The sequence below is a fragment of the Rhinatrema bivittatum genome, chromosome 1 (assembly GCF_901001135.1).
Source record: "Rhinatrema bivittatum chromosome 1, aRhiBiv1.1, whole genome shotgun sequence".
Taxonomy (NCBI): Eukaryota; Metazoa; Chordata; class Amphibia; order Gymnophiona; family Rhinatrematidae; genus Rhinatrema; species Rhinatrema bivittatum.
The window spans coordinates 255,017,684-255,306,041 of record NC_042615.1 but is presented as its reverse complement, the minus strand read 5'-3'; the positions used below and the strand labels follow the sequence as shown (position 1 = coordinate 255,306,041).

At 44.6% G+C, this 288,358-nt stretch overlaps 2 protein-coding genes and 1 long non-coding RNA gene across 5 annotated transcripts; 1 reads left to right on the top strand and 2 right to left on the bottom strand.

The window, feature by feature from the left end:
• Positions 1–49,652: 49,652 nt before the first annotated feature.
• LOC115080425 (vomeronasal type-1 receptor 94-like) lies at positions 49,653–50,902 on the bottom strand. Its single transcript, XM_029584581.1, has one exon. It carries the CDS (start codon positions 50,615–50,617, stop codon positions 49,658–49,660), a length of 960 nt encoding a protein of 319 aa, XP_029440441.1. The 5' UTR covers positions 50,618–50,902; the 3' UTR covers positions 49,653–49,657.
• Positions 50,903–112,733: 61,831 nt separating this feature from the next.
• Positions 112,734–139,782, bottom strand: LOC115087114. 3 transcript variants are annotated; one of them, XR_003855441.1, is made up of 5 exons: positions 139,515–139,782; positions 139,172–139,240; positions 138,886–139,061; positions 127,878–128,905; positions 112,734–112,887 (listed from the first exon to the last, which is right to left on the bottom strand). It is a non-coding gene; the product is annotated as an uncharacterized LOC115087114 (long non-coding RNA). The 3 variants fall into 3 exon arrangements; XR_003855440.1 differs by having other exon boundaries at positions 138,865–139,061; positions 139,515–139,780; XR_003855444.1 differs by lacking the exon at positions 127,878–128,905 and having other exon boundaries at positions 138,865–139,061; positions 139,515–139,745.
• Positions 139,783–139,816: 34 nt separating this feature from the next.
• On the top strand, positions 139,817–270,387 carry DDRGK1 (DDRGK domain containing 1). The gene is made up of 9 exons (XM_029593859.1): positions 139,817–140,087; positions 147,746–147,904; positions 185,621–185,727; positions 187,332–187,433; positions 253,018–253,148; positions 256,375–256,405; positions 263,940–263,996; positions 266,184–266,232; positions 269,177–270,387. The coding sequence occupies exons 1-9, from the start codon at positions 139,997–139,999 to the stop codon at positions 269,341–269,343; spliced, it is 894 nt and encodes a 297-aa protein (XP_029449719.1). The 5' UTR covers positions 139,817–139,996; the 3' UTR covers positions 269,344–270,387.
• The last annotated feature ends 17,971 nt before the right edge of the window (positions 270,388–288,358 follow it).

Below are 288,358 nucleotides of genomic sequence, written 5' to 3'. Positions count from 1 at the left end.
GTGGGACAATATTAAATGATTTGTTGAAATATAATTACTGTATACTACAGTAAGTGTTTGTCTTAATTCTAATTTTCTAGTTACTAGTTACCTCCTGTAATATGCTTTTGGCAATACTAGTTCTAACAGTGTAAAACAAATAAAAGATGATGACGTTGATGACGATAACATGCCCTTCTCTCCAGTCCTATGGAACTAGTCCCACCCAAAAGATTCAGTCAATAGATCTGTCATTGGACCCTTCAGAACTTCTCTGGCCTCCCTTAATATCCAAGGAGATTCTTTGGTCACAAACTAGATTGTGAATAGCTAAGTAATGGCAGACCAGACAGTTCATCTATGAGCAATGGAAGCAACTCCAAACTTGTATGTGGAAGTAAAAGTATTGAAGGAGCCTTTACTCCCTGATTAGTGATGGCTTTGAAAAGGTGACAAGAGACAGAACTGAAATAAGCTAATCCTCCACCCAAGCCTGGATTTGTCATTAGGCACACTAGGACCTGTGTTTAGGGTGGCAAAAATCTGAGGGTAGCAGACTGGCTGAAGATTTGCTGCCTTCCTGCGGTTCTGAATCTAACTTGGTAGAAAACAACCCTCTGCTTCCTTTATCCAACTCCTCCTCTCCCCCAGGCAGCATACAGGGAACTGGAAGAGAATGGGTGAGCCAGGAGGCATAGCGGAGAAAAGAAGAACTACTCTGTTCCCTTGTCCAATAAAAATAAAATTAATTATACAGACAAAAGCGAGTTTGGAAAACTAATTTAATTTTATAATGTAAAATAAAAGATGAAATTGTTTGCTAATATGCTTCAGAAATTTCTAATATTTTGCCACAGAATCTACCCTGAGCTGCTGCAGGAAATTCTAGGGCTGCTCCCTGTTGTCTGACCTTACAGGGCAAGGTTGACAACAGCACCAAGCTTGGCAGAATCCTAAATCCATCACAGCAACCTTCTGATATGTACAGACCCTTTTAGGTCCCATCCTTGCCCACATTCTCACAGTATATACAGTATGTGTTACGATTCCTGCCCGCGGACCCCAACCCGCGAGCAGGCCTCTCCACCTACCTTGTGCTGCCGTTCCCAGCGAGCAGGCCTTTTACCCCCGAGCCACCGCCAACTGTCTTTGCAACCTAGTGCCACTGCTGCCAATGCCAGGACCTCCCGCGGCAGGGAGCCGCTATTATTGCTGCTCCTCCTCGTCCCAAATCGCTGCGCTGACCACCTAAGTGGCCAGGGGCTGCCGTGCCCATGCGGTCCAGACTGCTGTGCTTTGGACCTCCCAAGCAGCCGAAATCCTTCCTGAACAACAACGGGAAGCCACTGCGACATCCTCTTTGCGGTCTGGTGCCACCATCGGGGCCTGCCTGCTCCTTCTGCGTCTGCATGCAGGGAGGGTGCTGCTGTCCGTGGTCCTGTGTCCTCTTCCTGGTCCTTCCTAGGCACTGGTGCACACCTCTTCAAAGCTATTTAAAGTGCCAGAGGCAGGAAAAGCCTATGGCCCTTGTCGCTGACGTCATCAGTCCTTGCCTAGTTCAGCCCTATATAAGGGCTCATCTTCAGTCATTCGAGGCATTCGGATCAGCTTGCACATCGTTGTGTTCTGTTTGCTGGTCCAGGTTCTCCGTGGTCTTCATTGCATAGATGGCTTCGTGTTCAGTGTTCTTCATGTTCCTGATCCTGATGTTCTGGTCTCCTCGTCATGATGTTTTGGTCTCGTCCCTCATCAGAATTCCTTCGTCTGTAGTTTGGGATGTTTCCTGATATTCTTGATGTTTGCAGTCCAGCCCTGATGTTCCTGATGTCCATGCTCCTGATGTTTGTGTTCCAGTCCTGACGTCCGTGATGTTCCGTGATCCAATCCTGACGTCTGTGATGTCCCGTGATCCAGCCTTGATGTCCTGTACCTTTGATTCCTTGATGTCCACTCTTCCTCGTTTGTAACGCAAGCCTCCGGAGGGTAATCCTTGCTTGAAGCCAAGTCCTGTCTTGGTCCTGTGTCTTGAACTTTGCAGGCCCTTGGATTCCTTGTGTCTGCTCTGTCCATGTGTTGGACTCTGTTTGGTACCTGCATCAACAAAGCGTGGTCCGCGACCAGCCATGAACGGCTGTGTAGGGCGTGCCCCAGTGCAGACCTCTCAGTTTCTGGGACATGTCCTTCTCACTTGTTCCATTATCTCGTCTAGAATCTGCCCCGCATCAAGAGTGGTCTGTGACTAGTCTCATGGGTGTGCTGTGTAGGGCGCACTGCGTCGCAGCCTCAACCTAGTACTTGACTTGATCCTGACCCTTGAACCTGAGTCTTCATCTCCTGAACCTTGATCCTGAGTCTTCTTCCAAGTACCTATGACTTCGCCTGAGTCTTTGTCCAAGTACCTACATCTTCACCTGAGTCTTCGTCCAGGTATCCATGTCTTGTCTGGCCTCTGTCTGGCCTGCCTCTTCTTGCCATTACCAAGCGGCAGGTCCGAAAGGGCTTGGAATGGTCAGAGGACTGTTTGTTGACCATCATTGCATTGTTGGTCTTCTTGTAGCGTTGCAGGTCTGGTGGAGGGTCAGTATCTTCAGCCTTTTGCTGCTCCATACGTGCTGGTACCAACTCACCTCCCGCAGTGTGTCTTGGGGCTCCTCCCTGAGTCAGGCCTTGGCTCAAGGTCTCACATTCCTCTCCAAATGGATCGAGCTTCCAAGCTCCTGACCAGGCCTGAGGGTGCGCTTCGTAACAATACCCGAAGGCCATAAGCTCGGTCCAGATGAGCGCACTCCACAACAGTATGTTAGTACAATATATGAGAGATACAAAGTACCAAAAGATTTCTATTAATAGGTCAGTACTTAAACATGATATGATCCTAAGGGTGGCTGTGGTGTCATAATGAAATAGTCATTCTTTCCTTAGTACCCCAGACCCCAACCACCTTGGGATAATTAGATTTTTACTGTGATTTTTAGAGCATGGAATACATGCTATCCTAGAACGTGTGTACTACAGGAGTGGCCATCTTTGGAAATTAAGAGGCACAAACAGGTCTAGTTTTGAAGATATCTATAATGAATATGACTGAGGTAAATTTGCATTCATTGTTTCCATTGTATGAAAATATATCTCATGCATATTCATTAGCGATACCAAGAAAATCACGCCTGTTTTGGGCCCTGAGGACCAGAGTTGACTATTCTGCATAGTGGAGAATGGACCTTCAAGCTATGTAAAGACCTGAGTTTTATTTGTGAAGGAAATAGTCCTCTTTGATGTGCAATGCTAGTTATAAGCGAGTGAGGTTAAGGCAAAATGAAGATGAAACCCGAAATCTACAACAGTGTAGATACCCAGGAAAGTGTGTAAAACATAAGGAGGAATCTAGCAAAGCTTGAAAAATGGCTTAGAAATGGGGGTAAGCATTCCAAGCAACCCGGTCCTCAAGTGTCACAAAAAGGACTGGTTTTCAGGATGTCCATAATGAATATGCATGACATATATTTGCATGCATTGCCTCTGTTGAATACAAATATATTTCATACATATTTATTGTGGATATCCTGAAAACCAGATCTGTTTATGGTACTTGAGGACTGGAGTTGCCTACTCTTGAACTAAAATCTAGCAGGTAAAAGTTAATGTTAAATAAAATGCAAGGTCAAGCATTTGGGCTGCAAAAACCCAAGAAGTAGATTTTAAAAGCCATGCACAGGCGCACATGTGCGTGCGTTTGCTGGCGCGTGCATATGGACGTGACTATTTTTAAACATACATATATGTGTTTTAAAATTGGCTATTCGCAAGTACATGTGCGCACAGGTTTCATATTGATGCACACATGTGCACATGCACAACGCAATTACCTTTTTTCCCCAGTTGTTCCTAGTTCGCCCCAGAAAAGGAGAGGACTTCCTAACCTCCCTAGCTAACTCGCCTCCCTTTTACCCTATTAGCCCCGAGCCTTAAAACCCCGCTGACTATGCTATTTTTCTTTATTTTACAACGTACATGCTGTCCTTAGCAGAAGTAAAGTTACGCGGTAGGAGTCCCCAGCATGCACTTGTGCGCATAAAGACTTACATGCAGACTTCACGGTACAGTTCCGGCCCACCCATGTCCTGCAATGCTCTGCCCCTTTTGATGTAAAAAATGTTTTTTGTGGGCATACCAGGAGATACGTGAGTACCCGTGCAAGTTTTAAAATCCAGGCGACGTGCACCACACCAAGTCACACACATATCTCCTGGCTTCAGCACGCATAGGAGTTCTAAAAGCTACCAGCAAGGGAGCAGTACAGTGTAAGGGGGTGAAATTCTACTAAGAATGAAACAAGAGTAGGTTCTGAGGGTGATCATATCTGATGATCTTAGAAGAACAAACAGGTGGATAATGGGACAGCAAAAGCCAGATAGATGCTTGGATGCATAGAGAGAGGAATGATCAGCAGGAAATAAAAGAGATGCCTTCTCTGTGGCCGGCCCTCAGCTATGGAATTCGATTCCAGACTATATAAGACACCTAGACAACAGGAAGGAATTCAAAAAGAGTATAAAAACATACCTTTTCAAATGCACTTTTAATATTGAAGACACCTCTTAGTTGAGCCATGCCCCAGACCTTTTATTTAACTTTAACTTTATTTTTACTTTTAGATTATTTTCTTTTTTTACTGAATATATTTCTAATTTTTTATTTTATTTATTTATGTTTGTGATATATTACTATGTATTTTTACTATGTAAACCGTTTTGATTATACTTGTATAAAAAAACAGTATATAAAAGATATTAAACAAACAAATAAATAAATAGATGATATTGCCTTTGTATAAGTCACAGGTGAGACCTCATTTGGAATACTGTGTACACTTCTGAAAACTGCACCTTCCAAAGCAGGATGAAGTTGGTCCAGAGGATGGCTACTAAAATAGTCAGTGGTCTTTGTTGAAAAGCATATGGGAATAAAATTAAACATATAAACATAGAGGAAAGGCAGGATAGGGGAGGTATGATAGAGACATTTAAACATCTCTGAGATATTAATGCACAGGAAACAGGCCTCTTTCAATGGAAAGATGACTATGGAACAAGGGTTCATGGAATGAGCGTGAAAGAGGTTAGATAGAAGAGTAATCTAGAGAAATATTTCTTTATAGAAAGGGTGATAAATGCATGGAACAGCCTCCCTGTGGAGATGGTGGAGACCAGGACAGTATGGGGTAGATTTTCAAAGGGTTACGTGCATAGGTTATGCGTGTAACCCCCGAAAACCTACCCTAAACCCCCTCCTGCGCGCACCGAGCCTATCTTGCATAGGCTGCCAGCACGTGCAAAGCCCCGGGACACACGTAAGTCCTGGGGCTTTCCTGGGGGGGCGTGTCGGGGGCGTGTCGTGGCCTGCGCATCATCGGGGGCGTTCCGGGGACGTGGCCGCAGCCTCTGGACCAGCAGGCGTAAAGTGTGCAACAAAGGTAGGGGGGGTTTAGATAGGGCCGGGGGGTGAGTTAGGTAGGGGAAGGGAGGGGAAGGTGTGAGGGGGTGGAAGGAAAGTTCCCTCCAAGGCCGCTCCGATTTTGAAGCGGCCTTGGAGAAAGGAGGCCGGCTGCGCAGCTCGGCGCGCTGGATGACGATTTTGGGCAGCCTTGTGCGCGCCGACCCCGGATTTTAACAGATATGCGCAGCTACGAGTGTATCTATTGAAATCGGCGTACTTTTGTTACCCCTATGTGAATTCAAGAATGCATGAGACAAGCACAGGGATTTCTGAGGGAGAGGTAGGGATTCTAGAGCTGAGTAGTTTTGTGGATGGACAGACAAGATGGGCCATGTGATCTTTTTCTGCTATCATTTTCTATGAAGCGATGTGGTGGGATTTCTGCATGTACAGTATATGAGTCTTTCAAAAATGATGTAGACCACCTTAAGTAAATTCACTATAAATAAATATACAATTTTTTTTTCATCAACTAATTATTTTTATTTTTCTTTAACCCCCTATTGATTTCTGTGAAAATGGGGTGCATAATTGCTTTTTAAGAGAGTTAAACGAGGTTGTGTGATGGCTGAAATGGGGAAATATTTTTGGTTTATGCCTTCACTTTGTGCTGACATTCTTTCTGAATGCGCTTAGTGTGTTTCTTCCAGATGTTGGAGACATTATTAAAAGCAACTCTGCATATTCTGAAAGGGATAATGTTTAAATTAATCTGATAATTTATAAATGCTAGACTGGGCAGGGTTCAGTCCAAAAATATGGGTAAAGGAGGTTTACACATTTTCCCCAAAATACACACAGCTCCTCACCAGCATTTCTTAATACTACATGTGACTATTTTATTTTCCACCAAGTCGCTCTATATGTTTCCACTTCAAATTTAGGTGACCTGAGTCCTTAGCTAGAAGCTCAGAAATTGAATAGAAATGGAAAGCATTATCTAGTGACGACAGACAGCCCAGATGGCAAAAAAAAAAGCATGCATTCTGGGCTCTATCCAAGGGAATGTCTCTGTGCTGTAAACATGCACAATTCATTAACATGCAGAAAAGGAATGCATGCAAATAACCCATTTATTTGAGCAGTCACTAATAACACTGTGCAAGCCCTTGAGCTCCTCTACTGTTTTCTCTTAGGTTTTCCCAGCACACATTTTGCTTGGGCAGACGCTAATTCAGATTACTTTATTGGCATAACAATTGTACATCCATTGCCAAAGTAATACATAAAAATAATTAAAATTAAAAAGGGAAAAAAATTACAAAATAGTAACAACAGTAAGATAAAATTGAAGTGTATGTAAAGGTCAACAAAAAAGGACAGTTCCCAGGTTTGGGTGCTAATCTGTATTATCCCTGGTCATTATTGCTACTTTGGCTACTCTTTCTCCTGTTCCCCCCAGGATTATACAGAGTTTTTTCCTATTCATTCTTTTGTGGCAAATCTTTGATGTTTCTCTGTCAGCTTTCAGAAATATGCATCTCTGATATCTTTGATATTGCGCAGTTATTAGATTTAATTATTTGGTTTTTAATGTGTCTGCTATTTTTAAATATTTTATTGCTGTTTGGAAAGTTTTAAATATTTGTATGAGCTCTTAATTATTGAATATTATGGTCATCAGCTGTTTGGAAATAATTTATATTTCTTGATTTGATTGTTTGATGTTTTATCAGGAATGGCAGCGTTTCTGTTTTTCCATTGTTGCACTGCAAACATTCTGACTTATTGTGGTTTCCAGTTCAATTTTTGTCTGCAAATTTCTGTTTATACTTTACGGTCTCTTTATTCTGTATTTCATGAAGTTGTGTCTGTTCTGCATGTGTGACCAAGGTGAGATATTCTTCTAGAGTGTAATTTCTGTGTAAGGATCTATAGCAGCCTGATTTGTTCTATTTTCCTAATAAAAGGTGTTTTAGGGCCTGGTATAGTATTTGCAGTGTTGCTTTTTCATAGAGTAATTTCTGTTTGAGTGCTGTTTTGTTATGGGAGTTGTTGCGTTGGTGGTTAGCGGGCTGCCCCCACAAACTGTCACGCTCACCTCCTTGGCCAAAACCTCCTGTCTCTGCTCCTGACTTCATGCTCCGATGTGGCAGAAAGCTGGCAGTCTTACATGCCACCAGCTCCATCTTGACATGCCCCTCCCTAGGTGCACGCATGCCCAGCGTTCCCTCATTTAAAGGGCCAATGAAGGGAAAGCCCTGACAGCGCCAGATGATATCACCCCTTCAAGTCTATATAAGGTCAATGCCGACACGCTCTCACTGCCTCAGCAACAGATCCCATTACTTTGCAGTAAAGTGTGTTTCTTTTCATCTCTGCCTTGTCTTCAGTCCTCGTCTTGGTGTCATCTTCAGTCCTTGTTCCAGCCTTGTTCTTGGTCTTCTCCAGTTCATCTTTGTTAGTGAGTCTTCTTCCTTGTTCCCTCTGCAGTTGTCCTTGCCTACCTGCCCATCTGTCCACTGTCTTCTCCCATGGATGGATACCTGGTACTGACCTCTGCTTGAATACAGAATACGCTTGACATCCACCTACTTCTACCACTACCTGTCAACTTTCATGGACCACCCTTTTGCCACTAGCATAGACCCACCTAAGTCCTACCCCCGGTACCCAAAGGCTCAACCTGAGGAGAACAAGGGCTGGTATAGGTGAAGGTCCCCTCGAGTTTCTGCTCTGCCTGAGTCTGCCTGCCGATGGTGGGAAACTGCAGGGCTCCTCCCAGTAGGCAGCACCAATCCTACCTCAGTCCAAGGGTCCACAGATGCAACAGAAGGTTTATTATTTCATTGTATTTTAGTTTATTCAAGGCTTTCACACCTGACACCCATCACACCTGACAATAGGCTTAATACCATATGGGTTCCAAGTGTCTATTTTTGCGGGGTTTTCTGGTTATCAACATAGAATTGCATATGCTTCTGTAAAACAAAAAACAAAATGTTGCTGGCTACAGGGATAGTCGTCACCATTTTTACATTTCAACAAGTAGGGCAAGAACACTTGGGGATTGTTCCTGCTCCATTTAGGTGTTTTGAATCCATGGATGGGGTAAGATAGGTTTGGGGGGGGGGGGGTCAGTTTTGAAAGTCTGGATCACTGGAGGGATTTTCTCAGTAGGGGATGGGGAGGCCTGGGTCAGAGTGTGACTGACAGTTTCTACTTTATGTTAGTTATTGGGAAAAAATAACACAATTTGAGTGAAAAAAATTGAACTGGGAGTGGGTGGTGGCCCAGCAGCACAGTAATTGTTCACACTGGGCAGCAAAAATGCTAGCACCAACCCTGTTAACAGAAGGGAGAGAGGGAGAAAGTGGAATGGAGTAAGACTTGAGCTCAAGAAGTTTAGAGATTGTATTTTTTTTCCTTTTTCCTGCTTGGACTGTATGCTGAGATTTTTGCTGAGTTTTTCCTACTGGAAGCTTGTGTATTTTTGAATTTTGTAATAAATTTTAATTTGCTTTGGAGCAACCATTGAGTGTGGACCTGTTTGTTTTTCTGGTTAGTGCAAGTCTCCCCTTTGGCCTTTTAACTTTTGCTGCTCACCATTGGACTGAACCCTGGTATTTTAATCCATTCCGGAGCTGAAGAAGGGTCACCCACCACCTCTGTAGCCACCGAAAGTGACTCCCTGATGAAAGGAGGGCTACATGTACTTGATGATGGTCTATGTTTTGTATGTGTTGCTTAGGTGAAGTATTCTGCTAGACTGTAATTTCTTTGGAGGGATGTAGAGCAGTCCAGCCTGTTCCAGTTTCCAATCTGCACCTCCCAATAAAAGGTGTATATTAGGGAAGAGTATTGGTATTCTAGGGTACGCTGTAAAGTTTGCATTGCCTCCTTTTCGTAGGCCGGGTTGTAGCTGTTTCAGTGCTGCTTTGCTTTGGCAGATTTGCTGCATGTATTGAGTGGGGTTTGGGGGGGGGGTATATTACTTCACAGAATACTTGGCAGTATAGAGAGTTTGTGTTGCTGTTATTAGATGGCGACAGAATTAGAATATTCTTTTTTGTATGATGTGTAGTAAGGAGAAGCGTCCTAATTCTGCTCTGCATCTATTATTAGGGATGTTTCTGTGGATGTGGAGTGTCTGCAGATCCGGAGGTGTAGGATTTCTATTTGGTTTCTGATCTATTTGTTGCGCTCGTCGGTCGCAGGCGGCTGCAACCTCTCATATTCACCGTCAATCATTGGGAGAATGGCGGCCTCCGCCAACCCAACCAACTTCCCCAGCATCCCCAGGACAGCGTGGGCGCTGCCAACAGCCATCTTACTTCCAGCATCACCTAGGCACGCGCGCACAGGGCCTCCTTATGAATACGTCATGGCGGGAACCTCAGGGGCGTCCCCTCCTGATAACGTCAACACCGCTAGTGTACTTATACGGACTGGCCCATTGCTAAGACGAGTTAGCAAGGAGTTCTCTTGCTTGTTAAACCCGCTCTAACATGGATCTTCTGTTCCAGATTCTCCTCCTGGCATTCAGATGCTCTGAGTACCCTCTCTTCGGGGGCTCTTCCGTGTGTTGGCTATCCACTCCTCGGAGGGCCTTCCTGCCTGGGACTTCCTGACCCACTTCTCGGGTATCTCTGCTGGGACTTCCTTCTCCAACTTCTACCTACGTGCTGAAGACTCCACGGCGTACCCCGTTCCTCGGGCCACTACTGTTCTTCAGTCTGTCTACGCTACTCTATTTGTGCCTCAGGATTCCATCACCTATACAAGGTCTACGGCCTGATTCCTGTATCACCGACCTCTGCCTCCTCGGCTTCTACAGTACAGCTTCCTTGGCTTACCCCGCGCTGTGGGCCACTACTGGATCTGCACTCAGAGGTATTTACATCAGCCTACTGGAATTCCAGGGTGTACCCCACACTGCGGGCCACCACCAGGACCTTCGTATATACATCATCACCCTGACTACTGTATTTGGCTCTAAGACTGTGTTTACTACATTTCCTGCTCCTCGGGTTATGTACTATCTTTTCTCCTTAATAAAGTCTCTCTCACAGCTGTGTCCTACATCGCTGAGACCACGCCCACAGATGGTGAGGCCCAGGGGGCTCCTCCCTGTGGGCGGAGACACTTCTCACCTCGGCCGGGTTCACCATTCATCAATTCATCAAAACCATAACACTATTCTGTATAGTTTGGAGTTAATACTGCTTTATCATTATTTCACAAGACACATATTCACAAAGGGGTTGAATTATCATTAGCCTCATACTGCCGGCAAGACCTGCAAGTGAATTCTGTATAATAAGACCTATGTTTGCCATGTTGGACAATGGAAATTTCCACATGGCCAGTCCTCCTTTTCCTCTTCAATATCTTCATCCCCTGTCCTCCTCCTTAATCAGACGGGTAAGTCTTAAGCACTCCCCTGGTAAAAAGTGATGGAAGTAATTAGAGCATACAATGCAGCTGGTTAAATAAACAAGATGTATTTTTTCCTAAATAGTTTTTCAGAGTTCTGATTTAATGGATTTTACCTTGACATCCTCTCTCAACAAAACTCAGAAACGCTGGCATGTCTGTAATCTTTCCATCTAGTACCAGAAAACTTCTGTTTACATTCATTTGTCACACTTGAAAAGCACCATCTTTCAAAATGATTATAAACCAACACAATTAATAGTGGCCATTTCAAAATATTAGTTTGACTAAGCAAACAGGAATTATTGCACGTAAAGAAAATAATTGCCACTTTTGGTTGTTACAACAAGAACAATTGATATAAATAAAAGTGAGATAGGAAAAACTGAGGAGAAAATCTGTACTTTCGAGGTCCATTATTTTGAGTGTCAAAATTTCTAATACTTTTAATCACGTAGTAAATGTTGTGGGAGTCTCAGTTTAGTGAATCCTTGGGCCGACCTGCTGGAGACTAGGAAGAGATGGACAATGTCTCTGATGAACAGCGGGCCGGAAGGCAGATGTTCAGGCGGGACGTAGATGCTCTTCACCCTGGAAGCTGGTGCTCCCTCGGGAGGAGCCCGTAGGAGCCCAACCGCTGGGACTTAGGTGGCTTCACCCTTGGAAGCCGAAGCCCCCCCCCCCCCCCCGGGAGGAGCCCATAGGGGCCCGGCTGCTGGGACTTAGGTGGGTTGTGGATCAGGACAGGTAACTGGAACCAGACTAGGACAGTAGTGATACTGTAACGGGGTACGGGTTCTGGAACCAGGCAGGAACTGTAGCAGGACTCGGGTACTGGAACCAGGCAGGAACTATAGCAGGCAGGCAGGAACCAAGCAGGTACTGTAGCAGGAACTGAGCGACGAAGCCAAGCGGGTCACTCTGGGGCACAACGCAACAGGAAACCAGAATGCTAACCCATTGCAAGGCAAGGGCTGGATGGCCGCGGCCGGCTTATCAAGGCCACGGCGTCTGACATCAGGAATTGGGAGGAGTCTGTACTGCGGGAAACGGGCTACAAAGGTGCCCAAGTGGCGCACGCGCACGCCTAGGAACAGGGCGTCCACTGGAACCTTCACTGCGGCACTGCCCCAGCAGGGATGCCATCAAACAGGCCGCAAGCCAGGACTCCGGAGGCAGGAGCAGGTCCAGGAATCAAGAGGTAAGGGCCTGGCCGCGGTGCTCGCAGCCAGGACCGCAACAGTACCTCCCCTCTTACGCACCCTCTTAGCCGGTCCGGGTTTACTGAGGTGGTCCAAATGAAACTGCTGTAATAAGTCCTTGTCGAGGATATTACGGGCCAGCTCCCAAGAGTTGTCCTCGGGTCTGTAACCCTCCCAGGCGAGCAAGTATTCCAATCGGCGTTGATGGAACCGGACATCCAAAACTTCACGTACTTGATACGTAACCTCGTCCGGGACTGAAGGGTCCGAGGGTTCAGGAGCCCTGGAGTGGTATCTGGACAACACAAGAGGCTTCAACAATGACACGTGGAACACATCATGTATGCGCATGGAGGAGGGTAGACATAGACGGTATGAGACCGCTCCCACTCGTTCGGCGATTCGGAAAGGCCCACAGAATTTTGGGGCTAATCTTCGAGAGGGAATACATATCTGTAGATTTCTGATGCTAAGCCAGACACGGTCTCCTGGGAGGAAGATAGGTGCTGGTTGACGATGCCTATCCGTCCACTTCTTGGCAGACAGGGTGGCTTTACGGATCTTTTCCTGGGTAGATTTCCACAAAGTACGGAGCTGGCGAGCTGAGAGTTGCACTGCCGGGAGTGTACTAGGTTCAGGCGAAGGTAGGGGCGGACGAAGTTGCTTCCCATAAACAATGAGGAACGGGGAGCTTCCCGTAGCAGCATGTGTGTGATTATTATACGAGAACTCCGCCCAAGGGAATAGCTTGGCCCAATTATCTTGTCGTTCGTTCACAAAGGCACGGAGAAACGCCTTCAGGGTTCGATTGGTTCGTTCCGTTTGCCCATTGCTCTGAGGATGGAATGCAGACGAAAGACTAAGTTGCACATTACAGCGCTTACATAGGGCTTTCCAATAGTGGGCTGTAAACTGTGGTCCTCGATCGGAGACGAAATCCTGAGGAAGGCTGTGAAGTCTAAAGATGTGCTGAATGAACAGACCAGCTAGGTCAGGGGCAGAAGGAAGTTTTGGCAAGGGAACGAAGTGCACCATCTTGGAAAATCGGTCCACGGTTACCCAGATGACCGAATTACCTCCTGAGACAGGAAGATCCATGACGAAATCAGTGGAGATATGTGTCCAAGGCTCCAACAGGATGGGCAATGGTTGCAACAAGCCCCTAGGCTTCCCAAGGAGGGGTTTTTGAACCGCACAAGTAGGGCATGAGCCACACAAAGCTTGGATGTCTTGTCTCACCGTCGGCCACCAGTAGAAACAGTTTAACAAATCTAATGTCCCTTTCCAACCAGCATGGTCCCCAGTGAGGGAGTCATGGGCCCAAGCAAGGACTGCTCTCCTGGAGCGATGTGGAACGACGGTCTTCCCTTGGAAGGACACCAAGGTTGCAGCAAGGCTAACTTTTTCAGGGTCCAAGATATACTGAGGTGTACCTGGGGTCTCTTTGACCTCAGAAGAGCGTGAGAGCGCGTCAGCTCGAACATTCTTAGAGCCGGGTCGATAGCGTAAAGTAAAGTCAAACCGATCAAAAAACAGCGACCATCGGGCTTGTCTTGGATTCAGGCGTTGGGCTTGCTTCAAGAATGCTAGGTTTTTGTGATCGGTGTAAATCGTGACCGGATGGTTGGCTCCCTCCAACCACTGTCTCCATTCTTCCAGGGCAAGTTTCACGGCTAGCAACTTTGTCGTCTACACAGTAGTTACTCTCAGCCGGGGAGAATTTCTTTGAGAAATATGAGCAGGGTAACAGCTGTCCAGAATCAGAGTACTGGCTCAGTACGGACCCCACAGCCACATTGGAGGCATCAACCTCCACCACGAAGGGCCGGCTGGGATCCGGATGACGAAGGCAGGTATCTAGTAAGAAGGCTTCCTTGAGGGCCTCAAAAGCTTGGCAGGCAGAGGGAGGCCAATCCAACGCGTTAGCCCCCTTTCGGGTGAGGGCAGTTAATGGAGCCACAATACGGGAGTAGTTGAGGATAAAGTGATGGTAGAAATTAGAAAAGCCAAGGAAGCATTGCAATGCTTTAAGACCCCTGGGCCGGGGCCAAGTCTTAATAGCCGCCACTTTCTCAGGATCCATTAGAAAGCCTGCTGCAGAGACTATGTAGCCTAGGAACGGCAGGGAGGTCTTCTCAAAACTGCACTTTTCCAGTTTCACGTATAGGCCATGCTCCCTAAGTATCTGGAGCACTTGGCGGACACGTTGACGATGTGACGGCAGGTCCTGGGAGTAGACTAACACATCATCGAGGTAAACAATTACACAGGTGTTCAGAAGGTCCCGCAACACCTCATTCATCAGGTTCCTGCCTGGGGTATTACCTCATTCATCAGGTTCCTGCCTGGGGTATTACATAAGCCAAAAGGCATCACAAGGTACTCGTAATGCCCATCTCGGGTATTAAATGCGGTTTTCCACTCATCTCCTGGATGGATTCTGACCAAATTATAGGCTCCTCATAAGTCCAACTTTGTGAAAATCTTCGCTCCTTGAAGCCGATCAAGGAGCTCCGGGATTAACTGGAGCAGGTAGTGGTCTCACTTGGTAATCAAATTTAGGCCTCGATAGTCTATACACGGCCTCAGTGAACCGTCTTTCTTGCTGACAAAAAAGAAGCCCGCCCCTGCAAGCGACTTGGACGGGTGGATAAACCCCTTGGCCAAATTCTCTGCAACGTACTCGGACATGGCCCGGGTCTCAGGTATGGATAAGGGATAAACCCTTCCTCGAGGGGGCATGGTACCAGGTGGCAAGTCAATAGCACAGTCATACGGATGATGCTGCGGAAGGATCTCCGCCTTGATCTTGGAGGATACATCGGTGAAGTCCTCATAAGGTGCAGGGAGACCCACAGCCGAGTGCATCAACGGAAGTGAGGGGGTCCTAGGCACCTTCATACAATTGGCTAAGCAGAAGGGACTCCATTTAACAATCTGTAGCGTATCCCACTGAATCGGGGGCGAGTGTTTCTGTAACCACAGCAACCCTAGCACTACAGGGTGGACAGCCTTATCCAACACTAGGAAGGCTATCTCCTCCAAATGGATCGCCCCGGTGTGGACCGTAATGGGTGCCGTGGACAGCTGGACAGGACCGGGAAGGAGTGTCCCCTGGATCGAAGTAATTCATAATGGGATCTCCCGCCTATGTGTAGGGATTCACAACTGGGAGACTAAGTCGTGCAGGATGAAATTACCTCCGGCTCCAGAGTCCAGGAACGCCATCGTCTCAAAGGAGCCTCCGGGGTATTCCAGAGTAACGGGAACAGTGCATTGAGGAGCTGTAGCACAGCCTAGGCAGAGCTCCTCCCGACCTCCTAGGTGTTGGCGTTTTTCCGCACGCTCCTGGCAGCGTGCCAAGAAGTGACCCTTCTGGCCACAATATAAACATAACTTCAACGAATGGCGATGTTGTCTTTCTTCAAGAGAAAGCGGGGCCCAACCCAGCTGCATGGGTTCGCTGGTGGGGACGTCTGGACGAGAGCTCTTAGGAGAGGGCGCAGATCTTAGCCCACGAGCCGGACTATGGCGAGAAGAGTGCTGCTCCTTGGCCCACTGTTGTAGGCGGCAGTCTATGCGAGCAGCCATCTCGATCAAGGCATTAAGGTCTTCCGGCAAGTCTCGAGCCACAATCTCATCCATAATGCGACCGGAAAGGCCTTCCAGGAAGATGGCCTTAAGACTACCATCCTGCCAACCTACTTCCTGGGCTAAAGTCTGAAAGTCCATTGCATAGTCTGCCAAGGAGCGAGCCCCCTGATGGAGTTGCAGTAGGTCAGAGTTAGCCGTGGCTACTCGGGCGGGCTCATCAAAGGCCTGGCGAAAGTTCGTGATGAACAATTGTAAATCCATTAGTGAAGAATCGTTTTCCCAAAGGGGAGAAGCCCATATCAAGGCTTTCCCATCAAGCAAGGACAGGATGTAAGCCACTTTCACCGCATCCGAAGGAAACTGCCGAGGCAACAGGGAGAACCGTACAAAACATTGGTTCAGGAAGCCGCGGCAGGTCCTTAAATCACCAGCATAGCGGAAGGGTGCTGGCAGCTGAGTCACTGACGAATCTTGGCCCTCAGGTGCTGGATCTGGGGCAGAAGAGGCATCCAGTCGGGCCGACAACTCTCCTACCGAACCAGTGAGGACTTCGAGGCATTGTTGCTGATACTGCAGCTGCTGGGCCAACCCTGGCAGGTCCAAGGGAACAGGTGCATCTGCCAAGTCCATGGCCTTGCAATCTGTTGTGAGAGTCTCAATTTAGTGGACCCTTGGGCCGACCTGCTGGAGACTAAGAAGAGATGGACAATGTCTCTGATGAACAGCAGGCCGGGAGGCAGTTGTTCAGGTGGGACGTAGATGCTCTTCACCCTGGAAGCTGGTGCTCCCCCGGGAGGAGCCCGTAGGAGCCCAACCACTGGGACTTAGGTGGCTTCACCCTTGGAAGCCGAAACCCCCCCTGGGAGGAGCCCGTAGGGGCCCGGCCGCTGGGACTTAGGCGGGTTGTGGATCAGGACAGGTAACTGGAACCAGACTAGGACAGTAGTGATACTGTAACTGGGTACTGGTTCTGGAATCAGGCAGGAACTGTAGCAGGACTCGGGTACTGGAACCAGGCTGGAACTGTAGTAGGACTCGGGTACTGGAACCAGACAGGAACTATAGCAGGCAGGCAGAAACCAAGCAAGTACTGTAGCAAGCAGGCAGGAACGAAGCAGGTACTGTAGCAGGAACTGAGCGACGAAGCCAAGCGGGTCACTCTGGGGCGCAACGCAACAGGAAACCAGAATGCTAACCCATTGCAAGGCAAGGGCTGGATGGCTGCGGCCGGCTTATCAAGGCCGCGGCGTCTGACATCAGGAATTGGGCGGAGTCTGTACTGCGGGAAACGGGCTACAAAGGTGCCCAAGTGGCGCACGCGCACGCCTAGGAACAGGGCGTCCACTGGAACCTTCACTGCGGCACTGCCCCAGCAGGGATGCCATCAAACAGGCCGCAAGCCAGGACTCCGGAGGCAGGAGCAGGTCCAGGAATCAAGAGGTAAGGGCCTGGCCGCGGTGCTCGCGGCCAGGACCGCAACAGTACCTCCCCTCTTACGCACCCTCTTAGCCGGTCCGGGTTTACTGAGGTGGTCCAAATGAAACTGCCGTAATAAGTCCTTGTCGAGGATATTACGGGCCGGCTCCCAAGAGTTGTCCTCGGGTCCGCAACCCTCCCAGGTGAGCAAGTATTCCAATCGGCGTTGATGGAACCGGACATCCAAAACTTCACGTACTTGATACGTAACCTCGTCCGGGACTGAAGGGTCCGAGGGTTCAGGAGCCCTGGAGTGGTATCTGGTAGGGATGTGAATCGTTTTTTGACGATTTAAAATATCGTCCGATATATTTTAAATCGTCAAAAATCGTTAGGGCCACGATACAATACCAATTCCCCCGATTTATCGTCAAAAAATTGTAAATCGGGGGAAGGGGGAGGGCAGGAAAACCGGCACACTAAAACCCCCTAAAACCCACCCCCCGACCCTTTAAATTAAATCCCCCACCCTCCCGAACCTCCCCCCCCCAAATGCATTAAATTACCTGGGAGTCCTCCGTAGCGGTGGTCCGTGGCTAAATCGGGGGAAGGGGGAGAGCACGAAAACCGGCACACTAGATCGTGAGGTCTTCAGCCGGCGCCATTTTTCAAAATGGCCGCCGCAAAATGGCGGCGGCCATAGACGAAAACGATTCGACGCAAGAGGTCGTTCCAGACCCCCGCTGGACTTTTGGCAATTCTTGTGGGGGTCAGGAGGCCCCCCCAAGCTGGCCAAAAGTTCCTGGGGGTCCAGCGGGGGTCAAGGAGCGATTTCCTGCCGCGAATCGTTTTCCGTACGGAAAATGGCGCCGGCAGGAGATCGACTGCAGGAGGTCGTTCAGCGAGGTCCGGAAATCTCGCGAGGGTTCCGGACCTCGCTGAACGACCTCCTGCAGTCGATCTTCTGCCGGCGCCATTTTCCGTACGGACAATGGCGCCGGCCATACGCGTATGGCCGGCGCCATTTTCCTTACGGAAAACGATTCGCGGCAGGAAATCGCTCCTTGACCCCCGCTGGACCCCCAGGAACTTTTGGCCAGCTTGGGGGGGCCTCCTGACCCCCACAAGACTTGCCAAAAGTCCAGCGGGGGTCCGGAACAACCTCTTGTGTCGAATCGTTTTCGTCTATGGCCGCCGCCATTTTGCGGCGGCCATTTTGAAAAATGGCGCCGGCTGAAGACCTCACGATCTAGTGTGCCGGTTTTCGTGCTCTCCCCCTTCCCCCGATTTAGCCACGGACCACCGCTACGGAGGACTCCCAGGTAATTTAATGCATTTGGGGGGGGAGGTTCGGGAGGGTGGGGGATTTAATTTAAAGGGTCGGGGGTGGGTTTTAGGGGGTTTTAGTGTGCCGCTGGACCACCAGGTAATTTAAGGCATTGGGGGGGGGATTTAATTTAAAGGGTCGGGGGTGGGTTTTAGGGGGTTTTAGTGTGCCGGCTCACGATTTTAACGATTATGACGATACTTTACACACACAAATGGCAACAATACGATTCCCTCCCCCTCCCAGCCGAAATCGATCGTTAAGACGATCGAGGACACGATTCACATCTCTAGTATCTGGACAACACAAGAGGCTTCAACAACAGGAAACCAGAATGCTAACCCATTGCAAGGCAAAGGCTGGATGGCCATGGCCGGCTTATCAAGGCAGCGGCGTCTGACGTCAGGAATTGGGCGAAGTCTGTACTGACGGGAAACGGGCTACAAAGGCGCCCAAGTGGCGCGTGCGCGCGCCTAGGAACAGGGCGTCCACCGGAACCTTCATGGCGGCACTGCCCCAGCGGGGCTGCGCCACCAAACAGGCCACAAGCCAGGACTCCGGAGGCGGGAGCAGGTCCAGGACTCAAGAGGTAAGGGCCTGGCTGCGGTGCTCGCGGCCAAGACCGCAACAGTAAAATAATGTGTTTATCCTGTCAATACTGCATAGCTAAAATAGTGCAGCCACCAAGAAGAAACAGCTTATTAAGCACCTGCATGCTAACCAACTGAAGAAATAGCAACTGTAGGGAAGAGGTGTTAAAGTCCAGGAGAATAATGCATGCCTTTGAGCACAAACAAAGCTCCAGGCTACCTCTATCCTGAAGGCTCACCTCACTGGCTTGTCTTTCAGGATATCTCTAATTAATGTGCATGAGATATGTTTGCAAATCTGTTTATATATTTAGAATCATTTAGAGTCTGTCATATATCAAGTTCTTGGTGTAGTACAGCGTAATGTAAACCAGCATTTAATAAAATGCATTCAGCAAATAAAGTCAACACCTATCTCATACCTGTTCATTGTAGCTACCCAAAAAACAAGACTGTGTGCCTCCTCTAGGACTGGGTTGGAAAACAATATTTGTGGTGGGTTTTTAGTGCTGACAGATGCACTTTGTAGCAATTAAGTTACACTGTCAGCCCATAAATACACAGAGTTGCAAATACAGCATCTGAGAGCAAGGAACCTACTATTCTCTAATCAGCATGTCTATGGCTTTTTCCCCAGACTAGATCAAGACCTACACCATCACATCAATTTCTACTCGAGAGACAATAACAAAGTGGACCTCTGGTAGGAGAATACTGCAGCTCAAAATAACAAGTAATATTGCTTCCACACCAAGCTGGAAGTTTCCCAGAAGTTGTTTTATTCTGAGGTAAAAAATTGACAAATAATAGCAAGCAGTTTGGGTCTATGCATCAATGTTGTTACAATAAGGTTGAAAATTTTCAATTGCAGATTAATTGCTGAGTATAAGCAATTAATGCCCGGTTCAGTTCTAATGTAAAAAGAATATTATGTCTAAAGTGGTGCAAATGACTCAGATTCTACAACATACACACATTGGACCCATGGTTGAGTAAGTGCTCTCCATTGTCCAATCTAACAGTTAACTCTACTAAGCAATCATAGCTGGGCCAACCCTATAGATTTTTAAGATTTGTACCTTCATTCCAGATCAAAATAGTTATAGAGGGTTCAGTCCCACTAATAAACAGATTCTACTTATGAACCCATGAAGTGCTGATTGCAAAGTGTGCTAATCCCTAGTTTTCTACAAGTTGAAATGCAGTTGTCATATTCCCCAACACAGCCAATGCTTTAGTAAACAGCTCTCCTCTGCAGGATACTTCAATATAGTGAAGTAAGCACAAAACGCAGCCTGTGCTTTAGCAGATTGTTTATCCCTTTGTGGCTTTAGCAATCCAGGTCTCCTTGAAGGGGGTTTTCCACCATTCATCTCCCACTTCCATCGGCTCTGAGTCTGGCTCAGGATTCACCAGCACCTCCACCTCCATCTCCTCTATGTCTCCCTCTGCCTCTATTAGGACTCCTTCCAGTTCCTATCTGCCCCCTTCTTCAGGCCACCTCCCCCTGTCTTCCCAGTACACCTGGGGTTCCCCTCCTCCGTGATGATGTGAGGTCTGTGAAGTCCCTCCCTCTTTGTTCTCAGAACCTCCCCCTCCACCAGTGAGGGAGTTTTCCTCCTACCTGATAATTTCTTGTCTCTGAAGGTTCCTTCTGGGTTTTCTTTCTGGCCCAGCTTCTCCTACTGGTTTCCTCAGGCAACCTCTCCTAGGGTCTATAGTAACCATCACAAAAGGTTTTGCAGCAATAGATGCTCTTACCTGTCACAATCTGAAGAGTTATCAGACACGACCCTTCCAGAAAGATTGCTACCTTCTAGAAGCACAGAGATAATGTAACTGGTATTTAACTGAATGCCCACCTTGACAGTGACTTGAATTCTTTAACTGCAAAGAGCTGTATGTTTTGAAAAGTAATATTTGCTTGCATTAAGAACTGCTTGTGCTAATACTCTTTCCATCTTTATTTCAAAATACAATTCCCCTGTAGTCCGAGCAGGGCCACTGTGCATATACTGATTGCATTAGCCCCACACCCACTGACCCCCAGTTCCTGCTTTTCTTATGTAATCTTCCAAGGGCAGAGGGCAGATTTTTTTCTGAAACCTTGTTCGATCAAATAAAGTGATAAACTAAGGGATTTGGGAAAAATTCTTCACAAAAATGCAGGTGTCCCACATCAAAATAAAAGATTTGACCCAATGCCAATAATTCATAGTAATAACTGAGTGGGGAAAGAGCTCCAGTCCTTAGGCAGACCATTTCTTGATTTGATTTAGATTCTGCCTTTCAGCCACGTTAAATCTGGAAGATTAGAATTGCGCCATCTATCTGTAGCTCTCTGCAGTGCCGCAATAAAGAAAGAGTTGACTCAGCTTAAGGATGACCTGGCTAAAATGTGAGTTACCTCTCTCCATGTACAGCATCCATAAAATCTGCCTCGAGATGGGTTCTGGAAGGATAAGACTTGTGATACATAAACTCCCCCCCCCCCCCCAACCCCCCTAAAAAAAGATACACATATAAAAATGCCTTCATGGTGTTAGAAACAGATGGTACCCCAGAAAAGGAATTTGAAGTAGTAATACACATAATAAACAGCCACAGTACATAGAACTCTAAAAGATTCCATAAGAACAGACAACTCCTTCTGCTGCTGATTCTGATATCATAAGCATTAACCTGGGGGTACATTTGGTGGGACACAAAATTGTCAAAATACCTACCACTACCCATTGACAAGTGGGACTACAAACCAGATTCTTAGTATTAAAGAAGCAGAAAGAATGGAGTCTAAAGTGGATTTCATTATCCACTTGGGGGATGAATGACATGGCTAGATATGGAGTCAGTGTAGTTATTTATTTATTTTTATTTAAAAATCTTTTAGCCCGCAAATCCAATAACTTTCAATGCGGGTTACAATAAAAACACACATATTAAAATTCAAAAACATACAAATGAATATAATGGATTTTAAGAATTTATGGGAGGGAGTTGAGGTATCTGATAAAAATCGTAGCATTTTCTGGGGTACCTCATATTCATGGTAAAGGGGAGAAAAAGGTAAGTTATATTGCCAGTACACGGCTCACATCTTTGTGTAAAGAAGAGAGTTTTAATTGTAACCCTTTTTTTGTGGATGGCATATTTTCCCTAAGGTTCATAAAATAATTTATTTCTAGAGCTACCTCCATAGTCTCTTTTCCTCTCTTCGTATCCCAAGTGGTGGGTACTTTCTGTTGGGAGGAAGGATAATCTTCAGGCCCAGGGCATCAGTGAACTTCCATGAACATGTGTTACCATAGCTCTTTGAGGCAAGAACCTTGGCAAAAAGAGGCTGAGTTCACTGGATGGGTGTTCAAAATAAATTTTACTGTAATTGATCTCAAAAGAATTAATAGGAGCAAATAATAACATGTCCTTTAGCCAAGTAGGAGTACAGATCTATAGGGTCTCTACCTCCATGGATGTGTCCCTCAGTGTAGGGTCTTGAGACTTTCTTATCTTCCACAGGGTGGATTGAATAGGTGTCCCAAAATGGTCAGATTCTCCAAGGTGTGTCCCTGTCTATTCCCCACAGTACCTGAGGTCCACAAGTACTCCTGAGCTTCACTCTGACAGTGCCCTGCTTCCCACGGCTGGAAAGTCTGGCGGGGGTCTCCAGATGTCCTTCTCCTTTTTCTCCCTTGAAATCCTCTTTGAATGATAGCAGATGCAGCCCTCCAGGAGGGAAGGCCAAATACCGAAACATTCTTCACAGCTTTCAGCTCTGGGAAAGGAAGGGTGACAGAAAAAATTCCTTCATTCCCTCTACAATAGGGAAAAACTCAAAATGGAAAAATTCCTTCTCTCTTCAACCCTGAATGGGCACTGTAACCTCCTTTTGGTCTGGTCAAAAAGGTACACAGCCCCTCCTGACCACCCTGAGCAGGGGATTCAGCCTGCCAGGAATTGTGAAGGGCAAAACTATAACAATGAGAAATCCTTCTATCTCTCTCAAATCCCACCAGTCCACACAAGGGGCCTCTCCCTTCCTTTGCTGAGGGCCCAACTTGGAGAACACACTGACACCGCTCCTTTTCATTTGAAAGCAAATCTATACTGCCACACATCAACCTAAGTAAGCCATTGTGCCTCAAAGGCTCTCCATTCCAGACATCCTCTTGGGGGAGGTGCTGTATAGAATGGTATGCCCCTTTGCAACTGTCGACCCAAGAGCTGGGAACTAGCACCATCTAGTGGAGACCACATGGTCACTACACAGTGTATATGTAACTCAGCACATACACACATTAGGCATGTGCAACCTCCATAATTTTGTTTCTTTTTTTATTTGCTTGTTTTTTTCCTGGTATCATTTTGTTTCATGTTTATTTTATTCTGTTCCTTTGCCAAAATTAAATAAACATTAAAAAAAAAAAAAAAAAAAAAAAAGGAACTATCTCAGGCCCCCTCAACTCCTCTCCCACCCATCTCAAAAAAGTGCTGGAGTCAGGAAGCACCCCAACCCCCACTTACCTTGTCCATGGGCAGGAGGGATGCCAACTCACCTTCTGCTCCTCGGTTGTCACCCAAGACTGGTGCTGTAGTAATATTAAAATGGCACAAGTCTCAGGCTCGGCGGGCACCATTTTCTTGCATAGCCAGGCTCTGGACCCCAGGCCCCAGTAAAATCTTTTTTTGGTGGGGGATTTGGAGGTCCTGAGCTACATGGGGCAGCTTAGGGAGGCCTCAGGGACCTCCAGAGTACCTCTGGTTAGATCCCAGGACAGCCTCAGGATGACCCCAGAGAAGCATTGGGTTGACCCATGGAGACCTAAACTAGCAGCAGAGGGCATTTTCCCCCTTCTTTTGCGACTTTTTTTCAAAACAAAACAAAAATAAAAGCAACAAAATGTCATTGGTTTTTCTTTCATTCCATTTTGATAATGTAATGAGCCAAAATAAGAAATGTTGTTGACATTTCCTATTTCATTTCAAACAAATGCATATCTCTAAGATGAACAAGTAGGCACTCCTAAAGCTACGCCTGGATTTTATAAATTGTGCAGCGAGAGTCACACTGTTTATAAAATGCCGCTTATTATTTCCCTGAAAGCACATTCATATGTTTTTCAGTACACCCACATTTTTGTAATGCTGGGATCCACCCAGTTTATACACCTATTTCTATAAAGGTATGTGCACGTATTTTTCACATTAAATATTTATATCATGTGCCTGTAATAATCCGCAGTTTATGTGTGGAGTCAAGCATTTTATAGAGGTGATTGATGCATGTCCGTATCTCGCTTACGAAAATATTTACTTGTGCGTGTACTTCCAAGCACCAGTTCATCAAGACTACCACCAGTCAACCCAGATCTTCACTGGTTCACTCACACCCTCCAACACTCACTCCAGGCCCCCAGAACACGCTCAAATACTGCAGACAGAAGTCAGATTTAATATCTGTGACTTGATTAACAGATGTAAAAAAAATGCCCACATGTATACGTGTAACACTACAATATAACCAAGAAGGCGGCACAGCTGGAGAAGCAGGCTGGGTAACAACAGTGGTCCAACAACACAGCAAAGCACTGAACTAGAAGACAGGCAGGACATGAGGAGCAGGTTGGGTGGCTTTATAATCCCAAGGCAGGGAAGGAGACGGATTTTCTTTTGTTTTTATGGTTTTCTTTTGAGGGCCAAAATTCCCCAGTATAACCAGAAAAGGACAGGGCAGGCGGAGCAAGCCAGGCAGTATCAGCAAGAAGGCAACTGGCAACAACACAGCAAGGCGCCAAGGCCAAAAAGTATAGGTATTGGCAGAGACAGATTTAAGAGTTTGACACCCCTAGGCACTGTCGGGCCAATTCAGTAACCAAAGAATGGTTGAGGAAAAGGGATCTTAAGTATTAGTACAGGAAGAAGAAGATCTCAGAAATGGGCAGAAGAGGAGAGGGGAGAGGGCCAGGGATGGGGAGAGGAAAGGAGGAGGATTAGGAATGGATTGAGGAGAAGGGGAAAGGACTTGGGGATAGGAGGGAGGAGTATCAGAAGGAAAGAGGACTGAGATGGGGAGAAGGAGAGAAGGGGAAGATCAAGGAAAGGGGGAAAATAAGGAATCTGGGATGGGAGGGAGGCCCTGGGACTGAGAAAGGGGGAAAGGGAGTAGGAAATGTTGGGGGGTGGGTTCCAGGAACTCAGGTGAAGGGGGAGGAAAGAAGGGAGGATCCAGGATCTGGGAGATAGAATCTGAGATCAAGGGAGAGAGAACCTGAATTTCAGTGGGTGGGGGAGGGGAAAGGAGACAAGGTAGGTATCCCTACTGTGCTCTAGTCCTGTTCCCCCTTATAATTCCTCTCAATCTGGCCCACACACCCCAGCATCAATCTCTTCTCTCTCTCTCTCTCTCACTCACACACGTACACATACGTACACACACACACACATACACAAACACACACACACGTACACACACACACACATACACACACACACGCACACACGTACACACACACATACACACACACACGTACACACACACACACGTACACACTCACACACACACGTACACACACGTACACACACACACACACACACACACATCCCTCAGCCTCTCTTCTCACCCCCAGTGAGCCCCATTCAGCCCCTCCTAATCTTACCAAAATGATTCCCCTTTGTGCTCCAGGCTCAGTCCTCTCCCATTTTGTTCCCTGCATGCTGCCTGGGAAAGGAGGGGCTGGATCAGAATGCAGCGGGCTTATTCTTTGGCGAGTGAAATCCAGCACAGCTGAAAGGCAGTAAATCTTCAGCCAGCCTGCTGCCTCCCCGATTGTTACACCCTAGGAAAAGGCCTAGGGTGCCTCTTGACAAATCCAGACCTGGGTATTGGTTTGGTGTAAGCTGTGCATTCAGTCCTCTGATACTCACATGGGAATTCAGGAAAACCCAGGAGAAGGAGATTTACCTTAAAGGAGACCAACTTTTCCACAAACACTGGTTCCAGCTGTGAATAATGTGAACTTGTGTTGTCCCCTGCCATTAAGAATACTCATTCACTAGACATGCTGGTTGATAGACAGGAAAGGGAATGCTGGGTAATCTTGGTGAGATCTAGCCAGACTGAGGCTTTGTGTACCCAATATGCCAATGGGTCTGGGGTCTCCATTGCAGGGGGTGATACTCATTCTGTTGCCAACGACTGAAGCTGTAGCCTGTGGCAGGAGAGAGAGCCCATTGTGTGGGGCCACAGAGTGATGGCAGATAAAGATGGGAGAGGAAATGCTAGATTTCAGGGTGCAGCTGATGCTGACAGTATTGTGGGGTAGCCCACTGTTTCCTCTGCTGCATCCCCTCTACCTCTCTTCATCTGACGCCCGCCCCCCCCTTCTTGAACCCTAGCCATCAGCTTCTTCCAGTATACCAGAGTGCCAAACTGGAGAGCAAAACTCGTTTTCATCCATGATCAACATGTAAGGATCTAGCTGGGTGTTAGTATTCGTGGTAGTTGTGGGTGGATCCTTGGGCCAGTGGCAGATGACCACGCCCCCTGGGGGGGGAAGATCCCGAGAGGGACCACCGGTCAGGCTCAGAGTATGGAGACAGACACACACTAGTTCTTTTATTAAACAGCATATGGAACCACCAGAGGTAGCAGTAGTGAGCTGGAAGTGCCCGGCTGGGCTGTAGTCCCTCAGATACTGGAACAGCAATCCTGGATAACTGAGCTGTAGAGAAACTGAATATAGTGAGTAGGCAGGGTATGCAGAGTTCAGGAACAGAACCTTGATGGTAACACTCACACAATGTCTCTTAGAAGCAGCCCAGGAGCTGGAATGAAGTAGGCCCTCAAGGAGTGAGTACCTGGTTCCAGGGAACACTCTGAGAGAGAGATGGTAACTCACTGGTGTTGTAGGCAGCGATGACTTCCTGGCAGAAGTAGTATTCAGTAGCAAGTCCGGGAACGTGGGCCCTTGAGGAGCGAGTACTGGTTCCAGACTGCGATCTGAAAAGCAAAAGAGAAAGCGAGGCCCCCGAGGAGTGGGTACCCCTAGTAAGTCCGAGGAGGCAGAGTAGCAAGGTATGCGGAGAGCAAATCCCATCTGCCGATACCTGGAGGAAAGCCCTTGCTAACTCGATTCGTTAGCGATTTCAGAGACCTTAAATATCCAGTAAGGATGACGTCACCTCAGGGGGATGCCCCTAAGGTTTGCGCCACTGCTGGTACTTGAGTCGGGGCCGCGCGCGCGCCCTTAGGCTGCTGGGAAACATGGCGGAGTGCAGCATCTAACCGGTCTGGGGACGCCAGAGGGGAACTGCAAGATGACGCCTCGGCAGCTAAACCTCCAACAGTCAAAGAGGGAGTCACCAAAGAGGTAAGGTGGGCATAGTGGAGACATCAGGCAGCAATGGTCGCAACAGTACCCCCCTTCAAAGGGCGATTTCCTCTTCGGGTACCAGGCTTGGGTTTTGAAGCATGCGCGAGGTGGAACTGACGAAGCATCTCTTTGTCCAGAATATTGGTCTGAGGCTCCCAAGAGTTCCCACTTTAGAAGGTATTCAAAAGTATTGCCTCTTTTACGAACATCCAGGACCTCTTCGACTTTGAATTCTAAGTCATTTTCTGTATTGATGACAGGTGGATCTTGAGGTTTGGAAGAAAATTCGCTGAGTATGAGTGGTTTCAGAAGTGAAACGTGGAAAGCATTATGAATATCAGCAGCAGTGGATTGAGCTGCTGGGAAATCACTGAGCTTCAGTGGAAGTGGCGGAGTTGGGGAACGTCCATAGCCCACTTCAAATGATGACACAGTAGTGGATCTTTCAGCTTGATGAGGGGACTCCTTAAGTCTTCCACTAGACGTCTGAGAATGAAGTTGCCTTCTGCCCCTGAGTCCACCGGGGCAGGAGTCTGAACCGTGTCCGGTCCGTAAGTCAAAGAGACTGGAAAAGAAAGTGGAGGAGAGGGCGCGGTATGGCCTAAGCACAGTCCTCCTGCAGGACTTAGGCCCATCCGTTTTCCAGACGAATGGAGCATGTAGAGACATTATGGCTGGGCTGACCACAGTACATGCAAAGGCCGCGCTTTTTCCAAAGTCTTCTTTCTTTGGAGTTAAATGTCCATGACCAAATTGCATCGGTTCATCTTTATCAACAGCAGGAATTACTGGACCCATCCGAGGTACGGATATAGAACTAGCCTGTTTCAACCCAGGTAACACCTTAGGCCGGAGTTCCTTCACCTTGTCCCGGAGCCAGTGATCAATCCGAGTGGCCAAGGCTACTAATTCGTCCAGCGAGTCAGGTGTTTCGCGAGCAGCCAGCTCGTCCTTTAAACGGGTATCCAGGCCTCTGCAAAAGAGTGTCTTGAGACATTTGGGGTCCCAGCGGAGTTCTGCCGCAAGAGTTTTGAACTCGATGGCAAATTCAGCCAATGATCTGCTGCCTTGCTTCAATTCCACCAAAGCAGAACCGGCTATAGCAGTTCGAGCAGGGTCACTGAAAACGGATTTAAACAAGTCCATAAATCCTTCTATGTCCTGCAAAATGGGGTCCTTGTGCTCCCACAAGGTAGATGCCCAAGACAAGGCCCTACCATCCAGGTATGAAAGGATGTAGGTAGTCTTGGAAAGAGCCATAGGAAATAAAGATGGCTGTAAGGCAAAATGCATGCAGCACTGGTATAAGAAGCCCTGGGCCTTCTGAATTTCACTGGAAAAGCGGATTGGAGCCGCCAGTGGTATAGCAGTTTTAAAAGTTACCTCCTGTAACTGACCTTCATGGTTGGAAGCTGTGCCTTGAACCTTCTGTGTGTGTAGCTGATGAAACGCTGAAGTAAGTTTCTCCAAGGCATCTTGCTGCTCCACAATGCACAGGGCCAGGCCCGGTATGGCCTGCAAGGCATTAAGTTGTGCCGGATCCATGGAGTTAGCAATCTGTTAGTGTTCGTGGTAGTTGTGGGTGGATCCTTGGGCCGGTGGAAGATGACCACGCCCCCAGGGGGAGAAGATCTGTCAGGCTCAGAGTATGGAGACAGACACACACTAGTTCTTTTATTAAACAATATATGGAACCACCAGAGGTGGCAGTAGTGAGCTGGAAGTGCCCGGCTGGGCTGTAGTCCCTCAGATATTGGAACAGTGATCCTGGATAACTGAGCTGTAGAGAAACTGAATATAGTGAGTAGGCAGGGTATGCAGAGTTCAGGAACAGAACCTTGATGGTAACACTCACACAATAGTTTCTTAGAAGCAGCCCAGGAGCTGGAATGAAGTAGGCCCTCGAGGAGCGAGTACCTGGTTCCAGGGAACGTTCTGAGAGAGAGATGGTAACTCACTGGTGATGTAGGCAGCGATGACTTCCTGGCAGAAGTGGTATTCAGTAGCAAGTCCGGGAACGTGGGCCCTCGAGGAGCGAGTACTGGTTCCAGAATGCGATCTGAAAAGCAAAAGAGAAAGCGAGGCCCCCGAGGAGCGGGTACCCCTGGTAAGTCCGAGGAGGCAGAGTAGCAAGGTATGCGGAGAGCGAATCCCATCCGCCGATACCTGGAGGAAAACCCTTGCTAACTCGATTCATTAGCGATTTCAGAGACCTAAATATCCGGTGAGGATGACGTCATCTCAGGGGGACGCCCCTGAGGTTCGCGCCACTGCTGGTACTTGAGTCGGGGCCGCACCGCGCGTGCGCCCTTAGGCTGCTGGGAAACATGGCAGAGTGCAGCGTCTAACCGGTCCGGGGACGCTGGAGGGGAACGGCAAGATGACGCCGTGGCAGCCAAACTTCCAACAGGCAAAGAGGGAGTCGCCAAAGAGGTAAAGTGGGCGTAGTGAAGACGTCGGGCAGCGACAGTCGTGACACTGGGTGAGGGATATGAACTGATTTTGCAGTTGCAGCTGCAAGAGTCCATGAGCACCAACACTTCTGCTGCCAGTCCCTGTTCCTGCCAAAGACCATGTAACCTCTCCCTCACGATATTGATTATGGGGATGACCTCACCCAGGGTGGCTGCTGTTGAACTCAGATCTATTCTCTGTGGCATCCTTGTAGTGCTTGAGGACTTAAACCGCCTGAGTCATGTGTAACCAATCCTGATGCCCCCAGGGACGATTCACACTGATCTCAACATCCACAGACAAATCATGAAGGGGTCGCTACACTAACCTCTGCATCATCAGATAGGAGGAATTCCACCTGGTGCCTGGCTGAAGATTGCCCCTTCCTGCTCAGCCTAATGTATGTGTAGGCTGTCACAGCATGTGGACATCTAGCCGGGTTGGGAAGAAGCATTCCCTTGGAGATTTTATGGTCAAAGGAGGAAAAGAGTGGATGTACATGATATTTTCCAAAGTATGCATTCTATTTTACCCCACCTCATCTGCCCGTAGAATTAGCAGGTGCAAAGCAGGTGAGTGTTTTTAGTATGTGCACTTTACACTAGCTAATTTTAAAAGTGAAGCTACTCTTTAAAAATTAGCTGCAAGTACACAGGACAAAAGGACCCAAATACTTTGCAAGTACACAGGCTAATTCAAAGCTGCCCACCCTAGAAATGCCATTTCTCAGATTCCCCACTGCAAATTTAAGGCACATCCAGCCCATATTTCCTCTTTGCAATTGTCTGTATGCTATGCACCGCAGTCAATGACTGTATGTTTCAGGGTCATCCTTCATTTTTGTAGCAGCTTGATACATTTGCGCAATTGTGATTGCTATCAAAGGACACCGGTTACTGGGTAACAAGCCTCTCACTCATGAAGTGGATAAATAGAGCAAGGATAAAAGCAAATAATGGAGAAAGCAGCTATAGAAAGTGTTCTTTTACACCTCAGCACTGCTCTTGAAGCAACAGGCAAGCTGAGCGTTAAAGGAGAAATTTCAACAGGTACATGGGTGATAAAGCAGCCTTTTATCTAGCTGAGGTCTTGGAACAGTTCACCTTCTGTTGACTCTCTTGTCCTGTGAAGTGTTCCTCTGCTCCATTTCCCAGGCAGGCTGGTTGACGGATTAGCTGTGATAAGAGAACTGAGAAACCACATTGCTGTTCTCACATCATCCTTAATAAAATAGGGAGGGGAATTTTCAGAAACATTTACCCAAGTTAAAGGGTATTCACCCAGGTAAAAGGGCTGTCTGAAAATTACCAACCCTCCATGTGGGCAAGAGGATGTGTGGGGATCAGCAGCGCCTATTTTTGCCCGCAGGAAAATTAGGGTAGGATCAGAGGTGGGGTTAGGTTGGGGAGACAAAATGCCCATAGTTTCGCATTTGCAGTACAATGCATGTTGTATTTAAGGACTAAGGTATATGCAGAAAAAGAAAGTGCAAATCTCTGCAGGTACTTTTTCCATAGTCAATTTTCAAATACACACCTCTTTGTATCAGCATATGAAACTGTGGGTAGCTGCTACAACTGAGGGTTTGATAGAAAATATTGTGAATAATTGAGCATCTTCACCCAAATTGGGCATCAGCTGGAAGCTCACTTACTTGTCCTTGCTGGTGTTCACATCTGGAGGGTCTATGAGGACTATGATATGTGGACCTGGAAGAGCGACATACCCTCTGAAAGTGTTTCCATTTTTCACAACCCTGGCAATTGGCACCTTTAGCTGCCCCAAGTACTTTGGTGAGGGAAAATTCCATCACAATTTTAACCCTTGACAGCGGGTCTGTCAGACTGAGGCATATATGGCAGGAGCTAGGCAGGAGAGAGATAGAATGCGAATAGCCCAAACATTTCAGTTCGACTACAGAAGTTCTTTCACTCAATTACTTGTGCTTTGGTCTCCGTGACTTCATTTGCTCTGAGGTTTTTGCAATATCAGGATCCCTTGGAATATGTCAATTTAGTTTAGCAGATAAACAGACTTGGATGATTTGCCTCCTTATTTCCTGATCTGTATTTGCAAAATTACCAGAGAATTCGAAATGGCACAAGTGGGAATGAGACGTCCATGTTTTCAATTTCTTGTTAATTGACTTGAGAGAACACATATTGCTCAAAATCAACATTCTGAAGAGATGTGAAATACTTCGGTGAAGCTGCCCTAGTTTAGGTGCATTAAGCATTATCCCCTGTATCTCATAAGGTCTTGAAGATTTAGTGTTGTACATGTCGTCTTCTGCAAAATAAAGGAGCACGGCCCGTGGTTTTGTGTCATTTTCTTCTTCCATCACTACAGATTTTCTAGTTCCCAATGAGTTATGTTTATAGAAGGAGATTCCCTGGGAAAGCAGGGAAATGTGGTACATGGTGAATGAGAGGAAGTTCTGGAGGGAAAAACCAACAGGAATTCAAAAACTGAGTCTTTGAAATAGCTAGATTGACCTCTGTTTTTTTGAGGAGAAAAAAATATCAAAATAGGTTAGAAAAATATAATTGTAACTTCCCTTGTCTCTCAGCACTTCAGATGGCATTGCCTATAGATTATAGATTGGCTTGTTTTCAAACAGGCCGATACAGTAAGGACGCATAAGAAACAGTACGGCAGTGCCAGGCGCCCGCTCGTTTGCCGCGCGCATATTTTGGTTCACATACCGCTCGATTCAGTATTCAAATTAGACGCAAATCCAAGTGGCGTCCAAAGTGCGTCAATGAAGCAGTAGGCGTTCGCAATCCATCTTACTGTATACAGCGGTATACAGTGCATATACAGTATCCAGGGTGCACTGGTACCTGTCATTTCAAATGTCATTTGAAATGTCATTCCACCAGGTAAGTGGGTGGTTCTTTTCAACAAACCCCGCATGGAAGTCCGAGGTCGTGGCTTCCGTTCATGGATGTTCCGGTCTCTTTCCAGGCATCCATGATCGGAGGCCCCGCTGCCTTGAGCGCCCGACTGGATGTCCGAGGTCGCAGCTTCCGTTCATGGACGTTCTGGTCTCTTTCCGGGCATCCATGACCGAAATGTACGGGGGTCTGTGCTTCTGTCTGTCTGGTCCATTTTCCCTTTGTATTCCATGTACTCCTCTTCTGTTTTGTAGATTGTCTCTTTGTATTCCATGTGCTCCTCTTCTGTTGGTTTGCTTTTCCCTTTGTATTCCACGTGCTCTTCTTCTTTTGATTTGATTTTCCCTTTGTATTCCATGTGCTCCTCTTCTGTTGGTTTGATTTTCCCTTTGTATTCCACATGCTCCTCTTCTTTTGATTTGATTTTCCCTTTGTATTCCATGTGCTTCTCTTCGGTTTGGGTGATTTCCCTTTGTATTCCGTCTGCATGCACTGCGTGTGCTCCTCATCCTTGGCGGTCATTCTGTTCTTGATTATCATTCTGTTCTTGATTATCGCCACAGAAGTTCTATGCAATAAATAGTTGAAATGAAACTTGTGCCAATTTTTAAACTCAAAGATAAATATAATTGTCAATAAAGCAACTCAGTCGATATTCAAAGTGAAAAAAAATATATTCGCAAACTATTTACAAAAACTATTTACAAAAACATGTCTCTGTTTAATTTACAATTGTTGGCAAACATTGCCAAGCATTTATTTTTTACATTTATATATACATATTTACATATGGGATGGGAATGGGAAAGTTAAGGGAAGGGACCACGCCATGGGGGAAGAGGAGGCTCATCATCATTGATGTTGATCTGGCAGTGGCCATCCCGCAAGAGCCCACACCATGACCCCCAGAATGACCGGATGCATGGACTTTTCAGGATGAGGAACGAGATCTCCTCCTGATGCAGAATACCAGTGCGTAGCGTGAGAGGCTTGGTACACGTAGCGATGGTCCCTGGAAGAAGTCTCCCCTGAATAGAAGACACACGGAGAGGGGGTCTTTGGGGTTGAACCCCAATCTGGAGTTGCTGGACCAAGTCTTTGAGTATGAAGTTCCCCCCGGCTCCAGAGTCGATCAGGGCTAGCGTATCGAACTCTTCTTCGGGAAGGAGTAAGGTTACCAGAATGGTGCACGGGGAGGCAGAAGTGGTGGGACCTAAGGTTAGCTCCCCAACTGTCCCCAGGTCCGAGCGTTTCCCGGAGCCAAAGTCGGAGTCCAGGAGCGAAGCTGGGTCAGAAGCCAGAAGTCAGAGATCCAAACCAAAGCCAGGGGAGAAAGCTGAAGACAGAGTCGTGGGACGGAGCCGGGTCGGAAGTCAGAAGACAAACCAAAACCTGGGGCAGAAGCTGAAGACGTGTCAGGGAACAGAGCCAGGTCAGAAGCCAGAAGTCAGCAGAGACGAACCAGAGTCCAAACGCAGCAACTAGTTACTCAGGGGAACTGAGTAAACCTTGTTGCAAGGCCCTGAAGATGTCCAGAAGCAGGGTTTAAATACCCTGATAGCGTCTGACGTCATCCGAGGCAGGGCTAGAGTTTTCCTGCACTGGCCCCTTTAAGAGGGACTCCTCCATGCGCGCGCGCTTCTAGGGGGCGGGGCCAGCCACAGCGGATCGTCGGCATCTCTCCCGAGGAGGGAGAGACATGCTGGAAGCTCTGCAGGCCCGAGGAGGCCCCGAAACGGCCCGGGCCATCCCCGAGATAGGTGGAGGGACCGGGGTATGGCCCGGGACCGCAACAGTCGGGTCTTCATAAACCAGTGCCAAATGCACTTTTCACTCCAAGCCTCTGCCCATTCCTAAAAGACCACGGATTCACATAGCCACTGATTTTATCACGGATCTCCCTCCTTCAGAAAAGAACACGGTCATTTGGGTTGTAGTAGACCGTTTCTCCAGAATGGCTCACTTTATTCCCCTTCCTGGACTACCTTCCGCCGCAGAATTAGCCCAGCTATTCCTACAACATGTCTTTCATTTTCATGGACTGCTGGTAAGCATAATTTCCGATAGAGGAGTTCAATTCACGGCCCGATTCTGGAGAGAACTCTGAAAGAAATTAGAAATTGAATTTGATATTTTTTCAGCTTACCACCCCCAATCCAACGGTCTTACTGAATGGACTAATCAATCCCTTAAGACCTTCCTTTGATCATATGTTAATCAACGTCAAGACAATTGGGCATCCTTATTGATGTGGGCAGAGATGTGTCACATCATGTGGCTCAGGCCACTGGAAAGACGCCCTTTTTTGTCGTATTTGGAAGACACCCCCAAGTTCCACTACCCATCACTACACCATCAGCATGTCCTGCAGTTAACCAAACCATCCATTCTATGGCTAAGCTTTGGAAGAAGACACGATGCCTCTTACAAATTTTGAAAATGAAGACTCAAGCCGATAAAAAGTGGAGACCGACTCCTCAACTTCAATCTGGAGATCTGGTTTGGTTAAGCACTCGAAATCTTCATTTGCGCATACCATCTTTGAAATTCGCACCCAGATTTGTTAGTCCTTTTCCTATTGACAATCAAATCAACAAAGTCACATTTAAACTTAATCTACCATCATCTCTATGTATCCATGACGTTTTCCACATTTCACTTCTGAATCCAGCAATTCTGTTATGGCCCTCTAGAAAGAAAAAAAACCAGTACCTAAATTGTTGAAAGTGATACACAATTCGAGGTCAAGGAAATTTTGGATTCTAGAAGAAATAAAGGAACTCTACAGTATCTGGTCTCCTGGAAAGACTATGGGCCGGAGGAAAACACGTGGGAGCCAGCCCACAATATACAGGCTCCCCATCTGCTCAAAGAATTCCATCAACGCTTCCCCCTCAAGCCCAGACCTAAAGAAAAAAGAAGGGAGCCTTGCGGGGAAGGTACTGTTACTGTTCAGCAAGGCTCCAGCATGCTCCCGCGGTATGCAGCTCTACGGCATCATTCAGCTCAGCGTGGAACCGCACGACTCGCAGCGTGACTCCGCCCCCTTTTTGTCGTCAGCAGCCCAGCCAGAAGTTCCCGCAGTAGTGCAGGAAAAATACTGTATTTAAAGGGAACTCTCCAGCACAGCGTCGCCTCGGCTACAGGCTTGCATGTGCTGAAGCTTCGGTGGTTCCTGCCTGCATTCTTGTCTGCTGTTTGTCTTGACCCGGATTGCTCCTCAGACTTGACTTGTCTCACTGCCTGCCTTCAGATCTGTTTGCTTTGGAATTTTGTCTGCTGCCTGCCCCGACCCGGACTGCCTCTTGGACCTGCCTTGCCTTGCTGCCTGCCTTTGGATCTGTTTGCCTCGGTACTCTTGTCTGCTGCCTGCCCCGACCCAGACTGCCTCTTGGACCTGCCTTGCTGAACTGCCTGCCGTCGGATCTGTTTGCTCTGGAACTCTTGCCAGCTGCCTGCCCTGACCGGACTGCCTCTCGGGCAACCCTGATCATCTCTCAGAATAAGGTAAGGCGGTTCTCTACCTTTGTTCCACTATCAAATCCGTAACATATAGAGTAAGCAAATGGCAGAATATTATATACTCTTTTACTACTCTCTTCTGTCAAGTTTTCCAAATGGCAAATCTGTTGTTAGAGAAGAGCAATATTCAAGCCATTGACGGAGAATTCAGCTGGAGAGTAGGCAGAGTCTTTCAATTCAAAGCTGGAGAAGCAATGCATCACCTTGAGTAAGGACAGTATGAAAAGTTCAAGACAGAAGGCTTATAATTCTATACCAGGGCCCTGATGTAACTTAGACAATAGTTTGACTTTGCTAAATCACCTTTTAAGATGTTTTTCTTTCTTTTCACTTGGCAAGAACCTACCCTTGAGTGAAGATCTGTCCAGTTTAAATGAATAGTTTGGATTCAAAAGCAGCTCCACATGAAAGATTTTTTTATAATGAACTATTGCTTTTGCATAACGTAGCTCCAGCCAAGAGGAACTAACAAGTGCTGATAAATGGAGCAAATGCATTCAACACTAAGGCACCAAATCAGAAAACGATTGTGCAATAGGTTTTTGCAGTTCCATTAGCAATTCCTCCATGAACTGGCTGCTCACTTCCTCCATCCCTCCTGTCCATCTGAAGAGGCTCATCACTCTACCAAGCTTCTAACTAAGCATATCTTTGGCCTTTTTAGAAGCAGATTTTTGGCAGTTGATCATACCAGAGGGTTTCTAACCCTTGTACCTATTAAGGAGGCCGAAGCAATAAGGTGTGCTCAGCAGACCACATAGTTTAACCTCTTGAGTACTGGGACAGAACCTTGGTTGAGATGAAACAAGCCTGTATGGAGTTCTCCCAAAACTCTTTTCCATTTAGTTTGATTTTGATTATTATTCAAGCAGTCCGGAAAATAATCCCTGTAGTTACTGACATAATTTCGGAGACAAAACCTGATTTATTTTGCATTATTGAATCCTGGCCACTTGAGACTGATTGTCTTCTATTGAAACAATTGGAATTCTCTACAACTAATCCCAGCAAATCAGCCTCTACCACAAACTACAGGAATCACTTCACCTATCCTTAAAGGGAAGAAAAGAAAGACAGTAAATGAGCACTTACAACAAGCAATATAAAAAAAAAAAAGGTCAAATAACGTACCAAATAGTATTCAGATACCTAAAAGACACTAATGACGCCAAACCTCATACTCTCTCTCGGACCGATACAGTAAAGTCCGCAGGAGAGCGGGCAAACGCCCGCTCTCCCAGCGCGCACACAGGCCACTCTCCTGTATGCACAATTCTCTATTCAAATGAGGCCCGGCGGTAAAAACAGGCAAAAGGAGGCGTTAGGGACACTAGCGCGTTCCTAGCGCCTCCTTTTGGACCGGAGCAGTGGCTGTCAGCGGGTTTGACAGCCGACGCTCAAGTTTGCCGGCGTCGGTTCTCGAGCCGCTGACAGCCATGGGCTCAGAAACCGGACGCTGGCAAAATTGAGCATCCGGTTTTCAACCCGACAGCCGCGGGCCGACTTCAAATTTATTTTTTTTTTACTTTTCGAAACTTTCGGGACCACTAACTTAATATCGCCATGATATTAAGTCAGAGGGTGCACAGAAAAGCAGTTTTTACTGCTTTTCTGTGCACTTTCCCGGTGCCCGAAGAAATTAGCACCTACCTTTGGGTAGGCGCTAATTTCTGAAAGCAAAATGTGCAGCTTGGCTGCACATTTTGTTTTCTGAATCACGCGAGAATACCTAATAGGGCCATCAACATGCATTTGCATGTTGCAGGCGCTATTAGGTTCGGCGGGTTGGACGTGCGTTTTCGGCCCCTTACTAAATAAGTGGTAATGTTAGCGCGTTGAAAATGCGCGTCCAATGGCGGGTTAACAGTGCGTTCCAACGGAGTGCACTGTACTGTATCGGCCCGTCTGTTATTAAAGAGCCCAATTCCTGTTCAGCAATAGCTGGTAAGGAAGCACCCTAAGTATCCACAATTGAAGCAAAACACTGTGAAAATGAAAGATGTAATAGAGAAAATTGACAAACTGAAGCGTAACAAACCTCTGAGACTGGACAGTATTCATCCCAGAGTTCGGAAAGAATTCAAATATGAAATTGCAACCTGTTACTAGTAATGTATAACCTATTTTTAAAAACAGCTGCAATACGTGAAAACTGGAGAGCAGTCAATGTAATGCCAGTTTTTAAAAGGGGCATCAGGTGTGATCTGGGAAACTATTGACCGATGAGCCAGACGTTGGTCCTGGGCAAAAGGGTGGAAGCTATACTTAAAAACATGGCCTAAAGGGGAAGAGTCAACATGAATTTATCAAAGGGCATTCTTTTCTTATGAATCTATTTGATATTTTTGAAATCTCAGAAATGAATTCCCTCTCTGAAAAGACTTCTGAGGGGAACTGTGAATCAACAAACACACTGAAGTAAAACAACTCTGCTTTTATTATTGCAGGAACCAGGACTGATTTAAGAAACCTTTGCATAAAAAGGTAAACATGTATACAACACATACACATATAAATTGCAATTCATGCTGAACAATATGGATTCGCAGAACATAAGATGTTTTAATAAAAAAATAAAGTGAAAACATACATAATCAGTATGAACCAATTTTACAGTAATACTCTGCTATTAAAATAATAAACTATGAATAATGTGTATCTTTGTATTTACTGGTACCAAGGCCTGGTATACCTTTAAATTATTACATCCTTGGCTATATCTCTACATTAATCACTTGGCCCAGGAATATAAGTGCAGTTGTTCAGGAGTCCTCTACAGGTACATGCTGTGGTGCTTAATGTTCTTTGACCCACAAGGGGTTAGTAGCCACATGATATACCCTTGGCATTCTAAGGGTAACAGACAATAACGATGCACAATGCGGGTCAAATTGGTATAAGCAAAGTGATGTCCCTGGGCTACAGTGATGGGACTGGGGATTAAAGGGTTAAAGTTCAAGTAACATAGGAGCCGATGCAATACAGTGCGCTCAGCCAAGTGCACTGTTTAACCCACAGTTGGATGTGGGTTGTGTAGGCGCTACCTTATGCAAGAAGGGGATTAGCACCTCCACAACCCGCGTCCAACGCAAGGTGAAACTAATAGTCCTCATCACATGCAAATGCATGTGAATGAGGCTATTAGTTATTTACTCCCAAAGCAAAAAAAAAAAAATGTGTGTCCAATATGCACATTTTTGCCCTCAGAAATTAATGCTTGCCTGCAGCAGGTGTTAATTACTGAGTACAACCAAACATTGTACAGAAAAGCAGAAAATACTGCTTTTCTGTACAGCCTCCTACTTAATATCATTGCAATATTAAGTAGGAGGAACAAAATATTTAAAAAAGGTAAAAAAAAAAAAAAGTTAAAAAAAAAGTGCCGACGTCCGTTTTCCTAACCGGCGGACGATTGACCACTCACAGGCTCCTGCTGTCAAGCAGGCGCTAGGGGCCTATTTGAATATTGCATGGCACCCCCAGGAGGGATACCTGGGGGCACACTAGGAAAGTGGGTGCTGAACACTCAATGCCCGCTTTCAATGCGATCATTTTGCATCAGCCCCATAGAATGTAGTTTTAATTGTAATCCACAGGCTTATATGTGATGCAGAAGAATTACCTGTATGTATGCCTGCCTTTGTAACTCACCCTTTGTCTGTGAGTGTTAAACCTGTACACCATTGGGATCTAGTGATTCTCACATGGAATGACGGTATATAAAACACTCAAATAATAATAATAAATAATAACTATCTTTAAGGTGGTGGATGACACAAAATTGTTCAGAGTAGTTAAATCACAAGCAGATTGTGATAAATTGCAGGAAGACCTTGTAAGACTGGAAAATTGGGCATCCAAATGCCAGATGAAATTTAATGTGGATAAGTGCAAGGTGATGCATATAGGGAAAAATAACCCATGCTATAATTACACAATGTTGGGTTCCATATTAGGTGCTACAACCCAAGAAAGAGATCTAGGCGTCATAGTGGATAACACATTGAACTCGTCGGTGCAGTGTGCTGCGGCAGTCAAAAAAGCAAACAGAATGTTGGGAATTATTAGAAAGGGAATGGTGAATAAAACGGAAAATGTCATTATGCTTCTGTATCGCTCCATGGTGAGACCGCACCTTGAATACTGTGTACAATTCTGGTCACCGCATCTCAAAAAAGATATAATTGCGATGGAGAAGGTACAGAGAAGAGCTACCAAAATGATAAGGGGAATGGAACAGCTCCCCTATGAGGAAAGACTAAAGAGGTTAGGACTTTTCAGCTTGGAGAAGAGACGGCTGAGGGGGGATATGATAGAGGTGTTTAAAATCATGAGAGGTCTAGAACGGGTAGATGTGAATCGGTTATTTACTCTTTCGGATAGTAGAAAGATTAGGGGGCACTCCATGAAGTTAGCATGGGGCACATTTAAAGCTAATCGGAGAAAGTTCTTTTTTACTCAGCGCACAATTAAACTCTGGAATTTGTTGCCAGAGGATGTTGTTAGTGCAGTTAGTATAGCTGTGTTTAAAAAAGGATTGGATAAGTTCTTGGAGGAGAAGCCCATTACCTGCTATTAGGTTCACTTAGAGAATAGCCAGTGCCATTAGCAATGGTAACATGGAATAGACTTAGCTTTTGGGTACTTGCCAGGTTCTTATGGCCTGGATTGGCCACTGTTGGAAACAGGATGCTGGGCTTGATGGACCCTTGGTCTGACCCAGTATGGCATTTTCTTATTTTCTTATGTTCTTATGAATTTGCAGCTCAGAAATCTGCACAGAGCCTAGTACCCAAAATCTCTTTTTCTGTATATGTCTGAGAAAAGCTATCTATGTACCCAAGGACAGCTGCAGCCAGTTCTGATCTTCATTTTAGGAGCCGTTATCATCCCATGCAAATGTTGTAAATAGCAAGCAGCTCTCATGTCACAAAACTGCACCACTGAACAGTCCAGCAGCAGCTTTAGCTAAAAGAGCAATCACAGTAGAGACACTGCAACTCCATGTGCAGTTTATCCCAAACTGTCTGTTTATCTTCCGCTGCACAGTCTAAATAGGAAGCCTAGGGGATAACAAGCCTATTTGAGCAGAGTCAGAGTCGGCATATCTGTTCCTTTCTCAGTCTCTTTCCAACTGCTCTTCTCAGAAAGCCTGGATAGAATTGAAAATCCTCCTCCTGTGCTCATTAGCTCTTTCAGTCATATGTTCTGAAGTGTAGTGCAATCATATGATGCAATGACAGACTGAGGCAACCATATTGTAGATGTCTGCAGAGGTCTCAGAATCATTAAATCATTAGTGTCCAAGCTGCATCTCTGTGACAAGCATAAAGACAAGGTAAGGAAGCACTACATAGATTTGTGGATTGGGGTGAGCAGGTCAATATAGTGCACCTGGATTTTCAGAAGACTTTTGATAAAATAGTGGAGTACACCAGGGATCTGCACTACAAACTGTGTTGTTTGACATATTTATAAATGAACTGGGAAAGGGAAAAATCAAGTGAGGTGTTCAGATTTGCAGATTTTATTCAAAGTTGTTAAAATACGAGCGGATTATGAAAAACTGCAGACTGGGGGATTGGACATCTAAATGGCAGATGAAATTTAAAGTGATATACAATGGAGGGGAAAAACTCCTAACTATAAGTACACAAGACTGTATTCTGTATTAGGAGTCACAATCTAGGAAAAGGATCTTAGAGTCACTGTGGGCAACACTTTTAAATCCTCAGCTCAGTGTGCAATAGTGGTCAAAAAACAAATAGAATGTTAGGAATGATTCAGAAGGAATGAAAAATAAAACAGAAAATATCATAATTCATAAAAACATAAGAGCATAAGATATACCATACTGGGTCAGACTAAGGGTCCATCAAATCCAGTATCCTGTTTCCAGCAGTGGCCAATCCAATTCACAAGTACCTGGCAAGTACCCAAACATTAAATAGATCCCATGCTACAAATTAGGGATGTGCATTCGTATTGACCGCATATGTAAAACGCTACTCATATTTTTTTTTAACTTAAAAAAAGGATTCGACATATACGATCGGATTTCCCACATATCCAACATAGCTATGTTGGATATGTTGGAAATCGCGATTGTTGAGCCAAAATAAAAATTTAAACCCCCTCACCCTCCTTAATCCCCCCCCCCCCAGACTTACCACAACTCCCTGGTGATCGAGCGAGGAGTGAGGACGCCATTTCTGCAATCCTTGGCGAGAAGCATGTAACGTCGCGCCACGTCGAGTGACGCGGCGCCACGTGATTCCCGGCGAGTTCGCGCCAGAAGGCTCGTTCGGCCCAAAAAGAACTTTTGGCCAGCTTGGGGGGGCCTCCTGACCCCCCCAAGCTGGCCAAAAGTTCTTTTTGGGCCGAACGAGCCTTCCGGCGCGAACTCGCCGGGAATCACGTGACGCCGGCGTCACTCGACGTGCCGCCGACGTCACATGCTTCTCGCCAAGGATTGCAGAAATGACGTCCTCACTCCTCGCTCGATCACCAGGGAGTTGTGGTAAGTCTGGGGGGGGGGGGATTAAGGAGGGTGAGGGGGTTTAAATTTTTTTTTTTGCACATATGGACATATACCCAACTCATTTAATTTTTTTTATGTCCATATTGACCGCAAATGGGACCCCCTTTGGACATATGGACATATGGACATAAACGTTTGCTCTGCACATCCCTACTACAAATGCTGGCAACAAGCAGTGGCTATTCCCTATTGATTAATAGCAGTTTATGGACTTTTCCTCCAGGAACTTATCATAACCTTTTTTAAACCCAGCTACATTAACTGCCTTAACCACATCCTCTGGCAATGAATTCCAGAACTTAAGTGTGCATTGAGTAAACATTACATGAGGCCCTAGAATACTAATACACCACCTACTGGGCAAACAGAAAAAAACCAGACTACTACAAATCCTTATAGGAAAACTATATCCTAATCAAAATACTGCACCTCTGTCACACATATGCATCACAGACAGATCCCTTACCTAATACAGAATAAGGGACTACAAATTAGAAACAGAAACATGCAGACAAAACTGAAATGGAAAGCCAGAGAAACCAGACTCTGTGAATTCTGGAATACTGAAGGAAAAGTAAAATATAAATATATAATAAATGCACATTCCCAAAGATGGCATATTCCAGTTGCTGAAAGGCAAAATATATACTTTTTTTACTTTTGTTGTTTTGATCTTATTTTTCTAATCGGTTGGTCCCAGTCTCTTTTTTCCCATGTCTGTTTTTTTCTTATTCATTTCCAGATTTGTTTTAATCTTTCTATTTCTTCTTTCTCCTCCTGTCTTCTTTCTTTCCTCCTTCATACACACACACAGGCTCTCTCTCACATGCACTCTCTCACACACAAGCTTTCTGTCACACAGGATCCCACTCTTACATGCTTTCTCTTACATACAAGCTTCTACATACAAGCTCACACTCTCATATGTTCTCTCTCACATGCAGGCTCTCATTCTCACGTGCTCTTAAATGCAGGCTCCCATTCTCACAAACACACACATACAGGCTTTCAATCTCACATGCTATCTCTCACACACAGGCTCTCATGCCCACACACACTCAGGCTCTCACTCTTACATGCTTTCTTTCACACATAGGCTCCAACTCACGCACACACACACAGGCTCTCGCTTTCACATGCTGTCTCTCACACGCAGGCTCCCATTTCCCCCTGAGACATACACAGGCTCTCACCTTTACATGCTCTCTCATGCACAAACACACATAGGCTCTCATTCTTACATGCTGTCACATGCAGGCTACCATTCTTTCACACACATTCATGTTCTCATTCTCACATGTTCTCATATGCAAGCTGCCATTCTTTCACACATACACAGGCTCTCACTCTCACATGCTGACTCTCACACAAAGGCGCCCATTCCCCCCCACACACACACATACACAGGCTCTCACTTTTACATGCTTTCTCACACACAGCTTCATATTCCCACACAAACACACAAGCTCTCACATGCTCTCTCTCACATGCAGATTGTGACTCCCATACATATGTACACACACACAGGCTCTCATTCTCACATGCAGGCTGCCACTATCACACACATAAATACATAGGGTCCCACTTTTACATGCTCTCTCTTACATGGAGTATCCTACTCCCAAACATCCGTAAAGGCTATCTCACTCATGTGCTCTCTGTCTCTCACCTCTATATGCTCTTTCTCTCTCTCTCTCACATATACATTCAGGCTATCATACCCACATGCTCTCTCTCACACTCACACACACCCAGGCAGGCTCCAATTCACATCCCCCACCCAATCAGGCTCCCATTCACACACATCCACCCCTAGGCAGGCTCCCATTCAAAAGCATCCCCCCCCCCCCCGCAGATTCCCATTCACACACATATACATACACACACACAGAGGCAGACTCATTTACACATATACCTCAGGCAGGCTCCTATTCAGACACACAACCACACACACACACCAAGGCAGGCTTTCATTCACAAACACACACACCCAGGCACACTCCCATTCACACATACTCACATACACACAGAGGCAGGCTACCATTTGCACACACACACACAAACACACACGCACACATACACACATGAACACACACCTCCAGGCAGTCTCCTATTCACATACACACACACCCAGGCAGGCTACTATTCACACACACACCCATAGGCAGGCTACAATTCACACACAAACACACACATATATCTAGGCAGGTACCATGCACATAAACACACCTCCAGACAGTCTCCTATTAGCATACACACACACACACACACACATCCAGGCAGGCTCCTATTCACTCACAGAGACAAATACAAAACACAGGCAGGCATCTACTGGCCACATATGTTTTGAATGCCACAGGGCCAGCACACATAGGGCCTCATTTACTAAGCATTTTTTCCATAGACACAGACCAGGAGAAAAGTCTTAGTAAATGAGGCCCATAGAGAAGTGGGAGAATGGGCTCCTTCCTCTTCTCAGCTGACAGTGAGATGGGGTCCACCAGCAGCCTGGTGGCAGTGGCGGACCTCTTCCTCTTCTCTGTTGCAGCTCCCCTAGATGTGCACGTCTGGCATGTCTTCTGCGGCCCTGTAGCATGGTATCTCTTCTTGGGCTGCCGGGCAATGCTGATTAAGTAGGCCTGAACCCGTAGCTACACCACTGGGATTGGAGGATTGCTTGTATCCTTTCCAGGGAGTTTTCCTATTATAAGGGAAGCTCCAGAAATATTTGGTATATTTATGTTTAAAATGTCCCTTTTACATTAGTTGGCCTGGCTATTTTTCATTAAGGGAGGCCAGTGGCTGGCCGGACCTTTAAACCAACAGTTTAACTGCCAGTATTCTAACCACCAGCAGCTCTGCAGCAGCAAACCCTACTCTCACCTGTCATTCCCCTCTCCTCCCCCCCCCCACCCACCACCACCGTGGATCTTTGCTTTGGAAGTAGCCCAGGGCCAGTCCCAGGACCAGCTATGACTGTGGTGGTCGTAGCAGTAACAAATTGTCAAAACATGCTATTCTAAGGCTCTGTGGTTTCCCCCCAACTCCTGGTTCGATATAGGCCCATATGCCTTTTCAAACTTGTTGCTGTTGCCTCCACTACCACCATAGTTGAGTCTAGGATTGTTCCCTGTCCTGCTTCCAAAGAAAGGTCCATGGGAAGAGTGGAAAGTGTACTTATAAAGAAAAAGGTCTATAGAAAGGGGAAGCTGTGCACATGAATAAATGAGTGTGTGTGTGTATGTGTGTGTGTGAAAGAGAGAGACAGGAGTCGGGGGGAATTGGTTCTGTAGGCAAGGAAGAAATGAAATTGGGGGAGGTGTGCTGGCCAGTTATTTATATTTTCAGTGTTGCCAACTCTAGTTTATAGCTCAATCAGAACCTGCCTCTACTGGTCTATGGCACCGAACACCTTCATTCACAACTACCAGGGGATTTTCCCCTATGTTATATCCCCTCCCAACTCACTAAGCCCAGTGATTGCAGTGACATTCCATGACCAGTTAGCTATGCTCCAGGTCTCCTTCTGGAATACTGCAAATCTATTCACCGGCTATCGCCTTTGTATGCTGACTGGGACTCCCTTTCCCCAGGAGCTGTACACACTGCCTTCTCAGCATCCCCAGGCCTATCTCTTCCAGGGACCGGAAGGCCCCACTCAGGAATCAAATCCAGATCCTATCAGTCTTACTGCACTTTTAAGGCAGAATTTTCAAGCCCATTTATAGAACCCTGTTTTATGTGCGCAAATGGTTGTTGCAAAGTTGACCTGGACCCAGTGTGCAAGGCATACAGGGACTCACGGGACTCGGTTTCTCCGCGTATTTGCATGTGAACTGGAGACTGGCATGCCAGAGGGCAGAGTGGCAGTGAGTTTGCAGGTTAGCTGTAACTTTGTGCGGGTAAGTTCCTGTGTTTACCATGGTACTTCCATGCAAAGTTTCAAAGCTTAATTTGTGTGCATGGATTCCCGTGGAAAATTTGAAGTTAAAAGTCTGTGCATAAAAGGCACACACAGACTTTATCCCACCATGCACGGTTAGACAATGACCCTCTTGAGACTCAGAACTGATTCAAAGAGATACAGTGGGAAATTTTCACACATTGTGCTAGAAGCTCTGCATTTGATTGGCCTGGTAGACAGTGACTGGATATGGGAAGGAAAAGGAAAAGGAGAGGTGCTAGCATTAATGACTAGAAAAGGGCTGTAAACATACGAGAAGTCTATAACATACCTTTCATTCCAATGAAGTATTTCTTCCAAGTCAGTTCATAGGGAAAATTTAGCTGAGAATATAAATTTTTGCCCATGGTTCTTAGCATTTGCAATGTACAATACTTCCAAAACCACGGACATGCCAAGATGTTATTTTTTTTTAATGTAGAGGGAGAATATCTTTTTTTTTTTTTCAGTGAATAGCAATCACTAAATCAATTTTTTCCTCAAATTTACAAAAATGTAAAACATAGGCCTCGAAGTACTAAACAATTTTACCATAGAAACAAAGTGGGAGAAATTCTTCGGTACATAGACCCCATAACAGCTTAAAAAATGCATGCTGTTCAGCAATTTAAAAAAAAAAAAAATGTTCCTTTAACATGAAACCACAAGAAGGTAGTACCAAAACAGTGCCAAGCACAATCTTAAACTTTTTCTTTTCTTTCTTTCTTTTTTTTTTTTTTTAATGTTTTGAAACCGTGCTAATGGTGCCTGGGTTACTCAGTTCTTGTTTGTTAATGTTTTGGTTAACTAATGTCATCCTTTTGAGATACAAGTCATTGTGTGAAAATGAGACCCTCGGCTTGTACGTATTGTTTCTCTGGCTCCCAGCTCATCTCTGCTCATCTCGTGCATTGAGCGAGGGCAATGCAATTCAAAGCGCTGGATGTGTTCTTTCCGTAGCAAATGTCCTTAGATCAAGGTGATACCCATGGTCTAATGATGCTGACCAACCATCTGATGTCATCTGCTCAGGGACTGGATGAACTGGGCCTTAGCTTCCTCCTTTATTGTCAATGGACAGCAATGGAACTGAGCATGGAAAGGAGACCTGAAAGCAGTCAGCTGAGCTCACCACAGCTGGACAGAGCTGAAGAGCCACACATGCAGCCAGCCCAATGGTTTGGAGAATTCCTGCTCATATATTATTATTAGATCGGTTTGTCCTTTACATATTTTTTCACTGTCTTGAGGAGTGCACTCTTATTTCCTTTCCCCAGTAGTCTCATTTCCACATGATGACTTTTATCAGCAGAGATGCTTTTTGGGTATTTTTTCAGCTATACCTTCTTTCAGCTCGAGTAATTAACACACTGCACTAGATCATGAGAGAGGTGAACTCCTAGGACTTTATTTCACCCTGGATAGATCACTTTTTCTCCTTGTGCCTAACTTTATCCAACTGTGTGTAGCAATAAGAGTAAGTTTGTTCCTTCCCATTTAGAAGTTTTCATGCAGTCCAGAAACCAGAAATTAGCCTTCTAAAGTTATTAACCCCAGATATGGCTCTATGTTGGCTTCCAGAGTATTAGACTATAAAATGCATTGGGATAATCTTTGGATTAAAAGGAGCATGGCTTTTTTTCCCGGGGAACTTGCCAGTACTGAGTACCGGCACCTATTCCTCCACCTGCTTAATTTGCCCAGTGGTCCCTCACAAAAAAATCAAAAATATATATACATCCTGCATGTGAGTACTGGCATCTTTTTTTCCGTAAAACACGGAAAGAAGCTACACAGATTGAAATAATTAGTGTTATTATATGCGATACAACATGAAAATGATATGATTTTACTGCCGTAAAAATATAGATTTAGGGAAAGCTCATCTTCCTAGTGAATCTTTTTTTTTCCTGGTAAACAGGAGCTCACTGTGGAAGGATTTCATTGTAAACTATAAGCCATCACTTGTACAGTATCTTTCTTTCTTTAAATGGCATTGGATTTCAATCTGCACATTAAGACCTACTTCTTAAAGTTAGAAACTGTTAGTGTGTAAGTGGAACACCTTTTCATAAGTATTCAATGGATAGTAACCTACCGCCAAGTGGACAATAATCATCGCCACGAAGAATGAAAAGTCAACCTTGAGTTGCAAGCATGGCTTAGGAAATTTATGGTTGTGCTGATCTTTAACATATTTTAAATAGGGTCCAAACACACATGGAATCCAGTCCAGTAAAGAAGAAGGGAGAGAAACCTCAGAGCTTTGCAATGGAAATAATAGTTAACTTGGAGGTAAATTCAGGTGTTTATATACTGACACAGAATTTGCTAAATGTTACAAATATCGAACTCAAACATAATATATGTGTACTTCTTTCAGGTATCTGTTAAATAAGTTGCACTGCTGAACTTTATACAACTATTATGCAAATGCTATTGAACAACATAAGATACGGTAACGGAATATTCATTCAGCATGTGCTTTACAAACAGTGGATGATGGGGGTTACTAAAAGGCTGCTACTCTATACTCTTCTCTTATACAAGGGAACAGAAGCTTCTACATAAGTCCTGAGTCCGATCTCTTTTCTTTTTTTGTCTAACAACAAATGTTTACTTAGAGCTTGCACTTTAAAGTGCAGATTTTGTGACAGGAGTCTTTATAACAGCTCTGTCATTCTGAAAAGAAGGTTTATTATATTTACCATCTGCACATTTTGTCTCCTGACTATCAAAGACTCATATTTAATAATATGTCTTGCAAGAGAAAGTAAACATGGACATTTCCTAAAATTGAAACATCATTAATTCTCAGGCATGCAGTTTTTAATTCTATATTTGTCACTGATTTATTTTAAAAGCTAATTTTAAAGAGATTTTGTCAGCACATGATAGGAGTAAGTCAGGAAAGAAACAACCAATTATTTACTCTGCAGACCTTGCTAGTTTTACTTCATATTCTGCACTATTGTGGTCCTTTTGCTCTTGGAACACCAACATGACTCAGAGAAATAATCTTTGACATTTCTGTAACCAAACATTATAATATAGGAGCTGACCGAATAGTAGACTGAAGAAAGTATGCCATAGGCAGCATTAAGGAAATTGTTCTCCGTGCGGTTCTGCATGAATCCTCCTACAATGGCAACCCAGACCACATCACTAGAAATCCAACAAACCACATAGATAGAAAGCAAGGACAGCAAAACCTTAGTGGCCTGGGCTGTGTTTTTGTTGTGACCGCTGTAAGTGCTCAGCACACCTCTGACCTGTCTCCTGTGCTTGCAGATGAGGTCAATTATGAAGACGTTTAAGACAATCACCAGGATGATCAGTATGAAATCCAGACTGACTGACGCATATGTCGTAAATATAATGAAGATATTATCTGATGTGGCTAAGCAGTTGGTACTTGTCAAATACGTTATGGTCTGGTTGTACGTGTCCGGCATGTTGTCATACAGGAGGTATGGAATATGAAAAATGATGCTAAAGATCCAGCAGCCAGCAATTGTCCAGTTGACATATTGCCCCTGATGCCTGTGAATGAATCGTGACCACTGGTAACCAGGTCTCCTAATTTTGATCAAGTGGATGAAGCTCAAGTTCTGCACTGACCAAATGCTGACCAGCCTCAGAGTATGGTAAATGTAGAGCAGGATCCTGCAACCCACCACTCCGAAAACCCTGGCGCGGAAAATGAGGAGGAGTCCAGGGATCTCCTTATAGCAGCAGAGAAGAAAGTTCACCAGAGCCATGTTGACTATAATGCTATCCACAGGCTGCAGTACTTTGTACCTGATGGCATTGCTGACAAAGGCAAAGAGGACAATGAGATTACCTGTGGTGCCAAACAGAGCCAAAAAATAAATGACAATGGAAGCAGGATCCGGGGACTTTAATATCATGTTTCCTTTATTTCCTCGGCTTGTTTCAATTGTTCAACTTGTCTTTTCCTTGCTTCCTTTCCGCACTCTTTGTCTTGCCTTGATGGGTTTTAACATTGCACTAACAGTGGGTTGTTGGGATTTTTTTTTCTCCTCTATACCAACTTTTACCTTGTGCCCATGCTGAAATAATGATGCTGGTCTGGGTTTGGGGGGGCTTTCTTTTGCATTTCCTTTTGTATTTTGTTCTACAGTGATGAACAGCTCTTTTATAGTCTCTAGTAGAGAGCACTGATAGGTGCAGATCCTTTATTTGCATAACCATGGTTACCTTATTGCAGCCAGAAAGGTTTAGTCATGTATAATGCAGGCTAGATGATGACTAATAGACAATATATAATGATGATAAAATATTGTACATACAGCTGAAATAGAAGAAAACCAAGACCAAAGCAGCTTCTGGTTTGCTATTAATTCAGTGGAAACGTTTGTATTCTGCAACAATGGTTCATTGTGTTCGTATTCCCACTTACTTTCTGATACATTATTAGCTTCTTTTCTTAAAATGAAACCAGAGCATGGCATAAATATCTTGTTCTTCTAGACAGATGGGCTTATTACATACATTTTAGATTTGAAATATGTTAGTTTCTGTGAAGGTAATTAAGGGTGATAGTGGAAGATACAATGGATTCTTTTGTGTGCAAACCTGACCCCTGGCATCTCCCATGAGAACTCACCCTCCACTCTCTGACTGGGGCTGACCTGCCACCCAAGATTTGCACCGTGTTCAGACAGCACTGGGACTCAGAAACAGAAAATATTCTATAGCTTATTTCATACTAGAAAGGAAAATCCCAGGCCACCTGGAATTTAAAAACCCATTGGGAGTAATTTTCATATGGCTCACATAATTGCAAAGTACACAAGCAGTTTAAGCTTTACTCAAGCTTTCAACGAGTCTCAACCTATGGTGTTTCTTTCTGAAAATTAGCATACGATAAGTGCATTAAAACCTCTCGCGTTCTTTGCATCTGCTCTTTTGTGCTAATGATTGGAGAGAGTGAAATAATGCACTGACTTTTCAAAATGTCATGTACACATGCGATGTAAGCACACCCTCTGGGAAATGCCTTCTTGCAGCCCAGCAAGCCAGAGGAGGACAATTTTCCACCAAGCCATTTGACCTGAGTAAATAGCTATATCCAGTCAATGAAGATATGGCTTTGAAAACTGCTCTCTTTACTTATAGTTTACAGAAAGTACACGTGATCTTATAATTGCATACATTAAAAAAATCAGTTATGCATGTGACATAAGATGGATACAGGATATTTTAGAATACACTATGGCAAGGCTTCCCAAACCTGTCCCAAATCTCCTGTATATTATCGTTTGGATAGTCTAAATACCCAGCTGGCTGTGGGGTCAACAGGACAGGTTTGGAAAGCTCTTCACTATAGACCAGTGGTTCTCAACCTTTCTAATGCCGTGACCCCGCAATACAGTTCCTCATGTTGCGGTGACCCCAAACCAAAAAATAATTTTGGTGGCTACTTCAAAACTGTAATTTTGCTACAGTTATGATTCGGAATGTAAATACCTGATATGCATTATGTATTCTCATTGCTACAAATCAAACATAATTATACATTGGGGAACAGTGTGAACTACATCTTATAGTGGTCTCTTATAGTATAAGACCGATGTAGTTCACATTTTTAAATGTATGGTGCTTTGTGTAAGTGTAAGCTGCTTTGTGTACTGTGTAATGATTACACACAAAGCACCTTACACTTACACAGTATTGTGTGTATGGTGTGTGTACTGTTTTTACATTATTAACCTTTTTTACACCAGCAGGCTGTCTCGCAGGCTCTCTTGGCTCTCCGCCTCTTGCCTCTCCGCCTCCTAGGCTTCTGTCCTCCGGCGCTTGCTGCGTCCGCCCACTGATGACGTCAGCAAGCGCCGGACACATGTAATGCGCTGCTATGGACTGTGGAGCGTTCCCCCCGCTTCCCCCGCCCCTTAGGCCCCGGACGGATGATGCAATCACGTCTGCGCATGCGCGCAGGCATTCAGTTTGGAACGCGCATCCATAACGGCGTGCGTTCCAGCTGAATAGCGCTGCTGCAGACGGTAGTGCGACTTCTCAGCGGCTAAAGCCATCGGAAATATGTATTTTCCGATGGCTTTAGGCGACCCCTGTGTTTTGGTCATTCGACCCCCGCCGGGGTCGCGACCCACAGGTTGAGAACCGCTGCTATAGACAATAAAAGAGGTTCAATCTATTTTTTGAAGAAGGCACTTCAGTTAAATCAGATCACAGAACTGGAAGATCTTGATATTCTGTCCTGTCTTGATCTATGTCAAGAGGCAGATGAAGAATGAGGTGCAGAAAACATTTCTTGGAGATCAAATACCTTTCAATTATAACCTCACACTATTGGAAAAAAAATCCTGTCCTTGCATAATGCTGGTCATTCACAAAGAACTTTCAGGTTCCTACGAAACATTTTTCTTGTATCGATTTCACACTACAACCAGAAATCTCCTTCTAACCAAAAGACACCTGGTTCACAGTTTTCAGATCTTTCAGAAGCTTGACAGACTTACATTAATAGTCAAATTTAATGTTCTATAACAGGGGTGGGGAATCCTGTGTAGATGATGGACTATAACATTAGCAGTCATGAGCCCCTTGGTAGGCCACAGTAGTAAGGGATGGTGCATGAGTAAAAGTAGTAGCCCATGCCACAATCTACAATTTCCAGGTGGAGAATGGGGGAGAGAGTGAGAGCTGTAGGTAGAAGCAGAGCAAGAGCTCCCACCACAATCAGGTGTTTCTGGGGGTCTTGCCATGGGCTGGATGAGACTGAGTGGTCCCTTACTCCTGTCCCACATGAATAATTTCTGGAGCTTGGCTCCCCTTTACATATGTAAAATGCTTTCTCCCAGGACAAGCAGGATGGTAGTCCTCACATATGGGTGACAAAGCAGGATGGAGCCCAATCACGGAACACTTTTGTCAAAGTTTCTAGAACTTTGACTGGCACCTACTGGGCATGCCCAGCATGGCACTAAACCTGCAGCCAGCAGGGGTCCCCCTTCAGTCTTCTTTTTTCCGAGCAGCAGTAGCCACGTGGGTTAAGGAGCTCCACAGAGATTCCTGACAGGAATTTTCCTCAAGGAATTACTGAAAACTTTCATACCCCACAGGGGTCCCCCTCTCAAATTTTTGCATGTAAAATGCTAATTGCAGTTACAAAAGTCTTGCGTTTCCTTGGACAGCAATGGCATAGATGATACAAATTTAGTAAAATTCTAAATTAGAGCAGAAGGAAAGGAACTTAGAAGTTTCACACAGATCTAATGAAGTCTTCTTTCTGGAATGCATGAGTACTCATATGTACTCACCTGTGTGCATCCAAAAAAGTACCTGTGTCCTACTTTTCATGGCTCCCATGAAATGTCAAACCAAAAAAAGAACTATCCTAATTTCCACTAAATCATTATCCAAAAAGGAAATATTATTGGAAAATATTTCACAAAATACCGCTCCCAAAGAATATTGTCAGTAACCTTTTTGTTAAATCTATGACCGCATCATCAAGCCTGACAGCGTGCTCCCTGTATATTCAAAGCGGGGGCCGCCCGGACTTCTAATCATCTGCGGCATTCATTTTCTGTTCTTGCTGTTTTTTTTTAACATTTCTTATATTATTTTTTCTTTTTTATCCAGTAATTCTGAAAACAATTCTCTTATCTATCCTTGTGTATGAATTGTCATCGCTTTTATAAGTCTCAAAACAGCCCCCATACTTTTCTGTGAATCAATTGCCAAACCATAAAGGGGTAGATTTTAAAAGAAGCGCGATCAGCCTACTTTTGCTAGCGCATCAGACTCAAGCAAAAGTACGCTGGATTTTAGTAGATACGCGCGGAGCCGCGCGTATCCACTAAAATCCCTGGATCGGCGCGTGCAAGGCTATTGATTTTGTATAGCCGGCACGCGCCAAGCCGCGCTGCCTAACCCGTTCCCTCCAAGGCCGCTCCGAAATCGGAGCGGCCTCGGAGGGAACTTTCCTTTGCCCTCCCCTCACCTTCCCCTCCCTTCCCCTACCTAACCCACCCGCCCGGCCCTGTCTAAACCCCCCCTTACCTTTGTCGGGGGATTTACGCCTCCCGGAGGGAGACGTAAATCCCCGCGCGCCAGCGGACCTCCTGCGCGCCGGGCCGCGACCTGGGGGCGGGTACGGAGGGCGCGGCCACGCCCCCGGACCGCCCCGGGCCGTAGCCATGCCTCCGTACCCCGCCCCCAAAACGCTGCCGACACGCCCCCGAAACGCCGCGACGACCGGGCCCGCCCCCCGACATGCCCCCGACACGCCCCCCCTCCGAAAACCCCGGGACGTACGCGAGTCCCGGGGTCTGCGCGCGCCGGTAGGCCTATGTAAAATAGGCTTACCGGCGCGCAGGGCCCTGCTCGCATAAATCCGCCCGGTTTTGGGCGAATTTACGCGAGCAGGGCTCTGAAAATCCGCCCCAAAGTTATTAACTGGTGTAACCGTGCATGTGTATTCATGGAATACATGGTTTCCTTGACCCAAAAAATCCCCCTGTCATGATCCTCATAAACCCACTGATGTCTTGAAAAATTGGTATGGATTGGATACAAAAACAAAACGTTATTTGGTGGCATGGTTTGTGTGAATATTAATGAATCCACCTATTAATGGAATACATGGATCTCCTAAAAAGAATCCTTGTCATAATCCTCATAGACCTTTCACATCTGCTGAAAATTTGGTGTGGATCGGATGTCAAAAGTTATTAGGCGATGCAATTGCATGCATATATTCATGGAATATGTAGATCCCCCAAATATAATACTCTCTTAATCCTCGTGGACCCCATGATAAATCCTAAAAATTTAGGGGGTAATTTTCAAAAGGAGTTACATTCGTAAATGTAGCTACTATTGTAGCAATTTTCAAAAGCCATTTACTCAAGTAAAGTGCACTTATGTGAGTAAATCCTTTAGACAAGTCAATGGCATATATTGTAGCAATTTTCCAAAACCCACTTACTCAAGTAAAGTGAATTTACTCCAGTAAACCTGGTTTTTACTCGAGTAAATGCTTTTTAAAATCAGGCCCATTGTGTGGATCAGTTGCAAAATAAAAATATTATTAAGTGGCATAATTGTTTGCATGTATTTATAGAATGTGTAGATCTAAAAAAGTACCTCTTCATGTCTTTCCTCATGTCTTGAAAATTTGGTGTGGATCAGGTGGGAAACAAAAATATTATTAGGTGCATAATTGCTAAAAAAAAAAAAAAAAAAAGCTAAGTAGCACCATTGCATTGATGTATTTATAAAATATGTAGATTTCCACAAAAATACACCTGCCATGTTCCTTTTGGACCCACTGACATATGGTAAGAGTTAAGAACTTGCCATACTGGGTCAGACCAAGGGTCCATCAAGCCCGGCATCCTGTTTCCAACAGTGGCCAATCCAGGCCATAAGAACCTGGCAAGTACCCAAACACTAAAGGGTAGATTTTCAAACCGCGCAATTTGGCCTACTTTTGCTGGCGCATCAGGCGCAAGCAAAAGTACGCTGGATTTTAGTAGATATGCGCGGAGCCGCACGTATCCGCTAAAATCCGGGATCGGCGCGCGCAAGGCTCTGGATTCTGTATAGCCGGCGTGCGCCGAGCCGCGCAGCCTACCTCCGTTCCCTCTGAGGCCGCTCCGAAATCGGAGCGGCCTCGGAGGGAACTTTCTTTTGCCCTCCCCTCACCTTCCCCTCCCTTCCCCTACCTAACCCACCCGCCCGGCCCTGTCTAAACCCCATCCTAATCCCCGCACGCCAGCGGGCCGCTAGCGCGCCGGGACGCGACCTGGGGGCGGGTACGGAGGGCGCGGCCACGCCCCCGGACCGCCCCGGGCCGTAACCACGCCCCCGGGCCCACCCCCGAAACGCTGCCGACACGCCCCCTAAACGCCGCGCGGCTCGGGCCCGCCCCCGACACGCCCCCCTCGCCAAACCCCGGGACTTACGCGAGTTCCGGGGTCTGCGCGCACTGGTAGGCCTTTTGAACATAGGCCTACCGGCGCGCAGGGCCCTGCGCGCCTAAATCCGCCCGGATTTGGGCGGATTTAGGCGAGCAGGGCTCTTAAAATCCGCCCCTAAGTCTATTCCATGTTACTGTTGCTAGTAATAGCAGTGTCAGCTTAATTAAGTCAGCTTAATTAACTCAGCTTATTTAATGGACTTCTCCTCCAAGAACTTATCCAATCCTTTTTTAAACACAGCTACACTAACCACATCAAAATAAATCTTTATCATCCAACATGGGGCTGAAACCCATGAGCCAGAGATTAAAGGTCTCACACTTTACCATTTGAGCTAAACAGGCTTGTTTGGTGTACATTAGATGCAGAACTAAAAAAAAATTATTAGAAGATGACGCTTGTATGCATGGTTTTGTAAAATATGTGGGTCTTGAAAATATACTCATGTCCAGTTCCTCTTAGGCCCCTTGACAAGCCCTGAAAATTTAGTGTCCATAGGAGACCGAATGGGAAAGTTATTAGTGGTGGGACAAACACACACACACACACACACACACACACACACACACATACACACATGGTGACTACATAGCCTACATCTGTTCATAAAGTAGACAAAATGTGAGTTTTCATGTCTACACTACTTGCTTTTATTTATTTATTTATTTATTTATAATTTTTATATACCGACATTCTTACATTAAAATGCAAATCATACCCGTTTACATAAAACAGAAAAAGCAGGAAAAAATATTTCCATGGTCAAATACAGAGAACATTTATAATAAAATTGTTAACAAAGGCATAAGGTAGGAACTTGGAGGTGCGTGGTCACACATCGCAGTCACCCATTTCCCTCATCTCCTGATGATAGTTCCGTTTCTTTTTTATTATTTAAGATGGTGTTCACTTCTTGCGGGGGCCCAGGATGGAGGGTGGCCTCCCCGCTCGCTGGCGCCTGATGGTGAGGCACTTTTCAACCGCCGCCGGAGCTCACAGTGACGTCGGGGGAGGGGCGTGGTCACACATCGCAGTCACCCATTTCCCTCACCTCCTGATGATAGTTCCGTTTCTTTTTTATTATTTATATTTTCAAATTATCCAGGTGAAATCACAATGGGGAGCCAATAGAGAGCAACTAGCGCTTGTGAAATATTATCAGTAATCTATTATTTATGTCTGCTAAAACATTCTGTGGTGACAAAGGGATTGTAGCAAATACTGATGCAACAAAATGAATCTCAGAACACTTTCTATTCTAACCACTTCATACATGGTAGCACTCTAGAACAGGTGAGGGCAGGAAAAGATTGAAGAAGCCATCTAGTCTGCTAAGTTATTTTGTCTGCATTGCTAAGGATATACCCCAGCTACCAGTATGAACAGAATGTTACCTGGTAGACTGGGTGGTCTCATTAGTCTTTTTCTACCTTCATCTACTGTGAAACTGTTACTGCGAGTGGCGTGATTGGAATAAAAAGCGTCCTGAGATTTATCTTGTGCATGAATAGCTGTTACAATCATCCTGGTGGTCTTGGAGGAGGAAATCGGCATGATCTAAAATAATCCTAGTCCACCAGAGATATTCCAAGCATTTACAAATAGTGGAAAAATTTTAATTATTACTGCTCCATATTCAAATTACTTACCAACATTTTGATCCATTATTGGACATTTATAAGGCAAGAGATACCTTGAGCAACCCCTGACCCTCATTTACTAAACAGTTTTCCAATAGACACAGAATGGGAGAAAATCCTTATTTGCAGCAGTACTTTCCCGAAGAGAGAAAGAAGGAGGTATCCTTATCCACTTCAGAAGAGACAAACAATTGATAGATAAGGACGCACCAAGCAATCAATTTTTTTTCCATTTATATCTTCAAATGCATATTAAACGTAGACTTGAACCACTTAACAGTTTCCTAACCGACATATAAGCTCTAATTAACACATAGGGGGTAATTTTCAAAGGAGTTAAGCATGTAAATGTGACATACTATCGTAGCAATTTTCAAAAGCTATTTACTCGAGTAAAGTGCACTTACTTGAGTAAATCCTATGGACAATTCAATGGCATATATTGTAGCAATTTTGAAAAGCCCACTTACTTGAGTAAAGTGTATTTACTCGAGCAAAAACCAGTTTTGCTCGAGTAAATGCTTTTTAAAATCAGACCCATAGTTTCTCTTATTAAAATTTGTTACCATTCTATGTTGGCACATGTTTAATTTGTAATCTATACCAATTATAGTTTTTTTCTTATTGTGCCTTTATGTAAACCGTTGTGATGGTGAATTAACGACGGTATAGAAGAGTTTTTAAATAAATAAAATAAATAAATAAACTGCAGACTCCTTTTCAATTTCTTTCAGCTCCCCTTCTAAAATTTTTACTTCACAGTTTATGTTCAGGCTTACAAAGTACATCTCTGCTACATTCCTGCTGGATTGAGGGTGACCAAGCACAATTTCAACAGAAGAGTTAGGCAAAGCAGAATTAGTACCATTAAGCAATACAGGCAGACAAACAATACCAGCCTGCCTTCCAGCCTCTAAGTCAAGATGAGGCTGAAGGTTGGGCTGAGATCAGTTTACAAAGTAGACAATCTGAGGAGGGAAAAATTGAGTAACAAGAAATAAACCAGGAGTGGGTTGGAAGTATGAACAAGGCAAAAGTGACGGGAGTCCAAACCAGAATCAGGAAACACTGAAAACAAGGCTTAAAAACAGAGCAATCAGACTCTCTGAACTATTGAACCAACAAAGCACTGGCAGGAGCTATGGTGAGAAGCAAGTATGTCAGCAGATGATTTTTATTATCAGACCTATCACTAAATTCTTGCTGTTTAGTTGGAAACTCATTCTTATTTATTACTGAGACCTTTGTTGCTGCTAGTTTGTGACAAAAGGCAAGGAAATACATAAACCTCCCTCCTCTTCTAAGATACTCTCTGTGCAAAGTTTAGATTACTTAACTCAGAAGAGTGATCCAGCCATGTGCTCCTGGTCCTGGATATTTCTGGAAAGGAAGTTACTCAGCCTCTCGGGCTCTCAGCTCACTAAACTGACATTGGACTCTATATGGCTTCTTTAAATGGACTTCTGCCACAAATTTAAAAAGGTAAGTGTCATTATATGGGATCTTTCTCTTTTTGCACAAGTTAATAAAAAAGAAAATTTTAACAACAAATTAAAAAAAAATAGTGTTGCACTTCAGTAAGAGACCTATGATTATAAACTTGAGCTACAAGACATTTAAGTGCTTGGTGCAAACAATTGTAGCATCAATTCACTGCTCATAGGTGAATTTGGGTAAGATCTCTTGTTTTATGATGGTCTCAACTATATAAAATGTGTGGTGTCACTGCATTTTGGTGGTTCTGTTGATATTTTTGTGATTTTTTTGCCACTGAAAGTTTGGGTTTGTTATTATTATTATTAATAAATGTTGGTTATCTTTTCTTGTCCTGGTAAAGTTTCAATTCGGTGTTCTGAGGTCTGAGAAACATGACTGAAATATCATTCTGATAAATGCTCAGTCAGTAAAAAAAAAAAAAGATTTCAATGTTATACGATCTTGTGTAAGCCTGGGAGAAGGAACTCATTCTATGAAATGCTGGTGTTTTCCTATCACTTTAGTTTATGTCTTACCTACTGCCCCTCAGGTCGCCTGCATGGTAATTTCTCTCTCATCTTTGAACAATTGCTTCAATCCAAGGCAGACCTAAACAAAATGATCATTCTTAGGGATTTTAATTTGCATATAGATGATGTTCTGTTGTCTCCTTTTTTGGACTGAATGTCTTCTTTAGATTAGGAACAAGTGATTCATAAACCAACCCATAAATATGCACATTCTTTAGATCTAGTTTTTATTAATAGTTCAATCCTACAGGCTTATTTGCTGAATACTGAAATCTCTAAAGTCCACTGGTCTGGTCATTTTTAATTATTTATTTATTAAAGGCGTTTATATACCGATTTTCTTGATACAAATCAAATCAACTCAGTTTACATCGAACTAAGCAGTAACTAAAACCAATCAATCAACAAGAGGCAATTTGAAGGAGTATAAAGTTACATTATAACAAGGATGCCTTAACTGGGAGAAGGAAATAAGAAAGGGAGAACGAAGATAGAGTACAATATACAAGAGAGTATGGGAGGGAGCCGTCCTCATGATAACTTGTAAGCGTGATTTAGATTACCTTTCATTACCCTTTCATACCCTGTCGTTGATGCCACTCCTGCAGCTGATGTGTCTCTGTAGCAGTCTTATAAAAGAGGATACATTGATACGCAACAATTTGGGGGAGCTCTGATTCAGGCTCTAGTTTCCTTCGAACAGCCGGATGTTGACTCTGCCAGGGGTGGCTCAAGGCAATCTGCTGCCTGAGGAGAGGCGTGGCGCAAGTCAAATCACCGAGATGGCCAAGGGGGGATGGGGCTGTCACCCTTGGAATCCGGCCCATTTGATGATTTGAAACGCCGGGAAAGTGAGCAGGCAGGGGTCAGAGTTCCCAGAGGTTGTGGCAGATAAGCGTGTCAGTCATAGGAAGTTGGCAACCCTGCCACATTCCTGGGAACCCTACCATCTGCTTCCCAACCTTACCCAGCATTTGTACCCTGGGGAAGTGGGAGATGGATGAATGATGAGGTGCACTCTCTAGTCCTGGGGGAATTCTGCGCTACTGCAGAGCACAGAATTTGCACAGAATTCCCATTTTTCTGCGCAGAATTGCCAAATTCTGTGCAGAAAATGGTGGAGGAAACCCTGGCATGCCGTGAACGTAGACGGAGTGCACGAAGATGAAGGCCCTGGCGCGCTGTTTGCAGTGAAGATGAAGGGCCCCCCCTCCCCCGTGTGTTGCACTCCACTCGTGGCAAAGATGAAGGCCCCGGCACACCATTTGCAGCGAAGATGAAGGCCCCGGTGGGAGTGAATGTGTGTGTGTTAGAGGAGAGGGAGAGGGGTGTGAGAAAGGGGAGGGGCATGAGAAAGGGGAGGGGGTGTGGGGGAGGAGATGGGGTGAGAGAGAGGAGAGGGGAGGGGTGTGAGGGAGGGGAGGAGGTGTGAGAGGAGAGGGGAGGGGTGTGAGGGAGGAGAGGAGAGGGGTATTGGGGAGGGGTGAGAGAAGGGAGGGGAGGGGTCTGTTGGGAAGGGGAGTGGTGAGCGAGTCGGATAGAGAGAGAGAGAGAAGGGAGGGTGGGGGTGAGAGAGGAGGGAGGAAGGGCGAGGGTGTGGTGAGGTGGAGTGTGAGGTCGAGAGGAAAGGGGCGGTGCCGCGCGGGTGAGGGGTGTGGAGCGTGGCGCTGGTGCGCGCGCCGGGGAGGGAAGGGGTGTGAGAAAGGGCGGGTGCGCGCGGGCGGAAGGGTAAGAGCGCAGGGGAGCGGAAGATGTGAGAGAGACCAGAGAGGTGAGAGAGCGGGGCGGAATGCTGAGTGGGGGCCAGAGAGATGGAACTACATGAGAAGAATGTGAAGAGTGTGTATGTTGGTGAGAGGATCTGGGAGTTCATGTGTATGACAAAGGGATCAGTGTGTATGTGAGGGGTGCTAGCCCTGTGTGAAGAGATTGTGTATGTGTGAGACAGAACCTGTGTGAAGGGGTGCATGAGAGAGAGACATAGGTATCCTGTGTGAGAATGTATGTGTGAGAGAGCAAGGGAGCTTGTGTGGGTGTGTATGCAAGAGAGAGGGCCCTATATGAGGGGATGTGTGTGTGTGTGAGAGAGTGAGGGAGCCTTCATGAGGGTGTGTGTATGTATACTAGAGAGGGAGCATGTGTGTGAGAGAGGGAGGGACAGAGGGAGCCTGTGTGAGGGGCAGTACTGAGAACAGAGTCAAACTCTGAGACTGGCGATAGAGTGGAAGGGGTTGAGCCTAGAGGTGGAGGGGACAAATACTGGCAGGTGGAGGAGTTGGGGCCTGGGAGGGCAAAGTGACCAGGGGAGTAGGGAGAGCGAGTGGAAGGGACACGCTTACAGTGAATTTCTAGGGAAATTCTTCTCAAAATTTTCTGCATCTCCATTAATTTAAAATGTAATTACTTAAAGACTGTCATGTAAATTGTGTTATTTTGACCAATATAAAGGGAGTAATTTATCAAAGTGCTATATGATGCTTTTTGAGAGAGAGAGAGAGAGAGAGAGAGAGAGAAAGAGAAACTAGGCATAATATCCTCACACCAGATAGGTATTTATATCTCTATGGGAGGCCCACCTAGTAAATCGAGGTGAGGTTTAGGTATTAGTGTAGGGGTTAGGGGCCATTTTGACATTCAAAGTGAGATGTACGAACAGAACAGTGCTCTCTTGTGAAGATTTGATGACCTTCAGCGTGAGGAAACTCACCCAAAGATGAGATTTGTGCAATGTTCTCTCAACCTAACTTGATGGCTTCTCTACCTAGGTAACATCAAGCTAGGTTGAGGGCATTCTCTCTCTCTCTCTCTTCCTCTTCTATTACCATAAAACACACCCCTTTTTCTTATCATATGTGATATTTAGTGCATTTTGATAAATCCAGGCCAAAGTTTGCAGAATTTTACATTTTTTTGTGCAGAATTCCCCCAGGAGTAACTCTCTCAGGGCTGGTGCAAGAATATTAGGTTCTTGGCAAGCCTTACAGCTTTGAGCCCCCACCCAGCTCTCACCACACGCAATTAAAATTATTCATTAATAATACATTTTACATGAAAAAAGGACATTCAAAGAACAGTCTTCTGATATAAAAATATCACTTACAACAACATGGATATTGTATTTACATGCACTGCACTGGTACCAATGAGGAAACCCTACAGAAATTACACAGTAGAAGAATACCTCACCTCCATTACACATCAGAACACAGACAGACTCACACCAAATATTTATTTATTTACAGCTATTTTTAACCTGCCCATTACCAGACACCTGTTCTGGACGGCTCACAATAAACACACATAAGAAATAAATAACAAAAAGCAGATTAAAGTGACCATAAAGTATAAACAGAAACATGCAGAAAAAAACTGAATTGGAAATCACAAAAAGTCAGTCTGCATGCTGAGCAGCAATGAAAAAAAAAACAACCCAATAATATCAGGAAATATAAAATATCAATCATAATGGTAAAACCATAAAATAAAACAAATATTTCAAAACAGCTGATGAATAGAATACATTATATAATTAAATTGATATACATTTTTTAAAGTTTCCAAATAGCAATAAAATATTACAAAACAGCAGACACATCAAATAGCATTGAATAATGATTAAAATTAATATGGATAAAAAAATTCCCAGTTTTCCATACCTGAGAACTTTTTATTTCCTATTACCCTGGATTAGTGGGAAAAGGGGGGCTACTCTCTTTCATATATATATATATATATATATATATATATATACACTATCTAATATACATATGTTCAGCCTCAGACACACACAAACACATCCGCTCATAGTTTCTCATATATTCACACACAGATGCTCACACACATTCTCTTACATGCTCATGCATATGTGCACATACTGACTCACATAATCCCTCTTATTCCCCCTCCCTTCCATCCCGTCTCACTAACTTCCTTCTCTTCCTTTCCTTCTCACTCACCCCACTTTTTCTTTCATCCCCTCTCACTCACTCAGCTGCCCTTTGCTTCCCTTCCCGCTAACACTCACCCCTCCCTTCCCTCCTCTACCCTCTCTTCTTACTAACCTCCCTTCCCTTCCACCCTCAATTACTCACACCCCCTCCCCTCTTATGCCATTCTCTCCCACTCATCCTGCCTTCTTTTCCTTTCCCTCACACTCCACCTGATTACCTCCTCTTCTCCCACACTCTACCCACTGGGTCTCTTCTTTCTTTCTGTCTGCAGTGTGTGAGAACCCTGCAGGCATATCATAATTGTGCATCAGCACAGGGTTTGTCTTTCTGCTCACAAGGCCTTGGATCCCCAAGGGTATGTCATAATTTCACGCCACCACCACAGTCTATTATCTGCCTGTGGGGCCTGGTATTCCTGCAGGCATTCATCAACTGGAGCCGAGGGTGTATTTGTATCTTTATGCACAGTGAGGCGGCTGCCGCAGAGGTGTTTTGTGGCGCACATTTTGCTGTCTAACATCATCGCTTTGCCCTGCCTAATGATTGAACCGCCCTTGTCTTGATCCTTCAAGAACAAATTAAAGTTGTGCTAAAATCTGGTGTTTATAAATTGCACTTGCTTTGGGGTCTTTTGTTCTTTGTTGAAATTGACTGATTCTCATGCAGTAGTTCAAGCCCTAGCTCTTCTCACACTTCATTATTGCAATTCTTTATATACTGGCCTGCCCTCTTCTACTTTGAGAACACTTCAGCCTTTGCAGAACTCAGCTGCCAGATTTATTAAGGAGGAAGAAGACAAGATATCACATTTCATGTTCTATACAAATTACAATGGCTACCAGTTCAATTGCGGATCATTTATATTAAGGTTGCTTTACAGGTACATAGGCTGCTTTTGATTTACTGTCTACCTTGGATTAACTCCATGCTTCATGTTTACAATCCAACTTGCAATTTACGTTCCACTCAGAGAGGACTGCTTATTGTTCCCTCTGTTCGGAAGGCAAGACTAGCTCAAACCCATGAGAAAACCTTTTCTATGGCTGCTCCCATGCTCTGGAATTCAATCCCTCAGGCTTTACGGCTTATAGCCTGTATTAAAACATTTCGAGCATCCTTAAAAACCTTTCTATTTAAACAGGCCTCTTAATTTCTGGGCTATATTCTTTTGAACTTCACTGGACAGACTGCTCTGTTTTTGTTACTCTTGTGGTGTTTTGTATATTTGCTACCATTCTTATTGCATGTGTTTTTATTTTGTTTTACTTGTATTCTGAGTGTTTTGTTTTATGCCACTTAGGGCTTTGGCAGTAGGCAGCATAAAAATCAAATTATATAAATACATAACTGCCTGGTGACTTTTTCCCCCCCTATTTTATATTCCACCAAAACCTGCCTGGCCTGGTCATTGCAGCAAAGGTTCTGGGCCGGGGGCCGTGCACTTGGGCTCCTTCCAGGACTTTATAATAATGGGCCCTGAATCAGACCTCTTGGTGTCACAGGGTTGTGTCTCCAAAGAGGTTTATTATGTGCACACCATTTCAGGAAAGTACCTCATGCATAAGCTAGAGCATGTCGGATACGAACTCAGTCTCTCGAATTTACCGTTAGTACTCGCTTCAGTGCTTGCTTGCATTGTGCCAGAAAACTTCGTAAGATGCAAGATATATAGGCAATATATCAAGGTGTACTTGGAAGCTCTTTTTAATCAGGCTTGTGGCGCCCAGTGCAATTGGGACTATTCCTGTATCTTTCTGCCACATTTTCTTGGTCTCTGATTGCATCATTTGGTATTGGAGGATCTTCACTCTCACCCTATGTGGTACCTGATACTCCTATTAGCAATGCTATTCTTGTGATTTTCTCCTTTACCACAATCTCACCCTTAATCAATGGCCTTGACTCCTTCCTCCTCAGGGGGGCTGTGTATGCTGCTTCCTCTAGCATCCCCAGCCAACCTGGGAACTGGGAACCTTGACTCGTGGATAGAACTGCCACTGAGCCATCAGGCCCGCCCTTTAGGGATCAATTTTGAGCAGCTTGCCTGATTACACAGTACACGGCTATTTTTACCACATATACTTAGTAGCAAGTAGTTTCCTTTTAATTTGCGCAGGCGGTGGGGGAAGGGGAAGAGGGTGAAAAAAACCTGCATACTTTTGAAAATGCCAAGCCCACATGCTGTTTTACTCCTCTGACCTAACACACCCAGAGGAACAACCCTTTCTAAGATGACTAAAAACGCACATGGTATGAGCACAGCTGTTCTAAGGGGGTCAGTTATCAGACAGGCCAATTTACCTGGGCAAACAGCTTTGAAAATTGTCCTCCGTAGGCATACAAGTACCTGATCACAGAAAACAGAAGGGCAGGACTCGGATTGTAGCAAGCGATATGATAGACGCCTTCCTGCTCTCTTAGCATCATCTATAAAAGCTGCACAGCCAAAGTGCAAATACTAGTTGCCGGTAAAGAGCTGTTTGCTTAGCTGCTGGTAAGCACAGGCTTATCGGCTGCCACCATTTCATTTTCCAGCCATCCTATCTGCACTTTGACACGGAGAGCTGCACAATTTTCTCTACTGCTATTGCTGGTTCTGACTGACTAAATACCGAATTTTTGCCTTATTCACTTTTGGGTAAAAGCCTCACAGTGTTTTTTCATTTTCTTTTTGCTTGTACACATTTTTCAATGGAATTCACCTCCTTTTTTGATAGCACAGGAAATTATATATTTGACCAGAGGATACCCTATTTGCAAGAAAAAGTACTGTTTGGTCCTGCTTTTGTAGGAAACTTAAATCTGGCTTTAGAGGACAATTTTCAAAGCCATTCACCCACTAGAATAGGATGTCTGAAAACTAAGCTCCCTCCAGATATCTAAAATTTCATGGTTGCTCCACATGGTATGTACTGTTACCTCACTGGGAGGAGGTGTTCCAGGTCAGGAGAGGAAAGACACATCTTTGCATGCACTTTTCCAGCAATTATCTACCTGCAGGAAAACAGGTGCAAGTGTCCATGCTTACTTCATCTCCTTTGCAATTTGCATTTGTAACCTCCGTAACCCTCTGTCTTCTTTATGGGTTGCAGATCTCAAGTGTTCTACCTCCCACAGTCAACTGAACATTTGACATGAATGCCTGCACTGTCAACAAATCACATAGAACATGCCAGTTGAGTTTATTTATCTGATTTACATTCTACTTTTTGGCACTTCAATGTAGATTGCATTCAGGTACTGTGGGTATTTCCCTGTCCTCAGAGGGCTCACAATCTAACTGGGTCATTCATTAAATTGCTTTAGGGCATTATGGCACGATAATAGGCTCCAACGTATGTTATATTGCGTATATCGCGCAATATACGCAATATTTTGCATGTCCCCGCCCATATACCCTCCCTTATTACAATGACCTTCTTTGCATGCAATTTGCATGCATGTATAATGCAAATGTATGTGAAGAAAGTCATTATTAGGCAATTGTATGCAAATATTGTATGGTGGCCAACCGAGAAGGTGGTCAGATGTGATAAAATAACAATTCCTCCCTGGGATGCTTTAGATGTGTGGCAGGAGGCCTGGGATCCTAATGCGGGTCCCGAGGCTCCCACTACACATTTAATGCATCAGGGAAACAAAATTTAAAAAATATGGCTAAACGGGGAGGTTGAGCAAGGGTCATTGCTGACCCCCGTTTCAACCTAGGGACGCCAGCCGAGGCGGTCCCGTATCCCCGATAAAAAAAATAACGTTGACAGTAAGCACGCGGCGGCGGCCCCCCATATCCAAAGCCCCCCTCTCCCCGACCCCCCAATAGCCTCAGACCCCTCCCCTCCCCCTGAATCCCTCAATTGACATATCCATCTCCTCTTCCTTCTCCTCTTCCCCCTCCCCATAGCCTCAGCCCCCCACCTGACCCCTCCAATTGACATATCTAAAGATCCACTCCCCTGACCCTCAAATTGACATATCCAAAGCCCAGCTCCCCTGACCCTCCCAATAGCCTCAGCCCCCCCGACCCCCATATTCACATATCCAAAGCTCCCTTCCCCTGACCCCCTGATTGACATATCCAAAGCACCTCACCTCCCTGACCCCCAATAACCACAGCCCCCCTCCAACCTTCCCATGACCCCCCCCCCCATTGACATATCCAAAGCTCCTCTCCCCCTGACTCCCCTGATATATATAGACCCCCTCATCCACCATTCTGAGCCCCTGACCCCTTCCAGAGACCCCCCTTAGCTATCCTCGATCTTGTGGCGGGGATGGGTGCACTCTCACACATGTCCCGGTTGGTGCCAATTTCCAAAATGGTGCTGACCTCATCTTGCCCCAGCCATGTGACTGGGATAAGGTCCGGGGATAAAACTCAGGCCATGAGGGGGGAAGGGGGAAAGGGGGAGAGAGGATGAGGCTGTTAGGGGTCCAGGTGGGAAGGGGGCTTTGGATATGTCAATTGTGGGGGTCAGGGGGAGGGAGCCTGATGCTATAGAGCGGTCAAAAAGGAGGGTGGCTTTGGATATGTTAATTGAGAGCTCGGGGGAAGGGGGAGGGGGATATGTCAATCAGGGAGTCAGGGGAGGGGGGCTTTGGATATGTCAATTGGGTGTCAGGGGCAGAGGGAGGGGGGCTGAGGCTATCGGGGGGTCAGAGGGGATGGGGAGGGGATGTGTAAATCAGAGGCGAGGTGGAGGGAAATTTGAATATGTCAATCGGAGGTCAGGGGGAGGGGGAGGGAGGGCTGAGGCTATCAGAGGGTCATGGGAAGAGGTTTTGGATATGTCAACCAGGGGGAAGCTATTGGGGGGGGTCTGAAGCTATTGGGGGGAGGGTCAGGGGGAAGGGGGCTTTGGATATATCCATTGGAAGGTCAGGGGAAGGGAAGGGGCTGAGGCAATCGGGAGGGGTCTGGGGGAGGGGTCTGCCACCGCTGCTTCCATGCGCTTAACTGTCAACTTTTTTTTCTTTTCGAGAGACAATATTGTGGGTGCTCAAGAACAGATTAGGAGCAGAAATGGGAGTCAGCAATGACCCCTCTCAACCTCCCCATTTGGCCGTGGGTTTTTTTTTGGTGGCCAGCAGCCCTTTAAGACTATGGCAGTCCTGTGAGGTTGGGGTCGCCATCACATTAAAGAGCTGCTTGCATTGCGATGTCTTTTGCGTTGCGATGTTTAGCCATGACTCAAAAGAGCACACTATGCAGCTGTATTGTTTTTGAGGGAGGGGCCCCACTACCATGATGACACCCTCCCCCTGTGATAGTAGGAGCCCTCCTACAAGGACAAATTGTGTTTTGATGAATGTAGGTCTAAGTTTGTAACTGAGGCACAGATGGTAAAGTGACTTGCCTGAGTTTACAAGGAGTAGAAGTGGGATTTGAACCCTGGTTTCCCTGAATTGTAGCCCACTGCTCTAACCACAGGTCTACTCCTTCTTGTTTATTTTTCTATCTATAACTAACAATTACAGTACGTTGATAGCACGGGACTGTGCTAAACTTTAGTCAGTTAAGGAATTCTGCACAGCCGATGCTCTGGTTATTTGGTACTTAACACTGGTACTTAAACTCTACCAGACCCAAGCATTTGGTTCTCATTTACTGAGGTTCCTTGTTAACAGCTTAACACGTCACATAGTACTCACTACGACCAATCTGACTGAAAAATCTCCATTTTAGGAGGGATCCAATTAAGGGTTTTTTTTCCTGACATAACCTCCCTGAAGCTCATACGTGCTCTATTGGGAGCAGGATGAATTAGACATGGGTGGGTATCAATAGAGCTCAAGCAGCACATCCTGCTACTTTCAATTCAACTGAAGAACTCTGCCAAGGGAGAAAACTTCCACGACAGGAACTTGCTTGCAGCACATGGTAAACTAATGCTGATTTCAGCAAATGGATGATGGAATATCCCATTTCTATTAGTAACTATGGGTTACATGCTGTCTTTGAAAACTGGAGCAAAGTCTGCCGGTAAACATGCATGAGCTTTATACAAAGCCATTTGAAAATTGCCCCCTAATGTCCAACAGAGGGGCAAAAACAGCTATATCCTGAACCCACGACCGCACAGCATTTATCCTTTCCCTGTGCACCCTAACATTCCAGTGTATATTGTGACTACTAACAATGGGAAGGTAGAATTTATTGCATGTACTAAGGGCAGTACAGGTGCTTTCAATAGGGTAGTCTAGGCCTAAAATTAGGAATCCAATTGAATAGGAAATTTTGTACCATCTCATTTCATATAAATTTGAAAAATGCACCCGGATTTAGGGTGATAAATTTATTTATTTATTTACTTATTTTTCTATACTGACATTCGATCTGCATATCACATCGGTTTACATATAACAATATGTCTAAGGCGAACCTTGTAATGACATAGTACATTATAACAGCTTAACTGAGTAACTGGCTACATACAGATAACGGTTTTACACAAATTATTATTATAACATGCTTGATAGCATAACTTAATACAACATATATAAAAGGTTTAATAAATTAACTATGTACAGAGGAAGGGTGGGGCATGATATTAGGTGGGAGGGGGGACTGTGGCAGGATTATTTGTCTTGAGTGAAAGCTTTCCGGAAGAGCCAGGTTTTGAGGTTTTTTCGGAAGGTAGGTGTAGAAGGATCAATTCTGAGAGCGGTTGGAAGGTTGTTCCATAAGTGAGATAGTGTATAAGTAATACACTAATTGCAAAGCAAAATCCATTCTTACACCCACTGTTGGTACAGATGGATTCCATCCTTATGTACTCCTGCTGAAGGCGAGTCATTTTGTGGGCAGTTTTCAGAACCTGTTTGTTATTTATGATTATGTTGTATGTACCTTTTTGTAAACTATCTTGGGCTCTGGCATCCAGTGGCATATAAACAAATTAATAAAGACAAAAGATAAAGCCGTTTACTTGGGTGAATATTGACTTACCCAGTTAAACTGGCTGTCTAAACATTTCCCAACCCTTACCTGGCTAAAAGTATGCCCGGGGACCAACAAGAAGCCTGCATTTAGCTGGGTAAAAAGCAGATGCTCCTGGGGAGGGAGGGGGCTTGTTTAGGTTGGGAGAAAGAAATAACGCGTGCAGATAACATTTTCAAAACCACACTCATTGGGCCTGATTTTCAAAAGCATTTACACGCTTAAAAATGGGTTTTACATATGTAAATGCACTTTATGCATGTAAGTGGGCTTTTGAAAATTGCTACTATATATAACATTGAATTGTCCATAGGATTTACCTGCATAAGTGCGCTTTACGCAGGTAAATGGCTTTTGAAAACTGTTACAATAGTAGTCATATTTACATGTGTAAACCGTTTTGAAAATTACCCCCAGAATGTTCAAGGGAAAAGATACTCACAGAAAAAGCAGGTGCAAATTTCTGCGGGTTTCCGGGACAGTTTTTAAAGTAAACATGCACTCATATTGGTGTCACGTCCACAGTAAGGGGCGGATTTTAAAAGCCCTGCTCACGTAAATCCACCCGGATTTACGTGAGCAGGGCCTTGTGCGCCGGCGCGCCTATTTTCCATAGGCCTGCCGGCGCGCGCAGAGCCCCGGGACTCGCGTAAGTCCCGGGGTTTTTTGTCGTGGGCGTGGCCGATCGACGCGGCGTTTCGGGGGCGGGCTCGGGGGCGTGGTTTCGGCCCGGGGTGGTCCGGGGGCATGGCCGCGCCCTCCGGAACTGCCCCCAGGTTGCGTCTCGGCGCGCCAGCAGCCCGCTGGCGTGCATGGATTTACGTCTCCCTCCGGGAGGCGTAAATCCGTGGACAAAGGTAGGGGGGGGTTTAGATAGGGCCGGGGGGTGGGTTAGGTAGAGGAAGGGAGGGGAAGGTGAGGGGAGGGCGAAAGAGAGTTCCCTCCGAGGCCGCTCCAATTTTGGAGCGGCCTCGGAGGGAATGAAGGCAGGCTGCGCGGCTCGGCGCGCGCTGGCTGCCCAAAATCGGCAGCCTTGCGCGCGCCGATCCTGGATTTTAGAAGATACGCGCGGCTACGCGCGTATCTACTAAAATCCAGCGTACTTTTGTTTGCGACTGGTGCGCCAAAAAAAGTACGCGAACGCGCATTTTTTAAAAATCTACCTCTAAAAGTATAAAAATGATTGTGATGCTTTTGAGGACTATATCTGCTGAAAGATGTTTAAATGTTGCAAGGGAGGACAAGGGGGGTCTTCACCCTCATTTTTGGAAGTTAATGGTGAAGATCTGTGCCCCTTAAATCTTAGGAAATCCTTCTTCTCATTTTCAGAAGTTAATTTGGAGGAAACCTGCTCCCTGTTTACAGGTATCAAACCCTAAAGTGTTCCAGCTAGATTCATGACCCTCAGACTTGGTATAAAAAAAAAAAAAGGGAATGAGAAGCATGTTGAATTTGTGGAGTTGATTATCAACACTTTACTGAGAGAGCACTCTTACCCCTATAAAAAAAAAATTATATAAAAGCAGATATAAGGCTATTATTTGAAAAACCTAGGTTAAAAATGATAGCAAGTTGCAAAATTTATACCCGGTGTCAATCATGCTGTTCCTAGCAGAATTATAGAAAAAGCAATGTTGTCACAGTTTCAGGACAGGCTGGTTTTAGGAACTTCCACAGTACCAGATTAATGTTGGTGGTGATGACTGCAGACGCTGGATGGAGAACCAAAGCTTAATATTACATTTCACAGTGTTGATCAACACCGTTGCTTAGGCACATGGCAGATGCAGGATCAAGGAGGGAGCCATGGAATTGTTGTTCTCCTTTTTACCCAAAAGAACACAATTCTGTTGTAAAGGAGGATGACAAAGCTTCTGCGTTACACTCAGTAAGGTCGATTTTAAAATCCAGACGCACGCCAAAACTGGGAGATACGCACATGTCTTGGGCCGGTTTGCTCTACGCAGATTTTAAAAAGCGCGCGAGTATGTGCTTATCTCCCAGTATGCCCACAAATCAAGAAGTTTAAAAAGATGTCGGGGGAGCGAGTGGGGTCTGAGGAGAGCGTGGGCAGGGACATGGGGCGTTCCGGGAAGTTTAACCTTGAAATGTGCATGGAAGTATTTAAGAACATAAGAACATGCCATACTGGGTCAGACCAAGGGTCCATCAAGCCCAGCATCCTGTTTCCAACAGTGGCCAATCCAGGCCATAAGAACCTGGCAAGTACCCAAAAACTAAGTCTATTCCATGTTACCGTTGCTAATAATAGCGGTGGTTATTATCTAAGTCAACTTAATTAATAGCAGGTAATGGACTTCTCCTCCAAGAACTTATCCAATCCTTTTTTAAACATACTAACCACATCTTCTGGCAACAAATTCCAGAGTTTAATTGTGCGTTGAGTGAAAAAGAACTTTCTCCGATTAGTTTTAAATGTGCCACATGCTAACTTCATGGAGTGCCCCCTAGTCTTTCTATTATCCGAAAGAGTAAAAAACCGATTCACATCTACCCATTCTAGACCTCTCATGATTTTAAACACCTCTATCATATCCCCCCTCAGCCGTCTCTTCTCCAAGCTGAAAAGTCCTAACCTCTTTAGTCTTTCCTCATAGGGGAGCTGTTCCATTCCCTTTATCATTTTGGTTGCCCTTCTCTGTACCTTCTCTATCGCAATTATATCTTTTTTGAGATGCGGCGACCAGAATTGTACACAGTATTCAAGGTGCGGTCTCACCATGGAGCAATACGGAGGCATTATGACATTTTACGTTTTATTCACCATTCTCTTTCTAATAATTCCCAACATTCTGTTTGCTTTTTTGACTGCCGCAGCACACTGAACCGACGATTTCATGTGTTATCCACTATGACGCCTAGATCTCTTTCTTGGGTAGTAGCACCTAATATGGAACCTAACATTGTGTAACTATAGCATGGGTTATTTTTCCCTATATGCATCACCTTGCACTTGTCCACATTAAATTTCATCTGCCATTTTGATGCCCAATTTTCCAGCCTCACAAGGTCTTCCTGCAAGTTATCACAACCTGCTTGTAATTTAACTACTCTGAACAATTTTGTATCATCTGCAAATTTGATTACCTCACTTGTCGTATTTCTTTCCAGATCATTTATAAATATATTGAAAAGTAAGGGTCCCAATACAGATCCCTGAGGCACTCCACTGCCCACACCCTTCCACTGAGAAAATTGTCCATTTAGTCCTACTCTCCGTTTCCTGTCTTTTAACCAGTTTGTAATCCACGAAAGGACATCACCACCTATCCCATGACTTTTTATTTTTCCTAGAAGCCTCTCATGAGGAACTTTGTCAAATGCCTTCTGATAATCCAAGTACACTACATCTACAGGTTCACCTTTATCCACATGTTTATTAACTCCTTCAAAAAAGTGAAGCAGATTTGTGAGGCAAGGCTTGCCTTGGGTAAAACCATGCTGACTTTGTTCCATTAAACCATGTCTTTCTATAGGTTCTGTGATTTTGATGTTTAGAATACTTTCCATTATTTTTCCTGGCACTGAAGTCAGGCTAACCGGTCTGTAGTTTCCCGGATCGCCCCTGGAGCACTTTTTAAATATTGGGGTTACATTAGCTATCCTCCAGTCTTCAGGTACAATGGATGATTTTAATAACAGGTTACAAAATTTTACTAATAGGTTTGAAATTTCATTTTTTAGTTCCTTCAGAACTCTGGGGGTGTATACCATCCAGTCCAGGTGATTTACTACTCTTCAGTTTGTCAATCAGGTCTACCACATCTTCTAGGTTCACCGTGATTTGGTTCAGTCCATCTGAATCATTACCCATGAAAACCTTCTCCAGTACGGGTACCTCCCCAACATTCTCTTCAGTAAACACCGAAGAAAAGAAATCATTTAATCTTTCCACGATGGCCTTATCTTCTCTAAGTGCCCTTTTAACCCCTCATTCATCTAATGGTCCAAATGACTCCCTCATAGGCTTTCTGCTTCAGATATATTTAAAAAAGCTTTTACTGTGAGTGTTTGCCTCTACGGCCAACTTCTTTTCAAATTCTCTCTTAGCCTGTCTTATCCATGTCTTTACATTTAACTTGCCAACCTTTATGCATTATCCTATTTTCTTCTGTTGGATCCTTCTTCCAATTTTTGAATGACGATCTTTTGGCTAAAATAGCTTTTTTCACCTCCCCTTTTAATCATGCTGGTAATCGTTTTGCCTTCTTTCTACCTTTCTTAATGTGTGGAATGCATCTGGATTGTGCTTCTAGGATGGTATTTTTTTTAACAATGACCACGCCTCTTGCACACTTTTTCCTTTTGTAGCTGTTCCTTTCAGTTTTTTTCTAACTATTTTTCTCATTTTATCAAAGATTCCCTTTTGAAAGTTTAGCACGAGAGCCATGGATTTGCTTACTGTCCCCCTTCTAGTCATTAAATCTAATTTGATCATATTATGATCACTATTACCAAGCGGCCCCACCACCGTTACCTCTCTCACCAAATCCTGTTCTCCACTGAGAATTAGATCTAAAATTGCTCCCTCTCTTGTCGGTTCCTGAACCAATTGCTCCATAAAGCTATCATTTATTCCATCCAGGAACTTTATCTCTCTAGCGTGTCCCAATGATACATTTACCCAGTCAATATTGGGGTAATTGAAGTCTCCCATTATTACCACACTACCAATTTGGTTAGCTTCCCTAATTTCTCTTAGCATTTCACTGTCAGTCTCACCATCTTGACCAGGTGGACAGTAGTATACTCCTATCACTATAGTCTTCCCCGACACACAAGGGATTTCTACCCATAAAGATTCAATTGTGCATTTAGTCTCGTGCAGGATGTTTATCCTGTTGGACTCTATGCAATCCCAGACATAAAGCACCAGCTTGCGCCGGACGTCCCCTACACCAGAACTTTACTTCTGCTATGGAAGGCGTGTAAGTATTAAAATATAAAAAAAACTAGACCAGTTAGCAGGGTTTTAAGGGTCGGTGTCAAAAGGGTAAAAGGGAGGCCAAATTACGGGGGGAGAGGGTTAGGAAATCCAATCTGTTAATTGGGTGAGCTGGGAATGAACTGGGAAAAAGGGCATTTGCATCGATGCACATTATTTTAAAATGCCCCCCCACTTACGCGGTAAAGCTGGCATTTGCTTGCACATGCGTGCATCCATATAAAACAGCGCATACATGTACGCGCAAAGTTGATTTTATAACATGCATGCATATATGCGCATATGTTATAAAATGGCTGTGTCCACTGGCGCAAGCCAGCATTCTTGAGTACATGTATGCCCACATGGCTGTTTGAAAGTTATCCTTAGTATCATGCAGAGGTTGCCAGGGATCTATGCTTCCCCATTCTTTTTAACTTGTATTTGCAACCTCTAACAAGGGTGATTCAGAGATATGGTGCAGAAGACTACTTTGTTTTTCATTGATGACATTCACATTTATATTCCCCTGGTACAGACTGATTGGAGGATACTGAAAGACTGAATAATTGTTTTATGGAAATTTCTTCATGGATGTTGTATGTTTTATATTTGATGTGATGTACTATTTTTTTATGACAGATGTACAGTATACTGTTGCGATCCTGCTTGTGGCAGGGCCGTGAGCAGGCTCTCACCTTTCTTCGGCCAGCCCGGCCTGACTCCCGACATCGTCTTGCCGGCACGGCAGGAGCCGTGCCGGGAGGAGGTTGCCATCATGCCGGTGCGGCAGGAGCCACGGCGGGGATCTTCCTTGCGGCATCGGGCCACTCCGGTCTTGCCTCCACAGCCAGAGGCCACCATCTTGCCAGCATGGCAGGGGCCATGCCGGGGTTCCACGGCGGGAGGCCACCGCCGACATCTCTCCAACGTGGCAGGGAGCCGTGGACTCCAGCTCCTCTTCACAGCCCGGATGCCGCAGTACTCAGCGTCTTCTTGCAGCTGGAGCCACCCCCAGTCCTCTCTGTGCGGCAGGGAAGCTGCCGCTATCGTCGGGACTTGCACGGCCCAGCTCCAGCTCCTCCCCTGCTTCAGTATTCAGCGTCTTCAGCAGGCCCGCTGTCCGAGGTTCTGCACTTCCTCTTTCTGTCTCTTCATAGGCACTGGGCCCCATCTCTCTGTCCTTCTTGAAGGGCCAGTGAAGGAGTGGGCCCTGGATGACCTCACTTCCTGGATCCGCCTCTTCAGCCTACAAAAGGCCGTTCAGTTCATTCCAAGTTGCCTTTGCGAGGAGTAAGTCCTCCTTAGGGCTCCACGTCTGCTTCTCCTCCTAGGCACTCTGTTCCGTGTGGGATCCCGTGTCTTCATCATTGTTTCATGTTCCGGTCTCTGCTCCGATGTCTTTGATGTCCCTGATGTCCAGTTGTCTGCCCGTTCCTGACATCCAGATGTCTGCCTGTTCCTGATGTCCTGATGCCCGTCTGTTTCCTGATGTCTTCAGCTCCGCTGATCCATCCCTCGTGGTCCAACACCAACCCAACTGGGTTGAGTAGGGTGCGTAGTGGCCCAGTGGTCCGAGACCAGTCTGGCTGGACTGTGTAGGGTGCTGGTGGGTCTTTTCATCCGATGGTGCCATGGAGTCATCTCACCTCTTGTCTGGCCTGCCTTGTTCCTGAGTCTGTCTTGATGTCCGTAAGCCTGATGTCCGCCTTGCCTTGATGTTCTTGCCTGGTGTCTTCCTTCCCTGGACAGGTCCTGTCCTTCAGTGTAGTCCGCAACCAGTCCGGCTGGACTGTGTAGGGTGCCCGAGGGATCTAGCCGCTTGCCTGTTCCTGTCCTTGGATTTCCGTGGCTCTGATGCCTTCTCGTGTGGTCCACGACTCTGCCCGGCTGGGCTGAGTAGGGCACCAGAATGGACATTGTTTGCCTGGAGGTTCCGGACTTTTAACCATTGGTTTTAGTCTTGCATTTTCATGCCTATCTTGCCATGCCTGTCTTGCCATGCCTTGCCCTGCCTTGCTTTGCCTGTCCGTACTTTCCCATGCCATGAGTCTTCGTTTGTCCTGCAACGTGCTGAGTCTTCGTCTGCCTTGCCATGCCTGATGTCTTCGTCTGCCTTGCTACGCCTGATGTCTTTGTCTACCTCTAAACCAGAGTCTTCATCTATGTATGTCTGAGTCTTGTCCTGTGCCAGTTGTCCTCTGTCTGACCTGCTGCTTCCCGCCACTCCCTAGTGGCAGTCTGAAAGGGCTTGGAACGGTCATAGGACCATTCAGAGACCACCATTGCGTTGGTGGTCTCAAGGAAGCGTGCAGGTTCGGTTGAGGGTCAGGGACGTCTCACCTCAAGGGCACACATCTCTTGTCTCGTGCTGGGGAGCGCCCCCTGGCACTCTCTTCCATCCGCAGTGCAACATATACAGCCTTGGATTTCCTTTAGGAGAAAACAGTGGTATAAAAGTCAAAGAATAGAATGGAATAGCAAACCCAAGTTGAACCTGAGAAAAACAGAGGCTTTGTGGGTCCAAAAGAAAGATATGCTGTTTCCAAAGCATTCTTTGTGTATGGGGAAGCATCTGACGAAGTTAAAGGACCAGTTTAAGAGCTTAGGGATTCAAATTGATCATAGACTTAGGGGCGGATTTTCAAAGGCCCGCGCGCCTATTTTGCATAGGCCGCCATTGCGCGTAAGTCCCGGGGCTTTTGTAAGGGGGCGTGGCCTACTGACGCGGCATTTCGGGGGCGGGCCGTGGCGTTTCGGGGGCGTAACTTTGCCGACAAAGGTAAGGGGGGTTAGATAGGGCCGGGGGGGGGGGGGTTGGTTAGGTAGGGGAAGGGAGGGGAAGGTGCGGGGAAGGTGAAGGAAAGTTCCCTCCAAGGCCGCTCCGAAATTGGAGCGGCCTTGGAGGGAATGGAGGTAGGCTGCGCGGCTCGGCGCGTGCAGGCTGCCGATTTTGCGCAGCCTTGCACGTGCCGACCCCAGATTTTATAAGATACGCGTGGCTACGCGCGTATCTTATAAAATCAGGCGTACTTTTGTTCGCGCCTGCTGTGCGAAGAAAAGTACGCGCTCGCGCAACTTTTTAAAATGTGCCCCTTAATATGGAATTACGGGCTACTTCTGTAGTTAGATACTGCCACTTTCATTTGAGACAACTGTGGTTGCTATGCCGCTATTTGATAAAAAGACCTTTGCAGCTTTCATTCATAGTATATTAACTTCCCAACTTGATTATTGTTATCTTTTGTATTTGGGTTTCCCTAAGTTGCAACATTGCAATCACACCACCAAAATACCCTTCCTATTTAAAACAAGGCCCACCTTCCTGCAGATCAATCTATGGTCTTAACACAGAGCCTCTTTGTGCCTGCCTCTCCTGTTGGAGTGACAACAATGAGCAGTCACTGGGTGGGGAAAGGGTCAACGATCAACTTGCTGTAACCAGATTTGCAGGTGGGACCAGCTATATGCTGTGTAAGAGGAGCTATGGGGCAGAACAGGAGGAAGGGAAGCCTGTCGAGTGCAGTAGGAGACTGACAGATGCTGCAGGAAAGAGAGGGACTGTACCCAACCAGAAGAAGTTGAGGCCATGCAGCCACTGCCAGCCCAGGACCTGACAAAAGAAGCAGGAGAAAGCCATGGAGACAAGACAAGGGATTCCAAATCCGTCATGGGAAAGACTGAGCCCGGCACAGAGAAGGTCAACACATGCCGCTGGGGAAGAGTGAGAGGGAGGTGGGGGGTGATGGAGCAGGGTAGACAGCACTGGAAAAGTGAGAAAATGATGAAATGGATGGAGTGCAATCGAAGAGGGAGAGAGAAGCAGTGGAGGGTGAAGGGACCACTCTGCACCACCACTTATTTTGTGACCCACCAGGCTCCCACTGATTCTCAACACACAAAAATTAAAACAATGTATTGCAGCTCCTTTTATTCCTCCCACCATACCAACTGTGATTCAAGTGACTGTGAGGGGCAATATAGATGAAGGAAGGGTGGGACAGAAATATGGGAGGAATGTGAAGGAAGGAAAATAAGAAGAAAGGAGGGACGGGGAATGACAATGGGGTTGAAGTTGAAGGATTTTGGAGGGGCATGGTGTGTAGTGCCTTTTGTGTGCACTGGACCTGCAAATTGTTAACAGACTTTCTGTTTCTTCTTATGGCTTATTGTCTCCTTTTATCTCCTGCCTCAGGATGACGTCAATTTATTAGCCTTGGGGAGAATGAAGGAGAATGCAAACTTCCTGAGAAATACATTAATGGCCAAATATCTATTCAGCACACTGCAACCTTTGTCCTGCTACATGAGAAAACTTATTCAGCTAGGCTTTTGATATATTTGGCTTTGTCCATGTACATAACTTTGGCCATCTCAAAATTTTGCAGAATCAAGACTATGTTAGTGATAAACAGAGAAATTCAGCTGGGGACGCCAGGTATCACAGTACCATGCTCTAATCATTGCATTGCATTGCCAACAATCAATGGCAAATATAGTTTGTGTATTCTGAAATGGAACCACTTCCTAACTGCTTATCCTAGAACAGCAGCAGCAATAGCTTTCTAAGTTTTGGGCACTGAGCACTAATGGCCTTTTGCCTAATAGCCTAATGCATCAGTCATGTATTTACAAAAGTGACTAATACCAATTTAATAGGACTATCTACAGTCAAAGTGAAAGGAAAAAGCCAGTGACTGGAATTAATTTATTGAAACAGGTAGTGTAACTAAGTCATTTAGATCATGGGACAGCATAGCAGTTTAATGATAAAGGGGATGGGATGTCTCTCCTATGATGAGAGGCTACACAGGCTAAAACTCTTCAGCTTGGAAAAGAGATGGCTGAGAGGAGACATGTTAGAAGTTTATAAAATAAGTGGGGTGGAATGGGTAAATAAAGATCAGCTATTTACCCTTTCAGTTATTTTACCCTATGAAACTAATAATCAACTGATTTAAATGAAATATTAGAAATGACTTTTTCACCCAATGCACAGCACAATCAAGCTGTGGAATCTGTTGCCACAAGACGTGATCAAGGCAACTAGCATAGCGGGGTCGAAAAGAGCTTTGGACAAATCCCCATAGCCAAAGTCCATAAAAGATTATTAGTCTGGAAGACCAAGGAGAGCTATTGCTGTCCCAGGGAATGAGTAAAAAGAAAGAGTTCATCTTTTGGGGGATTTGTCGGGCACTTGCAACCCTGACTAGCCACTCTCAGAGACAAGATGCTGAGCTTGATGGATCTTAGCCTGTCCCAATGTAGCATTTTTGATGCTCTTAATATGAAGTAAAAAACTAAACCAGTATTGCTTCCTAATGAGATTGCAATTTTTGGAAGAAGTGAACGCACTTCAGCCGAAGGATGTCTGTAGGTAGTGGGACCCCCACAAAAATTATTAACAAGGTAGTACATTACTTAGGATTCAGTTCACCCAAATTATTTTTGCTTCTGAAGTGTGAATAGCAGAAAAAAAAACTAATTAGCAGCAGTCATAAAAGCAGATATTTATTTAAGGATGACCCCAAAGTGTCTTTTACTATTTGATCCATATCTCTACATATCTACATATCTCTACTGGACGATGAAGCATGAAATAAGAATGTGGTGGTTATCAGACACTCCACAATGGGAGGTTTCTTACAAGAAGTGTATTTCCAAAATTCCCATGAACCCACTTTGGCTCACATTCCTTTCTTTCTTCTCTTCCATATCCTATGTACAGATATGTATTTTCATTATGCGGAGTTTCATTTTAGTATGTGCTATTTGAAAACAAAATACTGCAAACTAGATTCTGAAATAGTGCATGCTAAGAAGCCAACACAGAGAAAATCAGAAAATTGATAACTTATCTGACTAAAGTTAGCCAGATAATTAATCAGGGATATTCACTGGGGATAAACGTCCCACTGAACATCCTCAAATAATGTTACCTGGGTATACATACATAGCTGAATAACTTTCAAAACTAATTAAGGCCTGGATTTATCAAAATGCGTAAGTACTGCATGCGATAGCAAAAGGGGCATGTTTTATGCTAATATAGCATTTGTTGTAATTACCTATGTGAAGAGCTAAGTTGGCACAAATTGCAATACCATTTCAGAATCTGCAATAAGTGCCAACCTGTTGTATTTCCTGCATTCAACCACTGGGGGACCATTTTTAATGATCCCAGGAGAGAGAGAGACAGAGAGCCTGACCATAATACCATGGCCCATAGGTAGGTATTTGGATCCCTATGGTAGGGCCACCTAGTAACTCGAGGTGGGGATTAGGTAAGAGTGTAGGGGGTTAGGGGCCACTTTGACATTCTACGTGATACCTACGTACAGAACAGTGGTCTCTTGTGAAGATTTTCTGGCCTTCGGAGTGAGGAAACTCACTCCAAGATGAGATTTGGGCAATGTTCTCTCAACCTAGCTTGATGTTACCCAGGTTGAGAGAACCTTGCCCTCACTCCAAAGGCCAGCAAATCTTCACAAGAGACCACTGTTCTGTTCGTAGGTATCATGTAGAATGTTACTAGGTGGCCCTACCATAGGGATATAAATACCTGCCTATGGGCCATGATATTATGGCCAGTCTCTCTCTCTCTCTCTCTCCCTCCCTCCCTGCTTTTCACATTTTGATAAATGAGTATATGCTCCTGGGGAATTTTAAACTTAAACTGGTTATATTGAAATGATATGGTAACCGAAGGAAACAAAAACAGCTCCACCCTCCCAAAACACTCTGGGCTGCCAGGGCTGAGGTACAGCATTATTTTGACAAAGCAACACCTTCCAAGCAATGCTGGAAGCCACCGGACCACCAAGATCCGGTGGTCCGGATGATTTGGGAGGGCTGAATGGGGTTCTTTCTCTCTCCTCCCCCCCCTTTGGTCAACACTTAACCAGCTCTTTTATCTGAATGTAACCAGCTAAGGTACAATTATTCAGGAACACTTTCCCAGTTAACTTTATCTCTATTCTGAGGTGAAGCAGCACACTTTCTTTCTTCTCATCCCCAACAAAGAAAAACAGATATTCATTCTTATCTTCATTTTTTTTTTCATTTTCTTTATTGCATGTTTCAATTCTGCAAATATATTGCCATTCTATACAAAAAGAATCCATCGATTAAACATGTCTTTACATATTACTGGTCCATTGTGATAGTGTCTTCACCCGTTAACTCTTATGTTGATGCTGTTGCTGCTGAAGGCCTTGTCCTGGTGATGTGGGTTGACTTTTTTGTCTGGTGCAGAGTATTATTTCTATATTTATTGGAGTGACAGGTGTCAGACTTAAACATGTTCACCTTGCATGCAATCAAAAGCCCCAAGGTAGGTTCAGATGACAGTGCTGCTCTGTATTCAGGTTTATTTTTCTTTATCAGAGAGTATATTTTTTCTATGTCAGCATTGCTATGTGGTAGCACTAAAAGATGCTTGACAACTTTCTCTAACAGAGAGAAAGGATCAGATCCAGTGGACGCACATTTCATTTGAGATATTTCAAACCAGAGCTTTGCTGGTAATGGGGACCTGTCTCCAGTTTGGATTCCCTACATTTCTGTATCCTGCAGTGTTTGCTGATCTTTGAATTCTTCCAGTAGCTAGTCTACATTTTCGGATGGGAAAGCTGCCTTGAAAGTTTTTAAGCACTTAAAGGCTATTTCCATTCTTTTAGGGACATCAAAAACCTGAGCTACTTCTTTCAAAATGGGGTCATGAGTTGGCATCTTCTTCTGAAGATTCTGCCACACAGAAACTAATCACATCTGTGTTTACATCTCTCGGTGTCAGTGTAGATGAAGTAATGTACTACTTGGTTGCGAAATCAATGAATAGACTCTGTTTTTTTAAATAATTTGAAGGATTCTCTACATCTATGTGTCAGACTCTGCAATTTCAAAGGGTTTTATAAACCTGCTGAGCAGTAGGGGTGTGCAGGGATAAAAAATTAATTTTTGGGAGGTTTTTTCCCCACAAATTTTGGTTCATGGAATATTTCATGCATGTAAAAAAAACCCAAATCAAACATTTAAAAAAAAAGACCTTAAAAAAGAAAATGGGGCCTCCAAGGCCTCCCATCCCATCCCTTCCCTACCACTCGGAAAAATGCCAGGGCCAGGTTCCCACCCGGCCCCCACTTACCAAGTCCTGTGGGGATCTGCCGGTGAGGCCTAGGCCCAGGCCAAAGCCTCAGCCTTGAGTAGGCCAAGGCCATGGTAGGGTGCTGTAACCTCGGCCTCTGCCTATGTAAGGCCAACGTTTATGCTTCAGTCTAGGCTGGAGCCGACACTGCAGCCATGCCCCGAAGACTGGGTCTTGACACAAGGGTGTCAACTCAGACCTAGGTCTGACACCAGGGCCCGGCCCAAATGACAGGTCCTGACACCTGGGCATCAACCTAGGCTAGGACCCAGGTCCAGGCCGATGCCACAGCCCAGCGGCTGGGCTGTGGCATCCCAATACCAGTGCCTTGGCCTGGAGACTGGAGGCTGGGTCCTGACAACTGAGCCTTGGTCTAGGCCAGAATCCAGGCCCAGGCCGGACACCAGGGCCCAGCCTAGTGTGTATCTAATAGAATATTCCAGACATATCTGAAGAGCTTGAACCTTGGACAGTTAACTTTTTACCCTTGCCCCTATTCTCATCATACTGCCTGCTTCTACAGACACTATTTTGAGATGTAGGAGCAAAGGAAACTTGTGTATAACAAGGAAAACAGACGTGACAAGCAATACTCATTGTTCCCATTGGATGGCAAAAGGCAGGACCTTAGCTATGTGGAGGACCCCGGTGCAGACCCCGACTGATGATTTATTTTTGACGAGACAGAAGTGAGAATTCCAAAGGGGGAGGCAGATGCTGCCATAGTTGATATAAGGGATTGGGGAAATAAAATATATGCACGCCAACACATGATGGCATTTATAGATCACTGTGAACTATTGTATCGCTGCACAAAGGGAAAAGGGGGAAATTGGAAAATATATGATAAAAATATATTCAAGAGGGATGTAAGGGTGGGAGTAAATGAGTAATGAGACATAGGAAAAATATGTATCCTGGCGTCATGGAGCAAGGATTTATTACACACAATGATATTGTAAAAATCAGGTATATAAGGAGGTACAGAAAGCCTGAGAATTTTGGAGAAGGCTAGCATATTTGCTGAGGCATGTGACTACATTATTAAGTGGCACTCCTTACCTTCTTCCCAGGCTAAATGTTTTATTTATTTATTTATTTCGAGGCTTTTTTATACCGAAGTATAGCGGGATGCCTTCACTCCGGTTTACAGGATGAATAAGAAAACAGATTTTGGGATATTGCTTTTGTGCTTTTTAATAATACTTATAGCTGAGCACAAGATTATGATTATTATACAAATTATACTTATAAATGAAATGATTATAACTAACTTGTAATAATTTTCATATTGTTACTGGCATCAGGACCCAGCCTCTGGCTTAAAACGAGGCCCAGGCATAGGGACCTGGCCTCCAGGCTGGGCCACAGTGTAGGGCCTGGGTCTAGGTCCTGGCCTAAGCCAAGGCCCAGGTGTCAGGACCCAGTCTCTGAGCTGGGTTGTGGCATCAGGCCTCAATCCGGGCTCCATCCTAGGCTGAGGCTCAGGCATCAGGACCTGGCCTGGCCTTCAGATACCCAACGGATCAGGTAAGTGACTGATTGGGGGGCTCGGGTCTTGGCCGAAGCCCCGGCATTGGCCCAAGTCTAGGCTGAGACCCCGGCACTGCACTCAGTCTTCCACTGTTTTGGGCCTCAGTCTAAGCCCTAGGCAAGGCCCCAGCCTTGGGCCTACACCTAGGCCTGATGCATTCATTTTAAACAAATGCAATGAATAAGGTTTGTTTCAGTCAAGGGTCCCTCAATTCTTTTTAGGGCCCTTCAAATGAAATGAATTGCCCTTATTCATCATGGTTTTGAAATTTGTTTAAAACAAATGCATGTCCCTACTGAGCAGTTTCTTAAAGAATTCTGTAAAAACTGGAATCCTTTTTGCAGAATGCACTATTCTTGCTGAATGAATATGTTCCATTGTGCAAAGAGAAGTAACATGGAATTTACAAGTAATAAATAAGCTCTGTCTTTGGATCACATTCATATTCTCTGCAACTGTCTTTCTTTTGCTCTTGAGAAAATGCATATGATTTGAGAGCCGACAGCTGATCCAAAACCCTCCTTATTACCTTATCCAGATATAGACAATGAAGTGGCACGTGTTTTAACATCTTTCTGTTTTCAATTTCACAGAATTCACAAAAATCCTTTTGCTGTGCCATCCTTTTTAAAATGTAGTTAAAATTAGTAGACACAACAGGATCGATAGACTGGATAACCCCTTTTCAGAGTATAGGTTAATCAGTGAGGTGACACAAGCATCCCTGTGCATATACAGTCTGATTCTGATCAGAAATTAATTTCTTCAGTCCATTTATCCTTCCCATGTTCATACTAACATTATCTATGGATAATCGAATATAGTTTCCCTTTGGGATTCCTTTCTTCAAGAAGAATTATTTCGCCAGATTAAATATTCCATTTGCAATAGAATTGTCATTGCAAACCAGCATTTCAAGCATGCTCAGTCTAATTTGTCCTGATGATGGGTCAAGAAACCGAAGCAATAAAGGATACAGTTTATCTCCTTTTAGATCACTGTTTCCGTCAAGACATAATGTAAAAGAGCTCTCTCTTTATGAGTCAAGTATAGTATTCGCACAGTGTGATGGAAGGGCATTGTTAATTATAGCTGTAGTCTTGCAACGTCCATATGCATATTACTTGGCAATGCTAGAATCACTGAACATCCTTTCAAACAGTGGGCCTACACGATCTGCTGCTGCTAACAGCAGGCTGTGCTCGATTAAACATCCAGTATAAAGTGTCTTTGCTTTAATTGTTTTCTGAGAAAGTTCATTTTTTTAAGCTAACAAACTGTAATTGGTGCTAAGATTTATCCTCCAGCACAGTTACTCTTTACTAATGTGATGCACGTTCTGTGTGACCTTTACAATCACCAAGACCCTTGTGCTTAATTGAAATACCTGTGCAGCAAATTAAACAAAATATAAAATCACTTCCCTTGTGTGATCTTTTAAGAATAGGATATTCAGCAGAATAGCTATCCTTGTAGGAGCAGCTGTATTTTCTTTTTGACATCTTGTCAGAATTGTAATTAACCAGATCATTCAAAACATGAACTTGCAAGTTCCACAGAGTCCCTTGCTGGAATAATTTCTCTGTAAAAATTAGAAAGCTCTGTGTTGGACAGTGCTGCAAGAAAACATAGCCATGGCTCTACAAAATACTGTGCTAAACAGACAGTGGAAATGTGCAGATATGCACACATCCCAGATGTGGCCTCATGGACGTCCTCTCTCCTGTTTTTCCTGCTCTCAGCAAAAACACGCTTTCTTATCCTCCTCCCCCCCCCCCCCCCCCAAACACTGTAAACCTGTCTTCTTCTCCCTCTCACCACAGACCTTCTCTCTCATCTTCTTCCCCCACTCACTACAGATCTTCTCAATTTCTGTTGCAAGTGTTCTTCCTCCTGCCAATGCAGACCTTCTCTTCTTCCCATCATGCTCCAAAGCATCAAACGCCTAGGAGACATGGCTTTGCATGGGTTAGGAAAACAGATGCTCACTATGAGCATCCATTTTATCCCATCACATCCGGTGAAGACTGCGAGCCATGCACCCTGATGTCCGCTAGCTCCCTCCCTCTGCAGCGTGTTGTAATCACTTTGCTTACAGGCGCACAGACACATGGCTCAATTAAAAAAAAAAAAAAAAAAAAAGTGTATCGACGAGGTAAGGCAAGGGATTAGAAGCAACATGGTAGAAACAAGACCTGCATGTGCTGGTGAAAACAGAGCGGCCTCGGAGAGAGCTTTCCTTCCGCGTTCCCCCACCTTCCCCTCCCTTCCCCTATCTAACCCACTCCCCAGCCCTACCTAAATCCCCCCCCCTACCTTTGTTGTGTAAGTTACGCCTGCTTGAGGCAGGCGTAACTTGCGCGCGCCGCCTCGGCATCCCCCGGCACAGGCCGCAGTGCCGGGGGACTCGGGACCGCCCTCCCAGCCTGCCCCCGAACTGTCGCCATGCCCCTGGACCCACCTCATACCGCCCCCCTGACACGCCCCCGGACACACCTCCGGCCTGCCGACACGCCCCCTCCCGCCCCTTTTACGAAGCCCCAGGACTTACGCACATCCCGGGGCTTTGCACACGCCGGCGGCCTATGCAAAATAGGCGTGCTGCCGCAGGCCTTTTAAAATCTACATGAAAAATGACAGAGTATAGTCTTCTGATATATAAATATCACTTACTGCAACATGGATATTACATTTACATGTACTGCTATGATGCCAGTGAGGAAACCCTGCAAAAAAGACACTTGGAGTCCATATGGTATTAGGCCTATTGTAAAGTGTGTTAGCTTTGGGCTTGGCCCTCAGAAAGTCATGAATAAACTGAACTACGATTACAATATAGTAAAATTCCCATAGCAAAACTGGACTAACTGTTAGCACTCAAACAGTAAAAACACTATTCATAAAAATGCAACACTACAAATATTACGAAGCCCTAAAACACCAATACACCTCCTATTAAGAAAATAGAACAAGATAGGCTGCTACAGATCCCTACACAGTAACAGAATACCACATCTCCGTTATACACCAGAACACAGACAGACCCTCACCAAATATAGAATAAAGTGACCATAAAGTATAAATACAAACATGCAGACAAAAACTGAACTGAAAATCACAAAAAGCCAGACTGACAGCAGTATAACAATGGGAAAACAAACAATAAAATCAGGAAATACTGTATATAATATCAATCATAATAGTAAAACCATACTAATAAAAAAATAAATATTTAAAGACAGCAGATAAATAGAATAACATTATATAATTAAATTCATATAAAAATTTTATAAAGTTCCTAAAAAGCAATAAAACCTTTCAAAACAGCAAGTAATCTATGGGTAAACATCATGTCATACTTTGCTTTGATAGGCAAGTGCCAGGTGGCTCAGCCAATCAGTGTTCTTCAAAGCTATTAAAATCTATAACCCAGTATAGTTTGTCTTTTTCTTGTCACTGTGAATATGGGAATGAATAAATTGTTACAGTTTGGGGGGGGGGGGGGGGGGGGTTGTACTGGTCATTGCATTTTTTCAGCTCTACTTCTCATTTAAGTCTTCTAGTTCAGAGCTTAAAAAAGTTATGAGTTGAAATTCTATACTGCACACTACTTGCTAAAGGACAAAAAAAAAAAAAGGTCTGGTACCCTTTTTTTGGCAGCTTCGTCCATCTCCATGGCCCTCTCCTTGTCTGCATGGGGGACACAGAAGGAACATTTACTACCCTTACTTAATAAGCCTTCGCACGGGCTCTCTGCTTCAATGGCAAAGGGAAAAGTGGAAAAGAGGATTTGCATTCAGATAACAACCAACAAGGACTGAACTTCACAATCTGAATAAACAAATAAGCGTGGAGGTAGCTTGCTTATTACAGCGGTTGCTACCCTAAACCAATTAAGCCTGATACAGCACTTTGAATGCATATACAGCACTACTCTCTGCTTAAACGGCAGGGATAAATGTGGAAAAGAGGATTTGCATTCAGTCAACATCCAACAAGACCTTGATCTGTGCAGTCTGGGTAAACAAGCATCGGGATAACTTGCTTGATGCGGTGGATACAACACTTAACCATTAAGCCTTATGCTCATTTTTGATGCAACTCCAACATTATTCTCTGCATCAATGACAGGGGAGGGCAGGAAATTTGAATCAAACAGTTACCAACAAGGGCCCTGAACTTGGTGGCTGGAGAAACAGACAAGTATGGGAAAATAAGTGTGGGAGCTTGCTGGGCAGGCTGGATGGGCCGATTGGTCTTTTTCTGCCTTCACTTCATTTCTATGTTTCTATAAGCTTTGCGTAATTTCTGAATGGTAATGCCAAATTAAGAGCCCTCATGGAGGACTTTAACGATTCCAAAATGATCCAAGGGAGTCTGAATTGATCTGCAAGGAGCTCTCAGGTTCGCAAGACTTTGAGAACTTTGTGCGGTTCAAACTTCAGCGGGAAGCCAACAGAGGAAGAGGAGGTGGCCGGTAAGGAGTGCTGCTCACTGACTCCTGTCACCGGCAGCAGGCTATCTTGCAAAAGACAGGGGAGAAAAAAGATAGAAAGACTTTGCTGCTGGTGCCAGCTGAGGATGTGAACCACTCCCTTCTTCCCTGCATGGGAGCCAAATGTTTGCGGCACACCTGAGGTTTCTCCACAGTCCACTTCTGGTTTAAACTCTTGAATCATTGGCAGGTTGTCAAACTCTGTGGCAGGTTGGCCAGGTATCATTTTAGCTTCCTCACTTTTAAGCTGCATTTCTGCCGCTATTTAGCCCATTTTAGGTCTTGCATTTCCCTGTCTGCTGAACTTTGCTAGAATGTATGTGGATTTATTTTCCATAGTCCAAATCCAGTTAAGCAGATAGTTATTTGCCCTTGAGGTAAGTGAGTTATTCACCTGATGGCAGTGAGGGTTGTGAGATAGATTCAAATGAGACCTATCTGTCTCAGTTTTCTCACTGCTATAAATTGCTTTGTGTTCCTAATATCATCTCTTAATTAAAATTTAATTAAAATTAAAATGCATCTGGGTGCATTTTCCCCGCTGAAGGGTCTCGGAGCAGGTACGGCACAGAGGGGACATCAGCCTGGAAGCACAGTAAGCAAATGTTTTACAGCAACAACAACAACAATAAAAGCCATTTATTCCAGTTAGTTTCAAAACTTCACAGATTATGGTTTTCCAGTACATGGTAGTGTAATTTCAAATACATTTCATTTCTGAAAAAGAAATACAAAAACTTCTATCCTTGGAGAAAGGGAATTGGAAGCTGTGACTCATTTTCTATTCATATCTTTTACAACAAACTGAAGCGTGTAAGGAATTGTTAAATGTATTGCTTATCTCATAAAACACACATTGTTTATAAAGAAACGCTCAAGGAATATTAGTTTATTATGTCATCTGTCAGTATGCATTGCTTTGTCTTTAGTAATAGAGGGTCAACAAAAAGTCTGTGACTCATTTTCTATTCACATCTTTTACAAAAATAAAAATAAAAAAAGACGTGGGACATACCGCCCATAGATTTTATTAAACATGTTTATATCATACTATATTGTAAATAGTTTCAAAATAAACACACAAATTGTTATGACTTGTAGGTATGTGGGCCCTGGGCCGAGGTGAGAGATGGTACCACCCACAGGGAGGAGCCCTGTGAGCCTCACCATCGGGAGGCGCAGTCTCAGCGGATGTCAGACACAGCTGTGGAATATAGTCTTTATTAGAGAGGTAGAAAGGCACAGCCCGCGGAGCGGGGGGTGCAGGAGAAGTAACAAGATCAGAGCAAAGGGGTATACCCAGAAGGAATACTTCAGACGTGGAGATCCGGTAGTGGTCCGCAGAGCGGGGTACACCGAAGAAGTCTCTCCGTAGTGATGATGCGGTAGTGGCCTGCAGCGCAGGGTACACTGAGGGATTTCTCACTCAGAGATGGCACGGTAGTGGCCCGAGGCACAGGGTACACAGGAGAGGATCCCACAATAAAGTTGATACAGTAGTGGTCCGTGGAGTCAAGGTACTCACAGAGTGGTAGTTCCAGGAGAGGTCCCGGGGAATGGGAACATACAGCAGTCCAAGGCAGAAGGCTCTCCGAGGAGCGGATAGCCAGAGACGAGGAAGGCCCCCGAGGAGCAGGTACCCAGAGTGTCTCACACCGAAGTGCAGGAACTGGAACAAGAAGTCCGTAAGAGAGAAGTGGATTCAGCAATGAGGGAATTCCTTGCTAACTCATCAATAGGTAGGGCCAGCCAGCTTAAGTACAGCAGAGTGAAGACGTCAATCGGAGGGGACGCCCCCGAGGTTCCTGCCATGACGTGCTTAAGACTGGCCCGTGCATGCGCACGCGACTAAGTGATTCCGAAGGCAAGATGGTGGTTGGCAGCGCCCACGCTATCCTGGGAACGCCAGGGAGGTGGGCGGTAGCTGGCGGAGGCCGCCACTTTCCCCAATGGTGTCAAAGCAACAAAGAAAGTGGTGAACATTAGTGGTTGCAGCCATCTGCGACTGACGGGCGTAACAGTACCCCCCTTCTTAGGGGGGTACTGTTACGCCCTCCCCGGGGGTTTTGGTTTCCTAGGATGAGAAGTGTGGAACTGTTTGATAAGTTCCTTGATGAGGATGTTGGCTGAGGGCTCCTAACTATTCTCCTCGGGACCAAATCCTTCCCATGAGATGAGATATTCCCAACGCCTTCCGCGCTTCCTTACGTCCAAGATGTCTTCCACCTGATAGGTGATATCCTCTTCAGCCGTTAGAGATTGAGGTTTGGGTGGTTTCTTGAGAACTCAGACAGGATGAGCAGCTTTAAGAGAGAGAGATGGAAAGCGTTGTGGATCTTAACTGGAGTGGGTAACCGAAGACTGTAATTAACTGGACCCAGGCAGTGAAGTACCGCAAAAGGCCCAATGTATCTGGGCGCAAAACGAGCTGAAGGCAGTTTTAGGTGGATGATGTGGGTACTGAGCCACACTTTTTCTCCGGGGTTCAACTAAGGAGCTGCCTGGTGATGGGCATTGTAGAACTTCTTAGCCTTTTGACCAGCTTGTTGGAGAAGTTGTTTGGTGTGCTCCCAGAGTTGATGTAATTCTTGCGCTGAGGCCTGTTTTGTGGGAGATGACACAGACAGAGGCACTGGAAGAGGAGGCAGAAGTTGGCGTCCGTAGACAATTTGGAAGGGCGAAGATCCAGTAGAAGCAGACTGGTGGGAGTTTAAAGCAAAAGGGGGGCAAATCGGACCAGTCACTCTGCCTAGAGTTTATGTATGCCCAGAGAAACTTTTTTAAAGTACGGTTCGTCCTCTCTGTCTGTCCATTAGCCTGCGGATGGTAGGCTGATGTGAGGTCCAGGATATGTTGAATTTTTTGCATAATGATCTCCAGAATTTAGCTGTGAATTGCACCCCTCGATCAGAGATGATGTGTCTTGGGAGGCCATGGAGGCGAAAGACATGGCGGATGAATAGTTTCGCTAATTCTGGGGCCAAAGGTAGACCAGGTAACACCATGAAATGAGCCATCTTTGAAAAGCGGTCCACACCAGATGGTGTTGTTGTCATTGGATAGAGGTAAATCAACGATGAAATCTGTGGCTATATGTGTCCATGGCTTGCTAGGTGCAGGAAGTGGTTGAAGAAGCCTCCAAGGGCAGCCCGCCGGCGGCTTTTGACGAGCGCAAGTAGGGCATGATTCTACTTATGCATGGTCATCTTTTTTCATGGTTGGCCACCAGTAGAACCTTTGCAGAGTGGAAAGCGTTCTAGCTTGTCCGGGATGGCCTGCGAGCAGAGAGTCATGCGCCCATCTGAGGATCTTCCTTCTGAGTGGTCGGGGAACCACCATCTTCCGAGCTGGAACCATGTGTGTAGCAGAGAGGAACACCCTCGTAGGGTCGATGATGTGCCATGGAGTATCTGGAACATCTTCTGTGGTAAATGAAATGGAGAGTGCATCGGCTCAGGTGTTTTTATCAGCTGGCCGATATTGCAAGAGGAAATAGAACTGGATAAAAAATAGAGACCTGCGAGCCAGCCTGTGATTCAGGCATTGAGCACGATGTAAGTACTCGAGGTACTTGTGGTCGGTGTAAACCGTGATTTGGTGTTGCGCTCCCTTGAGCCATGGACGCCATTCCTCGAAGGCTAATTTAATTGCCAGCAATTCCTTGTCCCCAATTCCGTAATTACGCTCCACAGGGGAGAAGTGTTGGTAGAAAAACAAGCATGGGTGCAAGGTGTGATTGGCTGAGTGTTGGCTGAGGACTGCACCAACACCGATGTCTGAAGCGTCCACTTTGACGATAAAGGATCATCAGGGATCCGGGTGGCGTACGCACGGTTCTCGTAGGAATGCCTCCTTGAGTTCTTGAAAAGCAGTCACGGCTTCAGGAGATCACTGAGAGGGACTGGCATCATATTTTGAAATACTGCCAGGGCATTGCAGAGGCCAAGCAGCATTACTAAATATTCAAAATGGTCATCGCGGATGTTAAATGCGGTTTTCCATTCGTCGCCCTGGTGTATACTCCTCTGAGGTCCAATTTAGTGAATATTTTGGCCGCTTGGAGCCTGTCAAAAAGTTCAGAGATTAACGGCAAAGGGTAGCAGTCCTTCATGGTGATCTCATTTAAGCTGTAGTAATCTATGCATGGCTGAAGGGAACTGTCCTTTTTTCCCCACAAAAAAGAACTCGGCTCCAGCGGGAGATTTAGAAGGCCGGATGAAGCCTTTCGCCAAATTCTCTTGTATATATTCTAGGGATGTGAATCCTGTGCCCGATCGTCTTAACGATCGGGTTCGGCTGGAGGGAGAAAAAAATCTGATTGGTGGAGATGTGAATCGGAATCGGTTCCGATTCACATCGTTCATTTTTTTTTTAGTGAGGCCCGACCCTTTAAAATTGACCCCTTATCTTCCCCCACCCTTTATGATGGCGGCGGCCATCTTTAAAGATGGCGCCGGCCAGCCAGTGCTCCTACCATGTGACAGGGGCCGGCCAATGGCACGGATACCCTATCACATGGTAAGGGCAAAGGGCCATCGGCGCCATCTTTATGAGTGGCAGCCGACGGCCCGAGAACGGGAGATCGCTCCCGGGACCACCACTGGACCACCAGGTAATTTTAAAATGTTTTGGGGGGGATCGGGAAGGTGGGGGAATCTAAGGGGTCATTTTTAAAGGGTCGGGTGGGGGTTTTTTTAATCGGGCTATCGGCGCCATTTTTGAGTGGCAGCCAAAATGGCGCCAATGGCCCGAGAGCTGGAGATCGGTCCCCACACCCCCACTGGACCACCAAGTACTCGTAAAACGTTTTGGGGGGGTTCAGGAGGGTGGGGAAGGTAAGGGATTAGTTTTATAGAGTCGGGGTGGGTTTAGGAGTTGTTTTGGTGTGCCGGTTTTCCCGCCCTCCCCCCAAATAACTCCCATTAGTGGACACTAACGGGAGTAACGATTTTTCACGATAAATCGGGAAAATTTATATTGTATCACACACTCTAATGATTTTTGACGATTTAAAAAATATCGGACGATTTTTTAAATCGTCAAAAAACGATTCACATCCCTAATATATTTGGATATGGCCTTGGTTTCCATCAGAGAAAGTGGGTACACCCTTCCTCTGGGAGGTTCAGTGTTGGGTAACAAGTTTATGGCGCAATCAGATGAGCGGTGAGGCAGTAGAGTGTCCGCAGCTTTCTTGGAGAACACGTCTCTAAAAGAGGAGCACTGCAGGGGAAGACCTGGCAGAGATGTGGTAGTGGTCAGGCAAGGCATAGGAGTCACGACCTCTAAGCACTTTCCATGGCAGGACTTGCCCCATTGGGGCAGTTGTAAGGTGCTCCAATTGAATTGCGGTGTGTGCATTGGAACCATGGCAGTCCAACACCACAGGGTGTATAGCCTTATCTAAGACCAAAAAGGAAATGTTCTCAGTGTGCAGTGACCCGGTGCAAAGTTGGATTGGTGTGGTGGAGTAGGTAACTTCGCCTGGTAACGGCTCGCCATGAATTGAAGACAGTAGCAATGGCATAGGTGTCCAGATGGTGGGGATTCGTAGGTGTTCCACGAGTTGTCTGAGTTTGAAGTTCCCACCAGCCCCGGAGTCCAACAGAGCTAGGGTGTGAAATTCTAGGGCGTCCGAGTTAATGGAGACAGGTAGTGTTAGCGGAGGAGATGGCATGGTCAGGCCTAGGAGGAGTCCTTTGGCGGATCATAGGCCTGGGAGTTTCCCGGACAGAGTGGACAGGAGGGTACCACATGACCTGGCTGGATATAATACATGCAAAGTCCTGATCTTTGCCGATGACGCCGTTCCTTAGCAGATAGATGATTGCGACCCATTTGCATTGGTTCCTCCTCCTTGGTGCTGGGTGCAGGAGTAGTCTGAGTGGTAGATGTTGGACGAAAGCATGGAACACCTGATGACATCCTCTTGGATCATCTAGCCTCGTGTGACCGCTCACGCAGATGATGATCAGTGCACCCGGCCAGGTCGATAAGGGAATCCAAGGCCTCAGGAAGTTCACGTGCTGCTAATTTGTCTTTGATGAGTGAACTTAGACCTTCCAGGAATAAGGCACGCAGGCAGCCCAGATCCCAGTGTAATTCTGAGGAAAGAGTCCTAAACTCAATGACATAATCGGTCAGTGACCTGGCACCTTGTTGTAGATACAGGAGTGCGGATCCAGCGACGGTCTTGTGACTGGGGTCATCAAATACAGAGTGAAATAGGGCAAGGAAGCCTGGCAAGTCGTTGACAACTGGATCCATTCGCTCCCAAAGGGGTGACGCCCTGGTCAAGTCTTTTCGTCCAGGAGGGATAAGATGTACGTAATTTTGGACACTATGTCGGGAAAGTATTCAGGTTGCAAAGAAAAGTGCATGCTGTACTGGTTCAAAATGTCCCTACATAATAAGGGGTCACCTGCGAAGTGAGAGGGTGCCGGCAAAGGCACAGGAGGCTGAAAGGATGGCATATGTGAAGCAGAACTTGGCTTGGCAGGCATCGAGGCAGAATCCAACCGAGTGCTTAATTGATTGATGGCGTTAGCCAAAGTCTCTAATACTTTTTGCTGCTCTGAAATTTGCTGGGCCAGCCAGGGATGGCCTGAATCGCTGAGACCTGTGCCAGGTCCATGGAGTTAGCAATCTGTTATGACTTGTAGGTATGTGGGCCCTGGGCCGAGGTGAAACCACTGGTTGCCTGGGATCTAAATATTGTTTCAGAACAATTGATGCAGTTTCCATTTGAACCACTAGAGACAGCGCACCCAAAATACCTCACTTGGAAAGTGGTTTTTCTGGTGGCAGTCACTTCAGCCCGTAGAGTTAGTGAACTACAAGCCTTAGTTTACTATCCATCATATTTGCAGTTTTACATGCAGAAGGTGGTGCTCAGAACTCATCCTTCTTTTCTTCCAAAGGTGGTTTCGGCCTTCCATTTAAACCAAGCAATTGAACTTCCAACATTCTTTCCAAAACCCACACCAAAAACGACAGAGAAAACTGCTTCACACGCTAGACTGCAAAAGAGCACTAGCTTATTATAAGGATAAGAGAGAATCAGAGTCCAGACCTTCCCAGATCTTTCTCTCATTTAACCCTAATGTGCCAGGACTTCCAGTATCAAAGCGCACTATATCAAGCTGGATTTCACAATGTATTCTTTACTGTTATCGAAAGAAGGGCACTGTGCTATCTGCAAAATCAAACGTGCAGTTTCGACTTCCATAGCTCATTTGAGACACGTTCCTCTTCTGGATATTTGCAAAGTGGCCACATGGTCATCTCTGCATACCTTCACTTCTCATTACTGTCTCAATCATCAAGCGTCTGCAGATGCCAAAATTGGTCAAGCAGTCTTACAAACTTTTATGAATCCATAAATCTGTCAATATCCTGGAGTATAGGATCTTTGCGTTCTCACAGCACAGAAGCCCAAGACAAGGCCCTTCCATCAAGATAAGATAGAATGTAAGTAGTCTTGGCGTAGGCTGTAGGGAAGTAAGAGGGTTGTAATGCGAAATGCATGCAGCACTGGTTTAAGAAGCCTCTAGTTCTTTGAATCTCTCCAGAGAAACGAACTGGAGCAGCAAGAGGCACAGTAGTCTTTAAGGTTACTTCAGGTAACTGACCTTCATTACTGGAAGTAGAGCCTTGCTTCTTCTGTGCGTGCAGCTGATGAAACGCAGTAGTGAGTTTCTACAATGTGTCTTGTTCAGCAATGCGCAGGGCCAGGCTTGGAATGGCCTGCAAGGCATTGAGCTGAGCCGGATCCATAGAGTTAGCAAACTGTTATGGTTATTGATGTTTAGGTGGATCCTTGGACACTGTGGCAGCTGACATGCCCACAGGGGGCAGTCCAGTGAGGGACCACAGTGTCAGGCTAGACTCTGAACACACAAACGGTAACATGGAATAGACTTAGTTTTTGGGTACTTGCCAGGTTCTTATGGCCTGGATTGGCCACTGTTGGAAACAGGATGCTGGGCTTGATGGACCCTTGGTCTGACCCAGTATGGCATGTTCTTATGTTCTTAAACACAGATTGAATCTTTATTTAAACAGTTTTGAAAACCACCAGAGGTGGCAGTAGTGAGTAGTAGATGTTGAGCCCGGCTGAGCGAGTATCCCACAGGATGCTGGAACAGCAAATCATCTGCTTGACTGTGCTGTAGTGGAAAGAGACTGAGAGTTATGAGTACACAGTGAGAAACATACAGAGTCCCAGATAGAATAGGAGAAGCTCCGAGATAGGGAGAGCAGGCCTTTGAGGAGCGAGTACCTGATCCCTTAGAGCAGGGAGACTCAGTGGTATTGTACTCACACAGCGATTCCACTAGACGAGTGGTCTGGCACTGGAACAGAGGGCAGGCCCTCGAGGAGCGAGTACCTGGTTCCAGGGAAGCAGTACTGTGGAATAGATGGTAGTTGTACTCACAGATGGAAACTGTTAGTGAAGTCTTTCAAGTAGAAAGGGTTGTAGATGCAGGCAGCGACTCAGGGAACATGGGCTTTCGAGGAGCGAGTACCGGTTTCCTGATAGCGCCTGAAAGAAGCAGATGAGGCCCTCGAGGAGCAGGTACCCCATTAGCAGTAAGAGTTCCAGATAACGCTGGAGTGGCAGAGTAGCTTCGGTACGGAGAGCGAATCCCATCCGTAATAATCCGGGTTGCTAAATCGATTAGCTAGAAAAAGTGGTAGGCTTAAATATCCGGGCAGCGTGACATAATCTCAGGGGGAAGCCCCTGAGGTTCGCATCAACGAGGAAAGATGAGGGCGGCATGCTTGCGCAAGCCCTATGGTACCTTGGAGGAGCATGGCAGGAAGCAGCACCAAAGCCGGTATGGAGTCACCAGAGAGGTCGGCAGACAGATGCCGCTCAGCCAGTTGTCCGAGGTGAGCGGGAAGAGCCGCAAGAAGAGTAAGGTTGGCGGGGCGAAGCCATCGCAGACCGACGGTCGCAAAAATCTCCAAGCAGTGAGATGTAATGAGGTGTACATCGGATGTAGTAACGCGCCGCCCTCTTAATATAGGAGATCGTTGCGGTCTCCTAAGAGGATCGGAGTCATGATCGACAGAGTGAGTAGATGTGTGTCCCAGGGTTGTCGTGGCCACGCTGGCGCGATGAGTATAAGATCTGCTGAATCTTAAATGCACTTTTAAATTGTGTGGGATAAGAGTGGAATTGGAGGAAAAGCGTACAGAAGGCCTTCTGTCCATGGTATAAGAAAGGCATCTTGCGATACTCATAGAGGACTGGGCACTTTCCTGTTCTGTTTGGTAGCGAAAAGATCCATGTGTGGTACTCCCCATCGGTCGAAAATGTCATCTACTATTTGTTGATTTAACTCCCACTCGTGTGGGTAAAAAATCCTGCTGAGCTTGTCTGCTTGAGTGTTGGCAATGCCCAGGAGATATGTTCTTGTAAGTGGATCAAATTGCTGTGTGCCCACTCCAGTATGAGGAGCGATTCTTTGCATAGGCTCCAAGAACCTGACGCTCCTTGTTTGTGTATGTAATACATCGCCACTTGGTTGTCTGTGTAAACCATTACTCTCCTCCCTCTTAGATATGGGGCGATCATTTTGAGGGCATTCCGTATTGCTCTCAGTTCCAGCAAGTTGATTTGGTAAGTTCGCTCCATTGGGGACCATTGGCCTTGTGTGTCTAGATGGTCGAGGTGAGCTCCCCAACCTTTGTGCGATGCATCCGTTGTGAGGACTGCATTGTGTGGTGGGTTGGAGAACAATGCACCCTTGGTGAGGGTACTTTTTTGAAGCCACCATGCTAAATCCTTCTTCATGTTGTTGCATTCATGCCTATTCTCACCCTCGCTCCACCCTCTCTACCTTTGTGGCGACTCCCTTTGACTCTGATGGACAGATGCTGCCGCGGCTTCTCTCTGCCTCTGTATCCCGGAGTCCCCGGGCTGGCTTGACGATACGGATCCACCATGTTCCTGATGACGTAAGGGCGCGCGCGCTCCAGACTTGTACCGGCAAGGGCATGAACCTCGGGGGCATCCCCCCGTAGTGACGTCTTCTGCTTTCAACATAAAAGGTCTTTGCTTGCAACTACGAATCGAGTTAGCAAGGAGGAATCTTTCTCCACTGCTCTGCCTCTACAAACTTACCTAGGGGGTACTCGCTCCTCGGGGGCCCCGCTCTCTCTCTTCTTGATTTCAGATACAGGACAGGATCCGGTACTCGCTCCACAAGGGCCTACGTTCCTGAAGACTCAGAAGACTCCTATTGCCTGGAAGCGATCGCAGACGTGAACACTGTGAGTTCTATTCAGATAGGAACCGGTACTCGCTCCACGAGGGCCTGCGCTCCTAATCCCAAAGACTCCTTTCTGTCTAAGACGTTATCGCAGGTACGGAGATCGTGAGTTATTGCAGATTGCAGATAGGAACCGGTATTCGCTCCACGAGGGCCCATGTTCCTAAAACCCTTCACAAACTCTCTTCTTTCTCAGAAGATATCGCATACCTATATCTTATGGATTGCTATTACAGATTGCAGATAGGAACCTGTACTCGCTCCACGAGAGCCTATGTTCCTCAACTCTCCTCAGCTCTCTTCTATTCCAGAGTTACTATTTCAGACTGCTTACAGGAACCAGTACTCGCCTGTGGCTTCTGTTCCTGAATACTGAAGACTCTCTGTTGCATAAGAGGACATTACAGACATCTACAATTGTGAGTGTATCATCCACTACTGGTTATGTATCCAGCATACCCTGTCTACTCACTACCTATAGTCTCTCTCTACAGCTCAGCAACTCAGAGATCGCTATTCCAGTATCTGAAGGACTTCAGCCCTGCAGAGCACATCAGCTTACTACTGCCACCTCTGGTGGTTCTACTTCCAGTCTAATAAAGAACTATCTGTGTTTGTCTCAATACTCCAGCCTAGCCGGTGGTTCCTCTCAGGATCTCCTTTTGTGGGCGCTGTCATCTGCCATCGGCCCAGGGATTCACCATTTCTACTAAGCGGTATTATATCATCTATCACTCTGTGGGAGCTAACCCACATTAGTTCACTATTCTGCCTACGGAGTATCATCACTGTTACTCCTTCTTCAAGGGAACAGATCCATAACAGACTGCTACTTCGGTACAGAGATTATATTAAGTGCTAACTCCCTAGTGGATCTGTCTCAGATTGCTCAACTCCAAAGCAAAATTATAACAGAGTGCTAACTCTTTCATACTACAGGAACCAGCGCATACCAGGTTGCCAACTCTGCCCTCCTGGCGGGGTTAGCCAAATCAGACTGCCAACTCCTCCCCTCGGAGGAGCTGGTCGACACAGACTGCTAACTCCACCCTCCTGGCAGGTTGAGCCACAAAAGTTTGCTAACTCCTTCTCCCAGAGGAGCTGGAACCTAATAGATTGCTAATTCCGCCCTCCTGGCAGGGTGAGCAATAAAACATGTCTTGAGTCAGGGATAGGATATGAGATAGATGCTGACGATCTCTGGGATTTTAGTCTCCACTGTAGCCTGAGCATGTGAAGGCGGGTATTTGGGTTGTGTGAATGGCCGCCGCCATGTGTCCCAGAATCGTGAGTACTAAACGAGCTGATGGGTTTGGCGTAGATAGTAGTTGGAGTAGAAGCGTTCATAAAAGAAGTTTCCTCTCCTTTGGAAGGAATGCTCTGTTCCTGGTTGTAACCAGTTGCACTCCTATAAATTGAAGAGTTTGAGAGGGAGTGAGTTTGGATTTTTCCTAATTTATGACGAGGCCTAATTGTTGGAGGCATTCGATAATTTGTTTGAGATGAATTTGTAGTACTTGTGGGTTTGATGCAATGATGAGCTAGTCTTCTAGATAAGGAAATAATTTGACTCCCTTTTTTCTTAAGTGGGCCACCACCACTGCCATACATTTCATGAAAACCCTGGGAGCTGCTGAGAGTCCTAAAAGAAGGACCTTGTATTGGTGGTGTTTGCCATTGCATTGGAAGCAGAGGTATTGCCAAGATGCTGGATGCATTTAGATAGGAGTGTAAGCATCCTTTAAATCCAGGGACCACAGCCAGTCGTTGCGCTATAGAAGCGGTAGAAACGATTTGAGAGATACCATCTTGAACTTTTCTCATACCAGGAGTTTGTTTAATTCCCTGAGATTCAGAATGGGGTGCAATCCACCCGATTTCTTGGAAATTAGGAAATAGGAGTAGAAACCCAGATTGTAATGGGTTGAAGGTATGGATTTTATCACTTTCTGGGTATGAAGGTGGGATAATTCGTTTTCCAGCTGTGCCTGATTTCCTTGATTTCTTCTGAGATGGCTAAGCCAAGGGAGAGATGGCGTGGTATAGAAATTTAGTCAGTACCCCTCCCTGATTATCTGCAACACCCAAAGATCCATGGTGATAGTTGACCAGGCTTGTAGAAAGTTGGCTAATTTGCCTCCAATGAACGTAGGGGGTGGTGGCCCAGTCACCTTCAAAAAGACGACGCGGGTTTTGGATTGTTTTGCTGTGTTTGCAATTGTGCCCTGTTGTGGGAAGGCGGTAGCGGACCCATCTCTGGTGGTAACGTGTGCCCTTGGGCCACAATGCAGCTGCAGAGGAGCTCCAGCAAGCACCGAGGCAGGTGAGAGGCATCCGAGTGTAGGCTGGTGAAGATAGACCTTGACCACTGCCGCACCTGTACACAGTAGAGAGACTCAAACAATGCAATGTTTGGTCTCATGAATGGTCCTCTGATCACTCCTAGCCCTTTTGGACCTGCTGCACGGAGCAGCAACTGTGACAGAGCGAATGGTGGTTGAAGGAAGAAAACATCAACATGAAGATTGGATACGTGAGGTCTTCACAGGTACTTGATTGAAGGTAGATGAAGGCGAAGGCTTGTATAGTTTGGAAAATACTGGGCAGGTACTGTCACATCACGCGCCCTACACAGCTGATGAGAGCTGGTTGCGGACCACGCCGACAGGCACGCTCTACACAGCCAGTCAGGGCTGGTCGCAGACCACGCTGGTTATTCCTCACACAGGTAATTGAAGAAGGTGAGACGAGACTCCGGTTGGTTAGAGAAGGTGAGACGAGACTCAGGTTGGGTGGAGAAGGTGAGAAGAGGTTGGTTGGAAGGAGAAAGTGGTCTGAGGCGGGACTCTGATAGGTTGAAGAGGGTGGTTTGAGGCGGAACTCAGATAGGTTGAAGAAGGTGGTCCGAGGCAGGACTCAGGTTGAAGAAGGTGGTCTGAGGCAGGACTCAGATAATTAAAAGGAGGACTCCGGAAGGCTGAAGAGAAGGGCTGAGAAGACTCGGATTGGTAGAAAATAGGAGGACTCCGAAAGAGTCACAGTGTCCACAATACTGTCTAGGTGGCCATGCTATGTGCCCTACACAGCCAAGCCTGGCTGGTCGCGGACCACACAGATGGTTCCCAATACAGACTATTTAGAAGATTCAAACAAAGACTCCGGTGAGGCCTGCTCTGAAGGGCACCCTCCACAGCCAATCAAGGCCAGGCGCGGAGCACACCGACGGAACAAGTTTTAGGATAGAGTTCATTTGTGATAACGGAGGCAGGTGCAATAGACTCCGAAGGTCCGGCAGGATATAAGAGAAGGAAGGAAGCTCGGAGACGGGACTCGGAGCCAGGATCACCAAGGCGGGACTCGGTGAAGGAACACTGAGATGAAACTCAATGCAAGGAGGATTAAAAGTCGAAAGCTTCAGAAGGTTGTGCTGCCGAGGAAATGAAGGTCAAATACATGAATGCTGGATCCAAAGAGACCTTTAAAGAAGAAGATTAAGTTACATGAAGACATCTGGCGATGAAGATCAGGATGTGAAGACATCAGGAGATGAAGGTCAGGTTATGTGAAGACATCTGGAACACAGCTTGACGAGTCAAAAGACCAAGGAACGAAGAACATCTAGATGAAGACAAGGGATCCCACATGGAACGAAAGCCTGGAGAAGCTGGAAGATGAGAGTCCTAAGGAGGACTAGCTCCTTGCAAAGGCAAGGAATGAATAACAACGAGCCTCTTTTGTAGGGCTGAAGAGGCGACTCCCTCGATAATGTCAAAAGAGCACCACACCTTTGCTGTTCCTTTAAATACTGAAGAGAGAACGGCCTCACCCCCTAGGAGGAAGCAGGAAGCAGTGCAGCACTCTGGACAGCTGAACTGCTGAAGACACTGAAGACTGCAGGAGCAGGAACTGGAGCTAGGCCGCAAAACAGGCCTAGGCTTTCAGCTGCTCCCAAGCCACAGGGAGAGCACTGAAGGCGGCTCCATGCCGCAGGCGAGTCCAGGGATGTAGGCCCTCCTCCCACGGAGGGCCCAAGGTAGGTTGGTGGCCTCCAGGCCACATAGAAATGCAGGCAGCGGTCTCCTGGCCACATGGCAGCGCTGGAAGCGGCTCCTGCCATGTTTGAAGCGTGCTGATGGCCTCCGGGCCACTTAGGTTAAGTAGCGCGGCCCTGCTGCTTGTAAAGTATGTCGGCGGCCTCCTGGCCGCGTTGCTGGCAGCAGCATGGCTCTGGCCATGAGATAGTACGTTGGCAGCCTCCAGGCTGCTGAAGAAGGCAGAAAAAAAGGTGGAGAGATTGCCTGAGGGCAGAATTGTAACATGCCCGTTGGTTTCTGGGAAGACCTCTTCGCTGCTGGCTTTGTTGTCACTGTGGGCATTGAACTGGTGTATATGGAGTCATTCTGTAGGATTGGTAAGGCTTGAATTGACGTCTTTGATATGTGGAATGTCAAAATTATGGTAGGTAGCGACGAGAGGAAGAGGTATGCGGTATGGGGTTGGTTAAGGACTGTACTGCCACTGATTGTTCTTGTAGATGGTCTCTGAACAAGTTGTCCCCTGTACAGGGGAGGTTTGCCAACGTTTCGTGGATGTCTTCACGAATAGCACTGGATCTGAGCCATGCTATTCTATGGGCTGTGATGGCCGTTGCAGATGATCTAGAATTTATTTTGAATGATTCATAGATCGTTCTGAGGAAGTGTCGTGTAGCCTCCTCCATATCTTGTAATGCTTGAGGTGGAGTTGGTGTTGTCTCCGTTGATGGAAATAGGAGTTTTAATTGTTGCACACACTCATACATATATTGGACTATGTAAAATTGATGTTGATTTATGTGAGCTGTCAACATTGCGGACTGGAAGCATTTCTTAGCAAAGTCGTCCAAATATTAATGATCTCTCCCTGGGGGAGCACTGGAGTGTGTTTTTGTCCTCTTTGCCCTCTGTAGCGCCAACTCTACCACTATAGAGGCGTGTGGCAATTGTGGTGGTGAATAGAATTTTGAGTGTCTCATTTTGAATTTTAAATCAATTTTTCTCGATACTGGAGGAATTGTGAAAGGAGTCTCCCAAGATTTTTCCAGCAGAGAATCCAAAACTTGATGGGATGGCAATGAAGTGGGTTTGCAAGGAAGAAAAAAGATCTTTAAGATCTCTAAAGTCTCCGTTCTAGGGTCTGGAACCTTTTGCGTGTCCAGACTTAACATTGTTCCTACCTTATCAAGGATCTTTGGGTAGGAAAGGTCCTCTGGGGGGAATATGGTTCTTCTGGCTCCTCTGTAGGGTCGGAGGGATATCCCGTGGAATTATCGGGGGAGGTAGCCAGAGAAACAGGATGCGGAAATGGTTCTATGGGATCCTGAGGATGCGGGTGTGGAGGAAGAGGTGGAGAAGAATCTCCTGGTGGAGACCTAGGTGGGAGTTGAGGCACTATTGGAGATAAGCTTGGTGGGGCACTCGGTGACTCCAGATTGGGTGATGGCACTTGCGGTATTTGTAAATTTGATTGTATGGAGGCAAACAAACCTGTGAGAGCTGAAGAGATCTGAGCAATTGCCTGTTGTGTAAAGTCAGGCAGTTCCGGTAGGTTAAGGAGAGGTGGAGGGATATCAGGTAGTTGTCGAGGTGCAGTTGTCGAGGCGCAGAGAGGTCACGCCTTCGGGATACTGAGGACAGATCCGAATACACTCGAATAGACGAGGATGACGATGATGAGGAAGATAATGATGCTTCCTCACTCCATCTCTCTCTTGATGTCATTAGAGATTGTCTCTTTCTTTTTGTACCCCTGACCGATTGAGATGGATACAGAGAAGTAGAAAATCCTTGTGAGGCAGGTGACTGATTCTCGTCACTAATGTGGTGTTGCTTGGATTTTTTTTTTTAGGGTTCATTATTATCCCTATGTGAATGTATTGATGATGGCACAGAGGCAGACCTAGGATGTAGTGGTGATGGTGCCACTATCTGCTCCTCTTGTGGTTCAGGTGTTTCCGGGTCCATCTGTCATACTGGAGTCTGTGCCCCATGAGATAATTTGTGCGTTGATTTTGGGCGCTTCTGCGTTGCCTGTGTCGATTTTTGCGTTGGATGCATCGAGCCGGTCGCACGATGTGACTGCTTCGGGTGCTCTGGCGTCAAGTGTGTCGGCGTCAAAAGGATCTGCTTCGGCGCTGGTTGAGTCAGTGTCGAATGTGTCGGCATTATTGAAATTTGCTTCGACACCCACTGCACCAGCGTCGAATGCGTCGGCATCAGATGAGGTTGCTTCGACGTCGATTTTGTCGACGCCGATTGCATCGGTGCTTGATACGCATGTTTCAACGCTTGTTGAGCCAGCGTTGGAGGTTCCTGCGCCTGCTGCTTCGGCAGCGCTAAACTCAGCGATTTTGTGGAGTCTGATGGAGGCCTGTGATCTCTTCGGCCTATGTGACTCCTACCTGCCTGCTCCCGTGTTGGAGACGAGGGTCGGTCATGTCGGTGGCACTTTTTTTTATGTTTGGGCCTGTCCCCATGGATGGACCTACCAAGGCCGCCCTTTTACTCAGCGTAGCCTGCCTGGGCACTAGCCCCAGTGACGAATGCGCCTCAGAAGGGTGGGCATATGAGCCGCTGGTGCCTCGAAGTCTTTCCATCTTTTCAGCCCTTTGATGTTGGGCTCTAGGTGACATTCTGCCACAATGGGAAAAGTCCTCCTGTTTGTGGTCTGGGCCCAGACACACATAACATTGGTAATGTCCGTCTGTCACGGACATTATTTTTCTTCATGAGCAGGGCTTGAACCCCTGATGGTCGTGGCATGTTCCTTCCAATGTTTTCTGGTTTTTTTTAAACTTGTCTGAGGAAATGAGGTGTTCCGTGTGCGGGACAGACTGAGGAGAATCTGTCTTCCTGCGTGGGAACACAAGCGCAGCCGCAGAGCAAAGCTCTGCATTCAGCTTTGATAAAACTCCACCTCCTGGGCCTTGATAGACAGTCCCATCCCATCAACAGCATGGCTAATTCAGTCCTGCTATCGACGGGAAAAAATTGATCGAGTCCTGGTTTTTCTCCCCTGCATGCAGATACTTATAGTCTTAATTTTCTTAGGGAATGCAATAGGTAAATTAGAATAAGTCCCAGCATGCAGTGGGGTAAAACCAGGACTGGATCAACCTGTCCTGAAAATCTGGAGCCAGTTGGCAACCCTAAGCATGACAATCTATAGTAATGTAGTATTACACAAACGTTTTTGAGTCAATAGGGCCACTTCTGCAACTCCTCCTTTTAGTTTTTTCTAATTTCTTCATTTTATCATAATCTCACATTTTAAAGTTAAATGCTACTGCTGTAGTTTTCCTAAATGTCTTCCTTCAGTGATTATGTTAAGTTTGACTATGTTATGATTACTGTTGCCAAGCGGCCTCACCACCATTACCTCTCTCACCAGATCCCGTGTTACAGTGAAGATTAGATCTAAAGTAATCCCCCCTCTTTATTTAATACATTTTAATCCACCTTTTATAAAATATAATTCTGTTCTTATAGCATTGTGCAAGAATTATAGGGTCATAGGACACATGTTATATGGTGACCCAATCACAAAGCAAGAAGAGGTGAAACCAGTTTTCTCAGATTCATCAGATGAGGAGACTGTGGAAAGGTAGAACTAGTCTGGTCTGGCTGAAGTTGGTCATGGGTTTCCTGGTAAGCCACTCATCTATTGGCTGTGTCATTTCCAGATGATTAAATCAGAGGTTACCAGTACTTGACTCATAATTGTAGGATATTGTCAGAAAAGATGGAAAATACAGCAGAGAAACTGGTCTATTCTAGTAAACAACCAGGCTCTTTTTGTTTAGGTAAATGACTGATCTTTGTCTTGCTTGTATACCTCTGATGGGTCTCTTGCTTAATGGCTTGGTGCCCTTCCCAAATACTGTTTCTCAGCATTCAGTTCTCCTACTGGTATGATTTGGTGTGGGTGGGGGACGTTTAGCACATCCTAGCATTCTTAATTTCTTCAGCCATATCTTCATATTCAGAGTATGAAATATTCCTGCATCAGTATAATTAATAAATCAGCACAAAATACACTAGTCATCCTACATCTGCATCCTTTAGAGCCTCAACAATCCCCCTAATCATTGTTTAAAGTCTTGTAAGCCCTCCTGAACTGTTATGTCTAACCTTTAACAATGTGACTTTAATCTTGATCACAAACCATGGGACATGTGGATATTTGATGCACATTTGGAAAATTAAAGATTACCCAGTGTGTAATCATAGCCACACAGGTCAAACCATGTAATATATAATATAACTCAATGCCCAGTCCACAAATATGAAGGTTGCATCTGTCAGGTGCTAGTTGGGCCAATGGCAATAACAGGACAAAGCCCTTACAGGCCAATGCAACATCTGCACAGGAAAACGGGTTCTCATGAGCACACACTTTCCTAACGTATGCCCATCCATCTCTCCTGGGCGCACGATGCAGTAGGCAAACTAGCTGCTGCGTTAAAAAGGAGGCACTAGGGGAAACTGTGCATCCCTAGCGCCTCCTCAGCATCGGGAGTTCAGGAGAAGTGGCTGTTCGTGGATTAGGTAAATGGACACTCAATTTTACAAGCGTCATGTTTCCTAACCCATGCAGCCAGGAGTTAGGAAAATGGACCCTTGTAAATTGAATGAGCATTTTCCTAACCTAACCTAACCATTTAAAGGTCGATTTTAAAAGCAGTGCGCAGCCAATTTTTAAAATCCATGTATGTGCGGGCAGCATGCGCAGGGACTAATTTTTGCTAAATACGCAGGGTGATGCTATTGGGCCTTCACCAGTTCCTTCCCAGTCTGCTCCAATTAAGGAGCGATCTAAGAGGGAACTTCTCTACCCCACTACCTAACCTTCCTCCATCTTCCCCTCTCCTCCCCCTAAACATAACCTAAGTAACCCCACATTTTTTATTTCAGTACTTACTGCTCCTCTGGAGCAGAAATAATCTGCGCAAGCCGGCCAGCTGCCAGCACGCACATCCTTGGGACAGCGACTAATGGTGCTGTCCCGGCCTTCCCTGCCCCACCCCCAATCCTGCCCTTTCTGAGAGGCTCGGCACTTCTGCGCATATCGGTGGTTATGCGGGTGGCGGGCACTTTAGAAAATGTGCATGCTGCATGCAGGGCCCAGCCACGCCAAAAAATACTGCTTTTTTGTCATTCGTTTTCTAATCCACTTTTGAGGATCCTCAAAACTTAACGCCAGCTCTTGGGCTGGCGTTAAATAACCATGTGCGTCGGGCACATGGTTATTTTATACATTGGGGGATAATAGCTAATAGTCTCATCAATATGGCATTTACATGTGATGAGCGCTATTAGCTATCCCCTGATTTGAATCTGTGTTTTGGACATGTTGATCCCCTTATTGTATCAGGGGTTATGGACACATGTCCAACCGCAGGTTACCCTGTGCGCTAGCCTGAGTGCACGGTATTGCATTGGCCTGTTAGTAAGTAAGACATACCTAAGATTATGAAGTGAAACTTCAGCAAAAAAAACAGTCTGGTCCAGGCTGAGATCAGGGTGGGTGGTTGAATAGGAATTGAATCACATAGGCTAAATAGCGGAATCAAGTCCTAGCTGAGGTCTGGGGCAAAAGATTAGTCCAGGGATTAAACAAGTAGCAACAAATGCAGGAACAAGACCAGAACAGAGTTTCAGGAAAGAGGTTCAAAAGAGTTCAATGCAACAGCAGGAACCAAGGCTGCAGATTGGTTTAAATAGGGAAGCCAATCGGGGTTGGCCTCTGTGAAATAATGAGCTGGCAGATAGATGCACATCAAAGAAGGTAAGTTTTTTTTTTATTAGGAAGCTTAGCAGCCTGCACTTCAAATTGTGATTCATTAGTAAGTCTCTTTGCTGCTACTTGAGGGGCCACCGGTTCAAAAACGTCATAGCCCATTGACCATGAACTGAGCAGATCTAGCAGCTACTGTCCTCCTGATGAATCAAGTAATGAAGGAAACCATGAGGGGGACATGACATGAGATCCTCATACATAACTACAAGGAAGGTAGTACATAAGAATTTAAAGAGACTGTATCCATTTCTTAAAGCTAGCATAGATAAGGGAGAGATAAAGGTCTGTCAAGGGATAAGAGGCATGGTGTAACTGCCTACCTGCTTGGTCTACATGGAATTGTTTTAGATGTATTTGTATGTGACTGAACAAGTGAGTCTCCTGTTTTATGCCCATTTTTGCTGATATCTAACAGTAAGGAGGAGAATGTTTGGTGCCATAATATTCATGTCAGAGCTGAGTATACAAGAATGCTTTCCTAGTGATTCCTACAAAGAGTGCTATGAGACACCAGTGGAATTCATCCATCCTTTATATACAGATGTGGCAACTGTTCTGTGGATGCCATGGTTACCTTTCATCTCTGGTACATCCAAAGTGACTGTACTATACATGTTTGGCAAATGGTACAATCGTTCTTCCATGCAACAGGTTATATCCTCAAAGAGTTGTTTAAAAGTAACTGATTGTGGTATCATATCCAAATGTCATCTATTTTCCATTTTCACTTCCTCTAAATCTGACCTTCCCTTTCCATTTGGAAAGTTTACTCTATATTGTGAAGTATATAGATATGAATGCATGACAAATACTAAGACCACTGAAATTAAGAATGAAGTCTAAGAATTATGCCAGTTAATATGTTTTATTTGTGAAGGGAGTGGTCATCTTTAATGTGCAAAGCTGTGAATATGGGAGTGAGGGCAAGGCTATAGACCAGTAAGACCTGTTTTGTTCCTTTTTTGCCTTCTATGTTCAAATATACCAGCCCTAACTCCTGTACAGCATATTCTGCAATTTTGTAAATGTGTACATGTTTTTTCAACCAAAGAGGCATATATTTACAGATTTTTCAATATATTTTCCATTTTTCTCCATTGATTCCTATGGGATTGGACAGCATAAGTGCCTTTGAACGTGTTTAAAATGTGTCAGGTTTTTTTTAAGTGTAGGCAAGTAGTTTCAAGGTCTGAACCTTTATTTGAGCTGGCATTACAGTCAGTGTGTTCATTTCATTTCCTTTACCCAATTGCAGGTACTGGTGACATCAAGAGGGTGAATCTGCCAGCTGGAAAGGGATGATGGTCACGTATATTACAATTAAGCCAATGAATAATGTTTTATTCTATTTCTGAGATACACAGGGCCTCAGTCATGGGGTTTTTAATATAGGAAAGGATTGTTTGTTCACCGATCTTAAGTCGCAATTGTGGGTGAATTGTGATTTTTTTAGTGATCAGGGTGAAAAAGAGTAATAAGATCAAAGGTAAAGGGTAAGAGAGAGAGGGCAAGGACACTGGGGGCCTGATTTACTAAGATTTTTCTCCAATTCTGTGGCTTTTGGGGGGGAAATGTACTTAGCAAATCAGGCCTGACAGGATTTACACAGATCACACAATAAAACTGGCTAAGATGGATTTCAAACTTTGAAGACTTCCGAGGTTTGTAGATATATGTTTGAGCTGCTAGGCTATAATGATAGTTGTGTATATTTATTTATTTTTAGTTTTTATATACCGATGTTCCTGTATAATATACATATCACACCGGTTTACAAGGAACTCAAACTGACGCCTCAGTGGGCAGTTTACATTGCAACAAGATAACAAGATAACAGATAATATGGGGGGGGCAGCGGAACTTGGCAAAGGATACAGAGATTAAGCATAAATAGCTAAATAGAGGTAACTAAATATACAATATACAGTAAAAAATGTACATAAGGTGAGTTGGGTCAGAGACCAGGCTGATATTATTTTCTTCCGGCTTTTAGATTCCTGGGAAAGCTTGTGCAAAAAACCAAGTCTTTAGTTTCTTTTTGAAAGTAATGTGGCACGGTTCGAGGCGAAGGTCTAGAGGGAGCGAGTTCCAGAGTATGGGGCCAGCTGTGGATAGTGCGCGTTTCCTCAGGGAGGATTTTGCTGGCTGGGCGCGTAGCATATTTCTGTACGCACTTCTTGTCGGTCTCTTGGAGGTGTGAAGCTGAAGTTGAAAAGTTAAATTGAGAGGAGCGATGTTATGTAGGGCCTTGTGAATCATCATAATGGTTTTGAAGTGTATAGCAGGTGTTAACATAGTTCTATGCAGAGCAGGCCATCTCTTTCTCTCTCTCTCTCTTTTTTTTTTTTTACTAAGATTCTATTCAGTAGCATTTGTTTCGTTTCTCCCATTTAGTGCCCATGGAAAGGATCAATAGACAATGGAGTCCCTTGTTTTGCTGTCAGAAAGAAGAAAAATGTTAGAAAAACAACACTTTACTAATCCTAAATCCACAACAATGAAAACGTCAGGTCTTTCCTACACTGAGATGCTTTTAACAGTGGGGTAGGAGGGGAAACATATAAAACATAAGTGGGGAAAGGCAAGAGTTAAAAAGTAACCTGAAGAATACAAAAAAAAAATAAAAAATGGCTAAATACTATCAATGAAGAAAAAATATTCCACATTTGAAAAATTCCCTTTCATGTCTGTCCTTGTTGAATTTGGGAGGTCGACTGGGCCTTGTGCCCGGTCGGCCAAAGTAATATGGTGCCAGGCTCACTTAGGGAGCAGGCCCACGGTGCGTGGTTTAGCGATGGGGGGGTGTGGCGAAGTGGGTCACGAGTTAGATTCCTAGCAGGGGCTGGGGGTGGGGGGGGGGGGGGGAAGGGGAAGGGGGAGGGGGTGGGTTGGCATAAACTTTGATGGTATTTTCCGCCGGCTTGCCAGCTGTTATATTTCAAATGATGTGCTGGCTGTGAGCCATTGGCTCCCTGGTAGGTGACTCAGTGGTTAGGGGCAGGGTTTGAGCTGTGAGATGTCAGTCGGGGATCATTCGACCGGCATCTCTGCAGCTGTTAGGGTCGCTTCCCTCCCACCCGCCCTTGTTTCCTTGTTGTATGGGGGTTTGTGCTGTCGCAGCTGGGAGGTGGCTCTTCTTGAGGCAGATGGCCCGAGCCACTTGGGGGGCAGATTTATTTAATTTGTTGTTAAGCTTCGCTCCTGTTACAACTCTACTTTGGGGAAAACTGGGTTCAATTGTCTTCTACGGGCTCCTTGCTGGGTGGTGGTGGTGTGTGTGTGTGTGGGGGGGGGGTTACTGGCTCGGCTCCTTGCTGGGAGGTGGCGGGGGTCACAATTCTGAGTAAGGCTTTCGGAACTTACTAGCTGGGCAGCTAGTGTTGATCATCTTGCTGGATGGTGGCGGATGGTTATTGGAAGTTACCTAATGTTAGACATCTGGCTCTGGCACCTCCTGCATTATGTTTTAAAGCTGTGGCCCTGCAATTCCAATTTGTTGTTAGTGTATTATTTAACTCTGTAAAGGGGGTGGATGTGAGTGTGTTAATGTCCTGGCTGCCTATATTATACTGTATTCAGGTCAAACTGCATACACTCTTATTTCCAAGAACTGTTATTGCCTTGATAAGAAGTCTTGAGCGGGTTATGGGAAATGCAAAAGCAAATAATTACATGAGAAACACCAGATGTGAACTATAGATGTGCAGTGAAAAATGATAGTATGCCTTAGAGGATCTTCAAAGAACCGACAACAACTAATCCAAACAGACTGGTGCTGGGGCAGTCAGCTACGAAGGCAGAATAAATTACAAAGGCTTGATATCATAGTCAAGATGCCACCCTGATAGGACTTTCTCTAGGCCTTGCTTTTTCACCGTTGCATTGCTGCAAGGAGTATATAAGGGTGAAGGCTCTCACCTGGATAAGTAGTCTGCCTTTCCATCAATGTCAATCCTTGGTCAGGGGCCACAGACAACTTTCTTCAGAACTTGGCACTTGTATAATCTTTGTCTGCCCAATAGGTGTCACTATTGAGCAACAGCTGGGATTACTCCTTCCCCACTTCCACAGCACTAGTTGGTGTGAGGAGCAGAAGCTGGGCTCGGGAATTAAACCCAGATCTCCCCACATGGCAATGTGCAGAACCACAAGTCCATTTTTATGAAAAAATCCAAAATTAATAAATAGTCTTTAAAAAAAAAAAGTATGCCAAATTCTTTTGTGTATGGCATAATTATGTTTTCTTTAACTTTTCACTGTTCCGTGTTTTTAGCCCGTTTCCTGAAGGAAGAAAAGTGGGCTTATGCGATTGTGTGTGTGTATGCGTATACGTGCATGTGTAACTTTTCAGGAATGTCAAGAAGTCCAAGAGGATCAATGTATATGTGCAGATGAGTATCTTGGAGAGTAGACTCCATTAGTTCTGTTTGGGATGCTGTGTTCTCTTCTCTTATGCCATCATCTCACTACAGCCTCCCCTTTCTTCCCAAAATTACTTCTTTCCTATCACCTTTCTTCACACTGCCCCCCCCCCCCCAGTCTATCCTTTTGTTTTTCACTCCCTATGTCTCCACATCTCTCATTCCCTTTCTTACACCTCGTCTCCTTTCTTTTCAATTCTCTTATCACTGTGGTCTCTTACCCTTCCTTCACAACTTCTCCATATACTACATTCATTGCATTGCTAATGGGAAGCAGGTCCATTCACCGACCTTGTGAAGAAAATTCTACGACAATTGCCATAGCTTTGGGGCCTTACGTATCACTATTATTTCTTTGTTCTATGTTATGAACCTTTCTGTCCTGATCCTCATGTATCAACAGAATTATTTACCAAATGATCCTTATGTGGTACTCTGGTGCCTACCTGTGGCAGATTTCAGACCTGCCTTAGATATTTTTAGGCTTCTGTAATGATTTATGTTCTAATTTTGTGCTGTAGTTAGCATTTGCAAGCAATGAATGCTCATTCTGTAAAGCAGCAGCTCCAAAAGGGGACACAGTGGATATAAAGTAAATAGATCTCATGGTGAGCTCCATCCAGAAGCAGCAAACATATATTAAGTATATAATGCAATGTGCAGAACACTATCCCATGACCTATGAAACAGGGAACAATTGCTGACAGTTGTGTTATCTTGTAGCACACTTTGACTCTCACAACACAGCTGGACTTATTGCCATGGTTTTAGCTGATGCTCTATCATGAATCACTATCAAAAGTATAACAAGCCCTGAAATGTATCTTCCAAAAAGAGCACCTGAAAAAGAGTCAAGCAAGGGAATCCGTAAACAAAAAGCTTTACCAAAAAGTTAAGGACCCATTGTTACACAGGGTGAAGGGCTAGAAGACAAAAGCCACAGGATCTGCCTTTCAACCGGATATCGAGATTGAAACATATGTCACATGCAGGCCCGGATTTTCCACCAGGTGAAGTAGAGGGCTGTATTCACTGCCTATGGGCACTGGGCTGGAAGTAGCATCTCCTCCATTGTCCGGGCGGCACTTTCTCACAAGCATTGCTCAGCCTCAGCGGCAGTGCCCCATCAGACCCAATCTCTTAAAAATGCAAAAGCTTGCAAGCAAGCAGCATTCGGATGGATGTAAACAAGAATCACCCTCATCCTGCCCCTGTGCCTTTAAGGGAGTGGGTCTAACAGGATGCTGCCACTCAAGCTGAGCAGTACTTGTAAGAAAGTACTGCCGGGACAAAGGAGTAGACATCCCGTTCAGTGGGATGTATGTTCAGAGAAAGATTCACTCTCACCCCAGCTCCCCGCATGCTTGGAGGGAAGGGAAGGACTTGAGGTACTTAGAGGTTAATTCTGGCCCTGGTCACGTGTATCGTGTGCAGCATTCCAGCAATCCACACATTTCTAAACTGTTTTTTTAAGCAAACTTTTTTCTTTATTAGTTTAGCCCTATAAAGAACATAATTGCATCCTTCAGGGGACCCAGTCTATGGCTGACAATATACTTTAAGACAAAACAAAATCAAGGTGGATGAATAGTGACCTCACATAAGAAGGTATAATCTGAACCAGCAGAAGTGTGAGGCTCAACTGTCAATATCCCACAGTTTGAATTACTTTTGAACAGTATAAACAAGCTTTTACTCCCAAATAGAAGGTATATCAACTAAGTCCCCTGACACGGCCATGTTTCGCCAGATGGATGCATTAAGGTGTTGCTGCGAATGCTGCTGTATTCCCTTCAGCATGGTACCTCCCGAGGAAGCCATATGGCGAAACATGGCCGTGTCGGGGGACTTAGTTGATATACCTTCTGTTTGGGAGTAAAAGCTTGTTTATGCTTTTTCTACAAATGTTTGCACATTGTTGTGAAGTGTTGACTAATTGGAACACCACTGTTCAACAGTAAAAGCTACTTGAAATTCATACTGTGGGATACTGAAAATTGAGCCTCACACTTCTGCCAGTTCAGTCTGACAATGTATTTTTACCATTTTTTTCTGATTGTAAACATGCATATATTTTTCACAGTTTAAACATAACAGAACTGAAAAAAAATCTTCCTGATGAGCCAGTCATTTTTCAGTTTTATGAAATAACAGAAGAATTAGATTGGAGAATCTCTACAAAATTGAATCTGTGTTTATTGTGTCTTTGCTTGCTTTGATGTTATTTTTTATTATGAATGTCAAACTGTGCACCACCTAGGGTTTTAGTATTAGCGGCATATAAATACAAATCAATAAATTTGGTAGGCTTTTTGCAAGTTACTGTTATGATTGATGGTCAGTTGGACACGCCTTGGACTGCCGCTCCTGCATTTCAGGCTGGGTACCAGTCACGCAGTAGGATGCAGCTGGTGGTCCCAGCGTGCCAACCGCCCCTCGACGTGGTGATGCCGCTGACATGCAGTGGACACCACCATCCACACCTGAGGCTCTCTAGGTGCACGTGTGCAGCTTACTTTAATTTAAAGGCCCGCAGTGGGAAAAAGCCCTGCAGCATCCCAAGATGACGTCAACATGTTGGCCTATAAAAGGCACCTTTTGACACTGCTTCAGTGCCATGGCAATCTGCTTCCACGAGGTACGAGTTAACCAGCATCTTTGTTTTTGGTTCCTATGTTTCTAGTTCCAGTTCCTGTCATCATATTCCATCCTACTGTCCTGTGTCTTCAGCCCAGTCTCTTGAGGAATGAATCATTCAGGTCACTACGCCCCCTTACAGGAGCTGACCCTAACAAGATTGCTACTCCGCAGTCTAACCCTAACAACTCTGAACAGATGGCTAACTCCTCCCCTCTGGAGGAATAGATCACAACAAGATTGCTAACTCCAGTGGATCCGGCTTAAAGGTATAAGAACATAAGAAATTGCCACGCTGGGTCAGACCAAGGGTCCATCAAGTCCAGCATCCTGTTTCCAACAGAGGCCAAACCAGGCCACAAGAACCTGGCAATTATCCAAATACTAAGAAGATCCCATGCTACTGATGCAATCTTTAGTCACTAACCAACCTCTTTCCCTTTTAGGCAATTCACCAACTCAAACGTGTAAGGGAAACCTTGTGTGGTGATAATTTTGTCCGGAGGTAATTGATGAGGATAACCGATTTTGCAGTTATCCTGTCTTTGTGTCTCCCCACACTGTGAAAAATGATAGAGAACTAAAAATTCGATTATAGCGTAATATCAGCTTAGGTTCATAAGATCAGTGGGTATTAGTTTTCTATTAGGTTAGCAACAACTCTTAAATATATAAAATAAAAAAAGGAGGAGTTGATAGCCAGTATCACATTCACATAGATACTGGGAGCACTGCATCAGAGTAATATTGTGGAATCAAGATATCACTTACAGACATGAAGTAGTGAAGCACACATGTTTGTCAGCCACATTCAAGAATGCTTACTACAAGTATTAAGAGCAGAGAATATCAGGCTCGAAACGGAGCATTTCAGAGAGAATATGATATAAGTAAATTGATACTTCAATGAGGCTGTAAAGACTCATCTGAGCAATTCAACATAGCACCCGATTAAATTTTAAAGAAAAGAAGACTGTGGATGGCTAATCTACCAAGCGGCGCGGCACAAGCGCCCCGCCCAGGACACGCCCACTATCTTTGATACCTATTACGTCAGAAACAGTAGGAGCGGACGTGGCACGCACAAGTTCACCACTAGGTCCGCCAGAGACAAGAACGATACGTGTTGCAGATCAGATGAAGTTCTCCATCAGGTCCCCTAAAGCTGCCCAAAAGTAATTATGTGAAACTTCTGAAATCAACGTTAGTACAAGTTAACACTACAAAAGTTACGTAGCAAAGATGTTTATATACTCAAGTTTGATTTAAATGAAGACATAATATTATAAATATGAGTTAGAACGAAACTAACGAGTTTTATAGTTTTCACCTGAGATAGCCTCGTTCTGGCCAGAGAGGGCGGTGGACTCCCCAGTCAGGCTTTAAAAGCAGTGAGAATTGAGTAGACGCCCAGGCAGACACAGAAGGCGTCGCACGAGAAGTTAGCAGAAGCTTTTGACAAGTAAGTTTTTCAAAAAAGGTGGGTGAGAATTAGAGAATTAAGAATGAATGTGATACAGAGTAAGTGATGTTGAACTAAATTGTTTTCTATATTAAAGGACTTTAGAATGCTGTGAACCCATTTAGGACACAGCACATTCTCCCATAGTCCCTGAAGCAGGCACCTTGTGCCGAAACATGGCCCGTGTCGGACAAGCAGCTCCGTACCCATGAGACATCAATAAAGGCGACGACCTTGATAAGTATGACATAAGACTAACAGTGGGTCGGAAAAGCAGCAGGGGAGAAGGGATTTTAAGAAAAATAATACAAAATAAAAAATATCTTTTGACTTTAATAAAAGAATAATAGACAAAGACAGGATAACTGCAAAATCGGTTATCCTCATCAATTACCTCCGGACAAAATTATCACCACACAAGGTTTCCCTTACACGTTTGAGTTGGTGAACTGATGCAATCTTTAGCAGTGGCTATTCCCCAAGTAAACCTGATTAATAACAGTTAATGGACTTCTCCTCCAAGAACTTATCCAAACCTTCCTTGAACCCAACTACACTAACCACATACTCTGGCAACAAATTCCAGAGCTTTATTGTGCATTGAGTAAAAAAGAATTTCTCCGATTAGTCTTAAATGTGCTACTTGCTAAACTTCATGGAATGCCCCCTAGTCCTTCTATTATTCGAAAGTGTAAATAACTGCGTCACATCTACTCGTTCAAGACCTCTCATGATCTTAAAGACCTCTATCATATCCCCCCTCAGCTGTCTCTTCTCCAAGGGGAGCTGTTCCATCCCCTTTATCATTTTGGTTGCCCTTCTTTGTACCTTCTCCATCGCAACTATATATTTTTTGAGATGCGGCGACCAGAATTGTACACAGTATTCAAGGTGCGGTCTCACCATGGAGCGATACAGAGGCATTATGACATTTTCCGTTCTATTAACCATTCCCTTCCTAATAACGGGACAGTGCTATACCGGGGTACAAATTATATCACAATGACAGAGAGGAGCACCCGGGTTATTTTTCCCTATATGCCACACGTTGCACTTGTCCACATTAAATTTCATCTGCCCAATCTTCCAGTCTTGCAAGGTCCTTCTGTAATGTATCACAGTCTGCTTGTGATTTAACTACTCTGAATAATTTTGTATCATCTGCAAATTTGATAACCTCACTCGTCGTATTCCTTTCCAGATCATTTATATATATATTGAAAAGCACCGGTCCAAGTACAGATCCCTGAGGCACTCCACTGTTTACCCTTTTCCACTGAGAAAATTGACCATTTAATCCTACTCTCTGTTTCCTGTCTTTTAACCAGTTTGTAATCCACGAAAGGACATCGCCTCCTATCCCATGACTTTTTAGTTTTCGTAGAAGCCTCTCATGAGGGACTTTGTCAAACGCCTTCTGAAAATCCAAATGCACTATGTTATGAACACTGCCCGCGGAGCTAATCCCCATGAGCAGGCACTCAACTTCCCCCCATACTACCCTACCAGATGCGGCTGGACGCCGCCGAAGTCGGGCCTTCCGGTGCAGCTGGAGCCGCGGACTTTCCTCCTTCACGCGGTCCGGAGGCCGCCCTTGGTGTCCTGCTTCACCGCGTCCAGAGCCGCGGACTTCTCTGGCTTCCTATGCGGCATGGAGCTGCCGCCTACATCCCACACATCTTCGCGGCCAGAGGCCGCAAGCCCCTGTCTGGATTGGTGGCTGGAGCCGCCCTCGGGGCCTCCTGCAGCGGCTGGAGCCGCTGCCATCTTTGGGGCCTGTCTCCAGGCCCAGCCCTGCGTCCTCGACGACGGTGCAGGACCGCTGTCCACGGTCCTGCTGCTTCCTGCTTCCTCTAGGTGCACGGCTGCGCCTCTCTTCTATATTTAAAGGGCCCACGGCCGGATATGCCCTGGGCCCCACCTTTGTGACTATTTCCTGCTGCAGCCCTATAAAAGGGCTAGTCTTGCAATTGCTCTGTGCCTTGCATCGGAGTTACTTCTGTCTGGAGGTTCCTGCCTGCCAGAGCTTCGTCAGGTCTTCTGTCTTCTTCGTGGAGCTCCTCGTCTCGTCTTGTCATGCCATGTCTTCATTGCCTGATGTCCCCGTCCAGGTGTCATGGTGTTTCATATCCTGATGTCTCACTTCCTGGTGTTCTAGTCCTCCTTGGTGTTCGTTTTTGCTCTGGAGCCTTCTGTTCTGCCGGCCGTGGATCTCCGGGTGACGGGTGGCCGTCATGGGAGATGCCGGCAGTGGACTGGTGTCCTGTGCTCCTGAGCCGTCTTATCCTGCCAGTCTTTGTGGAGCGTCGGATGACATCAGCTTCGTCATCGTCCCAGCTTGACTGGATCCTCTCCTGCGTTTGTCGCGCTCTCCACGTGGTCCGTGACCAGCCTCCTCAGGTTGTGTAGGGCGCGCAGTGGGACAGGGTGGTCTGCGACCAGCCCATTGGGTCCGCCCGTGAAGGTGGGCTGAATAGGGCGCCCTGAGAGACAGTGCCAATGTCTACCTGCCCAGCTTCTCATCTCGTCTGGACTTTGTCAAGTTCCTCGTCTCGTCTCTGATGCCATTGCATCAGCCTTGGTGATGCAATGGCTACTATTCGCCAAAATAGACTACTGCAGTGCCCTTTTCCTAGGCCTCCCCAAATCCACTACCAAACCACTGCAGATGATTCAAAACGCGGCAGCGAGATTGCTGACCAGTACCAGCTGCGGCGAACACATCTCACCCATCCTCAGGAACCTACATTGGTTACCAGTTCATTTCAGAATTCTATACAAATCAATCACCTTAATTCATAAAACCATCCATCATCATCTTCAACTTGACCTGGAAATCCCATTCAAACTCCACTCCTCCAATAGACCAATTAGGGATATTCTCAAAGGCACTCTGAAATTTCCCTCCACTAAAGCCTCACGCCTCTCTACAACCAAAGACAGAGCTTTTTCGATAGCTGGCCCATCTATCTGGAATAGCATCCCATCAAATCTCAGACTGGAGCCCTGCCTTTTAACTTTTAGAAAAAGACTTAAAACCTGGCTCTTTCTCCAAGCCTTCACCGATCCACCAGACATTCACTAGTTTGACCTCACTCTTACCCGACCTGGCATTTACACTCAAGAATGGACTCTGATTCTTCCAGGTTAAAGCACCTATTAAGCATCTAACCGTACACTCTACGGTAACACTTTATATTTCTCCTGCCTTATCTTCCTTCCAGCTTGTCGCAAGCTTCCAAGTTCTCTTTCCCTGTTGATTGTAACTTTGACTTATTCCCTCCTATTGTTTAGCTCTCGTTTACTTGAATTGTTACTCCAGTTATTCCCTGTTAAATGTAAACCGATCCGATATGGTTATTACTATGAAGGTCGGTATAAAAAACTGTTAAATAAATAAATAAAATAAATGTCTTCAACAGCTCTGGTGTCATGTCTTCAACAGCCTTGGTGTCATGTTTTCGCTTCAACCCTCGTTTGTGATGCCGTCGCATCAACCTTGGTGTCATGTCTTCGTGTCAAGGCCTCCGTCTGCCCTCATCCTCAGGCCGGCCTGCTGCTCCATGCTGATCCAAGCGGCAGGTCCGAAAGGGCTCGGAACGGTCAGAGGACCATTCTCCTACCAACATCTTCATGTTGTTGGCGCTGGGAGCTTGCAGGCCCGGCAGAGGGTAAGACCGTGTTCTGCCATGCTGGGACACGTCGCCAACCCTTGGTTCAGTCCTGGATCTGTCTGGAGTCGGGCTGAGGCCCAAGGGCACACTAAACACCCCAACACAACACACTACATCTACCGGTTCACCTTTATGCACGTGTTTATTAACTCCTTCAGAAAACTGAAGCAGATTTGTTAGGCAAGACTTCACTTGGGTAAATCCATGTTGACTGTGTTCCATTAATTCATGTCTTTCTATATGCTCTACGATTTTGATCTTCACAATAGTTTCTACTATTTATCCCGGCACTGAAGTCAGACTCACTGGTCTATAGTTACCCGGATCGCCCCTGGAGCTTTTTTTTTTTTTAATATTGGGGTTACATTGGCCACCCTCCAATCTTCAGGTACAATGGATGATTTTAATGAGAGATTACAAATTTTAACTAACAGAACAGAAATTTCATTTTTGAGTTCCTTCAATACCCTAGGATGCATACCATCCGGTCCAGGTGATTTGCTACTCTTTAGTTTGTCAATCTGGCCTACTACATCTTCCAGGTTCACAGTGATTTCGTTCAGGTCGTCTGACTCATCACCCCTGAAAACCATCTCCGGAACTGGTATCTCCCCAAAATCCTCGTTTATAAACACGGAAGCTAAGAATTCATTTAGTCGTTCTGCAATGGCCTTATCTTCCCTAAGAGCCCCTTTAATCCCTTGGTCATCTAATGGTCCAACCGACTCCCTCACAGGTTTCTTGCTTTGGATATATTTTTTAAAGTTTTTATTATGAGTTTTTGCCTCTATGGCCAACTTCATTTCAAATTCTTTCTTCGCCTGTCTTATCAATGTTTTACACTTAACTTGACAATGCTTATGTTTTATCCTATTTTCTTCCGATGGATCCTTCTTTCAGTTTTTGAAGGATTTTTTTTGGCTAAAATAGCCTCTTTCACCTCACCTTTTAACCATGACGGTAATCGTTTTGCCTTCCTTCCACCTTTCTTAATGTGTGGAATACATATGAACTGCGCCTCTAGGACTGTATTTTTAAACAATGTCCCAGCCTGTTGAACACTTTTAACCTTTGCAGCTGCACCTTTCAGTTTTTTTCTAACTATTTTCCTCATTTCATCAAAGTTTCCCTTTTGAAAGTTTACTGTTAGAGCTGCAGATTTGCTTATTGTCCCCCTTCCAGTTATTAGTTTAAATTTGATCATGTTATGATCACTGTTGCCAAGTGGCCCTACTACCGTTACCTCTCTCACCAAATCCTGCGTTCCACTAAGAATTAAATCTAAAATAGCTCCCTCTCTTGTTGGTTCCTGAACCAATTGCTCCATGAAGCAATCATTTATTACATCCAGGAACTTTATGTCTCTAACAAGTCCTGATGTTACATTTACCCAGTCAATATTGGGGTAATTGAAATCTCCCATTATTATTGCACTGCCTAATTGGTTTGCTTCCCTGATTTCTCTTAGCATTTCATCATCTGTCTGACCATTTTGTCCAGGTGGATGGTAGTATACTCCTATCACTATACACTTACCCAACACACATGGGATTTCTACCCATATAGATTCTACTGAGCATTTAGTCTCTTGTATGATCTTTATCCTATTCGACTCTATGCCCTCCCGGACATAAAGTGCCACACCCCCACCAAGTTGATCCTCACTATCATTGCGATATAATTTGTACCCTGATATAGCACTGTCCCATTGGTTATCCTCCTTCCACCAAGTCTCTGTGATGCCAATTATGTCAATCTCATCATTTGCTGCTGTACACTCTAACTCTCCCATCTTACTTCTTAGACTTCTGGCATTGGCATATAGACATTTCAAAGTGTGTTTTTTTGTTTGCTTTAACAACCTGCTTTTCAGTTGTTTGGGCTAATTCGGAAATCATTAGTTTTGGTGATTTTTTACATATAGGCATATGGATTATGTTTGCTTTTAATGGAACCTCTCTGTTGGGATGCCCTAACTCTCCTGTTTCATTAGTATCCTTCAAGGATACATTTCTCTGAACCATGCACTGCTGAGTGACTGTCGGCTTTCCCCCTTGTTCTAGTTTATAAGCTGCTCTATCTCCTTTTTAAAAGTTAGTGCCAGCAGCTTGGTTCCACTCTGGTTAAGGTGGAGCCCATCCTTTCAGAAAGTCTCCCCTTTCCCCAAAAGTTTCCCCAGTTCCTTACAAAGCTGAATCCCTCTTCCCTGTACCATCGTCTCATCCACGCATTGAAACTCTGGAGCTCTGCCTGCCTCTGGGGACCTGCACGTGGAACAGGAAGCATTTCAGATAATGCCACCCTGGAGGTTCTGGAGTTCAGCTTCCTACCTAAAATCCTAAATTTGGCTTCCAGAACCTCTCTCCCACATTTTCCTATGTCGTTGGTGCCCACACATACCACGACAGCCGGCTCCTCCCCAGGATGGGGTGAGAAGAGTCCTCCTTCTTGGGCCCAACAAAATAAATGGAATATAGGCCTGTATTTTCTTGAGATGTAGGTACTGGAACCACAGACTGCACGCTGAGGAGTCTTGACAACATAAACTCCACTGCCTGTCTCTTTTATGGATAGCTGCAGGGAGACACCATGAAAACATCCCAAGGAACACTGCAAAACTCCAGTGCACAGTCATCTCTTATCACCTCCAGAACTCACTAGTCTGACATGATTTTGACCTACCTCTGATAAAAAAAAGAGAAAGGTGACCCCCTTTCTCCTGTTCCCAGGGGTGGGTCAGCACAAATTCATTGGGAGGCTTAGGGGGCTCCACTACCCGAACCTGTGCCCCATCTGGGCTGCCTGGGACAAAAGGACTGAGACCTTCCTAAAGGTCGAGTCCTCTAAAAGGCTGCTCCTCTGTAGGGTTGAAAATGTTTGAATCCCCTAGTATGACCTCTCATGTTGAAGGAGCATGGCATCTCTTTCTTATCCTCTGGTAACCAAGGAACATGAGACTCACCACACTTATTGGCCATTATCTCCAGCTTGCTCCCAAACAAGAGTGAGCCTTTAAAGGCCAATTGCATAAGGTTAGACTTTGAGGTTGTATCGGCCAACCAATTTCTCAGCCTTAGCTGACGCCTGGCCACTATTCCCGAAGTCACCCCTCTGGCCGAAGTGCAGACCAAATTGCAGCCTGCATCTGCCAAAAAGGCGGCAATTGGTTCCATCACTGCCCTGGAATTTACTCCAGATTCATCGACCTCCTGAGAGAGAAGTAAACAAGAGCGAGCCACCAGGGAACAACAAGCTATCTGCAGATTCATTGCCATTTCTTCAAAAGCCTCAATTCTTCTGTCCTGTTCATCTGGTCACCCTTCTATGGGGATAGTCGTCCGCTTGGTAATGGCACACACAAGCGCATCCACTTTTAGAAAGCGCAATTGCTCTCTTGCAGCTGGATCAGGAGGTACAGCCCTTCCAAGACTCGGCCCCCTTTAAAATTAGCTTCCGGGGCGCCCCATTCAAGATCAATCAATTCTTGAATGGTCTCCATAACAGCGAAGAAACATGACGCCTTACGCAAAGGAATCAAAATGGGATCTTTCTTCGCTCAGACATGGATTCAGCCCCTGGTACTCCCAGCATCTTCAAAATCTGGGAAATCAGAGCCGGTAACTCATCTCTATGAAAGAAACGCAACATAGTTCTAAACTGCTCCAATCCTGGAGGAATTTCCCCATCCTCCAGGGAGTAAGGATCGACTTTATCATCCATGCCATCTGGTCCCTATCAAGGAGACCCGCAGCTGATCTAGGTGTACTCTTAACGCTTAGATACAGCACCAGGCATGCGGGAATCCACAGCCTGCGATCCTAACCTGTCAAGATTGCCTGGGGCCAAGAACAGCGCCTGAAGAAAGGCCCACCTGTTAAGATTGCCTGGGGCCAAGAACAGCGCCTGAAGAAAGGCCTGCAGTACTTGAAAAAAATTCTACTCAAGAAAAGGCAGAGGGTTCCATGCCAAAACCAGGAGGCATCGGACTTGTGCCCACTGAGCTACCTTTCCCTGCTGATGAACCAGTTAGAAGAGCCCCAAAATCAGGTGACACCTCTGGCAGCTTTTTCCATTCCCGCAACAAGCTGAGAAGAACCAGTCTTAGTAAAATCAGGCAGAGGCAATTCTCCCTGAGTCTCCAAACAGCACTGACACACGTTAGAGGGAACACCAGGCTGGGATGCCTGAATATGACAAGCAACTCAAAGGGAAAGCATTTAGGCTTTTTTGCTAGGGGTGCCATCAGTCTGCCAAAACATGTTAACAGGCGTCTGATGAGAGTGCACCCAGCTGTGTCCACCCTGCAAAAATTAGGCACTCAACACTGTGCCTTGATCAAAGCACAGTCTGAGCTCCCACCAGGACGCTTCACATAGTGCGCATAAATAAGTGCGTGCATGTGTGCGCACACAACTGAGCACCCCTGTACGCCCAATTAGGCACACAATCTGGAGGCACAGCTGGGCACACAAGCATAAACCGACGCAAATGCAGAGGGCAGCACTTACACGGATATCGCAGTATGAAACTGGCTCCTAGTGCTTGGGTTTCAGATCTCATTAACAAAAAAGCTTTTCTACGCTGCTGCGTACTTTTAGCTAAATCTGGGTAAACTTGAACGGAACCACCATAATATAATTCAGACCTATTTCTAAAGTAATTTCTCATTATCTTTGAAACACTAGCTTCATCATAAAAAGTAACAAAAAGTACAGCTCTATCCACAATTTCAGGAGTCGAGTTTTCAAGGTAATCAGTTAGATTTTGTAAATCCAATCTTTGAATATTTATCCCGGAGACAGGGTTGTTTCTTTTCGGTAGAAAAAATAACTTTTTTACAGCTGGAATCTCATCTTGAGGAATCTTTAAAGTCTCCATTACGTATTTTTTGAAGGTCAATAAAGGGATCTCTCACATAACAATCGGAAAGTTTAATAACCTTATATTAAGGTGCCTCATGAAGTTCTCTATAGATTCCAGTCTCCTCGACATATTTGCCCTTTCAACTAACATAGTGGCATTAATACTTTGGAGACTATTCATTTCCCCATTAACTTTCTTTAATGAGTCTTCAAAATCCTGAAATCTTTTTTGATTTTCCCGTTCTTGTGTCCCAGTTTGAGCAACAAGCCTGGTTGTCTAGTTGGCTAGACATCCTAACCATGAAGTCCCAGATTGTATCAAGGGTTACAACTGCTGGTTTAATACATTGCTGTGAGAATGATTTTCTTACCCCACTTTCAGCAGTCAAGCCTCTTTCTCCCGATGTTGTAGGGATTATAGCTTCTGCTTCTCTTACTTCGCCTCTCGACGGAGTAATTTTCTGGGGTATTGATTCATCCCCAAGCAGGGCAGGGTCTTCTGGGCCACCTAGCCCGGCATTACCGGTGTTTTCCAGTAAAGCCCCGGCTCCTCTGACTCTGTCTTGCGGCAAAGCTCTCAACAGTGTTTTTGGAGTTGGGGGGCTCAACGAAAGTTCCCCAGGGGAGTAAGATGCTCCTCTCGCTTGCTCACCAGCGGGGGTTGAGACACTCACTATAGGTGAGGAAGATGCAAACTCAGATATTAACCTCTGTCCTGTCGAAAGATCCGAGTCCGGTGGATATACTCGGACCTTTCCTTTCCTCTTATGAGGCATTTAATTTGCAGAGTATTTTACCAAAAAGACCAAAATCTTGGAAATCAGGACTGGAGAGTTGCAGCTCACAAAACGCTTTTTTAAATCCTCCCCCTCTAGTCTGATGTCCGGGCACATAAACTTCTGGGCCTCCTCCGTCCTAAGCCGGACCAAGCCACGCACGCCTAAGGGGTGCGAGCGGCTTTGGCGGCGCGCTGCTTCTCCGCCGGTTCTTGTATCGGTTTGGGGCTCCTCCCACTTACGTCGTGGCGCTGTTTGGGGATGATGTTCCGGCTCTAGCAGGGCCCAAACTTCAGCGAACTCCGCCGCTTCTCCGCCGGTTCTTGTATCGGTTTGGGGCTCCTCCCACTTACGTCGTGGCGCTGTTTGTGGATGATGTTCCGGCTCCAGCAGGGCCCAAACTTCAGCGAACTCCGCCGCTTCTCCGCCGGTTCTTGTATCGGTTTGGGGCTCCTCCCACTTACGTCGTGGCGCTGTTTGGGGATGATGTTCCGGCTCCAGCAGGGCCCAAACTTCAGCGAACTCCGCCGCTTCTTGTATCGGTTTGGGGCTCCTCCCACTTACGTCGTGGCGCTGTTTGGGGATGATATTCCGGCTCCAGCAGGGCCCAAACTTCAGCCTGCCTGGTAATTTTAATGTTAGAACAAAATTACTTTTCCACTGATTTTTTTCCTATGTGTTCTATAGTAGGGATGTGAATCGTTTTTCAACGATTAAAATTATCGTCCGATAATTTTAATATCGTCTTAAATCGTTATAGAACACAATACAATAGAAATTCTAACGATTTATCGTTAAAATCGTTAAATCGTGTTAGTGCGCACTAACTCCCAGTTAGTGCGCACTAACTCCCAGTTATTGCGCACTAACTCGAGTTAGTGCGCACTAACTGAAAATGATACAAATTGACACTTTCCAGGTCAGTAAAGGTCAGTTAGGAATGAATATGTGTTCCTATTGGCTGGCTGCCCTCTTATCTATTGATGTTAACCAGGTTCCCACTGAGGTGATGGTTGGGGGGATGGGAAATGGAAATGGAAACTCAGGAACACTAACAGAAAATGATACAAATTATTGACACTATCCAGGTCAGTAAAGGTCAGTTAGGAATGAATATGTATTCCTATTGGCTGGCTGCCCTCTTATCTATTGATGTTACCAAGGATCCAACTGAGGTGATGGTTGGGGGGATGGGAAATGAAAACTGTTGGTAGTTGACAAAAAAAGTAATGTGATCAGTCAATATGACTAGAACCTGTGCCCTATTCCTGATACCAGGGGTGTTGTGATCTTCCTGCACTCAGTGCCCTATCCCTGATACCAGTCTGAGACAGCTCCCTCCCTGCATTACTAGTGAGAGGCTGGCTTCACAGACAGGGGGGAGCTGCCTGACCCTCACTCCTGACTTCCCCCATGTCCCAGCTAGTGAATGGTGTGTGGGTGAGGGGGGGGGGGGAGGATGGTGAAGTCTGAGACAGCTCCCTCCCTGCATTACTAGTGAGAGGCTGGCTTCACAGACAGGGGGGAGCTGCGTGACCCTCACTCCTGACTTCCCCCATGTCCCAGCTAGTGAATGGTGTGTGGGTGAGGGGGGGGGGGAGGATGGTGAAGTCTGAGACAGCTCCCTCCCTGCATTACTAGTGAGAGGCTGGCTTCACAGACAGGGGGGAGCTGCCTGACCCTCACTCCTGACTTCCCCCATGTCCCAGCTAGTGAATGGTGTGTGGGTGAGAGGGGGTGGGTGGATGGTGAAGTCTGAGACAGCTCCCTCCCTGCATTACTAGTGAGAGGCTGACTTCACAGACAGGGGGGAGCTGCCTGACCCTCACTCCTAACTTCCCCCATGTCCCAGCTAGTGAATGGTGTGTGTGTGAGGGGGGGGGGGGAGGAGGATGGTGAAGTCTGAGACAGCTCCCTCCCTGCATTACTAGTGAGAGGCTGGCTTCACAGACAGGGGGGAGCTGCCTGACCCTCACTCCTGACTTCCCCCATGTCCCAGCTAGTGAATGGTGTGTGGGTGAGGGGGGGGGAGGATGGTGAAGTCTGAGACAGCTCCCTCCCTGCATTACTAGTGAGAGGCTGGCTTCACAGACAGGGGGGAGCTGCCTGACCCTCACTCCTGACTTCCCCCATGTCCCAGCTAGTGAATGGTGTGTGGGTGAGGGGGGGGGGGGGAGGATGGTGAAGTCTGAGACAGCTCCCTCCCTGCATTACTAGTGAGAGGCTGGCTTCACAGACAGGGGGGAGCTGCCTGACCCTCACTCCTGACTTCCCCCATGTCCCAGCTAGTGAATGGTGTGTGGGTGAGGGGGGGGGGAGGATGGTGAAGTCTGAGACAGCTCCCTCCCTGCATTACTAGTGAGAGGCTGGCTTCACAGACAGGGGGGAGCTGCCTGACCCTCACTCCTGACTTCCCCCATGTCCCAGCTAGTGAATGGTGTGTGGGTGAGGGGGGGGGGGAGGATGGTGAAGTCTGAGACAGCTCCCTCCCTGCATTACTAGTGAGAGGCTGGCTTCACAGACAGGGGAGAGCTGCCTGACCCTCACTCCTCCGGGGTATTGTGATCTTCCTGCACACAGTGCCCTATCCCTGATACCAGGGGTGTTGTGATCTTCCTGCATGCAGTGCCCTATCTCTATTAATACCAGGAGTGTTGTGATCTTCCTGCATGCAGCGCCCTATCCCTGATACCGGGATGTGTGCAAGAAGATCACAACACCCCCGGTATCAGGAATAGGGCTCTGTGTGCTGGAAGATCACAACACCCCCGGTATCAGGAATAGGGCACTGTGTGCAGGAAGATCACAACACCCCTGGTGTCAGGGTTAGGGCACTGTGTGCAGGAAGATCACAACACTCCTGGTATGAATAGGGATAGGGCACTGTGTGCAGGAAGATCACAACACCCCTGGTGCCAGGGTTAGGGCACTGTGTGCAGGAAGATCACAACACTCCTGGTATGAATAGGGATAGGGCACTGTGTGCAGGAAGATCACAACACCCCTGGTGCCAGGGTTAGGGCACTGTGTGCAGGAAGATCACAACACCCCTGGTGCCAGGGTTAGGGCACTGTGTGCAGGAAGATCACAACACTCCTGGTATTAATAGGGATAGGGCACTGTGTGCAGGAAGATCACAATACCCCTGGTATCAGGGTTAGGGCACAAGTTCTAGTCACATTGACTGATCACATTACTTGTTTTGTCAAGCTACCAACTGTTTCCATTTCCCATCCCCCATATACTGTCAGTGGGAAACTTGGTAACATGAATAAATAAGAGGGCAGCCAATAGGAATACATATTCATTCCTAAACTGACCTTAACTGACCTGAAAAGTGTCAAATTGTATCATTTTCAGTTAGTGCGCACTAAGTCCCAGTTAGTGCGCACTAAGTCCCAGTTAGTGCGCACTAAGTCCCAGTTAGTGCGCACTAAGTCCCAGTTAGTGCGCACTAAGTCCCAGTTAGTGCGCACTAACTCGAGTTAGTGCGCACTAATCGGAAAAAACGATTTTTAACGATTTTTTAACTAAAAAATCGTGCCTAACACGATTTTCTTGCCCTGCCACACGATTTCTATCGTTAAGACGATATGGAAAACGATTCACATCCCTATTCTATAGGTCATTTTTTCCACTAAAATTGTTAGAACATTTTAATTCACAGGCAAAATAAAATAAAAACTGACAACAAAGGTCCATACCATACCTCTTTTGCTCTGTATGTTTGTGTTCATTAGAGAAGGCGGTGCGAGCTTGTCTCATGCCGCAGAAATTAACATGGGCATAAGTGCAGGGAGTGTAGGAAGAGGGTGGGGTAACCAACAGCAATGGCAACAATTTCGAATTGGTGCCTTGCCACTGGTTGTCAGTTAGGTAAAAGAAAGATTTCGGCGCGAAGCCAAGCAGTGAGGGATCAACAGTGAAGCAAGCGGCTGATTTCTGCTGCTGCTCCGGTGCTGATTCCTTGTGGGCATTCGGTAGCGGTTTGTCCAACGGATCTCGTATCTTGTGTTCGTTTGCGACACAATGAAGAGGGCGAGAGCAAGGACGTCTGGTCCCGGGCAGGGTCTGAGGCCCGACCGACGGAGCTAGACGGAGGGCGGCGTAGTTCGGGTCCCAGGGCCTGCCCAGCACCCGGGATAGGCAGCGGTAAGTGCGCTCCAGTCTGGGGAACCCCTGCCCGTCCTGGCCCCTCCAGGGGGCTTTGGCTTCCGTCCCATCGCTCCAGTCCCTTCCCCCGGGGGCCCCCCTCCCCCACGAAGCGATTCAGGAGAGAACGGTCCGGAGCCCGAGGCACCCTCCCCCCCTTACCTGGCGGTGTCAGCTCGTCTTTCACCCCCCCGTGTGGCAGGATGCCATCCGGGTTAGCCATGCAGGCATCGGGTGGAGCCTCTGTGTTTGTGCTTGACTTCCCTGGAGCGGAGGAGCGTCCAGGCCATGCCGTGGAAGGTGTGGGGGAGCCGGTGGACCTCCGTGTGTCACGGCCCCCCTCCGAACCCGCCATGGGTCCCGGCAAGCGCAAGGCCGTGTGGCATACGCGCAGGGCAAATCTGCCCCCCGGCTCTGAGAGCGGGGATCCGCCGACAACAGGAGACTTGCAGCGCCTCAGGGTCCTAGAGGACCCTGATGAGCAAAGACCCCGCGATTCCAGGTGCAGGAAGAGGGGTAAAGGTAAGCAGCTGGAACGTAGGCATGCGGGGTGAGTTAGGGAAAGGCCTGGTCCCGCTTCGGGGGTGTGCCCCTCCCCCCATCCACGAGCCCTGCCCCCCCCCCCCCCCATGGCACATCAGGGTGCCCCAAGCCACCTGGACGCCCACACCGCTGGGCTTATTTCGGACATTTTAAGGAGATATGTGGGTTCCAGACTTGGAAACTCTGCTGATAGTGCCTTATTGACTGGAGGGGATAGGGAGGGCTTTGGAGGATGGCAACCGGACCCGGTTGGCCACCCCGGGGCGGAGTTGTTTCCTGCAGACGAGTGGTTGAGGCTAGATCAAAGCGGTGAGGGGAGGGTGCGGGGTGCTTCCAGGGAGGTTTTTCAGGGTCACTGCTCGAGGTTTAGCCTTGGTACGAAGGTGCCAGGGGCGGTTGGGGGACGGGGTCCTTTCACAGATGCCAAGGAAGATGCAGTCCCAGGGACGTCATGACAAGAGGCGTGGAGAGACTGGGAGTTTCGGGCGCGGCAGGACAGATCAGTGTCTAGTAGGATAGCGTCCATGGAGTGTGCAGCGGACGTTTCGAGCAGGGGTGCAGCGGGTTATCTGGGAAGTGGAGTAGCGGACGCAGGATCAGGTAAGATAGAGCAGCGAGAAGCACGCGCACTTCCGGGTCAGTAGTTCTTCCAGCTCGTCTTCTTCATCCTCGAGCTCAAGCAGTGCAGGCCCGAGTCAATGCACAGTTTTAGTGGAAGGGCCTAAGCATGATATGGGGCACCCAGCCCTGGCTTCTTTAACTGAATTGTGGGAAGAGGTGCCTAAGTGCATAGTCACGCGTATTCGCAAGTGCAAATTCGTAAATATCTTTAGGCTGTTGGAAGGTAGACGGGGTGGGCCAAAAATTTCAAAGAACATAGTCAATTAGGTTCGCGATTTTCTGCGTTTAGCTAGCGTGGTTAGCCATTTTGACCCCACCCAGTATGGGGCTTTGCTGTCCTATGCGGACAGCATACTTGGAGCTTTTCGGGATTACGAAGATTGAGCATGTCTCAACTACGATGAAAAGTTCCATGACAAAATGGCCGGGAACAAATTTATGTCCTGGGGCACACAGGATATTCATCTGTGGCTCACACAGATGACTATCAAAGTTGTTAGCGGTACCAGAAGCATAGGGGCGACTGGTAGTTCAGTAAGCCTTAGAGCAGGGGGAGGCAAGGGTTCCTTTCGTGGTTCCAGGTTTATGTGCAAGACCGAAGCGGGAAACAAAGGTTCCGGGAGTGGGTCAGACCTCTGTTGGAGGTTCAACAAACTCACATGCTTGTTTCCAGAATGCAAATTCAGGCATGCATGTGCCTCCTGTGGCGGAGCGCATCCAGCCACTAAGTGCTCCCAAGGCCAGAGCGCTGCCCTTCCCAAGGGTGGTAAGTTATGAAGCTTTGCATCAGAAGGCAGAGTCGCCGATAGCGCTTGCAGCTTTAAACGAGAGCTTGCGGCATTATCCAGATTCAGAAGTTGCTGCTTTGTTAAGTTCGGGGTTTAGCGTTGGGTTTATCATTCCTTATGAGGGTCCGGGGGTAAAGCGAGGAATGCCAGGTCTGCCTACAGAATGGCAGATGTAGAGCGCACAAAGTTGCAGGCGGAAATACAATTAGGGAGGGTGGTGGGTCCTTTTGAGGTTCGGCCTTTTGATAGGATGCATTTATCGCCATTAGTGGTCATCCTGAAGAAGGTGCCGGGCAAGTTTAGGCTGATTCTGAACTTATCATACCCGGAGGGCTCGTCCGTAAACGATTTCATCCCACGGCAAGTGTATGGTCAAATACGCTTCTTTCGATGAGGCGATAGCGTTGGTGCACAATGCCGGGCCTGGGGCCTTGCTAGCCAAAGCTGATATAGAATCGACCTTCAGGCTGTTGCCAATTCACCCTTCGTGTTTCCCGCTTTTGGGTTTTTATTTCGAAGGCGGTTGTTTTGTTGATCGTTGCTTGCCAATGGGTTGTGCGGTTTAGTGCGCTCTGTTCAGGCCTTTACCACTTTCATCCAATGGGCCGCTATGAGGCATAACGGTTGTTCAGATAGGTTACATTATTTGGATGATTTCTTGTTCGTTGGGCCGGGTGAATCTGGCGTCTGTCAGCAGCAGTTAACCGGCTTCTTGGAAGTAGCTAAGTCTTTCGGAGTGCCCATTGCACAAGAAAAAACCGAAGGCCCGGTCACTAGATTGACTTTTTTAGGAATCGAGTTGGATTCTGTGGCCATGGTGTCGCGATTGCCGTCTGACAAGGTTGCTCAGTTGCAGGAGTTGGTTGGACAGGTCCGCGGGGCAGTCACAGTGACATTGAGGCAGATGCAATCTTTGATCGGCTCCCTTAATTTTGCATGCAGGGTTATACCCATGGGGCGAGCTTTTATTCGTAGACTGTCAGCTAGAACAGCCGGGGTGAAGGCCGGGCATTTCATTCATGTTACTACAGCAGTAAAGGCGGAATTAGGGATCTGGGAGGGTTTTTTAGATTCCTTAAATGGAGTCCGAATAATGCAGGAGGCGGAAGTATCCAATGAGGACATGGAATTGTATTCAGACACAGCCGGGCGAGCGGTTTCGGCGTATATTTTCAGGGATTATGGTGCGAGGAAAGATGGCCGGACGAGTGGGTCTCAGAGGGATTGACAAAAAATATAACATTCCTTGAGCTTTTCCCGATAATTGTGGCATTGACGATATGGGCAGGGGGTTGCAGAATAAAAAAGTAGTGTGGTGGTGCGATAATTTGGGAGTGGTTCAGGTAGTTAACAAGCAGTCGGCAAAATGTTTTAGGGGGTCGAGACTGCTTAGGGTGCTCGTTTTCCTATGCTTGAAATGGAACGTAACTGTACGAGCCAGACATGTGCCCGGCAACAGGAATTTGTTTGCCGATGCTCTTTCTCGTTTCAAGTGGGACGTCTCCAGGGCCGAAGCTCCGCAGGGAGAAATTTTCCCAGAGAACCTTTGGCAGCTTGGCATGACGTCACGTGGGACTTGATTCGACAATAGTTGGCACCTGCTACATGGAGATCTTATATAGCAGGCAGAGGAGCTGTGTCTTGTTTTTTGCGGGCTTTGGGTTGGAATGGGGGGGTAGTAAGGGAGAGTGAGGTAGTGCAGTTCATTTTCTGGGTTATACGGGAGGGTTACTCGTTGGGGTTGGTACGTTGTCAATTAGCGGGTTTTGCGTTCTTTCAAAAGCTGGGGGGTTGGGGAAATCCAGTGAGTAGCTTCTTGGTGCGACGGGTTTTGGGAGGTTGGAGTAGAGGGTGCGGGGATAGAGAGGATAGGCGACGACCGATAAGGTATGTGGACTTGTTGGAAATAGCAGAGCGTTTGGTTACGATGTGCCGGTCACAGTATGAGGTGGTGTTATTTCGCGTGGCCTTCTCCTTGGTGTTTTTTGGGGCTCTGCGGATCAGCGAATTGGTTGCCAGTTATAGGGGCAGTAGAGTGGGGACAGGCTTGCAAGCCCAGGATATTTGGGTGTACGAGAGGCGGGTCACCTTGTGTATTCAGAAATCCAAGACGGATCAGACAGGAAAAGGGTTTTTGATTTCATTGGTGCCAGCACGGGCGAGCTGCGTGTCTGGTGAGGTGCGTTCTAGAGTTTGTTCAGGTACGACCGAAAACGCGGGGTTTCTTCCTAGTTCAAGAGGGTGGTTTACAGTTGATGATTTTTCAGTTTACTCGCGTGTTGCAAGGGGTGGTGGCGGATCTAGGGTGGGACGTTAGGAGTTTCTCCCCACATTCGTTTCGGATGGGTGCAGCGACTACGGTGGCTAAATTGGGGTGGTCGGCTAGGAGGATTCAAATGTTAGGACGATGGAGGTCAGTGGTTTTTCAAACTTACGTGCGGAAGTAAGGGAGAGAGACGGGGGAGGGGAGGGTCATTCTTTGTGTTTGCTAACAAGGTCCTTTGCTTTGCAGACACTGATGGGGTGGCAGTTAATAGGGAATGTGCCTGGGTCGTGGGCCATTCTTTCGTTCACCGTGCACAGCGAAGGGCAATGAAGAGACCATATGGTGTCAACCTGAATATGGACACACGCTTGTGGAGAGTGCAGTGGTTTGGCAAAGGGGGGATGCGGTGGGGTGAATTGCTTTCTTTCCTCCAGGGGAAGGTTCAGAGATGGGATCCCCCTCGAACACTGCTTATTCACCTGGGGGGAAATGACATCAGTATGGTGTCTTGCCGTGAATTGTTGGCTCAGATGCGGAAAGATTTAAGAACAATTATGAACCTGATGTCGGGTACTAAAGTGGGTTGGTCCAATATCATAATTCGGATTAGACATCGGGAGGAGTCCTTATGGCGTAACGGCGTGAGGAAATTAAATCGCCAAATGGTTGATCCAGCGGGGGGGGGGGGGGGGTTTTGGGTACGTCACACTTGGTCGTGGGAACCGTTGGGGGGTTTCTTTTTGAGTGATGGTATCCACCTTTCAGACATAGGCATGGACCTCTTTAACAATGCCCTGGAGGAAGGATTTGCACGGCAAATGTGTTGAAGATGCCCGCAGTGGGGGAACAAGGGCAAACGGGTTGCCTTTGTTTGTGGCAGAAAAACCCGAGCCTGAAGTTGTAATGTATTGTATTGATTTGCGAAGGACATTGGGGGGGGGGGGGGAATGCTCGTGTAGCTTGGGGCTGCTACACGGGAAGGCCTAAAGAGCAAGGGGGGGGGCTGATGCTCAGGCCGCACGCTTACCCTCGCTGGTGCCCTTGTGGGGTAAAGGGGGGGGGGGGGGGGGGGGGGAGTGTTGAAGCAGGCTTACCATTGGGATGCGGTGGTAAGTGAAGAGGGGCAAGATGGCGGGGATTGTGTTTTTGGTATTATGTATAAGAAATGGTGGGCTCAGGTTGTGTTTTATAATAAACTGCGGCCTGGTTGTTTAAAGCCATGTTGATGTGCATGCGTTTTTTTGTGAAGGGAGAGAGGAGGGGGTGGTGGTCAAGGGGTGCGAGCTGCTGGTCTTGCTTCCCTATTTAGAATAGTGCAGGGACCGTCTCTTAAGCTTGCTTGTACAGTACTGCATTGAATATGTCGAGCAGTGTTATAGAAATGTTAATTAGTAGTAATAGACTACCTCAGGACTCTCAAATGCATATGCATCTGCCAAAAATAAAAAAAATGGGGCAGGGGACTAAGGCCAACCTCCATTGCCAATGTTATGCAGAACCTGCAGCATAATAAAGAGCCAACTATCCCAGCAAGACCGGCAAAGTCCATCCCACACAGGGAGTGGTTTGTTAAGCTCCCCCCTCCCCCCCAATACTTTAATAAATTGAGCCCTTATGGACACATGGTGTCGGTCCCGCTTCCGGGCTTGTGATTTTTCTAAACAGAGCAGGACATCACCAGCTCAACTGCAAACAGCACAGAGACAGTTCTGGTTACTCAGCTCCCAAGTCTCCACTCCTCAGAATTCAAGAACCCGCCCCAATTATGCAAACCACTGCCCCGCACAGCACTCATGCGTCTGCAAGGCCCACATGTGGCCCACATGTGGAGTGGAGGGAGGAGGACTGAACAAATTGAATCGGCTAGGCATTAACAAATAAATATCCTTAATTGTGGCCTGTTCCGTGCTTGTGTGACTGAGGTTTTCTTTTCCTCCTGACGCTGACGTCACGTTTACTTGCTAGACAGTTCGTTCGGCAGACCCTAGCCCCTTTTTTTCCCCGTTGTGTGGGTCAGGGTTGCCAGGTTTTCATGAAAGAATAAGCACTTTTTTCCAAAAAAAACAAGCCCAAAAAAAGCCCACAACACGTGAAATTGAAACACCAATGTCTGTGAGTCGCATAGATGACAAAGGAGCTTAGCTTTTTGCATGTTTCTCTGTTTTAGCATGTTGCAGAAGGTCTGCATGATGTGCACGAATGTCTTACTTACAAAATTTGCACATAGCCTTACTCTCATTGCTGAAAACAGGCTGAATCCATGCTTTTAATTCACGTTCCTCTTCCCACGCTTTGCAGTACTTAGCTCAGTTCTTTACTTTAGCCATAGTAGATCAAAACCATTTAATAGTGTAGCAGCTAAGGACGGAAACAGTAGGTATGAACAGGCTTTCTTACAGAGGTGATCTTCTGCAGGGAGAAGAAATGAAAGGAAAAAAAGCAAAATTAGATGAAAGCAAAAGTGATATAGAACAAAAAAAAAAATATAGCATTACAAGTTTCCATGTCACATTTTTTACCTGTAGTCAGCAGGTATGGACAAGCATTCTTTTTGTCGAAATAAGGATTTTTTTTATAAAGGTGATCTGCTGCAGGGAGAAGAAATGAGAAAAAAAATTTATGAAATCAAGTGGAATAGAACAAATTAAAACACATCAGCCCCTCTCACTCATTCCCCCCTCCAAGCACATCCCTGGCCCCCCACACACATTCCCCACTCCCACCCCCTACAAACTCGTCTTCAGTTTCCTCATGCTCATTCCCCCCTCCAAGCACCTCCCCCCCCCCCCTCAGAGCACATCTGTGGCCCCCACATTCTCATTCCCCCCCCTCCCAACATACTAATTCCTCCCCTCCTGATACCTGGCTGTAGCTGCACAGTCAGAAGATTCCTTCTCTGTTGCTTGCTGGCAGCTGCAAAATCGTGCTGGCCTTCCAGGTCTACCCAGGTGCGAGGCTTGTGCATGCCCTGCTGGTGCTGGGTTTGCCCCACAGCTGGTGTGAAGGTTTACAGCGCTGGTCAACTTACTGCTGCAATAATTTAGGGTGCGCCTGCTATGGACAGGCTTCATTGCAGCAGCAGCAGCCAATCACTGCAACATCAGAGCACAAGTCCCGCCCAACAAGCCCAAAAAAACCGCGACTGGCAGAAAAAATAACCCAATTAAAAGCAGCCCGCGAATCGGAAAAAAAAACCCGCGAATGACTAGGAAAAGAAGCCTAATCTCGCGGTAAATAAACGAGGTTGGCAAGACTGGCTGGGAATCACCCCGGCTCTTGACGTGACGTCAGGAAGCCTAAGTTCGGCTGCTCCGCAGGGGGCCAGGGTTGGTGACGTGTGAAAGATGGAGTTGACATTGCTGTACGTACTAGCTGCCGGGGTCTTGGCGCTGGTGCTGCTGCTCGTCAGCCGTCTGCGGGGCCGGGAGCAGCCAGGTAAGTGAGGCCTAAGTGCGCGCGCGTGTCCTCTCCCCAGGCGGAGGTGTTATGCCTTGGTTCTTTTCCGTGGCTGCTGTCTCCTGTTACACTTCACCGCTTCCGGGAGGGTGCCGCAGCCGCCCCCGCCGCACCAGGCTGTGCTATAAGTCTCTTATCTAATGCTTCCGTGAGCAAAGCTTGTATGTGTTTTAAACTCCTAGCTGTAAGGATTCTGGGACTTGTAGTCTTGTATGCATGTGTGCGGCAAGCTGTCCGGATAACCAAGCGCTCGAAGGCGCTGTGTTTAGGTCACTGTCTTCCCCGGAGGCGTGGGTTCAAATCCAGAACTCTTATGACGTTCTGTGCCGTGTTAGGCAGAGTTCCTGATCTCAGCTTCCCAAAGACGGGAGTTCACGCCTTTAGGTTGTGGAGTTGGTGCAACGTTGTCTTTTTGGTAGCTTGGCGTGTTCTATGCGCGTGGGGCATCTACTTCAGATTGTAAATAGTGTTCAGGTGTGGAGCGGTTTTTTTTTGTTTGTTTTTGATTTTTATTGGGGGTGCATTCGTTAGGAGAGATCCTAGGTCTGAGGCACAGAAAAGGTTGCAAATGAATCTGACTTACAGGATTTCCACAGTAAGAGTATTCATTAGATGTGTTTGCATAATTATTTTCTAAAAATTGCGCTGATTTGCAGTGGTTTTTTTAGGGTACACTTCAGTCTATGTCCTAGTTTAAGACTCCTCTTTGCCACTAATTTTTTGTATGATATCAGGCAAGCCATTTTATCTTCCTCAGTTTAACCAATTGTATTTCTGTAACAATAATAATCCTCCTCTCCCTGCTTTGGAAGCATACCTATAGTCCAAGAAGCAGAGATGTCATACCTTCCACTCTTTCGGGCCGATACAGTAAAATCTGCTGGAGAACGGGCGAACGCCCGCTCTCCCGGTGCACGCTCAGGCCACTCTCCTGTGCACGCGATTCTCTATTCAAATGAGGCCCGGCGGTAAAAACAGGCAAAAGGAGGCGCTAGGGACACTAGCGCGTCCCTAGCGCCTCCTTTTGGCCCGGAGTGGCGGCTGTCAGCGGGTTTGACAGCCGACGCTCAATTTTGCCGGCGTCGGTTCTCGAGCCCACAGACAGCCACGGGCTTGGAAACCGGATGCCGGCAAAATTGAGCGTCCAGTTTTCGACCCAACAGCCGCGGGCTGACTTCAAATTTTTTTTTTTTTTTTTACTTTTGGAAACTTTCGGGACCTCTGACTTAATATCGCCATGATATTAAGTCGGAGGGTGCACAGAAAAGCAGTTTTTACTGCTTTTCTGTGCACTTTCCCGGTGCCCGAAGAAATTAGCGCCTACCTTTGGGTAGGCGCTAATTTCTGAAAGCAAAATGTGCGGCTTGGCTGCACATTTTGTTTTCTGAATCGCACGGGAATATCTAATATGGCCATTAACATGCATTTCCATGTTGCGGGCGCTATTAGGTTCGGGGGGTTGGACGTGCATTTTTGGCCCCTTACTGAATAAGGGGTAACGCTAGCACGTTGAAAACGCGCGTCCAATGGCGGGTTAACAGTGTGCTCCGTCGGAGCGCACTGTACTGTATCGGCCCGTAAGGTGGTTGAATATAAGAAGGGTGGTAGTCTCTGGCAATCTGAAGAAGGCAAAGCAATGTGACAAGGTGATAGCTAAAGCCAAAAGAATGCTGGATTGCATAGAAAGGAATAACCAGTAAGAAAATGGATGTGGTTATGCCCTTGTACTGGTCCTTTTTAAGGCCTTACTTGGAGTACTGTATTCAATTCTAGAGCCCTTATCTCAAAAGGGATAGAGACAGGATGGAGGTGGTCCAGAGAAGGGCTACTAAAATGGTGTGGGGTCTGTATCAGAAAACCTATGAGGAGAAACTGAAGGTTATGAATATGTATACTCTGGAAGAGAGGAGGCGCAGGGGTGATATGATACAGACCTTCAGATACGTGAAATGTTTTAATGATGTATAAATGTCTTTTCAGTTGGAAAGAAATCAGTAGAACTAGGGGTCATGAAATGAAACTCCAGAAATGTCTCAGAACAAACATATAAGTTGGGTATGACACCAGCACTTGCAGCTGATGTGACCGCAACCAAGAAAATCACCTTCCATGAAAGGTACTTGAGATTACAAGAATGCAGTGGCTCAAGTGGAGGTTTCATGAGTTGCGAAAGGACTACGTTGAGATCCCATGAAACTGCTGGGGGGGCGAGTGGGAGGCTTCAATTGAAGCAATATCCCAGCTAACGAGCGGATGCCAGGCTATTGGGGAACCATCCAAACCCTGATGGTATGCCCCTATGGTGTTGAGGTGGATCCTCACTGACGTGGTCTGCAGACCAGACTCAGAGAGGGACAACAGGTAGTGCAAGAGTGCAGGAGGGGAGCAAGAGAATGGACCCAGACTGCGACCCTCACACCAGGAAGAGAACAGTTTCCACTTCAGTTTATAGGACTTCCTGGTGGAAGGTTTCCTGGACTCCAGAAGGACACGGGTACCCCCTCTGGTAGGCCGAGGGCCTCCACCATCACCAATCACCAGAGTCTGGACTTTGGGGTGAAGGAGTCTGCCCTGATCCTGGGTGATGAGGTCTGGGGCCATTCCCAAACGGATGGGGTGATGCACTGTTAGGTCCTGAAGGGTCAGGAACCAGACCTGATGGGGCCAACAGGGAGCAATCAGGATCATGGAGCCTCGATCCTGCTGCAACTTCTGGAGTGTCCTGTATATGAGTGGAAGGGATAGGTAGGCATTCAGCAAGCCCATTCCCCAGTGGCTCAAGAAGGCATCCGCTATCGCTCCTCTGCCCCTCCTGTCGAGGGAGCAAAACCAATGCACTTTCCTGTTTTCCATGGAGGCAAACAGGTCTATGTCCAGGGTCCCTCAGCGGCGGAAGATGCTGTTCGCCACCTCCTGATTGAGGGACCATTCGTGGGGCCTGAATGTCCAACTCAAGGTATCGGCCAGGATGTTGTCCACTCCCGGAAAGTATACTGCCCAGAGAGTGATACCGTTCTCAATGGCCCATGTCCAGACCTGGACTGCCTCCTTGTCAACCTGATTACTCCCTGCTTGTTCAGGTACCACATGGTTACCTGATTATTGGTTTGAACTAGAATAACTTGTTCATGAGAAACTCTTGGAATACCCGCAGGGCAGGTTGGTTCAGGAGCCGAGCATCCTGAGCCAACCAAAAACCCTGGGTGCAGTAACCCAGAATGTGCGCTTCTCACCCCATCTGAGAAGAATCGATGGTAAGCGTGGCCTGGGGCTGAGCATTCCAAAAAGGATAACCCCGCTCTAGGTTTGCAGGGAGTGTCCACCACAGGAGGGATTTCCGCAACCTTTCGGTGACTATGATGCGAGCATGCAGGTCCTGCGATGCCTGACACCACTGAGAGCACAGCGTCCATTGTGCACAGCGCATGTGTAGCTGAGTGAATGGGGAGACATGCACCGTCACGGCTATATGGCCCAGCAGCTGAAGAAACTGATGAGCAGAGACATGTGAGCAGCTGGAGACATGTTGTGCAAGAGCTGCTAAAGTCTCTGCCCTGTCCTGAGGAAGGTAGGCCCTCTTCTGGACTGTGTCCAGGTGTGCCCCAATAAAATCCAGCTGCATGGCCGGCTGAAGGTGGGACTTGGGATAGTTGATCAAGAATCCCAGGGTCTTCAGAGTTTCGATCATGAGGCGCATGGCATTCTGATCCCCCCTGACGGGAGTTGCCTTTGAGCCATCGTCGAAGTAGGGAAACACATGAAGTCCCTGCCTTTGAAGATGGGCATGGACAACTGCCAGACATTTGGTGAAAACCTGGGGCGCAGATGCCAGGCCAAAGGGCAAAACTTGATACTGATAGTGGTGCCTGTAGACCAGAAATCTTAGGTACTGCCGATCCGCCTGGAAAATGGGGATATGGGCATACGCTTCTTGAAAATCAAGGGAGCAGAGCCAGTCCCCTGCCATGAGGGGGATCAGGGTGCCTGGCGAGACCATCTTGAACTTTTCCTTTACCAAGAAGTGGTTTAAAGCTCTCAGGTCCAGTATGGGCCTGAGGCCACCTGTTTTCTTGGGAATCAGGCAATACTTGGAGTAGAACTCTCTGCCCCGTTGGCTGGTCGGAACAAGTTCGACCGCTTGAGTGGAAACGAGGGCCGAAAGCTAAACCCGAAGGATCCGAATGTCTCCTGCCATTCTCCACTTGGGAGATGGGGGAGGGGAGCGGTGTGGAAGTCGATGGAAATGCAGCCAGAAAGCCTGGCGAACGATGGATAGTACCCAGACGTCCGATGTGATCGAGATCCACCAATCTGTGAAAAGTTGGAAACAACCCCCAACCTGGGGGCCAGGGCTCCGCAGGGAAGGATGGCTCATATTCCCTCGCCGCCAGTCAAAATCCTGTGGCAGGGTTCTGTGGCGGAACCGTGGGCACCCTAGGTGGTCTCTGTCTGGCCTTGGGAACAGGCCTCTGAGCCCTGGCCCTCGATGCGGGCGGGTGATACGAGGCCGATAGGCCATCTCGGATACTGCCACGAGAGGGCTTCCTGGAAGGCTGCGTGTTGGAAGTGCTAGCCGACAATTGCTGAAGGGTTTCTTGATAATCCTTCAGCTGAGCTACAGCCTCCTTAATCCTGTCCCCAAGCAGGTTCTCACCCATAAAAGGCAAGTCGGCAAGATAGTCCTGCACCTCGGGGCACAAGTCAGAGGCTTGTAGCCAAGCCGTCCGGGCGCCAATACCTGTTGCAGCGGATCGCTTGGCTGTCTCAAAGGCATCGCAAGCTGAGCAGACTTTGTGTTTATCACACTCCAGGCCCTGCTGGACAATGGCCTGAAAATCCTCCTGGAATTGTTGAGGCAGATGCTCACTGAACTCCAGGGCTTGCTTCCACAGATTCCAGGAATATTGTCCTATGTACAGCTGGTAGCAAGCTATGCGGGCAGTAAGCATGGCGCCCTGAAGCACTCGGCGTCCCAATGAATCGAGGGCTTTATGATCGCGCCCTGGCAGAGCTGAGGCATGGGTTCAAACCCTCAGCCTTTTTCAGGGCTGACTCTACCACCACCGATTGGTGGGGGAGTTGACAGCGGTCGAACCCAGTTAATGGCTGGACTAGGTACACTACATCCATTTTTCTATTTACCAGCAGTACAGAGATGGGATGCTCCCAGAGGCGGATTACCTGTTCCTTGAAAATGTCATGATCTGGTACTGCCACCACCACCACCTCCTTCGAGGCATTCATGAACTGCAGGATCTCAAGCATTTTGTGCCTGGAGTCTTACTCTGTCAATAACTGGCCATGGCCTTGTCAAACCCCGCAAAGGAGAGAAACTCGGGGGGGGGGGGATCGCCATCGTTCTTCCGGGGGAGAAGGTTTGGAAGGCAGATCTTCCTAGTCCTCTGAGGAGGATATGGATGCCTCACCTTCCCAGGGGTCGTAGAGGCTTCACCCTCATTACAACCCTCTGGGGATGCAGGAGGGCAAAGGCCCATCGGTGTGCGCAGCCTGGGCCTCAAAGGCACAGAAAGAAGTACCGGAGGCACCAGAGGGCCTCATGCTCACAAGGGGGATGAGGGATCCAATGGCGCTGGCAGTATCGAGGGGGACTGAGGGAATCAGTGGCACCGCGTGTCTCCGGCCTGCCATTGCGCCTGATGGCCCTTCCTCCTCAGAGGAGTTGCTCACCGGTATGGGGGCCAGTGGCAATGGCAGAGGTGCACCCAGAGGCCGTTGGGGGGCTTGGGGCATCGGAGCCGGCTGCATGGATAGTATACCGAGCAGCATGTCAAGTTGCTCCAGTAAAGGTGCAAGCACCGGTGGAGCAGGCTCCTGAGGCGGAGGCAGTACCTGGGAACTGGATGCTCGAGGCCCTGCAGGGCCCAGCCGCTTGCCAGCTGCACACAACTCTCTAGCTCCTCCTCAAAAGCCTGAGAGGATAAAACGGGCTAAGGAGGAGCTGGTGGAATTGGTGCATTCCCTGGCTGAAGGAGAACAGAGCCCTCCACTGGTGCCAGTGGAGACCGCCTGGAGGCCTCGGTGGGGTCGGAGGGAATGGCCTCCTCCACCCTCGATTGCTTTGTAAGAGGCACCGAGGTCGATGCCTTCTCACGGTCAGGTTTGGAGGAAGAAGATGATCGATGCTGGTACTTTTTAGACCTCTCTCGACGATCACTGCGGTCCTTGCCCAATGCCAATGTCGAGGAACCTGACTGAGATAGCGGTTGGTCCCCCACACCTGGCTCAGGACCCAATAGGGCTGGGGTAGTAGAACCTGATGGAACCGGGACCCGGGGTTCCTTGCCAAGCAGGGTGGAGGTTCCCGACGTCAAAGTTGGCTCCGATCGTTTGGACCCGAAGAGTTTTTCCATTTTGTCAAGACGGGCCAGACGACCCTGGTGGGGGGTGGTCATCAGGGCACAGAGGCTGCAGATGCGGACATCATGGGAAGCCCCAGGCAGAGGACACAGACCTCATGGGGGTCTGTGATGGACATAGTCTGGGAGCATCGGCAGAAGTCGGTTGATGACATAGGAAAATGCAACGTATGGTCGGCGGGTACCGAAGGAAGATGCTGTTGGCAATCGACCACGATGACCGAAAAACTTACTGACCGGAGGCCAAGAAGGGTGAGGGACCCTACACGACACGTGGAAAGTAAAGAAAATCACTTTGCAGTAGTAGGTAACAAAAAGAAGTGCGAGCTCCAAAGCCTACAGAAAGGAGTCTGAAGAGGGACCCTACGTGGCCAACTGCATGCTGGGCATGCTCAGTGTGCCTGTCAAAGTTTCCCGTACCGGGCTCCATCTGATGATGTCACCCATGTGTGAAGACTGTCATCCTGCTGTCCTTGGAGAACACCTGTTACAGGTAAGCAACTCTGCTAAACACCTTTATTTGACCTCCTGTAGCCTCTGCTTCAGCTTTCAATCTCAAATATTTTTAATTTCCTGCCTGCCCAAATTATCTACCTTGGCCTCATTTCTGGCCTCGAAAGTGAGTGAATTGAATCAATGTGGGCCAAACCTTATCAAGAAATGCAATTTAGTAGTTGCTTCAGTACAGTATGACTGTAGAGTCTACCTTAAATTATGGATTTTATTTTAATTATTTTCCCTGATGCACGGTTTGGGATGAATATGCCCCCACTCTCTCTCATCCTGTACCTCTGGACTTAAGCAATTGTTTTGTAATAGCTAAAATTAATCTCTGATCTAAACAAGTGTTAGACTCTTGTTTCTGCTGACTTGAAATACCAATAGAAACCAGATTTTCCCCCTACCCTGCCCTATATTGGGGGAAGTATGTCCTGTTATCACATCCCACCTGAAAACCTTTCCGAACCTGAGCATGCAACACTCCAAAGGTGGGTGTAAACTTGGAAACGCATCTACTCCACTTTGCTTTCTTTCAATACATTTGTCATGGATAAATGTATGTTCTATCTAGGCCATTAGATGAGCCAAGCCTGCTTTATAGGTGCATGCTGTCCATTTAACATTTATAAGCATAACACAATTTGCTTCTGCCTTTGTTACGTTGGCCTCCAGCGCTGTTTTGTATATTTGAGTATTAGCCGGGCAGGCACTAACAGGCAGCATTATTTGGCTTAAAGCAGATGCATTTGCTATCCTCAGCTGATCGGGAAGACCAACGGGATGTGGCATCGGTGGCAGCAAGAGCGCGGCCTCAGACCGAGGAGCGGGGAGAAGGCATGCCAAGGAGGAGAAGGAACATGAACAGAATGATGGCCCAGAGAAGAGCACAACAGGTGGAGGAGGAGGAGGAGATGGAAGGTAAAGCTGTGTCCAGCTTCAGCTGGCTTTAGCAATTTGTTTTGTTTTTTTTTATTCTGATTGAAATCTCAAGAAGTTGAAACTTAAAAGGAAATCCTGACGTCAAAAAAGTGTGATGCTCACTAAGCATAATGAGGACAATTTTTTCCAAGCCATTTCTGTGAGTGAAACTTTGTCTCGTCTACATAAGTGAGCTCTGTGACAGTTGCCCCCCCCCCCCCCCCCCCCAAAAAAAAAAAACCTGGGTAAAATGCTACCTGGTGGTCTCTCATGTGTGTCATTTTACGCACGTTGTTTACAGAGTTCCTGTGGGTGAGGTTAGGTTGCACGTAGTTCTGGATTTTCAAAACTGTGCCTGTTGTGTCTTTGGCTGGAAAAACAAAACTGCTGGAAAAAGCAGATGCAAATCTCTGTAGGTACCTTTTTTTCTGAGGTCAATAAAGCAAAATCATGTGCATTGATGATTGGTGGAAACCCTGCAGCTAAAATGTACCCACGGAGTTTAAACCAATGCAGGTAACTTGATTATTGTCCGCAGTAGGTCATGCCTTTCAGTTCACCACCATCTCCATCATGGCAAATTTTAGCTTTCTGAACTACATTCCCAATGATGGTTAGCAGTTTGCATTTTTTTATTTCTTAATTTTTTTAAATTTTGCAAGAGTTATAAAACTATCTTTGTAAATTTAGTGATATTGTAACTAGAGTTGCCTTAGTAAATAGGCCATCAAAAATCAGTGGTTGGTCTGCCTTGGGTTTCATGGTTGAGCATCTCTGGTAGTGGAAGATCTCGGGACCCTTTTTACATGGCTTCAGTCCCCCAGCCATGATTCCTGACCACCATCAGGGAATCTCGGTGGCTAATGTGTCGATTCATCAGAACAGATTTTGGAAACACTGTCACTATTCAGTTGTGAACCTATATGGTTTTCAGAATGAGTAATGGGAAATGAATGTTTCTTTTGATTCACAGCGTGATAGAACACACACGCTGAGAGAGACACCTAAAAGTCCTTCGCTGTTCAAGAAATTTAAACTGAATGGGACCATTTTTGCTAAAGATCAACGTCTGTTTTGGTACTCAAGTTTCGCTCACCAACCATTTTTGCCTCTCTTAGATTCCCCTGCCCCCAAAACGCAGATGGCATGCCCTTGCTAGAAAGCTAGAGGGTAGTCTTCTCTGGCCGGTAAGATGGCAGTAGTGGCAGCCATCTTTACTTCCTCCCCGGGATCATTGCCTCTGTCATTCACCCAAGCCCTGCTAGCCAGCCCAGGACTGAGTGCTCTCATGTTTACAAAATCCCTGACAGCTGTTTCACAGGAGTGAGGTTATAGAAAAATTTATGGGACTTAAGCAAAATACATACAGAATTCAGTTGTTAACTTTTGAGTAGAATAAATATACAAGGAAAACTCTGCAAAAAAAAAAGAATTGGCTTTCATCTGGGAGTAAGATGGCTAAAGCTTTAAAAACCCATTTGTTTAAAGCTGTGTTTGACCTTCTGTCATAAACTTCTGTAACATGCTGGTCTTATTTTATGGTCTATATGAATTTTGAACCAATGTATTAATCTAAATAATGATCAGTTTGCCATATTTTTGTTCTGTAATATGATTGTTTTACTGAATTTTATGTATATAATCTGTATCCCACTCCAAACTATGGAGGGGTGCATAATAAATATTTTAAATAGTGGCAGCAAAAGATTGCTCTAGCTCAGTGGTTCTCAACCTTTTTTCTGTTGGGACACACCTAACAGATGACGCTCACATGCGTGACACACTGAACACATGACCATCATGGGACTAAATATAAGCATTTTCCTAGCAGATGGACTCAGGACCAGTGGGTATAGTGTACTCCTGATAGATTGAAATCTGATCAGTCTCCAACGACTGACGTCAGCCCTAGTACATATACCCCTGCAGGAAGTGCAGCTCTTCAGTATTTTCCATCTCCATAGCAGTTAGGGACTACTTGCACGCTCTCACAGCGTTAGAGTAAATTTACTGGAGAAAACCCAAAACAAGAAGAAATCTTACCTCTACAGACGAGCCCCGCTCTCCTGCGGTGACACCCTCTGGTCCCTCCCCCAGTTGAGAATTCCTGAGGTGATTTCCGCGATCCCTTGGAGTTAAGCCTCGGTCCGGCGGCCGACCCTCGGCGGGGACATAGTCCCCGATTTCGGGTGTGGCTGAGAGGCAGCGGGTGCAACCTCGAGCGCGGCGGTGAAGGTATTTCCCTCTCCCCCCGCAGCCAGAGACCGCCTGGAACGAAACCGGGAAGCGCCGAGACAAGGTAAGGTAGAAATCTTCTTTAAAGATTCCGGTCTCCGAAGCTCGAGGAGTCGCACAGGTCGCTGGCCAGGACCAGTGCCACCGGGTTGATCCGCCCTAGCAGGGCCAGGCCCCGGTTAGATCCAAGGGTCCTCCCATGTGGAGACCTCTGTGGTGGTCGCCATATTGTCCGCGTGGTTGCCAGCATCATTTTGATCTGCTCGCCGCCCGGTTCACCGCTTCGATCTGTGCACACAACGTCACAAGCTTAAGTACCGTGCGCACAAGATACGCGTGTAACACGCGCTTACTGTGCCGTGCGATTTGTGCGCACACCGCGCACATTCTGAGCGCATACCCAATCTTTGACGCACCAGAGCGCGTAACAGATTTTATGCGCCTATATCCATGGCACCACCGGAAAAAGAGCTCAAGGCTCAAGTCCTCTGCACAGCATGCCACATCAGAGCCGCACAACACAAAGAGGCCAACACCCTGTGTCTCCAGTGCGAGGAGGCCCTGGGGGATCCAGCCCAGGGCCAGTCCCAGCCAGAACTGGGTTCTAGCTCCTCAATAAGTACCCCGGTTCTAGCGAACCCCAGCGGGACCCCCAGGGACACAGAGCCTCTTAGCTTGGACCCAGCATCTATCTCCTGGGTGGAATTCTTCAAAGGCCTGCACACCTTTGTTCACATGCAGATGGAGCCTCCGATAACACGGCCACAGCCTCCACCAGAGGACCTCTAGGCCCAGAGAAGTGAATCCACCGCCCAGAAGCCCCACCTACTGGGACACGGACAACTCGGAGGAGGAATCAGAGCCCCTGGAGGAGGGGGAACTCCCTCTGGGGACAGAGTCTCACCGAACCATGAGGCGCTTCTTCACCAAGGACAAGCTTCCAGGCCTGGTCACCTATAGCCTGAAGGAGCTTGCTATCCTGGGCACAACTGCCTCAGAGGAACCTAAGCCAGTTCCCCTGCTAGAGGGACTCTAGCAGGGGAAATGGCAGAAGGGCAGACCTCCTGCCATTTCCCTCTGTTACAAGCCGTCCAACAGCTAATTGACCTGGAATGGGTTGCCCCAGATTCTACATTCAAAGGGAGACTTGCTCTGGCAGCCATGTACCCTCTGGACCTGGCGGCCAAAGACCTTCTGACATGCTCAAAAGTGGATGCCATGGTCTGCGTGGTCTCGAAGCGCACTACTATCCCAGTGGAAGGAGGTGCAGCACTCAAAGATGCTCAAGACAGACATCTGGAATCCATCCTCAAACAGTCCTTTTGACGTCTCCGCTATGTCCCTACAGATAGCGGCCTGCTGCGCCGTGGTGACACGTGCTGCCTATCACAGACCAGGAGCAACACTCCTGGGGAAGCCATGGAACCAGCAGTATCATTCCTCGTGGATGCTGCTTCCGATCTGGTGCACACCCCAGCTAGAGGAGTGTCATCAGCCGTGGCAGCCAGGAGGCAACTCTGGTTCCGAAGTTGGTCGTCCGATGCGTCTTCCAAAACGAGACTCACAAAGATGCCCTTCAAGGGATCCCTCCTGTTCGGAAGCGAACTAAAGAAACTTGCTAACAAATGGGGCGAGTCCCCACTGCCGCAGCTACCAGAGGACAGGAATAGGAGAAACCAGCGACCCTTCCCCCGAACTTCCAGGGGCAGAGGTTCCCAGCGCTTCAACCCATACAGAAACACTTATCAAGCACCTCGTCCTACAGGCAGGAACCAGTCCTTTCGGAACAAGCACTACAAAAGGGGAACCAGCTCGGGACTAGGCCCCAGCCGCACAATAAGAATCAGCTGACCCGTCCAAAGGAAGAAGCCATAGGGGGCAGACTTGCCCTATTCTACCAAAGATGGGTCGAGATAACTTCGGACAAGTGGGTCCTTACCATCATTTGAGAGGGGTACTACTTGGATTTCCTCCGAACTCCTCCAGACAAGTTCGTGGAACCCCCCTGCCATGACCCCTCGAAGAGGGTGGCAGTGGAAGCTACCCTGACCAGATTGCTAGCCCTAAAGGCCATAACCCCAGTGCCTCCACAACAAATACTGGGCATTATTCCATTTATTTTATCGTCCCCAAGATAGAGGGAATGTTCAGACCCATCCTGGACCTCAAGTCGGTCAACAGTCACCTGAAGATCCCCCGCTTCCGCATGGAAACCCTACACTCTGTAATAAGGGCAATACAACCGGGAGAGTTCCTCACATCCCTGGATCTGTCGGAAGCCTACCTACACATTCCGATCCATCAAGAACATCAGCTCTTCCTACGCTTCAAAATCCTGAACCGTCACTACCCTTCAGGTTAGCCATAGCACCCCGGATGTTCACCAAGATCATAGTGGTGGTGGCGGTGGCAACACTGAGGAAGGAAGGAATCCTCATGCACCCTTACCTAGACGATTGGCTGATCAGGGCGAAATCCCCAGAGGAAAGTCACCAGACAATCGACAAAGTCAAAACTCTACTGGAGAGCCTCGGATGGGTGGCCAGCACAAACAAGAGCTGTCTGCAGCCCTCAGTCTCTAGAATACTTGGGAGTCTGATTCGACACCAAACAAGACAAGGTCATCCTGACACAGACAAGGAGATCAAAACTGACGCACCAGTTGCGAACCCTGCTGAGCGAACCTCGCCCCACAGCATGGGATTACCTACAAGTCCTCAGTCTCATGGCATCCACACTGGAAGTAGTGCCATGGGCACGAGCTCACATGAGACCCCTACAGCGCTCACTTCTATCGCGATGGAATCCACTGTCCCAGAACTACACCGTACGTCTACTGCTCCCGGGCAGAGTTCGGACCCAACTACGATGGTGGTTACAAGACGGCCACCTGAGTCAGGGAACAAGACTATCCTCACCGACCTGGATCCTGCTCACCACGGATGCCAGCCTAAGAGGATGGGGAGCACACTGCGAAGAGCTAACTGCCCAAGGGCTGTGGAACACAGAGGAGTCGGGATGGAACATCAATCGCCTAGAAGCCCGGGCAGTCAGACTAGCTTTCCTATGGTTTGGTCACAGACTCCGAGACAAAGCAGTCAGAGTAATGTCGGACAACGCCACAACAGTGGTCTACATTAACAGTCAGGGAGGAACCAGAAGCCAGCAGGTGTCTTTGGAAATAGACCTCCTAATGTCGAGGGCGGAAGTGACTCTCCAGGAGATCTCGGCCGTCCACATGGCCGGGAAAGACAACATCACTGCAGATTACCTCTGCAGAGAGAGTCTAGAACCAGGAGAATGGAAGCTGTCGACCGCAGCGTTCCAACTAATAGTGAACTTTTGGAACACCAGCCATGGACCTTCTGGCAAACCGGTCCAACACCCAAGTGCCCAGTTTCTTCAGCCCCAGGTGGGAACCTCTGTCCCAGGGAATCGATACCCTGGTACAGACCTGGCCACAGGAGACTCTGTTATATGCCTTCCCGCCGTGGCCCCTATTGGGTGCAATTATTCACAAGACCAGTACTTCTTGAGGCCCCGGACTGGCCAAGAAGACCGTGGTACGCAGACATGCGAAGACTACTGACAGGGACCCCCCTGCCACTACCTCCACACAGAGACCTGCTCCAACAAAGACCGATCCTCCACGAGGATCCAGCTCGATTCTCTCTTACGGTCCGGCCATTGAGAGGACTCGCCTGAGGAAGAGCGGATACTCGGGGGCTGTAATTGACACCCTACTCCGAGCACGCAAATTCTCCACATCTCTAACATATATAAGGATTTGGAGAGTATTTGAAGCCTGGTGCGAGGACCACGACATCATACCACGATCAGTCAAAATTCCTGCAATCTTGGAATTCCTACAGAATGGCCTACAGAAGGGATTGTCCCTCAACTCCATCAAGGTAGAGGTGGCCGCATTGTCATGCTATGGAACAAAGAGCGACAGCATAGCCTCTCACCCGGATGTTTCCTGCTTCCTGAAAGGAGTCAAGTACATCCGACCACCCCTAAAGTGGACGGAACCTCTTTGGAACCTCAACCTGGTCCTAGATTTCTTAGCAGGAGCCTCTTTCAGAGCTCTCCTCGGCCTGTCTTTCCGACTATAAACATTGAAGATGGCTTTCCTGCTGGCAGTTTGTTCAACCCGCCGTATATCCAAGCTACAAGCACTGTCCTGCCGTGAGCCGTTCCTCAGGCTCACCCCGGGAACTATCTAGTTACGCACGGTTCCCTCGTTCCTCCCCAAAGTGGTGTCTCACTTCCATCTCGCTACCATCGCCAGATGAGCATAAGAATTCGGAAGAGGCTCGAAGTCTATGCCACCTCAACGTCGGCAGACTCCTATCCAGATACCTGGAAATGTCGGAACCCGCACGAAAAACGGACCACCTATTCGTCCTTCACAGTGGGAAGAGGCAAGTGGAAGCGGCCTCGCGAGCAACCATAGCCCGCTGGATCAAAGAAGTCAAGGCTGCCTACGTAGAAGCTGGCAAGCCGCCGCCTCTACAAGTCAAGGCCCATTCTACTAGAGCCCAGGCAGTGTCCTGGGCGGAAACCAGGTTACTGTCACCTGCCGAGATCTGTCGGGCGGCAACATGGTCCTCCATCCACACCTTCTCCAGGTTTCACCGCCTGGATGTTCAGGCTCGGGAGGACACAGCATTCGCAAGGGCAGTACTAAGTGGGTCACAGGCAGCCTCCCACCCAGTTCGGGAGTAGCTTTTATACATCCCATTGATCCTGAGTCCATCTGCTACACGCTTGGAAATGGAGAAATTACTTACCTGATAATTTCGTTTTCCTTAGTGTAGACAGATGGACTCAGCATCCCACCCATGGCTGCCGAGCAAATGATTCACACGTAAGCCATGCTTTCCTACAGCAAGGACACCCATCCTACTGGGTGTCGACGTTTCTTGGTTGAAGGCACTGGCGGTCTCCAGCTATATCCAATTCAACCGGTTCAAATTGATTAAGTTAACAACGTTATAAAGTTTATCAAGTTATTCAAATTAGTCAGTCATACATATATCCACAATGCTTTTCGAGGAGAATACTGAAGAGCTGCACTTCCTGCAGGGGTATATGTACTAGGGGCTGACGTCAGATTGAAATCTGATCCGTCTCCAACTGCTATCAGGAGTACACTATACCCATTGGTCGTGAGTCCATCTGTCTACACTAAGGAAAACGAAGTTATCAGGTAAGTAATTTCTCCAATGCTCTGCATCCATAGGAGTCCCCAGCTTCCTAACCATGGGTGCAGAGTAGAACTAAGACATTTCCCTGTACAACTCACAATACAAAAAAAAATTCTAATTCTGATGTCATCTTAATAACAGCATCACAAACTTTCTCCACTTTACCAGGTGCATTGTAAAATAATACAAACAAACCCCACTCTGTACCTGTCTGTCAAACCTGCCATACCTCAGCAGCATTAACTCCAAGAAATGAAACAGCAATAGCCCTACCCATGAAAAGGCAGCACTTCACCACCAGTGCAATATAATTTTGAGAAAATATAACAAATAAGGTTGATACAGACCTCTAGTAAAGTACTTCATCTCAGTCACATACACACAGACAGACCTGCCTTCACTAAATATAGAATAAAAGCCCACAAATTACAAATGTGCAAACAAAACCTGGAATGGAAACCCCAAGACCACCTACTGCGTGCAGTGCAAAACTGGAGACTAGAAACAAAAATATATTTCCTCCTACACTAAGTTAACTTCAAAGACAGAAGAAATGCCTATTCTCAAAACTGACATAGTATGGTCCTTGTACCCAGTCACTCCCCTCCATGCCTCCATCACCCCTCACTTCTCCCATCTACTCAATCATCTCTTCACATGCTCATATTCTTGACACCCCCACCCCGCATCCCCTGTTCGCTTTCTGCCCTTCCCTACCCAGAATACCTCTGAATACCTCTTTCCTGCCCCACACCTCCATTTCTCCACTTCCATCTCTCTCCCTACACCTTCCTGCCCAGTACATTTTCTCCTCCTGGCTCCCAGCCAGCAGAAAAGACTTGTCCAATCAGTCTCCCTCCCTCTTTATCAGCAGCAGATGAGGGCAAGAAGCATTGAGGAGAGGAAGATGAGGCAGCAGCAGCGGATCTACAGAGCATGCACCTTTCTCCCTTCTGCTCCTGTTTTCACATCCAGGCCGCATGGGGTGAAGAGAGCATCAGCATCCTCACCTCCAGGCCAGGCAGAGGAAGATAAAGTTGGTGTCCTGCCAGGCCCATATGAACAGGAGTTGGTGATATTGTGCTTTTATCTGGATGAAGGAGGAAGGAGCAACTACCCACTAGCCAGGAAGAGGAGAAGGAAGCAAGAGCAGCTTCCTGTCATACTCCTGTCCAGACTGATGAGGCAAGATCAGTCTTCTGCTGGCTCTGCGACACACCCCCTGGGACTTCTTGACACACTAGTGTATCCTGACACACCTGTTGAGAACCACTGCTCTAGAGCAGTCCTCGTTGACCTGTGAAAATTAATCTTTGACAGTTGCCCAAAAGAATATCGACCCAACCGCATTCTACCTACAGTAGTGGTTTGTAGCAAGACCTAAATTCCCAGATGTGGGAAAAACAATTTTTAAGCATGTCAGTAGTAGTCCGTCTCTACTTCCCGACTTGGGCAGAAGCCTGCCTCATCTTGCAATCCACATACAAATCATTCTTTACTTTACCAGCCTTGCTTCTGATGAGTCTTTGATCATTTCTCCCACTCAGGCCTTATCTTGTGTAGCATTAAAACTTAGCAAGAGAAAATAAACACATGGGAGACTGAAATACAGGAATGTGATCATAGGGGAAAGGGTCAAAAACTTCAAAACGTGAAGAAAAACATCTTGCAGATATAACCAAGCACTGTGTAAAATTAAAGTGAAAAAACTTCGCCTGCAAATGAAGGACTTGCCAGACACAGCGACTCTTTGACGTTCTCTATTTACAGCGACCTTGTTTTGGAAAGTTACATGGGTGTGATCCTTTTTTCACCTTACTTTGCAGAGTGATAATACAGATTTTGGTGCATAGCATGGCTTCATCTGGATTGTCATCACTGAAAGCAGTTTGCTGGTACTGGGGGAGGAAGACTTTCAATTTATTTAGGAACACACCATATTTATATTTTTCCCTGGGGATTATAACGTTTCAAAAAAAAAAAAAAAAGTGGAAAAATGACTTGTTTTAACAAAGGAGAAAAATCAAATCAAGTAATTTTTCCACTGAATATTTTTTTTTGTTAGAACATTGAAAGGAAAGATGTATAAAAACTGAAAACAAAGGTCCTTGCATATTTAGTCTTATTGAATGTTATATAATTTGGTTGTTTCTGAAAGATTGTTTTCACTTTGAAGGCTTTGAACTTTTTTGTGGGTTTTGGTGTTGTAAGGTTTATAAACACGGCTTACAGAACGGGAGGCTGAAAATACCCCCCAGCCAGGATGTTTGGGGTTTTTGTATTTTTTGGTGGAATTTCCACTGATCAACTAGAAAGTTGTTTAAAAGAAGCACATACAAATGAAACGAGAGAGCTAACAGGTGAGCAACGGCAACTATAGAGCTTCATGAAACAGAAATATGCAATACCAAACAAAAGGGCCCCCCCCCCCCCCCCAGCAGCCCATGCAAGGGGCAGTCATACAGATGCATCAGAAATGATTTGCATACCTGCAGTGTAACACGGCGCAGCATAAAAAAAAAAAAAAAAAGCAAAATGTGTGCAAATTGTTCCTGTGCCCAGAAAGTACAAATAAAGTACAAAATTTCTAGAATCCATGGATCATCTTATCCGCAATGGAGTCAAATTTGTCGCCTTGGAGTGGTCAGTTCTCATCGCATCGCTTATGATTGCCCTTACATTAGTTGCAGCATCTTTTTGAATTGTTGTTCAGAACCACATTTTTGGGAGGTGTTGTCCTAGACTCTTATCAGTGTCTGCCTAGCTCCATTCTCCTCTCCTCTATGACTGAGCTGGGAGTGGACATAGGTCACTGCTTCTCCATGAAGAGGACCAGACTTCATTCCGTCCTGTACAGGCACTTGTGGATAAGCTGCTGTCTTCCTCCACTATTTTTTTTCTCCCCTTAGTTTCTGCAAGGATGCTAGCAGGAGAATACGTGTTATGTTTTTTTTTCTTTTCTTTTTTTTTTTTTTCAGTCCTAGCAGCAGTTTTCTCTTTCTTGTCCTGTTGGGCTTCCAGCTCTAGGAACATACACCATGAGCCTTTATTTGCAACTACTTGGGATTTTTTTTCCCCCCTGTTTGCATCTATTCCAGTGCTTGTTAGTGTACTCTTTACAGGGCCTATGCACCAGAGCTGCTTCTGGACCCCTGTAATTAAATAAAGTACAGGAAAATGAAATTCAAGTGTGGGGGATTATGAGCTTAAGTTGCAGGGAGGAAGGTTCAGAGAAAATGTGAGAAAATCCTTCCTTATTGCAGGGTGGCAGATATCTGGAATAGCTTCCCAGCAGGGGGTACTAGCAACCAAAACCTTGACAGAATTCAAGCATGCTTGAGACAAATATAGAGCACAATGGGGCCGATGCTATAATAAACGCGAAAAGCGGGGGCTGACTTTTCAGCGCCTGCGTTCTTAATGTGCGCATGGCGCCCACAAGGGGGCATAATGCTATAAACAAATTATGGGGTCGCGTTAACAAGGAGATGCTAGGGTCGCGAGCATATCTGTGTCTGTCTTCAATGTGGCCGGCTGAGGGTTGGTTTTTTGTTTTTGTTTTTTTTTTACTTTTAAAGTACAGAAAAGCAGTTTTTTTTCTGCTTTTCTGTACTTTTTTCCAATGCGCCCAGCTAGTAACGTCTTAATAGCTGAGCGATAAATGTGCATCTGAGACGCACATTTATTTTTTTGCATTTGGAGTGAATGAGTAATAGCCTCGTTTACATGCATTTGCATGTGATGAGCGCTATCTTATTCACTCTGTGTCGGCCGCGCGTTAAATAGGCACTAATCCTCCTATTGCATTAGGGGGTGAATTAGCGCCTATTTAACCCGCGTCTGACTGCGGGTTCTACAGTGCGCTCGGCTGAGCACACTGTATTGCATCGTCCCCAATGCTAGAAACGAGTAGAAGGTAACAAATGTGCAAACACCTGGGAGAGGTGATCAGCAGAAAAGTTATAGATAAAGGAAGCACAAGTTAAGTGACACTGATGGCGACATGATAATTGGGTGGCTACAGCTCCCCAGAAACTAACTGGGTTGATTCTTTTAGGTTAGTGGTTGCCAGGTATTGTTCAGCAAGCCCATGGGTAACAGCCTCACTGCAGTCATGGGCCTTAAGTGTGGCCACTAAGTGTTGCCATTGCACAAGCAATATTAAACCCCCTCCCCAGGAACCGTGAATGATTCTTCTGTAGCATCCTCGGTCCTGGCAAACCTAGGGAACAGAAGACCTGACTGGGCAATCAAAACCAGGTCTCTCAGCTGGGTATGTCGAGCAGCATTATGGAAGATGGTGGTAGTAGTAGTTGGCCTGGATAACATATTTTTTGTGCACTGCAGCTTTCTGTATACGGCAGTGATCTGTAAAAGTGAGAAAACGTTTGCACCAGAGAGGTAAAATATTAAGGCGCATATAAAGAAACCGGTGTGATTTGTATTCGTACAGGAACTTAGGTACAGAAAAATTAAAAAGAAAGAGAGAAACAGGAGTCTGATCTAGCGGTGATAACTACATTCTGCCTCCTGTTCCTGTAATTGCCACAGTGACTCAAAATTAACTAGACAAGCAAAGGAAAGCAGAGGGTATTTAAACACAAATGGCAGCACTGCACATGTTTTCTATGGAGGCAGTGATATAGTAGCGATGTATTTGCTCATGGATTCCACGTTGGTCATGCTGTGTTAGGAGCAAAAGTGCTGAGTAAAATGTTCATGCCTTGATTTTCTGAAGAAGGTAGTTTCTTAAGACTGATTCTGAAATTATGTGTAGTTAAGATTATTGAGGCGTGCAGTATACTAGCAGATGCAACCTTGTAGGCAGGTTTTAGTTTTGGTGTGTTTAAAGATAGCGGAGTTTCAGAACTCCTCTGCAAAGTATTAAAATGGGTCAAGCAGAATAATGCACCCTGGTTAGATTTGACTTGTAACAAATTAGCCAAAACTTGGAGCCCTTGTTTAGTGAGAAAGTTGACTGTTGTGCTGGGGGCCAAACTAGCCAGTTTCAGAATGTGCTGGTCCCAGAGGGGAATAATAGAAGGGTTAGTATATTTTACAGATCGACAGAATTCAAGGATATGTGATGGGGCTACATCAGTTGCAATCACATATCCCTATGTGATTTTTCTATCTTGGGGCAGTAGAAGAGGTTTTGATATTTTTTTTTATTCCTCCTATTGCTATAACCCCCACCTTTTTGGAGGAGTGGCTTTTTTGGGGCATAAAGTCCATTGGAGCATGCCCAGTGCTTCAGAGGGGGATAGTAGATCAGGAGCTAAGGAGAAGGAAGGAGGCTTAGAGATTCCTCAAGGATCTCAAGGCAGTCCAATGAGAGATTTCCCCAGGATCTCAAAGTAGGGTGGTTGGAGAGCTGGAGATTCCCCCTGGATCTCACAGAAGGCAATTCAAGCATTTGGCAAAGAGGGTTTGAAGAGATTTCTGAGAAGATTTTTGGGATTTTGACTTTCCAGTCCTTTGGGATACCAGTGCTATGCCCTTCCCATAGACACAGGTATTGAAGATCTTTTGACCCATTTGACTAGTTTAACCTATTGGGTGAGAAGAAGGATATAGACTGTAGAGCCACTAATTCAATAGATATGTATTTTTGATAGTTGACTTAAAGTTGAAGATTTTGACTTCTTGGAACCCTCTTTTGGATATCTTGCTTGGAGATTTTTCCAGACCAGTTTGTGCCTGAACTGGAACTACTCTCTAATTATCCACTTTCACTGATGAGGATATTTTCACTCAGGATGAAGGTGCAAGAGCAAGAAGGGAAGTGAGCAGAAGAAGGCTGGACGGAGAAACAATTTGTTTTCTATTGATCATTGCATGTATGTTGATTCTTATTTTTGTCATCTTGACTTGGATCCTCTTAAGACTATCTTTTTTTTGGAACACCAACTACAGACTCCAGTGCTTTCATAGAGTTTAACCCAATTGTGGACTTACTGAGATGGATGGACCTTTTTTTTTTTATTCCTGGTTTCTCCCGGTTGTGCTGGTGTTGGCTTCCTTACTTTTATTTTTCACTATTTGGCACCTTCTGGAAATCATCAATATAGGGTGTGAGAAGTGGTCATAGAAATCATGGTGAATAGTGACAGGGGCCCTAGAAGAGAAGTCTTCCTCCTCGTCCGGACCTGAACCCGGACTCGTAGCACCCCTAGTCTAGGATAATGCACAAAAACAGAGGGCTACACATGCTTGAGACAAATATAGAGGACAGTGTTAGAAAGATTAGGAGGTTACAAAATTGCAAACAATTCGGAGAGGTGATCAGGAGGAAGCTATAGATGAAGGAAGCACAAGCTAAGTGACACTGGCTACATGATAATTGAGTAGGAACCAGCAGGCTGCAACTCACCAGAAACTGTGATTATTTTAAGTTAGCCTGCTTGCTACAGTTCTCGCCTGCTTCCATTACCCGTGTCTTGCTACAGTTCCTGCCTGGTTCCAGTACCCGAGTCTTGCTACAGTTCCCGCCTGGTTCCAGTACTCGAGTCTTGCTACAGTTCCCGCCTGGTTCCAGTACTCGAGTCTTGCTACAGTTCCCGCCTGGTTCCAGTACCCGAGTCTTGCTACTGTTCCCGCCTGGTTCCAGTACCCGAGTCTTGCTGGTTCCAGTACCCGAGTCTTGCTACTGTTCCCGCCTGGTTCCAGTTCACCAGCCTGCCTGCTCCTGTCTCGGATCCACCACTCACCTAAGTCCCAGTGGTCGGGCTCCTCCCGGGGGGGGGCTCCGGCTTCCAGGGGTGAAACCTCACCTAAGTCCCAGCGGCTGGGCTCCTACGGGCCTCTCCTGGGGGAGCACCAGCTTCCAGGGTGAAGAGCATCGTCCACATCCTGCCTGACATCTGCCTCCCGACCTGTGTTTACCTAGAGACAGCTGAACACCTTTCCCAGTCTCTTGCAGGTCGGCCCACGGGTCCACTAAACTGAGATACCACAACAGATTGCAAGGCCAAGACTGAGTGTCCGCGGCCAGCTTATCAAGGCCGCGGCGTCTGGCGTCAGGAATTGGGTGGAGTCACCAATGGTGGGAACAGGCCTAGAAAGGCGTCCAACTTGCACGCGTGCCTAGGAGCAGGGCGTCCATCGGAGGTTCCCCGGCGGCGTTGCCCCCATGGGGATGCCGCCGAACAGGCCGCGAACTTTGCCAACAGAAGCGGGAACAGGTCCAGGAACGTGGAGGTAAGGGCCTGGTCGCGGCACTCACGACCGGGACCGTAACAGTGATGGTCACGTATCGTTCAGCAAGACCATGGGTACATAGATGGCCAGATGTTCGGGCAGCAACCTCATTAGCAGGGTCCTTTATTAAATCATGTTAGGACCTTATCACGGGTGTTGGGGCCCTAACGCCTGCGATAAAGCCATAATGCATGCGATAAATAATGCATCGCAAGATGCGTATGCAAATTAAAAAAATTTAGTGAAAGGGGAGGAGTTTGGGCAGAGTTTATGAAAATGAGGGGTGTTTAACGTTGCGTGTGCTAGCGTAACGCACGTGATCCCACATTTTAATGCCGGAAATAATTATACCTTTTTTCCTGGCATTATGCTGTGTGATATTCCCGAAATGGGATTTGTGATATTTATCAGGTTAGCCTGATATTTATCACAAATCCTGTTTTGGACAGGAGAGAGAAGAGTGTGAGAGAGAGTGTCAGCCTCTGGGGAGGTGCACCTATTAGTCAACTTTTTATACCACTGTAGGAGAGGCAACTAGTAACTCTGGGTGAGGTTTTGGTGGTGGCCTAGGTTTTGGGGGACAGTTTTACATGCACAGTCAGAGGTGCGAACAGCACAGTACACATCTGTGAAGATTTGATGTGATTTGGAGTGAGGAAAGGTATACAAAGATGAGATTTGTACAATGTACTCTCGACCTAGCTTGATACACTCTCTACCTAACTGCTATCAAGCTATGGCAAGAGTACAATCCTACAAATCTCATCTGTGTATCTTTCCTCACATCAAATCACATGAAAGCTGAATCGCATGTACCTGAAGACTGGAGGATAGAAAATGTAACCCCAATATTTAAAAAGGGCTCCAGGGACGATTCAGGAAACTACAGAGCAGTTAGCCTGACTTCATTGCCAGGAAAAATAGTGGAAAGTGTTCTAAACAGCAAAATCACAGAACATATAGAAACATGGTTTAATGGAACAAAGTCAGCATGGCTTTACCCAAGGCAAGTCTTGCCTCACAAATCTGCATCACTTTTTTGAAGGAGTTAATAAACATGTAGATAAAGGTGAACCGGTAGATGTAGTGTACTTGCATTTTCAGAAGGCGTTTGACAAAGTTCCTTATGAGAGGCTTCTAGGAAAAGTAAAAAGTCATGGGATAGATGGCAATGTCCTTTCGTGGATTGCAAACTGGCTAAAAGACAGGAAATAGAGAGTAGGATTAAATGGACAATTTTCTCAGTGGAAGGGAGTGGGCAGTGTAGTGCCTCAGGGATCTGTATTGGGACCCGTACTTTTCAATATATTTATAAATGATCTGGAAAGAAATATGATGAGTGAGGTAATCACATTTGCAGATGATACAAAATTGTTCTTTACTTAGGGAATAGCTACTGCTATTAATTGCATCAGTAGCATGGGATCTTCTTAGTGTTTGGGTAATTGCCAGGTTCTTGTGGCCTGGTTTGGCCTCTGTTGGAAACAGGATGCTGGGCTTGATAGACCCTTGGTCTGACCCAGCATGGCAATTTCTCATGTTCTTATGTTCAGAGTAGTTAAATCACAAGAAGATTGTGATAAATTGCAGGAAGACCTTGTGAGACTGGAAAATTGGGCATATAGGGAAAAATAACCCATGCTATAGTTACACAATGTTAGGTTCCATATTAGGTGCTATCACCAAAGAAAGAGATCTAGGCATCATAGTGGATAACACATTGAAATCGTCGGTTCAGTGTGCTGCGGCAGTCAAAAAAGCAAACAGAATGTTGGGAATTATTAGAAAGGGAATGGTGAATAAAACGGAAAATGTCATAATGCCTCTGTATCGCTCCATGGTGAGACCGCGCCTTGAATACTGTGTACAATTCTGGTCGCCGCATCTCAAATAAGATATAGTTGCGATGGAGAAGGTACAGAGAAGGGCAACCAAAATAAGGGGAATGGAACAGCTCCCCTATGAGGAAAGACTAAAGAGGTTAGGACTTCTCAGCTTGGAGAAGAGACGGCTGAGGGGGGATATGATAGAGGTGTTTAAAATCATGAGAGGTCTAGAATGGGTAGATGTGAATCGGTTATTTACTCTATCAGATAATAGACTAGGAGGCACTCCATGAAGTTAGCATGTGGAACATTTAAAACTAATTGGAGAAAGTTCTTTTTCACTCAACACACAATTAAACTCTGGAATTTGTTGCCAGAGGATGTGGTTAGTGCAGTTAGTATAGCTGTGTTTAAAAAAGGATTGGATAAGTTCTTGGAGGAGAAGTCCATTACCTGCTATTAATTAAGTTGACTTAGAAAATAGCCACTGCTATTATTAGCAACGGTAACATGGAATAGACTTAGTTTTTGGGTACTTGCCAGGTTCTTATGGCCTGGATTGGCCACTGTTGGAAACAGGATGCTGGGCTTGATGGACCCTTGGTCTGACCCAGTATGGCAATTTCTTATGATGTGTATTGTGCTGTTCAAACATCTGACTGTGCATGTAAAACTGCCCCCAAACCCTACCTAGACCACTACCAAAACCTCATCTCAAGTTCCCAGTTGACCGTCCTACAGTGGTATAAATAGTTGATTTATATGAGAGCCTTATAAAGAGTTTCCCTCGCTCTCTCTTGCCAGGAGCATGGAAATGCCTGTCTGGGCACTTCTCAAACTTGTCGCATGCATGATATTTTCAACGCACATTGAGGTGTCTCAAAAATTTCCCTTACCACGCCCCTTTTTTTATTGCATGCGCTATCCATGCAAAATTATAGCAAAATGATAAATTTAGGTCTATATTTGGTAGCTGTTTATATTATTACAAAGCTTTGTGGTAAAGACATGGGGATGAGAGGGTCTTGAGTGCTGGATTAAGTATGGGGACCTTGAGTGCTCATTCATCTGGGATGGAAGAGAATCAAGAGGAGGAAGACAAAAAAAGTAACTTAACTGAGGAGTGATATCCTGTAAGCAGTCAAGCTACTATGGCTGGCAGCTGGGATATATCCTTAACAGGATATATCTGGGCAGAAAGCAGGGTGACTTGATCCTTATTTTCCATCTATTATAAGGAAATAATCTTTCTGCTATAAAAAGTTCATATCCAATCTATTTTGCGCCCTAGCTTTCTTCAGACTTGAATTTCAGTCACAGTGGATTTCCTACTGGTAATATTACCCACACAAGCAAAGGAACTGTCACTGTAGCTTCGTTAGAGTTGGATAAACTGAGGCTTGTCTTATCTAGTGATCAGGGCAGCGTTAGCACGTGAGGTTCTGAGACTAAGCTCTGAATTTATTGGCGTATGCAAATATTGATCAATGATTCAGGCTTTCTAGTGTAGCTAGAACTGGAGTATAGAAAGCAACTCACCTGAAAGTATGTCTTAATATGACTGGGTCTCGCTTTTAATCACAGTTTTTTATCATGGAATCTGCACAGGAAGTGTTAACAGATTGGGCTTTGTACAGAAAATAGTGAGCTTGCAAAATTTAGCAAATTATACAGAATTATTCCATACAATCATAACTAAAGTTGACAGTGAAGAGCTCTAAAGAGTTCTCGCAAAGCTGACCAGGTAGGCAATAAAGTGGCAGATGAGCTGAGCATTTCTATTTATAAAGTACTGGGCATATGGTTTGGGGGTGAGGGAAGTCTAACTACCTAATTATCAATAATGGGGCTATAGTTGGCCATTTCCATCCCATAAAACAATTTTGGTATGTTTTTGTTTTTTTTTTTACATTCATCAAACCAATGTGCAGCAGTAGTTTAAAAAAAAAAAAGGCAAGTAGAATGTTAGGAATTTATTAAGAGGATTTGCAAGCAGAACAGAAAATGCTGTTAGGCCATTTATCCAAATCCATGATGCGTGCACAGTGGAGGTACTTTTAGAAAGCATTTACATGCTTAAAACTGGGTCTTACATGTCTAAATGCCCTTTATTCATGAAAGTGGGCTTTTGAAAATTGCAATTCCATAGGATTTACCCACTTTATGCATGTACATGGCTTTTTAAAGTTGCTATGATAGTATGTTGCATTGATATGTATAACTTCATTCAACAGAGTTTTCAATAGTCTAAAGTTATAACAGTATTATTAATACTGTGTGTCTGCCCCAAAAGCATGCATGCATCTTCCAGTAGGCGCATATATTTGTATATTCTTATACCCATTTTTATAAAAGCACCTATATATTTTATGCATGTAATAATTGTAATGTGTGCATAACCCTGAATTATACGCAGTATTTTATGAAGAATGCTTGCACTCCACTTATGAAAATACTTGTGCCTGTAGTTTTAACCACCTGACACCTCCACTATTTCATCCAGACTCTCTCTCCAGCATTTCACCCTGACCCCCCCTACCACTTAACCCAGACCTCTCGCTCAAGTGCAATTTCACTTCCACTGCTTCATTAGCATGTATAAAACTGTACAAAGTTCAGAAATGCATGCACATATACCACTTACAAAATAGCAGCTAGTGCGTGAACTCCAGCTCCACAAGCCCTTAAACCACCACCTCCCTTTACATTTACGTTCAATATTGCTAGTGCACACTTATTTTGGGCTCTTGCAAAGTACTACTTGGCACGTGTGACTTCCAATTTTATGTGCATACATGCTTTTTAAATTTCCCATTGTGAATACTGCATGCACTTCTGATCACAAAACGATGATTAGGATACGGTGCAATTTCCATATGAGTAGATATTTGTGAAAACTATGGCTTTTATACAATAAAATTGATGACTGAAGGGAGTATGGTAGAGGCACTGAATATAAAATTATTAAGAGGTGGAGTAAGGGAATTTATTTACTATTTCTTATAATAGAGCAAAGGGCAATACTTTTTCACACAACAAATATCCTGTGGCAATGAGTTCCACAAGCTATCTTAGAAGCAAATAGTCACTGAATTAAAAAAGGAGTTAGACATGTTCATGGAAAATAGATTAGACATTGGCCATTTAATAAAAATTAAAGCTGCTGCTACTACAGATTCAGTGTCAGCCTGCAGGGCATATAACTGGGGATGGACCACTTTACACTTAACCTGTTTCTTATACACTTCCTTTCAGTGGTTTGCTGTGACATTCAAAGTAGGGAACATAGAAACGTGTTGGCAGAAAAAGACTGTGTAGCCCATCCAGTCTGCAAATTTGTCCACATTAATTTAGCATCACTTCCTTAGAGATCCCTTCTGTATTTATCCCATGCTTTCTTGAATTCAGATACTGTTTTTGTTTCCACCACCTCCACTGGGAGGCTGTTCCACACATCCCTCTCTGTAAAGAAATATTCCTAAGATTACTCCTTTCAAAAAAAAAAAAAAAAAAGCAAGCTCATATTTTGGCTAATTCCCCTTACAAAACTGGTTACTGGATAACAGTTTCTCATCATCATGTAGAAGAGAACCCAACTTCTGTGCCATCTCTAGATGTCAAGTTTGCTTATGATGCTTGCTGGGGAGTGTGTGCTAACCTGAATACGTCCGGTGCAGGGAAGGAGGTGATCCTAAGCAGCTGCCTGCCTGTCACTAGGCCTTCCCATTAATGGTCAAACTATTACCTTTATTAAACAATTTTTACATCCCCACTGAGAGCCTGTAGCTCAGCTTAGTCACCGAGTGAACCGTATTCAGGCTTGCTGTTGGCTTAAATCTGATCATGTAAGTATAAGTTTCCATTTGAAACTTTCATTTAAAAAAAAATAAAAATGCTACAATGTGAAAGTAGTACAGCAAAGACTTTTAAACCTTCTGTGGAGTGATACTAATTTAGCTACCTCCCTGACTGATTCAAATGAAGGATAAACAATTTCCTAATACTGTCCTGAGCCATCAGACGTCATCACAAATTTCTAAATATTACTTACTTGAATCTGATTGGGATAAGCAGGAGCCTGGAATGAATTAAAGAGGTTTATTCCATTTTAATGAATGGTCTGAGAGAGGTTTCTTTGTAGCTGAAGGTTATTAAATTGCCAGTGGTAAGAACTCAAAATGACACAGTGTAACTGAGAAAATAAAAGCATACCTCTCTTGGATAATGGAAGGACCGGGGGGAACACTCCATGAAGTTAACAAGTAGCCCATTTAAAACAAAGTGAAGAAAATTCTTTTTCACTCAGCACATAGTTAAGCTTTGGAATTCATTGCCAGAGGATGTGGTTATGGCAGTTAGTGTAACTGGGTTTAAAATAGGTTTGGATAAGTTCATAGATGTTACATCCATAAACTGTCATTAATTAATAAGCAATAGTAGCTTGAGATCTATTTAATGTTTGGGTACTTGTCAGGTTCTTGTGGCCTGGTTTTGACCTCTGTTGGAAACAGGATGCTGGGCTTGATGGACCCTTGGTCTGACCCAGTATGGCATTTCTTATGTTCTTTTGCCTGTGTAACATGAAGACCTGTGTTAATAGGTAAAGAAGTCAATGAAAGCAGATAGTCGTATGCCATTTCTTTAAAGATTGTACATTTTGTAAATTTAGATAAAATTCCATTTGTCACATAGCTGCATTTCATTTGTTAGTGCTTTTTTTTTTATGAGTTTTTTAAAGATTTTTTTTTTTTTTTTTTTTTAGTTTTCTTAATGGGGAAGGAACACCAACCACAAAGGACTAACATATTAAGTTCCAGCACTCAACATTTCTCGGGATGACTCGCTGGCCTGGTTCTGCTGCTGTACCAGAACCAGAGCAGATAGGAAGTGCTTCTCTGTTTGGGCTACTTCCCCCCCCCCCCCCCCCCCCCCCCCCCCCCCCGGGCTGCTTAGGTCTTTGTGGGATAGAAGACAACACTAACCAATTGTTGGCTACAGGAGAAGAAAGGCTTCCTGCTTCTCAGCTCTATGCAGTGCACTTGTGCTGCTGCACCGACGAGGTATAGTGCAAGCAGGAACTGGAACAGAGGAAGGAAAGAACACAAGTAAAGGAAGAGAGAGCAAGTGGGGACAGAGAAGGGGAGTGAGGAAGAGAACAAGAGGGATGACAAAGGGGGATGGAAATTAGGAGGAAAGACGGCAGTGGGGGGCGAGGAAGAGGAGAAGAGATGAAGCAAAGGTGGGTAAGGGAGGAAAGGAGACTAGCAGAGAAATTGGGGCGGGGTTTGGAAAGAACATGGGAAGGAGAGACTGGGGTGCTGTTCCACTGCAGAGAGGAAAAAGCCAGGGCTTCGCACAGATGGGGGAGGAAGGCGGAGCACAAGCAGTACTGAGCTCAGTAAGAGAGGAATGGCAGTTGAAGTAGGAGATGGCGAGGGAGAGTAGGAAACAGGGAGGGAAAATGTACAAGAAAAGAGGTGGAGCATTACTGCAATGTATTCTGGGGCATGGCGTGCCAGAATTCACCCCTTTTGCACTGATATGCCTCATGCATGTGGGTAGGTGCCACCAGGAGGCACATTGGGGTCTGCATGGCAAGATGAAGCAAAATACACTCAATTTTCTTCTTCCTTCTCCTTCTCCCTAGAAGTCTGGCAAGCGTACGTTTTGGGCTATTGCAGTTGTATTTATTTCCTATAATTTATTTATTTAAATAATGTGTATCCCATTCCGTCCCCAGCTCTGGGCGTATAGCATTCCCCCATATATAAAGACACAGAAAATAACACAAAACTATACAAATATCTTCAGAAGTGAGACTAATTATTTGGGCTTCTGCTTTTAGATGTTTATAAGTTACGAATTTAGGGCCTGATTCACTAAGGTGTTTTCCCTATGGTATGTGTTTTATTTTTTTACTTTGAGTTATTTTAGAATTTTATGTAGAAACAAAGTTTTTCAGGGTTGTCCCTCCCAGAATCTCATCAACTCCATCGTCTCTAGTCTCCCCCCCCCCCCCTCCCCCTGTTTGCTCATTCTGTTCTCTTCCTTTCCTGGTGGGAGGAAGAAGGTGGAGGTCTCTTAGCTGATAAAAATGTACTCTGTACTCCGCTGTGACCTCCAAAGCACAGAAAAGGCGCAGAGACAGAGCAATGGGTCTGAGTTGGGCAAGGTGAGAGACCACTGGGAGGCATGCAGTGCTCCTCCAAGAAACATTCATGTTGCTTTTTCTTTGGATGTGCTTTGTCAGTTTAAAACCTAAAAAGAGAAACCCCTACTTATAATTAAGTCTTGGGAGCAGAAAGATCGGGCATCCCTCATGTAGCTCTTATGGAAAAAGTCCTCAGAGTCCATGCCACTCACTTTTCTGTGCTGAGGAAGTTTTAAAAACAGCAGTTTATCTTCTACAGTTGGGGTAAAATTAGAATGCAGTTTGTACCCAATCCCACCGGTTCTTTATAAGGAATTAGAAGACAATGAGAATGTTTGTTGTAGTTTAAAGACGGCGACAAGCGCCCTTCTCGGAGCACTTCTAGCTTGTAGGGTTGCTCCTTCTGCATTCTAGTATTGCTTCTAAACTGGCTAAATAAGGGTGAGGAAAGAGAGGAAGAGCTCTAGAAACGTACAGTGTGCAGGAGGAGACGCGGGGCAGCTGCAGGCTGTACACTGCCAATATTAATCAGGAGGGGGAAAAAACTGCAGAAAGAGGCTTCTGGTTTGAAGCATGGGGGTTACCATCTAGCTCCCTGGCCTTGGAGAGGCGCTGAGCCGGCCCTGATTTGAATTTGACTGCATGCATAAACCTTTAGTTCCCCTGTCTGAAGAATCTACAAGCCCAGATATGCAATGGGAGGGAAACCAGGGTGGGCTCCAGACTTTCTGTAGCCATGGGGCTACTCCTTTTTTTTTTTTTTTTTTCTCGCCCACGATAGACATTTTAATAGATTTTTTCCCCTGTCTATCAAGAGGCCCTATTCTGTACAAATATGTCAATATTATGAACGGCAGGGGAGAAGAAAAACTGATACTTCACGCATATCCAGCATAGCTCTCTGCTTCAACGGCAAGGGAGAAGAAAAACTGATACTTCACGCATATCCAGCATAGCTCTCTGCTTCAAGGGCAGGGGAGAAGAAAAACTGATACTTCACGCATATCCAGCATAGCTCTCTGCTTCAACGGCAGGGGAGAAGAAAAACTGATACTTCACGCATATCCAGCATAGCTCTCTGCTTCAAGGGCAGGGGAGAAGAAAAACTGATACTTCACGCATATCCAGCATAGCTCTCTGCTTCAACGGCAGGGGAGAAGAAAAACTGATACTTCACGCATATCCAGCATAGCTCTCTGCTTCAACGGCAGGGGAGAAGAAAAACTGATACTTCACGCATATCCAGCATAGCTCTCTGCTTCAACGGCAGGGGAGAAGAAAAACTGATACTTCACGCATATCCAGCATAGCTCTCTGCTTCAACGGCAGGGGAGAAGAAAAACTGATACTTCACGCATATCCAGCATAGCTCTCTGCTTCAACGGCAGGGGAGAAGAAAAACTGATACTTCACGCATATCCAGCATAGCTCTCTGCTTCAAGGGCAGGGGAGAAGAAAAACTGATACTTCACGCATATCCAGCATAGCTCTCTGCTTCAACGGCAGGGGAGAAGAAAAACTGATACTTCACGCATATCCAGCATAGCTCTCTGCTTCAACGGCAGGGGAGAAGAAAAACTGATACTTCACGCATATCCAGCATAGCTCTCTGCTTCAAGGGCAGGGGAGAAGAAAAACTGATACTTCACGCATATCCAGCATAGCTCTCTGCTTCAACGGCAGGGGAGAAGAAAAACTGATACTTCACGCATATCCAGCATAGCTCTCTGCTTCAACGGCAGGGGAGAAGAAAAACTGATACTTCACGCATATCCAGCATAGCTCTCTGCTTCAACGGCAGGGGAGAAGAAAAACTGATACTTCACGCATATCCAGCATAGCTCTCTGCTTCAACGGCAGGGGAGAAGAAAAACTGATACTTCACGCATATCCAGCATAGCTCCCTGCTTCAACGGCAAGGGAGAAAAAAACCGGATACTTCACGCATATCCAGCATAGCTCCCTGCTTCAACGGCAGGGGAGAAGAAAAACAACCAATAAGGGCTGTATAACATAGTCTGGGTTAAAACAAATAAGCATGGATGTAGCTTGCTTATTGCGGCGGTTACTACCCCTATTACCCCTAACTAATCAAGCTTGATATTTCACTTGGATGCAGCTCCATCACTGCTCTCTACATTAATGGTGGGGGAGGAAGGGAAATAGAACCAAGAGCTAAAAGAAACAGATAAGTATGAGAGAAAAAATGTGAAGCTTGCTGGGCAGACTGGATGGGCCGTTTGGTCTTCTTCTGCCGTCATTTCTATGTTTCTATGTTTCTTTATGTCTTTTGATGTTAAGATATTGAGTACAGTGTTTCATCTAGAGAGACTTTATAGCTATACATTTTTGCCTGATAGCTCTTCCTCAAAATATATAAATCTTCTCTGTGGCTGAGGCGGGTTAGTAAACCCTAATATGCTTTCTTGCTAGCATCTGTTTTTCATATTATTTTTGGTTGCCTTGCTATCACTGAAGAGAGCAGGCTCGATTTTCCGCTGGTTAGCCCAATAATTCTCTGCTCACTCAGTAAGCCAATGTTGTTCATCCTTTTGCCTAAAATAAATGGAAGTGCTACACACACGCTTGCTGCCACATCTGAACTAATCCCTTCCGACAATTGAAAGCTGCCCTGAGCAGGCAAGGCAGACACTGAAGACTGTGTGTGTGTGTGTAGGAGAGCTAGGTGTGTGGTTTCTACCGTGTGCCTTCATCTGGAATCTCAGGGGCTTAAAATAACCTCCCAAAAGAGGAATATGCCCTTTACGCAGAGTGAAGCTGTGGGCTGCTTCAATTGATAAGGCTGTGTTTTGCCGAAATCTTAAAAGGAGCAACTGATGAAACACTTTTGTGAAAAACAGGCTTGACAGGATGACTGTACCGATCTGTCACTCGGTTGCTCATATTTAAACCTGCCTTGTGGAAAATGGTGGGCGGCTGTAGAGTAGGAGCTGAGTAACCACCATTGTGACTTTGTGACTGATGGCCTCATTGGTGTCCACATCAGCGGCTGGCACAACGAAGCTGTGGTTTATTAAAGAGCAGAGGTTTGGAGTTCCAAAGTGAGCCAAACTGGAAAACGATTTTATAGGTATAGCAGTGCGAAAAATCGAGACGCAGCATTTGTGGGGGTGTATGTGGCGATGTAATGTCTGGCTGATGTTGCATCAGGGATGGGACGTTGCCCCCAGCTTCCATCACTTCCTTTCAGCATGAGGAAGGCAATGCCAGCATGAAAACTGCACATTCTAGGGTAGTGCTTTTTTTTTTTTTTTGTCAACAGAGGTGGGGGAAACCAGCAGAAGTCTCACTGTTGGCGGTCAAGCTCATATGTCTGGGAGATCTCCTCATTAGTGAGTGATGAGAGAAGAAAGGAAGCGTTAGAAGCAGAGTGAAGGGGAATAGGCAGGGTCAGCTGGGCAGACAGAAAGGGTCCTAGTGAGAGCTGCCGTGGAGGACTTTTAACACACACTAAAAGTAAACTCACAATCTCCAAGCACTCAACCTTTGTGCGTTATGCACTGGAAAACTCAGCCCAAGTAATCTGACTGCTCAATTTAAAGCATTTGAAAACAGAGCAGTACCCAAGTTGAGCCAGATGATGGTTTTGCATATAAATAAGGCTAGGGAGAGGTTTATGTAGAGACCTTGAGCAGATGTGCTAACTGGTTGTTGGACCAGACTTCCTCTTTGTTGGATTTGGTGGTGTGCTGTCTTTTGAGGTGCTACGCTTTCACTTCTCTGGCTGTTTTCTTATCTGATAATCTGAAAAAAAGGTCAAAAGTTCCTCTTTAGTTGAGCAGCACTTCAGGTACCCCAGAGTGCATTTGTTTGAACATACAAAATAAATACTCTTAATAGTAACTATAAGTTGGAACCCTTTTTTTCAGAAACCCCCTGTAGAAAATTATCAGTCATGTTGGTATCTCATGGCCGCGTTTTATTGCCGACACGAGGAAACGTGTTTTCAGCCAGGACTTTCTGATCTAAGGTTGTGCTAGGGTTACCACCTTTTTCTATATTTCTGTCAGTTTTCCCCTCCCCCCCCCTAAGCCTGGACGCCAGCTGTTGATAGAGACTGTCTCTAGATCAAAATCTGGCTCTTCCTCTGCTGTATAGTTTCACTCTTCTGCCTGCTGAGGCCAGAGCTGCAGCACAGCTTCTGCTGCTCCTTTGGGCCTCTCTTCTTCTGTCTGCGCTCTTCCTTTCCAGTCCCCCCATTTTCTCCTGTCTGCTGTTCTCCCTCTCTCTCTCCCCTTCTCGACTTTCTTCTTTTCTCCTTTCTGCTGCCTTCTCCCTCCTCTCTTTTAGTATGTTTGCTGTTTGCAGCAGAATCTCAGCTGTAACGCCCTTCACTTCTAGTCTGAAGCACCTTTTATAGGTCCTGCTGGCTGGACTTCCTGTGACATGCACGGATGACATCACATCCTGCCTAGTATAAAGGGAAGCTCAGAGCTACCACCCAGTGCCTTTGCAACAGGTCTCCTGCTTATTCTGCAGTGCTAGTTGCTTCAGCATGGTCCTGTCTTGTTCCAGCCTTGCCTGCTTCTGTCTGCCCTGTTGTGTTTCTCCCCCTGGCCTGATTTCTCATTGTCTTGATCTCAGCCTGGACCATAACTTCGCTTTGCTCTCCATCTGCCCCGACCTCAGCCTGGCTATTGACCTTGCTTATTTCCAACTTCCTCATACCTGGCCTGGAAAGCCCTGACAGCTGCCAGAACCTGAGGGCTCAACCCAAAGGAGAGGTGGCTGGTTAGGCAGAAGATCTTGTCTCTTGATGTACTAGCTGCCACCTGTTAAGACCTATCTTATGCTCACACAAGGTAGGCTGTGTAAACAGCGGCCCAAAGGCTCACTAGACTTACTCCATGACGGCAGTGCTGTCAGCTGCAAAGGCGGCAGTAGGAAGAGGGTTTTCTAAGCACATGGCTGATTATCTCCTACCTCCTAGGACTGATTGTTCTCAGAAGTACATTAGTAGAGGTGTGCTCAGGTATCCTCCCACTCCTGCAGCCCCAGCTCTCGTCCTCCTCGCTGGCAGCAGCAGGCTGACTCTCATCTTGCTTCTACTCCTTGCTGGCAGCAGCCAAAAGTGTCACCTAGCTCTCCTCTTGCCAGCAGGACCAGACATGTCTCGCGAGAGATGACATGAAAATCAGATTGGATGAAAATGGGACATATAGTGGTTGCAGATTGAGCTAAGGCTGATCAACCAAAACTTAGAGGGATTATCCCACCACTTAGGTAGTAGAAGCTGTCATATGTTAACCCAGCTGCAAATCTTTTATCTTACCATTACAGAGGAAATATTACATCAAATGAGTAGTATCAGCAATCTGTTTAAATTTATTAGGAAATAGGGTTGAGTAACACTTATCTTGGAAGTTATATATGGCAGTTTTTGGGCTTTCTGCATGGTTTTGATGTATCTCAGAATTAGACCTGCATGGAGCAGGATTTATATTTCACCATCAAAGAGTTCTTGCAGCTTTTTGAGACTTTGGAGGCAATTTTCAAATAGCCTGCATAGTTGTAAGCCATGTGAGCACTATGACTACACATGCTGTAGGGAAAGTTTCAAAAAGAAACTATCCACATTGTTCATCTTTTGAAAGTTAGCAAGTGTAAATTGCGCACGTTAAAAGTGCCCGAGTCCTTGACACCTGCTATTTGTGTGGGTGGCAGAAGTGGGGGAGGGGCAATATAGTCTGTGTACATTTGGAAATTGAATGTACACACGCAGTTTCCCTCCCCTGACCTAAGTTATGTTTACTTCTAGTTACGTCGGAGGAGGCTAGTTCTCAGGTCATTTTACCCAGGTAAATGCCTTTGAAAATTGCCTTTTATATAGGGGTAATCTTGAAAGGCATTTACATACATAATCCCTGGTTTAAAATTACCCGGGGATTATGTGTGTAACTAGATTGTGTGTATGTATAATTTCCTGCACTTGCGGTAGGTGTTTTGAGGGATGGAGTTTTTGAAACTCCAAGCATAAATGTACATACCGCAAATCATACCTGCTCCGGAGCAGACGCGCCTTCCTGCGCAACCCGAGATTGTTCAAAGCAGGTATAGAAGCATACATAAATCTTCCTTTGACAGTTCGGTCTAAAGTCTGTGAGTACTTTGCACCCGCAAATTTAGCCCTGCACAAACTGCTGAAAATTACGCTCTTATTGAGTTGTGAAAGTTGAGCGCTACTGTAGTAGATACATTTTTTTTTTTTTTACAAAATTTGGTGCTTTTTCTGTGTTCACTGTCAGGGCTTGTAAAATGCAAATGTTGAACTCTTCTGTATAGCTGAACTGGAAGCAGCAAAGATAATGCAAAGTGATGCTTATAGGGAAAAATAACCCTTGCTGTAGTTACACAATGTTAGGTTCTATCTTAGGAGTTACCACCCAGGAAAGAGATCTAGGCGTCATGATGGATAATACATTGAAATTGTCGGCCCAGTGTACTGTGGTGATCAAAAAAGCAAACAGAATGGAAAATAAAACAGAGGATGTCATAATGCCTGTTTATTGCTCCATGGTGAGACCGCACCTTGAATACTCTGTGCAGTTCTGGTCACCGCATCTCAAAAAGGATATAGCTGCACTGGAGACAGTGCAGAGAAGGGCGACCAAAATAAGGGGCATGGAATGGCTGCCCTATGAGGAAAGGCTAAGGAAGTTAGAGCTGTTCAGTTTGGAGAAGAGACGACTGAGTGAGGATATGATGGAGGTCTACAAAATCATGAAAGGACTTGAACAGATTAATGTAAATAGGTTACTCTCTGAGATAATAGAAGGACCAGGGGGACTCCATGAAGTTAGCAAGTAGTTCATTTAAAACAAATTGAAGAATTTTTATTTTTTTTCACTCAGCGCATAGTTAAGCTTTGGAATTCATTGCCAGAGGTTGTGGTTACAGCAGTTAGTGTTACTGGGTTTAAAAAAGGTATGGATAAGTTCCTAGAGGATAAATCCATAAACTGCTATGATAGTAATTAATAGGGATGTGCATCCTGGTTCGAGAGACCTGAATCCTGAAACCGAGTTTTCCTGAAATTCGGGAAAAAATTCATTTTCGGATTAGCGCAGGGAGGAGGGGCACATTTATTTAAAAAAAAAAAAAAACAACCCCAACCCTTCAAATTTACTTAATTACAACCTGCCCCCCATCCCATTCCCCCCCCCCCCCAAGACTTACTGAAAGCCCTGGTAATTAAACGGGGGTCCCGGGAGCAATCTTCCACTCTTGGGCCGTCGGGCCTGTCAGGAATCAAAATGGCGCTGGTGGCCCTTTGCCCTTACCATGTGACAGGGGCAACCGGTGCCATTGATCGGCCCCTGTCACATGGTAGGAGCAATGGACAGCCGGCGCCATCTTAGAAAATGGCGCCGGCTTAGTGGCAGCCGATGGCCCGAGAGGGAGAGATTGCTCCCGGGACCCCACTGGACCACCAGGGCTTTTAGTAAGTCTTGGGGGGGGGGGGGGGGTTCGTACTTAAGTAAATTTGAAGGGTTGGAGTTTTTTTTTCAGTCCGTTTCCGAAAGCGAAACAAAGTTTCCAGGTTCGGGGCGTGGACTGAAATTGTCCACCCCGAACACAAAAACGAACACGAAAACGGACCTAAAAAAAAAAAATTGTGCACATCCCTAGTAATTAATAAGCAGTAGTAGCTTGTGATCTGTCTAATGTTTGGGCACTTGTGACTTGGATTGGCCACTGTTAGAAACAGGATGCTGGGCTTGACGGACCCTTGGTCTTACCCAGTATCGGTTCTTATGAAGCAACAGGATTAACCAATCCTGTATTTTCTCTTAACAGGAAGAGGAAACAAATGGCATCCACTGCAGTGTGGCACGCCAGGGTTCTAGCATCTTCCACATCCTGTTCACCTGTATGGCCATTTTCAAAACTGGCCTAAAAAGTCAGCCTTTTGTGTCTGCTTTCAAATGTGTCGTCTTTATTTTAACCACTTTTCTATACTAAATACTCTTGTCGTGTAAGTGTGTGTCTTGACTAGATTGTAAGCTCCATGGTGCAGGGATAGTCTCTTATGTCTTCTATACAGCACTGCATACATTAAGTAGTGCCTTAGAAATGATTAGCTATGGTGGTACTTGCAAATTTATACCTAAAAGTGCATAAACAAAAAAACCTTTAAAAGGGAGGCATCACTGAAATGGGTGTGACGGGGCTTTGCCAGTCATTAGATTTGCTCTCGTGTATGTTTTTTCCATCATGAGGAGGTAGGAAGAGTTTTGCAGATTTTGGAATCTGCTGATAACCAAAACCCCACCTTTTTGGGGGGACAGGGCTTCTAGGTGTATATAATACCTTGGAACATACTCAGTGCTTTAGTGGGTTAGGAGCTGAGGAGTTGAGAAGAGCTGGAGATCATCCCTAGATCTCAAACAGGTGAGACAGATCTGGTTTCCATTCGTACAGGAGTTGTCTCAAGGAGGCAATTCAAGTGGGAATTTTAAGGAGAAAAGATTTTGAGAAGCTTTTTTTGAAAAACATTGACTAACCAGTTCCAGAGGGAAGGGCATACCCCCGGTGTCCCAAAGGACTGGGCCAGAGATCTTTTTGTCCAGGTGATCAGTTAACAGTGTGGGTGAAGAGAGAGACTAAGTCATTTGAGCCAAAAGCTCAGAGATTTGAAGATTTTGCATGGATAGTGGTGCAAGAGTGCCCAGAAGGAAGTTACACACAGTATGGACAAACCATCCATTATTTTCCTTGCCATAACTTGCCTGATGCTGTTGTAATATTGGCTTGGATCATTTTATTTAAGTTGCAGTAAAGACTTTCATTTGAACACCAACTTGGACTCCAGTTTGATTTTTGCCTAAGACTCCTAGTGCTATGGTTGAATGGAGGGACTCTTGTGTGAGCATGGACTGTATACTGTGATTCCTTTGCTCTCTTTTGGGACATTATTGCATCAGCTAGAGGTCTTAAAGGTAGCAAGTGATCCTTTGATCATGAGCCCTAAAGGACTATCTTTCTCCTCATCCGGACTTGGACCCGGACCCATGGCACCCCTGGGTGGTGTTTTCAGCACAAGACAGGGGCCAGCTATATGAGTATAAAACCTAATATATCAAGGAATCTTCACAGTTTCTCTCCCCCCCCCCCTCCCCTAATTATACTAAACATATGGTGGTGGTTCTTAAATTTAAAAAAAATATTCAATAAATAGTAGAGTGGCCCAATGGCTCATTGACCAAGCTGCCATGCGGGAGACCTGGTTTTTGATCGCTGAGCTCAGTTTCTTCCCAGCCTTGCCTGTGTGGGGCTGGGGGTTCTAGGAAGGCAGCATTTCAAGGCTGTGCAGGAGTGAGGGGGTATCAGGTTGTGACACTTAGTAGCCAGACTAAAGGTTCACGCAGACTGGATTCAGTACTAAGCTGTGGTATGCAGTCTTTTGCTGAACTTGGCGGGGGGGAGAAGTTGGGGAAATATTTAAAAATTGTAGGGAAGCTCTTAAATACCATCAGTAGAACATTCAGTGGTCTCCAGTTAAAACCGTACCAAGCAACAAGGGGAAAGTACCGTCAACATGTTTTGTTTTGTTTTTTTTTTCATTTTATCCCCAAGGTCTAAATACCTTGTTGATTTACTTAAAATTTGTGTCTGTCATTTTGTATTTTTGTGGTATGCTAATATCCGGCCAGCAAAAAATGCTATGGTAGTCATTTCATGTTTGCCCTGTAAATTGCCTTCTTGGTTTCTTGTTGATGGGTAGAAATGTCACAGTTCCTGAGTGATTTGGGGCTTCATTAGGGAAGCCTCCTGCTGAAAAAGGGAGTCTGTGCCTCTGGGACTGAAGTTGCCTGGAGGCAGGCAGCTAGGGCCGGCTCGGAGGCAAGGTGTGGCAGCAGCCACTAAGGAAGGCTGCAAGTACTGCTTCTGCTTTTGGGAGTGTTCTTGATGGCAGGAGGAGTAGCAGCAGCAGTGGTTAGACCAGAGGGGACCCGAGGGATGGCATGAGGGTCAGAGGGAGGGAGAAACCGAAAGGCATGTCGGCTGTTGCTGGTGGGATGGCTAGAGGATAGGCAGCTGGAGATGGAACACTTCAGAAGCTGCCATTTGCAACTTCTGCTAAGAGAGAGCACAGCATGTAAAATCTCTAGAAGCTGGTACTTCCCCCTTTAATGGGGTTATCACATTTGTGACGATCCCTGAGGAAGACAGCAAAACGTGTAGTGGTGCATCATGAATTCGTGCTGTATAGACGTTGAGCTTTTGGGTTCCATTTTGTACTGGAGATGTAAGCACAAAAAAATAAAAATATCAGCATATCTGTTTCTCAGATTGAAGCTGGTGCTTCTCTGTGCAGGCCGCGTCTGTGCTCCAGTGCTTCTGCTGATGGCTGCTGTCATTGGGTGGGCTTGCATGAATGGCCCCTTACTGTGAGTTAATTCTTGGGGATCATTGGATCTCTCTCTCTTTGGCCCTGTTATGACATAGACATGTCATAACAGGGCCAAAGTAGAGATTGCATTTCTGAGTACTGTCGGTAATTATTTTGTGCGTGAGTAACAAAATGAGGGTAAAGTTGCAGGAATAGAATGGAAGGGAAGGAAAAGGGTGATGGGATGGCAGTGTTCAGGCAGCTATGGGGCAGAACATCAGGGTCTCCTGGTGCTCCAGTTGGGGTAAATTGACAGTTGCATTTCCTACAGAGCTTGGAGCTCTCAGAGGCAGGCTAGAAAATCTGGATGCTTGTGTACATCCTGCCTTTCTCAGGCATCTAGATTTGACACATGGCCTAAAGAAAACCTAAAACAGTCCAGCCTGGAAGGTAACCTGTGTACAATACCTGAGTTTCTTGTTCCCCCAGTCCCCCTTTCCTTGTTTTAACAGCTCTCCAGGTTGGAAAGTGAGGAGCTGACTTGTAGCAGCACTGAATGTTCTCGGTGCTTTTCTAGGAGAGCCACAGCAAAAATGGGTGACGTGATGAGAGCAGTATGGCTGTAAACTCGGCCCTCCTGTTACTGTGAAATCTAAAAGGTACTCCTGGTTAATTCACATGTTGCACGTAAAGACGTGTCGATCATTTGTTTGCAACGGGTACAGTTTTAGGGTGTCAACAGTGACTCTTGTTTTACTGTCTTTCTGTAAAAGGGGGTTCTTGAGGATTCTGGCCTCCTTTTTGTGAAGTTCCAGAGCAGCTTGGAAGGGAATGTGCCCAGGCTTGAGAGAACAGGGTGGGAGTCATTCTAGAGAAAACAATCCACTCCACCCCCTCCCCTTCCCCGTGGCATCCACAGTCGCTGTGTTGCTACCTTTTGTATCAGAAATGAGAGACAGGCAGCTGGTGACAGATTTGCCCAGTCATGGTTAGACTAAAAGTTCCTATTTCTCCGAGGACAAGCAGGATGATAGTCTTCACACATGGGTGACATCATCAGATGGAGCCCTGACATGGAAAACTTATGTCAAAGTTTCTAGAACTTTTGTCTTGGCACGCACTGAGCATGCCCAACATACCCTGTACCACGCATCCGCATGGTGTCCCTCTCCAGCCTCTCTCTTTCCGCAGAGCTGTAAGCACCGCGGTGTGAGTGAGGTCATTTTGGAGGAGGGGTTTTTTTTTTTTTTTTTTTTGGGCCTTTTGGAAAATTTCTCTCTTTTTTTTTCTTGAATTTCTTGCTTTCTTTGCATTATCAAATGCCAGATCCCTCTAGGTGCTTCTCCGTAGTATTCCTAGTCGGGGTTTTCAACGCTTCTAATAAGTTTCTTTTTGCAGTCGATTTCCCCCGCAGCAGCGGTGCTTCAGTGCCCGCCAGCCATCGCCACCAACTGCCATCCATTTTGATTTTGTGGCCCCTCTTATTTCGTCCCATCATGGCCATGCCCTGTTTTCGGCGATGCCTCAAGTGCCCAAGGACCATGTCCATTACAGACTCCATGACATATGTGTCCTCTGCCTGGGGGCATCGCATGACATCAGGGTTTTGTTTATGCGCACAAATAACCCTGAAAGGCCATCGTCTCGGCTTGATAAGATGGAGCAGCTCTTCAGGCCGAAGAAGATCGAGGCATCTGTGGCATTGGCATCTGTGGACCTCGTAGCTGCACTGATGGATACCTCGTCATTGACATCGGTGGGACCATCGGTACTGTCGGCGGATGGGGTGCCGGAGTTTGACCACCATCGGTCTCTTCCAGACCAAGGACATCTGGTTTTTCGTCGGCCTCTACACTGGAGAAGGACTGGGCTGAGCATAGAGGGAAGCTGAAGAAGCATTTGATACCAGTACCTGTTGATGCATGGGGATGCACTGGCTTATGCTGTAATGCCCCCAAAGCGATCCCACAGTGAGGAGCACCAGTTCTGCATCTGTGCTGGAGGTCCATGTCTGTCTCCATCAGTCCTGATGTCAGTCACTGATCTGCCTCATGGGTACGAAGAGTATCTGGCCACCCCTCCTTACTCTCAGTCTATATTGATATTGGCAACGTTTAAGGGAACTAGAGCGTCGAGTCCAATAATGGTGAAGCGGGTGCCTGTTGCACCAACGGCCCTGGAGCTGGTACTGTCCATCCTGGAACTGCTGCTGGAGAAGATTAATGCGCTCATTGGTGCATTACTGATCCAGCTGGTATTAGTTCCTGGGACAGCATCTGTGCCTGGCAGGGCACAGATGTCTCCCCCTACCAATACAGTGGTTGTTGCCAGTTTCTCTGAGGAGGAAGCTCCATCTAGGCCAGCAGAGGCACTAAGGCCTGTAGCTCCCTGACCAGCTTTTCCAGTGCCTGCACCTCTGGATGAAGGCTGAGCACCTAGGACCCTGTGGCTTACAGTGAGGATGAGGGTCCCTATGACCCTTGGGGGGATGAAACCTTGGAGTCCTCCTTCGAGGGCTCTGAGTTTCTCCCCTCAGACTCGTCTCCTCCAGAAAAACGAAGGAAGTCTCTGCCTGAGGACTTAACTTCGCAGGGTTTGTGAGTGTGATGGTAGAAGCCATCCCGTTTCAGTTATTGACGGAGGAAAATGCCTAGAACAAAATGCTTCAGATCCTCCAGTTAGTGGAGCCTCCTAAGGAGATTGTGGTGGTCCCGGTACACGAGACCCTTAAGGAACAGCTGCTGAGGATATGGGAGCACCCCCTCACGGTGTCTTCCACACGCATGCGTTCTCTCTCTCTGACTCCCACATGTGCGCGCTTTTTCTCTCTCTCTCACACAGATGTGCATGCTCTCTCTCACAGATGCTCTCGCGCGCGCCACGCAAGAGGGGCTGGGAGCATGTTTCCCCTATCTGGTCAAGATCACCTCTCAGGCAGGGGCCATCAGGCCCATGTGCTTGACCATCTGTGTGTTGGAGTTGCTAGTGTTTGTCATCAAGTACCTGAAGTCCCATCTCAGCCCATCATCTCAATTGGACTTCATAGGAGCCTTGCTAGACACAGCTCAGACCAAGGTCTTCCTGCCTTGTCAAAGGGCCATCACTTTGACGACCATCACACAGAGATTCAGCAGGTGTCATCCTGGCACATGTTAAATCCGTTGGGCCATTTGGTTGCAACCGTCCATGTCATTCCCTTGGCATGATTACACATTCGCAGAGCCCAGTGGACACTGAGATTGCAGTGGTGATAAGCCACGCAGAACCTCCAGGACTGCATCTGAGTCTTCCCATTTCTCCAGGATTCGTCTTGGTGGCGGGTACTTTCAAATTTGGAACAGGGGATCTCTTTTCGGAGTCCTCCTAACAAAGTTTTCCTAATCATAAATGCGTCCAACCTGGGCTGGGGAGCTCATGTAGATGGGTTCAGCTCCCAGGGTTTCTGGTCTGATCAGGAAAGCTGTTAAATCAACTTCCTGGAGCTTTGTGGCGATCCGATACATGCTATGGGCTTTCAGAGATCGGTTGTCCAACAAAGTTGTCCTGATCCACACAGACAACCAGGTGGTATATATATATACCACCTATATACCAGCTATGTGGTATATCAACAAGCAGGGAGGTACGGGATCATACCTCCTGTATCAGGAAGCGTTCCATATCTCGTCATAGGCCCTGTCCCACGGGATGGTGCTCAGGGACATGTATTTGGCTGGGTTGGAGAACGTGGTAGTGGACAGACTGAGTCGTGCCTTCAAACCCCATGAGTGGTGGTGCCTGGACCAGGAGTTGGCGAATCGGATATTCCACTTCTAGGGGAGCCTGGACATAGATTTGTTCTCGGCCCCTTACAGCAGGAAGGTGCCTCTGTTCTGCTCCCTGTACAGGTCAGATAGCAAACTTCTGCAACCACTCAATCTCTGAGGATGTCTTGGGTCCTGGTGGCTTTTAGAAAGGCTTCCACTAGAAAGTCATATGGACTGAAGAGGTTTTCTGTGTGGTGAGAGCAGAAGGCCCTAGATCTGTTCTCCTGCCCCCCACAAAAACTGGTTGATTATCTTCTACACCAAACAGAAGCTGGCTTAAAAACCAGCTCCGTTAGAGTTCATCTCCGTGCAATTGGTGCATACCACCATGGTGTAGATGGTACAGTCATCTCTCTACATGTGGGGGTCTGCTTCTATTGAAGCCTCCCAGTGTGTCTTGGGACCTCAATGTGGTGTTAGCTCAGCTGATGACAGCTCTTTTTGAGCTCCTGCACACCTATGACCTGAAGTACCTGACCTGGGAGGTCATATTTCTGGTGGCAGTCGGGGTCAGCGAACTTCCAGGCCTTAGTGACTTATGATAAAACTTAGTGTAACTTTACCTTATCAGCTTGACCAGTTGTTGCCAAAATATATTGTCATTACAAATGGGAATGGACTCCTTATGTGTGAAGAAATGAGGAGGATAATGCAGTGTGTCCAGCAGAAAGTAGAAAATAGGCAGCTTTTAAACAGGGGAAACAAAGTAAAATAGACTCATGATGGGCAAACGCAAAGTAACCATGGTTTGTTTTATTTACCTCATCTTGCTTCTGCAGTCACCAAGTTACCTGCATGTGTTCCTTTTGGAAGCCAGTTTATCTTTCTAGGAGAACAGCTTGGCTTTTGAAGAGGAACCTACAAGCTCTTATCAGAACTAGTGAAATACTATAGAGTATATGTTGTTTTTTAATTCTTTAATCATGTTTTCCAGAGATGGTGGAAAGAGATGAGGCAACGGAGGTACAGACATCTGGGAAAATTGGAGCAAAGAAACAGAAGAAACTAGAGGAGAAACAGGCAAGAAAAGCCCAGAGAGAGGCAAGTATTTCATTTCAGAGATTTAAGTACATAACCATATATGTGTTAGACATCTTCTGTTTTCATGATTGGATAGGTAATACAGCTGGGTACTCACTAAATTTGAGCCAGTGTTTTTAGTGACCCAGCCGTATTACCGGGGTTTCTGGCAAGTTCTCGGCTGTCTTTGGGGCATGAGTCTGAACTGAGTAGAGTGGAGAAGCTCCGCTGCAGGGAGAGTAGAAGAGCAGCAGCCACTGATAAAGCTGGAGTTTCCGGCCCGTCAGTGTGGCTGTAATGTTCAGTCTTGCAAGTATGTCACAAGAACACATCTTAGCATTCACATATGGTAAAACAGTTCTTAACTACCTGAGTACAGATTTGGAATCTCAGTTGTTCCCAAGGGGATCCCAGTGGGAAGACTTGCTGCTCTCCTTGTAGGATAATGCAATCCACAAAGGTGCTTTACCTGTGTTCATGTATTTCTTGTTTAGGTACAAATACGTTTCCATTTACCTGAATATAAACTGAAGGTGGGCAGGGATGGTAAATTTGAGTCTTTTGATATAAGGGGATCATATGGGTACATCTTATTATTTGTCTGTTACCTTTGGCATGGAAAATTAATAGCAGATCCAATGTATTGGCTATAGTAAATATGATTAATCAGAAAGGTTTTAAGGAGCTTTGTAAGATACTTGTTTTCCATGGGGAAACTGTGCAAATGTCTGAGCGATGAGGGAAGACACTGAATATTTCTGATGTACTAGAGTTTGACTTTAACAATCAGCAATGTCATTAAACAAACAGTTTGCAATTGCAATACATGGAAATAACAATGAAACATTTGAAATATATTATTCAGACACATAGATGACAAGAGTTCTGGAATTAAGCCACGCAAACTGATGATCTGTGCCTTTTCTTCTTTTATTTGCCCAGGATGTAGATGACCTGTATTTTCTTCTGTTTCTACAAGTTTTATTTTTTTAATTTAAAACAACAAATGGTTTGACCCCCACCTCCTCCCCCCCCCCCCCACTTTATGAATTTCAGAAGAAGTGATTAATAAGACTGCCAGTTCTTAACTGTAGCCCCTTTGCTAGCCCTAATCACTTCTGGGGTGGGGGTTTTTTTTTTTGGGGGGGGGGGTGTTTGTTTATTTAAACTTTATAAATATTATAGATACAGTACCAGAATATAAATGGGGCTTTTTTATAATGGGCAAGCTAGAAGCCTACAGATCTCTTAATAAAGAGGGTTTCCTGTATACTTTTCATTATATTGTATACATTTTGCTTTGGGATCCATGCAAGCTATTTGTAATAAAATCACGTGTGTCTATAAAGTATATCATACTGGAATTTATGGGTACCATTTTAAAATGAATTCTTCACAAGTAGAACATCCCATTCTTCTGTACGGTATTCTCAACTCCTACCTTTCTGCCTCCTTTATTGGGAGAGTTCTTTTTATCCCATATAGTTTATCCCATATAGTTTATGTATGTATGTATATGTATATATATATATAATTTCCAAATTTCTGTCCAGCTACTGTAGTTGTGGGGAGACGAACTGAGGTGACAGCTGCAGAAAGCTGATGTGTTTTTTTCTCTTTCACAGGCTGAAGAAGCCGAGCGCGAAGAACGCAAGAAGCTTGATTTGAAGAGGGCCGAGGAAAGGCACAGAGAAGAAGAGCGGTTGCGCCTTGAAGAGGAAAGGCAGGTAGGCCTCTGGTAGGCTGGGTGCGTAGGTAGATTGGACAGCTTTCAGTCGCATGTCGTCCTCGTTGCTGGAGGTCTGTCCTGTGGGCCGAAGGGGCAGAACATGGAGGCCTTCAGCTTTTTCAGCAGGCAACTTCCCACTAAACTCCCAGAGGCTGTATTCAGGGAACAGAATTGCCCCCTCTCTCTCTTGAGCACAGCAGCTAGATACTCCTTTCAGCTGGTCCTACATGGTGAGAAATCTCAACAAGGAATCTAATTTGTTACTCATAGGACTTCTTAACAGTGCCAGTTTAGATTCAGAAGAGACTCTTGTGGCTTTGCATATTTAGTTCCTGGCTTCTACCATGGTTAAATGATGGAAAGATAGTTAGTAAAGGTGAAAGAACCAACAATTAGTCATCCATTTAAAAAAGAAAGAGAGGGGTAGAGGGGTGTCAAAGCTTTTGTCATTAGATGCGTGGGCTGTGACATAACTCCTCACTCACTGGCAGGTTTTGTTTGGTGATCCTCTTTTTTCTAGACCTTTGATGAGGGTCGGAAATAGTTGACATGATTTCAAATGAAAAATTTGACTTTTTTTTTTTTAAAGAAGTATAGCTGCACAAGAATAACATTATTAAGAAGAATCTTAGAATCCTAAAAAATAATCTTTCACTTTAGTGATGCCTTTGATTTTGTAAAGCTTTTGCTAATTTGTTTGTATTTGTTGCCAGTTTGAAATGGTGGTACCTTGGAGGGGGGCATACTGCAGGAACTAGTTTTGAATCTTAACTATTTAAAAAAAAAAAAAAAAAAAAAAAAAAAGGTTCTCTGTAAATCATTAGCTGGTTGGCGTGTACACTGTGCTCTGAATCTTCTGTTCTTAGGCTTCTACCCTGCCCTTTTCCCTACCCTAGGGAGCAAAAAGCAGCTACACATCTACTTCGTGGGGAGACCAAGACACTGTTAATACTCTCCTTCACATAGCCTCCCCGTCTCGGAGGAAGGCGAAGCAAACCTTTAAACTTATTATTTAGATGTTTTCCCATGGCTCCTTGTGGGTTGAATGGGATGGGAGACCATGTCTCCTGATTCCAAATATATATAAACTTTTGGCAGTTAAATAATGGGGACAAAGGACAGATATTTCTGCCACCCTGGTGCTAAAAAGTGTGATCATCTTCATCATCATGGTTTATGCATGACACACTTTTTCAGCCAGAGAGTTCAAAGCTTATTGCAGACAGAGCCATTTTGTATGGTACAAAGGCTAGTATAGTGGAGGGATTGCAATACAACAATAATAATGTTTCCAGCAAAAGGTAAGGGGGAGCAGGTGCACAGAATCTTTGTCTTTCCACAACTTCAAAATTGCACATCTTTTGCCCAAGGAATTAATTTCATGTGACTTGTGGAAGGGAAAAGTTCCAAAAGGAAACGAAACAGTGCTAGTAAACATTTGTTCAGAAGCCTCAGTGGTACTTTTGCCCAATTCTTAAATTGAGCACTTCTGAGTAAAATCCAAGTGGTGGGTTTTTTGGTTTTTGTTTTGTTTTGGTTTTTTTTTTGTTTTTTTTTCCCCAAAGATTTTGCTTGTACAAATATTTTCTCTTAATTTCTTTAATTTCCCCGAAGTTGCAGGAAACTTAAATGCTCTGGCACAAGATGCTCTATTTAAAAAAAAAAAAAAATTGTGCAAGCAAACTGATGTGCAGACTTCTAGCAACATTTTTTTTTATGCAGAACTGTTAAGAGTTTTAGGATAGTTAAGTAAGATGGGCCAGTCCTGTTTCTATGTACGTATCTCGGCTGCTGCAGCAGTGAAGGAAATGGAAGTGAAAAAGTTTGCACGTGTGTAAATTTCTGAATATGTTCTGGGGAAAAAAAGGGACTCATGACTTTTATTCCTCTGCCTCAATCTCCCATTATACTTTCATTTCACTGTGTGCTACAGAAGGAGATAACACACATTCGAGGTGTAGCATTTTTCTGTCTTGCTAAGCAGGTTCCTGGTGAGCCGCAGCTTGACTCTCTCTGGTTTCACTTTGAATCTGGTGTAGGCATACGTCAGTCATCTGTTATGTCAATCTTGATTCTGTCCCTTCATAAATGTAATTAGCACAGTTGCCACTTCAACTGCTTCATGGTAATTTTGCACAGTACCCTGCAGGAGACAGCTTATGTTACCAAATCTGGATTCTGCACTGTAAGCTAATTGATGAGGGGGCAAACTGCTGGAGCTGGCTGTCTGCCTGGGCAACGAGGAGCATGAGCCTCCTGATGGCCATCTTAAGGAGAGCAGGAGGTAAGTTGCAGGGAAATCGTTACCTTGCTGCTTATTACAGGAGATCATGCTGTGATGATCAGTGCAGCAAGTCTGTGGCTGAGAGAGGAAGTATGTTTGCAGGCTGCTTATGGTAAAGACCCTCCCAACTTGAGAAGATGGATTGGACGGTTGCCTTGGGACTGTGGAAGACTGATTTCTAATGAGTGCTCAAACCTAATTTGTATTTATTTAGCTCGTGCCTGTTCATTGGTAACGCAAGGCGAGTCACATTCAGGTTCTGTAGATGCACCATGGAACTCGCAGTAGGAGTTTCCTTAGAAAGGATGTGTCTAAATGCAGTTCTGAATTTGTGAGCGTGGGCACCCAAGTTGTTAGAGGTTGTGGAAAACTGCTGGTGCTCCTTTAATAACTTCCAAGGATTAACCATGCTGTCTGTCAGGATTCCTTTGACTTGGTTTAGAACTGCCAGCTAATCCCACTCAGACTTTTACCAAGTCACAAACTGTGTTGTGTTTCTAAATTACAACCTTCCTCATCTACTTTTCTGACCTTTAAAACTCATTTTAAAGAAAAGGGTTTCATACTATTATTGTTTGAAATATGTTTAGATTTTATCTCTATTTATAATTTAAAATGCATGGCTACAAAAACCTACTCCTGGGGGAAATACATAATATACCTCAGTCTTTGAGTAATTATTAATACAAAAAGTTATTACTCAAAGATGTAGGCTAGGCATAGATATTCCCTACATCTTTAAGAAATCCAGTCACTGAATATTCGATTATGTTCAGCAGCCGCCCTTTAGCTGAATAAATATTTATCCGGTTAAGTAGATAGTTGGATATCTTGGAGGTGGGCAGCAGGTGGATTGTGGGGCACCTTATCTGGTTATCATAAACAGATAAGTGCCTATATTCAGCCTTATCTGGTTAAGTTAACCAAATGAGTTAGACCAGTTCAATAGCAAGTCTAAAGTTATCTGGATATAACTTATTCGGTTATATTCAGTAGCATAGCCATGCTATTGAAGATCCATTCTAAGTTATCTGCACAGTTAATATCCAGATAACTTAGACAACCGGATATCTTTGAATATTGGGCCCATAGAGTTTTAAATATTTTGAGCAGAATTACCCTAGAAGTACACTGTAAGAGTGGCCCTTCCACCTCGCTCCCTACTCACCTGGTCAGACCTCTTTCACTCTGCCCCCTCAGGCCCCAAATCCTCTGCTCTTCACTGTCTTTCCCCCTTCCTTTCCAGACAACTCCTTCCAGTCTGTTTCCCTCCCAAAGCCCTCCACTCCCACAGTTTGACCCCCTGCCTCGTACAGGCACCCTCTGTCCCTCACACACACATGCTCCCTCTTTATCTCATATACACACACGCTCCTTCTCTGTCTCGCTCACACAGGCATGCTTTCTCTCTCTCATACACACAGGCACACTCTCTCATATATACCCACACTTGCGCTCCCCCCCCCCCTCTCTCTTGACACAGTCACGCGCACACAAGCTTTCTTGCCTCTCACTTGGGCCTTCTCTGCCGCGAGGCCTGCTGATCTTTGCTGTGAGGCTTTCTCTCAAATTCTTTGTGAAAACTATAAATTCTGCACAGGAGGAACATTCTGTGCAAATTCTAGAGAGTAAAGAACTAAAGATCCTTAAATATCAATGAGGTGACCAGGCATTTTGTGAATTAATCCGGGCAGAATTTGAAGTATGATTTTGTGTTTCAGAGCTTCTAGGATCTGTGGATTTTTTTTTTTTTTTTTTTCTTAAGGAATTTCTTTTCCACCCACACATACTGCAGCTTTACCCTGTTTTACTGACCTGGATGACAGTGTTGTCTCAACAGCTAAGAAATAAGAGGTTTTTTAAATAAATAAAAATATAGAGACAAATACATAAATATGCTTGTAGAGCACGTACAACATGGTATGCATGCCTAAAAAAATAGGCCAGATTCTGTAAGGCTTTTCTCCCATTTTGTCTATGGGGAAAAACCAATACTGAATCAGGTCCAATGCAACTGTTGGGGCATACCAGATGGTCTGGTTGAGAGCCACATGAGATATACATCAGCCTAAGATGACACCACAACCCCTGTTCAAGCCTGGGCCTAATTTTTGTTTGAGACTTGACTCTCAGGCTTTGACCCCTCCGGTAGGGAGAAGGATTCGCCTGTTCCTTGAAGAGTGGTGGAAAATTATCAAGCACTGTTGCTCTTTATCGATGTTTAGCCTTCAGTCTGGGTCTGTTTCACTCGCCCCAGCTCCATCTCATGGTGGAGTCACCTCTCAGTCAGCAGACATTAGAAACTATCCCTCCCAAAGACCATGGCAAGAGGTTCTATTCCTGCTATTTCCTTATTCCCAAAAAGTTGGGAATTGAGACCTAGCCTGGATTTATGAAGAGTGAACAAGTACCTGTTACGCGAATATTTCAAAATAAATATCCTCCATGCCATCCTATCCTTCATCCAAGCAAGAGACCGGATGTGTTCCCTGGATCTGAAAGATGAAATACTGACCTACCCATCCGTCTGTCTCATTGGAAATATCTCTGATTCATGGTGGATTCTTCTCACTACCTGTGCAAGGTTCTCCCTTTCGGGTTATTGGCAGCCCCAAGTGTTTTCACAAAGTGCCTAGCAGTAGCAACAGCTCACCTTTTGTCATCAGGGGATTTGTGCTTTCCTTACCTGGATGACTGGCTGATGGTGGGTCCTTCTCAAGCAGAGATGTTGGATTCCCTGCAAAAGATGATCCAGCTTCTTCAGTCACTAGGTTTCATAGTTACGTTTGCCAAGTCAAATCTTGCCTTATCTGGAGAATCATGTTCGGTGGGGTATGGGTAGATTTTTATCCTAAGAGAGAGCCTTCCTTCTGTCAAATTGGACTTTTTGTCTTTGTGGCACTGGTTCAGAATTTGCTGCAGCAGGATCAGTTACTGACCTGAGTAATCCTTTTTGTTCATGGACACATGGTGTATGTGGTACCTATGGCACACCTTTAAAATGAGTTCTCCAATGGGCCACCACTTGGTGGGATCAGCCCTTGTTGGATCCTGTACCGATAACCACAGGAATAAAATCATCCCTCCATTAGTGACTAGATCCAGGGTGCTCCTCTTCAAGTTCTGCCTCATCAGGTAATGCTGGTGACAAATATGTCCACTGGGGGGTGGGGTGAGATCACGGGATTTGGTTGGCAGTGGAATGCTTTTCCACATTGACCCCTTGGAACTGCAAGCCATTTGACATGTGTTAAGAATTTTCTCATATCCACCTCCTTCAGGGAAAGAGAATTCTGATCCAAACCAGCAACCACATGGCAATGTTATACTTAAACAAACAAGCGGTCATGGTGTCCTCGACTCTCTGCCAGGAATCGATGAAAATTTGGGAATGAGCTTACTGTCACAGAGGTTTTCTCCAAGCAGCTTACTTTCCCGGGATTCCAATATGCTGGCAGATCACCTCAGCAGGGTTTTGTGACCCCATGAGTGGTCCCTGGATCAGAGTGTTGGCAGAGTGTTCTCTGGGATCGCCCATTAATCGACTTTTTCATGTCAGAAAAACAGAAAAATAAATGAATTTGCTCCATTCTTCAAGTTCAGATCCTCTTTATTATTATTATTTTTATTTATTTATTTATTTATTTATTTATTTATTTGAGGCTTTTATATACCGACTTTCTTGATACAAATCAAATCAACTCGGTTTACAAGGAACTAAGCAAAAAAATATAATTAACCAATCAACAAGAGGTACGGAGCATACAGTTACATTATAACAAGGGAGCCTTAACTTGGAATAAGAAATAAAGAAGGGGTGAACGGAAAGTAAATAAATAAAATAAAAACTATATACAGAAGAGGGGCAAGGAGCCAACCTCTTTAATAGATTTGATTTATATTACACCTTTCAGGCACTTCAAAGCGAATTACATTCTGGTATTTTTCTGCTCAAGTGAGATGCAGATCTGCTGTATGCCTTTCCACCATAAGGATGGTATAGAACATACTCGTAGATCAGGCACATCTTATTCTCATGGCTCTAACTTGGCCCAGGCGAAAGTGCATCTCTTACCTTGTCAGATTATTGGTCCACCCTCCAATCCCCCTGGAATCTAGTTTGGCTCTTCTAACTCAAGAGGTTGTCTGGCATCCAAGCCTTCCCTCCTCAGCTTGATCTCATGACTGTCAAATGCTCTATAGTCTCTTCATTATCATTTCCTAAGGAGGTTAAGGACATTGTGATTTCAGCCAGGAAGCCATCTATCAGAAGAGTGTACAATTTTAAATGGAACTGCTTTTCATTTGGTATCAGGTTGGCTCACTGGACCCGTTCACCTATGTTCTAAAAGATTTGATTCTGTACTTTTTCTCCCTTTCTTCTTTGGGACTCAATATGTCATCTGTTGAATATCTGTGCCATTGCCATTCACCACCCTCAAGTGGATGGAAAGCTGTTCCTCATCCATCTTCTGGTACTGAAGTCCATGAACGGTTTGTGGCACTGGTTGTGATGCCATGGGATCTCAATGTTATCTTGGCACAACTGATGAAGCCTCTCTATGAGCAGTTGGAGTCTGCTTTCTTAAAGCTTCATACCAGAAAAGTGGTATTCCTAGTCACCATCACTTTGGTTTGAAGAGTCAAGGAGTTTCAAGCATTGGTTCATTACTCTGCACAACAGGGTGGTGCTCCGCACTCACCCTGAGTGTCTGCCAAAAGTGGTGTATGCTTCTTACTTGAATCAAATCATTGTTTTGGCCATGTTCTTTCTAAGACCTTGAGTACACAAAGGCAAGAAGGCCTTCCATTCACTGGTCTATAAGAGGGCTTTGACCTATTATCTGAAAAGAATTCAATAACAACATCAGGTGTCTCAACTTTTCATTTCCTATGATCCTAACAGACTGGGAGTAGCTGTAGCCAAATGCATGCTGTCAAACTGGCTAGCAGACTTTATCACACATTGCTATGCAATGGCTGGCCTCCAGATCACACACTGTTAAGGCTTGTCAAGTAAGAGTCATGGCTACATCAGTGACTCATCTAAGAGCTGCGTCCATTGAAAACATCTGCAAGGCTGCAACTTGGTTGTTGATTCACACTTCCATAACCTATTACTGTCTGGAGAATCTCCTAAATGACAATAACCTTGGACAAGCAGTTTTGCGCATCTTGTTAATCCTGTTGTCCACATTTTATGGGAGGGGGAGGAGGAAATGTTGGCTGGGGTCTAGGTTGCTTATTCAGGAAGTGATCTGCCACACTACCCTCTATTTGGGACTCCCTGTGTGTCATGCCTTATTCAGCTCTGCTTGTCGACAAAGGAATCAAGCTTGCTTAACATAAACGGGGTTCTCTACAGACAGCAAGATGAATTAACCATACTTAATACACACCCTCCTTCTTGGAGAGTCGACTACCTAGCTAAAGCTAAGCTCTACAATGAACTGAGACACTCATGAGGCAGCCCCTATGGAAACTCCCACACACGCTCGGCAGTAAAACTTTAGGGGTGAATTTTAAGTGTTGCTCATGTTCAAAGGCTCTTATATGCGAGTAAATGGGCCGTGTGTGATCAGACATATTTTAAACATCACAATGTAAAAGAGTAAAAGAAAAAGGGGTGGCGTTAGGATGTGTCGGAGGCATGACAGCGGCGTTCCAAGGTGGGCCCAAACATTGCGCGCACAAATCCGTATTTTACTTCCACCGGCCCCAGCGAGCAGCAGCTTGTTAGCCGTGTACATTTACTGCTGTTCCTGATGAAGAGTAAGTCTGCAGAAATCTCTTTTGAGGCTTAAGATGACAGGGCGCGAGGTCTGGGTTGCCTGGGGGCAGTGCAGGCTGAAGAACCAGAGGGGTCCGGATGATTTCCAGATGGATTGGGCAAACTGGTATACTAATTGTTAAAACTAGGAATGTCCGTCACGTGAGTGTGTGTTAAAATCTGCTTACCTGCACGCGTTAATGCTGACAAAGTCCTAAGGAAGATACATGAAGTACATTAGTTTGAGTAACTGCTTAAAATAAGGAGCGCACACATATGCAATGGGCATATTTTCAATTATACATGTGCACGAGTGCGCATAGTTTAAAATTCCAGCATATGTCCACTTGCGTACCCATATGCGCCATAAATAGGCACCTGCATGCTTGTTTTAAAGTTACTGTCCCTCTGAGCTAAAGAGATGCATCTGTTCAGTGCCTGCAGATGACGACATGCATGTCGCTTGGCTAATTCATCCTACTGTCTATGGAGAACCCAATATATGTGAAGGAAACTAACAACCGATGCCTTGGAAAGTAAAATTTTATTTTAAATAATCCAGGTTACAAGTAGTAATGCCCAACTCTGGCAGAGTTTTGCCTTTCAGCTGCGTCAGGGGCTATAAAAATAATTTAATATTTAATAAATGTTAAAAAATATATAAAAAATTACAAATAACCTCTGTTTATGTAATTCATTTTATTAGTACTTTATAAATATCAATTCGTATAAAAAGCTTTTAGGAAAATATATACATACAAATATGTGGTATTTTTGTGTGTATATATTTTCCTAAAAGCTCTTTATACAATAAATAAAAATTGATATTTATAAAGTACTAATAAAATGAATTACGTAAACAGAGGTTATTTGTAATTTTTTATATATTTTTTAACATTTATTATATTAAATTATTTTTATAGCCCCTGAAGCAGCTGAAAGGCAAAACTCTGCCAGAGTTGGGATTATTACTTGTAACGTGGATTATTTAAAATAAAATTTTATTTTCCAAGGCATCTGTCCTGTTTTTTGTTTCCTTCACATCTGTGGCTACGCGTGACCGATTTCTGATTTTGTTTCTTTGAACCCAATATATGGTAAGCAAACTTGCTATTCATTCTCTGTCCTCAAGGTTTCAAACAGCTTGGATTTTCAGGATATCTCTAATATATATCCAGGAGATAGTTTTGCATGCATACTGCATCCATTCTGTGCAACTGCACAGCACAGAATTTCCTTCTAGTGCAGAATGTAGGTTTGGTGCAAGTTATGGCCACATGGCTCCCAAAGCAAACTGCACTTACTAGGAAGGAAGGAGCTGATGGAGCAGTGTACACAGCCCTGGAAGAAGAGACTGTTGTATCCATTGGGCAGTGTGATCCCTGAAGAAGGCAATGTAGGGGCAACCTGAAAGATGAGGCTGATGCACCAGTCAGTCTGCGTGGCCCCGAAACTTTTGGCAGCGTTCCGGGCTGCATGGTAGGGAAAGATGAATGAATGATTGAGTGCGTGGGGTGGAATCTGAAAAGATGGGGAAAAAGAGACAGAGAGAGAGCAAGCATGTGGTGGGGTAAAGCCTGGAGGATAGATCTGGTGGATCAATCTGGAGAAGAGAGAACATAAATTGCCATGCTGGGTCAGACCAAGGGTCCATCAAGCCCAGCATCCTGTTTCCAACAGTGACCAATCCAGGCCCTAAGAACCTGGTAATTACCCAAACACTAAGAAGATCCCATGCTACTGATGCAGTGGCTATTCCCTAAGTAAACTTAGGGGATGGATGGGGATAAGTATACTTATCCCCATCCAAAACTCCCTCAACGAAACCCTGCACTTCTGGGAGACATGCCTCACATCTATCAACGCACTCCTTTCCAACCTACACCTTGCACTCAATACTTCAAAAACTGAAATCCTAATTATTACTAATCAACCCAGCTTATCCATTCACCAACTGCAACAGAACACTTCACAAAATCTCACACCTCCGTCCACTGTCAGAGATCTAGGAGTTCTCTTAGATACACAACTTAGCTTCAAATCCCACATCAAATCACTCCTAAAAGGGGGCTTCTATAAACTCCAAACCCTCAAAAAACTTAAGCCTCTCCTCCACGCACATGACTTCCGTACCGTTATGCAAACCACTATACTATCAAAACTTGACTATTGCAACTCACTGCTAATAGGCCTTCCAGCTTCCACAATCAAACCCCTCCAAATCTTACAAAATGCCATGGCTCGCATCCTTACAAACTCAAGAAAGACTGATCATATTACTCCCATATTACAAAACCTCCACTGGCTACCAATCACCTATCGCTCTCAATACAAAACACTTACTATCATACATAACACGCTATATAAAAATAACTCCCCCTGGATCGAAGATATGCCACACTTCCACCAGGCCAACCGTCCTACCAGAAACTCCCTTGCGGGCACCCTCCACACCCCTTCACTCAAAATTGCTCACCTCACAAACACCAGAGCGAGAGCCTTCTCCATCGCCGGCCCCACCCTTTGGAACTCCCTCCCCACCGAGCTCCGACTAGAACCTTCACTTAATCAATTCAAAAAAGGAATCAAGACCTGGTTATTTAAACAGGCCTATCCCAACGCCTCTCAACCCTAGCATTTGACTTCTCCTCAACACTCATTATTTCCCTCTCCCTAGTACAGTGTCCCCCCGCCCCCCTACACACCCTCCCTCCCTCACCACCCCACCCATTTTATGGCTTCCTGATATTCAGTCACCCCCTCTCCTTCCCATCGCCACCACCTGCCCCCTTGTACAGTTCCTACCCCACCCCGCCTCCCCTATGCGCTTCATCCCCCACCCCGCGCTACCCCCCACTCTGTCGCCTCTTGTATATAATTAATTTATGTCCAACCTGGTTAACCACATGTAATCTCATTTAATAACTGTGGCGCCCGTTGGCTCTACAGTAAAGTTGTCACCTTTTAACTTCCTATCCTTCCATCTATCATTGTAATTTCCTTTCTCAGTTGTCTGTAAACCGACATGATGTTTTTTTTACGAATGTCGGTATATAAAAGTTATAAATAAAAAATAAATAAATAAATAAATAAACTTGATTAATAGCAGTTAATGGACTTCTCCTCCAAGAACGTAACCAAACCTTTTTTGAACCCAGCTACACTAACTGCACTAACCACATCCTCTGGCAACAAATTCCAGAGCTTTATTGTGTGTTGAGTGAAAAAGAATTTTCTCCGATTAGTCTTAAATGTGCTTCTTGCTAACTTCATGGAATGCCCCCTAGTCCTTCTAATATTCGAAATTGTAAATAACCGATTCACATCTACTCGTTCACGACCTCTCATGATGTTAAAGACCTCTATCATATCCCCCCTCAGCCATCTCTTCCCCAGGCTGAACAACCCTAACCTCTTCAGCCTTTCCTCATAGGGGAGCTGTTCCTTCCCCTTTATTATTTTGGTTGCCCTTCTCTGTACCTTCTCCATTGCAACTATATCTTTTTTTTGAGATGTGGAGACCAGAATTGTACACAGAATTCAAGGTGCGGTCTCACCATGGAGTGATTATAGAGGCATTATGACATTTTCCGTTTTATTAACCATTCCCTTCCCAATAATTCCTAACATTCTGTTTGCTTTTTTGACTGCTGCAGCACACTGAGCCGACAATTTTAAAGTATTATCTACTATGATGCCTAGATCTTTTTCCTGGGTGGTAGCTCCTAATATGGAACCTATCATCGTGAAACTACAGCAAGGGTTATTTTTCCCTATATGCAACACCTTGCACTTGTCCACATTAAATTTCATCTGCCATTTGGATGCCCAATCTTCCCGTCTTGCAAGGTCCTCCTGTAATGTATCACAATCCACTTGTGATTTAACTACTCTGAATAATTTTGTATCATCCGCAAATTTGATAACCTCACTTGTCATATTCCTTTCCAGATCATCTACCATATAAATGGGCTTGGACTGACGTGCCGCAAATGCGCAGTAGAGAGCAGCTCTACTGCGCATGCGTAAGAGCACGTCTGTCAGAGGGCAGCAACATGGTGCTGGGAAGGAATGAAGCGGCGGGGAGGAGCAGTGGCGACGGCTGCAGCACAGAAGGTTTCCGGGGGGGTCTCTCTCTCGCGCGGGGAGAAGAGGCGGCACAGACATAGAAATGGGAGGTCTCCAGGGGTCTCTCTCTCCAAGCATCGGGTGGGCCAGCAATGAGCCCAGTGGAGAGGCGTGCGCGAGAGAGAGACCCCTGGAGACCTCCCATGGAGCAGCGGCGGTATCTAAGCGTTCAGGATAAGAGAAGAGGGAGTGGAGGAGGGCTGAGGGAGAGGGAAGGGGTTGAGGTGGGAGGGGAAGGAAAGGGAAAATGAGAAGGGATGGAAGGAAGAAGGATGTAAGTGGGACGAGTGGAGGAGGGCTGAGGGAGAGGGGAGAAGGGGAAGGAAAGGGAAGGTGAGAGGGGAAGGAAAAGGGAAGAGGATATGACTGAACAAGTGGGAAGGGTAAGAAGTTCTGGAGAAGAGAAAAAAGAGTGGAGGAGGGCTGGGAGAGAGAAGGGGTTGTAGATGAGGTGAGAGGGAAAGGAAAGATGAGAGGGGATAGAAGGAAAAGGGGAAGTTGTGGAGAAGAGAGTGGCTCTAACTGTGCCGGTCAGACCGATGGAATCTCGCCCGTTTTAACGGGCTTAACGGCTAGTTTATATATATATATATATCGCCTCCTATCCCATGACTTTTTAGTTTTCGTAGAAGCCTCTCATGAGGAACTTTGTCAAACGCCTTCTGAAAATCCAAGTATACTACATCTACCGGTTCACCTTTATCCACATGTTTATTAACCCCTTCAAAAAAGTGAAGCAGATTTGTTAGGCAAGACTTCCCTTGGGTAAATCCATGTTGACTGTGTTCCATTAAACCATGTCTTATTATATGCTCTATGATTTTGATCTTGAGAATAGTTTCCACTATTTTTCCCAGCACTGAAGTTAGGCTCACAAGTCTATAGTTACCCAGATTGCCCCTGGAACCTTTTTTACGGGAAGGCAATGGGGTAAGTGTTGGAGAGAGAGACCTGGGGTAGTTGAGGTTGGGGAGAGAGAACTAGGGAAAGGCTAAGCTTGGGGTTGAGGAGATTGAGACTAGGAGGAAGGAAAGAGCTGGTGAGAGAGAACTGGGAGGAGGGAGACAGCAAACATAAGTGGTGAGGTCTAGAAGGGGTGGGAAGGTGGGGTCAGTGAGGTTTAGGTTGAGGTAAAGAGCTGAGGAGAGAGAACCAGGGGATGAAGTATGTGAAAGAACTGGGGGAGAGAGGGAGCTGTGGGGTTCAGCCTTGGTGGAGTGAGAGCGCTAAGGAATTGAACCTGAGGGAGTGAGGAAGTGATAAAGCTGGGATGAAAAGAAAATATAAAGGGGGTGTCTGGCCTAATACCATTACAGTACTGAAGACAGCATTTTTTAATAAGTGTCCATATTGTATCTTAAATTAAGTATCACTCAAATAGCAATTACATTGTTATTTTGATAAATAGTGTGCATAATTTGTTGTTATTTTGTGCATAAGTCCCCAAGGAGTCGCAAATGTATCTGCATATTTATTAAGGATACCCTGAAAACCTGTCCTGTTTGTAGCCCTCTAGGGCTGGGAGTGAATACATTGGCCTATAGGTAAAATAACCATTTTTCATTAGACTTGTATATAGCATTTAGGGCTGCTAAGTGGTTTACTTATTTCCTTCAGTTACAGGATAATAATTTGTGCTTGGGTTAAATCAATGCAATTTTTTTAGATTTGCAGTTTTAACTTTTTAGGGGCTCCACTGCCATAGTTAATATCTTAGTCACGTGCTCTTTCTTTATAAGGATGTGTTTGTGTCTAGCTGCTTCCTGTTAACACAGTCATGGGTTGGCATATTGTGTGTGGCACATGTGAGTCTCGAAGTGGTATTTCTACCAAATATTAGCTTTTTAAAATGTACGGGTTTTTTTTTTTTTTTTTAATAAATACATTTCTTGCCTTTTTGTTAATGTTTAAAAAAAAAAGTTCATAAGATGCAGTTTCCTAGCATGAGGCCTTCGATGAGTAAATGTCTGATATTGTTCCATGAATTTGTCAGTCGTCTGGTTTTTTTTTTTTTGGTCACACTACATACAGGTTTTATATAACATGTCTACAATCACTTACAGCTTGACCGCTGAAAGGGATGTTCGTTTAAAAGTAAAAATGACAAAAAGTTTAGATGTATGCAAACAAAAGCTATTCCAAAGTGCAGTTTAAAAAAAGTTAATCAAAACAAGCTATGTACTGTAAATCAAGGAGGAAGAGCACATCATGCCCTCCAGCTGGTTCTGGAGTGATTCCTTAATGGCTATATTAAAGAGAAAAGGTCTGCAATGCCTTTATTAATTCCTTGAGGTCCTGAATGGTACGTAATTATAAGGGCAGGGAACTCCATAAGGTAGGTCCTGCAATAGAATATGCCCTTTCTCTTGTAGAGCCAGGCAGCTCTGGGAGAAGGAATTTCCAGGAAATGTTGATCAGATGAACGCAGAGAACGACTGGGTGTATAGAGTTTTAGTGTAGCATTTATCCAGGGGGAAGTGTGATGGTGCAATAGATTATGGATGATTGAGAATAGCTTATACTGAACGTGCCAGTGGATAGGCAGCCAGTGTAATTCAAAAAAGTACTGGGGTTATCTGTCCGTAGGATCTTGTGCTGGTTCATAAACGAGCAGCAGAGTTTTGAGTCATCTGTAAAGCTCTGATGGGAGCTTTATGGCTGGCCGAAATTATACGAGGAGTTACAATAGTCCAAGGATGAAAAGATCAATGATTGAAGGGCTGTCCTGAATTCCATATCATTCAAAAAATGGTTTTATGTGACGGAGTTTTAATTTAGCAAATGAATTCTGGGTAATGGTGGACATAAGTGGTTTCAAGGATAGAAGTGAATCAAAAGTGAAACCAAGTTTACAAGCTGTTTGGGAGTTCTTAATGGATGCTTTGTCAAAGAGTAGGATGTCAGGTATGTCAATCTTTAGACAATGGTCCAGGATGAGGATCTCATATTTTCTGATGTTGAGTATAAGCCTGTTGTGAGTTAAACAGCTTTTTATGCTGGATAAACAAAGAGTAACAATTGGCAGTTGCAGACCATGATGGTTTTAAGAGGAAGAAAAACTGGTTGTCGCCAGCGTAAAGTTTATATGTGAGTCCTCCATTGGATAGTAAACAGTAGAGAGGAGCGAAAAAGATGTTAAAAAGAGTGGCAGAGAGGGCCAAATCATGTGGGATATCTGTGGGTATGCAATGCCATGTAGAGTATGATCCTGCAGTTCTAACCTGTTGAGATCTATCAGTAAGGTGAGAAGAGAGCCATGATAGTACAGACCCAGAAGTTTTGGAATCAGAGAGGCATGCGAGGAGGATTTGGTGGTCAACAGTGTCAAAAGGTGAGGTGATATCTAGGAGAATTAATGTAAGTGTTTCTGAGTTGAAACCTCAGAGCAGTATGTCCACTGGAAAGCAACATAATTGCAGCATTATAGTGTCTTCTAAAGCCAAAATGGTATAGGTCAAAAATGTCTTAAAAATTTGGTTAACTGTTTTAGAACAACTGCTTTGATTATTTTAGTTGTTTAAAAAGAAAAAGAAAAAAGGCAGAGATGAAACTGGGTGAAAGTTTGAGAGATTGGTAATGTCAGTTGAAGGACGTTTTTTTGTAATGGACGAAATATAGCCTGTTTTAAGATTGCTGGAAGAAAGCCAGAGGAGAGGGATAAATTCTAAATTTTTGTAGTGGATTCATGCGAGGTTTTTAGTAAAGGAGTAAAATATGGGTTTAAAGGAGAGGACAAGGAATTCATCTTGATTATTGTAGATAGGATTTCGGATTGGGGAACATATTCAAATTCAGACCATATCGGAATTACGTGAAACCCTGTATTTTGGAAATGTTGCACAGATTGAGTTGATCTTATTGGATAGGAACAAGGCATATGATTCACAGAAAGCAGGAGAATGACTTGTTGGCTGAGAACAGAGGAAGAGTATGTGGGCTTAATTTAAATTGTTGACAATGTGAAATAATTCTTTTGGGCTATGCATAGCACTTTGGAATTGAGGTTTGTTGCTTCCCTGTATTGATTGTATCTCTGGAAGCTCTCAAATTAGGGGAAGTGGGATTCTTTTGCCAAATGTTTCCAGTTTTTTGTAACTTTTGCTTCTGGAGGGTCAAGGCATGAGTATACCATCTAGCTTTATTTGATCGTCTGTTAGTAAATAATTTTAAGGGAGCAAGTGAGTCAGCAGTTGATTGAATCACTGAGTTCCAGTTCATGACCATGTTATCAAGTGAATTATCAGGGAAGTTTGAAAGGCAGGTAATTTTCTCCTTGAATTGTTCGGAATCAATACGCGAAAGCTTGTAAAATGTGGAAGTCTGTGCTGTTACTCAAGAAAATATTAGGATTTTGCTTTTTGGAAACTTATGTACGTGCCAGGGTTTCAGAGATCGCAGATCAGTTAATGGAGCAGATTGTGAGGGGCTGTCGGGAGACCCTCCACCTGAGTATGTGGCAGTGCACAAATTGGCCTAGGGGATGGCATCAACAGTTCCCAGGAGCCTTGGTAAAGTGCCCTCCAGATTCTTAAGGGGCCTGGCAGGTAATGATGAACGCAGTGAGTGTGCTGAGAGAGTTGCTGCATACTGGAATGCAGAACCACGTTATCTATGGGATAGATAAATCAATATTGTGCACAGATCTATAATTCAGGCGATTTTGCTGTGAAAAATCCAGTATAATCATTGACATTACAAGGAGTATGAAAGTGAATGGAGATCAGTACCATACAGCACTAGAGAGGGCATTAACATTTCCAAAACTACCCAGCGTCTTTCATTGCCACTTGGAGAAGCATCAAGTGCTGCCCAGAATCGTCCAGTTGTATTAGGAGTGCCCTTGGAGTATGTGTTCGTCAGTCCATTCTGTGTTATGCCCTTGCTCTGCCTGTATCATCTTTAACTCGGTTAGCATCACCTGCTTTCATTTTCACTCTGCACAACTGCCTCTCATTCACTCTGTACGTGTTTTTCCCCACAGAGGCTGCCAGTCTCCCACTCATCGTATATTCATGTCTCCTACTTCCTCTCCACACGCCTCTCCCACTCACTCTTCGTGATACTCTTTTCTTATCACCATACTTATTTGACCCGTCGCAGTGCTATTCACCCAAACCTACTCATGTAACTTGCTTTCTCTTTCCATATGACTCATGTGAGCCCCCTTCCTCCCTCCCCATTACTCACTTGGCTTGTATGATATCCCTATTAGTTTGACTCACATTACTCAAAATGTCCCACATCCCTCACAGTTGATTGCACAATTCCTTCCCTCCCCCACCACACACAACTTAATTGCGTAGACCCCAAAATCTATTTGTATGAAAGATCTTAAAACCCCATGTACTTGTGGGTTTAGAGATCACAATATAAACTACACAATATAGTTGTAATTTCCCATCTCAAATATTATTTTTGTTTATATTCACTCCAGTTGTTTCTCCACAGCCTTTTTGTTTTTCAAAAATTGAAAAACATGTTCCTATAAACTGCAATTATGTAAGGGTGATCTTGATTTTTTTTTTTTTTTTTTTAAATCTCATTTGTTAAAAAAAAAAAAAACAAAAAAACAAAACCCTGCACAAATCAAACTGCTTGAACCAGTTGGTACTAAATTTTGCTTTTCAGCTCTTAATTATATTCCCTTCTAGTACATGAACATTCAGTATCCCAGCTCTGTGCTCTAAGAGGTAGATTTAAAAAGAGTTGCTCATGCAAAAAACACCCACATACGCATGTATGTGGGCCATGTGCGAGCACCGCGAATTTTAAGCCTGGAAGGGCTCGCGTACGTGCATGTACGCATACCCAGAATAAGGAGGCAGAAAAGGGGCAGGTCATGGGCATTCCGGGCGCGGGTCCAAGACTGACGTATGTAACTTCAAATGTTACGCAAGCAACGCGCATAAGTTGCCTGCATAACTTTGCTACTCCGCTTCATGGGGCACAGGAGCCTGGGGGGGGAGAGAGAGAGAGAGAGAGACACTCTATATAGAGTCAGTCTGATATTCTTTATATAGGTACCACTCTAGAGGGGCACTTTGAATTGGGGTGGGTTGGGGTTAAAAGGGGTGTTACAGATACATTCAGAGGTATTCATAGTAAAACTGACATCAGTAAAAATAAATAAATATATGTGTGTATATATATATATATATATATATATGTATGTGTGTGTGTGTATATGTGTGTATATATATATATATATATATATTTTAAAGGCCTCATAAGCTAGCACTGCAGTGTACAAGTCAACTCCTCTTGTTAGTCTTTTCATCACTTATAAGAGCTATAATTCTTTACTGAGTCCCGAGATTCCCGCCGCTTATTTAAAGCGGCTGTAATAAAACAAACAAAAAAAACAAACCTCTGTCAACTGCAAAGTTGAGCTGGGAAAAATGCTGGCCACCGTTTCAACCTGGAGCCAGCAGTCGAGGTGGCCCAGACTCCCCCCCAAAATGAAAATTCACTCACACAAATCATGTACACACACATGCTGGGGTCCACCTAAAAAAAAATCATATACAGGAAATATTTCTTTACAGAGAGAGTGGTGAATGCATGGAATGGCCTCCTAGTAGACGTGGAGACAAAAGCAGTATCTGAATTCAGGAAAGCATGAGATAAATACAGGAGATCTCTATGGGAGTGATGGGAATTATAAAGCTAAATTAATTGGGTGGATGGGCAGATTAGATGGGCAATAAGGTCTGTTTCTGCTGTTATCATAACAACATAAAAGCAATGATATGCCATATTGCATCAGACCAAGGATCCATCAAGCTCAGGATCCTGTCTCCAACGGTGGCCAATCCAAGTGACAAGTATGTGGCAAGTACCCAAACATTAAATAATTGCTACTTATGTCGGCAACAAGCAGTGACTATTCTTTATTGATTATTAGTAGTTTAGGGACTTCTCCTACAGGAACCAATCCAAACCTTTTTTTAAACCCAGCTACACTAGCTGCCTTAATCACATCCTCTGGCAATGAATTCCAGACCTTAATAGTGTGTTGAGTGAAAAAGAAAACATGAATGATCAAAGTAAATCTGTTGTTTTTTTAAAGTGTTTCAAATTAAACTATTATGCATCATAGAATAGCACAATCATTAAATAAACCACAGCAGTAAAGAAATAATAAAAAATGATCCTGTTCAAAAGTTTGCATACCCTTGATTGTTTGAGCTTATAATATACACTCTAGTTGAAACATGCAGGTTGAGTTGGCAATGAAGGGTAGGTATCCACAATTGTGCCTTGTTTGATTGTAATTAGTGTCTGGGTATAAATAGTCTGAGTTTCTTAGCTCTTGAGAAACCCTTGTGCATTTCATTCAGGGTTGCACTGACTTTGGTAGTAGTTGAAGCATAGGAAAAGCAAAAAATCTGTGAGCAAATCAACTTTATAAATCAGGAAAAGGATATAAAAAGATATCCAAAGATTTGAAAATGACAATCGGTTCTATTCAAACTGATCAAAAAGTGAAAAATTATGGGTTCTGTTAATACAAAGGTAGACAAAAGATTTCAGACACAACTGCCAGGAAAATTTGTTGGGATGCAAAGCAAAATCCACACGCAACTTCTACTGAAAGACAGGCTTCTCTGAAACAAAGTGGTGTTGGTGTTTCAGCATGCACAATACAGAGTTACTTTAAAAAAAAATGGGCTGCATGGTAGAGTCGCCTGAAAAAGCCATTGGTGCACCAATGCCACAAAACAGCCCACTTGTAATATGCCATAGAGCACCTAGAGAAGCCTCAAAACTTCTGGAACAAAATAATTTGGAGTGATGAGACCAACATTGAACTTTATGGTCACAACCATAAGTGTTATGTTTGGAGAGGGGTCAACAAGGCCTATGAAGAGAAGCACACCATCCCTACCATGAAGCATGGAGGTGGATCTCTGCTGTTTTGGGGTTATGTGTGCTCAGTGGCACAGGGAATGTAGTCAAAATTGATGGCAGGATGAATGCAGCATCTTATCAGAAAACACTGGAGGAGAATTTGTGTTCATCAGCAAGGAAGCTGTGCATGGGGTGCACTTGGACTTTCCAACATGACAGTGATTAGAAACATAGGGCGAAGTCGACCCGTCAGTGGCTGCAGCAGAAGAAAGAGAAGGTTCTGGAGTGGCCATCACAGTCTCCTGACCTCAATGTCATTGAGCCACCTTGGGGAAAACTCAAACCTGCAGTTCATGCTGGACAACCAAAGAATTTACAGGATCTGGAGGCTTTTTGCCAAGAGGAATGGGCAGCTTTACCACATGAGAAAATAAAGGGCCCCATTCACAACTATCATAAGAGACAAAAGCCATCATTTATGCAAAAGGGGGCAATACAAGATATTAAGAACTAAGAGTATGCAAACTTTTGAACAGGACCATTTTATTATTTCTCTTATTGCTATGGTTTGTTTAATGATTGTGCTGTTCTGTGATGCATAATAGTTTAATATGAAACAAAAATAACATGTTTTGTCTCATCACTCATGTTTTAAATGCTAAATTAATCATGCAATCAGGGGTACACTAGTATCATATAAAACTATCTACTGTGTGTATGACTTCTGCTGTGTGCAATTTTTAGTTTCCTTTTTAATTTATAATGCCATATTCTTATTTTTTACTCTTATTTTCCTATTCTGATTTTTATTGGAGAGGAAAAGACTTCAGCACTGGCTGAAAAAGTGACACACTGAGTTCAATCGAGTTATTGCAATCATGGGTCAAAAAAACTTTTTTTTTTTTTTTTTTTAATTAAAAGTTCATTTCTCTTCCTGTATGTGTATCCTCTCTGGATACTGACATTGGTTCTATATGGGGTATCTCAATGAACGAGAATTAAGTTTTCTTATGGGCCAATGTAACTATTAAACCTCTCATTTATTGCACAGGTAATCATTTCCATGATTAAAAGTCCTCTTTATGCTGAATATTTTCATTGGTTAAACCATTTTTTATTGCTCCTGGGCTGTGGTTTCTGTCTTTGACACTGTAGTTCCAGAGCTACGTGAGGGAGCTTCTCCATACCAGCCCACTGTTGGTTAAGTGAAATTTACTTCTGTTTACTTAACTTTGTTTCCCAAATGAGAGGTTGTCAGCAGCAGGTCAGGACCCACTAAAGGGCCTCAGGAGACATAGTGCTGAGAACCAATGTTCTAGTAGGAAAATTAAGACTAAAGCATAGGACATACAAGAAGTCAGGCTATGAAGCTGGAAGGAGGAAGCCTCAGAGGAAATACTTTTTTCCCTGAGAGCATGTGGATACCTGAAAATAGCCTCCCAGCAGAGGAAGTAACAACCAAACCATGTCAGGATTTAAGCACACTTGATAGAATTGTCGTAAGAGCAGCTGGGCTAGTAGAAGAAATAGGGGAAAAGGGGCCTGAGTGTTTTGCTCAATCACATGAAACATTAGGTTCCTGAGTGTACCAGAGCCAGTAGGTTGGTCTCCTGATTTTGCAACATCTCTTAAGAGTTCCAAATAGAAGGCTGAGAAGCATGGCCGACAATAGCTTTCTTACACTGCTAAACATTAAACCACTTGTGCATATTCCACTTGTTTCAAAAGAGAGAGAAGGAAGAAACAATCATAGATTCAGCTGTAAGAGTCAGTGTCAGGTTATTCCAGGAAAAAACCTCTGCTGGAAGTGTCAACACATTGGGTACTATGCAGTAGGTTTCCAACTTGCTTTAACTAATATGCCTATAGCTCCTTGTATTCTTTCATTATTGAAGCCTGTAATGTGAGAGCTTTGAGTTGGTTATCACCTAATGCTTGTTTTTATCCAGGATTTGTGCAGAGGTAAGAGATATGGTGCACTTTGCATTCTGAAAAATTAAATCAATAAGTTTAAATTTTGTTTTCTTGTATCTCTCCTTGTTATAGTTCAGTGTTTTAAGGAGCCTGCCAGGCTATTGGGTTAAGTGAGGGGTGAGGAATTATGATCAGGATGGTAATATCTGGTCCTTGAGTCAGCAAGAGGTCAGAATTTTCAAGATATTCACCATGAATATTTATGAAATATATTCAGTCTAAAAACAGCTTGATTTGCAAGGCCTGAGTACCATGAAAACCAGGCCAGGTTGGGGACTGAACTGAAGCTGGCATTACTGATTAGAGAATAGCAGCTCAACTACATTAGTGTGCTAAAACAATTTGTCTAAATACTTGAGAAACCGTGATCCAGTATTTTCTCTGTCCTGCTATTTGCTGTTATTCTGGCTTGCATTGTCTTCCATAGCATTCAAAAATATTCATCTGCAGCAGGTAAAATAATTGTAAGATATGGGAAAGAATGTAAACAAAAAAGAAAACAAAGCAAATATTTTTCCTTTAAAGGAGTCAAGTCTACAGAATTTGTTTAAAACAATTAGTTTTTACCTGTTGATGCCAATTAGTTTTACCTTGTTAAAAAAAAGTTTCATTGTTGCAGAGTGGCACAAGGGACAGGCATGTGCCCTCCAGAAGGTCTTGTTGAATTTCTTTGACCCACACCTTTGTGCAACTAAAAAAAAAAAAAAAGCTGAAAATCTTGACACTCTCTAGCTCTTCAAATCCTGCATGTCCAGCAGCCGTTGCAATGTACAGAAATAGCCCTTTCTCCAGCTGCAGAACATGTAAGTGTGGGAAGACTTTGGACTGATTCTATCAGCTACGTACAGTTAAGATATGGCCAAAAAAAAAAGTTGATTATAAATTCTTTTTAGAGTGGACGCTGCAATCTCTCCTCTTCTCACGAAGTAACTGCGAACCTAAGCACATCTCGGGATCTCATCGAGCCCTCTGTTTCTCTGCTCAATTAGAACAGAAGAAGGGACTGACTGGTGTCCCCCCCCGGCAGCCTACAGCTCAAACAAATATATATACTCCAGATACCAGCTTTTTTCAGCAAAATAGACCTAAGAGAGTTGCGAACGGAAAAACTTGTCGGACATTTGTGACTAGTGTTCTGTTCTAAGCAGTTACCCAGTGGTATTTCATGATCCTGTTAAAATAGATCAGCATCTTTCCCCAGCATCAGCACGGCCTTTTAGAACCTTCATACTTTTTAGCAGTCTCCTGGGTGACAAAGGAGCATAACCCGCACACCCATTCATTTCAGATCCAGCTGTCAGTAAAGAAATACACATCATGTGAGAAACATTTTTTCTTCTGTTAAATTTAAGAGGATACCAGCCTCTGAAAAGGGGATTTTTTTTTTTGAGAAATAACACTATATGACCGATAGGATAGCTTTTTCTAAACCACAGTCTGCCCTCCCACTCAGGAAGATGACAAACTCACATGTAGTGTTTGACCTTTATATTTCATGCTAAAATATTGTCTTTGCCAAATTGAACAGCCAGAAAGAAAAGGGGTCGTTTTTTTGTTTTGGGCCGAGGGATCAGGTATATGTTTTAAAGCTTCCTGCATGGCTTAAAAATTCTGTTTGCATTCAGTCTTTAATACGAGCAATAGGCTCCAAAGAGTTTGTGGTTTTTAGGAAGGAAGCAAAGTTGCTGGATCTATGAAATCCCAATATGTTTCTGCTGTGAACAGGACCTTGATCGGACTTTCTCCTTAGTACAAAGATGAGCTGAAGGAGCAACTGTGCTGTGTCCTTAGTATATGAGCTATTCCTCTGTAAGCAAACAAATATTCTGATTTCTCCAGTCTTGGTTGTGTGGGCGTATCTGTTATGAACGTGAAATGAATCATCCACCAAGAGGCAGGTAGTCTAGAATTAACATCACAAGTACAATATAACTGATAAATTAAAATGTCCCTTTTTGGAGCATCTTCATCAGAACTCTAGGACAGCAGGACTAGTTTCATCTCATGAGTTAACCATCAGCTGAAATGAGTGTTTCTGTGTAGGGGGATAGCCAAAGAGGCTGATACATTAGCTGGCATCTAGTTCTGCAATAATGTAATGTGTGCATTTTTCACACTGCGCATCAGTTTTTAGTTTGTCTTGTGCAGTTTTGGGGGGTAATTTTCAAAAGCATTTACATACTTAAAACTGGTATTTTACACACACAAATGCAGTTTAAGTGCATAAGTGGGCTTTTGAAAATTGCTAAGATAGATGCTATTGCATTCTCAATTGATTTTATGTGCTTAAGTGCATTTTAACCCATTATGTCCCAAATTTTTTTAAGAAGCTATCCTTTAAATATTCACTGGGACATAATGGGTTAAGCACATAAATGGGCTTTTGAAAATTGCTACAATGTGTATGCTACTTTTACACGTATAAATCTTTTTGAAAATTGCCTCCTTTATTTGCAAGTGCACGTTTCCTCTTGCTTAGAGGAATAATTAAACTGACTTTTAGAGTTTCTTTAAAGTTATGTATATCAGCATTCTTGCACAAGTCAGTCATAGTGATTTAAATAGACTGTTCTATTGGTGATTCTATGGTCTAATGTATTGTTGATCTCTAGTGAGCCAGTCAGTTTGTGTATTAAGATCATAAGAAGTTCTGATGCAATAATAATGAACTCCGAAGAGCCAATCCAGAATTGCTTCATAACAATAAGCAGATAGTCTGTTCTGTTGAGTTGAACACAGACATGTCTTGGTCAGAGTTTAAAGGAAAAAATGTGTACTCCAGTGGTATTCAATCCAGGCTTGGTGTTCAGGATATCCGTAATAAAAACATAAGGGTCATTGCCTCCTATCCCATGACTCTTTAATTTCCTAATGAGTCTCTCATGAGGACTTTGGATTTTCAGAAGGCATATGACAGATATATATCAACTGACTTGCCCTTATCCACATGGTTGTTAACCCCCTTCAAAAAAAAATCTAAGATTTGTAAGACAAGATTTTCATTTGCTAAATCTGTTGGCTCTGCCCTATTAGTCTGTGTCTATCCAGATGGCCGGAATTTTGTTTTTCAGAATAGCATTTTGTCCAGCACTGGCATCTGGCTCACTAGGCTGTAGTTTCCCAGGTCACCTCTGAGTATTGCATTGGCCACCCTCCAGCCCTCTGATACTGTAACCGATTATGAATGAGAGAGATGTCTTCACACTGTCTCCATTGTATGCAAATCTATTTCATGCATATTCCATTAGAGATGTCCTGAAAACTCTACCTGTTTGTGACCTTCGAGGGCTGGTAGTGAATACCATTGGTCTACCCAGATTACCTTGCAAAAGCTGTGTTCATTGTAATCTACCTGTAGAAGGAATTACATGAGTACATAGAAACAGCACTGCTGGTCAGGAATATAAGAAATGCCATACTCAGTCAAACTAAAGGTCCATCAAGCCCAGCATCCTGTCTCTGAGAGTTGTCAACACAGATCATAAGTAAGTGCAGGATCCCAAAGAATAGATCCAATATTCCTTGCTCAACCAGAGATAAGCAGTGGCTTTGCCTAGTCTACATAGCTGCTAATGGTTTATGGACTTTTCCTCCAGGGACTTGTCTAAATCCTTTTTAAATCCACCTATACTAACTGCTTTCATCACATCTCTGGTAACAAATTCCATGTTTTAATTGTGCGCTGATTGAAAAAAGTATTTTCTCCATCTTGTTTTAAATGTGCTACCTATTACTTCAAGGAATGTCCCCTAGTCCTAGTACTATTGGAAATGGTAATTAACTGTTCCCTGTTTACTTGTTTCATCCCACTCAAGATTTTATAGGCCTCTATCATATGTCCTCACAATGTTTGAACACACTACAATGTTTTTTCAAGATTTTATTGTTACCTTTAAGTTCTGCCTTAAGTTATACCTTGTCACTATCTTTAGTTGTCTTATGTACTGGTTTTCAATATTATTATCTTGTTTTATGTATAATGCTATGGCGTATGTTGTTTTGTTCTCTGTACACTGACGTGATATCTCTGAGCGGTGGTATATAAAAACCAATAAATAATAAATAAATCTCCTCTCAATCATCTCTTTTTCAAGCTGACTAGCCCTAATCTGTTTAGCCTTTCCTCATAGGGAAGATGTTCCTTTTCTTTTATCATTTTAGTTGTCCTTCTCTGTACCTATTCTAGTTTTGCTTTCTTTTTGGAGATGGTCACACCATAGATCAATAAAGGCATTATGATATCCTGTCTTATTTTCTATTCCTTTCCTAATAATACCTAAAATTCTATTTGCCTTTATGACTGCCATTGTGTGCTGGGTCGAGGATTTCAAAGTATTGTCCACAATAATTCCAAGATGTTTTTCCTGGTACGCAGTATCATGTACCTATAATTTTGGATTATTCTTCATTATGTGCACTTTAAATTTAATCTGCCACTTAGATGCCAGTTGCCCCGTCTCAAAAGATCCTTTTGCAGTTCCTCACAATAGATTCATGATCTATCTGCTTTGAATAGCTTTGTGTCATATTTGAATTAGATCACCTCATTCATAACTCCCTTTTCCAGAAAATTTATAAAAAATGTATTTATTTAAACATTTTATATACCGTTATTCCAAATCAAGATCACAATGGTTTACAAAATAACATTCATAATATTAGAACATAAATTTGACACATATCAGATGCAATATTCTATTACAAATCAAGACCACATATTAAAATATGATGTGTTACAGAAACGATATCTAAGAGCTAATATATAAAATCAGTACATTTTAAATTAATACATGGCCATCAGTGTTACGATTCAGCCTGTGGCAGGAGCCACAGACCGCCTCTCCACCTCTTCCCTCTCTTTTCTGCAGCCCGGAGGCTGCCGACTGCTTTTTCCCATGGCTGAAGGCACACTATATCTCTGCGGTCCGGGGACCGCTGGAGCTGCGTTGCGGTACACCAAGTGCCAGGAGGCCGCCGACACACTCCGTTCATGGCTGGGGCCGCGTTTCTACTTCTGACGTGGCACGGAGGCCACCGACAGGCTTCCTAAGCGGCAGGAGACGCTGTGGGCGTCTCCATGTGGTCAGGAGGCAGTCACCAGTGTCCCCCATGTGGCCAGGAGGCCGCCGACCTTGCCCTCGGTTTTTCGGGGGAAGAGGGCCCTCAGCGCCAACCTTTCCTGAGCCAGAAGCCTGAGCCAGAAGCCACCTCTGGTCCGTCCTTCATGGCAGGGAAGGCCGCCTGCCACATCGGGGCCTGGTTTGCAGCCCAGTTCCTGCTCCTGCACTCTGCATCACAGCAGGGCTGCTGTCCGTAGTCCTGCTCTCTCTCTTACAGGACAAAGCTGCGCCTCTTCTCCCTTCTTAAAGGGACAGTGAAGGAGTGGTGCTTTACTGATGTCATCATTGGATCTGCCTCTCTGCAGTATAAAAGATTTCAATCTTCATTCCTTCCTTGCCTGCGCAAAGAGCTAGTCCTCCTTAGGACTTCTCTGAATCCAGCTTCTCGTTGGCACTCTGTTCTTCATTGGAAATCCATGTCTTCGTCCTGGTATCTCGTCTAGTCAGCTTCTTATGTTCCTGATGTTCGTCCTCTCGATGTCTTCTCATCTTCGTATCGTCTCAAGGCTCAAGTCTTCGAATCTTCTCAACCCTTCAATCTTCCAACCAACCCTGAAGTTCCAGATGTCCCGCCACTGGTCCTTCTCTTCTCCTGAAAGTCCTTTCCCTTGACAGCGCCTCCACCGTATGGATCCTGCTTTTTCCTCCGAGCTCCAGTGCCATACTCCGTGTCCTACTTATTCTCCTGCGCTGAGTCTGAGTCCTTGTTTCCTGGGGTTCGGCCCTTAGGTCCTTCCCTAAAGGTCCTATTTTACTGCTAGGATCTCCGGAATCCCCTGTGACTGTCTCACCTTGATAATGAACTCTAATAATGTCTTGCTCCGTATGACGTGGTCTGCCTTGCCTTGACCGGCCGGGTGGACGCGTCTTGGTTCCGGTCTCACTGAGTCTTGTCATACCTTACCCTGGATTTACAATCAGCCTGGCTGGGGAACCTCAAGCGTGGTCCGCGACCTGCTAGGCCTGGCAGTGTAGGGCGCGTGATGTGGCAGTACCCACTCTGTATTTCTCCAAGCAACTTGTGACTCTTTCAGAATCCTTCTTCAACCAACCGTGAGTCCCGTCTCACCTCTTCAAGCAACCTGTTTTGGGAACCTCATGCATGGTCTGCGACCTGCCTTGCCTGGTTGAGTGGGGCGCATGTATGCGTGGTCCGTGACTTGCCTTGCTGGGTAGTGTAGGGTGTGTCTTGTTGCAGTACCCCCTCAGAACTTTAAAACCTCGAGACTCCACCTAAGTTCTTCTCTCCTTCAAGTCATTGTGAAACCCTCACATATCTTGAGTCTTCATCTCTTCGTGAAGCCTTCACGTCTTCAGTCTTCGTCTTTGTCTGATGTCTTCATCCTCTGACCACTCTCCGCCCTGTCGCAGTTGCTGCTCCTATGCGGCAGGTCCGAAAGGGCTTGGAGTAGTCTGAGGACCACTCATGAGACCAACATTGCGTTGTTTGGGTCTCTTTCTGCTGCATACAGGTGTGGCTGTGGTTGGGGCCATTATTCCACATCTACAGCCCATGCTGGGACACTCCTCACCTGCCTCTGCGCTTGCCGGAGCTCCTCTGCTGCTGCATTGTGACCCAGGGGCACACGATATCATCAGAGATGGGTCTGCTACTAGCGTTCCCACAACAATCAGAACATTATAAATCATGTATCATTACATTTTATCCCTGGGGCACTCCACTATTTAACTTTCTTCTTGAGAGAAATGATCATTCACTCCTACTGTTTGTTTCCTATCCTTTAGCCAATTACCAATCTACAATAGGACATTGCCTCCTATCCCAAGCCTTTTTAATGAGGGGCTACATCTGGATTTTCAGAAGGCATTTAACACTGTAACATAGTAAATGTTGGCAAATAAAGACCCATATGGTCTATTCATTCTATCCAGCAAGTAGTTTAGAGTAGTAATTGCTGCTCCATGCAACTTACTCCCATGCAGAAATGTTACAACTAAAATTACCACACATTACCCTGTTTGTTCATTTCTAGTCGCTAGTTATTAGGGATCCTCTGTGTTTATCCCATACCCTTTTGAATGTCATTACTGTTCTTGTCCTAACCACCTTGTTTTCAGGAAGGTATTCTAGGCAGCCACCACCATATCCGTGGAGAAAGATTTCCTGACATTTGTTCCTGAGTCCTACCCTCTTGGAGTCTCATATCATTACCCCCTAATTCTACAGCTTTCTTACCCTTGGAAAAGGTTTGATTCTTATGCATCATTAATACCTGTTATGGAGTATACTGACAACTCCCTCATTCTACCTTAAAGCGTCTGGTTCAGGCTTTTAGCCAAGACCTCCTTAAGGCAGAATGCCACATTCTGAGTGAAGGGAGATTCCCCTCATAAGAGTCCAGGCCTAGAGAGCTTGAGATGCTCAGAGTAGTTGGTAGGACCTCACAGGATATCCATATGCCATAAGTCTACCTAATATGTGTGCCCTGATGCAAGGTGAGCTTTTACTTTGATTTATACACTTTTGATGCATTGTAAATAAATAATTGCACCCGAACCAAGTTAGTCAAGTCTTGTGATATTCCTGAAACTGTTCCTGTGGCTGCAGCCTACCCGAATCCGCTACAATACGTTTCAGGCATTTAAAAGTAGGTATCATATCTCACCTGTCTCTCCAGGGTATACATTTTAGGGCCTCCAGTCTGATCTCATAAGTCTTTAGGTGCTGACCTCACACCATTTTGGTTGTCTTTCTCTGGACCACTTCCATCCTGTGCCTATCCTTTTTGAGAGAGTCTGTAGAAGTGAACACAATACTCCAAAGATTGGCATGGGGTATGTCATCTCCTTTTCCTGCTGGTCATGCCTCTCTATTTAGCCCAGCATCTCTTTGGCCTTAGCTACTGCCTTTTTATATTGCTTTGCTATCTTCAGATCATTTGAAACAATTACCGAGAGGTCGCTCTCTCTGGTCTAGTCTTCCAGCTCCTCCCCCGACCCCTCCAGTCACATGTAGTTCCATTTGGATTACTGCATCCCATATGTATGACTGAATTTCTTGACATTGAATCTCAGTTGCCAAACCTTGGACCACTCAAGCTTTCTTAGATTTATTCTCTTTCTCTCTTCTCCTCCTGATGTCTTCACACTGTTTCAGATCTTAGTGTCTGCTGCAAAAAGGCAAACATTACTTTCTAACCTCTCTGCTCACAAAGATATTTAACAGAAGTGGCCCAGAACCTATCACTGAAGCACTCTACTTTTCAATATTCTGTCCTCAGAGTAGGATCTATTTACCATTACTGGCTGCCATCTGTCAGTCAGCCAATTTGTAATCCATTACACCTCCTTGGAACCCACTCCCAGGCTTCTCATTTTATTCCTGAGCCTCCTATGTGGGACCGTATTATATGCTTTGCTGAAATTCTAGTAAACTACATAGAATGGCTTTCCATGAATTAAATCTCTAGACACCTAATCAAAAAAATCTCAGATTCATTTGACAAGTCCTTCCTCTGATAAAACCATGTTGCCTTGGATCCTTCAACCCATTGGATCCTTTCCTTCAGTAATCTCTATTAATTTTTCCACAGGCCTGTAGTTTTGAGCCTCCTCTCTGCTTCAGTTTTTGTGAAACGGGACCACAATCGCCCTTTTCCAGTCCTGCGGCACTACTCCACAGGATCTAAAACAGGTCCTTCAGTGGACCCAGTAGCATCTGTCTGAGCTCCCTTAGTATTTTGGGATGTATCTCATCAGGCCCCATGGACTTGTTCTCACTTTGTTTTGTTAGTTTGCACCCCTCCACACACCCCCACACTTCTATAAATGGAGTTGTATCTATTCCATTTCCATTCATACTCTTGCCAGTCAGCTGAGATCCTCCTCCAAGGTCTTTAGAGAACACCAAATTGAAGTATTTGTTTTGTTTTCTCATCTTTCTCCACACATTGTTCCTTGTCTCTTTTCATTCTTACAGTACCACCTCTGACCTTCATTCTTTCTCTGATATATCTAAAAAATGTTTTGTCACCTCGCTTTACCCCTTTGGCAATTCTTTCTTCCGGTTGAGCTTTTGCTATCCTGATGTCTTTCCGCTTCAGATATTATTCTCTGTGTTCCTCTTTTTGAGTGCCTTTGTACTTTAATATTGATCTTTTTCCTTTATTTTTTTCAGCCACCTCTTTGGAGAACAATGTTGGTTTCCTTTTCCTTTATTTACTTTTCTCACACAAAGATTTGTTGCCTGTATTATAGCTCCTTTTAATTTGGCTCATTGAGGTTCAACTTCACTTATCCTCCATCTTATCCTCCAACTTCCCTAAATCCTCCTTCCCTCCCCCTAAATACTTTATATTTAAGAGAACAACCATCTAAATGATAAAACATTGCCGGTCTTTTATAGTACCATCTTAGTACTACATAAGTTGATTGTAACTGTATATATTTTCAATTGTATATAGTTCTATTTGTTCTATTTGTTTTATTTTTCTCAATCTTTACTGCCTTTCCCATCTCCTCCCTGTCCCCTCCCTCTCCCACTCCCCCCTTCCTCGTCTCGCCTTTCCCCCTCCCCCTCTCTTGTTTTATTGTAATTTTCCTCCTTTCAGTTCACTGTAAACCGGCATGATGTGCTTCACGAATGTCGGTAAATAAAAGTTCATAAATAAATAAATCTTCTCCTAGTTTTCTCCTTATTTTGTGTTTGAAATCCAGAACTTTGATGTTTGTGTGACCTCTGTGTCTTGGCCATTTATATCAACCCATACAATCCTAGTAATCACTGGTGCTCAGGTGTTCACCCACCCAGACATTAGAGTGGGAGCACTGAGAGGAGAGCATCATCTTTCTGGTGGCTGAAGAGGATCTGTATGTATTGCTTTGGGAAATTTTAGAACTTAGTTTTGGGGAGAGGTAAACTATTGGGGTATATTCTTTAGTATGTGTGTGTTATAGATATATATAAAAAAAAAAAGCCAGTATATTATAAGTACCTACAAAAACATGCTGAAGTGGATATGTGCTCCATTTGGAAACCCGCTGGAACAGGGATGGTGATTTTGTCCTTATACAAAATATTTTGAAGACATGCTTTCGGCGTATTTCCAGGATCTCAGCCAAATATGTATTACAAGCCGTTAAGCCCGTTAAAACGGGCTACATTAAATTTTTTTTTCAGTCCATTTTCGAACACAGCACCCTTCTACACTTTTTCTCCTTCACTCCCCCTTCCCCTCGTTCACTCACCCCCTTTCCTCCACTCAGTCTTACTCACCCTCTGTCTCCCACTGCCTCCCTCCCCTCACACTCATCTCCCACCCCTTCCCTCAGTCACTCCCCACCTTCTCTCAATCCCATCCCCTCTCCCTCAGCCCTCCTCCACTTCCTCTTTCTCTGCTCCACAACTTCTTACCCTTCCACTTACTCACATCCCTCTGTCTCTCACCTCCCCCTCATTCTCTCCCCACCTCTCCCTCCCACTCACTCACTCTCTCCTCCCCCCCTCCCACCCACACTCTCTCCTTCCTTGCTACTGGCCGCCACTCCTCGTCGCTGCCGCTCGACGCTGCCCAACGCCGCCATGTTGATATCAAGCTGACGATCGCTGAGACAGACGTGCTTGCCCGCACATGTGCAGTAGAGCTGCTCTCTACTGCGCATTTGTGGCATGTCGGTCAAGCTTCGTTTATTAGGTTGATAGAGAGTTACAGTTTAAGTTTCTCAGTCAGGCCTATGTGTCGCCACAAGTGGCCTTTCAACTAACTATAGCACCTTCAGCCAGCTGCCTTCGGTGTGGGCACGCTTCTGGGACTTTGTCCCATGTATTCTGGACTTGCCCCGCTATACAACAATTTTGGCGCAAAGTGGCAGAGTACATGGCTGATTTGATAGATGCCGCTTTTCCAGTTACCCCTCTCTAGCTGTTATTTAGGTGTATTTCACCTATTCGGATACGAGATCCTGGGTCGCGTATGCTTTTACGTAAAGCATGTCTTGTGGGGAAAAAAATGATCCTTTCTGTCTGGCGGTCGCCTGATAGTCCGTCCTTTTGGGCCTGGAGAAACTGTTTCCATAAAATGATGACCATGGAGTCAATGGCTTCTCTAATTTCTCCTCGCTGCCGAAGGCATTTTTTTGAAGGTGTGGCAGAATTATCTTCAATCTCTCCCACATTGTGCCCGCAGCCTTGTAGTTAACGATTAACCTTGCTGTTGTGTGTGTTACCTGGGTGGAACTCTGCCCTGACTGCTGCTGAATTCCTATGCTGCTGAATTCCTATGCATTGTGATTCTGTTCTGAGGAGAGGGCAGAAACCACCCCTCTTCAGTGTTGTATTATTCATGTTGTATTCTTAAGGTTGCAAAAATCTAATAAAAAAAAAATTGTTTAAACATTAAAAAAAAAAAGCAAAAGGTAGGAAAAAGCTTAGAGCTTGTGTGTATTTGTCTGTCCTTCCCATTCACCTCTAACTCATCCTTTGATTTATAGGCCGGAGACACTTTCACATCAAAAATTAATCAGCCTTTTATCTAAAACACAAGATTGCCCCATCCCTTATCAGGAGTTAAATTATCCCGTTGCAGGTCACTACCAGATTAATGGTGAATATACCAACTTAAACTTAACTAAGAACACAACAAAATTAAGATGAAGGCAGCAATCCAGCAGCAAGAGGGGGCCATCCAGTCTTCTGCATCAAATGTCACATGAATAATTTTTTTTTTTTTACCTGCTGGTGAGAGGTTGTATCTGTGCACTTGGTGTAAAGAGCTCCTGTCTCTCAGAGAATGAGTCTGATCTCTGGAGGCTAGAGTGGTAGAACTGGAGGAGCTGAGGCAGACAGAAGTTTATAGAAGAGACATAGTAGCCAAGTCCCAACTCCAGTCTGTCAGCCCTGGTGCTGCCTTGGAGGAGAAAGGTCTCCTGTTGGAGAGCATCAACCTTATGTAGCAGGAAGTGATCCTGTAGCAAGGACCTGCTCTCCTGGTGATGCATTGTCTTCTTGCATTGAGGCTGTCTCTCCGCGGGCTACTGCCCAGGAGGGAAGGGTTAGGTCGACCATCATAGTGGATGATTCGATTATTAGGAATGTAGATAGCTGGGTGGCTGCTGGATATGAGGATTGCCTGGTAACATGCCTGCCTGATGTGAAGGTGGCAGACTTCACGTCACCTAGATACGATTTTAGATAATGCTGGCAAAGAGCCAGCTGTCATGGTGCATGTGGGAGGGCAGTTCTGGAAGCAAAATTTAGGCTCTTGGGTAGAAAGCTGAAATGTAGAACCTCAAGGGTAGCATACTCTGCAATCTCCCTGTTCCACACTCAGGTCTCCAAAGGCAGGCAGAGCTCCAGAGTCTCAATGTGTGGATGAGATGATGGTGCAAGGAAGAGGGATTTAGTTTAATAAGGAACTGGGGAACCTTTTGGGGCAGGGGGAATCTTTTTCTGAAGGGACAGGCTCCACCTTAGCCACACTGTAAGGCTGCTGGTACTAAATTTCAGACCTATTGCAAGTAATTTGTAACCTATCGTTAAAATCATCCATTGTAGCCAATGTAACCCTGATATTTAAAAAAAGGCTCCAGAGGTAATCCAGGAAACTATAGATTGGTGAGCCTGACTTCAGTTCCAGGAAAAATTGAGGAAATTATTATAAAGAATAAAATCACAGAACATATAGATGGACATGATTTAATGGGACACAGCCAGCATGGATTTACCCAAGGGAAGTCTTGCCTCACAAATCTGCTACCTTTTTTTTTTTTTTTTTTGAAAGGATGCATCAGCATGGGAATAAAGGTGAATTCGGTAGATGCAGTATAATTTGGACTTTCAGAAGGTGTTTGGCAAAGTCTCTCATGAGAGGCTTCTAAGAAAACTAAAGTCATGGGATAGGAGGAGATGTCTTTTTGTGGCTTGCAAACTGGTTAAAAGACAGGAAACAGTGCCTCAGGGATCTGTACTTAGGACTGGTGCTTTTTGATATATTTCTAAATGATCTGGAAAGAGGTACGATGAGTGAGGTGATCAAATGTGCCGATGACACATAATTGTTCAGAGTAGTTAAATCACAAGCAGATTGTGATAAATTGCAGGAGGATTTTGCAAGACTGGAAGATTGGGTGTCCATATGGCAAATGAAATTTAATGTGGAGAAGTGGAATGTGATGCATCTAAGGAAAAATAACATGTGATGTAGTTACATAATGTTGGGTTCCATTTTAGGAGCTATACCCAGGAAAAAGATCTGAGTATCATAGTTGATATTACATTGAAATTGTTGGCTCAGTGTGCTGTGGCGGTCAAAAACAAACAGAATTTTAGGAATTATTAGGAAGTGCATGGCAAATAGAGGGTGTCATAATGCCTCTGTATTGCTCAATGGTTAGACCACACCTTGAATACTGTGTGCAATTATGGTCACCACATCTCAAAAAAGATATAGTTGCACTAGAGAAAGTACAGTGAAGGGTGACCAAAATGATAAAGGGAATGGAACAATTCCCCTGTGAGGAAAGGCTAAAGAGGTTAGGGATTTCAGCTTGGAGAAGAAATACCTGAAGGGGGTTATGATAGAGGTCTATAAATTCATGAAAGGACTTCAACGGGTAAATGTGAAATAAGTATTTACTCTTTTGGATAATACAAGGATTAGGGGTGCTCCATGAAGTTAGCAAGTAGCACATTTAAAACAAATTGGAAAAAATTCTTTTTCACTCAAAACACAATCAGTCTCTGGAATTCATTGCCAGAGGATATGGTTAAGGCAACTAGTGTAGCTGGGTTTAAAAAAAGGTTTGGATAAGTTCCGGAGGAGAAGTCCATAAACTGCTATTAATAAATAGGGAATAGCCACTGCTGGTTGCTGGCATTAGTAGCATGGGATCTATTCAATGTTTGGGTATTTGCCAGGTTATTGTGACTTGGATTGACACTGTTGGATACTGGGCTTGTTGGATCCTTGGTTTGACCCAGTATGGTATATTTTATGTTCTTATGATACTGTTACCATTTGTGAGTACCAGGTCCAGTATCATTCGTCCTCTCGTGCGTTCCATCACCATCCAACTCTGCCTCAACCACGTGTTTAACCCCTTCTAAAAAAAAATGTAACACATTCAATAGGGCAAGACTTCCCTTTGCTAAATCCATGTTGGTTCTGCCCCATTTGTCTGTCCAGAAGGTAAGTAATCTTGTTCTTTAGAATAGCTTCTACCGTTTTGCCCTGTACATGTATTAGGCTCACCAGTCTGTAGTTTCCTGGATCATTCCTAGAACCCTTTTGTAAAAATGGATGTTACATTGGCCACCTCTCCAATCCTGAGATAATATAGCTGATTTGAATGAGAAGGTAATGATTACTAGTAATAAGTCTGCAATTTCATTTTTTAATTCTTTCAATCTGATCCGATTTATTACTCTTGAGTTAATTTGTTGATTTTCTCTATTACATCGTCTTGGTTCACTACGATTTGATTCAGTTTCTCCAAATCATCACCCTCAAAGAATGCCTCTGATGTAGATATCGCCCCAACATCCTTCTCTAGTGAAGATCAATGCAAAGAATCCCTTTAATTTTTCTGCTATTGCTTAGTCTTCCTTGAGCATTCATTTTATTTCTCAGTCATCTAGTGATCCAACAGATTCCATCACAGGCTTCTTGCTTGGAATATACTTTATTGTTTTATTTTGACTTTTTGTGTCTCTGGCAAGCTTTTCTTTTAAATTCTCTTTCAGCCTGTCCTATTAATGCTTTACATCTAACTTGCCAGTGTTTATGCTTTCTCCTATTTTTTTTCGTTTGATCTTCTTTCTATCTTTTTGACACATTGGAATATATCTAGTCTGGGCTTCCAAGACGGTATTTTTAAACAGCATTCACACCGCATGGAAACTTAATTTTTGCAACTACGCTTTTTAGTTTTTTCCTAATTTTCTCAGTCTCCCTTTTTAAAGTTAAATGCTACTGTAGTAGTTTTCCTTAATGCCTTCAGTGATTGCATCAGAGCGTTCCAAACTTTTTTCATGTTGGTGACACACTTTTTAGACAAACATAATTTCGTGACACAGTAATTCAGTCTACTAGCAAACTAGAGGTTAAACGAACGAAATGTATTTTGACAATGTATGTATGTTTCCTTAAATATATACATAATAAAATGTTTCACGACACAACCTATCTTGTGAAAACTTTTCATTTATATTAAAAATATATAATATTCAAAGATTGTTATAATTTGAGTAACAATAATAAAACAAAATTTTTGTGTTATTCAATTTACCTCTTTAATGAGATATATGAGCTTGATGGGATGAACACAGCTTTTGAATATTTGGTGTTAATAAAAAAAAAAGTCCAAAGGGTCTTCTGCGTAATTTTAAAAAGCTGGCCAGTTTCACACTATAAAATTATTTGATAGCCTCATTAAACTAATTCTATATGGCTATGAGAGTGAAGTCTGGAATTTATAGGAAGGGACAGAATGTCAATATAAATCCTGCACCTCCAGTTCTGTGCATCCACTGAAATTCACCCAAACAATGGAGCTTGGATGTTTCCCTTACAGCACATCATACTAAAAGATATTTTCAAATTCTGGTGTCACCTCACAGTAACAGCAGCACAAACACCTTCCACTGCCAGGCACATTGTGAACTAACACAAAACCCCGCAAAAAAGACACTCAAAATCTATATTGCAATCCCATTGTAACATAACAGTAATAACACCAAGGACTCAAACCAATAACCCTACCTGTGAAAAAGCAAGGGTAAATATTACACTGGGTCCTAGAATACCAATACACCACCTACTGAGGAAACAAAACAAACCAGATTGCTATAGATCCCTATGCTAGCAGAATCTCTCATCATGGTCACACACACAGAGCAAAGACAGACCCTCACCAAATACAGAATACAAAATAAAGGAGCACAAATTAGACAAAAACTGAAATGGAAAACCCAAGAAGCCAGACTCTGTGTATTAACAATGGAAAATCAGAACCACCATTCCTCATAAAACAATTAAAATCAAGAAACATAAATCATCAGTTATAATAGTAAAACCATACTAATAAAATAATATTTTAAAACTACTGATAAATAGAATTTCTATTAATTAAAATCATATACCTTTTTTACAATTTCCCAAACACCAATAAAATATTTCAAAACAGCACATATATCAAATAACACACAATAATGAAAACTAATAAGGATTTTAAAAAGCCCCTGCTGTCCATACGTGGGAGTTCTTGATTTCCAGTCACCCTGATATTGTCAAGGATTAGGAGGTTATCCTCTCTCTCTCACACATACTCACATGTCCATTCTCTCTCACACACACTGTCACATACATAGACATTATGCTCTTATACCCAGCATAACCTCTTGCTCTCACAGACACTGACACACTCTCAGGCTCTAAGACACTCTCTCCCCCCTCCACACACACCACACACACAAACTCTTACTCCCCTGGATTTTCTCATACACACTCATGCTCTCACTCTCTCTGGCTTCCTCACATACACACAAACACACACACCCAGGCAAGCTCCCAGTCATTCTCACACAAACACACACACCCAGGCAAGCTCCCAGTCATTTTCACACCACTCCCTCCCCATCCCCCAGGCAGGCACCCATGCATTCACACACACACACCCCCAGGCAGGCTCCCAGTCACACACACACACACTGATCCCCAGGCAGGCTCCCATTCATTTTCACACCACTCCCGCTCCATCCTCCAGGCAGGCACCAATTCATTCTCACACACACACACACCCAGGCAGGCACCCATGCATTCACACACATACACCCCCAGGCAGAGTCCCATTCATACACGTGCACACACTAAAGGCAGACCCCCTCTTTCTTTTGCCAGCAACCTCAGAGCCTCTCTCATTCCTCTGCTGCCACTGTCACTGCTGCCACATGGCTATTGGGGAGGCGCTGATTGCTGCTACTGGCACTGAAGCCCATTCTGCTGCCTCCTCTGTGCAGGCCCTGTAGGCTTCCACTTCCTCCATGTTGATCTCGTACATTGTGAGATCCGCATAGAGAAAGTGCTACTCTTGCACGTTACCAAAGATTACATGTGCCAATCAGTAAAAAGTAATTTTTTTTTTACCTTTGCTGTCTGATCTTAGTTTTCTAATCAGTTGGTCACAGGCTTTTTTGTTCTACTTCCCCTTTCTTATTTTTTTGCCAATTCCTTTCATATTCTTTTTTTCTATTTCTTTTCTCTCCATCTATCTTCTTCCCTCAAACACCCACACAGGCTCTCACTCTCACATGCTCCCTCCCATACAATCATTCATACAGTCTCTCTCTTGCACATGCTGTTGAACTCTCTCACTCCCAGGCTCTCACTGTCACATGCTGTCTCTCTCACACACACAGGCTCTCACATGCTTTCTCTGCAAACATTCAGGTACTCACTCCCACACACAATCTCTCAACTCATCTCATACACATGCTCTACGGGCCCTCAGCCTCTCTCTTACCTCTGGGCCTCCTCTTCACGGGTCGCTGCAGGATGGGCTCTGCAGCGGCCCTGATCTTCTCGGGCCAATCCGCGGTGGGGACCCTGCTACCGGGCCGCCTCCTTTTCTCAGCCCACTGCAACAACGCTGCTCCTCTTCTGCACACGGCTGATGCTCCTCCTCCTTCCTGCCCGTGGGGCTCTGGCAACATTTTTCTTCTGGGGCAGGAAGGAGGAGGAGCACCTGCACGTTTAGACATGACCTTTTTCTTCGGGTTGTGGTGATGTGAGCTCCACCACGGCCCTGCCGATCTTACTGCTGTGTGTCTCCAGCACAGCACAGCGATACTTCACTACTCAGCCGCCAGTGGGATGAGGTCCACTGGCGACCGCATTGGCTTTCTCTGACCTCTCCTCGGTATACCACTTGCTCCGCCCCGTCACGTGCACCGGGCTTGCGCAACACACTAAAGTGTCGCGACACACACTTTGGAAAGCTCTGGATTACATTATCACTATTGTCAAGTAGTTCCACCACCATTACCTCTTGCACCAAAACATCTGTTGCAGTGAGAGATCTAGCGTAGTTCCCTCCCCTCACCCTTACCTGCTTCCATGAAACAGTGTCCTGCGGCATCACTACAGTCAGCAGTATTGTATGTCAATAGAGAGTTGGTAAGTAACCATGGGAAAGCTGGAATATCTTTTTCAGAAGCAAGGGTCACCTTTGTCACCTCAACTCTTACAGTCTGTGCATTAAGTTTCTTTGCCTAGTGATGTAATTGGACATGAACTAGGCTGCCTGGCCTTTGCATAACACGGTATATAAACATCAGAATATCTTCAAACTTCTGCTTTCCCGCCAGGATGCCAACTCAGTTTATTGGAACCATCTGGCATCTGAAATATTTGAATGGTGTGAAAATTGGATAAATATGGTTGTGAAGAAGTTGTGTGTAGCAAACCGCATTCTCTCCTGCAGTTCCTGCTGGGTTAAATCAGTGCTGTGTCAGTAAGACTAGTTTAAAAAAAGCGACACTACATGCTCACTCACTTAGAGACATGAGGTACCATCCATTAGGTAAAGTCTTCCATATCGCTGAGTTTTAGAATAACTGAAATTGCACTGTTTTGTCTACCTACAGAATGCATAATTACTTTTAATGTTAGTATGAGAAGGCACTTTTGGATTATGTATTCTTTCCATATACCCTAGAAGGAAATGACCTATTACAGGTCAAACTTTGAGTAATGAAGGTCAGTACCTTGAGTAGAATGGAAACAAACTGTAACATGCCATTCTGTTGTATTTTAGTCATACCAAATCATTTAAAACCTTTTATGTGACTATTGAAAGCGTTTTCTGGAGGTGGATCCGTTGTACCATAGGTGTTTAAGAATAGTATTGAAAATTTTTAATGGACGTGACGTGTATGTTGTTTTTCATGCATCTCCTTAGGCATGTTTTGAAACTTACCTTATATTTGCAGTTTTGAAAAGATGTTACTTTATAGAAAGTATTTCCCCATATATACCAGGCAGCTTTTAAGCAACATCTTTTAAGCTTCCATGGAATAATGTAGAGCTAATTGTTATGCTCAGGCTTGTGGACCCTTGGCCGACGAAAGGATGGTATACCTTTCGGAGGGTCCGTAGGCTCTCTCGTCGGGTGGCGAGGCAGAACAGGAGGCGGGAGCAACTGACCCTTGGCACTGGAGGCTGAGGCGAACACGGAGGCGATGAAGAGACTAAATGAGGCGCTGTGTCTTCACCACTGGTGGTCTGCGGTCCCCCCCCGGGAGGAGCCCATAGGGACCCGACCGCTGGGACTTAGGTGGACCTAGGGAGGTCAGGGAAACGGTGCAAGGGCCAACTGGAGCTTTGCCCTGGAAGCCCGCGGTCCCCCCAGGAGGAGCCTGTAGGGACCCGGGCCGCTGGGACTTAGGCGGGCCCTTGGAGTCGGTAGTCTTGGAGAAGTCATAGGTCGAGTGCCAGAGGGTCGTCTCTCACCAGTCCGAAGTTGTACGCCAGAGGATCACCACTTGCCAATCCGAAGTCAGGAACCAGAGAATCACCGTCAGCCAATCCGAAGTCAGGAACCAGAGAATCACCGTAAGCCAATCCGAAGTCAGGAACCAGGAAGACGAAGCAGGAACCAGAAGCCAAGCTCAAGGAACTCACCGAGGCAAGCAGACTGGACAAAGCTCACAGGAGACTTTGCCAAGTCGAGGAATGAGCAGAGGAAGCCTCCTTAAATACTTCCTCTGCTCTGGATCATTGGAAGCAGGTGAGTATCATTAAAGGGATCAGGTCCCTTTAAATCCAGCAGGGGGGTGTGGCCTCATGCCTAAAGATGGCGGTGGCCATCTTGGATTTCCTCCGAGGAGGAAAGCCAGCAGAGCGCCGCGAGGGAGGAGCAGGGACGGCTCCCCAGCGGGCGGCCAGACTGCGGACCATCCCTGGGGTGATGGGCACTGGCCCCAGTGGAGGTAGGGGGCCGCACCGTGGCCGTCCACGGGCGCGGGACACAACACTAATACAATTAATTTAAAGATTATCTATCGCTGATGTTTACAAAGGGGGCCGAGACGCTGCTTAATTTGCGATTTCTACGCTGCCTTATAAATTTTAGCTGAAGGCGGTTGCTGATGTGCCCCCCTGAACCAGTGAAGAGCTATGATGTTTTAAAGGACAGCTGAGAGAAACCCATCTCAGATTCCCACTGAGAAGAGGGGATTTACAGAGACATTAGGTGTAATGCTGCACCCCAGAATATGTCTACTCTGAAATCATGGACCCAAAGCTCAAACATCCATAAACAAGGAGGGAGGGTGGGAAATTCACAAGCTACCTGATAAAGGTATATACATTGTGATGGTGTCACCATCGTAAGCACAATAAAGGCTGTGCCGAATTGTGTACATTTCTTTATGTAAGTACTGCCATACTAAGTCAGTCAATCAAACCCAGTATCCTGTTTTCAGCAGTGGCCAGTCCAGGTCAGATGTACCTGGCAGGATCCCAAACAGATCACTTGCTGCTAACTCCCAGGGATAAGTAGTGGCTTTCCCCAAATCTACCTGGTTATTAATGGTTTATGGACTTTTCTTCCAGGAACTTGTTCAAACCTTTTTTTTTTTTTTAATTTATTCAATTATGCTACCTGCCTTTACCTCATTCTTTGGCAATAATTCCAGACCCTAATTATGCATTGAGTAAAACCATTATTTTCTCTGATTTGTTTTAAGTGTGCTGTTTAGTAACTTCATGGAGTGTCCCCCTAAGTCTTTTTATTTTTTGAAAGAGTAAACAATTGATTTGCATTTAGCCATTCTATTCCACTCATTTGATAAACCTCTATCATATTCCCCCTCTACTATCTCTTCTCCAAGCTGAAGAGCCCTATCCTGTTTAGCCTCTCCTCATAGTGGGGCTATTCCATTCCCTTTATCATTTTGGTTGTCCTTCTCTATACATTTCCAGTTCTGATACATCTTTTTTTTTTTTTTCTTATGTAGCAATTAAATTTGCATGTGATACTCTAGGTGTGGTTGTATCATGGAGCGATACAGAGGTATTATGGCATTTCCTGTTTTATTCTCCATTCCTTTCCTAATAATTCCTAACATTTTGTTTGCTTTTATGACTGCTGCTGTACACTGAGCCGAGGATTTCAACATTCTGTCCTCACTGAAGCCCAGATCCTTTTCCTGAGTGGAAGGATGCATATTAGGAGTTAACTTCATGTAATTACAGTTTGAATTTCTTTTTTCTATGTTCATCAATTTGCACGTGTCCACATTAAATTTCGCCTGCCAATTGGATTCCCAGTCTCTGTATTGCAAGGTGGTCCTGCAATTTCTCACAATCAGCTTATTTACAACTCAAAATAATTTTGTCTTCTGTAAATTTGATCACCTCACTCATTAGTTCTTTTTCCAAATCATTTAAAACTATATTAAAAAGCACTGGTTCTAGTACAGATCCCTGGGGCATGCCACTATTTAACTTCCTCCATTGAAAAAACTGACTATTTAGTCCTAATCTATTTCCTATCTTTTAACCAGTTTGCAATCCACAATAGATATTGCCTCCTATCCTTAGAATTTTTTATTTTCTTTGGAGTCTCTCATGAGGGATTTTGTCAAACACTTTCTGACAATCCAAATACACTAAATCCACTGGCTCTGCATGTTTATTAATCTCTCTCAAAAAAAAAAAAGCAGACTCGTGAGGGAAAACTTTTCTTGGGTAAATCCATGTTGGCTGTGTCCCATTAAAACATGTCTATATGAGCTGTGATTTTATTCTTTAGAATAGTTTCTATGATTCTTCCCAGCACTGATGTCAGGCTCACCGGTCTATAGCTTTCCATATCACCACTGGAGCCTTTTTTAAAGATTGACATTACATTGGACACCCTCCAATCTTCAGGTACAAATTTAAATAATAGGTCTGCAATTTCATTTTTTAGTTTTTTAAGAACTCTGGGGTGTATACCATCTGTTCCAGATGATTTGCTACTCTTTTGCTTCAGTTCCTCTGAATCATCACCATTAAATACAGTTTCCAGCACGGGTATCTCCCCATTATCCTCCTCAGTAAAGATGGAAGCAAAAAATTCATTTAGGGGTAATTTTCAAAACGATTTATGTGCTTAAAACTGTATTTTGAAAATAGCTATGATATATGCTATTGAATTGTTGATAGGTTTTACGCACATTTTAATAGGTTTTAAATGTGTTAATGTTTGTTTTTTAAATTGCTACACTATGGGGCGGATTTTCAAAGGGTTACGTGTTTAGTACGCAGTAACCCCGAAAACCTGCTCCTATTTTGCATAAGCCTGGCGACGCACGCAAGCACCAGAACGCGCGTATGTCCCGGGGCTTGAAAAAAGGGCGGGGAGTGGGCGGGACAGAGGCCTCGGGCACAGCCTTGTGCGCACCAACCCTGGATTGTATAACGTGTGCTGCTACGCGCGCATGTTATAAAATCGGGCGTAGATTTGTGTGCGCCGGGTTGCGCGCCCAAATCTATGCCCACACCTAGGTCTTAAAATTCGGCCCTATATGCTACTTTTATGCACGTAAATCGTTTTGAAAATTACCCCGTCTTTCTGTTATGGCCCTTTGTTCCCTAAGTGCCCCTTTAGCCCCTTGATTATCTAATGGTCTGACCTACTCCCTCCCAGGCTACCTACTTTAGATGTATTTGAAAGTTTTTATTCTGAGTTTTTGCCTCTATGTCCAGCTTCTTCTCAAATTCTTTTTGTCTGCCTTATCAGTGTTTTGCATCTAACTTGCCAGTACTTTATGCTTTTTCCTGTTTTCTTCATTTGGATCTTCTTTCCATTTTTTGAAAAGTTCTTTTGGCTATAATAGCCTCTCTTACTTCATCTTTTAACCATGGTGGCAGTCGTTTGGTCTTTCTGCCTTTTTTAATAAGTGGAGTACATTTGGTCTGGACTTCCAAGATGATAAACAAAATCCATGCATGATATAAACTCTTAACCTTTGCAGCTGCATCTTTTAGTTTTTTACTCTAAAAAAAATTAAAATACCATATAGTTATGGTGGTATTTTTTTTCGCATGTTTCAAGAAATAAAAGAATGCCAGCCATGCACAATAAGCAGTTATTGCTATGTCAAGTGAGCGGAAATGTATTTAATTTTATTTAATAAATATATGATGATGGTTTTGTATATATATTTATGTACCTTCTTTATGCAGAAAAGCAGTTTATGAATAATAGTAAATGATATGGCAAATTTAGCAAAGATTTGTTTGTGCTAATGTTTGCATTCTTTCGATTCTTATTGTTATGCTATAGAGGCTATGTGCCCGGTATAGAGCATGCGAACTGTGGGCTTACAGGAGATGTGTAAATTCTATCCAACAGGAAATCAAAACCTACAGATTCCAAAATCCAACAATTTAAATTTTTTAGTTTGTGGAGAGGCTAAGGAGAGCACCAGCATTGTCATAATTTTTTTTTTTAAACCAAAACTGAATGAATATATAGTGGCTGTTTGATTCTGAAACAGATTTTTTATTTTTTTGGAACCTAAGGATGCTTCAGAAATGGAGATCAAGATTGTCAGTTTTACATTTTTAACCCCGTTAGCTGAATTTTGTTGTTGTTGTTGTTGTTGTTAGTGTGTGGTTCAACAACAACAACAACATCTCCCAAGTATACTACACAAAGGAGAAAATCTGTCATAGCAGTGGAAACAAGATAGCATGGACAGATCTGACATCGATTGCTGGGAGTGTGATTTCTGTTCCTTCTTTTGTAGAGAGAGAAAACAATCTCGAACTTCCCTCCAAAGGAACAATTAGTACTGAGAAGAGATGATCCTTTATAAGTCTAGCATATTATTTGGAGGGCAGTTTTCAAGGCAGTCTAGCTGGGTAACCAAGAGGTTCCTAGGCTGGATTACCCTGGGTGAAAATTGCATCCATCAGTGCAGCTCAGAGTACACGTGGGCTTAGATAAAGCATGCACGCCAGCTGGATTATGAAGTGCTGTGTCCGAAAACAACGCGCAGACATTTCATTTCCAAATCTGCCTGCAGAAATATTTGCAAATGGTGCCTGTGCTTTATGTGTGCATATCATGTAGGCAGTTTTCTTTGAAAAGTGCACTGGTACAAAAGTACTCATGTGCTTGGGACCTGCTAGGCTGTTTCCTTAAAATTCTGCCCCCACCCCCCCACCACCTTTTGGGACTGTAGGGATCACCTCCTAAGGTCCATGTACTGCAGATAAAGCTGACATTTTCTTATGTAGAGTAGAAGTGGGAGATATTACATTTTTTTTTTCTTTCAATAAATTTTAGTTTGAACTTGAGTGAAGTAATTACATACATATTTCCTACTTAGGGTGAGTTGATGCTATTATAGGACTTGGAATCATGTAACAATGAACTGCTCATAAGAAAATCTATTTTTCTTTCTGTGGTGATGGTTGTTGCTAAAAAATCGGAGGATCTAGATGTGATCAAGGGCCATTTTTAGCAACAATACTTACTACGTCTATCCTTCGGTGAACTTGTCCAGCGTAATCTTGCAACAGCCACCATTCCCCCGGCAATGCACAGAAATGCATTAACTTTTCTTGGGTTTTTTTGTGGTTGGGGGGGGGGTGGCATCACAAATAAGGTATAAAAACAGAATACGACAGCAGATGAGGATTACAAAGACCAAGTATTCCACCTTCTTTCCCTGCCTGTTTGCAGTTTTATCATCTCTACTTGATCTCTGGCTTTATCCTGGCTTCCCCACGACGAAAGATGCGCCGTGCTTGCCCCATGCTTCCATGAATTCTAATATTTTTGCCTTCACCTTGCCATGAAGAAACATTTCCTTATGTTGGCCTGGAATCCTATCCTCTCTTCACTGTGTATCATGACCCCCATATTCTAGGGCTTCCTTTCCATTCCTGTGTGTGATTTATATATACCACTGATACATTTCAGTGTCTTATTGGGTTAGAAGGCATAGCTTGTAGGTATCACACTACTGATTGTGCTGTACTGTTTTGGAAATAGTTACAGATAATAGTTGGCTTTTCAAGTGTGCTTTGATAAATTATTGCACTCGTGCTCTAGGATTGCAGCCAAAAATCAGGTTTGTATGATATTTTTACATTTTCAGCGTTGCCTTTCTGCTGCTCCGAGGATATGATTGGCTGCTTTAGAAAAGAGCACAAGCTGCTGTGTGCAATTGGTTCTTTCCTCTGCACTGGGGATTTCCCTTTTGCTCTTGGAGTTTTTTGGTGGGGAAATGGTTTACCAACTGACAGCTTATCAGCAAGAGAAAACTTCCTTTTGTATTGCAAAACAGTGCACTTTACATGATCACAAGTGGTCTGCAGGGCTGTCTGTAAAAGTCTGCTTTCCTGTGCATAGGGCTCTAAGTTTTTCCATATGAACATGTTTCTCCTTGCTCAACTACAACTCTTTCAAAATGTGTTCTTGGTTATAGATGATTATATCAATCATTTATGTCATGCTTTTCCATGTAGTAGAGCTCAGAGTGGGTTACAAAGGTCTAGGATCTACATTCAAGTAAACACAATAAGCACAGTAGGTAACAGCTGTACTCAGGTTCGCAATTATATGCCCTAAATATTTGTAACAGCTGAAAATAAAGCACCATAGGCAATGGCATAGGAAGAGAGGAAATAAGGATCCAGCATGTTAAAGTGATGAGGCATGCACAGCAGCCAGTCTTCTGGGTGTCTTGGGGTAAATCTTGATAGCCTTGATGGGTACTAATATAGGAAGATGGGTCTCAGGGATCCAATATCAGATGGTCTTCTAGGGGCCAGGGTCCTTTCTTGCAAGGTGGCCAATGTTACAGTTTCTGGATCAAAGGCCATCTTGAAGAGCCAGCTTTTTAGTAGTTTGCTAAAGAGTAGCAAGTTAGCTGGTAGTCTGATGCTCAGTGGTAGGCTGTTCATAGGGATGAAACAGCCTTTCTCAGGATTATTCTGATAACTGGATCTAGAGCAAAACATAACGTTTTTATACATATGCGCAGATATTAGCATGATATTTATATAATGTATGTTTTTATACAAGATCCGCACAGGAAAATCAAGTGGGGATTTGATTGTATTGGAGACTTTCTTAGTTCTTCTCCATGTTTTTGGAGGGCGAGGGATATAAATTCTAAATAAATAAATGAAATAAACAAGTTTCCTGGGATGTTAATCTGATCTACGAATACAATCCAAGAAAACACACAGGCCAGTAAGTACCCAGATTATGCAGACCACTCAAGTATTACAGATTTTTTTGGGGGGACACCAGACTGTCTGCTTTCTCTTCTGCTTAACAGATCGCATAATTTTGTCTTCTTGGGCCCTGTACCAGAGCAGCCACCATAGGGCAGATTAAAAGCCAGAACACTAGCAGGCCAATGCAATATCATCACGTAAAAAATGTGTGCATAGCCACCTCTCCTGGGCGCTCGATGCAATAGGCAAATGAGCGGCCCTGCTAAAAGGGATACACAATGGATAATTTTTGCGGCCCTAGCACTCTGCATTGGGTGCATTAGACATGGCTGTATGCCCACAACAGCCTGACCCGAGCTCCCTCCCCACCCCCAACAGGGCTGTTCCTGATTCCTGTCACTTACATAGAAACATAGAAATGACGGCAGAAAAAGACCAATCGGCCCATCCAGTCTGCCCAGCAAGCTCCCACACTTATTTTCCCATACTTATCTGTTTCACCAACCACTGAGTTCAGGGCCCTTGTTGGTAACTGTTTGATTCAAGTTTCCTGCCATCCCCTGCTGTTGATGCAGAGAGTAATGTTGGAGTTGCATCAAAAGTGAGCATAAGGCTTAATGGTTAAGGTTAGTAACTGCCGCATCAAGCAAGTTACCCCGATGCTTGTTTACCCAGACTGCACAGATCATTGCCTTGTTGGATGTTGTCTGAATGTAAATCCTGTGTTTTCCACATATTTCCCCTTTCCCCCCTGCCGTTGAAGCAGAGAGCAATGCTGTATATGCATTCAAAGTGATGTATCAGGCTTAATTAGTTTAGGGTAGTAACCGCCGCAGTAAGCAAGCTACCTCCACGCTTATGTGTTTACTTGTCAGTAAAAAGGACCAAGCCCCTTTTAAGACAGCCTTCTGAAAAGGGGATCAGTCCTTTCACTGAAATGTGACAGTAAATGGATCAATTAGGGGTAAGTGAAAGAGTGAATAAATTAATATTAAGTGCCTGACACTTTAATATTAATTTATTCACTCCTTTGCTTACTGCCGGCAGGTGTTTCTGGCCTGGAGAGGGGGGAATTTGGAGTTTGGCAAGGACTGTTTTACCACAGGGACCTCAGATGCGCCATTTCAGGTACAGGACACTTGTGACGACCCGGACCGCTTGGCCAGTGAGGCCACACCGTGGGGCTTCTGCTTTCTGTGTCTCCCCCCCCCCCCCCCCCCTCCATGAGGAACCACAGAAAACAGGATTTTATTTTTTTTTTTGGAGCCCTTGAGCACAGCCTGATTCTGCTTTCTGTAGTTCCTTCTACTTAGTTTTACCACAATACTAATAGGTGGAATTGCAGAAAGCAGGATTTTTTTGTTTTTTATTCGGTGAGCCCTTGAGCACCCTGGCAGGTGTTAAAGTCGCTGTGTTAAAATGGGTGCCTTGGCCACGCAGCAGTTTTTGGCGTCGCGGAGTAATAGCTAATAACCTCATCTACACACAATTTGCTTGTGACAAGTGCTATTAGTTATGCGCTTGATTGGACACGCGTTTTGGACGCACTAATCCCCAATGTGACATCGGGGGTTATTTTAGCGCATCCAAAATGAGAGTCCAATAGAGTGTTACCTGGTGCGCCAACCTGAGCGCACTCTTGCATCGGCCTGTAAAGAAGCAGCTCTGCAACTGTTCCTGTTCCTGTTGCTCCTCTACTGCTCCCCTCCCTGCAGCGCACATTTGAACCTGAAACTGGAAGGGCCTACTAAGGACAGGGAAGGAGGAGCAGCAGCAACAACTGCCATGGGGGTAATGTCCCCAGCATCCTTTCTATCCCCTGTGCTGTCCTCATGGCTGTCTTCAATATTCCGGCCCCAGCCATATCTCACTGTGCCTGCTTTGTGTCTGTTGCTACCATAAGGGATTAAAATGGCAAGGGGGGGGGGGGGGGGGAATAAGGAGGTTTCGGGGAGCTAGGTAGGGATGCTGGGAAGAGCAGAACACCAGAAAAGGGGTGAGAGAATGATACAATGAATACATCTTTTTATAGCTGTGTAGCCATAAGAACATGCCATACTGGGTCAGACCAAGGGTCCATCAAGCCCAGTATCCTGTCTCCAACAGTGGCCAATCCAGGCCATAAGAACCTGGCAAGTACCCAAAAACTAAGTCTATTCCATGCTACTGATGCTAGTAATAGCAGTGGCTATTTTCTAAGTCAACTTAATTAATAGCAGGTAATGGACTTCTCCTCCAAGATCTTATACAATCCTTTTTTTAAACCCATCTACACTAACTGCACTAACCACATCTTCTGGCAACAAATTCCAGAGTTTAATTGTGCATTGAGTGAAAAAAGAACTTTCTCCGATTTAGTTTTAAATGTGCCACATGCTAACTTCATGGAGTGCCCCCTAGTCTTTCTATTATCTGAAAGAGTAAATAACCGATTCACATCTACCTGTTCTAAACCTCTCATGGCTTTAATCACCTCTATCATATCCCCCCTCACCCGTCTCTTCTCCAAGCTGAAAAGTCCTAACCTCTTTAGTCTTTCCTCATAGGGGAGCTGTTCCATTCCCCTTATCATTTTGGTCATCATCCCATACTTCAGTCTAATATATCTTATAGCTTTCTAGTTTGCTATGTCTTTTTTTTTTTTTTATAACTGAACAGTCATCCCGCAGTCAATATGGCCTTTACTAGCTCTACAACCATCCAGCTGTCCTGCATGCAATTCATTTTCTTATAACTTTGCAGCCATCCAGCATAGCTATGTTTTACCTAATATATGTAATAAGATGTATTTATGTATGCAATTTATGTATTGTGGGTTGGCTGCATGATGTAAGAAGATTTGATTATGAGGCTATAAGAAGTATGACACTGCTCCTAAGGCTGCACAATCATAAATAGATGGAATGTTTATAATGCCATAATTGCACATTTAAATATTTGCATGTAAAAAAAAAATTGACAATAGATTGAAAAGTAAAATAAAGAAGCTTTTATGGAATGTAATACTCCTTAGTATATTTCATATGCGGCTTGATCATCACTCAACAGCGATACCTAATGGCCACCTAAGGTTCATGTTAACCCAGTTTGAGAGGCAGCTGCTGTTTGTGGCCCCTGACCAAGGACTGCTTCTGAAATAGCTGAGCAGAGTTAGGAGGGGGGGATATAAAAATAATCGAAAGAAGACCCTGACATGGTTGTGATTGAAGACTCATGGTGCTGCAGCCCTAATGAGACCGGGTTCATCGGAGCTGGAAGCCCAGAAACAGCAGGAGGGAACCTGCTAAACCAAAAACAAATTAGACGTAAAGATGTAGACAGATCTCTCCATATGCTGAAACATATATGTTTAGGGAGCCCAATTTTATAAGATGGCGCTTAGGGCTGAAGTCTCATGCAGCCTTTCATGCGTAAGTCCATTTTGAAAATCGGGAGCATGCACACTTACATCTGCATGGGAGAAGGAGCCAGGTATAAATGTTCCCATGTACATTTACAGGCACACTTTCAGTTTTAGAAAGTACAAGTAAGTAGTTTTCCCTGCCTTAACTCTGCGCCTGGGAACACTGCTTTTAGTGTGCGCAAAAGTATGCATGAAATTGCTTCCACATGCAGTTTTACATCTACAACCCTCGGGGTAATGTTCAAAAAGCCTATATACATGTGGAAAATGGTATTTTACATACATGTGTGCATTTGAAAATTCACTCTAAAATGTAAGGTTGTCCTTTTGAAGAGAGAAGAAAGGGAATGCCATACTAGCTCTTTGGAAATATATATATTTTTTTAACTAACTTGTTGGATAGCAATAACACCTTTGATTAGACTAACATATTTTAAGATACATGCTTTCAGAACTAATAATGTCCCCTATAGGGGGATAAAAGCACAACCGCAAATAAAATGCATTGCAGTCTAGCACTTCCTGAAACAGCCCCACAGTGGAACTCTCCAGTCCCGCAGTTTGCTATCCTGACTTCACACACTACAGTCCGTACCCCTTGTGACTTACTTCGCACTGAGGCTTGCACAGGGTATGGGGTTGGGAATTTTTGTTTTTGCCCCCCTTCCGTTAGGGGCCTGCACCAAGATTGATCATTACTGGGGAGTTTTCTTCTTTTCAATGTTTAATACTCATGTTGATCTTTTTAATGTAATTTTTAAAATAGTTTGTCTTATAGAATAAAATAAGGTGTAATGGCAGAGCCTATGGTTAGGATGAGTTCTCGGCTGTAGTAAATAGTTCATCCTGTCTCAGTTCTTTTTCCTCTGAGTGTAGTGAAGAGAGAGATGTTATTTCACAAAACCCTCCCCGGGTAACTGGGTGGCAGCATCATGACTGATTTGCTTTTGCAGAAGAAATACTGTGAGTAATATAACTGATTATTTTTCCATTTAGTTCTTCAAATTGTTTCCTTTATAAGAAAGCTTGGGTGAAACACACCAAATTCTTGTCCCTAGTGTAAATGTTTAAACATTTCTATGACAATGGTCAAACTTTGCTACGATAATACCTCTCTAAAACAGATTTATTAGATCTCGGCCTATGATTAAAGATGCCCACAGTAGTGGTTATTGCCACAGAGCATTACTTCTTATGTTGTAAGCATGTAGGGTCTGATTAGGGATGCTCTTGCATGATAGGTAAAGTCCTAGATACTGTAAATCAGGATCACAGTTCCATTCTTTCCAAAACCTAGCATCGGCCAAAAAGGTATTTTTTGTTAGGAAGCCATATTTTAATGTAATGTTCTCCTACCTTCCTCTTTGTGCACTTGCACCATACCTTCATGCCTGTCACAAAAGTGCAGCCAGGACACTTGATTTGCTGCTTCTGGGCCATCTGCGGCTCTTCTCAACACGGCTGCCTCAGCCTGTCATTTCCTTCTGAGACTGTACTATGTTCCTGATTAGACAAACCTAAGAGCCAATGGAACATAGAAGAAGATTTGACCAATGAGAAAGCAAAGGACAAAGATCTAAAATTTGCCTGGGTTTTTTGGATTGCATCTGGAGAGAGTAGGACAGCAGAAGTGCAACTTGTGAGTAGGCTTGCTGTCCCCTGTACGGATTTACACAGGGTTTTGAGAGATTTAGTGGAGGGCTTGGGAAGAAGCTAGCTGAAACTCACTGTGAAGTTACAGTGCTAATTCTGTACTGAGCCTTTGTGTTGTGGATGAGAGTTGCTGCCAGGCCCCTGTAATCTGTGACTGGGATGCTGTTTGCTGCAGCGTAGATGTAGAGGATAAAGGTGCCACAGACACGAGGAAGACCACAGTTTGTTTGGAGGCATCATTTGAGGAGCCTGAGGAACCATTCTCATACCTCCCCACCCCCTCACCCCCCCATTTTTAAACTAATCTATCTCACTGTAACCCACAGTGTCTAGTAATGCCTTTTAATGTAATACTCCTAGACTTCGACTTAGTCTACTTCACTGTACCCTGCTGTAACCCACCTTGTAACATTACAATTTGTAATATATCTTCCTGACTTTGACTGAACCATCCATATTGTTATCTGTTTTGAAGTGACTGATCAACCACAAAAAGTGGAATAGAAATCATTTGAATTAAAGTACCTAGCAATTGCATAAAATGGTGAGCCATCTGACTATAATGTAGTAACCTCTGGAACCCAAAGCTGCTTTCTCCAAGGACAAGCAGGATGGCAGTCCTCACACAAGACTGACGACATCAAATGGAGCCCGTCATGGAAAACGTATGTAAAATGAGCCTCACTGAGCATGCTCAGGCATGCATTATACCACTCGTCCACGTAGTGTCCCATCCAGCCTCTTCTTTTCCACAGAGCCTTTTGTCTTGGGGTGGGACGAGACCCTCACTTGGCTAAAAAAAACTTTTTTCTAAACTTATATTTCACAATTTCTTTTTTGCTGCCTCGCATGGTCAAAGTGGGGTCTCCCCCCCCCCCCCCCCCCCCCCCCGATTCTCCCATTGTCTTAGGTTTTTCAACATTTATCGGTAAGTTTATTTTCATTGTCGATACCCTTAGGGCGACTGTGCGCTCGGTGCCACCGGTCATCAACAGTCACCGCCATCAGTTTCAATCTCAAGCCGTCTTATTTTGTGATGACATGTCCACTTCAGGTTTTAAGTGGTGCCACAGAAGAACCATACCTATCACAGACCCCCCTGATAGATGCATATTCTGCCTTGGGGCATTGCACAACATCCGGGGTTGCAGCAAGTACACCAGGATGACACCGAAGGGACATAAGATCCAGCTTGAAATGATGAAGAGCCTCTTTGGGACGGAAAAAAACGTTCCATCAGCATCTGCATTGGCATCAAGGGATCTCTGAGCTGCACTGATGGACACCAAGCTGACATTGGTGGGGCCATTGAGGTCATCAGTTGAAAGGGACACCGGAGACCAGTCATCTTCTGGTCAAGGATGTCAGGTTCATCATCCTCTGCCTCAACCATCAGGAAGGACCAATCTGAGCATCGAAGGAAGCCAAGGAAATATCAACAATGGTCCCTGTCGATGCACAGTGCTGAGCACGGGGATGCTACAGCTTCTGCTTTGATGCCCCTGATGCGATCCCATGGCAAGGAAAGCCAGTCCTTCATTAATGCCAGGGGTGCGTACGGACTCCATTGGTCCTGATATCAGTCACCAATCCTCCTCTCAGCTCCAAAGAGGATCTGGTTACTCCTCCTGCATCCATGCCTGTTTTGGCATCAGCAATGTTAGAGGAGGAATTGGAGAGGCAAGTGCAGCTGGCCATCAAAAAGGCATTGCGTGGCCTTAGCATCATGGCACCGTCGCTTCTCGAGCTGCTGCTGGAATTCCTGCACATGCTTATTGGTGTTTTACGGACCCAGCTGGCATTAATTCCCAGTGTGGCATTGATGCTGTACAGGACACCACTGCCATTACCTGCCAATCTGGTCATTATTTCTGGTTCCCAAGTCCCAGTGGAGAAGACACTGGGACTTGGGCCACCCCATCCACTTCCACCAGTGCCTACACCAATGGGCGGAGGCTAGGGTCCCATCGATGACAGTGGAGACGAGGGCACCTATGACTCCTGGGAGATGTCTCTCACATGGTCTCTTGACGACACTTTGGATGATCTCCTCCAGAGGAGTGAAGGAAGTCCCCACCAGAGAACCTCTCTTTCATAAGTTTTGTTCAGTTGATGCTGGAGGCCATCCCCTTTTGGTTGGTGACTGAAGATGCTACCAGGCAAAAAATGCTAGATATCCTGCAGTTCGTGGAGCCTCCCAAGGAGATTGTGGGAGGCCCAGTTCATGAATTCCTTATGGATTTGCTGTTGATGTGGGAACAACCCTCATAGTGCCTCCTGTTAACAGGAAGGCGGACACGATTTATCTTGTCCAAAAGGCTCTCTGACTCGACAAGCATCAGCTACCCCACCAGTCTGTGGTCATTGAATCCACTCTCAAGAAGGCCAAGCACTCTAGGACCCAATTCTTGGCACCCCCAGGGAAAGATCACAAAATGATGGATATTCTTGGGAGGTAAGTATTCCAGGGCACTATGCTTATTGCCCGCATAGCTGCCTACCAGCTGTACATGAGCCAGTATAAGTGGGACATCGAAGCAGGTACTGGATGTTGCTGAACAATTGCCGCCGCAGCAGCAAAACATCCTCCTATCTCTGGTGCATAAGGGCCTGGAGTGCAGGAAACACGAAGTCCGTTCGACCTACATAGTTTTCAAGACGGCATTGAGGGTCTCTGCAGCAGAACCTCAGACCAGAGGTGCAGGAGTGACTCAGACGTGCCATGTATGGGAGAGAATCTCTTCAGAGATAAGGTCAAGGACGCGGTGGCCCAATTCTGGAACAACCATGCAACCCTTCAGAAGCACTCCACTATCATTCTGGACCTGCCCTCCTCATCCAGTAGGTCATCAGGGTCCAAGCCTAGGAAGTCTTTCTTTCTCCTTGTCCCCTTCAATCTCATCAGGCTCGCGTTGCTGCTCCAGACAACAAAGAGCCCCAAAGCCCCAGCTGGCTCCTCGGTCATCTCCAGGAATGGGGTTTTGACTGGATCATAGGGAACATAGCCTAGTTGCCCGGGACGATGGATCTGATGGTCAGGGGAAGGCTGCGGTTCTTTGCGAACTGGTGGACCAGTGAAACCTCAGACCATTGTCTGACAAGGGTTCAGATTGAACTTATTGGATGCGCTGCCAAATTGCCTCCCTGAGCCCGTACTGGGGCCCAGTAACACATCAGGAGGTACTAGTAATGGAGCTCTCCTCCCACTAATCCCATTGTTTTGTTTTTGTTTAGGCTGCACATGTAGATTTCTCATTCATATTCATTAGTTATTCTGAAAATCTGACTGGTGTGCATTCCTTGAGGACTGATTTTGGACACCTCTAGTACCATGGATTTTTATATTTGCTTTTTGTATAGATAGATTTTGTAAGAAAACATTGTATTATCAAATATGTGCAATCTACATGCATTACTTTCTGATTTCACCCAAAATGCATCTCTAGGAATGCTTCATCTAGATGCACCTTAATGGTACCCGGCGCTGCGCACATGTTATAAAATGCCAGGGCAGCACGCACAAGGGGGGAAGATATATGCAGTTACGTGCGGCGACGCATCGGGGCCTTCCCCAGTTCCTTCCCAGTCCGCTCCAATTAAGGAGTGGACTGGGAAGGAACTTCCCAACCCCCTATCCTAAATCCCCCCCCCCCCCAAATGCTTTGTCTTACCTTTTGCGCCTGCTTCTGAGCAGGAGCAAGTTGCTCGCACCGGCACCCTGCTGGTACGCGATCCCCCGGCACAGCAGCAAATGGCCACTGTGTTGGGTGTCTCTAACCCCGCCCCACCCCCTGGACCGCCCCTTTCACTAACCCCGGGACTTACACGTGTGGCCGGGCCCTTTAAAAAATTGGCCTGGCGCGTGTAAGGCCCGGCTGTGCACATAAACCCCCGGGTTTTCCGCAAGTAAATCTTCTTTTAAAATCTGGCCCTAATAGTTTTCAAAATGTGGTATTCAGGGTAAGACCAGGTCCAGTTTCAGCACTGTAACTCATGCATTGTGGAGTGTGTTACGCAACTAGCAGATGGCATGCACGTATCTTGGCTCGACCTGAACAACTGCTTTCAGGGGGATGGGGGTCGGAGGGAGAACCAAAGGAAGGAGGCAGAATATAAATGTAAGACATTGCTTGTAGGGTTCTGATTAACCAAATCAATGACTCATTACTCCACCAACTGTAACTAAGCAGTCAACCAAATCTCCTGAAGTAAAAAAAAAATATATATGTATTTAGGTCACTAAAGTTCAGCATACATCTGTGCAGGTGTGCAGCCAGACGATTCAATTTTGTGGAATATCTATTGATGCTAAATATGGTTAATTTTTCCCATGGAAGGAGAAAATTGTTTTTCTGCAAGCAGCTGTAATTTTTAAGCTACCTGAAATGTTTGCATAATGTTCTTATGACCTTACAATAAATTCATATTTATTTTCAAAGGTTTTTGTGAAGGATTTCATATAAGACATGCAGTAATTTATTTTATTAGGCCAAGTAGTGTCATGACTTCCATTATGATATTCAGCAAGATGATGTATGGCCATAGAGTGGCTATCCATCCTTGTTCAACATATCAGGTATTTTTGGCATATGATAAACAGACACAGTATATGTTTAAAATGAGAGAGAGAGAGGCTATATATATATACACACATACATACATTCTGTCTCTCTCTCTCATTTTAAACATATACTGTGTCTGTTTGTCATATGCCAAAAATACCTGATATGTTGAACAAGGATGGATAAAATTGACCTTTATATATTATCTATTTAAAAAGAAATGTAAAGGATAATTTGGATCCATAGGACATTCCTGGAGGTCAGCACTGTTACATGACTGTAAATTGTTTGGTTAATATTTTAGGAGCCCAATATTAAAAAATGTTTAACCGGATAAGACTTGTGCTGCTGAATATCCATATATAGAAGTCTGTTAAGGTTGAATATCTGCACTCATCCAGTTAAGTTAACTAGATAAGTAGCACCGCCCCAATCCACCCATCGACTATCCTGTTATCTATAAGAATATAAAATATGCCATGCTGGATCAGACCAAGAATCAATCAAGTCCAGCATCCTGTTTCCAACAGTAGCCAATCCAAGTCGCAAGTACCCAAACATTAAATAGATCCCAAGCTACTATTCCTTATTGATAGCAGTTTATGGACTTCTCTAGGAACGTATCTAAATCTTTTTTTTTTTTAATCCCAGTTACACTAACTGCCATAACCACATCATGTTTCCAGTAGTGGCCAATCTAGGATACAAGTACCTGGCAAGGACCCAAACATTAAATAAATCCCAAGCTATTAATGCCAGTAATAAATAGTAGTTATTCTCAAAGTCAACCTCACTTATAGCATTTCATGAACTTCTCCTCCAGGAAGTTGTCCAAAGTTTTTTGTAAACCCAGATAAAACAACTGCCTTAACCACAACCTCTGGCAACTAATTCCAGAGCTTAAGTATGCATTGAGTGAAAAATAATTTTCTCCAATGTGTTTTAAATGAGCTACTTGCTAACTTCATGGAGTGCCCCCTAGTTGTCCTATTATCTGAGAGTAAATAACCGATTTACATTAACCTGTTCAAGTTCTTTCATGATTTTGTAGACCTCTATCATATCCCCCCTCAGCCGTCTCTTCTTCAAGCTGAACAGCCCTAACCTCTTTAGCATTTCCTCATAGGGGAGCTGTTCTATGCCCCTTATTTGGTCGCCCCTCTCTGCACTTTCTCCAGTGCAACTATATCTTTTATGAGATGCAGCAACCAGAATTGCACACAGTATTCAAGGTGCAGTTTCACTATGGAGCGATACAGAGGCATTATGATATCCACCGTTCTATTTGCCATTCCCTTCCTAATAATGCCTAACATTCTCTTTGCTTTTTTGACCTCCATAGCACACCGAGTCAACAATTTCAATGTCTTATGCACTATGACGCCTAGATCTTTCTTAGGTTCCATCTTAGGTGTTACTACCCACATTGTCTAATTACAACAAGGGTTATTTTTCTCTATATGCATCACCTTGAACTTGTCCACCTTAAATTTCATCCTCCATTTGGAAGCCCAATCTTCTAGTCTCAAAAGGTCCTCCTGCAATTTATGACAAAAGGCTTGAGAGTTAACTACTCTGTATAATATTGTATCATCCACAAATCTGATCACCTGACTCAATGTACCCATTTCCAGATCATTTATAAATATATTAAAAAGCACTGGTCTAAGTACAGATCTCTGAGGCACTCCACTGTTTACCTTTTTCCACTATGAAAATTGACCATTTAATCCTATTCTGTTTACTGTTTTTTAACCAGTTTGCAATCCACAAAAGGACATTGCCTCCTATCCCATGACGTTTTAGTTTTCTTGGAAGCCTCTCTTGAGAGACTTTGTTGAATGCCTTCTGAAAATCCAGATACACAACATCTACCAGTTTCACATTCGTCCACATGTTTATTCACCCCTTCAAAAAAAAAAATGTAGGAGATTTGTGAGGCAAGACTTCCCTTGGGTTAAGCCATGTCTGTTTAAATATTTTGTGATTTTATTCTTTATCATAGTTGCCATGATTGTTCCTGGCACTGAATTCAGGCTCACCGGTCTATAGTTTCCCAGATCACCCCTGGAGCCCTTTTTAAATATTAGGGTTACATTGGATACTTTACAGTCTTCAGATACAACTGATGAGTTTAATGATAGGTTACAAATTAATTGTATAGGTTTGAAATTTCATTTTTTAATTCTTTTAGAACCCTGGGGTGTATACCATCCGGTCCAGGTGATTTACTGCTCTTCAGTTTGTCAATATGGCCTACTATATCTTCCAGTTCACAGTAATTTGGTTCAGTTGATCTGAATTGTCACCCTTGAAAACTCTGTCTGGAACGGGTATCTCCCCAACATCCTCTTCAGTAAACACTGAAGCAAAGAATGTTTACTTTTTTCGCGATGGCCTTATCATTCCCTAAGTGCCCCTTTAACCCCTCAATCATCTAACGGTCCAACCGACTCTCTTGCAGGCTTTCTGCTTTGGATATATTTTTTAAAGTTTTTAGTATGCTTTTGCTTCTATGGCCAACTTTTTTTTTAAATTCTCTCTTAGCCTGTCTTATCAATGTCTTACAATTAACTTGTCAATGCTTATGCTTTATTCTATTTTCTTCTAATGGATCCTTCTTCCAGTTTTTGAATGAAGATCTTTTGGCTAAAATAGCCTCTCTCACCTCACTTTTTAGCCATGCCAGCAATCGATTGGCTTTCCTTCCACATTTCTCAATGCATGGAATAAATCTGGACTGCAAGTCTAAGATGTATTTTTTTTAACAATTTCCAAGCCTGATGCACATTTTTAACATTTGAAGATGTACCTTTTAGGTTGGTTTATTTTTGTTTGTTTAACTTTTTTTTTTTTTTCTAATTTTATCAAAGCTTTCCTTTTGAAAGTTTTTAGTGCTAGAGCTGTGGATTTAATTTCTGCCCCCTTCCAGTCAATAATTCAAATTTGATCCTATTATGATCTTTGTCAAGTGGCCCCACCACCATTACCTCTCACCAAATCCTGTGCTACACTGAGAATTGAATCTAAAATTGCTTCCTCTCTCGTCAGTTCCTGAACCAATTGCTCTATAAAGCTGTCATTTATTCCATCCAGGTGCTTTATTTCTCTAGCATGCACTGATGTTTCACTTACCCAGTTAATATTGGGTAACTGAAATCTCCCATTATTACTGCACTACCAATTTGTTTGCTTCACTAATTTCACTTAGCATTTTTTTTTGTCCATCTCACCATTTTGGCCAGGTGGACAGTAGTATACTCCTGTTGCTATACTCTTCCCCCAACACACAAAGAATTTCTACCCATAAAGATTCTACTTAGCAACTGCCACTTAGCTGGTTAAGTCCTTATCTGGCTAAGTATCATTTCAAGATTGGATTCCATATTGTTAGATTGCCTATCAAGCCTATCTGTTATTACATTAGATACATCTTGCTTCTGAACACTGTGAGGAAATCTGTGGGTTCAGAGGGCAAGAGGAATAAATGCACCTGGAGGAAGAGAAAGTAAATATAAATGAAAAGGATTGATTACTATACCTTTAGTTAATAACATAGTAGCATAACATAAAGATGACAGCAGAAAAAAAAACAAACCTAACCCCATCCAGTCTAACCAGAGTTCACAGTGTTAAGGATGTATCCTGTTTGCTAGCCATATAGTGTAACATGTTATATGTGCCCCCAGTTTCCTGGAGCTGACTTTTTCAAGATGCTGTGGCAAATATGTGGCGGGTCAGAATAATTTTGCATAAAGATTCACGCCTCTGACTATGCAAAAAAAGTAAAGTTTTTATATTGAAAACCATTCATATTTGTTTTTAAATAATATTTAATCTGTATACAAATAAAGTGTAACAAATCCAAAAATCAACAATTTATCAAGTTAAAACATAAGTTGCAAACTTAACTGTGACATGTCCCTTATGTTTTGAATTGAAATAGTGCAACCATCCTTTTCTCATTTTTCTAACTATATGAGCTTCTGTATGCTAAAAATGCCCTCAACATGAGTAGTTTGTCAGGCTATAATTTACACAGAAAGACGTGCATGTATGTTGGACACATGGTAACAAACACAAAAAGGGGTTAAATTAGCACAAGCTGAAGCTTGTCGGCAGTAGTGTCAGTCATCAAGGCGGCTATGAATTGAAATGAATGCACTGTCTGCAAGCTGTGAGATGCCAGCAGTTGCAGACTTCCAAAAACACATCCAGGTCTTTGTAAATGGTATATGGTTAGCCACGTATGCAGGTGCAAGAATCTTTGATTAAAGATTGAATTCTTCTATAGGGAGACCACTCTGTCCAGGAATTATTTCAAAATCATCTTTGGTTTGAAAAGGATTTCAGATCTTTGAGTGGGGGGGGGGGGGTGTCAGACATTCGGACTACTTTCTCTGTCCATTCCACCTTCACGCCCCCCCCCCCCCTCCCTTCAGTTCAGGACAGGAGGAAGGGTGGTGAATGATGGTGGAGGGAACAAAGGAAGGAGAAAACTCCTCTGCATGCTGTTTGCAAGGAAAGGGGTGGGAGCAAGCAGGCACCCTTCCTATTTCTTTAAAAGATTGAATCTAAGAGATGTCCTCTACTTGTACTGATTCTGCGGAAAATTGTTAGATATGTGGCGACAAGCTGCTTATGTGGTTTTTTCCCCACTGCCATATAAGCGCAGGAGGCTAGGGGAACTGTTTATATTTGTCTCTATCCTGGGCACTTTTTGTCTTATTTCTTGGTACTCCACCCTTGGGTAGATTAGCTTACAAGATTGCCTTTTGAGTTCACACCCAGTGTACCCCTCCCTTCCCATATCAATCGCAATGCTGTTGTCCAGAAATCTGGCCTTCTGGATCCTCTGTGTAGTCTGTCAGGAGTATCTGTGTTTCCCCTGGGTCTTCTAGTTATTCCCACAGAAACAGCCTGTCAAATAGGCCCAGCTGCTCGTTTAATTTGAAGTCCCTTGTGTAGCCTGGCAGGCTTCATGAGTGCAGGCTGTAAGTGAGTTATAATTCTTTATAATTTATCTACAGATTCATAAGAATAGAACAGATATTTCTCAGCTAGGTCCTTGTAGCATGACACCCCAGAAAGTTATTGCGTAGTAGCTCGGGAGTTGTCTGGCAGATAAGAAGCTTCTGGTCTGTCTAGCCCCCACCTACTGAGACCCTTCATAATCTTTGGTCATCATCCTTGCTTTATTGCCGTTCCCCCCCCCCCCCAATATATTTATTGGTATCGGTCGCACTTGAAGTCTATCACTTTGTTGGTTACCTCCACTTTGTTGGCAGAGACTAACCATTATCAGCTAACTAGGTGCTGTGAGGAAGGAGACATGACACGGCTCTCGCTGCTGCAACAGTAGGTGGTTCTTGCAGTCGAAAAAATAAATAAATAAATTCTGCCCATGCCACCTCTAATTCTCACCTAAAAAAAAAAGCCGTAATGAAAACTAACATAAAAAGTACCCATTAAAGCAGGAAAAAAGGCACTAAGATTTTTATTTACACACACACACACACACAAGTTCACATTAAGAATAAACATGAGGGAATAATAATAATAATGAAAATCTCTGCTTTATGATTTCCTTCTGCAGATAATACAGTAATAAATTATTAGCAGCAGAAGGAAATCATGAAGCAGAGTTTTTTTTTCATTATTTGAAAAGAAATTGTTATTTCTAAGCTTCTCTGATGTTGGTAGTAGAATGGTCCCCTAACTTGAACTGATCCCTGGCAGACTAACCAGTGAGCAGTGCAGGAAATGAGATTGGGCCTAAGGGGATCACCCTGGCTACTTTGCTAGATCAGAATAAAATACCCAAAGTAATTGCTGCACTTTTAAATTTCTTATTATAACATGCTAAGCCTGTGATGAACCACATGCTCTGTTCAGCAGAGTATTAAATGCTACAGCAGTGAAATCCACCAGATTTCCAAGCCCTTCAATACGACAATCCCATCACGGTTATTACCCGTTTACAGTTGTGACTGCCTGCTCAGTGATAAAGTGCTGGAGTAGACATATGCAACAAGCTACAGATTTAATTTGCTCTCTTGGAAAAGGAACCTTTCAAGTGTGTGTATGTTTTGTTTTGTTTTTTTCTTTTTGTTTCAGTTTTTGTTTTACTGAGCAAAGAACTATAGTTATTTTAATGTGTATAAAGTTAAAAGAAAAATCCCCCCTCCCGGTTCAGGATGCCTCGGTGAAGCGGCCCATCAGTTATGATAGACAGGAATTGTAAAGTAACTGTTTCATTCCATTGATTATGGTTAGAAATGCAGGACTTGATTCTTAATATAAAGGTGCCACATTTTCTTTGTCAAATCGGTTTTCTTCTTTAGATTTTATTTGCCAGATACCATAACTGCAGGTCCATATATATAAGTGCAAGCTGCTAAAAGAGAAAACTTGTCCCAGTTGGTTTTCATTTTTCTGTTTTGTTTTTTGTTTTTTTTTCTTCAACCCTTGTCATTAAGAGCAGAATATCTACCAGCACTAGACAATTGGCTTGTGTAGCAGGCTGTTGCAACTGGAAACTGCATCATGGTCTGTCTTTACACTTGCAATGTTTTTTCTGGGTAAACCTGGTGGGTGGGAGGGAGCGCTGAACTGTTTTAACCCCTATACTAACTGATTTAAAATGAAAAAAAAAAAAAAATTGAAATAAATGACCAAAAAGCAGAGAACTGCTTTTTGATGTGTATTTGTTATATGTAGGCTGAGAGGCATTCTGTATCTAGAAAAGGATTACAAAGGTGTCCTTATCGTCAGCCTCTAGCACTCAGTAATTTTTTCTACCTGTTCTCTAAATACACTCTACTGACTGTCTAAAGGAAGAGAAGGAAAAATCATGCCTTGCTGAAACACTTTAAAACCTGAAAATGTTTTCTTAAAACATGGACAATATTAGTACATTGCTTGTAGCAGAATGTGTTGCTCAGATGGTGCTAGAGTTTTCACTACTTTTTTTTTGTGCCCTTCTTCTCATTAAATATGTCTCCACGTGAAGAGTGAATAATGTGAATAAATGAAGTGTCCTGCACTTCGTGTGATCGTACAGGCTTAATAGACAGGGATGGAACTGCACAGATGAAATAATATATTTTGCCGTTCTTAATTTCTGAGCCTAAACAGACAAGATACACAAGGAAAGGAGACCAGGGGGTAAAATTTCAAGCACTATACCCTTACTGTGTATAGGGGACCATTTGTTTGCAATGTTTTTTTCTGTTGGCAGCTGTAACAAAATCCTTTATAATAAAGGCGAGGTCGGTGTGAGAGGGGGACTTCCCACAGTTATATCTGTAAGGGTTCGTGCACATGCAAATTGAGGAGACAGCTTCCTATATAAGAGGGCCCTCTCTCCTGTAGCTGAATTTGACTGTCAGTGCAGCAGTAGCCAAACTCACTTTTATTTTGCAGTGCAGTTAAGTGCACTGTGAAACAGCTGGATTCAGCTAGGAATTAGCAAAAAAAAAAAAAAAGTGTTCAGAGTAGGGTCATCTTGTTCTGGGACTGTTCCAACCAAAGCTAAACAGCACATATCTTCAACCCCAAAGTGTATTGTCTTCTGCAGGGATGGCTGTAAATGAGCATAACTTAGAGGACCTTAATTTTGTGTTTGTTTTCTGTAGGAAGAGGAAAAAAGAAAGGCTAAGGAGGAAGAGGAGCAGCGGCAACATGAAGAATACCTGAAATTAAAAGAGAGTTTTGTGGTGGAGGATGAGGGGATTGAAGAAGCGATGACAGAAGAAGAGGTATGTTGGCGTGCCTAAAATATTTCTCTTGCCATCTGACTAGGTTATCTCTGTGACTGAAGTCCAGCTGGCAAACCATTCTTTTCTGAAAGTCGACGATCAAATGAGAAGGTGTATTTTTATTTTTAATTCCATGGTTAGCATATTGCCCCCCCCCCCCCCAGCTTACATTGGCCACTGACAGACTAACCATAGGGCAGGACTGGCAATTGCATGCAGGTGACTAAGATTAGTACACTTTAAGGGCTGTACCATACACTGTGCTCATTGAAAAATACTCTGCTTTTTGTGAGGGCTGATTGTACAGTGGCTCTCTTTTTTTTTTTTCCCTTGAAAACAGACTTTGCATAGAATTGAATTTTTGATGCTGTTACACTTGTGGCAATGTGGATCCTGCGGTTTAATAGCAGTCAGGGTTTAATAGTGCCACAATTCCAGCACAGAATGACAATAAAAGCCCTTGTAACATAAGCATCCTTTTTATTTAAGGGAGAATCCTATTGGGGCTGAGAACCTCTGTAGCTAAAGAAAATTCTGCTGTCCATGGTTGTATAGTGCAGTGGAGGGAAAACAAAACCTAAAATAGCTTTACCGTGCTTTAGGCTGAGAGCTAGTAGCAGACTGAGCAGCAGAGAGGACAGAATTAAGTAAGAACTCCGGCACCCTTGCTAGCTGCCGTCATATTGCAGCCGGCTGCTAGGTGTATGGTAGTGAGAGGATCAGAGCTAAAACAATGTTTTAATTTTTTTTTCCAGACAATTTGGGCTTTTTTCAATAATCTCTTTTGTTTTCCATAGGCACAGAATGGGGAGAAGTTCCTTTTTTTTTGTTTTTGGTTTTGGTTTTTTTTTTAAAGTAAGGCCCTTTACATCCAATGGCAGAGACAGTTAATTTTAGCCAAGCTGAATGCTTTTGCCAGTCGAGACAAACTGTACCTCCCTCACGTCCCTTCATTACTGCTTCTGCTGTGAGGAAATGCAGGCTTGGTAGCCATTCTTGTAACTGGGAGCTGAAAATGAAGAGGGATGCTCTTGGATGGCCCAGGTTTAATTGATCCATTGGGCATGAAAGGTTAACATGAAAAAGTAATTGACATGGAATATAATAAATAAAAACATAGGTATGCATGTACATGACCTAGAAATTGAATACTTAATATTTTGAAATGTTCAAAAGCTTTCATAAATGAGGGACAGAGTCCCTGTTGGTACTGCACAGTTTAAAGCAAAATTCTGCTCACTCAGTCTTTCCCTTCATTTTTGCATGCATGCTATTTTTAAATATGCAGTTGGAATTTTATCATTTTGTCCAAAGAAAATAAGACTAGTTTCAAATCAAAACTTAATTTCTTGTTCTCTAGAATGCGTGGCACTCCTGCTCCCTGTCCCCTCTGCTTGCATGTTACCGGTGATGGCGAGTGATCGTTGGTTACTGATTCTAATTTTGGGATTCCCAGTCTGGTTTCTTATGCTTTGAAAGCTAGATTTATCCTGGTCTTGCTTAAAAAAAAAACGGATGCAGAACCCCACCTAGAGGAGTTTTACAGCTAAGAAAGCTGATTCATCCCTTTTCAACATGTATAAGGCCCCCCTCTCTCCCCTCCACTCCACCTCCCATCCATGCAAAGGATATATGCAGCTAGAAAGAGATGAACTGGTCCCTTCATTTGTACCTACCAGCAAGGAGTTGGAAGAAAGTATTCAAAAATAATTGTATTCTCTGTAATAAGTAAATTGTAGAATTTGTTAGCTCGTGGTTTGAGAGTGAATAACCCCTGTTCTAATCCTAGCTCTGCCAATATGATTGAGTGATCCGAAGCAAGTCACTTTACTTCCCTGGCCATACTGGAGGGGAGAAAAAGGACCTTAAGTACATTCCTTTTCTAATTAGGGTATTTATAAAAGATGGCCTTGCCTGAGTCTTGGAAGTACACAGGTGACACTGTGCTAGAGTAAAAATCTTGTTTCGGGGAGCCTCAGTGTGACCTGCTGGAAGGTTGCATCGCTCCAGCTTAATTTATTGCAAGCTGAAAACGCGGCCGAAGTCGGTGAGCCCAGGGCTTGTCAAGAAATACAGATTTGATGTGCCACACTTTCCAGTTTAAGTTGTAAAACTCGAGAGAGTCCGAACGGACTACCAGGCCACAGCATGCTCCACAGCTGTGGCTTCCGTGCTTTGCACGTGGTCCTTCTGCGCATGCAGTAGTCACTGAGAGGAGTTCATTTAGCATGCTCTGTAAGATGAACATGCACAATATTACTCCTACCCTGCAGGAATGAGGAGGGGTCATTTTTATTTTTAAGTAATGGAAAAGATTTAAACATGGAAGTTTGCATTGAAGCAGTAATTAAACATGTTAACAGGACTCTGGGGCAAATCAAAACTGTGTGGTCAAAGCAAGTCTATATTAGTCTTTTCCTTGGATTGCTAATTTAAGGCAGCAGGGCTGGCCTCTTCCTTGACTCTGTCCTTCATCTTTGGGTTGTCTTTATTAGGGTCTCATTTATTTGTGCTGCTGCCCCTCTGTGTTCAAAGCGTTAAGCTCTTTGGGACTATGAGGGGTGCATTTGTTACTTCTGCTCCTTCCTTTGTTTTATTTTCAAATTTTAAACCCTGCCGAGTGCTCCTTTGAGTTGTTGGCGCTGTCCTCATCCTCTCGCTTGTCGGCACACTAGCTGCGCGAGGCTCCGCTGAGGGAATGTTCAGCAGAGCCCCTGAGATCGGGAGGAAGGCGGAATGATGGGGGTGGCTTCACTTACTTTAACCACTTATCTCTCCTTAGGAACAAAACCAAAATAAGGATGAAACCGTCAACCATAAACTGCCAAAAGAATTATGTCTGTTTTTATGGGGTTTTTTGTGTTTTTGGTTTTTTTTTTTTTTTTACTAATACTGCATTTATATTTGCAGAAAGGAAGATTTAATTAAAAGACAGGTGTGAGATTCATATTGGCCATTTCATTTGAAACTTAAAAAAAAAAAAAGTGGAAATTAGAAGTTCCTGGTTTAGCTGATTTATCACTTGATATGTATGTATGTGTATAAGATGTGTGTCCTTCAATTAAATGTTTTCTTTGTATAGTGCTTGATGTCTTTACCCTATGAATTACTGTAAATCTGGATATCAGTGTACCACTCCTACGTAAATGAAGGAAAAACTTGTGTTGTGTGCTATCATTTTTTTTTGTATGTGTGTGCTAATTATTTTCTTCTTGATGTACCCAGTCCCTATAGCTTTCTAACGAAGTTTATCGATTACATTAAGGTAAGGCCATCTCTCTTGTGACCAATTTTTCTTCCTTGAAATGTGTTGGGGACACAAGGCATGAATGGGCAAGGTTGCTTGTGGTCTTCAGCCGTCAGTAATGGCCTGTGCCACTGCTGGCTTCCAGCAGGTTTCTAACTAGGGTGGTGTATGTCCCAGCTCTTATTAGTTGGTAAAAAAAAAAAAAAAAAAAAAAGAGAGAGAGAACCTCGGGAGAAAGCCCCTTTTTAAACAATTAAAAACAAAACACCATTGAAATTCCTTCCTGTTACATATGCTTAAGGAGACACTGGTACTTAATGACTGTTTGTTTCTTTGAGATTTTATGTTCTGAAGGCAGATTGCATTCCTCATAGAAAATGGGATATTTTATTGTAAAACCGAAAATACAAAATAACATACAGATTCTGTTAAAGTTCTCAAATAGAGGTGCAAGATTGCTTTTAACTGGGACCATAAGCAACCCTCTTAACTTGATCTGTCAATGGATTTCTCATAAACACATACAGAAAAATGACTGAATTAGCACAAGTTAGAAATGTGTGTGTATTGGTTACGGTCGAAACCTTGACGATTGATACTGCTATTTCAGCCATTTTCTGTATGTATTACTGTGTGTCTAGTATGTGCCTGTGAGAAGAGGGGTCTTCTGTCTCCTGTTTGCCCTTACACATTTTGCTGTAAAGAGGGACGTGATCCTCTTGAAAGTCACTCATCCCTCGTCCCTAAAGCTATTCTACAGTCCTCCTCAGTCTGACAGCCTTGTGCCATACTGTTTGCCTGAGGTTACTGTCCTTTCCCTCTGTGTAATGGACTTGCCATACTAACGCTAAGAGAGGTGTAACAAGCCAGCAAAAAACCCCCAAAACCTTCTTAATGCATGGTTGTGATGACAAGACAGGAATTGAGCAACGTTGACTTTTTTTTTTTTTTTTTTTTAGAATTGCAAAATACCTCAATTTCAGAGCAGTGGTTTGTTTTTAGGGTGTTTGGAATATTCCACTTAGCCTTTTCAGAGGGTATATAAATAAATTCCAGGTCCTCTGTCCTGCAGTGAGCAAGCTTTCCCCATCAACCCTCTGCTTTAGAGGCGGTTGCACGTGTTTGTGTTTTTTTTTTACTGAGAAGATTGCGGTGCGTGCTTGCATTTGGAATCCTGTGGGCAAAAATGCCGTATAAATCCCAATACTGCCCTCCAGCACCTTGTCAGTTTTGTAAATTCTCTCCACCACATACATTCCCTCCAGAAATGAGCCCCCAGAACAATGAGGGACCTGTGATCAATTTCTGCCCAAACCCGTCTCTGCAGATATTACTCCCTGTTTCAGTAAGGACATTGCCTTATATCCATAACTGCAGCCCTATTTAATGCGGGTGTCTCATTCTATTTCACACTTACTGGAAAAGGTTGTTTTTTTATATATTAACTGTTATCTATAAGACATGAAAGGCTGTTCAGGGTCCAGCAGCCCTGCGAAAGAAAACATTTTTCTGCATATTTTGAAGTAATAATGAGTTGATAACGTGTAGGTCTTTGTAAGTTCTGCAGGTGGGAATGGCCTGAAAAAAGAAAAAAAAAAAAAGCTTGTTTAATGTGTGCGACCCCCATGTTCTCGCTACAAGATCTAAAATACTGCCAGATGAGGCTAACGCTGTGCATTTTCTGATATCCATGCCCCGTGGATAGGAAATACCCCTGCATTTCTTAATTTTTAGGTAAAAGTAGAGCCAAAAAAGTTTAAAAAAAAAAAAAAACACCCAACAAATCAGTTTATTTTTTTAAAAAAGTATAACCCGCACATTAGATTACAGTTTAGTTTTAGTTTAGTTTTTCTATACCGTCACATCAGCAAGGCTTTCACAACTGTTTACAAACAATTACAAATAGGAAAAATAGATTATTTTGTTAAAAGTAATAGCTAAAATTAATAAAAGACAAAGAACAGAAGAATTATATAAATTAGCTGTTAAAATAAGTCATGCATTAAGCCTAAAACAAAATACCTTGTTTCCTAAAAATAGTTTCAATACTACTAAAAACAGTTAAATTCAATTAATAGTCCTGAAATATGACATAAAAGTTAAAAAAGAAAAAGTTAAGCTCATGTGTATTCTAATGTTAATGCTGCGTGTATCTAAGATTCATACTCTGAAAAAGCGCATTTAAACAACCATGTTTTTAGTTCTGCTTTAAATTGTGACAGTTTTCATGTGTTACATATATAAAATAAATGACAAAACCCCACTACATTGACAAAGAAGAAGAAGATATAAAAATAGAGAGAGAGCTCCCTGGGAAATCTAAAGGTCACTGTGCTGGAGGACCCATCTTGACCCTTAGAAGGCCAGTGAAGTCTATGCAGCCTTTTTGAAAGGGTTGAGGCAGCCCGTAACTGTTCTGGAACAGGGTTCCGAAGGCATGGACCAGCAATTGATGTTGTCCTGTTTCTAGTCATTTCCACTCTTCTTGTTTAGGAGTTGGGATTTCACTAAATTCTTGTCTGCTGGTGGTAGGGGCCTGGTTGCCCAATTTTGATACGGCGCATCTCTCTTGCCCAAGAATTTAATTTCCCGCAACTTCAGGGAAGGAAAACATTTTACAGGAAAGGATATTTATTTATTTATTTAAGTTTTTATATACCGACATGACGTGAACAAACAACTGCGAAAAGCACTTGTGTGTGACCTTTGCTCGCAGGTGCTAAATGTTAAGAATGGGAATTGAAAATTCCTGTTCTTTAAATACTTTTGATATGTGCAGCTGATGAACCAGGTCTTTACTGATTAGCTTTTCACTAAAAACTGTCTGCAGTGGTCACAGAGAATGAGAAACTTCCCAGTAAAATCACAGTGCAGAAACAGGGGGGCTGGAACAATCAGGATTTTTCTTACTGTTTCCTTTCTATTTACTCTTACAACAGTCCGAACCAGTTATACTGCTTATTGGGCTGTGGGATAAAATCAGTGTCAGGAAAAAAAAAAAAGGCGATTATTCTGTCTACATCTTGCCGACTGCATTACTTTCTGAGTCTGAGCACTTCTCCAGCCGAATCAAAACTCAAAAACAGTTTAAATAAAACATAACTGGGAAAGACTTGCACCTAAAGTCTTCTTAAATTAATAGAACTTTCTCAAGCAAAATGGAAAACCAGTTTGTTAAAAAACAAACAAACAAAAAAAACCAAACCTTTTTTTGAGAGGCAGAGAGGGCCAGTCCTGAATATTTTAATTGTCAACATTACTAATGGGATGTAGCATAGCAGTACTTTTTTATGAAGCTGTTTAAAAAAAAAAAAATTTAAAAACAAGTCAAACCTATAAGCTCAAACACTGAGTCTTGTATTGAATGCTCTTATAGGGCCTCATTTTCTAAAGTATCGCAGGCCTGCGATACTTTAGAAGATGAGGGGCGGGGGGACCGAAACGGGGGGGAGGGCCTGTGCTAGCCGGCAGCAGTCGCACCGTTGCGGTGCGATCGCTGCCGGTTTCGCACCTAATAGTGCCACCATAGGAGGTGTAGCTATTGGGAGCAAAAGCTGCCGTGAAAAGGGCCTTACCTTTTCACTGTCCGTGGCGTCGGCGCAGAGTCGGCCCCGGTGACGCCCCGACTCCTCTTCCGGGGCCGACTCCGCCCCGACTCCACCCCCATCCTGGTATCGCGTGCGAGCAGCGTGGAAAATGAGGCCCATAGTGACAAACTCCAAGAAGGTCTTGTAACAACACCGAGTAGTGAAGCGCCATCAGCTGCACCTCTGGTACTTGAAATAATACCATGTGTATTATGTTTGTGCACGTGAAGTTAGATCTAGTCCACGGCTGCCTGAGGCCATAGAAACAGACAATATGATCTTTTTTTTTTTTGCCGTCATGTTTCTGGCTGTTCTGCCCATCCACTCAGAGTTTGCTAATGAGCTCACTTGTGTACGAGTTAGCAGAATGGTTCCAAACTTTGCAGTAAGAGCAGCTAGAGGAAGGTTTCCTTGCACTTAGCAGGCAGAAACCGCAGTCATGGCACTACCTTTTGGATTTTAGGATTTCGACCTTCTGCTTCCAAGTAGTTGGTTTCAGAGACTACAGCTTTGATCTTGAGTTAGTTTGAATGGTCTGGTCTGCTCTGGACACCTCCAGGTTTAGCAATTCTGGAAGCCATGTTCTTCGAGCCAGAACAATGCCCCCAGAATTACCTTTTGTCCTACTTACTCGTTTTTGCTAAAACTTGCCTTAGTAAGACCCATGGAGGAAAATATATACCATAGATGTCACATTTTCCTCTCTTTGACCTTGACATCTCATGAGTGTTGTGCAGTTGTCCCAGTAGCAGCTGAAAAATCTTGGTAGCATTATATTGTGAACTGTGGCCAGAGTCCCCAGAAAGAATAAATCATCACAGATACCTTCCATTATAGTTTCTGTTTCTGTGGTTTCAGTCCTTCTCCTCCATTTTGCTTGCACATTTCCTACCATGTGAATCACTCAGAGACTGACCAGTCAAGCCTTCACCCGATGTCAGTATTCTGGCTAATTGTTGCAACATCTTGGCCCTCCTTGTGCTCCTCCCCTCCCCTGCTCTTTTTATTCAGGTAACATTTGATATATTGTCTTATCTGATTCTTGCATATGTGTTCTAAATGAGGTCTTGTATTGCTGCTAAGGCCAGTAGCACTGCTGTCCGGTCCATCAGGCTCGAGAGGAGAGATTTCTCTTCTGCAGACTGGGGAACCTGAGCAAACTGGTGCAGGAGGGTCACTTCCTCAACCTGCAAGGCTGAAATCAGTTGCAATTTGAACCATTGAGGGGTACTTGGACTCTACCTACCTCTTCTCCAGATTTTATATATATATCCACTGACTACACCAAGCTCGGCCACCCGAAATTACAGATCAGACCAGGCATTGGCTAACTGCATAAACCTGCAACATGCAGGATGTGAGAGGTTCAGAAAGGAAGCTGCTTTATTTTCTGCTGCTAGTCTACTAAACTCGCTGATGGGACAGTATCTATTGGTACTGATTCTTGAAGTGTGTAATAGAAGGGGTCTATTTCCCACTTTCCTGGATAGCAAGACCCAAATAAAGAGGACCTTTTCCTGCGTCAGATATGCCAGCTGCCTTGAGAACCCATTCTCAGGTCACAGAGGAGGAGCTGTTATAGGTGCCAATATAAGCTCCCATCCCTCTTGTTTATAATGCAGTGCCCAGGACTAATAATCTGTTTGCAGGGCAGAGGTAGTAGAACCAACAATATAGATCAATTGTTCTTAGTGTCTATTTCCTCCCTTCAGATTTTACATGTCCAACTGCTAGTATGGATCCCCAGAATTTGTAACTTCAGGTGTTTTCTTTTTGTGTGTGTGTTAAATGCCACAGCCATGTTCTTTGCTATGAAATTAGTTCTTGCTTCCCACACACTATTTATTTTGTCAAATATATCTTGCTTTTCCAGTTAATAATCTGCTCAAAGTAAGGTGCAATATAACATGTAAAATATATCTCATGGTAAAACAGGAAATAGACCACAGTAACCCCATACAATGTCACATTCTAACAACTACAAAATAAATTTATAATAATTTTATTTATAGATTGTGTATTTTTATCTCAAATTACAATAAAAATAGAGCAATCCCCTAAAAGTTTCATAACATTTTAATTAGGAAAAGCGAATGTAAATAACCAGATATTTGAGTCATCTGAAAAGTAAAAAAATGTGTTTCCTGACATACTTCAATTGGCAGACAGTTCCATAGTGAGGGAGGCCACGCATGAATAGGGCCATCCCCGAGTCCTCGCTAATCTCATCTCTGAGAGAGCTGGTACTGACAGAATCCCTCTGAGACGATCTTAAGAGATCACGGTGGAACATAAGGCATGCAAAAGAAGATGTGATGATTTCCTGGCAGTTCCCAGCTGTGAGAACTGAATTCCATGAACTGGTTCCAGCATGTTGTCTTCAGTCCATGGTAGTCAGTTCTCTAGCTTGGCTGTCCCTACTTCACAACCAGCCTGCTGCTGTCCTTTTATTTTTAATCACTGATCGCAGGATCCTCGATAATCAGTTCCCATATGTATGCAGTTACAGTGAATAAGATCCTTCAGGTTTTTCTGCTGTGCTGTTTTAAATATTGTGAAAAATAGGTATAGGCATGTGGCTTATTACATTTATGTTTTAACTTGGGGGTAGGCAATTCCAGACCTGGAGTGCCACACACAGGTCTGGTTTTCAGGATATCCACAATGAATATGCATGAGATCTGTTTGCATGCACTTCCTCCATTGTTGGCAGACATATATGTCATACATATAAAACCAGACCTGTGTGTGGCACACCAGGAGTGGAGCTAACTGCCCCTGTTTAAACTCAACAATAATGAAGTTTGCGTCTAAAAGCACATTTATGTACTCTGCTGCCCCACAGGTGAAGAGTACATATAGCAGAGTGTAACGGTGCCCATAAATAAAAATATAGTTTAATTTCTATAATAACAAAGCTGTTTATAATAGAGTTCCTCCTGTACAGGACTCTAGCAACAGTCATGCTAATACAGGTATTAGCAAATGGCAAATCACATATGCTGGTGCCGGTAATATAACAAAAATATTATACTGTATAGGTACATCATTTTCTAATCGGATTACCAATGTGTGTGTGTGGTGTCACTTGTTATACTTGTGCCCACATGACTGTTTCTAAATGTGCAGGAGAATTAGTGATCTTCCCAATGTAGCTAAAGTGGTTACTGTTTTCTCCCTGTGCAAACCCTTGGAAGCATGGACTGTTATGCAGTTAGCGATTCTTGTTTAATTTTAACTTTATGTGATGATATACTCCGCATACCCTCCACATTCCTTAATTCCCTTTAATGTTTTTCATTGAAAATTTTACATAAAACATTGAATTGATTGTGCCCTGTTAAGAGGGGGGGGGGGGGTTTATCATATTCTTTTATATATTCTAATTTGGGGTTTTTGTTTTTTTATGCCTTCCCTCTCCTCCTTTTATCTGGCTGCATCTTTGATTCCTTTGTATCATGCCCAGGCAACTGCAGCAACCCTCATGAGCCTGAGAGCTGAAGAGGCATCCTCTGCACTGCTGCTAGTTAGTCAGCAGGAGCCATCACTGTATCGGCAGCCATCCTCCCTCCATCTCTGGGCATGGCACCTTCGCAGTGTGGCCAGGTCCAACCCATCCCAAATAGATGGGTATCAGAACCTAGATCCCCCATGCCAGAACTCGCAGCATGGCAGCCTGAGCCATGAAGCAGGTTGTTTTATGTTCTAGCTTCTATATTTTCTTCCCACCAAAGGGTGCTACAGAAAAAGAGACACAAATTTTGTAGATTAAAGATAAATTTGGAAATATTACAAATAAAGCCTAAGGCAAAAATGTTAAGACTTTCACAAAAGCCCAGAGTAAGAAAATCTTTAACTTTTCAGAGAAATTACGCTGTTTCAAGGAGATATAAAAATTGCATTGTTAAAATGTTTTGTGCCATGCATAACTGAGAACTGATCAATCTGTGTGACTGTTTTTGTAGACTTCCAAAGTAGTTATTCTGGAGGACTTGGGATCACACTTCGGGCTAAGAGCACAGGTAAGATCTAAAGCCAAAAAACAATAAATGTGCTGGATACTACTAGCTATTTAGCAGCGACAGTGTACACAGCATTTTATGAGAGAATCTGCAGTTACTAAGATTTCTGTTCAAAAGAGCTTATGCTTGGGGAGGATGACTTTCAAAACTGCTTACCTACGCCCATTTACGCCGTGAATATGGGTGCATGCAAATTTACTACTGTATTCTATATCCTGCACGGATACAATATGCACAGGTTATAAATCACAAGTCCTTATGCAACACATAGATGCTTGCGTATGTAAAAACCGTGAGTCATGCAAGTTCAGACTTAACTGGAAAAGTAGCAGCACTTCGCTGGATAAGTCTGAAAAGCACGACTTAGACAAGTAGTGCTTTTCAGGTGTATCTGGCTCAGTAGTGCCTACTGCTACTTGGCCAGATAAGTCAGAATATAGCCGGATAAGTGCCCCTACTTATCCGGATGATTTCAAATGTGTCTGTGCACGGCAATGAAATAACCAGTTTTACCAGTTAATTATCGGTTCACCCAGTGCATCTGCAGTTCATGAAAACGCTCCTAGCTTTTCATCTGGAAGTCCACCTATTTCACTCAGACCCCTATGCAGTCATTTTTTCACTTTTACAAAGTTTACCATCACTTTCTCTAAATATTGAGCAAGAGTAAATATACACAAGTAAGGTTCCACATTTACATGCGTAAATTGCTTATAAAATAGCAACTTACTTCTATAAATGTTGACTTCGCCCCTTTTTTGCATGTGTAAATTTACTTGTGGACGCTGATTTATGCAAGTATGTTGAGTTTTTTTTTAAAAATAGCATATACTCGTGTATATGTTATTTTACACATGTAGGTACTATTTTTTCATGCATGCAACTTTTGAAAATTCACCTAAAAGGCTGCGTGCAGGGCAGCTATGTCACTTGTTTTAAGCATATCTAATGGTCGGTGATGGTGTGCTTGGAATATTGGTCTTCAGGTATCATAGTATGCACTAAACTCAAAAGAGAACTTTTCTAAATTATAATTTTTCATTCACATCTCCATATCTAAGAGAAAGATACTCAAAGTACATGTACCCATTAAAGTGCATGGAAATGTACTCACTCTCTCCTAACAAAATTGCATGGAATATTTCCACACTGGTCTTGTTTTGGTGGGTTGGGAAGTATTGTGTTTCTTACAATGTGTCTGTAAGGGCTAATGGGAAAACAGCCGGGTCTGGAATTGTCAAACCTGTTCTAGTGACCATACAGCCATTTGGGCTGTCTCCAGTGATTATGGATAAGATACATTTGGATTTAATTACTCACCTTTCCAAACCCATGTTCAAGGTGAGTTGTCAATTCATGCCCTGTAGGTAGGTTTCTCTCTCCCAGAGAGTTTATAATGTAAGTTGGAATATGTGGCAATAGAGGGTGACTAGACTTGTCCAAAGTCACAAGGCACATCAGTGGCAGAAGTGGGATTTTGAACCCTGGTTTCCCTGCTTCTCACGCCACTGCCCTAACCATATGTCATACCTCCATATGCATAGTCATTGTGGATATCCAAAAAGGCTGTGGACTCACCAGGAATGTTTGAGAAGCCCTGCAGTAGGTAAAATGATGGTATCTAGTGCATAGCTGTCTGACTAGGACAAAGCACAATACACAGTAAACTTGTCACCTCCTCTCTTTCCCTGCCTCCTGAATATGATACAGATATTTAAATACTTGAATGGTGTAAATGATGCATGGGAATGGAGCCTTGTCCAATGGAAGGAAAGCTGTAGAACTAGGGGTCATAATATGAAGCTCCAAGGGGGTAGACTCGGGAACATCAGGAAATATTTCTTCAGGAAAGGGTGGTGAATGCATGGAATGCCCTCCTGGTAGAGGTAATTAGGACGAGAACTGTAATGGAATTCAAAAGAGCTTGGGATAAACACAGAGGATCCCGCTAAAGGATGGAAATGAAGATAAGGGGTAACCTGCACGGAGCGGCAGCTGCTGCTCTTAACAGAATAAAAATAAAATTAAAAGAATAAATAAAGCTTGCTGGGCAGGCTGGATGGAACTCTTGGGTCTCTTTCTGCTGCCATTTACCATGTTACTGTGTTAATGGAGAGCAGGTTTCTGTGACAGTGCACAGGACTGCTGCTGGGTTATCAAGTCCTAAAACCATTCCTCTTTCCACAGGATGCCATCAGTAGGATACAGGACTTGCTTTCTAACGGAACATTAACAGGTATTGTCTTGGAAGTATGTTTATGAGGTGCCTGATCAGTGATGGATTATTTTTACACGATAGCTTGAGTGTGTGTAACAGCGTTCGTATAGAGCTTCTCAAAAATTTCTGCGCTAATCAGTTTGGTAATGTACTATACAGGAATAAAGATGGCCTCCAACTGTCAAATGCAGATACTGTACAGTACATACTGTAGACATTTGTGTGGCACTGGAGTTTCCCATTGTGAAAAGTAGTCATTTGGTACATACAATTGTAGAAAAAAACTGTGTTAAATAATTCTATGATATCCTGTAATTTTGATGGAATTGAACGTCAGTGAAAATGTCTTTAAAATCTTTTCTTTTTTTCTTGGTGGGGAAAGGAAGTCTAACCTCATTTTACTGAATAAGATCACTACCTACATAATTTAACAACATTCTTGATAGTTACAAACCTCTGTGCTGTCTACTGTAATGTTCATAGTTTTTGCATTTTAAAAGATGTGAAATTCAGTTGGAAAAAGTACAGATATAAAGGAGGGCCTAAAACTGCCCAGACAGAAGGCTTTCTTCCCCCCCAAAGTTGAAAACTTTACTTGTTTTGCCACAACTAAATTGCCTCACAAACAGCTTGAGAAAAGTTGGTATTCTGATTGACCAAATGATATTATTTCTCGTCTATCCTATTTAATTATTTACCCTCCTCCCAGTTTTCTAATTCCCTGTTAAAATGTAACTTCCATACTTTACCAGTTTTGATGTAAACCGGCATGATGTTCACAACTAATGCTGGTATATACAAATGTTTAATTAATTAAATAAATAAATAAATAAATAAATAAATAAATAAATATCACATGACCTTGCACCGATGGAGTCAGCCCACCATGAAGCACTAACCTAGGGGGTTCCCAAACTATGGCCTGAAGGCCAAATGCAGCCCTTGGCTGAATTTCATCCAGCCCCTGGCAGCAGTGACAGAAGGAGCTTGGTCTAGCCTGTAGTAGTGGAGGTTGGCGCATATTCTGCCACTATTGCCGGCTCAGATATTTGAAGTTGGGAAGTGCAAGTGGCAGCACTTTGCAGCAACATGGGTAGAGCAGGCCGGTGCAAGGCCAGCACCGATTGGCTGCATTATTCATTGCTGCCATTAGTACTGCTTCTACAGGTGGAGCCACTTAAGCAGAAGATGAGGGCTACAGAAAAGCTAATAAGGAGTTTTTGGATGCTGAGGAAGGTACCAAGCCAGGGGTGCTGTGGGGCTGCCAGGTGAAGATAGTGGTTCCTGTAGCTCCCAATTGTTCTGCCATCTCTTCGCAGCTGTGGGGGAGAGGGCATTGACGTTGGCCCTCTTAAGGATGCAGGACTGGGAGGCACAGAGGGCCAAAAATCCTCATTATTATAACCCAAATACCAAGTCAGAGTGTCTCTCCTTTGATTAGGGCCTCCATAGGGAATTGTTTGGTTCATGCTACAAATCTGGCGTGTTATACGAGAGGGGAGTCGGGGGAGAGGAAATTTTTTATAATCCTTGTACATTGCCTTGACTTCAAAATTAAAAAGGCAATTTGGTAAATAAATTAAGAAGGGGAAGGAAGTAGCAAAGGAGCAAGAGTACATGGGGACTGAGAGAGAGAGAGAGTGTGCACCACACCAACACCCCATCTCATCATCCATCCACATGCCATACCCCCTGCTTCCCTAGGCAGGCAGGTATTGGGGAAGGGAGGAGGCAGGTGCAAGATTGCTGGGGGTGTAGTAGGGTTGCCAAGTTGGGAAAAATCTAGAAATAGTATTACTGACACTGCTGCCTCCCTCCTTCCCCAGCATTTAAAATCATTGTAATGGCCAAACCCCCACCCCTAAACCCTTCTCCGAGAAGAATTCTGAGGGGCTCTTTCCCTCATTCCCCACCCCGATTCCCCCCTTCAGCCTGCAAAATTCTAAGGAGAATCCCCCCCACCCCCCCACACACTTCCAGCCATCTTGTTGGTTTGATATGCCCTACGTGGCCCTTTTCTTGAAAAGTTTGGGGACCCTTGCACTAACCAATGTTAAAATAGTTTAGCAGGCCTTGGCATTACTGCCTGCTCTGTTGTTGAAATTATGGAAGTTGAATGTACAATAAAAAAAAAAAAAACCCAAAAAAAACCTAAATTAATAAAATCATATATATTAAAGAAAAAGCATTGAATATTTTTCATCTCAGGATATTCTGATACGTGCAGTTGCACGTTTGGCTGTGCATAGGAGGTTTCTGACATGCTTGCAGAATGCTAAAAGCACTCTGGAGATCAATATTCAGTGGGCCAGTGAGCAGGAAAGTTATCCAAGTGTGTTCCAGTTGAATATACTTGGGCAAGTGTTCTCTTGAATATACCGGGGAACTGGAAAACTATTTTTCTGACTAGACTCACCAGGTTGTGTTGCTGGATAAATTTTAGCTATGCCTCTGCATTGCCCCCCCCCCCCCACCCCCCCTTCCCTGCCTTTTTAGCCCCCTAAATTTTAACCGAATGATTTAAAAGCTAAAATTTTGCCAGTGAGAGAGGGGCAGGAAATTCAAACTCTTGAATATCTACTTCTCTCTCATTGGAATCCATTAGAAAGCGCTTTGTGTATATTGACTGCTTGTAATGTATTTGTTTGACCCTCTTTCATCTCTGTGCTTGCTGGGATCTTCAGTTTGTAGGTGCCTCCGGTATAAATGGCATGGGTAATCTGGAGAAGTTCCATTACTTGTGAATGTCCACAAAATACAAACCTGCAAATTATGATCAACTGGCTACATCTTTTGATGCACATTATAAGGCCTGGTTTGTAACTCCTAGGAATCGCTTATCCTGCCACGTGTAAAAAAACAAATTACAACCCTTTTCAGTCCTTTTATTTGGAAGATATTTGAAGAGATGCTGGGAGTGGTGCTTAAGCAATGACTATACTGGTAATATGTTTTTTTGCAGGTGTGATAGATGACCGAGGAAAGTTCATCTATATCACCCCTGAGGAGATGACAGCAGTGGCACAGTTTATCAGGCAGCGAGGCCGAGTCTCCATCACGGAACTGGCTCAAGCAAGCAACTCCCTGATCAAACTGAACTCTGTTTCTGCGCCACAGGCAATGGCCTGAATGCTTGTGCACACCATGGGATTTTACACCTATTAAGAAATAAAATCAGTGTTTTACAAGTACAAATCCTGCTGATAAAACTTTCATATTTGTTTAAAAAAAACTGCAAAGCACAGTTTTTATGTAAACCATTAAGAGCAAGATGGCTTGTGGGAAGTAAGTTTCATTTTTCTAAATAGCTGGCTGGTGTGGCCAATTTTCTTAGGCCATAAATTCCTTTTACAGGTGTGACCTGGGCATCTGGGAAAATGAGTTAATGGTAATTTTATATACGTCCAGAACATATAAAGTTGCTTTTGATTTTTATCAGAGAAAGCTTGCAGCATTTTGCAGGTCATTTTTGTTTGTATTTGAGTCTCTCTGGAGTTGAAATTTATGCCAGGGATGCATTTTTGGAAGAGTCATGCAAACACTAATTCTTCCCAGCTATGTCTAAGTGGACATTAGAACACATCTTCCATTAGTCAGTGGTGTGCACCTGGTGTACAAATCCTTGATTGTTTGTTTGCACCATGTGCTGGGTGTACATCTATGAGTTCCTCCTGATTTTGAGCACCTTCCCAGTTTTCTTTTTACTATAACTTGCACCAATTTTGCTTTATATTGAACCTGAGTAACATGTTTCTTCCCTCAAAGTAGCATGGCCACTGTGACAAATGAATTGCCTTGGCACGCAGACAGGCTAATCCTCACAAGTAGGTTATGCACCTCTACCAGTAGATTGAGTAAATGCTGATGTCGTGGATATATAGCCCTGACCTGACGTCAGCTCACCAGTTTTCTGTCTCCACTAGATGGTGGACATGCATTTCCCTACTGGGGATTGCTGTAAAAAAAAAAAAAAAGTGGACAGATTTAGGAAAAGACTTGCAGCTGAACCAGCACCGCTTGCCTCCTGAGGTGATACTGGTGGGTCCCTCCGTCAGTTGAGTGCCTTGGGTCCAGTAGCATTTTTTCAGGCATGGATATTTAAAAAAAAAAAAAAATTTAAAAAGCAGTTGCAAGCCGAGAGAGACTTGGTGGTGAAGGCTTTCGCCCTCTTCCCCCACCCCCCAATAATCATAGACCCGTTCCTGCCTTCAGCCAGGAACGGCTGAGCTCAGGTGAAAAAAAAAAGGATAGAGAGGTATTTTTTTTCCCCTATCTCATTCTTACCAGGTCTTCCTCCTCTGCGTTGGTGTTCGTCTTTCCACTCACATCTCTGGGGAATTTAGTGAGTGTAGAGGCAGCACAGACTCGGTGGGTTGAGCAGCCTTTTAGCTAGGCCCTGCTCCCAGGCTGGGTATCTTGCTCCACATGGTAGGCCATGGTGGCAGTTTTGCACGCTTTTGTGCATGCCTTCTAAACGCAGCACGGTGCTGAAATGACATCACGTGCATGTGCTCGCTTACTTATGCGCATAAGCCTGCAACCTCTTTGTGCATGTACTTTCTGCAGCCTGCTGCTGTGTACATATTGCTCGCAAGTAGTGGAGCGCCAATTGCCTGCATATTTAGCGCATATCTTGTTGAGGCATACAACATGGTGCTGGTTTCAAAGAATTCTAAGCACTTAGCAATTTGTGTTGTTTGCCATATAAGGGGCAATACAGCCAGGGCTTTCTGTGAGTCTGTGTCAGTCTGCCTGAATGCTCAAGGTGACTTATCTCCTAATGATTTTGTCAATGCTGGTGCATCCCCTCGGTCACAGGGGAGTGGGATTGAAGGCGACACAACTAGACTGTCCCCTTCTTCAGTTGATCCAATGGCAGAGACATCTTCATGAGATACTTGCTCAAAAGGCTTTAGACCTAGTATGGATTCATCCTCCTTTTCCTGGGTGAAATTTCTCCAGGGCCTACAGACTTCTTTTCTACAGCAACGCCCTTCAAAGACTGTAATGCCTCCTAAACTAGGGTCATTTTCTCGGGGTCCCCACTTGTCCGTGCACATGCAGATGCTGCGGTACAGCGGTCCCTGGTGCTGTTCGGAAGGATGTTGATCAAGATGACACTGATGATTTGGGCTTCTCCCCTCTTGAAGGGAAATTCCCCCAGATTTAGAACCACATAGAACTCTGCTCTGTTTCTTTTATAGAGAGAGTTGCCGGGTCTATTATCGCAGACCCTGAAGATGGTCGGGGTAGATGGGAGTGACTCCACGAGTACTCACAAGGACCCCATATTGGTCACCTTACACAATGCATTCTTTCCCCTCTTGGATGCAATTCAAAAGTTGATTGACCTTGAAAGAGGCAAGCTTCAAAAGATGGGTTTGTATTCCTTGGATCTGAAGGCAAGAGAGCAGTTATGTTTCCCAAAGGTGGATGTGCTGGTGTGTTTCATTACTAAGCGAACCACCATTCCAGTGGAAGGAAGGGCAGCTCTAAAGGATGCTCAGGATAGGAGGATTGAAGCTATCCTTCAGTAAACCTTTGAGGCCATGGCAATGAATTTGCAGATTGCTTGTTCCCTGGTTGCTCGAGCTAGTCTTCATCTCTCAGGAATCTGAGGGAACGATTTCGGATAGCAATGATAATGGAACCAGGAGCCATCACCTTAGCTGATGCGGGCTGTGACCTTGTGCATAATGTCGCCAGAGGGATTGCTTCTGTGTTAGCAGCTAGATGTCAGATGCAGCTGTGAAATTGATCAGCAGACACCATTTCTAAGTCCAATCTCACTAAGTTGCCCTTTAAGGCCTCTTTTATTTGGCAGTGAATTGGAGAAGATGGAAAATAGATGGGGAAGAAGCCCATGTCCCTTGTTTGCCAGAAGATAAGCCAGCTTCATGTACTTTTCAGACAATTGGCCATTCTCGAGACAACAGGCAATTTCATCCTTATAGGGGGGCTTTCTCTCAAAGAACTTGGACCTTCGGTAGGTCTCAGACCTTTTAACTTGGAAGGCCTCAGAAGGATGCGGGCTCTGGGAATGGAGCCTCTCGATCTTCTCAATGAAGGTTTGTGGACTCGCTTGCTGGTACAGAAGATAGGCAGGCGGCTATCTCGCTTCTTTCACAGGTGGGTCCAGATCACATCAAACCAATGTGATTTGGGATGGCTATGCTTTAGAATTCCTTCGCATTCCTCCGGATACCTTTATAATTTCTCCATGCAACTCCCCTCAGAAGAGTGAGGCAGTGGAGACTACTTTAAGGAGGCTATTCGACTCGAGGGCCGTAATTCGTGTTCCCGAATCATAAGAAAATATGTGCCGCTATTCCATATGTTTTGACGTACCCAAGAAGGAGGGGGTCCTTCTTGACCCATCCTGGATCTCAAAGGAGTCAATCTCATCTGAGGGTGACTCATTTCCAAATGGAGACTGTGTGCTCCATAATAATGGCAGTACAATCAGGGGAATACCTCACATCCCTAGATCTGATGGAAGCATATCTGCATATTCCCATTCGCCAGGAACATCAGCGGTTCCTGCATTTGCCATTCTGGGACATCATTACCAGTTTCAGGCTCTGCCCTTCAGGCTGGCCACTGTGCCCAGGACATTCTCCAAGATCATGGTGGTGGACGACTGGTTGATTTGAGCCAAGAACTTGGAGGAGAGCCTCCGGGCTTCTCCTTCATGGTGGTTGCCTTACTGCAGGAGCTAGGCTTGGTGGTGAACTTGGCCAAAAGCAGCTTAAAGCTATCACAGATGCTGGAGTATTTCAGCATTCTTTTTGATATGAATTAGGGCAGAGTCTTTCTGCCAGAGTCGCATTCCGAAGTTGACTGCTCAAGTTCAAGCTCTAAGAAGAACTATTCACCCAGACCAGTGTTTGATGGCGGCCACGTTGGAGGTTGTGTAGAGGGCGCATATGCGGCCCCTTCAATGCACATTGCTTTCCTTGTGGAGCCCGCAGTTGGACTACAGGGTGAGACTTCACTTAACACTGGAAGTGAGGGTTCAATTGCAGTGGTGGCTGCAGGTGGATCATCTCAAGAAGGGAGTTTCCTTGAAGATGACTGGTTACTGCTCATTACAAGTGTGAGCCTCCTGGGTTGGGGGGCTCACTGTCAAGGATTACTGGTGCAAGGTCACTGGAATGCCGGGGAACGGCAGTGGAGCATCAATCTATTAGAAGCATGGGCAGTACAGCTGGCTTACTTCGCTGAGTATCTAGAGGCTCGAGCAGTCAGGATAATGTTGGACAATGCGACAATTGTAGCCTACATCAATCATCAGGGCGGAACCAGAAGCCAGGTGTCGTAGGAGATAGATGCACTCATGGTATGGGCAGAGCAACAACTGCTAGACATATTCGCCTCCCACATTGCCAGAAAGGACAATGTAAGGGTTGACTTTCTCAGCAGGTAGAGCTTGGACCCAGGAGACTGGGACTTATCAGACAAAGCCTTTCAGCTTATAGTGGAGCGCTGGGGACACCTGCATCTAGACTTGCTGGTGACTTCTGGCAATGCAAAGGTTCCATGGTTCTTCAGTCGCAGAAGGGATCCAAAAGCACTGGGCATAGATGCTCACGTTCAAGTGTAGTCATGCGGCAGGGTGTTGTATGCCTTCCTGCCCTAGCCTCTGATAGGCAGGATCCTTCAGAAAATTGCAAGTCAGGCCAACACCATACTTTTGGTGGCTCCAGATTGGCCTCAGAGGCCGTGGTAATCCGATCTGCAGAGACTGCTGGTGGGCAGTCCCCTCTGACAGCCACTTTGGATGGATCTGTTGCAAGAGGGACCCATTCTACATGAAGATCCAAGTTGATTTTGTCTGTTGGTTTGGCCCTTGAAAGGGCTTGGTTGTTGAAGCATGGTTATTCTGCAGTGATTTCCTCTTTGCTTCGGGCCAGGAAGTTTTCTATGTCTTTGGCTTATATTAGAGTTTAGAGAGTGTTTGAGGGCTGGTGTGAGGAGCGAGGTTCTCAGTCTCTCAAAGTGGAAATTCCATTAATTTTGGAATGTTTCCTGCGTAAAGGTTTGGTCCTTAACACCCTGAAGGTTCAAGTGGCAGCTCTCGCTTGTTATAGGGGGCGAGTCAACGGTGGGCCTTTATCTTCCCATCCACATGTGTCCCAGTTTTTGAAGGGAGTTAAATATCTTCATCCTTGCTTGCTACTGCAAGTGTCTCTGTGGGAACTTAATATGGTCCTGAATTTCTTCATAGATCTGACTTTTTGGCCAATACGTGGCCTCTCCTTGCGACTGCTTTCCTTGAAGACAGTTTTTCTAGTGGCAGTCTGTTCTTTTTTTTTTTTTTTTTTTTTTTTTAATTTTTTATTTCTGCATTTATTTCAAATTACAATTGAAACATTTTACAAAGAAAGAACGGAAGACAATAAAGAACAAAACTTCTTAGAAATTATACCACATCTTTCTAGTTAATTCACTAGAGAATAATTGTCTCCTCAGTTATAAGAAAAAGAAGGGAGACCCAAGGAATTTAAGCGGTATACTAGGAAAATTTAACACATCAAATATATGGTCACAGGATTATTTGCAGTTATTATATATAATCTGTCTACACCAACTTAACCTATCCAGAGTGAGAGTCCAGGTAGGAGCGTAGTTGATCTAATTCGGTGAATATATATCTATTATTGTTATATACCAGAATACAGCGACATGGGTATTTCAAATTAAATTTTGCTCCTCTAGATATCACTTCACTTCTTAAATTCAAGAAAGCTTTTCTTTTTTCCCTGAGTTCTTCTGGTGATATCAGGAAATACTCTCACTTGAAATCCATAGAATAACAATGCTTGATTTTTAAAAGATCTTCTCAATACTTCATCTCTGTCCATAGTATGTTGAAAGGACAGAAAAACAGTTGCACGCTCTTCTATCTTGGCCTCGAAAGATTTCTCTATAAAATCAGTCAGGTTATCAGGAGAATTATTTATACCATCATCTTTCATTTCTTGTTCTAAAGATCCTCTATCTTCAACTTTTTTCCCGGGGGTATAATAATACCTCGTTACTGAGGGTAAATTCTCTTCTGAGTATGCCAGAATGTTCATAAAGAAACTTTTAATCAGATCTTTTAGAGGCATCCATTTTGTTTTCGGGAAATTGAGAATTCTTAAATTGTCCCTTCGCATTTGATTTTCCAGAAAATCCAATTTTCCATTTACATATGTATCTGACTTTATAAGATTCACCTGTACCTCTTTTATATTGTTGATATTTTTATCCAAATCTTCAATTTTAGTTTCCATTGTCTTAACTTTCTTTTCAAGATCGTTAGATTTTTCTAAACTTAATTTCACAGCATTTGTTAGATCAACTATTGCATTATTCATAACAGTTAAGGCTTTCCATATTTCTTCAGGTGTTACCTTGTCCGGAGTAGTCAGAGGATGTTTTAGAACTACGCTGATCCCTTCTTCTTCTCCTCTTTGATTAAGGCCTTCCTCATCTCGTTCCATTCGTTCCATTCCTGACTCAAGTCCCCTGGAGCCTATACCTCCTAGGCTCACCGAAGCCGGCATTGAATCTATGCCGCTTCTCTGGGGTTCTTCTGATGTCAATGTGAGCAGGTTTGGAGCGATTTCCTGCAGTTGACCCAAATCCCCGAACATCGGGGGTTTACAGGAGTGAGAGGGAGTTGTAGGCAGGCCGGGACTGAGAGAGATCTCTTCAGCCAGGGCTTGTGGTATCCGCTCTGTACCATCAAAGCCAGCGGCTGCCCTCACCGGCTCACACTGCAAACCCTGAAACGTCTCGTCGATCCGTGTTTGACGAAGAAAAGGCTCAGGAGTCGAGGCTAACACCTCCCTTATCCTTGCTTTACGTTTGGTATGAGGCATGTCGGAAAAATTTTTTCAAAAAAGTAATAGCAAGGTAAGAAAGTCAAAGAAACGCGGAGCTGACTCGTTTCAGTGTTTATCCTGCGGCGGCCATCTTGGGTCTCCCTAGTGGCAGTCTGTTCTGCACGTAAGGTTTCCGAACTGCAGGCTCTTTCTTGCCGTGAGCCTTTTCTGCACGTGATTTCAGGAGTGCTACAGCTTTGAATTGTGCCTTCTTTTTTAACGAAGGTGGTTTCGGACTTTGATTTGAATCAGTCTATTTACCTGCCCACGCTGGACAGGGACAAAGATGAGAGTATTGTATCATCTTTTGCAAACCTTGGATGTCAAGCAGCATCTGATGCGGTACTTGGAGGTTACTAAGTCTGTCCGGAAGTTTGATCAGTTGTTTGTGCTCCATGGTGGAGGTTAACAAGTTGAACCGGCAACACGAGAACTATAACCTGTTGAATTAAGGAAGGCGTCACAGCCGCCTATGTGGATGCCAACATTCCATTACTGAAGCAGATTAGACCACATTCTATGAGGGCTCAAGAGGTATCGTGGACAGAGATTCTATTGTTTTCTGTCGATTTGTCAAGCAGTGACATGGTTATCCTTACACACTTTTTCCAAGCATTACCGCTTGGATGTTCGGGCTTAAGGACACCGCATTCGAGCAGGCGGTTTTGACTGGACCTCAGGCAGCCTTCTGCCATGTTCAGGAGTAGCTTTGGTGCATCCCACTTGCAGGGATCGGCCTGCCTGAGTGCAGAGGAAAGATAAATTACTACTTACCTGATAATTTCCTCTTCTCTAAGAAAGGCAGGCCAATCTCCAACCTGCATTTGGCTGCTGATTTTTGCCTTTGGTTCGCTCTTTAGGTGCAGACAATGTAGAGCGTTATCCTGCTATTTGTTGGAGGACTGGTAAATGACATAACCAGCCTCTCAGTTTAGTAGATGTTCATTGTTTTGTCTGAGCTCAATGTTCCCTATTAGTTGGAAGCATGAGTGGTTGATTGTTAATCATTTTCAAATATAATCAGTTTGTCCACAGTTTGGCTTTCCAGAGAATATGACGGGCTAATGTTAGGATATTGCTATATATCTGTGACATCAGCATTTACTTTGCCTCCATTTGCTGGTAGAGGTGCATAACCAACTTGTGGGGATTGGCCTGCTTTCCTTAGAGGAAAGGAAATTATTAGGTACCGTATTTTTCGCTCCATAAGACGTACTTTTTTTCCCCCAAAAGTGGGGGGGAAATGTATGTGCGTCTTATGGAGCGAATATAAAAAAAAAAACTAAAAATCTAACAAAATCCTCCTGACTCCCCCAAGACCTGCCAACTTAATTTACTACAACCCCCCCACCCTCCTGACCCCCCCCCCCAAGACCTGCCAAAAGTCCCTGGTGGTCCAGCGGGGGTCCGGGAGCGATCTCCTGGGCTTGGGCTGTCGGCTGCCAATAATCAAAATGGCGCCGACGGCCCTTTGCCCTTACTATGTCACTGGGGCCGACCAATGGCAGCGGTAGCCCCTGTGACATAGTAAGGGCAAAGGGCCGTCGGCGCCATTTTGATTACTGGCAGCCGACAGCCCAAGCCCAGGAGATCGCTCCCGGACCCCCGCTGGACCACCAGGGACTTTTGGCAGGTCTTGTGGGGGGGGAGGTCAGGAGGGTGGGGGGTTGTAGTAAATTAAGTAAGCAGGTCTTGGGGGGGTGTTAATTAATTTAAAGGGTTGGGATGGGGTTTTTCTTTTGGGGGGGTTCCCAGAGAAAGATAAACGTTTTCTGATCTGGGGAGTGGACTGAAAAGGCCCTCCCCAGACCTGAAAACAAAATGGGGAGAAAAAAAATGTTATACACTCACCTAATTTGCTCCATAAGAGGCACAGATGCCCGGGGACAGAGCCAGTTTAGCACAAATTTTTTTTTTTTTTTTTAATTTTCCCCCTCTGAATCCTAGGTGCGTCTTATGGTCAGGTGCATCTTATGGAGCGAAAAATACGGTAAGTACTAATTTCTCCTTGCTATTTAGCAGCTGTGCAATGGAACAATTTCATATGTATAAATAAAATACTTTTGAGTGATCTTGTGAAAACTTAGAACACTGAAAAGCATGCATAACTAATCATTCCTAAGGAATTCATCTGCCTGCTGCATGTCTTCATTATTTTTGCTTGTGAGAACCCCTTTTACATGTCCTAATTGACTGGGCAGGGAAATCAAAGAAATGTAAAATCCTATATTTTCAAAAACATTTTTCTTTTATCTCCCAATCAGTACTATCCTAATGAAGTTCTTTGGAGCTTATTGGAATGGTCTTGCTTTCTTTTTATCTTAAGGCAGCTCAACATTGCTTCATAGTTCTCACATCAGACTGTTCTTAATAAGAGGGTTTAACTGATCCCTTGTAAACTCATAAACGAAATGTGTGTACCATGCATAAAATGTGCACCTGAACTTTCCTGTATGTCAACTAAACTATTTTTTATATATTTTTCTTCTGTTTAGTTTTCTGTAGTCCCCTCTTCTTCCCTTTGCACAGCCGTGTTTTTTTTTTTGTTTTTGTTTTTTTATAATTTCATCAATCATACTAATTTAAGTGGCAACATGATTAGAGGATTTTACTCTTTAGTACTATGAATTCATTACCTTTCATGAAAACTTAAATTCACTGGATTTTTAAAACATTTATAATTTGTAAGTAAACTAAAATTACCATTACCAGTGTGTTGTTTTAATTTATTTTCAACTACATTTTCTAATGACGGCTACTACCTGGAGATACCAATGATTGCTATTACCTGGAGATAATACCTTTATTCAATAAACATACACACAGTTAATGCGACTCCAACATTGCTCTAAGCTTCAACGGCAAGAGGTAATGTGTGGGGGGGGGGGAGGATTTCCATTCACAAAAAATGCAGGGAGTAGCTTGCTGGTTACATCGGTTACTACTCCTAACCAAATAAGCCTGATACTTCACTTTCAATGCCTATCCAGCATAGCTCTCTGCTTCAACGGCAAGGAAGAAAGTCTGATACTTCACTTTCAATGCAAGTTAGCTCTCTGCTTCAACGGCAAGAGAGGAAGACTGATCCTTCACGCATATCCAGCACAGCTCTCTGCTTCAGTGGCAGGGGAGAAAGTCTGATACTTCACTTTCAATGCAAGTTAGCTCTCTGCTTCAATGGCAAGGGAGGAAGACTGATACTTCACATATATCCAGCATCGCTCTCTGCTTCATTGGCAGGGGGGATGAAGAAAAGTGGATCTATATACATACAACAACCAACAAGGACTGAATTACATAGACTGGGTAAACAAGCATGGGTGTAGCTTGATTTGCAGCAGTTACTATCCCTAACTAATTAAGCTAGATATTCACTTAGATGCAGTTCCAACACTGCTCTCTGCATTATAGCGGGGGTGGAAAGGATACAGAACCAAAAGGTTACTAAGGGCCAAGAGTAACAGAAGTATGAGAGAGGAGGAAAAATAAAAGTGTGAAGGCTTGCTGGGCAGACTGGATGGGCCGTTTGGTCGTCTTCTGCCGTCATTTCTATATTTCTAAGGAATTTCTGGGAGCTAAAAAAAACAAAAACTTCTTAAAATGCAATAGTATTTATCACATAAGACAGCTGTTCATTAACAACCACAAACAATGTCCTTCCATCTTAAAAGTAAATCAAGATTTTTCTTTCTTCCTAGTCATTTCAAGGTACGGACATGCCCACTGTAAAAAGCAATATTGGGGATAAATACTTGAGACTAGAAGCATATCACACCAGCATGCACATGTAGCCTTCCAAATCTTTAAATACTTTGTAATTATTTAAAAGCATTTATATACCGCTTTTTAAAAATAGATTTTTGTCAAAACGGTTTACAAGGATAAAATAAAACATAAAAATAATCAAAATAAAATGAATTTTAAATATACATAAAATCAATGGCTAGTCAGAGTGCTAGCATTTGAGGCCTTTTATAAATAAAAGAGTTTGATGCCATAGGACTTTTTGCCATAGGACGTTTTGCATCGGTAGTCTCTCTCTCCTAGCTTCAAGTGGTAATACTGCTATTTTAAAATTGTGCTGAAATGAATTCTGTAACTTATGAGTTATATGCCTTCTGCAAGTAATCCCAGTATGGCTGATCAGAGGGTTCTCCATTTTGTTTCACAAATTAGATATTTTCTGAAGCTCCTGTCATGATGAGCTTTGTTTTTAACTTCTTTATTATGTATTTTATTTATTTGGATATATTACTTGCCTTTTTGAATACAACAATTCACCCGAAAGTAGTTTTTATAGCACATTAGAAGTAGCAGTATATGCAAGATCATTTGCAGCTTTACAGATAGCAAATTAGAATGGCAGTATGACTCACAGTTAACTTAATAAAACAGTGTACCTAGGACTAAACACCGTTTAGATCAACAATGACTACCTGTACAAAAAACACAATAGAAATACTAGTGATTGAACTAAAAAATAAATACTGTAGCAAAAAACTTCATAACAGCATGTTTAAGCAGAATGTTTAAAGCATTTGAGGTAATGCCTGGCAATATCAGGTAACCATTTAGCATCTTGTGTTCCAGGATAGGCTTTAAAGGCCTGAGAGAAAAGCTAGGCTTTTATTTGCTCCCTGAAATGGCAGTAGTTAGATATTTGCCGTAGCTCTTCTGGGAGGGAGTTCCAGAAGGCAAGAATTGTTGCAAGTGTCTTGAAGATGGCATTCTCATCAAGGATCTCTGTGGTCTGGAGGGCATGTATAAGGACAGCCTTTTGCTTAAAGAGGTAGGTTCTTTCAGAGCTTTGAATATCGGTGTCAATGTTTTGAATTTTGTTCTGTATGGTCTAGGTAACCAGTGTAGTTTGTATAGGACAGATGTGATGTGGTTGTGAGTTTTGTATTTTATTGAGAAATGTACTACTTACCTGATAATTTCCTTTTCTTTAGACCAGATTAATTCAGAACCAGTAAATTATGTACCTCTACCAGCAGATGGCGATGGAGCAAAACTGATATTACAGTATATATCCTCCTGCACTGACATCAGCCTGCCAGAATTCTCTTCAAATGCCAATTGTGGACAGACTAGCAAAAACATGATTAAAAACATAACCATTTCAGAACCCAGCCAACAGGAAACACTGAGCTTAGACAAAGAATGTATTAACATAAGTATTAGTCCAGTCCCTAGACTAAACAGTAACCCCTGAAAAAATGTAGCCACGCAGAACCATAGCACAATCATTTAGCAGCCAAGGGCGGAAAGCTGAATTCATCTGTCTGGTCTAAAGAAAAGGAAATAATCAGATAACTAGTAGTTTCTAATTTCTTAACGTCCAGACAGGTGAATTCAGAACCAGTAGGATGTACCCAAGCTACTCCCAAATAGGGCAGGAGGCTGCTCGCGGTACAGTCAAAACCGCACATGCAAAGGCTGCATCCTCCCAGGCCTGCACATCCAGACGATAATACCTGGAAATATATGTAAAGAGGACCATGTCGCAGCTTCGCAAATATCACCAGGAGACAACAATCTAACTTCCACCCATGACACTGCCTGAGCCCTAACCTGCAGGCCGATACAGTACAGTGCGCTCCGACGGAGCGCACTGAACTGTATCGGCCTGTACTGTATCGGCGTCCAAGAGCAGGCTAACAGTGCGCTCCGACGGAGCGCACTGTTAGCCTGCTCTTGGACGCGCGTTTTCCCTTACCCCTTATACAATAAGGGGAGGAAAACGCGCGTCCAACCCATGGCACCTAATAGGGCCCTCAACATGAAAATGCATGTTGAGGGCCCTATTAGGTATGCGCACGCAATTCAGAAAGAAAAATGTGCAGCCAAGCCGCACATTTTACTTTCAGAAATTAGCGCCGACCCAAAGGTCCCGAAGAGTAAAAAAAAGTAAATTTAAAAAGGTCCCGAAGAGTAAAAAAAAAAAGTAGAAAAAAAAAATTTGAATTTGGCCCGCGGCTGTCGGGCCGAAAACCAGACGCTCAATTTTGCCGGCGTCCGGTTTCCGAGCCCGTGGCTGTCAGCGGGCTCGAGAACCGATGCTGGCAAAATTAAGCGTCGGCTGTCAAACCCGCTGACAGCCGCCGCTCCTGTCCAAAAAGAGGCGCTAGGGATGCACTAGTGTCCCTAGCGCCTCTTTTTACCGCCGGGCCTAATTTAAATAAATTAACTTACTGTATCGCGCACACAGGAGCGTGTCCTGTGCGCGCCGGGAGAGCGGGCACTCTCCCGCATTTTTTACTGTATCGGCCCGCTGAATAGGTAACTGCTTTTCAGCATCCACATACTCGGCCATGACTACCTGCTTAATACAGCAAGCTATTATAGCCCTCGAAGCCAGTTCGTCCTGTCTACTTCCACCATGGAGGACAAACAGGCGATTCATCTTCCGGAAAGGTTTAAAAACCTCCAGATACCTCACGATATGTCTCTTGACATCCAAGGGTAACAGGCAATATTCCTCTGCATATCTTTCCCTATCCAGAGATGGCAGGGAAATGGACTGATTCAAGTGAAAATCGAGTCCACTTTTGGCAAACGTAAGGAACAGTACGCAGCTGTATCACCCCTGGAATCACTCGAACGGCTCCCGGCAAGACAATGCCTACAGCTTGGATATTCTACATGTGGAATAAATCGTCACAAGAAATACTGTTTTCAATTTTAGCAACCTCAAGGAAAGGTTACGCATTGGTCAAAATGGTAGGGTCTGCTAAGAAATCCAAAACCAGATTAAGTCTTCAAGGGCACCGGTAACCACAAGGGAGAACGAAGATGTTTCATTCCTTTTAAGAAATGGGCCACATCTGGATGAACTGACAACAGACACCATACTATTGCATCCTAAAACAGGCACAAGCTGCTCTCTGTACCTTCAAGGAATTAAGGGCCAACCCTTTATTCAATCCATCCTACAAAAATTCCAAAATGAGCAGGATCTTAACTGAATGAGGATGCGCGCCTCTCATTCTTCACAACAAGCCTCAAACACTCGGCAAACCCACACAGAAGCAAAGGAAGTGGAGAACTTTCTTACTCGTAGTAAAGTGACAATCACCACAGCAGAATATCCACACTTCAGCAAAGAAGCCCTCTCAAGGGCCATACTGTATGTCAAAATCAAATTGGATCTTCATAAAGAACAGGCCCCTGCCATTGTAGATCCCTGTGTGCTGGAAACCAGAGGGGATAGTTTACAAGGAACCTTTGTAAGTGCACATACCATGGTCTCCTGGGCCAATTTGGTGTCACCAAGAGCACCAACCCTCTGTGACTCTTGACCTTCTGAACGATTCTGCCCAACATGAGCCACGGGCGAAAGGCATACAGCAATCTTTTCTCTGCCCATTCCTGCATGAAAGCATCGATGCCCAATGACTTCGGATCGCTCCTGCGACTGACGAATTCAGGAACCTTCGCATTGCAAGAAGTCACCAGCAGGTCCAGAAACAGAAGGCCCCCAGCAATCCACAATCAGCTGAAATGCCTCATCTGTCAATACCCATTCCCCTGCTGAGAGAGTCTGCTCTTATACTGTTTTTTCCTGCAATGTGTGAGGCTGAGATTTCCTGAAGATGAACTTCCACCCATTCCATAAGTTAGTCTATTTCCTGTGACACTTGCTGGCTCTTTGTTCCTCCCTGCTGATAGATGTAAGCCACTGTCATTGAATCGTCCAATTATTATCCAGACCATTCAACCCTGCACCCTGTGGCCAAACTGTAACCATGGCAACTAGACTGCCTGTGCTTCCAGCCGACTGCTGTTCCAGAGACTCTTTAGCACTCCAGCGCCCTTCTGCTGTTTGTTCCTGATAGTGAGCTCACTAACCATGCAGGCTTGCATTTGTTGAGTACTAGCCAGTCTGGTGATTTTAGGGAAACTCCCTTTCTTAGATGATGCGCTTGTAACCACCACTGTAGTTGAGAGCAGACTTCCATTGGCAGGTGGAACCAAATCAATAGTCCTCAAACTGTAGGCTCCAATGAGACAGCAAGGAGCACTGAAGAGGAAACGTATGTGCCCTCACCTGCGACACCACTTCCAGGGTCTCCACCATCAAAGCAAGCACCTGCAGATAGGACCACACTGTTGGGTGTATTGTATTCATCAACAGACACACCTGTGCCAGCAATTTCTGAATACGACCCTCCACCAAGAAAACTCTGCCATGCTTCGTATCAAACCAAACGCCAAGGTAGTCTAGTGACTGACATGACTGAAGACTGCTCTTGGCAAGGTTCACCACCTAACCGAGCTCCTACAACAAGCTCACCCTGCGTGTCACCGAAAGGTTCCCTCCCAGAGAGTTGGCCTGAATCAGCCAGTCGTCTCAAGTATGGATGTACTAGGATCCTTTCTCAACTCTGCTGCTGCCACCACCACCTCCACCATAACCTTGGAAAAAGTTCTGGGTGCGGTGGCTAGACCAAAAGGCAATGCTTGAAATTGATGATGAGATCCAAAAGCCATGAATCACAGAAAACATTGGTGCTTTAGTCGGATGGGAATAAGCAGGTAGGCCTTGGACAGATCCAAGGAGGTCATCATCACTGAATGCAATGTTTCCATGAGAGTCACCTGCAAATGACAGTTAGCCCCTTTGAGATCCAGGCTGGGATGAAAGGAGCCCTCCTTCTTGGGCACAATGCAATAAATGGACTATTGACCTGTATTTTTTGAGATGTGGACACTGGAACCACAGCCCTCAGCCTGAGGAGCCTTAACAATGTACATTCCATTGCCTGCCTCTTCTGGGGGCAGTGACAAGGAGTCATCATGAACATGTCCCTATGAACACTGTGAAACTCCAGCATGTATCCATCTCCTATCACCTCTACGACCCACCTCTGATAGGGGGTCACCTCTTTCTTTTTTATCTCCTGTTCCTGGTGATGGGTCGGCACACCTTAAGTGGGAGACTCATGTGGTTCCGCTACTTTAGCCTGCACCTCGTCTAGACTGTGTGGGACGAAAGGACTGAGACTTACCAAAAGTTAGAGCCCTCTGAAAGGTTGCTGCTCTGTAGCAATGAAAACGCTTGGATCCCTTGGCACGAGCTCTCATGTCAAAGAAACACGGTGTCTGCTTCTTATCCTCTGGCAACTGAGGAACCAGGAATTCGCCCCACTTATCAGTCAGTTCTCCAACTTGCATGCAAACAACAGTGAGCAAAAGGGCAATTTTGTAAGGTTAGCCTTGGAGGTTGTAGCGGCTGACCAATTTCTCAGCCATAACTGATGGCTGGCCGTTAATACCAAAGCTAACCCTCTGGCTGAGGTGTGGACCAAATCGCAGCCCGCGAGTCTGACCTGGCAAGATTGGTCAAGGCTGAGGACTGCGCCTGAAGGAAGTATTGTAATCCTTGAAACAATTCCACCCAAGAAAAGGCAGAAGGATCTATGCCAAAACCAGAATTCATCTGTGCTGTGACCTGTCACTCCCACTGACTAACCAGGTAAGGGAGTTCCAAGGTTAGGTACCCCTCCTGACATGTCTTTTTACCTAGGCCCTTATCAGGCTAGGAAGAACCAGGCTTAGTAAAATCAAAGGTAATTCTCCCTGAGCCTCTAAGCACTGCTGGCACAAGTTAGAGGGAAGGCCAGGCTGAGATGCCCTAATATGTCAAGCAGTACAGAGGGAAAAGCGGTTAGGTTTCTTAGCTATAAGTGTAACAAGTGTGTGAGTACACTTAACAGGTGCCTGAAATGTGTGTCCCCAGCTGAATTTGCACTGTAAAATTTAGGTGTTACACAAACGTAGGTGCACAATCCAGTGCGTGATGAGCTCCCAAAAACCTGAGTGCCCTCAATGCAGCCCAAATTGTGCATACAGTTTAAGTGTGCACCTAACACACACTGCTACCACCTGGACCCCCAAGCAGGGTGTCCAACTAAGCGTCCAAAAACTGGATGCACAGCCGCAGTTGCGTGAACTGACGGTCCTGAAGAGGGCAGCTTAGGGTGCAGGAAAACACTGCCATGGCACACTATACGGTGCAGAGAAAAGCCTAAGAGTGGGGCCTAGTCCAAAAGGGCTGCTCAAACTGCCAGGCTGCCCATGTCCCTTAATTTCCCTCGGGAGTGGGAACAACTGGATCAGCAGGCCAAGCATAGAGCCCAGAGGAAGGAGGAAGCCGTACAAAAAACCCTCCTCTGTTCCTTTTTTCTTTTTTTAAGCTTTACCTGAGCTCGACCTATCCTGGTTGAGTACAGAGGTCTCTGGCTGTAGCAGAGGGCATAGACCGTCACTGCAGTGCCCTGCTTCCTGCATCCCATTGCCTTTCAGCTATTTTAACAGCTAAGTCCACGCCAGTTGACAAAACTAGCTATCAGACCAAAGCAGTCAGCCGAGGGACTACAGCAATCACCTCATGAATTCTGAATTGGAGGAGGGACTATTTGGTATCATTGCAGGAGAGCAGGGTGAATTAAATTTCCTTCTTTTTCGCCTTCTAAAACTTGAAATAAGCCCCTGGAGGGAGATGCATGTCCACTATCTGCTGGTGACAGAGAATACTGGCATCCTGTCATCAGTGCAGGAGTGTGTGTATACTGTGCTGTTAGCTTTGCTCTGTCTCCATCTCCTGGTAGAGGTGTATAACCACCTGGTTCTGAATCTATTCTGGAGTTTGTGGAGGGCCTTATCTGTTAGATCTTTGTCCAGTGTCTCCCAGTAATCCAGTGATGTGGCTATAGTCGCATGGACTGCTGAATACTGAGCAGATGTCTTCTGGTTGACCAGGTATATTTTTCCATAGTTTATAATTGAAAGTAATGGTGTTTTACAGTTGCATGAATTTAAGGAAGCATGACTTTGAGGTTTTGTACTTGTTTTTAATGGGAGTTCATAGGTGCTGAATGAGATTTTTAGGTTATCAGCTTGTCTAATGTCTACTGGGGGACTCTGTTGTGGTGGGATTCAGAAGAAGCTTGTTGTTGTTGTTTGTCCATTCTTGGATAGTTTTAAGAAATGAGCTTCGTTTAAAGCAGTTAATAGATCTAGGTCCACTTGAAGCTTTCATTTATTTCAAATGTCTTTTATAGTATCCACTATCCTCTGTGGTATTGAAGGGGTCTGAACGCTTCAACCTGACAAAGGACAACCTGAAACTCCTGCCAAACAGGACTTCATGTACCAGAATTCCCTGCTTCATGACGGGTTTACTTACAGTCTGCAATACAGCTGTAATTAGGACATTGAGAAACTCTCTGTCAGCACATTGCACATTTTCATTTTTTTTTGGCTTCACTGTTCTTATTCTCTGATAAGCTTTCACTGCTGTAACCTAGAATAGAACAATGGATGTATTATGTGACGGGCTGTATTACTGCAGACTCGCGAATTCCTTTCCAGAACTGCAAGTCCCAGCAGCCTCTCCTGCAGAACATGGGAGAAGTTTCACGAAAGTTCCAGGGTGTCTAGGGAGGGGGTCAGTAGCCCCTTCAGCCGGAATATGCTTGCTCAGCAATGCTTAGAACGCATGTGTAAAAGATAAGAACTGTAAAGTGCATAAGAGTCTGCTCCTGAAGGGGAGGGGCATGCAGTTGTACTAAGCCTTTGTCTTAGCTGCATCTTGCTGGCAATAAAAGTCTATCTTTACGGATCAGTTGTCTGGGCCTCCTTACTGACTAAAAAGAGACGGTTACAGTATCTGTCCTGTATGCACATTATAACTGTATCGAAACACAGTAAAATAAACAAAACCATACCCCTAACTAATATAAAAAAATCTAAAACAAGCGAAAGACGAAGCCCCTTATAAATAAGAGCTGTTTAATTTTTTTCATAACCATTTGTGATGTTATTGTACGGCCTGGCACGTTGTCAGTGTTGGCCCTGCCACTGAAAACGTACAGCGAAGGGTGGACTGAAGATGTACAAGTTTGTCACAAGAACCGGCGAGGAGCTATTGCTCTGTGAATTGCAAAGCACAAGATCGCATGTATTTTCCTAATAAATCAGCAGATAAGGAGGACCTTGTTTTTGGCAGGTTTTTATGGTATTTCCAAGTGGGGCCAGGTCACAAGTACCTGACAAGATCCCAACCACTAATTTTAGTTTCATTTATGAGGTAGATGGGGGTCCTAAGTAGTCTACACCAACAAAAACCGCACCATACTTAAAAGCATTTCAAACACTCATGCCTCCCCTAAAAAAAAAAAATCGCCCCTCCTTCCCCTTTTCCGTGCTGTACTAAAAACGCCAAAGCCTGTCTACGGCTAGTCTCACAAACAGCTAACACCCCCCGG

Bases quoted from the DNA above. Each gene is read 5' to 3' on its own strand.
- LOC115080425 (XM_029584581.1), bottom strand. From the start codon at position 50,617: ATGATATTAAAGTCCCCGGATCCTGCTTCCATTGTCATTTATTTTTTG.
- DDRGK1 (XM_029593859.1), top strand. From the start codon at position 139,997: ATGGAGTTGACATTGCTGTACGTACTAGCTGCCGGGGTCTTGGCGCTG. The intron at 140,088-147,745 runs GTAAGTGAGGCC...TGCTATCCTCAG, and splicing joins GCGGGGCCGGGAGCAGCCAG to CTGATCGGGAAGACCAACGG. The intron at 266,233-269,176 runs GTATTGTCTTGG...GTTTTTTTGCAG, and splicing joins TTCTAACGGAACATTAACAG to GTGTGATAGATGACCGAGGA.